This window comes from Macaca mulatta, chromosome X (assembly GCF_049350105.2).
Source record: "Macaca mulatta isolate MMU2019108-1 chromosome X, T2T-MMU8v2.0, whole genome shotgun sequence".
NCBI classification, from domain to species: Eukaryota; Metazoa; Chordata; class Mammalia; order Primates; family Cercopithecidae; genus Macaca; species Macaca mulatta.
Window position 1 is genome coordinate 18377151 of NC_133426.1, and position 259759 is coordinate 18636909.

Genomic DNA, 259759 nt, shown 5'->3' on the forward strand with positions numbered 1-259759 from the left:
TTTAATTCTAAACTCAGAGCTATGCTGTCGGTCTCTAGTCACACCGTGTATTATAAAGTATGTTGTGGTTGTAGAGTTAGCCAGTTTAGCATGTTCCTAATCTGAGAATTAGTGGACTATACTAGGAAATGCTATCCCATTGTCCCTTTCCAGCCCCTCTTAGTTAAGATCATAGTATCCTCACTTCTTAAACTAGTCTTTAGAGTAAATAAGGAAAAAAGCCATTTATTTTCTTCTAGCCATGTATTATTGAGAATGACTCATAGTGTACAACTTTTTTTCAAAGGCCAGAGGATTACTTTTCAAGTGTGTAGAAAGATCTATTTCTGTTCACCTAGGAGCTGGTGGTGACTGAACTCTTTCAGCAAGGGCAGTGGCTCAGTGTGATGCAGTGCTGGAGCTCAGCTGGGACTCAGTAAATCTGCACATTCTCTGCTGGTCAGAACATGTTTCCTGGATAGCATTGTTTTTCTATCTAGAAGTTCGTTACCTCCTGCATGGTAGTGGGATATTGAGCTCTCTGTGGGTTCTAAGATCCACAGACTCATACTTTTGTGAACTTTGGAATGTGGTAGGGTACATTGAACCAAGTCAGAAAATAGTGAAATATTTCCTTGCCTCCTTCAGTTCATCACTAAGAAAGTGTGCAGGCAGAGAAAACTTACTTATGGTTTAAGAAACCACAATTCTGGTTTTTTTGAAAGGGGACATAGAAAAGACAGTACAAAGGTTGTAAGTGTCCTGTTGCTAATTCCCGGGGCCAGAATCTCACAAGAAGGTCCTCTCAGAGACTTAAAAGCCTAGCTTACAAAAATAACCAGAAACACAACTTGTAAGCAGTTATGATTTCTTCCTTTTGCTTCTTGACCAGCTGAGATACAGAATATCTTGAGGTCTGGTTCAGCTGATGAAAAATTCTGTCTCAGAAATGATGAGTAAGAAATCATGCAAGAAAATGAAGTCCCTCATCTATCTGCATACATGCGACGTGGGAGAAGTGGAGTGGCTAGGAAACTCTGGGCCTGCTGCCCCTTCGATTCTTTTTCTTTGTGAATTGAATGTACTATACAAATGGTAGGCTTTCGTGTGAGCCAGTTACTATATGAATCTTCATTTCCCACAGTGGTTTGTTCATTCATCAGCGTTAGGCTTGGTCCTGGCTCCACCTTTCTCCTCTCCGGGCACTGACCCCACCCTTCCATGTATTTACTGTAGGCTATTAAATATGATTATGACCCGCCTTGCATTTTCATTCATCAACTGTTTACTCCCAAATTTAAGGGAAGTTTGTCTCATTTTGCCAGAAAAAAATTGTAATAGTTGGCACGCTGGATTTGTAGGGCCAGCAAAATTGCGGCAGTGAAACTAGTTTCACTTCTAAAGCCCTTCATTTCTCACAAGGTTAAGGTCTCGAAACCCCATTTGATCCTTGGGTCCTATTTCGATCCTCCTTTGGAATCTGAAAATCGGTCTCCATGTTGTATGCAGATTAGAAGTTGCCTTGTTCGTTACTCTTCCAACACAGAGTATCAGGGAGAAAGAGGCCTTATCTGTTCCTCCATCCCCCCTGTTTTGACAGACTGCTAAGAATTCCTCAGGACTTCCTTTGGTTGGGAATTTTACTTTCCCAAAAGTCTGATCTGATTTCTTTCAGGGGCAGACAAGCTTGTCCTAGTGCTCTGCTTCAGGTCTAATCAGAAGAAACCCAGGAATAGAAAAGGTAGATGCCTTGACTTTTGTCCCTGTTGTGGGGACTAAAGTGTTTATTGCCAGAATTGTCAAAAGCTCCAGTTTAAACTCTGTAGAGTTTCACGGAAAAACAAAACAAAACAAAGCAAACAAGATGCTTATCGTCCCAGAGAATGTGTAAGTTCTCCAGCACGGCTTAGGTTTTCCAAAATGGAAAGCAAAGCTTGCAGAGAACCTGTTTTCTCTAGAGACACACAACTGATTCTGGCCCTCAGTCTGTTTCCCTCTCCTTGTTTACTCTTTGGTCACTGATTGAGTCAGGCTAGAGGGGTAATACGGTGATTAAAAGAAGTAAATTCTCACTGTAAACTTGGATTGATTAACAGAAACGATTAAACCAAACAAAATCATTGCCCCAAATTTCTATCTCCAAGAATTGCTTTGTGCCATTTTGAATTCAGGTAGTTATTCTGTATATACTTAGCTAACTATTCAGAGCTTCTTCAATCTCTAGTAAGTTTGAAGGTGGTGTCTGGGAAGACACAGGGCAGGGTGACATTGAGACCCTGTTCATTCTTAGAAACAAAAATAGGGATAAGCCAGAATGATGTGACATCTAGTATGTGGTAGATGAAGAATCAGTGGAAATTCTTAATTGCACAGACTTTATAATCCATTATATAAAGTGTAATTCCATACTTTCTACTGTGGCAAGGGTGTGACGTGATTGTTAATCTTTTTAATTTTTGAATCCAAACTGAATTTAAAGTGTTGAATACTTAAATCCTCACAAGTGAATTATGAACCATTTGTAAAGTGTTTCTATAACTCTTTGTATCATGTGTTGGTACATCTTATCAAGTTTTTTCTGGCATGTAATTCCATTCTAAACTTATGTAAAATTTCTATTGTTGCTGTAAATATTACACAAATACCTACTCCGTGATAACCTTCATTATCAGCATGAAATGGTTAATTTTTACTGAGCACAATGTATTTTTGAATGGATCTTCCCAAATGTCTTTAATAAAATGCAGATTTTGCACTGACTGATGTGACTGCCAGGCCGTCCCAATCTTGAGCACTGTGGTCCTTGTGTTTGAACTGGGAACAGCTCCATTTTAGTTCCTTCTTGGGAAGAAAGAATGCATTCGAATTCAAATAAAGGATGATGGGCCTTTGAGGTTGTAATCAGTTTAAGAGAAATTAATGTAAAACTAGGCAAATCCTGTAACTTAATGATGTTGATCTTTGTTTTCCTATTTATAAAGCTTTTTTCCCCTTATGGCATTTTGAAAACTTTGGTTTATTTTATACTTGAGTGTTGTCACCTTTGCACGTCGCTAGACACTCACGTGGTAGTTTGAGGAGGATGGGAAGAGAGGCCAATCTTGTGCTAAGTGCTATGGAGAAAGCAAAGATGGACAGCTTAATAAGGGTTTTTTCATTCTAGAGGAGAGGTGAGCAAGCTTTTTCTGTAAAGGGCCAGATGGTAAATATTGGGGGCTCTGTGGCCCTTCAGTTCCCTGTCACCTTTGTAGTGCAGAAGCTGCATGGATGATACGTAAATCAGAAAGTTGTGGCTGTGGTCCCATAAGACTTTACTTATAGAAACAGGCCATAGTTTACTAACCCCTGTTTTAGGCCCTCAGTTTCATCATTTAGGGTAAGACCAACCGAGTACATGTTCAATCAGGAGGGAAAGAATTTAGCTTTTGTGGTAACTTACATATAAAACATTCTCCAGCTTTCTTTGTCTTTCTAAACAAAGGGTAGGAGCTGAAAGTCAGTGCTTTCCATTCTTAAAAGTACTGTGTCAACCAGTTCTTCACTCTGTCTCTTTAAGTGACATGGAAACTTGTGGCCTGTGCTTTCAACTATAATCTTATCACGACTGAATCAAAGTATTTGGTGCTTATACTTTTTAATGTTCATAGCACTTACTATGGCCAGGCACAATGCCCAAGTGTTTTGCTTTTTTATTATTATTATTATTTTCACAACAACCCAGTGAAACAGGTACTATTATTATCCCCTTTTCGTAAATGAGGAAACAGATTTTCATACTTGGCATTAACCTGCCCAAGGTCACCCAGTTTGGAAGTGGCAGGGCCAGGATTTGACGCCGAATGTGTTCATTGTAAAGCCCATGTACCCTTAAAAGTCACTGCACCTCCATGTATGGAAACTGACATGGAGTAGAATGGTGGTCACAATCAGAGTTGTTTCTCTTTAGTAATTCAGGTTTATTCAAGTAACTCCAAGGTTCAGATTTTTAAAAACAGTTTCCAACACAGAGTATATTAAAAACTTTGTCTAAAGTTTACTCTAGGTGCAGAAATAAAGACAACTTAGTTGAGTGAAGGAAAGGGTAACAGACTTAGAAATGGCTATCTACACTTATGGAATAAGTGTACTAATTAGAGCAGGTAACAAGTCCCCACAATGTGTAACATACTCTTCTCTAAAAGCTCGCAACAATTTATGTGCCACCTTCCATCCGCTTTCCCAGCAGATGGTAATTGATGTGATTTGAGACTAGAACACTTCATTGAAACAAGTTGCTGGAGGTCCTCTGGGGATGCGGCTTAAAAGTCCAGGATCAGGCCAGGCGCAGTGGCTCACGCCTGTAATCCCAGCACTGTGGGAGGCTGAGACGGGCAGATCACCTGAAGTCAGGAATTCGAGACCAGCCTGGCCAACATGGAGAAACCCCGTCTGTACCAAAAATACAAAAATTAGGGCCGGGCGGTGGCTCACGCCTGTAATCCCAGCACTGTGGGAGGCTGAGACGGGCAGATCACCTCAAGTCAGGAGTTCGAGACCAGCCTGGCCAACATGATGGAACCCCATCTCTACTAAAAACACAAAAAATGGGTGTGGTGGTACGTGCCTGTAATCCCAGCTGCTTGGGAGGCTGAGGCAGGAGAATCACTTGAACCCAAAAGGTGGAGGTTGCAGTGAGCTGAGATCACGCCACTGCAGTCCAGCCTGGCAACAGAGCGAGACTCCGTCTCAAAAAAAAAATACAAAAAAAAAAAAGAAAAATTAGCCAGGCATGGTGGTGCATGCCTATAATCCCAGCCACTTGGGAGGCTGAGGCAGGAGAATCACTTGAACCCAAAAGGCAGAGGTTGCAATGAGCCAAGATCGCACCACTGCACTCCAGCCTGGACGACATAGCGAGATGCCATTTCAAAAATAAATAAATAAATAAATAAATAAATAAATAAATCCCCAGGATATAGAGTCCGCTTGCCTGGGTGGAGTCTTGGCTCCATCTCCTACATCTCATGTGATTTGAAGCAAGGCACTTCACTATGCCTCAGTTTCCTTATTTTTAAATGGAGGTAATCATAGTACCTACCTCAGTGTTGTGAAGATTTAATGAGATAATAACCTGCAGAGCACTTGACAGAGTCTCAAGAAATATGAGCTCTTATAACATTATTGCTATTATAAAACATTGCTATTGCTTCTGCCCCAATTGGCAGTTTCAGAAAATTGAGAAGGAATATCACTGAATCTTTAATGCCAGTTACACAGAGCTCAGTAGGTGTCCGCAAAGCCCTTTAGATGCACGTAGCCTATTTGATCTTCATATCAGCCCTGTAAGGTTGGGCTTAAGAATGACCCATCATGGAACTACTCTTGGGACCACAGGGGAAGTGACAGTCCTTGTAAGCTGTTTGTCAGTGGGCCTTAGCAACCAAGCCCCAAGTGGACAGAAAGACAGGGTTCTGTGAGCATCCATTCCAAGGGTCACTTTAGGAGTTCAATCTTCTGGGCTCTGAGAATGGATTCATAGCAGTACCTCTATCTGGGAAATACCTTTGCTTTGTCCAAGTAACCTCCTCCCACACAGAGTACCCGAATCAACTCAGATTTTTTTTTCTTAATATTGGCAACACTTAATGCTACTTCTTTGTTCGTAACATTTCATTTAATTATTTAAAAATCTGCAAATGTTGTGTATATTTTACCGCAATTTTTAAACAATCTCCAGTGTAGACTGCGCTCTAGCATTTCTAAAAATAAAAGTAAATATGTTAAAATAAGGTAAGAGTGAGTTTTTCCTACATTATGTTTAATTTTTAATTGAAAGTTTCCCCCACAAAAGAAATGATACTGCAAGCATAGTTTGTGTGTTTGACAGCAAGATTCTATTAGGCTTCAGATCTCCCTCAATAAAAGTTTTAATTTTTATACATTCTGTCATATGAATTGAATGAAGTAAATAATATGCTGTTGTAAGCCAATTACCTGCAGATAAATGTCCTATGAATCATATATCTTACTGTGTATTAAATTCTGAAGTTTTGAGCAGTTTTCGATGTGAAATCCCAGCTGGCTTCTTTGCAATGATGGACAAGTTAGTTATAATTCATATGGAAATTCAGAGACCCCAGAATAGCCAAAACAATCCTGAAGAGCGAAGTTGGAGGACTCATATGCCCCAATTTCCAAACTTACTACAAAGCTACAATAATGAAGAAAATGAGATAATAGAATTTGGGTTCCAGAAATAAACCCTCTCACATTCATGGTCAATTGTTTTTTGACAAGGGTGCCAAAATTATTCAATGGGGGAAAGAACAGTCTTTTCAGCAAACTGGTGGGACAACTGGATATCCACATGCAAAAGAATGAAGTTGGACTCCTATTTCACACCATATACAAAAATTACTCAAAATGGATCAAAGATCTAACTGTAAGAGGTAGAACTATAAAACTCTTAGAAGAAAACATAGGGGTAAATATTCCTGACCTTGGATTTGGCAGTGGTTTCTCAGACATGACACCAAAAGCACAAGCAAAGAGAAAAAGAAATTGGACTTCATCAAATGTTTAAAATTTTGTGCTTCAGAGGACTCTATCAAGAGAGTTAAAAAGATCCACAGAATGGGAGAAAATATTTGCAAATCATGTTCAATAAGGGAATTATACCTAGAATATACAAAGAATTCTTAAACTCAGTAAGTTGTAAGCCGATTTAAAATGGGCAGAGGATCTGAAAGACGTTTCTCCAAAGATGTACAAACGGCCAGTAAACACATGAAAAGATGTTCAACATCATTAGTCACTAGGGAAATGCAAATCAAAACCACAGTTGAGATGCAACTTCACACATTATGGGTATAGTCAAAGACAGACAGTACCAAGTGTTGCTGAGGATGTGGAGAAAGTGGAAACCTCCTACATTGCTGGTGGAAATGTAAAATGATGCAGCCACTTGGGATAATAGTTCCTCCAAAGATTAAACGAGAGTGTGTGTCCCAGCAGTTTTACTCCTAGGTGTATACCCGAGATAAATGAAAACATACATCCGCACAAAAACTTACACACAAATGTTCGTAGCAGCATTATTCATAATTGCTAAAGAGTGGAAACCCAAATCTCCATCAATGGATGAATGGATAAATAACAATGTGCTCTTGACATGATACTGAACAATGATGTTCAGCAATAAAAAGGAGTGATGTAGTGATACACATGTTACAACGTGGATGAACTTTAAAACACTATGCTAAGTTAAAGAAGCCAGTCACGAAATACCACATACTATATGATTTCATTTATGTAAAACGTCCAGAATTGGCCAATCTGTAGAGATAGTCGATTTGTGGTTGCAGAGGGCTTGTGGTGGCCAATGGGTTGGGGAGTGATGGCTGATGGTTGCAGGATTTCTCTTTGGGGTGATAAATTTTCTAAAATTGATCTAGTGATAATGGTTGCACAACTCTGAATATACCAAAAGTCATCAAATTGTACACTTTAAGTGGATACAAACTGTATGTGAACTTAATCTCAATAAAGCCGTGACAAAAGTTTCCAACATGAACAATTATTTGGAGAGCCTTTCTCCCTGCCTGTTTCCTCCTCTCCTTTTTGTCTGAACTTTTGATGTGCCCTTAACTCTTAGGATACTGCCATTTTGTCTGACGGTCCATGTCGTGACCAAATTCACCTTTCCAAATAAGGGTCTCTGTTCAGGCGTTTCTATCCAAAATAGATTTGTCCTGTGTCCTAAGGCCAGGGATGCGTTCTCCCCCCCGCCCCCCCGCCACCGCCGCCCCAACACCCTGTGTGATATGTTTATATTTGAGAGAAGATTGGGCAGGGAAAAGCATTTTCCGAAGTTCAAGCATACAGCATGGGGACTAGAAAGATGCTGGGTTGGATATAAAATAATTGAGCCCCCAACGCGTCAAGGAGGATGTTTGGGGCTTTTAGAAGGCTGCCTGTTCACAGAAAAGGTGAATGTGTTGTCCAGGACTGTGTTAGCGCGAGTCTAGTCACTTGGCTTGTCATTTGAAAACGAAAAGTAACTCGGAAATGAGCTGCTAGCGGAGACTACCCTGTGTCTGGGGCCAGGACAGTCTTTACAGCAGCCTCATTCTCTGATTCCACCACCTCCTCTCCATATACCGCTCCTGCCCCTCCCCCGTGTTTAACAGCCTTTTCCTGGGAGGGGCCTGGAATCTCAGGCTGGGCTGTAAGTGGCCAATGAGACCTCCCAATCTAAGGCGCCGCCTCCGGGAACGGAAAGCCAGGCCCATTCCTTCCCAGAGAGCTTTTCAGGAGCAGGCGCAGTTTGCGTATTGCAAGGCAGAGAGGGTGGAAGGGTGAGAATCTTTCAGGGAAAAGCCACATGGTCCTTTTTATGATGTGAGTCCTTCCCAGTTCCTGCGAAGCATGTAGCCAACTAATGAGCCTCCTCTGAGTAGCCAGTGGTAGCTCCTGGGCCAGCTGTTCTCGAACTATGTTTGGTTTGCTGGGAAATGGTAGCCCTAGGTAAAGGGCAATGGTACTGTGTTGTGGTCATTCAGGGTCCCTACATATACTTGGACGCGCAGCCTGTCCTGTGTGATCACCTAAATGGTGACCACAGACACAGGGAATTTGCTGGAATGGATTGCAGAATGGAGCTGCATGTATTGGGCACTCTGGACCCTCCCGAATCCCTGTGTTCATGAGGGTGGAAGCCCAGACCCGCCTTGAAGGTGAGAACTGCGAGCAGAGGAAACCCCTACCTTGGGCTTTTGGTCATCTGTCACGTATAGCCTCTCAGGACACTGGGATTCTCACCCACCACACTCATCCCTGCAACTCAGTCACCCTTGAGATCCTCAGCTGCCTCCCCCGGGCTCTGAAGTCCTCTTTGGCGATGATTTAGTGGAAAGTTAACTAGGAGGAACTGCTCCCTTCTGCATTCAAAGCCAGGCTTTAGGAAACTATGTTTTTGTCTTGAATGTGGTAAAGCACAGGAATTTTCAAATTATCAGGACTGCTTTGTGTTCCCCTGAGACTGCACCTTTCACAGTGTCACTGAGAAAAAATGAGCAGAAAATTACCCCTGCTGCTTAGGCTTTTGTAAGAAAATTGGTTTTCGGGACATTTTCTTTGTTCTGACTTTCTCTGGCCCTGAGTGGGGAATAAGTTCATTTTTATTTCATTGAAATCAGAAAGCTATATCTTAAAAAAAAAAAAAAAAAAAGTATCTACCCAGCACTGCAGTTAAAATTTGCTTTGCGAAATATAGCCCTGTCCATCCCAGTGGTATGTGAGGGGGTCCCCTACGGCCCCGCTCTGCGCCGGTCACCCCCCAGCAGGCGCCAAGCTGAGGCAGGCATCAGGCACACTTGCTGACGCACTCCAGCAGCTCCATCCGGATGGCAATGCGGACGTGCCAGCCCAGCGGGATGAGGCGAATGAAGCGGGAGATGATGGGGGGCCGCAGCAGGTTCTGAACCGTGGAGGTGCGGTCCGAGTTGCCATAGAAGACCTAGAGAGATGGAGGAAATCCTGTCACCATCACATCGGGGGAGGGAAAAGGAAGAAGGGTTCCTTTCTGGAGTTAGCCCCAACTTTTAACTATGGAAATGATTAGAAAGTGGTTAAAGCACAGAGAGTTTGCGGGTGCCCTCCAAAATCTGACCTTGAGTAATTGTCATCACACCTACATTCTCGGAACATCTGGAACTGCACCATCCAATACGGTGGCCACTAGCCAATATGTCTGTTTACACTTCAATTAATTAAAATTAGATAAAAAATTCAGTTCCTCGGTCACATGAACCACATTTCAAGTGGCCGCCATATTGGACAATGCAGATGTGAACATTTCCATCATCACAGAAAGCTGTATTGGAGGGTGCTGCTAGAAAATGCCTCTTGACTCATCGCTTTTGAGTTTTTATCCTTTGCATTTTGACATTTTGAAAAGGCCCACATCACACTTACATGTTCCAAAGGTATCCAAAGTAGGGCTGAAGTGAAAACCCGTGCTTGGCTCAGGAGTTGTAAGCCAAAACTTAAATGTGTGTTCCTATTTTGATACAAGTGACGAGTACCTTTTCAACTTGGAAAATGTTTTTTTAAAAAGACATAAAAACTTGGCCAGGCGCAGTGGCTCACGCCTGTAATCCCAGCACTTTGGAAGGCAGAGGCGGGCAGATCGTTTGAGGTCAGGAGTTCGAGACCAGCTTGGCCAACACACAGTGAAACCCCGTTTCTACTAAAAATACAAAAAAATTAGCCAGGTGCGGTAGCAGGCGCCTATAATCCCAGCTACTCTGGAGGCGGAGGCAGGAGAATTACTTGAACTCGGGAGGTGGAGGTTGCAGTGAGCTGAGATCATGCCATTGCACTCCAGCCTGTGCAACAGAGCGAGACTCCATCTCAAAAACAAAAGAAAAGAAAATAAAAAGACATAAAAACTCAAAGGAAGATTCTGGAAAGGGGAGGGTGGTGCCAGAGTAAAGAGAAAGGGGGTTTGCTTAATGTTTTTAAGGATGTAACGTAAAAACATGCTGCGGATGTTTGACGCTATTTCCAAAGAAATCATTCTTTGCCCTCTTACCAAAGTCATGGTGCTCTGCCTGATGCCACGAAGACATTTCATTTCCTTCTGGGATTATCTCCTGAAAATATCTGGCTGTTGCATTTGGCGCCATCCATCCACAAAAAGGGAAGGGCCTGGTCTGCCATGTTCTTGCCTTTCTCCACAGTGGCACTGCCCCACACCACCCTCTCTGTTGCAGTTTGTCTTTGAACCTATTCAAGTCAAGAGCCAGGTGAAGAGAGGGGAGGGTGGAACAGGCTCTACCAGATTGCACAAGTGCAGGGGTGAAGTGCCTCTTTGCAAAGAACTTTCAAGGCCTTCAGAAGCACAGGGCTTGAAAAACTTCTTATGTCTTTTGGAGAAGCCAGCTAATAAGAATAAAAATGAAATGAAATGTCCAAGTATCAAGATGGTTTTTCCTATTGTGTTCAATAGGAACACAACCCATGAACGTCCTTGAAACAACCCATGAATGTCTTGCTGTATAAATTGTCATCAGAGACTTACAAAGCCTTCTGAATCTCAGCTGTACATGTCTACTTAACCTGATTAAATGTCAAAATTAGCCTGGGGAAGTCCTTACTCTTAGGAAAAAGGATGTTTAACATTTCCAAAGAGCTAGTGAGTTTTTAATTCATTTTTATGCATAGCAAATATATATATAGTCAGAAGTCTACTGTGTTTAGTCTATGGTGAAGACGACTTCGGTCTCGATCCACAAAGATTAATAGGATGTAGAGTTGCCCAAAGGTTTAAGTTCCTCTGTGTTTGTGCTGGTGAAGTCCTTTTAACCATTTAGCTAATGGGTAACTTGCTAGGTTCTCAAAAGGCTCCCCTCTGTCAGTCTCAAACAATAGGAGAGGCTACATCTATATAAACGGACGATTCTCTACCCACATCAATAACATCAGACAACACCCGTGAAGCAAAGTGCGTTCAATGATCCAGTGAGTTGAAATAGTCCAAATGGTCAGTCTTAAGAATTCAGGCAACTGCATACTGATATGGAAATTCAGATAAATTTTTTTTTGCACTTAAGAGTAGCACTCATTTGCAAACAAACTGTGCTGGGAACCAAGGCAAGCCCAGGAAAGAGAGCACAGCGCATTGTGGGGGAAAGCGCAGATGACCCACCATGCCGCGGAGTCAGTGCTCTGACAGAGGGCAGTGACAGGAGGGCAGTGACGGGAGTGCAGGGACAGGAGGGGAAGTCCCAGAGGGTGTGAGCTGAAGGTGGTTTGGGATAAGCCCAACTTACCCGGTTATTTCCAGTCTGGTCCTTATAGTAAATCCAGTTCAGGCGCTCATCGGTCCTGTACTGCACGCTGTACTTGGTCATCCACTCATCGATGTCACAGCGCCCCTGGGTAAGGATCCCTGAAATCACCTTGATCTCCTTCAGATCTATCTGTAACCACTGGCTACTGTCCTGGAACTTGGAGAGCCAGGCGCACCTGCCGAGAACATACCAAGTCACCGGGAGACTTCCCCTGTGCATGTCTGCAAAAAGCCGGCAGGTGCTGGCTTTCGAGGGGATGCCAACATCCGAAGAGCCCCCTGCCAAGCTCGGGCAGTCTGGGCTGCAGTCTGAGCCTTATCTCCTAAGAATGTCCAGCTTCTGTTGTACTTAACTTGCATCTCATTCTCCCTCTCCCTGCACCTCCACCTCCTGAGAAAAACTTTCCAGATTAATTTGTCAAAGAAATGCCTCAGAGTGTGGCTGAAATTGCCTTTGGGAGCAGTTGAACATGTCTGTCTGCAAAACATGCAGGTGCATGGCTGTTAGACCACCAGCCCCTGCCCTCTGCATGTGTCTCCCGGGGTGATTCTTTCTGCACATTTCCCTCTCTTCACACCTATTTGTGTTTCCCTCAGATGGTGACATTCCTGCCTCATGCAGAGCACTGACCCATGTGGATCTAGAAGGGCTTTGACAAGCGTCAAGCCAGATAACCGTTGAAGCAACTAAATTTGTTTATTTTAGCTACATTCCTCATAAACTGTGGAAACCTATAGTAGTCCCCCCCGCCGCCTCCTTTTTTCCCTTTAATGTGTATTTTAATTAACTTTGTAGGACTTAAGCCCTGGGCCACCTTCCCTTCTTTTTCCAGACTTACTCCTTGGGTGGCTCCTGACTTTTCACTTCTATCCCAGACCTTTCCTAAATCCCAAATCCAGAGAGTTCAGTTGCCAGCTAGAGGACTTCTGTATGCCTCTCAGCATCTCAGATGAAACACATCCCAACGTGAGCCCCTAAGTGCCCCCACCCCATCCCGCTTTCAGACCCCACGTCTCTGAGTAAACCCCATCCTCGCATGCATCCATGTTGGCCACCTGAGAACCATCCTGGGCCCCTCCTCTCCACCTCCAGCGCCCAACCCATCTATTGGCTCCATCTCCAAGTGCCTCAAATTCCTCTACTTCTGTCGGTCTCCACCGCCACCACTCTAGCCCATGCCCCCTCCTTTCTCGCCACACTTCCACTACTCTCCCTGGATTGCTCTGGCCCCACAGGAACCAGAGAACTTAAAACACAAATGTGCTTGCGATCGTCTTCGACTTAGAAATCTTTATCCGACAGAGTCTGCTAATCACCACCCGATACTCCCTTCCCATCCTCATTTGGTAATAGAACCCCTGAGTTTCATCTGGGCAAACGGCCGTCTGGCTAAGATGACATTGGTTAGTCTCCCTTGCAACTAGGTGGGGCCCCCTAACCAAACTCTGGTCAATGGGATGTGGGCAGAAGTGGCCAATAGAATATGTTTGTGTTCTTAAAGGCAAATCATGCACACTCTGCTGCTCTTTTGTTTCTCCCCCACTAACTAGAATGTGGATGTGATGGTAGAACAGAGAGACACCATTCTGGACCCCAAGATAGACGCTTCATGTTAAGGACGACAAAACAACAAGGTAGAGTCTGGGCCCCTCATGCCATCAAGCTGCCGTAACAACCCTAGACTGCTGAATGGAACTTTTTCTTTCTGAGACAGTCTTGCTGTGTTGCCCAGGCTGGTGTACAGTGGCGCACAATCTCGGCTCACTGCAACCTCTGCCTCCCAGGTTCAAGCAATTCTTCTGCCTCAGCCTCCCAAGTAGCTGGGATTATAGCCATCCGCCACCGTGCCCAGCTAATTTTTGTATTTTTAGTAGAGATGAGGTTTCACCATGTTGACTAGGCTGGTCTTGAACGCCTGACCTCAGGTAATCTGCCCACCTCGGCTTCCCAAAGTGCTAGGATTACAGGCGTAAGCCACTGTGCCTGACTGATGAATAAAACTTTTAAGTGAGCAAGAAACACACTGCTATATTAAGTCACCATACTTTGGTGCTCTTTGTTACAATAGCACGAACCTGTATGCTAATTAATATGCACTCAGGGTCCTCCCATTATCCCTACAGTACGGATCAGTCACTAACATGGCTTCTAAGGTCCTGCACCATCTGACCTCTGCCTGCCTCTCCACCTTGTCTCACCTGTGCTTCAGCCTTGCTGCCCTCTTTATGTTCCCCATCTACACCCTGCAGGTATCATCCCAACTCAGGGCTTTTGCACCTGCTGTACCCCACGCCTCTTCCCCTCCCTCACCTGGCCAACTTCAAGTCACAGGTCAAATATGTTTTCCTTAGAAAGCCTTCCCTGGCTGCATGGATGAGGTCTTTCTTCCTTCATCTCTCCCGCAGCACTCATAAGTACATTCTGTGTCATTTGTTTATTAGAGAGACCTATTTTTTTTTCTTTTTTGAGACAGGGTCTCACTCGGTCGTCCAGGCTGTAGTGCAGTGGTGTGATCTCGGCTCACTGTAACCTCCGCTTCCCAGGTTCAAGCAATTCCCCTGCCTCAGCCTCCTGCATAGCTGGGATTACAGGCACGTACCACCACACCAGCTAATTTTTTGTGTTTTTAGTAGAGACGGGTTTCACTATATTGGCCAGGCTGGTAGAGAGGCCTATTTTTTAAAACAACACATGAAAAAAATCCCCTGGGCCCTGCTTACCCAAAGCCTTGACTGTTGAGCCGGGCCTTGTTTGCAGTCCACGAGGAATACCAGCCCACATACTGCTCCGGGTTAGAGCAGGTGATCTGGTCTGGTGTGACCTCCCCTGACTCGAAACCCAGGGGCTTGTGATATGGGCATTCTGGGAAAGGAAAAAGAATTCACATTGAAACACATATCTCAATACTCAACAAGCACCAGGTGACTGAAATAACAAAACAAACCCATCTGCTATGCGCTTCGGAGATGGAGAAGGCTTTACCTGTCTCTGTGGTTCACAATGGTTACAGCTGGGTCTTCAACGGTTCACTACTCATGCGAGAAAGGAATGAAGGATGAAGTAAAGGAATTGCCACAGAGACTCACAAGCTTTGTAAAACAGAGGGAAGTGGCTCTATGGCAACTTCACAAGGGGTGTGCGGAATTTTGAGAAATACTTCACCTCCTCCACCAACTTAGAGATCTAAAAACCAAGAGGTGCAGAGTAAAATACCATATTTAAATGCCATACATCTTTATTTCCCCCATTAACACAGATTTAGCCATCCTGCCTGATGACGTCAGGTCTCTCATTGTCCTTGGGCAGTAGATGATGCCAATTATAGGGACAAAACCACAGTGAGAGGCAAGAAGGGCGATTACGTATTGAGATATTGAGAGTGACTTCCTACTTGTAAATTGCAGTTTTCTCACCAGTCTAATTTAAAAAAAAAAAAAAAAATGGGTGAAATGTGCCTGGGGGACTGTTGAGTGAGAAATGGCTAAAAGGAACTGCTTTTTCCCAGTGGTAGTAGCCAAAGGTGGTTCTTCTGTGTTAATTGTCTCCTGCTTCCTCTCGTCTGTGTGTCCCCTCATAGTAAAAACAGTGTTGAGGTTGGGCGCTGTGGCTCACGCCTGTAATCCCAGCACTTTGAGAGGCCGAGGTGGGCGGATCACGAGGTCAAGAGATCGAGACCATCCTGGCCAACATGGTGAAACCCCGTCTCTACTAAAAATACAAAAATTAGCCGGGCATGGTGGTGTGTGCCTGTGGTTTGAGCTACTTGGGAGGCTGAGGCAGGAGAATTGCTTGAACCCAGGAGGTGGAGGTTGCAGTGAGCCAAGGTGGTGCCTGCAGTGGCAGGCACAGTTTTGAGTTACCTGGTCAGAGGCTGCCAGTTTTCAACCCAGTATTGATTCATTCTCCCCTTCTTTTTTTTTTTTTTTTTCTTTTGAGACAGGGTCTCGCCCTGTCCTAGGCTGGAGTGCAGTAGAGTGCAAGCGATCCTGCCACCTCAGCCTCCCCAGTAGCTGGGACCACAGGTGCACACCACCACACCCGGCTAATTTTTGTATTTTTTGTAGAGATGGGATTTTGCCATGTTGCCCAGGCTGGTCTTGAACTCCTGGGCTCAAGGGATCCACCCGCCTTGGCCTCCCAAGGCACTGGGGATTATAGATGTGAGCCATCATGCCCAGCCTCCCCTTCTTTTTGACTAAAGAGCTCCCCTTTTATTGGGAGCAGCAATGTAGCCAGCTGAATAAAGAGCCTTTCCCAGCCTCCTTTGCAGTTAGAAGTGCCCACGTGACATAACTTCTGACCAATGAGATATAAAGACTGCCTGCTGGGATTTCTGGTCAGGTTTTGCTTTCCCCTTCTTTCTTCCTGTTGCCTAGACTACGTCTGATGGCTGGTGCGACAGTAGCCATTTTGCACCATGTGGGTAAGGCCAAGAGAACTGCAGAGGCCAAGTGCAGTGGCTCATGCCTGTAATCCCAGTGCTTTGGGAGGATCACTTGAGCCCAGGAGTTCAAGACCAGCCTGGGGCAACATAGGGAGACCCCATCTCGTGGCTCACACCTGTAGTTCCAGCTACCAGGGGAGGCTGAGGCAGGAGGATTGCTTGAGCCCAGGAGTCTGTGGCTGCAGTAAGCCATGATCACACCACTGCATTCCAGCCTGGGTGACAGACCTGTCTCAACAAAACAAAAAACAAAAAAACAAAACTGCAGAGACCTCAGCCTTGATAACCTTAAGTATTATAACTCTCTACCCCTAATTTTTTTTTTTACCATGTGAGTTAAAACTCCTAAATCAATAAGCCAGTATTTAGGGGGTCTTGTACTTATAACCAAACCCAGTTCGTAACTGAATTTCTACAGAAAACAAATGGCAAATGTATTTTCCTTTTTTTGTTAGAGACCCGGTCTCGCTGTGTCGCACAGGCTGGAGTGCCATGGTGCAGTCATAACTCTCTGCAACTCTAACTCCTGGGCTCAAGCTATCCTCCCACCTCATTCTCCTAGTTTTCTGATGATGAGTGATAAACTGCAATTAAGGCAAATCATAGTATTTTCTCCATCTGTAAATTTGAGTTCAGGTTGAAGGGCTGAACATATTCACTGAGGCACCATTACCTGTAACCATAAAACAAGGGCTGAAGTCTCTCTGGAGAATTTTTCAAAAGCCAGTAAAGTTGAATGAAACATGCTTGCAGAGATGGCCATGCCCTGTCCCCAGAGGCTAAAAACAGGCCAGCTTCAGGCCTCTAGCCAGGGAGGCTTAACTTCCTTTCTGCCCCAATGCACCAAAGGAATAGGCCCAATCCCACTAGTATCTGCAGCTCTGTGGGGCTGAGGGTGCGGGTAGAGAATTTGAAGTTTATTGAGTACTCAAGACTTTGGGAGTCTGTTACGATCATGTCAATTTCCGGGAGAGAGAAGAGGAGCACTTTGTGGGCCACTCAATCATGCCTTGTGTGGCGGGCGAATCATCAGGGGAGCTTATTCAGAATGCAGTGTCCAGGACTCCACCTCAGAGCAACTGCATTTTTAACAAGCTCATTTTTGAAAGTGCACTTTGAAAACCTTGGCCTGCCAAGGAAGGCATTCTGTGGGCTGGAGATCCGGAGGACTGAGTGCCTGTGGACTCGAGGGCACCCCCGCGACACCCCTCCAGCTGGGAAGACAAGCCCAAGCGATCAGGAGGAGGGGCACAGGACCAGGTGGCAGGGATTTTTCATGGGCAAAATTCTAACCTTGGGTGTCTCTGAGGCCCCTCCACTTTGAGCATTTGATGACTGAACCTCTTTTTTTTTTTTTTCCCCTCAGGGCCACCAGCTCTGAGGGAGTAGACAGAGGGGAAGGGAAAAAGCCAGTGCCACCTCTCCCAGTCACCTTATTCTTTGCACTTTGCTCTTCTTCGTCTGTTTCCCCTTCACATCTCTTTTGCCATTTCTTCCCAAATAGCCCATCTAACACTTGAGAGCGGTCTGTAGGCCTGCGGGTGTACCTGGCCAGGGCCAATGGCCTTGACAGCCTGGGAGGGCCTGTTGAGGCAGCGGAGAATGTGTGACTCACTGCGATCTAAAGACCCGTGTGTCCAGACATGGATGCTGTACTTACTCCCCAGGGAAGATGACAATCTCACTGTCACCTTGGCTTTAGCTGGTGTCTGGGAGCCGATGCCTGACTCCTAGGCCCCAAGCTTCATTCCACTGCCCTCTGAATATTTTCCAGGAGAACATTTCCGCCGTGGTGACCCAAAGAAGCCTCACACTCCGTATGTCCCAGATGGAGCCTTTCATCGCCCAACCTCCAGTCCTGCTCCCTATCCAGTGCTCCAGGTCCGAGGCACCTCCATATTCCCAACACTCCAGGTCCGAGGCACTGATGCTTTCAGCTGCCTAACCCAGCAACCTGGTAAGCAGAGACTCTAGACCGGTGGGGCTCGGCCTGGGCTGCACCTCGGAATTGCCTGAGGAGCTGTAGAAATGCTGATGTTCGGGCCGCACCCCCAGGGATTCTGACATCATTAGCCTGGGCACTGGGACGAGGCTGCCGGTGATGGTAATGGTCAAGCAGGCTTGCATCCAGCCAGTGACACCTGGGGTAGGGGCCCACCCTCTCAGCGTGCGTGCAGGCCAGCTGCTTAACCTCTCTGGGTCTCAGTCTCCTCATCTGTGAAATGGGGCATGATGTAGTACCTGTCTTCATAAAATTGCTGTAAGATTAAGTGAAAGTATTTGGAGATTGTAGAATTCGTAGAGCACAGTGTCTGGCCAAAAAGCACCAGGTACATGACATTGGGGAAGGTGAATTCGTGAGACTACATTGACACCTTCTTGAATTTTGCATGTTTTTCTGGCGAAGACTCAATAGGGAGGAAATCCAATGCCCCTCTATCCTACTCTGTTCTGTCCCCATTACCCTCCCTCCCTCCACCACCACAGCCCCCCGCCACACCCTCCAGAGAATGAGGCCAGCTTCATGTGACTAATGAATGGTTTCAGCTCTCCTTGCCCCAGGCAGGAGCAAGTGTGTGTGTGTGTGTGTGTGTGTGTGTGTGTGTGTGTGTGTGTGTGAGAGAGAGAGAGAGAGAGAGAGACAGACAGAGACAGAGAGACAGAGAGAGGGATGTGAGAGAGAAACCTTGTCAAAAGCATCCCTCAGGCTTATGGACCTGGAAGATCTAGGCCTCACCAGGAATTAGCGCATTACCCAAGAGAAGGAGGTGACAGCCCCAGCTAAAGTAGCAGGGATATGGCGAGGGCCTGAGCGCAGCGGGGAGGGACCTGATTCCCCTGAGGGGCTGGACTGGGATGGGTCTGGGAGCCCTGAGCTCTGGGCATGCTCAGAAAACTTGGGAAGGTCCCTCAGACTGAGTTTGGCTCAGAGGGAGAGGAGCCACTCTCCAGACGTCCGCCTTCCAATGGGGCTGTGGCCAGGCTGCCCTCGCAAGCTCATGGGGGGTTCATGTAGTCTAAAGGGGGAGAAAAGACCTTCAAAAATCCTGTCCGCAGACTCCTCACAGGCCATTACAAGGGGGCAGTCTGGCTAGATTTCTCCTAACATGGAAAAATAGAAAATGTGACATTTCCCACACTGTGTGTGCCCTGAAGAAGAGCACACTCCAGTTCTTTTATTGTGATTTTTCCTGACTCCTTCTCCTTTCCTCTTCCTTCTGTGGGCCTGGTTGAGCTCTTTTCAGGTCCATATGTGGCCTGCAGGCCTTCCCTGAGGCCATCCCCTCCCGTCCACACCCCTCCGTCTGCCCTCCCACGCCTCAGCCTTCAGATCTCTGCCTGCCCTGAGCCGGCTGAGGGGCCCTGGTGCTACCTCCCCAGCACCCTCCCCACCTGTCACGCACCCCTCCTCCTCGGGCGTACTTCACTGCCATCTTCTCTTGCCTGCCTCCCTCCCCATTCTCCCCCCAGCTGAGCAGAATGCCCACAGGTGCTGGGCACTCTCTAGATATTGACTAGACAGATGGATGGAGGGATGAATTAACAAATGCCGTCGGCCCATCTTGGGTGCCCACTGGGGACGAGCATAGGAAATGGCATTTCGAAACAGGCAGCAGAGGCCTCAGGGAAGAAGTAGACACTGACTGTGACCTCTGGCCTAATCAAAAGAAACCATAAATTGAGTAGATGCTAGAAGGCAACCTCAATAATGTTGTGAAAGAATTAAGGGGCTCCAAGGCTGGGTGCAGCGGCTCACGCCTGTAATCCCAGCACTTTGGGAGGCTGAGGAGGGAGGATCACCTGAGGTCAGGAGTTCAAGACCAGCCTGGCCAAATGATGAAACCCCATCTCTACTAAAAATACAAAAATTAGCCGAGTGCAGTGGTGGGTGCCTGTAATCCCAGCTACTTGGGAAGCTGAGACAGGAGAATCTGTTGAACCCAGGAGGCAGAGGTTGCAGTGAGCCGAGATCGCGCCATTGCACTCCAGCTTGGGCAACAGAGCCAAAACCTGAGGGGACCCTTATCAGACACACACAGAATATGACCTTCCTGAGTTTTCTGCCCAGTGTCACTTTGTTATTGCAGCTATTAGACCTGTTTCTATACTCATTTCACCCTTAGGGAAAAGCCTACATCTTCTGTGGCTCAAATGGCTCTTCTGAGCCATGATGTGATCATTAGATAGATAAAGGCATGTTTGCAATATGTTGCCAGCCCAAGGCTGTGTATATTTCATATTCTAGCCTTTTTACTTTAGTGGCTAATTTCTGGGTTTGTAGGCAGGCTTATAAAGAATGCAAATCTAAAGAAACACAGAATTCAGGGACTTTCTTAACACAAGATTCCAGACAGATGTGAATAGTGTTATGCATAGATATTAGACTTGAATATATGTGACAATATAGTAGAGTACAGGAGAAAATATGTAGGATAATATTTCTGGAAGAATGGATTATAAGTTCAAACATCATATAGAAGAGAAAATCTAGAATCAAAATGAAGCGTTAGCAAACCAGTGGATTTATTATACTTTTGATAATTTCCCTACCCTATTTTTTGCTCTCAGAGTGCCGGGGTAATCTTGGCTCAATGGTGGAAAAGACAGAGCTTTTAGTATTTTTAATAGCATTAAAGTGAAGATTAGGAGGCCAGAATGCATGTGGCCTTCTGCTCCGTGGGGGGCCCGGGCATTAGCCAGAGTGCACCTGTTAGCACCTCCTGGCAGCTCTGAGTGACCCCGCCATCCTTCTGTGCTTTCCAGGGTTCTCTTTCTTCGTGAGACAGGCTATGAGGGAAGCCCTGATTCACAGGACCCAGACAAACGAAGCTGCGTTTCTGACACACCATGAGAATCTGCGGCACTGACGGGCAAGTGACTTTTGCAAGCCTGTGGCTGGTTCCAATGCCCTGAATCATCTATCTCATGGAGGAACCAATTAACACCAATGAATCAACCATTAACGCTGAGGTTGAGTTTTCCTTTCTGAAAATATCTGCGTTGTTAAGAACAAAAACCAGGGCCAGGTGCGGTGGCTCACGCCTGTAATCCCAGCACTTTGGGAGGCCCAGCGGGCAGATTGCCTGAGCTTAGGAGTTCGAGACCAGCCTGGGCAACACAGTGAAACCCCCGTCTCTACTAAAATACAAAAAAAAAATCAGCTGGGCCTGGCAGTGCGCACCTGTAGTCCCAGCTACTCGGGAGACTGAGGCAGAAGAATTGCTTGAACCTGGGAGATGGAGGTTGCAGTGAGCCGAGATCACGCTACTGCACTCCAGCCTGGAAGACAGAGCGAGATTCCGTCTCAAAAAAAGAAAAAAGAAAACAAAAACAATGGAGAGAGGAGAGCACTTAAGCTAAAAGAATTTCTAATTTTTGAACTTCAAGCTCATGACAGCTGTATAGGGGAGACAGCTTTGGGGACCAGGGTCAACATCACATCCCTCAAACACATGACTCTTCTCTCCTTTTTTTTTTGGGGGGGTGGGGGACAGGGTCTCTGTCTGTTGCCCAGGCTGGAGTGCAGTGATATAACTATGGCTCACTGCAGCCTCAACCTCCTAGGCTCAAGCAATCCTCCCACCTTTGCCTCCTGAGTAGCTGGGACTACAGGCACATGCCACCATGCCCCCCATCCAGAGATGGGGTTTTGTCATGTTGCCCAGGCTGCACATGGCCCTTCTTGAAGTGTCAAACTTGATTGGGTCAATGAAGCCAATCCACATAAACAATGTCTTTTCAATTTCTTCTTACACAGAACTTAATTGGAATGGAATTCCAGGAGGTCTCATGTCTCTAGTGAAAAGAACATTCGTTACCACTAAATGGTAAATTTCTCTAAGGTGGAGACAATGCCTTCATTTCTGTCTCCTTGTCAGTGCCTGACACATCATAGGCACATGCTGAAAGATGGGTGAATTGAGTTATAAATGGAATGAGGGTGCGTCAATATTGACTGAGTCAATCATACCAACATTTAATGGCTGCATGAGCTCATGCCATGGAGCCTGATGGGATGTCCCATAGGAAAAGCCCATCGGTTTCCTCACGATTAGGACCCCACAGTTCCCTTGGAAAACAAACTTAGTTCAGAAATGACTTCCCCTTCAGAAAATAGGAAAATCACGCAGTAGAAGCCATTGTACCCTACCCTCCCACACACACATTGCAATTTGCTTTGTTAATGCAAATTTAATGAAATAATGAAAAGAGCCTCACACACAGACACACAAACCTGTCTCTGGTGAAGCTATTATTAGGCAATTGTGTAAAGTAAATGAAGTGGCACGATACCATCATAACCCTGGAGAGGCAGCAAGGCCAGTTTCATGCAAAACAAGCTCTGAGCATGGAAAGGATTTAAGCATTGCAAATATTTGCAGGGACTGCCCAAGCCTCTGAAAATTGGATCTGCTCGCTCCCTCCTCAGAGTGTGAGCTCTTAGGAGGCTGGTAGAAAAGAAACCAACCTTTATTCAACAGTGTGCTAGTACCCCACAGGCTGCTTTAATGCCTCATCTTATTTATTCCTTGTTGACAACCCCGTAGAGCAGAGGTCAACAAACTATGACCCATGGGCCACATCTGGCCCTCTGCTTGTTTTGTAAATAAAGTTTTATTGGAACCCAGCCATGCTTGAGCATTTACATATTGTTTATGACTGCTTTCCAACACAAGGGCAGAATGGACTAGTTGTGACAGACTATTTGGTCCACAAAGCCACAAATATTTCCTTACTCCTCCTTTACAAAGTTTGCTGGGCCCTGTCTTAGACATAGGCCACATCAGCTACAGAACAAATTGGCCTGGAAATTTCAGAGGCTCCACAAAACACAGGTTTATTTTTCACTCAGGCGACTGGTCTACCGTCGGTAGGCAGGGGGTTCTGCTCCACGTGATCAGCCTGAGACCAGGTTGCAGGAAAAGCCACTATCTCAACAGGTGGCTTCACAGCAGGAAAGGGAGAGCCAGAGAGTTGAGTGCCAGCCCTTCAGTGCCATTTTGGAAGTGGCCTGCTCACTTTGGCTGGAGCTGTTTGGATGGCACCACCTGATTAATTACAAGGGGACTGGGCAATGGGAGGGAAGCATGTGGCTGTTTGGTGAACAAGCAGTATCCAGGCATGGTACTATCATCACCTCCATTGGACAGACAAGGAAAAAAGTGGCAGTCCCAGAGTTCAGATGTGACACAGCCAGGATTCCAGCCCTCATCTTCCTGGCTCTGGAGCCTGTGCTCTTTTCAAAATTCCAGGCTGACTAGCATTAATTTCTTTTCTTTCCCGTTTTTTTTTTTTTTTTTTTTTTGAGACAGCCTCTTGCTCTGTCATCCAGGCCTGAGTGCAGTGGTACGAGATCACTACTCACTGCAACCTCCACCTCCCGGATTCAAGCAATGCTCCCACCTTAGCCTCCTGAATAGCTGGGACCACAGGTGCAAGCCACCACACCGGGATAATTTTTGTATTTTTAGTAAAGACAAGGTTTCACCGTGTTGCCCAGGTGAGTCTCAAACTCCTGAGCTCAAGCAGTCCACCCGCCTCGGTCTCCCAAAGTGCTGGGATTACAGGCGTGGGCCACTGCGCCCGTCCACCCGTTAATTTATTTTCAATCAGTCCCATTCATCGATTTCATTGAAAGTTAGGTCCCATCCTACCATCCCAACCTGGAGACATGGAGATCTAGGGAGCTGTTTCTGGACACTGACATCACGCCATGTGTTGAAGCAGGGACCAGTGTGAGATTCAAAGCTCAGAGGCCAACTGGAGAAAACCCACATTAACATAGGCTTAATAATAGTAATAAATAAATACACACAGCTACCATTCATCTTTCATTCTAAAGATGGGGGTAGCGTTCAGGAGGTTAATTCAGCCGAGTGGGAAAAAGGAAGAGAAATGGGGTGTTCCCAATGACTGTTCCATCCCAAGGACAGGGGATACTCACCTGGTATGCAGTCCAAGGAGGTGGCACCTGCAGACCACAGAGCATTGGGTCCTCCTTGGCAATCACACTTGCATGCTTTTTGGTACCAGGGGTCCTCGCCTTCATCCTGCAGCCAACCAGAGAGGCAGGGCAGAAAAGTCATGGTCAAAGGCAACTGTGGTTGCCACCCCTGGAGTGATCACATTCATTCCTTATGCATCGTCTATAGCAGCTTTGCTGCAATGGCCAAATTGAGCTATTAATCCAGCCTTAATACACACAGCTACCACTCATCTTCGGTTCTAAATAAGTAAATGTCTGCCACCCTAGGCGACCAACTAATAATCTCACAGATACACCCATCTAGAGGGCACCGTTCACGCCATTATAGTGTCTTCAGGAGTTTGGGGAGCCCCAATCCAAGTTTAGACTCTTCACATCCCCTGGAAGTTCCTATGTGGAGATAGATTCAAGATTGTGCCATCTGATTGAAGACTGGCTTTACTTTCATTCTCTAATTCAAACACCAGTCGTGGAGCTTGCCTAGGTCAAATGTGCTACTGCCACCATCACCAAAAAAATACTTTATTTATTTTTTTTGAGACGGAGTCTCACTCTGTCGCCCAGGCTGGAGTGCAGTGGTGTGATCTTGGCTCACTGCAGCCTCTGCCTCCTGGGTTCAAGCGATTCTCTTGCCTCAGCCCCCTGAGTAGCTAGGATTACAGGTGTGTACCACCACACCTGGCTAATTTTTATATTTTTTAAGTAGAGACAGGGTTTCATCATGTTGGCCAGGCTGGTCTCGAACTCCTGACCTCAAGTGATCTGCCTGCCTCGGCCTCCCAAAGTGCTGGGATTACAGGCATGAGCCACCATGCCCAGCCAAAATATATTTCAAAATACATTTAAAAACAAACAAAGTGATAGTCCTGTACGTTATTTTTGGTTGGGAAAATTTTCAAAACCACTATGCCTGTACATTCCAGCCTCCTTACCGTTACATACCTCGGTAGACGATAATCCCAATGTGGCTAAAGCAAAAGGATGAGACAGAAAAAATCTAATTAATAAAAGAGAAATCCAACAGCATCACTCGTTACATGGAAAAGTGAAATAGAAATAGTCACATGAAAGCTACCAACACCTCTTCTGGAAGAAGTCATGGTAAGTAAATATCTGCCAGGAAAAACATCCCCAGATGCTAAGAAGCTGGGGACAGTAAAATTAAACAGAAAGAACAAGATCATCATTATAGGCCGGGCACAGTGACTCACACCTGTAATCCCAGCACTTTGGGAGGCCGAGGTGGGCCTATCACTTAGGCCAGGAGTTTGAGACCAGCCTGGGCACCATGACAAAACCCCGTCTCTACAAAAAATACAAAAATTAGCCAGGCATGGTGGCACATGCCTGTAATCCCAGCTACTCGGGAGGCTGAGGCACGAGAATCGTTTGAACCCAGGAGGCGGAGGTTGCACCACTGCACTCCAACCTGGGTGACAGAGTGAGACTCTATCTCAAAAAAAAAAAAAAAAGATAATCATGGCCGGGTGCAGTGGCTCACGCCTGTATTCCCAACACTTTACAAGGCCAAGGCGGGTGGATCATGAGGTCAGGAGTTTGAGACCAGCCTGACCAACATGATGAAACCCCATCTCTACTAAAAATACAAAAATTAGCCAGGTGTGGTGGCATGCGCCTGTAATCCCAGCTACTCAAGAGGCTGAGGCAAGAGAATTGCTTGAACCCAGGAGGTGGAGGTTGCAGTGAGCCAAGATCGCTCCTCTGTACTCCAGCCTGGGTAACAGAGCAAAAAAATAAATTTTTTTTTACTCTCAAAAAAATATAAAAAGATAATATTTTTGTTTGTTATAGAATTTTGGAAACTACATAATGTAGCAAAGTGGACAGGGCAGGGAGAGGAAAACACCTATATTTGTTACCACCAAAGCCAACACTGTTAACATTTTAGTATAAATATTTCCTGTAATTTTTCTATGTGTATTTTTAAATATATTTGAGAACCTACTATCTAAACAATGTTGTATCCTGCTTTCCGTTTCACTTAACAGTGTGAAGATTTTCTGTTGTCTGTCTTTCTTTCTTTCTTTCTTCCTTTTTTTTGAGACGGAGTTTCGCTCTTGTTGCCCAGGGTGGAATGCAATGGCGCGATCTTGGCTCATTGCAACCTCCGCCTTCTGGGTTCAAGCGATTCTCCTGCCTCAGCCTCCCAAGCAGCTGGGATTACAGGTGCCTGCCACCATGCCAGGCTAATTTTTTGTATTTTTAGTAGACACAGCGTTTCACTATGTTGGCCAGGCTGGTCTCGAACTCCTGACCTCAGGTGCTTCTCCTGCCTCATCCTCCCAAAGTGTTGGGATTACAGGCATGAGCCACCATGCCTGGCCCCAGGTTTTTCTTATTAAATCTTCATCATCATCACCACCATCATCATCCCTATTGCCTGCCCAATGTGCTATTCAGGAGCTGATTCCCAGGTCCCTCACTGTGCCACAATTCGATGATTTAGGATTCAGACATTGTTTAGAAATTATTTTATAGGTTTGTCTATAATGTACAGGAAATGTCAGGCCACAATGAAAGTATAAGTACCATATACACAATGTGGGAAAATTGAAAGTGTGCAAAATTTAACATAAAACTGACATATAAACTCTCTTTATAGAAGCATGAATAAAGAGAATGAATTCACACTTTAACAGGTAAAGAGTTTGCATATATTAGCAGAAACTGATTGTTTAAAGCTTCACTGTCCAATGTAGTCGTGACTAGTCCCACGTGGTATTGGAATTTAATTAAAATTGGCCGGGCGTGGTAGCTCATGCCTGTAATCCTAGCACTTTGAGAGGCTGAGGCAGGCCGATCACTTGAGATCAGGAGTTCCAGACCAGCCTGGCCAACATGGTGAAACCCCGTCTCTACTAAAAATACAAAAATCAGCTGGGCGTGGTGGCAGGCACCTGTAATCCCAGCCACTTGGGAGGCTGAGGCAGGAGAATCGCTTGAAACCCAGGTTGCAGTGAGTCGATATTGCCCCACTGCACTCCAGTCTGGGCAACAGAGTGAGACTCTGTCTCGAAAAATAAAATAAAATTAATTAAAATTATCAAAATAAAAAGTTCAATTCTTCGGTCAAACCAGCCACATTTCAAGTGCTTCAGAGCCACATGAAGCTAGTGGTTACTGTACTGGCTAAGAAGATACAGAACGTTTCCATCATCGCAGAAGGTTGCATTGGACGCTGCTGGTTTAAAGCACTGATGGGGTACAGGAAACGCTACTGCCAAATATGGCACCTGGACACACAAGGAAACTGAGGAAACTGCAGAAGCAGGAAGGTCCCTCGGACCTGCTCCCACCCCCTCTCTCCTGAAGCTGGCCATAGAAACAAAAGCAGCCCTTGCCCCTTTCTCTCCTGAAATGGGCCATAGAATTCCTTTCACCCCGTCTTCCCTGAAGCAGACCATCAAACCTAGGAAGGTCAGTCTACTCTTCTCCCCTGAAGACCCTCACGTGACAGGTGTCCCGCCCTATACCCAGAGGAAAGGAATATCACACAGGAGCACCAACACAAATCTGAACAAACAGGCCTTGTTATGCTTTTCTCATTTATTACCACTAGATCATACCCTCTGATCCTCCAATCATATTTCCACACAACTGTCCACAAAAATGCACAGATCTTCCTGTTTCGTTGGGTCTTCATTTCTGAAAGCTCCTGTGCCATGTAAAACTTATTAAATAAGTGTGGATGGTGTTCCCTCATTAATCTGTCTTTTGTTGTAGGCATCTCAGCCATGAACCTTGAGATAAGTGAGGAAAAGCGATTACTTTTTCTCCCCTATACCACCAAAACTCCATTTCCCAGACTTTTTTTTTTTTCTTTTGAGACTGGCTCACTGCAACCTCTGCCTTCCGGGTTCAAGCGATTCTCCTGCCTCAGCCTCCTGAGTAGCTGGGATTACAGCCATCATGCCTGGCTAATTTTTGTACTTTTAGTAGAGACTGCGTTTTGCCATGTTGCCCAGGCTGGTTTTGAACTCCTGACCTTAGGTGATCCACCCGCCTCGTCCTCCCAAAGTGCTGGGATTACAGGTGTGAGCCACCACACCCGGCCTTCCCAGACATTTTGGACAAAACAAATATCTTTCTTTCTTTTCTGATGATAAAAAAATTTCAAACAAAAGCTGAGTGTAAAAAATGGAAATAAAAGTCCCTCCTTTAACCACTTCGCTATTTAAAAAGTGAATCTGATGCTCACAAAAAGCTTTTAGAAACCACACAAAGCCTTTATCATTACAATCATAAAAGCTTTAATTTCAATAATACACATTTCCCCGTTCTGCAACCACTTTTTTTGTGTCCACTGTAGGCCCGGCACTATAGTAGGGCCCGGGCCTTCTGAAATGGAAGCCTCACTCTGCTCACAAGGGGCTTGAAGACCCAGGAGAAGACAGACCACTGCACCATGCCCATGGTGAGTACTTCCATGGGCTATGCAGGGGCTGCAGTGGGAGGGAAGCGCACATGTGTCTTAGCCTAGGAAGATTCAGGGCCACCCTCATCTGCAGCCACCACACTGCTGTCTCTCCTGGGCGCTTGTTCCACTGGTTACTCCCCCACTACGGGCAGAATTGACCTTCTCAGGTAGCAATGGAGGTTAGGGAGCGCCATCTTTGTAGGAGGCCACCAGAGTCCCTGCTATGATCTGAATGTTAGTGTCCCCCCAAAATTCATATGTTGAAACCCAATCACCAATGTGGTAGTAGTAAGATGTGGGGCCTTTGGGAGGTGATTAGGCTCTGCCCTCATACATGGGATTAGTATCTGCGTAAAAGAGACCCCAGGGAGCTAGTGAAACAGGAAAGGTCCCCCTTGTCCCCCTCTCAGGGCATTCAAGGGAGCTGTGGCTCGCTTCTTCAGTGCCCGCTGCTCAAACCTCTACGGGAGCATACAGACGGGCAGGCTGTGGAGCTCCAACCCCACGGCAGTGTCTAGGGGTGAATGTTTACAGCTGAGGCCCCAGCGGGCGTGTGTTACAGGGTGCTCTTCTAGTTTGCCGTCTGTAGGCGGCTTGTGTTAGCTCCATTAGACCCCTGCCTTGTCACAAGGACAGAAAGCTTTCTGTATCTCGGGCGGAAGCCTTGGTGTGTTGGAAGAATCAGATCACATGTGGGCTTGGAGAATGAGTGCAAGGTTTTATTGAGTGGAAGGAGCTCTCAGCAGATGGGGACGCCAGAAGGAAGATGCTCTCCCCCTGGAATTGGGCTTGCTAGGTGGCCCCACTCTTCTCTGATAGCCCCGGCCAAACTCCACCTTGTTCCGCCGGTTGATGGCCTGGGGCTGCCGGTGTCTATCGTGTGCTCTTCCGCCGGCGCACTCCTCTCAACGCCCTCTCAACGCCCTCTCAACGCCCTCTCAACGCCCTCTCAACGCCCTCTGCACGTCCAGCCACTTGTGTCTTCTTCCGCCAATGTGCTCCTCTCCACGTCCAGCCGCTTGTGTGTCTGCTTGTTAGGGTCTCGGAGTTTTGATAGGCACAGGATGGGGGCGTGGTGGACCAGGGTGGTCTTGGGAAATGCAGCATTTGGGCACGAAGGCAGGAGTGCCTGTCCTCACCTAGGTCCGTGGGCACAGGCCTGGCGGTGGAGCCCGAGGCAGGGACCACGCCTTGCCCCCCTTCCCATCACTAGCTTGCCCCTCCTGCTATGGGAGGGCACAGCAAGAAGGTGCCAGGGATGAAGGAGGAAGCAGGCTCTCACCAGACCCAAATCTGCTGGCACCTTGATCGTGGACTTGCCAGCCTCCAGTATTGTAAGAAATAAATTTCTGTGGTTTATAAGTCACCTAGTTCATGGTATTTTATTAGAGCTTCTCAGACAGACAAAGACAGTCCCACGATGTCAGACTCTGTGCTGGCAGAGGAAGTTAACAATGAATTTTTTTTTTTTTTTTGAGACGGAGTTTCACTCCTGTTGCCCAGGCTGGGGTGCAACGGCGTGATCTCGGCTCAGCGCAACCTCTGCCTCCGGGGTTCAAGCGATTATCCTGCCTTAGCCTCCTGAGTAGCTGGGATTACAGGCATGCGCCACCACGCCCAGCTAATTTTGTATTTTTAGTAGAGATGGGGTTTCACCATGTTGGTCAGGCTGGTCTGGAACTCCTGACCTCAGGTGATCCACCCGCCTTGGCCTCCCAAAGTGCTGGGATTACAGGTGTGAGCCACCACGCCTGGCTTTTCTTTTCTTTTCTTTCTTTTTTTTTTTTTTTTTTTGAGACAGAGTCTTACTCTGTCGCCTAGGCTAGAGTGCAGTGGCAATCATAGCTTACTGCCGCGTTGAACTCCTGGGCTCAAGCCATCCTCTCACCTCAGCACCCCAGGGTAGCTGGGACTATAAGCCCGTGCCACCACACCCAATATTTTTAAACATATTTTTATAGAGATGGGGGTCTCACTATGTTGCCTAGGCTGGTCTTGAACTCCTGGGCTCAAGCAATCCTCTGGCTTCAGCCTCTTGAAGTGCTGGGATTACAGTCATGAGTTACTGCCACTACCTGCTTTGAGGCCCACCCTCTCTCCCAGGCACTCTGCCTGCTAAAGAGAGACTTGTCTCTTTCATCCTCCACGCGCTGAGGCAGTGAGGTGCAAACCTGATGCCGCCACTCTCCTGTGCAAACAGCGCACTGTTGCCAGGGGCTGAGTCCCACCTCTGACATGTATTACAATCTCTCCATTTCCGCACCCCTATGATGCATATAATAATAAAGTGTCCTTCAAGGGGTCATGCAGATAAATCTAACTCCTGCCTACCTCTCAGGATTTATGTTTCTCACTCTGTACTGCTCGCCAAGCCGCAAATGTGCCAGACCGTCTCTTGCCTCCATAGAATTTCTTTGCCTCAAATGCGTCCTCCCATCCCTACTTCTCCGCCTGCTCAGCCCCCTCCTTATAAAGAGGATGTTTCCTGGCCGGACACAGTGGCTCATGGCTGTAATTCTAACACTTTGGGAGGCTGAGGTGGGAGGATCCCTTGAGCTCAGAAGTTTGAGACCAACCTGGGCAACATGGTGAGACCCTGTCTCTGCTAAAATAAACAAACAAACAAATAAATAAATAAAAATTAGCCAGGTGTGGTGGCACACACCTGAGCTACTCGGAAGATATGAGGTGGGAGGATCATGAGAGTTAGAGGCTGCAGTGAGGCATGACTGCATCACTGCACTTCAGTCTGGGTGACAGAGTGAGACCCTGTCTCAAAAGAAAAAAAAAGAAGGTTTTTCCTGTCCTTCAGCTCACCACTTGCTCTGGCCTTTTCAGTCCACCTTTTTCTTGCCCACAGGTTATAGAAACCCATACAAAAGATGACTGATAATGACTCACCTCAAAGCATTCATTCATTCAACTAATATTCATTACTAATATTCATCTACTACATTCCAGTCCCAGCTTTAGGTGCTGGGGATAGAGCAGTAAACAAAACAGGAAAAACACATGCCATCATAAAGCTCATAGGCTAGTGTGTGTGTTGGGTGGGAGTGCGTGGGGAGAATACATTAATGAACGAAGAAAGAGAATAGATAGTATGGAAAATTACGGTGACTACTGTGGAGAAAACGCAAGGAAGTAGGGGACAGGAACTGGTCCTTTTGGGCTTAGGGAAGCCCTCGCTGAGAAGGTGATGTTGGAGCAAAGATTCGAAGGAGGCGAGACACCTGTGGGCAAAGCATTCTGGGCAGAGGGAACAGCATGTGCCAAGCACTCAAGGTGAGTATGTGCTTGGCATGTTCCAGGAAGAGCAAGGAGCCCCTGAGGCTGGAGCTAGAGGAGAGAGAGTCTTAGGAGATGAGGAGGTTGGGGGTGTCAGGGAGCCAGTTCCTGCAGGGCCTCATGGGCCATGTGAGGCTTTGTGGAACTTGAGGATAGATAAGGACATTACTGACCACGGTTTCAAAGGCTCCCTCTGGTACAGTGTTGTGGACCGGGCTGGCCACGGCAAGTGTGGCAACAGGGTCCGGTTCCGAGGTGAGTGCAGTTATCCGAGGGAGAGAAGACGGTGGCTTGGCCCAGGTGGTGGCAGTGGAAGTGTTAAGTGGCTGGATTCTGACTGCATTGGGGAAGTGGTGCCCACAGGATCTGTGGACAGATTACACGTGGCAGGGGTGGGGGTGTGAAAGAAACAGAAGTCTGAGGCTGGGGCAACTGGGAGGATAGAGCTGTCATTTGCCAGGTGGGGGGAAGGGGGAGAAGGTTTCAGCAAGGACAAGGGATTTGGGGAGGAGGAGGAGGAGGATGGTCTGTTTGGGACATAATGAATTTGAGATGCCTAGGGGACACCCCAGTGTTGAAATCGAGCTGGCAGCCGGAAGGATGCTTCTGGAACTCAAGGGGAAGCTCAGAAAGGCTGGATGGTGCCCTGTGCTCTGCGGAGTTAACGACTACATGAACTTCTAACCTCAGGCCTGTAGCTGTTCATCAAGAAATGCAAAGGAAATCAGCAATTAGGGCCTAGTTGATTGGGGGCTGCTAGTTCAGAAGATGCTCTGTCCCATCCCCACCCTCAAGAGAAGCTGGGACTGGCTGGGAGGCAGTTTCTGAAGGGCCCTGTCAGTTAGGCCAACATCAATTGTGCCAGGCCAGTGGCTCACGCCTGTAATCCCAGCACTTTGGGAGACTGAGGCAGGCGGATCACTTGAGGTCAGGAGTTCAAGACCAGCCTGGCCAACGCGGCAAAACCTTGTCTCTACAAAAAATACAAAAATTAGCTGGGCGTGGTGGTGCGTGCCTGTCATCCCAGCTACTTGGGAGGCTGAGGCAGGAGAATCGCTTGAACCTGGGGGGTGGAAGGTTGCAGTGAGCTAAGATCATGCCACTGCATTCCACCCTGGGCAACAGAGCGAGACTCCATCTCAAAAAAAAAAAAAAAAAGGTGCCAGCTCCTCTGTTTGGGAGACCAAAGGCAAGGGGTGTTGGTCACTGACAGTGTGGCTTTCATAACCAAATCCACTTGGCTCAAAGGCCATGTCTGTCACTGAAGAGGGTCTGGTCTGTCGAGCTGTCACTGAGCAAACCTAGAGTTCAAGGAAGAGAGGCCTGCTCTCACAGCCAATTCCTGGGCGCAATCAAATTTTGGACCAATTTCTTGTGTTTCTTTCCTCCCAGACTCCCCTCCCCCAGAAAGCATTTGTCTGTAGACAGCCTGGGGTTCTGAGGTATCAGATTCTTATGGAAATAAGCAGAGAAAGAAGGAACAACAGGCATTTTACAGAAAAAGCTGTCACCAAAGGAGAAGCAACATGGCTGCTGCAGTCCCGCACAATGATTTAATCACCAACAAACTGGAGAACAAAAGCATTTTTGACGACAACATATTGTGACGGCAAACACAATTAGTTTTGCACCACCCTAATAGTTTCATACCAGAAAATAGCGTTGTTGGAAGGAGAACAAGAGAAAAATCTCAGCCTCTAAAGGAAAAATAGTGAAAGATTTCGATTATGTGGTTACATATTTTTCTCCCTGTGTAGATGGCTTCTGTGATTCCACCACACGTTACATGAGACATCTGCCAGTCACCAATCTTAGATTTATGCAATATGGGCTTAGATTTATGCAATATGGGCTCATTCTGCCCCTTGATCCAAAAGGGCCACTCTACTGGGGAAACCGTTGTTGCCACAGCAGGAAATTTCAAGGCATGTCTATTTCTTGAAATGTACCTTGCAACCCATGAGGAAAGGCACGCTTTAGATACACACAGGAAAACCTAGTTGGCCGGGCGCGGTGGCTCAAGCCTGTAATCCCAGCACTTTGGGAGGCCGAGACGGGTGGATCACGAGGTCAGGAGATCGAGACCATCCTGGCTAACACGGTGAAACCCCATCTCTACTAAAAAATACAAAAAACTAGCCGGGCGAGGTGGCGGGCGCCTGTAGTCCCAGCTACTCAGGAGGCTGAGGCAGGAGAATGGTGTAAACCCGGGAGGTGGAGCTTGCAGTGAGCTGAGATCCGGCCACTGCACCCCAGCCTGGGTGACAGAGCAAGACTCCGTCTCAAAAAAAAAAAAAAAAAGAAAACCTAGTTTAGTTTATTGGATTGGGTATCACCAACTACAGAGCATTCCTTCCCATGGAAACAGATGAAGCCGAGGAGAAAAGCATAAAATTATGAATGATTAAAAATGGTCTGTAACCAGCTTCCAATCTACTTGAGAAACAGGAGGAACGCACAGGAGGAACGCACGCAGCAGGCTGCAATAACGTCCCTCTTGTGAAAAAGAAGGAAATTGCTTCTAGTGTGAAAATGTTACTATTTTAGGCGACAGGCATATTCATGGGTAAATCTGTTATCTGCACATGCTTCAAACACAGATGAACCTCAATGACATATGCTAAGCGAAAGACAAAAGACCACATGCTGTATGACTCCATTTAAATGAACTGTCCAGAACTGGCAAGTCTTTAGAGACAGAAAGTCGATTTGTGGTTGCCCAGGGGCTGGGGGAGGGGGGAGACAGGGAGAATGGGGAGTGAGGGCTTAATGTTTGGGTGATGAAAATGTTCTAAAATTAGATTATGTGCTCCACAAATCTGTAAATATACTCAAAACGATCGAACAATAGACTTTGAATGGGTGAATTTAAGAGTATATAAATTACATCTCAATAAAGCTGCTTTTAAAAAAACCCTGCAATCCCTGATGGTAACACAGTCACCTATAATTTGAGGCTGAAGGGCTTTTTTTGTTTTTATATAAGAAACATGACCAAGTAATGAAGTAAGATATTTTAATATGATGGATGTTCTAAAAATCATTACTGGCATTGAATCCAATATGTGTGTTGTAAGAGAAATAGAAGCCTGACTCAATTATAAGACATAGGAAGCCAGGCACAGTGGTTCACGCCTGTAATCCCAGCACTTTGGGAGGCTGAGGCAGGCAGATCACCTGAGGTCGGGAGTTCGAGACCAGTTTGGCCAACAAGGAGAAACCCCGTCTCTACTAAAATTACAAAAATTAGCCGGGTGTAGTGGCACACGCCTGTAATCCCAGCTACTCAGAAGGCTGAGGCAGGAGAATCTCTTGAACCCGGGAGGCGGAGGTTGCAGTGAGCCAAGATCACGCCATTGCACTCCAGCCTGGACAACAAGAGCAAAATTCTCAAAAAAAACAAAAACAAAAACAAAAACAAAACAGAAAGACATAGGAAATGCCTTACTATGATGCTGTGTGCTCTCCGAAATGAACCTTCATCCAACGCCTAAGTGAAGGCAATTTCTTTACCTTACTTCACTGTAATGAGGAACACTGCCATCGATGGACAGAAGCAGCGGATGGTAAATTGGACGAAGAGCCTTTGTCTTCAGGTTCCCAGCTGTGCAATGGGACGCATCTTTCCCATGTCTGTGGGCCTTATGCATCTCCATCTGGATAATATGCTGATTAAGTGCAGCGATTGTGTCCTCTGTCCCCTGGAGCATCCCTCTGGCCCAGGGTAGGGCACACAGTAGGTTGCCAAGCCACACTGGCTATTTTTGGCTGGCTGCTTTCCTTCCAAGCGGTGTTAAAGGTCTGCGTTAGGCGGGTAAGATAATTTAAGCTCCCCAAACCTTCCCCCTGCCCACGCTGCATGCCACCTGGAGCGACAATGTTCTCTACTCTTCGTGGACATTTCTGGAGCTCCCCAGCCATGCACAAAGATTGGTAAACTCTAGAACATGGAAGAGTGCTATCTTTCATGCCTCCTGACAGTCTGTCTTTTATTGCTGATATCCACTAACTGGGCAGGTCTAATTGTAAAATGCTTTGGTAAACATTTCTAGGACTTCTTCCCGTGGCGGAGATGCAGAGTTCACAGAACAGGGTTGTTGTACTGAGCACTGTGGAAGCCACAAGGATCTGCCCTGCATGTCAAGTCTTTTTTTTTTTTTTTTTTTTTTTTTTGAGTCGCCCAGGCTGGAGTGCAATGGCATGATCTCAGCTCACTGCAACCTCCCTCTCCAGCAATCAAACGATTCTCCTGCTTCAGCCTCCCAAATAGCTGGGATTACAGGCACCTGCCGTCATGCCCGGATGCTTTTTGTACTTTTGTAGAGATGGGGTTTCACCAGGTTGGGCAGGCTGGTCTCAAACTCCTGACCTCAGGTGATCCGCCCGTCTCAGCCTCCCAAAGTGCTGGGATTACAGGCATGAGGCACCGCGCCCAGCTGCATGTCAAGTTCTTACACAATGTTTGCCCCCTATTAGATACTCAGGGATGAGCTCTTAAGCGAAGGGACCAAGGAATGAATAAATGAATCTCCATGCCAGTCACAAAGAAGAGAAATCTGAGAGTGAGCCCTGGGGGTGTCTGAGAACCAGGAGTATTTGGATCTAAGCCTTGAAAGAGTCTGCTTAGATTTTCTTGCTGAGGAAAGAGGAGGGGGCAAGGAGTACAGGAAAAGCAACAAAACCCCAAAGTGTCTTAAAGTAGAGTTACTGGGACAAGTTGCAGACTATTAATTGCAAGGGAAAAAAATCCTAACAGACAACTGGTTTACATGATCCCTACTTAAAAATATACCTTGGGGTTTGCAGAATGACCTTGAAATTATATCGTCACCAGTCTTTCCAAATACAGAGAAATGTGACTAAGTAACAAAAGTCATCGCCTGGGAAACATGGTGAAAACCCCTCTCTACAAGAAATACAATAAATTAGCCAGATGTGGTGGTGCGTGCCTGTAGTCCCAGCTACTAGGCAGGCTGAGGCAGGAGGATGGCATGAGCCTGGGAGGTTGAGGCTGCAGTGAGCCGTGAAACCAAGAATTCTGATTCCCTGCTTGTGTGAGTTTCGCTGCGTCTTGTCTACCAGCTCATTTGCAGAGCACAGAGACGTCCTTCTCCCTGCTTTTTAATTTATTTTCTGTAACACACACAAATACACGATGTGCACAAAGAAGACAGTCAACCAATTTCGATCGTCTGGATGAACCTGAGGAGAAATTCTGAGCAGATGGGTACTTGAGAATTGAGAGAAGCATGAAAGAATATTATTTCAAAGACTGAGAGCGAATTGGAACTGGATGACATTTTAGAGATTTGCCCTTATTTTTTCCTAATTGAGGCATATCACTTCTGCTAGGGTCATATAAAATGAGTGAGTGTATTGAGTCTCCGGGGTTTCCTGACTCTCAGTTGGATTATGTTTTTTATTAGATGCCAGTGGTACTGGGCATGTTACATTAATCCATATTTAAACTAGGGTGACCTTACGTCCTGATTTGCCCTGGATGGTCCTGGGTTACACCTGTTGTCCCAGCAGAATTATTCATAGCATCCTCCTCCACCGTCAGTAGCATTCCGGTTTGGAATATTAAATTCTGCAATCACTCCAACTTTGACTCCTAAATGTTTTCTAGAATATGCCATAATTTCTCATTAATTATTGCAACTTATGGCTATTTTATAGATTTCTGAAACCCATCCTTTTTTCTGTTGGATTTTAAGCATCCTTTGAACTTTAGAAGGCTCCTTACAGAACTGGAAAGCCATCCACATAAAGACAACTGTTGTTCATTAATAACACATGTTAATTAACATGTGTTGCTAATTAATAATATTTATATTATTCAGGTTATATTCCTATTTATCAATGATATTAATTAAACTATGTATTAAGCATGCAATGAATGTCAATGGTTGAATAGCACATACCTTCATAGCCAAAGAGAAGTAATAGCAAAAAGCCTTCTATCTTGCGTGACATCTTCCCCTCGTCCTCGGCCGAAGCTCTACCTTACTGAACTGGAGAGCTGGCCCAGGAGCAGGGGATTAAGTTGAGCCCTGGCCTCATTAAGCATCTTAATCCATTTAGTTCTTAGGTCTTCGGCTGAGCCCCATCAAGTTAACCCACAGAGTTACCTGCCTCAACAAGGAAGTTTCATGGAAGATACTTGCATCAACTGAGATTCAGTTTGCGAGGAAGATACTTTTCGTTCTTTGTTTCTGTTTTTGTTTTTGATGGAGTTTCGCTCTTGTCACCCAGGATGGAGTGCAATGGCGCCATCTCAGCTCACTGCAACCTCTGCCTCCTGGGTTCAATCTAGTCTCCTGCCTCAGCCTCCCGAGTAGCTGGGATTACAGGCGTCCGCCACCACACCCAGCTATTTTTTTTGTATTTTTAGTAGAGATGGGGTTTGGACCTCCCAAAGTGCTGGGATTACAGGCATGAGCCACTGCACCCAGCCCATACTGTTTTCATTCTGTCTTAATGTAAGGGAAGCAATGGAGGGAGAGAGGAACTACACCCAGAAGTCTCAGGTCTTCGTCCTTTCTTCGCCATCATCTTCTAGGGGGTGACCTTGAACAATTTCCTGCCACGTAAGCACTAACATTCTCGAATTGTATGAAAATGTCATGGATTCCCCTCTTTGAAAGCAACTAGGCATCATGTGCACACTTATTCACCCAGGAAAATGCTAAATTTCGTGGTGGTGGGAGGACAGTTACACAAAGCTATGCATTGCTGTGTTACTTTTAAGGACAACAAATTGGAAACAATCTAAATGGCCAAGGTTAGGGGACTGGTTAAGTAAATCAGGAGATGAGTGCAGCCTGGTAGGGTTAAGAGCACAGACTGCCAACCCAGACTGGCTGCCAAATCGCAGCACTAGCACTTGTTACATTGTGACCTCAGGGCAAGTTATTAACATCTCTGTGCCTAAATTTTCTCATCTGTAAGATGAGATAATAATGCCTACTTTCTAGAGTTATTTTGAGGCTTACAAGAGATCATATATACAAAATACTTAGCACAGTGCAAGACATAATTAGCTATGATTTTTACATCATCATTCAGAATAAAGTTGATGGGAGGAAAGGGGGAGTTGTTTAATAGGTATAGAGTTTGAGTTTTGCAAGATGAAAAAGTTCCGGAGATCTGTTTCACAACAGTGTGAATATACTTAACACTACTGAACTGTACATTAAAAATGATTAAGGTGGGCTGGAGGTGGTGGCTCACACCTGTAATCCCAGCACTTTGGGAGGCCAAGGCAAGCAGATCACTTGAGGTCAGGAGTTCGAGACCAGCCTGGGCAATATGGTGATACCTCGTCTCTACCAAAAATACAAAAATTAGCTGGGCATGGTGGTGTGCACCTGTAATCCCAGCTACTCGGGAGGCTGAGACAGGAGAATCGCTTGAACCCAGGAGGCCGAGGTTGCAGTAAGCCGAGATGGCGCCACTGCACTCCAGCCTGGGTGACAGAGCCAGACTCTGTCTCAAAAAAAAAAAAAAGAAAAAAGGCCGGGTGCAGTGGCTCATGCCTGTAATCCCAGCACTTTGGGAGGCCAAGGCGGGCGGATCACGAGGTCAGGAGATCGAGACCATCCTGGCTAACATGGTGAAACCCCGTCTCTACTAAAAATACAAAAAAAAATTAGCCGGGCGAGGTGGTGGACACCTGTAGTCCCAGCTACTCGGGAGGCAGAGGCAGGAGAATGGTGTGAACCCGGGAGGCGGAGCTTGCAGTGAGCCGAGATCGCGCCACTGCACTCCTTCCAGCCTGGGCGACAGAGCGAGACTCTGTCTCAAAAAAAAAAAGAAAACAAAAAAGAAAAAAAGATGGTTAAGGTGGTTTAAAAAAAGAATAAAGTTGAAGTGATTGTAATAACAGGGAAAGAGTTATAATCTTAAGTTAGGAAAAGACGCAAATTTCTACACTGTTAAGGATGCACAACTAGGTTGAAAAATGCAGAGAAAAATACTGAGTGACCTTTCTCATTTTATTTTTTTGCTACCGCCATCTCACCATGGCCCACACCCTCATTCCTCTTGTCAAAGATAAAAAAGCCAATATTTAAACAAATAATAAACTCCCCAAACGAAACTGTAATGAAATAGTAAAGAGGAACAGAAAGAAACTAGAGAAACGTTTGCTCATTCAACCAGTATTTATTGAATGTCTACAAGCCTGACATTTATTTTATACTGTGTATGAACTCTATTCCACAAATTCTACTGCTGCATTATAAAGGACTGTGGGTTTTTTTTTTTTTCTTGCTCTGTACATCAGAGTTTAATGAAAAATAGAACTTTTAATCAGAGTCATAATAATGATCGACCTTTAATAATTCAGCTACAGTCAAAGCGCTGCTGTATTGCCTGCCACATTTTAGTTGGAGGCTGGGTGACCGGCCCTTGCTGACTTGCAGGCAAAGGGCAGCCAGGTGCATTCCCCGAGCGCCCGATTTTCCGAGGCGTACTGGGAAGAGAGGTGGGGTAGGGCCTGGCCGGATCGGGGGCGCCGGATTGGGTCTAGGACTTCGCCTGGCCCCTGCCCTCCACTATTTCTCATGTCAGACGATGGCGGCAGCGACCTTGTGGGATAGGAGAGGGTATCTGTTATTTCACTTCTGCGAGAAAAACATGCCAAAAATTTTAAAAAGAAGAAAAGGACAAAGAAAAACACTTTGTGGTAGCGTTTTTGTTTGTTTAACCGAAATCCCTTTTTTTTTTTTTTTTTTTTGAAAAACCCAAACACACCAAAGTCCTGAAGGATTAGGAAGCAAAAAGAGCCGCCTCGCGACCATGGTTCCACTGGGGCTCGAACCCAGGACCTTCTGCGTGTAAAGCAGACGTGATAACCACTACACTATGGAACCGCTACGAGAAAACGTCTCGTTGAGACTTTATTCATAGACTCATAGCAGTGCCAGCCCCCTCCGCCTGAGCCCCGCCCCTTCACCGTGATCCCGCCCCCGAGGCGCGGGGTTTGCGGCAGCTCTGGGTCGCTGGCTCCGGCGTTTGGGCGGCTCGTCATTCCTGTCCATCAGAGTCGCGGCCCCTGGGACCAGGGCGAGGCCGGGGCCCCGGCCGAGAGCACCTCCCCGCTATCACCTGTCCCCAAACTTTCCCTCAGTCGAGGTGCCGGCGGGGCGGCTCGACGGCCGGAAGTGCACCCTGCTCGGGCTCTGCACCCCCGGCAGCTTCCTCCGCCCGCGAGGGCCCCGCGCGTTCCCATTTCCCCTACCAGCAAACTGAGCCTCGGCCACCCGGCCCACTTGCCCGTCGGAAGTCAGAAGGCGGCGTGGAAGGCCTCGCTTCTGGGGCAAGGAGGACAGGGGCAACCCTTGGAACCAAGTCAGGCAGCGCAGGGGATGGGGGTGGGCCGGGGCGCACTTTTGCGTTGGCGCCTGGCTTGCCGGGGTTGGAAAAGGCCGCTGGTTAGCGGGCCCTTTGCCCGAGGGTGTGGACCTCTTCCCGCTCCCCTGCCTCTTCCCGCAGCCTTCTTCCCCTCCCGAGGCCAGGCCTAGGGAGGTGCAAATGGCAGGGCTTCCGTTAGGTCCCCTTGGTCTAGGGCTGCAGGGATAGGGGGACGAAGAGGTGTAGACGGGCCACCCCTCTATGGCTTCCAGGGAGGCAGCAGCCCTGGCCACGTGATTGAGGGGCCCAGTGCAAAATGAAGATGCCAGGCACCTTGTTGTTAAGTTCTTGAGAATTTCACACGGTAACAGCAGAGTATTCAACCCGGCGCGGGGTCCCTGACTTGGTGGCAGGACTGTAGTCTGGGTAAGGGGCTGGGACCCTCCATCACAAAGGGTGCTTCTTGGTTTTCATCGTCAGTGTCATTTGCCTTCTTCAGGGCTTCCAGATGGATCTTCGTCACCACCCTAGGATTGCTTACCATCCTCAAGCTTGAAAACACACCTGTAATCATTTGGCGGGGGAGAGGCACCTTTAAGCGCCCAGGTGAACTTTGTCTGCAGGCAGCAACTGTCCTTTTTGCTGGATCTTCCGCTGAGGTCGGTAGGTTGATAAAGTGATACTGATTTTATGGCAGGAGCTCCCTTCAGCCAACTCCTGTCTTCCTGGGAAGGCCTCTGGAAGAAACCAGGTGGGTGCAGGGAACACTAATGTGGGGGTCACGATCTAGATGTTCGTCTTGATTTGGCCATTTATGAGCTGGGTACTCGAGCTAGTCTGTTCACCTCCGGTCTCAGTCTCCTCCTTTGTGAAATACAAGGGTTGGACTAAACATGTCCACTTTCACTTCTGGGTCTCAATGTTATGCCCACCTTCCAGGTAGGAAAACGGAGGCGGTTATCTGCCATGTAATTTCCCCCCCAGAAATAGAGGCAGGCTAGCTAGTGGCGTGGGTTTTTCTAGTACCTGCTTCCCAATGTCTTCAGTTAGCTCCCTGTCATATTCATCATGGGCCCCCTTCTAGTCTGCTTTTTTGGTGAGACATTTTCAGAGGCCTCTGGAGCGCTTGTTGCCTAGATTGTGGGCCACAAGATGACCAGAGTGGCCAGCCACCAGCCAGAGGATGCATTCGTGAGAGCTCCACGTTTCCCACTCAGGACTCCTGGGAAGCCTGATAATAAGTGTTTCCCACCTGTTTCCAAACCCCTAGCAGTGGAAAACAAGATCGCCAGGAATTGGCCTTAAAATTACACCCACTGGTTGTGTTTTGGATAGTGTCTCTAGGAAATGCTTTGCTCTCCAGCCCCCCACATCCCGATTTTTCTGTCTTTCCCTGGCTCTAAAGGTATGTTTGCCAAGTTCCCACACTTAACCTCCGTGTAGAAAAGAAGCTGGTGTCCCTCTGTTGCATGCAACACAGGTGTCTGCCTTTGATGAAAAACTCTTGTTCCTTTTCTCCATTCCAGGAAGGAAACTATGTTCTGTTCTCCCCACCACCCCTACAAGGTGTCATCACAATCTTTTCTTTTTTTTTTTTTTGAGACAGTCTCCCTCTGTCACCCAGGCTGGAGTGCAGTGGCGCGATCTCAGCTCACTGCAACCTCTGCCTCCCGTTCAAGTGATTCTCCTGCCTCAGCCACCCAAGTAGCTGGGATTACAGGCACCCCCCACCATACCCGGCCTACTTTTTGTATTTTAGTAGAAATGGGGTTTCACCGTGTTGGCCAGGTTGATCTCGAACTCCTGGCCTCAAGTGATCCGCCCGCCTCGGCCTCCCGAAGTGCTGGGATTACAGGCGTAAGCCACCGCTCCCAGCCCCACCCAGCTCAAATTCTGTGGTCATTTTTATCACTTGCTTGTTTGCCCTTTCATTTTTTCCTTGTGCTTGTTGGTAAAACCACAGTCTCTCACATCTGACTATCTCCCTACCCTGCCCCTGAACACGGCCCAAGAAGAACACATCCAAGCTGACTGGTTTCACACTAAATTCATGTACTGCTTAGCTCAAGTGAGCCCTTTCTGCAGTCCAGAATATGTGTTCACTTCTCCTAAAGGACAGTTTCATGTCTTGTCTCCCTAAACCTCCTGTACCCCCAACCCCAATCTCGGTTACAGCCGATGACCTAGCTTCCTATTGCGGTGAAAAAATGGAAGCAATCAGAACTTCTGCAAGTCCCCTGCCAGCCACCGTCTGCTCTCATGCGCTTCCTCCAGATCAGAATGAGTTGGGACTGGCTAACTGTGTGGTAGGGGCTGTCCTGTGTATTGTAGGATGTTTTGCAGCATCCCTGGCCTCTATTCACTAGATGCCTGTGGCACACATCCTCCCCCACCACCCAGCTGTGATGACCCAAAATGTCCCCTGGGGTACAAAATCTTGGGAGTTATTTGGCAATATCTGGAGACACTTTTGTTGGTTATGACTGGGAGAGGGGTACTATAGGCACCCAGTAGGGAGAGGCCAGGGGCACTGCCAAACATTCTGTGGTGCCAGCTACTCTGGGGGAGTGAGGCGGGAAGGATCCCTTGAGCTCAGGAGGTCAAGGCTATTGTGAGCCATGACTTCACCACTGCACTCCAGCCTGGGTGATAGACTGAGAACCTGTCAAAAAAAAAAAAAAAAAAGGCCAGGTGCAATGGCTCACACTTATAATCCCAGCACTTTGGGAAGCTGAGGCGGGCGAATTGCTTGAGCTCAGGAGTTCGAGACCAGGCTGGCCAACATGGCAAAACCCCAACTCTATAAAAAAAAATATATACAAAAAAAATTAGCCAGGCGTGGTGGCGCATACCTGTAGTCCCAGCTACTCTGGAGGACTGAGGCGGGGAGGATCCCTTGAGCCTGGGGAGGTTGAGGCTGCAACAAGCCCAGATCGCATCACTGCACTCTAGCCTGGTTGACAGAGTGAGACCCTATCTCAAAAACGAAAACAAAAGCAAAAAAACAGGATAAAGCTCCCTTAGTTCCACTTCCACCTGTGCCACTTCCATTTCTGTGCTCTCCTTTATAACATAATTCTTAGATTGGTTTTTGGTGCTTTCTCTTCTTTCCCCGCCCTTGGGACTTGTTCTAGCACTCCACCAAAATTCCTCTGATCCAGTGACTTCCACATTGCTACACAGAATAGCTCTTCCTTTTCATCGGATTTGATGTACCAGCAGCATTGAAAACAACCCATCACTCCATTTTGAGGTACTCTCCCCTCGGCATTTAGGATGCCGCCCTTTGGCGATGTTTATTTCCTCTCACTGCATACTCCCTTTTGGTTACCTTTGCTGGAGCCTCATCTGTTTGACCTTTAAACACAGCCGTACCTCAGAGGTCTCGGTGCTTGGACTTCTCTATTCATTCTCACCACCCCAGCGACCTCATTGAATCTAATGGCTTTTAATACCATTGAGAACCTAGAAGATTCCAAGTGTGTATCTCTAGTCTAGACTTTTCTCCCAAACTCCAGACCTACATGTTCAGCATCTCCATTTAGATGTCTGTTAAGCATCTCACATGTCTGTGCCCACGCTCCTGATCTCTGCCCCTAAATCTGCTCCTCTCTTGGTATGTTTTTCTTTTTCAGAGACAGTTTTGCTCTGTCACCCACCCTGGAGTGCAGTAGTGCCATCTCAGCTCATTGCAACCTCCGCCTCCTGGGTTCAAACAATTCTCGTTCCTCAGTCTCCCGAGTAGTTGGGATCACAGGCGTGTGCTACCACATCCGGCTAATTTTTTTTCTGTACTTTTAGTAGAGATGGGGTTTTGCCATTTTGGCCAGGCTGTTCTCGAACTCCTGGCCTCAAGTGATTCACCCATCTTGGTCTCTCCAAGTGTTGGGATTACAGGCATGAGCCACCGTGCCTGGCCTCTGTCTTCTTTATCTCAGATAATGGGAACTTCATCTTTCCAGTTATTTAGGCCTAAAACTAAGAATCATACTTGATTCTTCTTTTTCTCACACCCCCAACGTAATCTTACTAGCAAATCTTATTGGCACTACCTGCGGGATCTATCTAGAATCTTCTAGCTTTCTGTCATCTCCCCAGCTATACTCTAATCAAAGCCACCACACATTTTGCCTGGATCATAGCCAGTAGCCTCAGATCTTGGCCTTCTAGCTTCTGCCCTTTCCTCTCTACAGACTATTCTCCACACAGTAGCCAGAGTGGTCCTTTCAAGATCTAAATTAGGTCTCATCACTGTGCAAAACCCTTCAATGGCTCCCTACCTCAGCTAGAAAAGCTGAAGCCTTACAGTGGCCTACAAGGCTTGTGCCTCTCTGATTATAAATCCTCTTGCTGGCCAAGCATGGTTGCTCACGCCGGTAATCCAGCACTTTGGAGGCCGAGGTGGGCAGACACTTGAGGCCAGGAGTTTGAGACCAGCCTGGCCGGCATGATGAAATCCCGTCTCTACTAAAAATACAAAAATTAGCCAGGTATGGTGGCATGCACCTGTAATCCCACCTACTTGGGAGGCTGAGATGGGAGGATCGCTTGAGCCTGGGAGGTGGAGGTTGCAGTGAGCCGTTACTGTGCCATTGCCCCCCAGCCTGGGTCACAGAGCAAGACCCTGTCTCAAAAACAAAAACAAAAATCCTATGACTTTGCCTTGGCTTTGACTCCACTCCAGCCACACCGGCCTGCTTGCTGCCTTTCAGTTACACTAGGCCTCTCCTGCCTCGGGGCCTTTGCTGCTGCTGCTCTCAGCCTTGAATAGTTTTTCCTTAAATCACGCTGTTGCTTGTTCTCTCACCTTGCTCGGGTCATATCCAAATATCTTCTCAGTGAGGCCTTTCCTGACTACCTACTGAAAATTGCTATTATTCTTTTCCATTCATGCTAGAGACTCACTGCCCCCCTTTCCTGCTTATTTTTCTCTGCAGCACTACATTTCTTTCCTTTTTTCTTTTCTTTTTTTTTTTAGACAGCGTCTCTGTTGCCCAGGCTGGAGTGCAATGGTGTGATCTCGGCTCACTGCAGCCTCTGCCTCCTGGGTTCAAGCGATTCTCGTGCCTCAGCCTCCTGAGTAGCTGGGACTACAGGCACCTGCCCCATGCCCAGCTAATTTTTATATTTTCAATAGAGACAGGATTTCATCATGTTGGCCAGGATGGTCTCCATCTCTCGACCTCATGGTCTACCCTCCTCGGCCTCCCAAAGTGCTGGGATTACAGGCGTGGGCCACCACGTCTGGCCTGCAACACTAAATTTCTACATATTTACTAATTTATTTTGTTGATTGTCTGTCCCCACCATCCTCGACTGGAATGCAAGTTCCATGACGGCATGGATTTGGCTTCGTTCTCTGCTGTATTACACAGAGTCTAAGTAGTTTCCAGCGTATGAGTAAGTGCTCAGTGAATGTGTCTTGAAAACAATGTGTCAGTGTTGAGGGTGACTCAAGCCAAGGCAGTGAGTTCCAGTTAGAGCTAATCCTGGGCTTTTGCTTGACTTCTTGAGCAGAGACGTTTCCTAATTCATCCTGGACTTGAACGTGAGATGATCTAGAGGCTGGCAGTTCTGCTGCCATCTTACTATTGCATTATATTAGGGCTCTTGGTTGCATACAACAGAACCCTCTTGTTCAGAATATTCACTTCTCTTCCCCATGTAGGATTTTGACACCATGGCCCCCCTGATAGACTTGCCCAGGTGACTTGCTTTGCCCAGTTGAATGTGAGCAGAAGTGATGTGTATCACTTCCAAGCAAAAGTGTAAGAGCCAGTGTGGTGGCTGCTTCTGTCCTTCCCCTTTGCTACAAGAAGAACAGCAATGCTCCAGAGACAGGTTGACCTGAGTTTCAGAGGGAAGGCTCCATGTTACAGAACTGCGGCCCATCTGCACTGGCTGTGGAACTGGAGTGCCGAATAAACGTTTGTCATTGTAAGCCACTAACATTTGGGGTTGTTACAAAAGCATAACACCACCTAAGCGGCTTCAACGCTCCCACTAGTTTAAGAGGAGAAGGAGTTTATTAAAGGACACCAGGTAGCTCACAGGATCTCCAAGAAGGCCTCAGTGACTCCAAAGCCAGGAATGATGTCCACATCTCCCTGAGGGACTGCACCAGCGCAGGTGCACACTGCTGCCTCCTCTGAATACAGATTTAGTAACTCAAACCAGTGTTGGAGCCCACAATCTTGACCACTGCTGTCTCTGGAAACGGGACACCTCTGCCACTAACCTTGGCAGAAGGTGGCCTTTGGGAGCTCTCCACGTCTTCAGGTTGCCCTCTTCTGGATTGAAGTTGCTGGCAGTGCTTACTTTACCTGCCTGTGCTCTTGCTATCAAAGAGACTGGAAAAACAAATTTCTTGTTTCTGCTTTGGGGAGTTAGGAGTCAAATGGGAGGAATTACCAAGACATAGGGAGGAGGTTCAGAAGTTAGTGAATGACCATGAAGCATGAAAGACATCCACGACCTGCTGGAGACCTGAGGATGGAGCCGACACCAAGGGATCCCAGCTGAGCAATAGAGCAGCTGGATGCGGTCATTTACCTCCCGGCCCCAGTCATGCATATACCATTGACTCTTCAGTTATTTGAGGAATCCATTCCCAGCTTTGCGTAAGCCAGCTGGAATGGGCTTACTGACACTTGCAATGGAACGAGTCCTAATGATCTATGTCTAACATGGACGAGCCTTGGCATAGTGGCTAACAGTGGTGCCCTGGCTCAGATGCCTGAAAGTTTTGGTGGTTCTCAGTCCCCAGTAAGTGGGGATGAGGCTGACAGTCATGGAAATGGCCGCTTCTGGTAGAGTAGGTGTATTAGTCTGTTCTCACGCTGCTAATAAAGACAACCCACAGACTGGGTAATTTATAAAGGAAAGAGGTTTAGTGGACTCACAGTTCCGATGGCTGAGGAGGCCTCACAATCATGGCAGAGGATGAAGGAGGAGCAAAGGGACGTCTTACATGGTGGCAGGCAAGAGAGATATGAGAACCAAGCAAAAGGAGAAGCCGAAACCATCAGATCTCATGAGACTTATTCACTCTCATGAGATCAGCATGGGAAAGACCTGCCCCATGATTCAGTTGCCTCCCCTCCGGGTCTCTCCCACAACATGTGGGAATTGTGGGAGCTACAATTCAAGATGAGATTTTGGTTGCAGCACAGCCAAACCATATCAGTAGGGTTGTGGTTTCCTTGTCTTCTGGGGAGCCAGTAGTTCTCATGTACAGCAGGGCGTTTGCTCACGTGTGGCGCAGTAACCAGGCCAGGTACAGTTATACAGTGGGCAACACATCTGTGGCAGATACTGCTAGTTGCTTATCTAATATCCATTCCTCTTTTCCTCAATAAGAAAAGTAAGAAGAACACACAGTTGTACAGTGCTTGCTGTGTATTAACGACTATTCTAAGCCCTTCACTCCTATTAACTCATTTAATCCTCACGAGAACCCTGTACTATTATAGTTTGCGGGTGAGAAAATCGAGGCACAAAGTAAGTTGGTAACTTGACCAAGTCACACAGTGACATAAAGAAGCAAGGTTCTAAGCCCAGACCATCTGGCTCCATGGGCTGTGCTTAGCCTCTGCACTATAGTGCCTGATTGTGTTTGCTTTGGTGATGTGTCTGGCTAAAACAGCTTCATTTCCTTGAAAGGAGGTAGACCCATTTGGCATCCGCCTTTTGGCCCATAGTTTATCTCTTTCTGCCTGGAATGTGAATGTGGTGCTAGAAGGAGGGCATCACTTTCTGTTGTGATCAGCATTTTGCACCCATGAGTTGACAATTGGGAAAAAGAAAGCTGCATGGCTTGGCTCAGAGAAGGAAGGCGCCTGGGTCCCAGCCAGATTCCCTGCTCCAGATTCCTTGTGAAATGAATAATAAAATCCCTCATTTTTAATGCTACTGTTTAGTAGAAGTTTCAGTTACATGAGGAAAAATACAGATCCTACTGATTAAACCTTTCCGTGTTGCTCACCCGTAGCTCTCTCCTGTACCATTTTGACAATGTCTTTAATTTGCCCCCCAGCTACCGAGGGCTTGCCCTGTGTTCCAGTCCCTTGATGGAAGTTGTTCATTATCACATGCCTGCAATATGTCTGGGAACACAGTGTTGGGTAGCGCAGGAGCTTTTTTAAAAAAAGTATATGACATGGTCTCATCTCAAGAAGTTTGAAGAACATGAGTTAACCCAAAGGACTTATTTGTTCCAAGATGTTAATGGAAGATAATGGCTTGATGTGGTTTTCCTAATGTAGGATGTTGTTAGATCTGAATTTGGGTCCGGTCTCCTTTCTCTTAAGAAACTTGACAAAGAGAAGGCTGATGAGGGGTAGGCAGGGTGATATGCAAAAACCTGTCTAATAGGAAAGAAGGCCTCACATGGTATACCTCTCCAGATCAGCTATCTAGAACCTTCACAATCACCCGCCATCGCTTTCAATGAGATTACATTTCCTAGAGATGGTCACTCCAGAGAGAAACAGATCAGCTTAGAATGCTTTGTCTGCCCCTCTCTTACTTAACTTAGGCACTTGAGATGTGCCTAGTATCTTTCTCTCTCTCTCTCTCTCTTTTTTTTATTTGAGGCAGAGTCTCACTCTCTCGCCCAGGCTGGAGTGCAGTGGCATAATCTTGGCTCACTGCAACCTCCACCTCCTGGGTTCAAGTGATTCTCCTGCCTCAGCCTTCCAAGTAGCTGGGATTACAGGCACCCGCCACCACGCCTTGCTAATTTTTGTATTATTAGTAGGGATGGATTTTCACAATGCTGGCCAGGCTGGTCTTGAACTCCTGACATCAGGTGATCTGTCTGCCTTGGCCTCCCAAAATGCTGGGATTACAGGCGTGACCCACCGCGCCCGGCAGAGATGTGCCTAGTTTCTAAAGTCACTCCCCTGCGACTAGGTAACTGAACACAAAACAATTTGACTACTACTGCTCACTCCTCTAGAGCTCCATTTAAAAGGCAGCACCTGATAGCAGCCAGTGCTAATCGGTGATGGAAATGAAATGGGTTACTCCCTTGACTTCCACAACACTTACTGACTCATTTGTTTCCACATCGATTCAACTGGGCACGCATTAAGACTTGCCTCTAAGCTTTCTGCACAGTCTGAAGGAAAGATTTCAAGTGTGGAGCAGGTGTTAAACTCCAGTCATATTGTGTATTTTTACTAGTGATTTCAAGAATTGGGGATCTTTTGGATACACTTAGGGTAGAGTCCTAAGGCCATCTACAGTAATAAAAGCAAAACCAATTAGTAGGTTGTTTAATTCATTTAGAGGCTATCTGCAGGCTAGCAGTTTTCCTCTGCTAAATCCTGTTAAGATGCAGTGGGTTCTATTTTGTGCAGATGGAGCAGGCTGCCATGACAACTGTCTGTGAATATTATTTCAATATTAGTCATACATTTCCAGCATCTGCCTCTGGGCTCAGTGTTCTTCTAAAGCCTGGATGCACATTTATTCTTAATGGACCTCTCCTGGACGTGTTTACAAAAAGAACAAAAACAAAACACTTTCAACTGGCTGACTTTTTTTTTTCTTTCAGAAGAGAAATTTGAATGAATTCACACAACTGAAAATGGATTGTGAATCTTATTGTCATTTTTTCTTTTAGAAAGGTGATTTTGATGTGAACTTATATTGTGCTGGACTATAGATTTTATTGAATAGATGCACTACACCAGGATTTGGAAAGTTCCCCTGTAGGCATGTAGTCCTTACAGTAAAATTATTATTTTTTTCATCTAACGGTATCAGAAAGAATCTTGTAGTTGCCTGTGGTAGAAGATCCAACCCAAACTGGGCAAAACCAGTTTCAAACGAATCTGGTTTGAAACTTCCAAAGGTAAGGTCTGATCCAGAGACTTAGGTTGGAGGGCTCCGGCTTCATTTCCCTGCCTTTCAGTCGGCCCTTCCCCATGTATCACTTTCACCCCCTGTACTGGCTCTTCTCATGGTGACAGCCTTGCTCAGAGCACCACACTAGGGGGAGATGAGTGAGTCTGTCCCAGCACTCTCTCCAGGTACCCCAAGATTCACTCATAATACCTTTCTTTAGCTATGTGCCCACCCCAAACACTCCTTTTTGTCAGGAGAAGAGGATATGCCATCTGAGGCCTGAATTATGTGCTTGTTCCTGAAAAGTTGCTGTTGCTGGGGAGTGGGTTCGGGTAATTGGCGTAAGTCAGCCAGGGCCCACACTTAGAGTTGGGGGCTGCGCCAGTCCCATGCAAATCACATGGCTAAAAACAGGGAGCTGGGGTGATTTCAAAAAGGAAAATTGTGCTTCTATCACAAGGCAGTTAGGGGACTATTTGCTTAGCCACATGGTTAGGGAACAGAATGCTGGCCCAATGATAATAATAATAGCTAACATTTATTAAATACTATGAGCCAGGCACCAAGCTGCTTTACAGTTGTATTGGTTAGAGAATGTGTTTGGCTGCCTGAAATAAGGTAAACGGAACAGCAGGGGCTTAACACAGAGCGCTTGGTTTTTGTCCCACATGATACGAAGCCAGGAGATACACAGTGTCACATTGTCCTCCAAGTCTCAAGCTTGCCCCGCCCTCCTGCATCATGGTTTTGCTATTCTCTGTGTGAGGCCTTCCTCCTAGTGTGCACAGGATGGCTGCCCCTCCTCCAGGCATTGTGTCCTGGTTCCAGGCAGAATGGGGGAAGGACAAAAGAGAAGAGGCTTGTGCCAGCTGAGTCTTTTCTTTTTTATCGGGAAAATGGCTTTTCCGGAAGCCTCAACCTGTAGATTTCTGCTTATATCTCAACAGCTAGGACTGTGTCACATGACTCCCCATAGTTGCAAGGGAACCTGGCAAATCAAGTTGTGTTGGCTGAACACTGCCACCTAGAACAAAACTGGGGTTTTATTAGTAAGGAAGAGAGGGAGAATGGACAGTAATGATCAGTGGCTGCTACGATGTGTATTAACCCATTCATTCGTTACGTCAACCCGGTGTGGTTGGTGCTATCCCTAGCCTCGTTTTATAGTTGAAGCAATAGGCACAGAGAGGTTATGTAATTTGCCCAAGCTCACACAGAGCTGTTAAGTGATTGAGCTAGAACTTGAACCCAAGCAAGCTGACTCTAGAATCTTATTCTATTATGTTCCTAGACACATCCTGACCCACTGGCCAGACCACATTTCTTCTCTAGGATGTATATCCACTTGGGAAATGCAGGCCTCTCCTAGAAATGGTAGCTAATACTTGTTTAGCACTTTATAGTTTGCAAAGAGATTGTCGCTTAAATTATTCTCTTTAAATATTCTTTTTTTTTTTTTTTTTTTGAGACAGAGTCTCACTCTGTTGCCCAGACTGGAGTGCAGTGGCACGATCTCAGTTCACTGCAACCTCCACCTCCCAGGTTCAAGCGATTCTCATGCCTCAGCCTCCAGAGTAGCTGGGACTATAGGCGCACACCACCATGCCTGGCTAATTTTTGTATTTTTAGTAGAGACGGGGCTTTACTGTGTTGTCCAGACTGGTCTCAAACTCCTGGCCTCAAGTGATCCACCTGCCTTGGCCTTTCGAAGAACTGGGATTACAGGTGTGAGCTACAGCGCCCGGCCTATTCTCATTTTTAAAATGAGGAAACTGAGGTCTAGAAGAGTTATGTAAGTTGCCTAAGGTCCTCAGGTTGAAAGTGGCAGAGCTGATATTTCCTCAAAATTATAAAAACTTACTCCTGTTTCCCTTCCTTAATCTTCCTATTCTTCTCTGCACACAGGAGTTCATTTCTAGTTTTTTAAAATGACAGTATTTCACTCTAGGCCCTATATTAACTTCATAACCTTCTCAGAAAACCAATCCAGAGAAATCTTGGCTGTCTCGCCTACTTGTTTTCACATAGGCCACCAGCAGGAATGTGGCACATCAGTGGGAAATGTGACAGAAGTAAGTAACAAAGGAGGCCTGGAAAGGGAGGTGGTTTTTCTCTCACATCATATAAAATCCAGAGCTTCCGGCAGAAACTGAAAGTGTTAATTACAAACAGCTCTTATTGACCTGCTAAAGAGTTATTAAACATATAGACATTGTCATTCATTACATCAGATTAATTTGTTACTTTTCTTTAAAACTATTTCATAAATTGAACTTGTCACCGAGTAAGAATTGACAGCCCACTTCACTGGGATGAATTAGAGAAGTTTCACTATATTACTGACACGCCAGTTTGCTTATGATTATTATTTCTCTCGTTCTTTCCCAAGTCTTTGAAATCTTTAGCTTTTGGCATTGCCGTAGTTACATATCACAACATTCTTTTGTTTTGGCCTTACTACTGAGTAAACCATAAAAATTGCAAGATCATTGTAGAATTAATACATTTTAGGGAGACGTGAGAGTTCAGTCAAATATATTTAAGAAATACATTGGTTCAGTTCAGAAAGGCATGACAACTCGAAGCAAGGGGGAGGAGGGGGAGTGGCTTCTGGGTTATAGGTAGATTGAAAAATGTTCTACTTGACAATTGGTTGAGTTTATCCAAAGACCTGGGATCACTAGAAAGGAGATGTCTGGGTTAAGGGACTGTGGAGACCAAAGTTCTTATTGTGTAGATAGATGAAGCCTTCAGGTAGCAGGCTTCAGAGAGGACAGATTGTAAATGTTTCTTATCCGACCTAAGGTCTGTGCTCATATTAACACTGGAGAGGTATAATGAGGCACGTTGGATCCCTGCTTCTCGTCATGGCCTGAACCAGTCTTTCAGGTTAAATTTTAAAGTGCCCTGGCCTAGGAAGAAGTCCATTCCAATGGTTGGGCGGGGGGGGGGGCGGGGGGGATGGGAGGTTAAATTTTTTCTTTTGGTTTACACTCCAAAAGCTATGAATGAGGCCAGGTGTGGTGGCTCACGCCTGTAATTCCAGTGCTTTGGGAGCCCAAGAATTTGAGACCAGCCTGGGCAAGATGGTGAAACCCCATCTCTGTAAAAAATAAAAAAATTAGCCGAGTGTGGTGGCAGGCACCTGTAGTCCCAGCTACTTGGGAGGCTGAGCGAGGAGGATTACTTGAGCCCAGGAGGTGGAGGCTACAGCGAGCTATGATCGTGCCACTGCACTCCAGCCTGGGCGCGATCATAGTTCACTCTCGACAGAGTGAGACCCTGTCTCAAACAAATAAAAATAAATAAAAAGAGTACTATGTTACAGAGCAGTGCCACTCAAAGCGTGCTTCACTGTCACCTGGGAGCTTATTAGAAATGCAGCTTCACAGCCCCACCCCAGACCTACTGAATCAGGTTGGGATTCAGCAGGGATTGGGCCCAGGAATCTGTGTTTGGACAAGATCCCTAGGTGACTTGTAAGTGCATTAAAGTTTGCGAAGTGCTGTTTTAGAGTTTTACGCAAGTGAGTTGTAGGACTGACAGATTGTGCACCTTTTAAATACTGGTGAAAATAAGAGCTTCGGCTTTAGTAAAGTAGACCTGTATTGAATCCTGGATTCTCCTTGGAAAATCTCCCAATCCTAGTCTCCAGTTAGCTACTCCAGGTCACGTGCTCAAGTGTATGCTTGACTCCATCCCCTATCAACACCTTCACCTAGTTAATCCACATTCAACCTTCCACTGTCAGGTCAAAGATGACTTCCTCAGAGAAGCCTCTGCTCAACCTCCCACCTCACTCTCATAAAATGAATACTTGTCCTTTGCAATTTCACACTTAGGATTATTTGATTAATGTTTACTTCTCCTACTAGCCTATAAGCTTTAGGAAGGAAGAGGCCTTATCAGTTTTGCTAACTGGTATGTCCTCAGGGTATAGAACAGTATCTGGCACATAATAGATGCTCAACAAATATTTATTTAATGAATATATGAATGAAACCAAGCCAGGAATAAGTGCACAAAAGAAAATGCTCTGAAAGTTTTTTCCAAAGACTTCTCTATAAACTCTTAATCATCTAAGGCAGTAATAGGGTTTCGAAAAGAAAGCCCTGGATATTTTCCAGGCCTTGTTTTTTTGTTTTTTGTTTTGGCCGGGGCCGGAGGTGGGGGCATGGAACAGGGTCTTACTCTGTCGCCCAGGCTGGAGTGCAGTGGCACTATCTCAGCTCACTGCAACCTCTGCCTCCCGGGTTCAAGTGATTTTCCTGCCTCAGCCTCCTAAGTAGCTGGGATTACAGGTGCCTGCCACCATGCCCATCTAATTTTTGTATTTTTAGTAGAGACAGGGTTTCACTATGTTGGCCAGGCTGGTCTCGAACTTCTGACCTCAGGTGATCTACCCGCCTTGGCCTCCCAAAGTGCTGGGATTACAGGCATGAGCCACCGTGCCTGGCCCAGGCCTTGTTTTATCAACATTCCTCCAAGAAACAAACTTTTCTTTGTTTACCATGTTCATGAACACAAAAATGGTTGACAGGGATGCAATGGTGACAAAAAGAAAGCTGGAATCTGCCTTTCAATAAGCAAGAAATAGTCCTCTCATCCAGGTCATGTCATCCACGTTCCATTGGCAGATATTGTCATATCTGCATCCTACATTGTGAGGTCACCAAGGCAACCTATTGATCATTCTAGAATCTACCTCTTGAAGATTCCAAATGAGACTGGGAAACCCTCTTCAATAAGACCTGTGTGATGATAGATTGTGTCCTGAGCCTGCAGGTCAGGCTGAAAGAGTCAACAACCAGCAAAGTGAAGATCTAGGAGGCTGTTCCCCTTGAACCTGTGTGAACCTAATCAAACCTCGACGGAAAGGTAAGAGCACTCAGTGGACCAGGTGAATTGAGGGTGATCTGGGTAGGCATGGGGCAGTGATCAAAAGTTAACCTGTGGCCTCTGACAGTTTAGTTGTTTAGCCCAACTCTTGTGGTCTTTATGTTTTATGTATGAAGTTTGTTATGTTTTAATATATGCGTATGAGGTGGAATTGGGTCGCCTTGATGTACTGGAAAAAGTTCTGGTCACTGAATCACAAGACTGTGACTTTGGGGAGGCCACCTAACTTCTCTGGGCAATGGTTTCCTCTCCTATAAAATGAAGATGTCTGAGGGCCTTTCTGGACAAGTCCAAAGGATCAGAGTATCTTACATTTCAGGCTCAGCTGTTAACAGAGCTCTGGGCAGAGAACCTCATGATGGTCTTGCAGAGTGACTCCATTCTCTGCCGAGATCAGTTTTGCCCAATTCCCAGTGCTTTAACATGAGAGGGAGTTGCATCAGTGTGTAGTCTTTGTTTTACTTTTATTCTTGGAATGGCAGATTGTAGCTCCTGCAGAAAGAAAAGAAGAAGAAATAAGGAATTACAAAATTGCTCTACATTGACTCATGCTAGATGTCAATCTGAGATACATGGAAAACGTAAGCACATACGAGATAAAGAAACAGATTGTGGCAATATTTAAAAATATCCTAGCTTTCTAAATTAGAAGCAGTTTTGATAAGCCTATTTGGAATTCATGTGAAACATCCATAACTCTGACAATCTGAACTGTACATGGCAAAGGTAAATTGCTTCTAGGCAGTAATTCTAGGTGTAGGTTTAGAGGGACTATACTCAAATCTCCATTGCTTTATAGATAGCCCTCACTCCTTGGCCTCTTACTTTCCAGATTGCTGCTTTGTTAGCCTCCCTGTTGGCTCCTTCCTCTTTTCATTCTCTTTAATGTCTCTATTCCCCAGTGTTCTGCTTTTGCCTCTATAGCCTTACTCTACAAGCTCTCCCTGGCTATTTTATCTTCTCTAATCACTTCAGCTATTGTCAGCAACCTCATGACCTATTTAATCTGACTCTCCAGTCCTGATTTATTTCCTGAGCTCCAAACCCAGACTTCTACTGCCTATGGGATATTTCAACAGTGAGGTCTCACAAGTACTGAAATTTAGCACACCGCTAACCAAACTCATGATTTTTCTCCACCATAAACTCACTTGTCCCCCTTCATGTCCAACTCTTGTACCCTTTAATACCCTATTGCAATGAATATCATCATCTCCTATACTGTAAATTACAAGAAGGCAGAGACCATGTCTATCTTGTCCACCCCTTGTAACCACAGCACCTAGTATAGTGCCTGGCGCATGGTAGACACCCAGTAAATATTGTTGAGTAAATGATGAATCTATTTATTTTTCCAAACTAAAACCCTTGGAATCCCCCTCGATATCTATTTCCCCCTCACTCTCCATGCCCAGTCTGAGACCTGTGGGGTTTATTACATAAAACACTTTTACATTTGGCTCCTCCTTCCCCTTCATCCCCTCTGCCATGACTTGAATTCAGCCCTTACCATCTATCTCCTGGATTATTGCAGGAGCCTCCTCATTGGTCGTCCTGTTACCTGCTTTTCCCCATTCATCACCATCTGATCCCCAGAGTGATCTTGCACCTTGAATCTAATCAGCTTACCCTCAGGCTCCCCTTGACTTAAACAGAGTTTGCAATCTGGCAGCTTTAAGAGGAATCCACGCAGTCTGTACGGCGTTTTGAGAAAATGAGAATGACTGTATTTTGTTGATTCTAAGATGTATATTTTTTTTTTCACATTTTAGCAGCTCTGATATTGGGATGTGTCTTGAAATGGACAGTGTCATAGTTTGATCAGTGGTGGTGTTCTCTCTTATCGGTACATAAAACAGCAGTGCACCCTATAATCAGTGGCTTCATAAATTTGCTGAAATATACTCATGCTAACATTTAAAAATAAGGAGATCATACATACAACTATCTTCAGCTTCTCTTGGAAAATTACATCAGGCAACACTGGGCTGTGATTTCTGGATAGCAGCCGAAGATGGAGCTACCAGTAAGTAGCAGCTACCTCATTTAGACAAAAACTCGCTACAGTGTCTCATGGTTTCCGCCCAGGCTGCTTTAGTCATTTGTATTATCTGCCCTAGCCCATTAAGCATTTGAAAGGACAATCCCTGACTGATAAGTTGAAGTCTAGACTCTTTGCTGTGATTTATAAGAACACACAGGTGGCACCAACCTACCTCCCCCAGGTTAATGCTCCCAACCTTTGCTCTGTACTCCCTCTATCCCCCAATCTCGAATATAATGGGCTCCCATGTTCCCTGGAATGTCTTTCTCCATCTTTTATGCCCTGTGAAACATTTTCTGGCGTTCCCAGGTCGAGCTCATTTCTTTCTGGACTCCAGTAGTACATGGGCGTGTCTCTGCAAAAACTGCAGTTACTTTTCCACTAACCTAAAGTACAGTTCTGTGGTGTTTTTTTGTTTTTTGTTTTTTGTTTTTTGAGATGGAGTTTCTCCCTTGTTGCCCAGGCTGGAGTGCAATGGCACAACCTTGGCTCACCGCAACCTCCGCCTCCCGGGTTCAAGGGATTCTCTTGCCTTGGCCTCCCAAGTAGCTGGGATTACAGGCGCCCACCACCACGCCTGGCTAATTTTTTGTATTTTTAGTAGAGATACAGTTTCACTGTTTTGGTCAGGCTGTTCTTGAACTCCTGACCTCAGGTGATCCACCACCTCGGCCTCCCAAAGTGCTGGGATTACAGGCGTGAGCCACCATGCCCGGCCAGTTCTGCGAATTTTAACACATGGATAGATTAGCATAGCCACTGTCATCATCAGGATACAGAACCTGCCCCCCCAAAACTCCCTCCTGCTAGCCCTTTGTAGTCACTCCCCTCCCTCACCCATAAACCCCTGGTAACCGCTGATCAGTTCCCTGTCACTATAGTTCTGTCTTTTTGAGAATGCCATATAACTGTCTGTATCCCTTTCGGCCTAGCCTCTTCCACTCTCATAATGCCTTTGAGACCTATCCAGGTTGTGTGTATCAGCTTCATTCATTTTTATTGCTAAGTAGCATTTCATTGTATGGATGTCCCACAGTTTGTGGGACACTCACTGAAGGACATTTAAGCTCTTTTCAGTGTTTGACCATATGAACCTGTATACACGTTTTTGCATGAATAGAAAATTTTATTTCTCTAGAATAACTACCCAGGAATAGGATTGCTGTCATATGGTAAGTATATGTTCAACTTTATAAGAAAGTACCAAACTCTTGTTCAGAGTGGCTGTACCACTTTGCATTCCTGCCAGCAAAGTGTTAGAGTTCGAGTTGCTCCACATTCTAGCCAGCACTGGATATTGTATTAAAAAAAATTTTTTAGCTGGGCACAGTGGCTCATGCTTATAATGCAAATACTTTGGGAGGCTGAGGCAGGCAGATAGCTACAGACCAGTCTGAACAATGTGGCAAAACTCAGTCCCTACAAAAAAATACAAAAATTAGCCGGGCATGGTGGCATGTGCCTGTGATCCCAACTACTTGGGAGGCTGAGGTGGAAGGATAACTTGAGCCCAGAAAGTCAAAGTTGCAGTGAGCTGTGATTGTGTCACTGTGCTCTAGCCTGGTGACAGAGACCCTGTCTCAACCTCCACCCCCCGACCCAAACTTAGCTATATTCATAGACATATAGTGGTATCTCATGGTTTTAATTTTAATTTCTGCTTCCTTGAATCTGGCCTGGAAGAACTGGAGGGAACAAAAGGTAAACTCACTGTCAGTTCAGTGGTACTTCAAACTCTGATCTGTTTCCTTCATCTGCCTTCTGTTATTTACTTTTCAGAGTCCTCATGTTACTTGTTTATTGCTGTGGAACAGATTACCAAAAAATCTAGTGGCTTAAAACAACGCATGTTTATGATCTTACAGTTTCTGTGGGGCAGAAACCCAGGCGTGGCTTACTTGGGCCCTCTTACTTCAGCATCTGTCGTGAGCTGCTGCACACAATGTGTTGACTGGGCTGCTGTCATCTGAAGGCTTGACTGGGGAGGGATCCACTTCCAAGTCCATATGGTTGTTGGCAAGAGTCAGTTCCTCGTGGTCTGTTTGACTGAGGGCTTTAGTTCCTTGCTGGCTTTTGGCCAGAGACTTCCCCCAGTCCTTTGCCACATGGGCTTCTCCCATGTGGCAGCTTACTTCATTGAAAGCGCAAAAGCTGTGAAGGCCATAGGGTCTGCCAGCAAGACAGAAAGTCACAGTCTTTTATAACCTAGTCATAGAAGTGACATCCCAGTACCATTGCCATGCTCAATTGATTAGAAGCAAGTTTCTGGGTCCAGCCTATGCTGAAGAGGAGGGATGATACAAGGGTGTGAATTGACCAGGAAGAAGGGATCATCAGGGGCAGCTTAGAGTCTGTCTGCCACAGTCCTCAAATAGCTGTTTCATGGATTCTGTCCAGGTTTTATAGCTTTATCCCATGGGAGAGAAAGAGTAGAGTGGGTAGAATGTCCTTTTTCCATCTTACCCAGACCAGAACCTTCTGTGAAGCTTTGATTTGATTTATGAACATTCAGGGTTAATTTAAGGAATTTCTTTAAACTCAAGCCATCAAGGACCAAACTAGGGTTAGATTAAGCAGTGGTCTGAATTAAAATTCTGATATCTATTAATCTATTTATTAAATCACAACCAAGGAAAGCTCAACTTTTATATCTAAGATGGAGCCTTTTGAAAACTGAACTTCCACACCTTAAAACGTGATGGCTGTTTTAGCCTGTCGTTGTGGCTGCTCACCAGGTGACCCCAATAGAAACATTTGGCAAGCACTGACCTTTATGAATTTCTTCCGTTTGATGGTGATTCATAACCCACTTTTAATTTATTTTAATGACTTCCTAATGACTTGCCAGATCTGTCCTCTCTTTTCTCCTACTTAATGTGATTTTTCAGTACCCAGAACTCACCCTTGAAAATATGCTTGATCCTTTTTCTATTTAAGTGAAAAATTACTTGGTATTCCTTCTCTTTACAAGGGAGCAAGCTCTTTAAATTAGAGTCCTTTTATTTTATGTATTTATTTATTTTTTTGTGAGACAAGGTCTTGCTCTGTTGCCCAGGCTGGAGTACAGTGGCTCTGTCATGGCTTACTGTAGCCTCAATCTTGCAGGCTCAAGTGATCCTCCTGCCTCAGTCTCCCAAGTAGCTGGGACAACAGGCATGTCCCACCACACCCAGCTAATATTTTTTTTCTTTCTTTTTTAGTAGAGATGAGGTCTTGCTATGTTTCCCAGGCTGGTCTCCAGCTCATCAGCTCAAGCCATCCTCCCTGCTCAGCCTCCCAAAGTGCTGGGATTACAGGTGTGAGCCACTGCCCCCAGCCTTTTTGAACTTTTTTTGATCATGGACCCCTCACAGTAAGTTTGGTGAGAATGGACCAAGCATATTTATTTATTTACAGCTAATACTGCTGAACTCATTTATTGTGTACATGATCAAATATATATGGAAATAGAAAAGTTAACAGGAATAAGAAAATAGATAAAAATATGAGTTCTGATGTTTTGCTTTCTGCTCTCCAGCAGATCTCTGTGCATCTGCCGTGGGGCAGCTACCCCAGTTTTGGAGACTGCTAGGGGTTAGGAAGTGGTGATTGGGTGTGGTTGCTTGCCAGTGGCCTCAACATCAGGAGGCTAGCTCAGAGTCATCAGAGCTGAGAGGCCAGCCCTCTCTGAGCTTCCCCACTTTGGTGCTACAGGGCTTTGAGGTATCAGGAGCCACAAGCAGAAACCTTAAGTACCCACCACCAAATAGATCTGCACATGCCACTGTTTTCTTAATCTCCTCTCCGGTCTAGCTGCTTTGCCTTGATTCTAGCATACTTCTCAGGGTGTGTCATGATCAATAATGGGAGCTGCCCATTAGAACTACTTTGCCTGGGCAGAAATTGGAACTGTGGCAAGCTCCAGGAAGCTTATGAAATAGGAGAGGCTTGCTTGCAATGCCCTCTCTCTCCCTTGAGAGGTAGTCAGGCTTCTCCATTCCCCTCGTGTTTTCATAGTTTGCTATTGCCATGGACTAACTAAATGTCCTGGGTTGGGATCTCTCAGAAGCAGAGTCTGAGATAAACTTTTGAGAGCAAGTTTATTTGGAAGGCAGGAGCAAAGAAAGTACAGCAGTGGGGAAGTGAGAAAGGAAGGGAAGGCAATCAAGAGAGATTAAGTCCAGCCTGAAGAGGTGGAGAGGGCAGCTGTTTTTTCAGTCTTAACATCAGGGCACCTTTCTCTATGTAATTGCAGCATTATCTTTAGGAAAGAAGTTCATTTTGATTTCTAGTTCCCCTCCTGCGTTTCACACCCTAGTTAAGTACTGTAGAATATGCATAGCTATGAGAACCCCCTCTTCCCACCTCTTTTCCTCTGGCAGATGCCTGATCAGTCATCAGGTCTCCGCCCATGCATCACTTCTAGGAAGCCTTCCCTCATCCCCCTTTCTGAGATAGCGCTCTTTCTCTGCACCCCTGGAGTGTCTCCTACCTGTTTTATTATTTTGTCATACTGTATTGCTTTCATTTATTCATGTAATAGATATTTATTATGTGCCTGGCACTGTTAAAAGTACCTGGTGTGTATATTCCAATATCCAATCATGTATATATTTTGTTCTCTGCCATTTATGTCTCTGTCCCTCAGCAGTGCCTGCCACATAGGAGGTGCTTGCCACATAGGATGGTTTAAAACTGTTAACATCACTCTGCCCGTCATTTTTTCTTTTTTCAGGCTGGAAGAACACATCCCTGGTCAGCTGTAGGAAAGCCAGAGAGCATTTGAGAAGAGGCTGAAGCTTGAATTTTGCAAACACACAAGGTGCTGACTCAGGCAGTAGAGTATAATGATTATAATAAGCAGGGGTTCTAAAGCCAAAGTGCCCGGGGTTCAACTCCCAACTCTGCCCCTCATTTGCTGTTTGATTTTAGGCTACAATTCCTAATGGGTGAAGAGGGATCATAATAGTATATACCTCAGAGGATGGTGTGTGGATTAGATAAGATTAACATATGTAAAATTTAGAAGTGCCTAGAACATGGTCAGTGCTCAATAGATGTTATCATTATTGTGATTTATTCACTTACATCAATGTTGGTTCATGTAACAATTGGAGGCTGACTGTAAGACCCCTTTGGTGCTCACAGTAACATTTCAGTGTTCTTTCTACAATGGAAAAATACAAGGAAGTTGTTCATTTAAAGCAAATTCTGAGTTTTCAACAAATCGCATAAAGGGCACAGCCAATCCAATTCGTGGTCCAGGGGCTGGCCATTAAAATAACAACCTAAATCATGAGGTTTTTTCCCTGCTTTCCTTTCTTTCTGTGGTTAAACAAATATTTGGTGAGTACCTCTTTTGCATTCAGTAATGACTAGGTTTAAAACTGAGGATGTGGCCAGGCGCAGTGGCTCACACCTATAATCCCAGCACTTTGGGAGGCCAAGGTGGATCACCTGAGGCCAGGAATTCGAGACCAGCCTGGCCAACATGCTGAAACCCCATCTCTACTAAAAATACAAAAATTAGCTGGGTGTGGTGGTGTACACCTGTAATCCCAGCTACTCGAGAGGCTGAGGTAGGAGAATCACTTAAGCCCGGGAGGCAGAGGTTGCAGTGAGCCCAGAGTACACTGCTACACAGCCTGGGTGACAGAGTGAGACTCTGTTTCAAAAATAAAACACACACACAACTGGGGATGCCAAGAGGAATGAAATAGATCCTTTCCCTTTAGGATTTCACATGTAAAAGGGCAAATTACAGCACACTTTGAGCAGCTCTATAATTGGACGCACACATGGCTTTGAGAGCCAGAAGACAGAGTGACTAATTCCCCTTTGGTGATTCAGGAAAGGCTTCACACAGAGGAGGTGACATTGGAACAACTGTATCTAGACATAGCCATAATTTAATGGCTGAGGATTGAATAGGCATTTGGTTGGGAGAGCCAGCTGTATAGCTACATTGTCCACTATTTTTTTGGAGCCTGAGTAATTATGCTATCATTTACAATTTGTGTGGCAGCCTCATCAGGTCCTACTTTTGGCGTCCCCACCATGGAAACCTAAGTGGTTGTATTGCCTCATAATGAGGCCCTCTGGTGAGGTTAATATACTAATAGGAGAACAGAAGCCCAGAACCACCTCGCCAGTTGTTTTTCAAGTGACTCCATCCGATTAAATGGCAAACTAGGTAACCACTTTACTAGTAGATCTCCTGTGGCTCTCATTTGCAGAACGGATTTGAGCTAAAGAGCAGCTTGGGTGGGGTTATGAAATGTTTATGGCTGGAGTCCTGTAAATTTTAGCTGGCAAAGCCTAAGACCAGTAAGCTTGAAAACATGTATGCCGTGTCACCAGCTAGGAAGAGTTTGCCAGGGAAACTGCTGGCGGCGCAGCCGCGGTCAGCATGAGACTCTGGGAACAAGACCACTGCTAGATTGCCTCAAACATAGCAGAACTGTGGCTGCTGGCATCCATTACTGCCACGGGCACTTTGAATTTTCAAGTATGTTTTTCTCCTCCCCCAAACTCAGCAACATTACAGGCCAACTTTCCTTTCCCTTTCTGCTGATGAAGGGAGGTAATTCTCCCTTCACAGGTAGGTTCTCCAACAAGGAGCTATTGAACAGCTGGTGCAGTACAAATGTCTTATGACCCAGTGGCTGCTCCCTTAAACCCACACCTTTCTAGAACCAAGGAAGAATGTTTCATTTTTTCACTTCTCTTAATTGTACCAGGTTACTGTAACGTTTTCTAAAAACTATCCTCAGTTTACCTAAAGAATGCTTTTCTGCTCTTATATACTGAAATTCTCTTTTCTATTTTGTACTGATGGCAGATTATTTATGCAAACAATAGCCTGGTCCTGCCCATGCAGAGCCTGGTCCCTTTGGAAGCAGTCACGTGGCCGCTGACTTTGCAGCCCATTACTTGAGTGCATCTCCAGGCCAGGAACAGAGCAGGGTTGGGGCAGAGAGCTGCACTCACCGCCAGCGCACTGTCTCCCAGATTCTTGCTCTGGGCTTGCCTTCCAGGCTGAAAGGCAAAGCAGCCTGGCCCTGTTCTAGTTATTTCTTTGTGTATGAGTGTGTATATATGTTTGTTTATTTAAGAAAGAGCTCTCTCTGCAGAGTAGTGTGTGTGTGTGTGTGTGTGTATGTGTGGGGTGCTTCAGAGAGAGCTGAAATTGTACCTCTTTTCTTTCAGACCTCTGCATTTCCCCAGAGAGAAGGTTTTTTTCTTGTCTTCATTTTCTTTGAAACACCTGGGGTGAGGAAAAACCTCTACACTGGCCAAGCAGAAGAAACAGGTAATATGTTTGTTTATTCTTAGGCATTTGGGGCAAGCAGAAGTCTACATCATAAACACATATTGTGTGGCAATGGAACAGGGAATGTGTACTCCTTGGAGTATATCTTACTGCTTTGCAATTTCTCGGAATGATTGTTCTCAAAAATGCTGGTTTTACATCCGTTGCCATCAATTGAAGAAGATGTACAGATGACTTGGCAATCTGAAGGATTGTGGCCTATTTCAAATGAACTTGATATTTGGAAAATCTCCTTGGTCACTTGGGTTGAGAGCTAGAAAATGAGGGAAGGGATCCTTTGAGAAACCCTTCTAGGTCCCCTCAGGGAGTATTCTCCAAACTCCACTGCACACCTTCATATTTAGAAATCTTCCTTTAGTTCTCTTGGCTTCTTGTCATCTTAGAGGTTTCTAGCTATCTGTAAGAATGGAAACAGAATTCCTTACAGTGTTCAAAATTCTCTTTAGTGATTTAGTTCTTATGCGAACTGATCAGATTGGATCCTGAGAACAAGGCATAGCCTTTTAGTGGGCAGACATTTTTGTTCCTTACTGATTAGACAGAGCGAGTCTTCAGTTCTGCCACTAATCAGCCGTGCCAGGGAGTATGTTATTTAACTTCTGAGTCTCAGTTTTTTCATCTGTAACATGGGGATATGATACTACCTTGAAAGTTTGCTGTGAGAGTGAACTGAAATAATAGAAATATAAAGCACCTGCTATGCTGGGTAAGTAATAGTCCCTTAATAAATAGTAGTGATTTTAACTACTATTGTGATTACTGGTATAGCATTCTTTCAGATCTTAGAGCTCTCAAGGGAAAAGAACCTATCGCTTTGCGACTCTTAAATTATCCCAGAACCTGTAGGTACCCAAAGGGCTTAGTCTTTGGGAGGCCCCCGACAAAGCATTGTGAAGAAAGAGACTTGAACAAACACAGTGGGTCCCCACCCATGCATGGCCCCTCCTAACTCATCAGCTAAAAACAGTTGGTCTTTGTTCAAGCCAGTTTTTTCCCACCACACAGTCCTCAGTACAAGTCGGTAAGATATGGATTATGATCACTGTTTTCTTATGAGGAAACTGAAGTATAGGGGAATTAATGACTAGCTGAGAATTCAAATTCCTGTTGTCTGACTTCTAAACCCAAGGCTCCACTGGGCCAGCATCAGGCCGTTAGGAACAATAGTTCTTGAGATGCTTTACTTCAAAAGGGCCCCTAGCTAGGCTGTTGGGGAAATAGTGGTCAGCTCTTTCTGAGAGATTCACAATGTATGTTCATATATTAAAGGCTCTGAGAAGTCCTGCATTAAAGAAACCTGTTCAACCCTACATCCCCTGAACTTATCATGTGATGGTGGGACCTTTATTTTGGTCTTAGTCCTGGAATCATAAACCACATACAACTCTTCTTCCACAAACATGCTTTGGAAAACCTGGCACCAGGCCAAGCTGTTACCTGATTACAATCACGTCTGATGTACCAGCAGACACTTTCAAACACCTTCTGGTGGTCAGTATAGTTTCCTCCCTTTTCTTATCCTCTCATCTGGCGAGACCCAGGAAGAATCACCAGCTTGGTCTTACAGACCTCCCCTTACTCATTTAAGATCCCAGACATAAGTAATTGCTGCACTGTTCTACTGGAAAGGTAGCGGTGAAAGGGACCTCTCTGGCGCGGGCTGCCAGGAACTCCTCTGCCTCACCCTATGCCTCTTCATTATATTTAGGCCACAGACCTCAGGCTATAAAACCTCTGTGGCAATGAATACCAAGCAGAATGCAATAGGGTGAGCCTGATGAGGCATCTGTTCTCCATGCTAGCACAATCTAAGGGGGAAGAATTATACCTGCCTACTTCACTCCCACTGTGGTGGTCAGGGGTGGGGGTGGAGGGTGTTGGTTCCAGTTGAATGACTATGGGTTCCAGGTCTTCAGGGCTAGAACTAAAGCCAGTTTCTTGCTAAAGCCAACATCTCTAGGAAAAGCTGAATTCTAATATGGGAAACTACGAAACTGACATCTAGAATGCCAGAGGGGGTCGTGTCAGGGTGACTGAGCCAAGGTGTGGGAGTGGGATAGAGATGAGCTTAGAAATCAAATCACCTTAAGAATGGACAAGAACAACTCGGGGAGGCTGGGCTAGTGGTTGGAGGGTGCTTGGTGGCGAAGGTTGGTTTGTCTCCACAGCCTGTCTTTTGTTCTTTCCTTGTATTTTCAGCATTGGAAGGAAGTGAAAGATTAGCATGAAAAAAACTGAAAATTATCAGTTCCACCCACTCACCCCCAACATACACACAGTAAAAACCTTTTAGCGGAAGGCTTTCCTTTTGCAGATTATAAGTGAGTGCCAATGATGAATCATTATTTCATGTTTACTCTTTAAAACCATCCTTGGTGTATATTGGAAGGGACAGCAGCACTGGGCAAGTTTCAAGCTGTTTTTTTGCCACGATCCGCCCAGGGGCTTGTGTTACCCACTAGGACATTCTTGGGCCTTTGTGAACCCTGTGGAAGCCCCCCGCCTCTTTGAGCCTGAGAACCCTTTTCACACCTCAGGGAATCACTTCTTCAGACTTCTTTAATGCACTTAAATGCTAACAGAGGGTGGGAAATGGAAGAAGCTTAGATTTTACCAAGTCATGGAAAATCCCCAATCATTTTTATCAGCTTTACATCAGAGATGCCCTCAAAGGTGCGGCGCACTGCTTACAAACTCACTTCTCTCTCTCCTGGAAGTCCAGGTGGTGTAGTACATGGGAGGGGTAAGTGGCACCTTGCTTGAACCAGCTCATATTTTGGTGACAATGAAAAAGAACTGACTTTTTTTTATAACCTATTACCTGAGAGAAAAACAGTTAAAAAAATAAATTGGTAATATTTATTTAATAATGTAAAAATTATAATAGCCAATTTTTTTTCTAATGGATAATCAAAAAATTCTAGAACAATCATCACGTCTTTCCATCATGATTTAAAAACTTTCTTTAAAAATGATGTATGAGTACTACCCCTTTCTGATTTAATAAAATGCTTTTGTATAATTGAATAGCACATACCTGTGCACAAAATGATGCATTAATAATGACTTTTAGCAACTGCATTTTTAAAGGACTCTGGCCTAGAAATATTGATTCCTTTGTTCATTCATTCATTCATTTAGCATTATCCAACATCTGCAATATGGAAGACACCATGTAGGTGCCAGAGATTCAAGGGCTATTTAGGAAGTTGCCCGTGGGGCTAATAGTCTAACAGAAATATACTCAAGTTTGATGCGCTTTAGTTCTTAGTGAATCTTTTATATGAAATTGTGTTTGTTGTGTAATTTTGTTTGTTGTGGATTAACTGAGGGGTGACCGAAAACCAAATGCCTCTGGAGGGACATTGAGACATTGCTTTTTTTTTTCTGGAAAAGGAAAATCGAAATTGAAATATATCAATCAGTCCAATCAGTGTTTAAGGCCTACTAAATGCTCAATTCTTTTTTTTCCCTGTTTTCTTTTTTAAATTAAAAAATATACTTTTTTTTAAGTCAGGGTTTCACTCTGTCGCCCAGGCTGGAGTGCAGTGGTGTGATCACGGCTCGCTGCAGCTTTGACCTCCCAGGCTCAGGTGATCCTCCCACCTCAGCCTCCTGAGTAGCTGGGACTACAGGTGGGCACCACCACGCCCAGCTGATTTTTTGTATTTTTTGGTAGAGATGGGGTCTCCCTATGATGCCCAGGCTGGTCTCGAACTCCTGGGCTCAAAGGATCCATCTGCCTCAGCCTCCCAAAGTGCTAGGATTATGAGTGAGAGCCACTGCACCCAGCCCCAATTCTTATGTCTTCATAAAAAGGGGTAGAAAAAATAGCATGAGGATGGAGCAAAGCCCAAGGGAGATTTGGATGCTGTTGGAAAATAGTGTTTCTCCAACTGAGATATGGGGATTGCTTGCATCAAAGTTCCTGGCACGGTGCACTTTAAATGCATATTCCAAGGCCCTGGACTTTTGAATCTGAGTATTGTTGGTAAAGCCTGGGAATCTGCATCCCCCCACCCCCAATAAGTCTTGTGAGCACTCAAGTTGGAGAGCACTGATCTAGGTACCTGGAGAATGTCACCAGGACTAGATGAATTCCTAGATGAACAGTGCCCCAATTTCAAAAATGAGAAAAGAGTATATGCTAGAAGCTACAGACTCATTGGCCTGACACGACCTCTGGAAAAATTCAGCTTGAAATAGATGGAGCCAAAGCATTTCTAGGAAAATGTGATCATCACTATGCAGCACCATGGGTTTGCTAAAATACCATCTCTATTAGAGATTGTCAAACTTTGCTGTGTATTAGAATCTAGAAAACTGGGGAAAAAAAATCTTGATGCCCAATCCCCCACCCAGTACCAATTACGTCAAATTCTCTGGAGGTGGTACTTGAGCATCAGTATTTTTTAAACCCCAAGAGATTCTGACTTAATGAGGTGCAGGCTGAGTACTGGGAGTTTGAAAAGCTCCCCAGGTGACACTCATGTGCAACGAAGTATGACAACCACAGGTCTATATGACATGGGACAAGTTGTTTAACTTCCCTGCACTTTGTGTGAATACTAGGTAATTTTAAAGGTCTCTCTCACCTTTAAACTTCTATGATTTTGTTATTAAAAATCTTGCCAAATTTATTTCCTTCCTTCCTTCCTTCCTCCTCTGCCCTTCCTTCCTTTTCTCCTCCTCCTTTCCTCTCTCTTCTTTTGCTGGAATAAGCTGGAATGTCAAAGTATCAAAATACATACATATCATCATTTTATTAAAACATTTAGTAAAATCCTCCAGGATGTCTCACAGATAAATGAAAGTTATGATAGGTGAGTTTACCAGCTAACTGAACAAATGTACTCAGCTAGTCTGAAGGTGATGGATCTCTGGTGAACCTGGAGGATGGTTTGGAGTGGAATGCTGCAGGGCTCATCCTGCCCTTGGATCTGACCTTGTTAATGTTCTTTAGTCATGACGTAGATAAGGAAGACACGAAAGAAATGCTTATCAAATTTGGAAACAGAGCCAAGCACAGTGGCTCATGCCTGTAATCCCAGCACTTTGGGAGGCTGAGGTGGGCACGTTGCTTGAGGCCAGGAGTTTGAGACCAACTTGGGCAACATGGTGAGACCCCGTGTCTACAAAAAAGTGCAAAAATTAGCTGGGCATGGTGGTGCATGCCTGTAGTTCCAGCTGCTCAGGAGGCTGAGGTAGGAGAATCACTTGAGGCTGGGAGGTGGAGGCTGCAGTGAGTCATGGTTGCATCACCCAGCCTGGGTGACAGAGCAGGATCTTGTCTCAAAAAATAAATAAAAATTTCGAAATAACCCAAAGTTTAGGAGGGCTAATTAATTCAATACATAAAATAATCAGGTTCACCTCTGGTCAGAAAATCTGTTTATTAAGCTTATTGTTATGTTCAAAACATTGCCATAGTTCAAATATTTTGCTTATTTTAGTTTTCCCTTTCTTTAGTCGAGTTGAAATTTTGAAGTTTTTGGTGTAGTACTAATGGAAAGATAGCTATGTCAGTTGTTTGCTGACTTTGTTCCTGTCAAGACATGCAGAAAGGGCTGGGCAAGATGGCTCACACCTGTGATCCCAGCACTTTGGGAGGACCAGGTCAGAGGATCACTTGAGCCCAGGAGTTTGAGACCGGCCTCGGCAACATAGGGAGACCCTGTCTCTACAAAAGAATAAAATTAGCCGGGTGTCACGGCACATGCTTGGGAAGTTAAGGCTGCAGTGAGCCGTGATTGTGCCACTACACTCCATCCTGGGTGACAGAGTGAGACCCTGTCTGGAAAAAAAAAAAAGAATGCAAATATATTAGATCAGGTTGGTTTGGAGCATCACAAAATAAAGGAGACATCACCCTAAAAAGTGACGTGACAGTATAATATGGAAAGGAATTTTGTTGAAAACTCCCATCAAGTGATTATGGGAGTCAGGAAGCTCCTGAGAAGGACTACAGAACACGAGGTTAGACTCCAGAGGGGCCTCAGCAGTGCCCAGAGAGCTTGTTTAAAAGGACATTCTTGGCCGGGCATGGTGGCTCATGCCTATAATCCCAGCACTTTGGGAGGCCGAGGCAGGTGGATCACCTGAGGTCAGGAGTTCGAGACCATCCTGGCCAACACAGCAAAACCCCATCTCTACTAAAAATACAAAAATTAGCCAGGTGTGGTGGCACATGCCTGTAATCCCATCTACTAGTGAGGCTGAGGCAGGAGGATCACCTGAGCCTGGGAGGTCGAGGCCGTAGTGAGCCGTGATCACACCACTGTACTCTAGTCTGAGTGACAGAGCGAGACTCCATCTCAAATAATAAATAAAAGGGCACTCTCACAGATTACGATTCCTCAATTTGGGGGGAGGTTTCGAGTCTCCCTTTTTTTTTTTTTTTTTTGAGATGGAGTCTTGCTCTGTCGCCCAGGCTGGAGTGCAGTGGCGCCATCTCGGCTCACTGCAACCTCCACCTCCTGGGTTCAAGCAATTCTCCTGCCTCAGCCTCCCGAGTAGCTGGGATTACAGGCATGCGCCACCATGCCCGACTAATTTTGGTATTTTTAGTAGAGACAGAGTTTCACTATATTGGCCAGGCTAGTCTCAAATGCTTGACCTCGTAATCCGCCTGCCTCAGCCTCCCAAAGTGCTGGGATTACGGGCATGAGCCACCACGACCGGCTGTCTCCTTTTTTTTTTTTTTTTTTTTTAAATAAAACAAATGTTCCCAACTTATTCTGAGAAATACTGTCAAAGAACTCACTTTGAATTTCAGCATAGCTGTTTAAATATGTTGTTTTTGTCTCATAGTCAACTTCCAATTTGTGTTTTTAAAAGCCTAGATAGGTTGAATTACTTTGAGCTGAAAACCAAAACAGTTAATTATGTCAGCTCCTCCACATCCCATTCCCCGTATTTAAATTAGAAAATCGTACACTGTCGTATTTCAATTTTTCTTTTCATTTTGAATGCTCTATTTTATACAGAGCTGGATGTGACCTAGACATGGAGAAACTCATTTATGTCTAGCAGAGAAGCAGCCTATAGCTGCTCTGTAGCTGCTGCTGTGTTTTGGAAAATAAGCCAGGATTAGATTATGTCTGATCACTTTCCACATCACATGATGAACAGCGATTCAGAAGAAGCATAAAATGAATCCTGCTGAGCAGCCCCTCAGCTACCATGTGGTTAACTGGCGGTTTCCTTCCCTCCCTCCTGTGTGTTCCTCATTAGGATCTATGACTGAAGAGGATCGGCTAAGAGTGGTTCCTCGCAGCTTAAAGGGAGGGACTTTTCACACTCTGTCTTAAAATCAGAAGTTGAATTCATGAACACATATGATTTAGATAGAAGTCATGGGATGCAGCAGTTCTTCAACGAAAACCAGGAAATCTGAGACATGTGAGTACTTGGAATGTGCCTGTGGTTATGAATGAAAAGGGGAAAATGAACTGGCCTCACCCTCTCCCCCTTTCTCATTTACTCCCACGATGCTCAAGCTGCCCTGTGTGATTTGCACAAGGCATCATTAGAGGAGCATAGGAAACTACATTTAGGAAGATGTAGCTTTGAATTTATGAAGTACCATAAAGTATTGTCTTAGAGATATTTTATGATTGATTTAATTTCAGTCGATAATGTACCAATATAAAATCTCAATTTAAAACTCAGTGTCAGGGAACAAGAAAGACAGTGTAATTTATGTGTGTTTCTTCAATACTTTTATAAATAGCTATATCCCTACTTTTGTGACATTTAGTAGCATCATTGAATTTTTATTGGATTTTATAACTCAATGATCACATTATTTCTATATCTATTCAACACAGAACTTCATGAGATTTGCCTCATGTTTTAAAAATATTCTAGGAGAATTGGGAGAATGCTAGATCATCTGTTTCCAAAAAAAGGTGTGTTGTTTCTAAATAGATGGCATGCCTTTCTCTACCCCCATATAATTAGAAGCTTAAATCACTTTGTTTATTTTGTACTGAGGTTCTTTCTCATGGCTATTGGCATCTAGTTGAAACAAACTTGAGCGTTTAGGGATAGAGTTTCCAACAAGCAAATTAAAATAAAAACAAGTAAATAAGCTGGGACAATCAGTATGAGTAATTTGCTCTTAAACTTCACTTCTTTGATGTCTAGGTTATAGGTAATTTCTCCAACTTCTATCCCACATCTTGCCTTTGGAAGTTTATTCAGGTTTAAGATGGAGAGTTTAGGATGCAGAGTGTGCTATACTAATTAGCGTGGGATGTTTTCCTTTGGGAATCAAATGTTATTCTCCTATCCAGCTGACTCGTGCTGATGATGTAGGAAACTCATCTCTGAAAGTAGGAAGGGACATAGGAGGTGTACTAACTCTTTCAAATCTTTAAGCATGTCATGAAATAACTCTTTCAAAAGCTCCATGTGAACTCTACTACTATAGTAGACATTTATTAGCTGAGAGTAAAGAGAAATAATCTTTTTATATCTAGGATTACTCACAGTTCTTTAAATTTAGCCAGATTTCTTAGGTTAAAAAAAAAAAAAAGCCAAGTCCAACTTGTAAAAACAAATTCTCTCTCTTTTTGAAAAACTTTTCAATTAAAAAAAAAAAAGGAAATACTTTTCAACTTTTAAAACATTGCATGTAAGTGGAAATATTAGCTTAGATTTTTGGATTGCTTTCTCTTCCAAATGCCTGTGATTTATTGAGGTGAAATTCACGTAACATGAAATTAGCCATTGTCAAGTGAACAACTCAGTAGCAGTTGGTATGTTCACAGTGTCGTGCAAGCACAACCCCATGTACTTCCGAGACATTTCCGACGCTCCAGAGGAAAACCCCTTATCCATTAAGCACTTTCTCTCTCCTCTCAGCCCCTGGCAACCACAAATCTACATTCAGTCTCTACGGATTTATCTATTCTGGACATTTCATGTAAATGGAGTCATACATTGTGTGACCTTTTATGTCTGGCTTTGTCCATGTTGTAGCATGTATCAGTACTTTATTCCTTTTTATTGCGGAATAATATTTCATTATATGAATATGCCACATTGTATTTATCCATTCATCAATTGATAGACATTTGGATTGTTTCAGCTTTTTTTTTTCTGTTTTTCTTTTTTGAGACAGAGTCTTGCTCTGTCACCCAGGCTGGAGTGCAGTGGTGCGATCTCCGCTCACTGCAACCTCCACCTCCCGGGTTCAAACGATTCTCCTCCCTCAGCCTCCAGAGTAGCTGGGATTACAGGCACACACCACCACACCTGGCTAAGTTTTGTATTTTTGATAGAGATGGGGTTTCACCATGTTGGCCAGGCTGGTCTCGAACTCCTGACCTCAGGTGATTCGCCACCTCGGCCTCCCAAAGTGCTGGGATTACAGGCGTGAGCCACTGCTCCTGACCTGTTTCATCTTTTTCACTGTTATGAACAATGCTGCTGTGAACATACGTTTTCCGTTCTCTTGGGTATATACACAGAAGTGGAATTGCTGGGTCATATGGTAGTTTTATGTTTAACATTTTGAGAAATTTCCAAGCTGTTTTCCCAAGTGACTGCGCCATTCTACATTCCTACCAGCAGTGTATAAGGGTTTCACTTTCTCCACATTTTCAGCAATAGTTGTTATCGTCTGTCCTTTTGATTATAGTCATCCTAGTGGGTATGAAGTGATATCTCACCGTGGTTTACATTTGTATTTCTGTAATGACTACTGACATTGAGCATCTTTTCATGTGTTTATTGGCTATTTGTATATCTTCTTTGGAGAAATATCTATTCAGATCATGTATCCATTTTTAATTGAATTATTTATTTTTATATTATTTTGTTGTAAGAGATATTTATATATTCTAAATACAAGTTTCCTATCAAATATGTGATTTGCAAATATTTTCTCTCATTCATTGGATTCTCTTCATACTTTATTAGTGGTGTTCTTTGAAGCACAAAAGTTTTTTTTTTGAGGTGGAGTCTCACTCTGTCGCCCAGGCTGGAGTGCAGTGGCGCGATCTTGGCTCACTGCAAGCTTCGCCTCCCGGGTTCACGCCATTCTCCTGCCTCAGCCTCCGGAGTAGCTGGGACTACAGGCGCCCGCCACCTCGCCCGGCTAATTTTTTGTATTTTTAGTAGAGATGGGGTTTCACCATGTTGGCCAGGATGGTCTCGATCTCCTGTCCTCGTGATCCGCCCGCCTAGGCCTCTGAAAGTGCAGTGATTACAGGCGTGAGCCACCGTGCCCAGCCAAAAGTTTTTAATTTTGATGAAGTTCACTTTATTTTTTCTTTGGTTGCTTGTGCTTTTGGTGTCATATCTAAGAATCCATTCCCGAATCCAAAGAGATTTATGCTCATGTCTTACTTTAAGAGTTTTGTAACAAATCAACGAGAAAAAAAAAAAAAATTAAAAAGTGGGCAAAGGTCACGAACAGACACTTTTTTTTTTTTTTTTTTTTTTTTTGAGACGGAGTCTCGCTCTGTCACCCAGGCTGGAGCACAGTGGCTGGATCTCAGCTCACTGCAACCTCCGCCTCCCGGGTTTACGCCATTCTCCTGCCTCAGCCTCTCAAGTAGCTGGGACTACAGGCACCCGCCACCTCACCTGGCTAGTTTTTTGTATTTTTTAGTAGAGACGGGGTTTCACCGTGTTAGCCAGGAGGGTCTTGATCTCCTGACCTCGTGATCCGCCCGTCTCGGCCTCCCAAAGTGCTGGGACTACAGGCTTGAGCCAGACGCTTTTCAAAAGAAGGCATACAAATGGCCAAAAAACATATGGAAAAAATGCTCAACATCACTAATCATCAGATAAATGCAAATTGAAAACATAATGAGATACCATCTTACATACCAGTCAGAATGGCTATTACTAAAAAGTCAAAAAACAAGAGATGTAGGCGAGGATGTAGGGAAAAGGGAATGTTTATCACTGCTGGTGGGAATGTAAATTAGTACAACCTCTGTGGAAAACATGGAGATTTCTCAAAGAACTAAAAATAGAACTACCAAACTACCATTTCATCCAGCAATCCTACCACGGAGTCTACCCAAAGGAAGTCATTATATCAAATAGATACCTGCACTCTTATGTTTACCACAGCACTGTTCACAATAGCAAAGATATGGAATCACCATAAGTGTCTTTCAATGGATGATTGGATAAAGAAAATGTGGGGTATATGTATATGTATGTGTGGATATATATATAGTGTGTGTGTGTGTGTGTATATATACATATGTATATATGTGTGTGTGTGCATATATATATATGCCATGGAATACTACTCAGCCATAAAAAAGAATGAAATCATGTCTTTTGCAGCAACATGGCTGGACCAAGAAGCCATTATCTTAAGTGAAATTACTCAAAAACAGAAAGTCAAATACCCCATGTTCTCACTTATAAGTGGGAACTAAATAATGTGTACACATGGGCATCCGGAATAGAATAATGGACACTGGAGACTCAGAAAGCTGGGAGGGTGGGAGGGGGTTGAGGTATGAGAAATTACCTAATGAGTATAATGTATGTGACTTGGGTAATGGTTACACTAAAGGCCCAGACTTCATTATACATGTAACAAAATTGCACTCATACCCCCTAAATTATATGTATTTTTAAAGACCAAAAAAACAGTTTTGTAGTTTTAGCTCTTACATTTAGGCATTTGAACCATTTTGAGTTGCTGGTTTTCACATATGGTGTGAGGTAGGAGTACAAATTCATTTTTTTGCATGTGGATATCCAGTCGTCTCAGCACCATTTGTTGAAAAGATTGTTCTTTCCCCATTGAATCCTCTTAGCACCTTTGTCAAAAATCAACTGACCATAAATGTTGTTTATTTCTGGGCTCTCAATTCTATTCCAATGGTCTGTATGTCTTTCTTATGCTAGTACCAGTGTCTGGATTACTATAGCTTTTTTTTTTTTTTTTTTTTTTTTGAGATGGAGTCTTACTCTTGTCGCCCAGGCTGGAGTGCAATGGCACGATCTCAGCTCACTGCGACCTCTGCCTCCCAGGTTCAAGTGATTCTCCTGCCTCAGCCTCCGGGGTAGCTGGGATTACAGGCACAAACCACCACACCTGGCTAATTTTTGTATTTTTGATAGAGATGTGGTTTCACCATGTTGACCAGGCTGGTCTTGAACTCCTGACCTCATGATCCGCCCACCTTGGCCTCCCAAAGTGCTGGGTTTACAGGTGTGAGCCACTGCGCCAGGCCTACTAAATTTGTTTTTAAATAAAGTTTTGAAATTGGGAAGTATGAATCCTTCAACTTTGTTTCTCTTTTTCAAGATTATTTTGGCTATTCTGGGTCCCTTACATATCCATATGAATTTTAGAATCAATGTGTCAATGTCTCAAGCCAAGTGGAATGTTGACAGGGGTTGTGTTGAATCTGTAGATCAGTTTGGGGAGTATTGCTATCTTAACAATTAAATAATCTGATCCTTGAACATGGGGTGTCTTTCCATCTATTTAGATCTTTAATTTCTTTCACCACTGTCTTGTAGTGTTCAGAGTATAAGTTTTACACTTTTTTTGTTAAATTTAACCTAGGTTTTTTATTCTTTTTGATATTATACATGGATTTTTATTAATTTCATTTTTGGATTGTTTATTGTAAATGTTTAAAAACTGATTTTTGTATATTGGTCTTGTATACTTTGCTGAACTCATTTATTAGCTTTAATAGGTTTTTAGTGGATATTTTAGGAATTTTTATTTACAAATCAGGTCATCTGCAAATGTAGTTTTACTTGTTTCTTTCCAATGCCTTTTGTTTCGTTTTCTTGCCTCCACTACAATGTCAAATAGAAATGCAAGACTAGCCATCCTTGTCTTGTTCCTGATCTTAAGGAAGAAGCATTCAGTCTTTCACCAGTAAGTCTTATATCGGCTGTGTCTTTTTCGTAGATGCTCTTTCTCAGGTTGAGAAAACACACTCCTATTCCTAGTTTATTGATTTTTTATTATTACAAAGTGGTGTTTAATTTCGTCAAATGCTTTCTCTGCATGTATTGAGATGATCATGTGGTTTTTGTCCTTTATTTTATTATATGGCATATAATGTTAATTAAATGGCATATTATGTTAATTGATGTTAAACCAACTTCGCATTCCTAGGATAAATCCCCTTGGTCATGGTGTATAATACTTTTCATGTGTTGCTGAATTCAGTTTGTTGGTATTTTGTAGAATAATTTTGCATCTATATTCATAAGAGATATTGATCTATAGTTTTCTTGTGATATCTTTGTCTGATTTAACTGTCAGGGTAATATTGGCCTCATAGAATGAGTTGGAAAATGTTCCTTTCTCCTCCATTTTTTGGAAGAGTTTATGAAGAATTGGTATTAATTCTTTAATATTTGGTAGAATTCATCAGTGAAGCTATCTGGGCATGAGATTTTCTTTGTGTGTAGTTTTTTTGATTACTTATTCTATCTCTTGTTATATGACTATTTAGATTTTCTATTCCTTCTTGAATCATTTGTGGTAGTTCTAGGAATTTGTCCATTTCATCTACGTTATCTAATTTGGTAACATATACTTGTTCAGAGTATTCCCTTAAGATTCTTTTTTTTTTTTTTTTTTTTTTTTTTTTTTTTTTTTTTTTTTTTTATGGCTCCACTGCTCCTTATGGAGCAGGGCAAACCCGTATGAAGTGCATCCAGAATAGCCATTTAAAATTCTTTTTCTTCTTTTATCTCTTGTTGGATATGCCAATCAAGGTTTATTATGAGTTCATAATAACAAATCTGCTGAAAGCTGATGCAATGATGTTTACTTACATTTTTTCATAGGCAAACATTGTATGCATAAAATTTTCTCTCATTCAGAAATTTGGAAAAAATACAGAAAAGCAGTTGGAAATAATGAATACTCCCTCATCATTCCACTACCCAGAGATAATGACAACATTCTGATAATTTCCTTCAACGTATTTTTTGTATAGTATAGATTTCTGATCATCCTAAATGTTAGTTTTTTGTAGCCTCACTTTTAGCACTAAAATGTTATGTAAACATCTCTCAAGTTGTTATGAATGCTTTGCAAATATCATTTTAGTCATTGCTAAATATTTTATTTGGTGAATAGGCCATAATATGCGTAATTATTCTTCAAATATTGGACCTTTTAATACTAATATAAATAACACTTTGAAGAATTTCTTTGTGCAAAGCCTTTTCCTTATTTTGGATTATTTCTATATTCTGGTGATTAGATATGAAATTAGCATGTCAAGGGCTATAAATATTTTGAAAGCTCTTGATAGAAAATGACAGATATTATTTCCTGATTACTAACCATATCCCAAAGAGTGTTCGACATCATCTACATATATTTTATTTAATCCTTGTAATAAGCCTGAATAAAGGGTTATTATTCTTGTTTGTATAGTGGAAGCAGCTCATGCTCAGTGTGGTAAGTACTTGGTGAGTTTTTTTTTTTTTTTTTTTGAGACTGAGTCTCACTCTGTCGCCTGGGCTGGAGTGCAGTGGCGTGATCTCAGCTCACTGCAACCTCCACCTCCCAGGTTCAAGTGATTCTCCTGCCTCAGCCTCCTGAGTAGCTGGGATTACAGGCGCCCACCACTACGCCCAGCTAATTTTTTGTATTTTTAGTAGAGACAAAGTTTCACCATGTTGGCCAGGCTGGTCTTGAACTCCTGACCTCGTGATTCGCTCACCTCAGCCTCCCAAAGTGCTGGGATTACAGGCGTGAGCCACCACGCCCGGCCTACTTGGTAAGTTTATGCAGCTTACAGCTGGTAGAGTTGGGGTTTGAATTCAAGGAGTTTTGACGACAAAGTATTTTTTGCTGTCACCCATCACACCATTTTATGCCACCTCTGAATGTTGCTGCTTCAGAAGCTAGCTTTAATTAAATTTACTTGTATACAGTACCTTGTATTTGCATAGTGCTTTTCAAGTTGGCTAGGCCCTGTAACATACGTTTGATCCTCACAGCCTTTTGAAGGGTTGTTCTCAGTTTGCAGAAAAGGAAATGAGCTTTGAAAGGCAAAGTGATTTCCTCAAGGGAACACAGCAAGTCACAGAGCCAAGGCTCGTGCTTGATTCCTGTTTCCACTGGTCTGACTAGTGTTAAGGGTTTTTTGTCCTGCTAGGTCATTCCACCTGACCACAGTACTCTGCCTCTGGAGTATCATGGCAGTTTGAGAAAGCGTAACCTACATGTAAAATCAAGGCTATTCCCTTTCTTGTGCTCTATCCCCCTTCCATGTAGAGAAGTAGCATCAGGCCAGGCTCAGTGACTCACGCCTGTAATCCCAGCACTTTGGGAGGCGGGCGAATCACTTGAGCCCAGGAGTGTGAGGTTACAGTGAGCTATGATTATGCCACTGCACTCCAGCCAGGACCACCACCGAGTGAGACCCTGACCCTTAAAAAAAAAGACCAGGCACGGTGGCTCGCACCTGTAATCCCAGCACTTTGAGAGGCTGAGGTGGGTGGATCACTTGAGGTCAGGAGTTCAAGACCAGCCGGGCCAACATGGTGAGACCCTGTCTCTACTAAAAAATACAAAAATTAGCCAGGCATGATGGCGCATGCCCTATAATCCCAGTTACTTGGGAGGCTGAGGCAGGAGAATTGCCTGAACTTGGGAGGCAGATAGGTTGCAGTGAGCCAAGATCGTGCCACTGCACTCCAGCCTGGGCAACAGAGTGAAACTCCATCTCAAAAAAAAAAAAAAAGTAACATCAATTTTATATTGTCATTGTTATTTTAGTTCTTTTGTGATATGTAACAGGTAAGAGAGTACTAATAATAGCTATCATTTATTGAGTGCCTACTACTCTCATTATTTCTCACCAAAACTCTCAGAGAAAGTTTTGATTAGTCTCCCTCGTTTTATAAATGAGGAAAGTGAGACTTAACTGCCCCAAGTTACACACTCATGGGTGGCAGAGCCTGAATTGGAACCAGATCTGGCAGATTCCAAAGTTCATGGCCCTTCTGATATGCTACCCTGACTTGGAGAATTGGAATTTATCCACATAACAGAAATTAAACATTGCAATTTCATTCTCCTGAATTTCACTTGACACTTAAAATTTTATGTTAATGGCGTTTCAATTAATAATCTATTGCCTTTTTGCTCCCATGGAGCACTTTGGAAACACTGATATATTTTATTTCTTCCCTTGAGACCACTTAGAAATGTATTTATTCAATTTCTGTAAGTGCTAAGAGGCTGACAAAGACAATCGTGCTTTTTTGGCTTTGTGGTTTGATGCTTAAGCTGTGACAAATAGAAGTTTCTCTAATGGAAATCGTTGCTTTCGAAAGTACTCATTCTTTATTTTATATGGAAAAAAACTTTAAAAATACTAAATAGCAAACTAAATATTTCTTTAATTCTTGGTAAAACATCTGGTTAATTTAGCTGGTTAAAAATCGACCAATCAAGCCATTCACAGCTGCTTGAGAGCCCCCCTCCCGGCTCTCCATCCATCCCCACCTCCTTACTCCCAGTTTGAAGTCCTTTACTGTGATGTATATTTCAGTTTGAGATCTTCATGGAAAAATAACAAATGAAAATCTTTCATCTTTGGTGTTCCCTAAAGAATTTTCTCCAAGTTTAGAGAGCCTCTTGCCATTCTTCTTGCTATTGTTTGTCAGAGGGTTCTAGGTTATTGTAGCCATCAAGCAGTCTTTACTGGCACGGAAGGGTGTATTGAAAATCCGTGTGAACTCGGACCGCCCTCATTTTCCTCCTCAATGAACTGCAGACAGAGAAGCTGCTCTTTCAAGTCCATTGTCCCTCCATGACTATCCGTATGCTCTGTAGCTGTGGGAGGAGTAGGTAGGGGAGGGCATTGATTTTCCTTCTGCCTCTCCTGCTCATTCCCCTAGCTGTTGCCCATCAGCATCTTGACATGCTCAGTGACTTTCCTCTTTTTTTCCATTTTCCTTTTTTTTTTTTTTTTGCTTTGGGTGTGTGTGTATATATATATATATATTTCTCAAGCCATTTTGTTTTGCTTTTGTTTTCCTCCCCAAATATTTTTGAAAATTGCAAACCTGCAGAGAAGATGAAAGAATAGTATATAAACACCCGTTTGAAATAATTTGAAAATAAGCTGTAGACATGGAATTAACCTGTATGTACTTCAGCATGCATCTCCTAAGAGAGGGATATTCTCTTATATGACTATAATACTAGATCATCCTGAAGAAATTTAACATTGATAGCGTAACGTTATCTAACACGTAGTCCATATTCAGAATTTCCCAGTTGTCCAAAATTGCCCTTTGCAACTGTTCTTTCCTACCCTTTAAAATAAGCCTTCTCTGGCCCTCTTGTCCCCTCCAGTTCCTCTCGTCTCTCTCCTCCCCTTCAAACTCGCTCCTTAAGGGGGCATTTGTACCGCTGTCTCCTACCTCCTCATTGATCCCAGCCCAGGGAAGATGATCTGACAGGTTCTTGAATGACCTCGAAGTCCAATGGAGCATTTTCAGTGCTCCATTTTCTCACTTCCTGGCAGTCTTTGGCACTCCTGCCCACTCCCTTCTTACCACTCATTGCCCTTGTCTTCAGGGGCAACACATTCTCCTGGTTTTTCTTTTAGGTCTCTGCATGAACTATTTATGTGGACTCACTTTCTCCTGGCTTTTAAATGTTGGGGCTCCTCTGGGTTCTCCCTTGGCTCTCTGATCTTGTCACTCTTAACACTCTCCTTGGATGCTTTATCTACTCTATGGCTTTGACATCAGTGTGTCAAGACTCCAAATCTTTATTTTCAGCCCACATTATATGCTCTAATCCCTGTTTTATTGGGAATCATTTTTAAAAAGTACTTTTCTTTGTAAAAGAAGACCATTTTCTTCATCTGAAATCATGATTCCTCTCACTAACAATTCTTAGGTAATAGTCACCGTTTGATATGATAATGTGTTGGCCCAGAGGTTTGTATAGGATTGGTGCTACAAACACTTTTAATGCCTGTGTGAAGCAGACAAAACAAACCCATCCTAACAACCTTTTTATTTTTTACACCAATTAAATACATCTTTATCTTTTTATTTGCTGTGTGATTAATTTACCTTTGCTTTAAAAATTTCAAGTATTTTGAGACTCTAGTAGGGGCTATTTAGATAACATTTTAGAATCGTGAACCTTTAGAAGGCAAAAAGGTCAGGTGTAGCAGCCATGTCTGTAATCCCAGCACTTTGGGAGGCTGAGGCAGGAGGATCACTTGAGGCTAGGAGTTTGAAACCAGCCTGGGCAACATAGCAAGACCCCGTCTCTACCAAAGGGGGAAAAAATAGCTAGACATGGTGGCTCGCACCTGTAGTCCCAGCTACATAGGAGGCTGAGGCAGGAGGATCGCTTGAGCCCAGGAGGTGGAGGCTGCAGTGAACCATGATTGTACCACTGCACTCCAGCCTGGGCAACAGAGCAAGACGTTGTCTCAAAAAAGAAAAAACAAACACACACCCACAACACACACACAACACAACACAAAACCCAAAGAGAGCAGAACCACCTCTTTGTTTAAATGATTTTTACTGGCTTCCAGCTTTACTAGGAAATTCACAAAGAAGCCAGCTTTCTAGTTGGGTCATGTTAATTGTTAGAAAATCTTGTTACAGAGAGACCTATTTCAACTAAGTGCAAGAAAGGACAATCCCTCAGCCCCAATTGCCAGTTATTTCCCATATTCAGAACACTTTTCTTATATGATTATGGCTTTATATTTCATTAGCTTTTAGCAACTGCAAAAGACAAAAATTTAATGCGGATCGTATTTGACCTTGGATGAATGAACGTGGCAATATAACACAGATTAGTAATTAATAACAAGGGAGACATAAAACAGAATTGCAGTCAAGATATTATTTCCTGAGTGAGGATTAAAGGTTATTATTGAATTATTGAATAGAACACATTTCCTATGACAGACTATTTTAATAATTTAAAATGATAGGAATTCTTTTATATAGCAAAATATCTTTTATATAAGAATACAATAGTTTTTAAAAATTAATATCTTCATAATAATGATTCTTTTGGAAAATTGGCAAAACATAGTATGGTAGGGAGGTAACAGTTACTTGTAAGCTGTTCTCTTGGTCTGAGTCTTTTATTGAGTTGGCCTATTATTTTTGTATGGCATAGATGAAGCATCACATTTTCCTGAACTAGTGATATAGTCAAGGATTACAACTCATCTTTTTTTTTTTTCTTTTTTGACACAGGGTCTCACTCTGTCACCCAGGCTGGAGTGCAGTGGCGCCCTCAAGGCTCACTGCAGCCTCAACCGCCTAGGCTCAAGTAATCCTCCCACCTCAACCTCCCAAGTAGCTGGGACTACAGGTGTGTGCCACCACACCCGGTTAATTTTTATAGTTTTTGTAGAGATGGGGTTTCACTGCATTTCCCAGGCTGGTCTCGAACTCCTAGGCTCAAGAGATCTGCCCGCCTCGGCCTCCCAAAGTACTAGGATTTTAAAGTCATGAGCCACTGCACCTAGTCCAAGGATGACAACTCTTATGGAATCTTTCATGAGCTGGCTTTATGTCATCTTCATATTGTTCCATTGCCCTGTTGAATCAAATAGGGCTTTAAATGGGCCATTTATAAATTCTAATCCTAATAAATGTAGAAGGAATGAGTTCAAAAATCAGTGTTTTGCAACCACCATAGAAATAATTGATTTAAGCAAAAATCATCAATGGATATTTTGGAGAACAGAATATATACACAGCCTCAAAGCATGTTCCTGCAAACTTTATTAATTGTAAAGAGGAAAACACTTCCACAGTAGAGAAGTTCACATGGACACCACCTTACCCGAGTGATCCAAGTTCACATCAGTGATAATGAGACAGATGAGCACCTCCTGATGTCCTAATGCACTGAGAAAGACATACCACTTATCCTGCCAAAATACATAACCTGAATCTCATCACGAGGAAGAGAGCAGACAGATCCAGATTGAGGGATGTTTTACAATCAACTGGCCTGTACTGTTTGAAAATTTCAGTGTCATTGAAGAGAAAGACAGAGGAATTGTTCTAGAATAAAGGAGACTGAAGAAATGACGATGGTATGTGGGGAGAGAGACTAGTTATTAACAATTATACTATCGTTACTTTTTCATACATTTGAAAATATTTCAGCCGGGCGCAGTGGCTCACGCCTGCAATCCCAGCACTTTGGGAAGCTGAGGTGGGCGGATCACCTTGAGGTCAGGAGTTCGAGACCAACCTGGCTAACATGATGAAACCCCGTCTCTACTAAAAATACAAAAATTAGCCAGGTGTGGTGGCGTGCACCTGTAATCTCAGCTACTTGGGAGACTGAGACAGGAGAATTGCTTGAACCCAGGAGGTGGAGGTTGCAGTGGGCCGAGATCTCGCCACTGCACTCCAGCCTGGGTGACAGAGTGAGGCTCCATCTCAAAAAAAAATTTTTTTTCAAAAGAAAAAAATCCTAATCCTGTACATCCTGAGATAAATTTACCAAGTTTGTAGTGGTGGCAGCCTAGGCTTATGTCCTTTGGTAGTACCATTTTTTAGCCCTTTCTTGTTTTTGCCATCTACCAACTTCATTCATTGAAGACTTTCTAGCCACTCTGAGCCTCATACTGGGTATCTTCACTGTACACGTGAATAAACCCCAAATGCTTTGGTGTCTGAGTTCCTTGATCTCCTGAGCCCCAGCAACTCTCTCATCTCCTCAACTTCAGCTGCTCACTCCCATTTACTGGCCCCATGGTCACCTGGAAAAGCCCCACCTCTGGAATCTTCATGATTATCATCCTATTCTCTGATTGCTTGATCTTCTTTGAAACCTCTGATCCTTAGATACTTCCCGTGTGTCTCTATCTCCCAGCCTCCAGTTTTATTTAGATTTTGGGAATACAAGTGCATTTTTGTTACATGGATATATGCGTGGTGGTGAAGTCTGAGCCAACCCTCTCTTGTCTTCCCTTTCTTCCCCATCCATCTTTCCTCCATCTTTTGTTGGCTGTCACTTGAACCAGTTAACAGATCATACACCTTAGTCATATTAGTCATATTTTAGGCAATTAAAAAATTAATATGTGAAATGTTTAATGTTCCCAAACCAATTGCTAGCAAACTTTGGCTACAATTCCTTGATGGGAAAGCCAAAGATATTAGTAACTTGTATTTTTCTACAGGGATGATTCTGATTGATTGATTGATTTTCAAGTAGCCTTTAGTATTTGTCTTCTTTGTCCAGAAGTTTCTGGTTTGAGTGTTCAGTTTTGCACATCCTATTGTGTCCTTGGATGGTTATTTTCAGCTTTTCTATGTACAGTGATAGGTGGGCTGCAGCAATGGCACTAAAAACAAGTAGATGGATGAGTTAGAGTATTTGGTCACTGGAAAGAATCTTAGAGATCACACAATCCAAAGTTCTCATTGTTTACATGAGAAACTGAGGACCGCGGAGGTTGGCTGATTTGCCTGAGGTTACATAGCTGGCAACTGGGTAAGTCAGGGCCCAAATGGAAGTATCCCAATGACAAAGTCAGAACTTATTTTTATTAACCCGTGTGGATGGGGTTGGTGGGTGGGAGAGTGAGTATATAAAATGTTGTAGAAATGACCTGTTATTCTCGCTCTTGTCTCACTGGAAGGCCAGAGGTTCCTGAGAATGACACAATTATGATCTCTTTCAGACTTCACGCTTTACTCTCTTGTTTCAGAAAAGTGTCTCCCAGGGACAAGGCCTGTGTGTTGTGGCCTTGCTCTGCAGGGCTGCCGGAGTTTGTGGCTGAGCGAGCCTCATAAGGTCTCTGCCTTGCTTGCTGCCCAAGAAGCAGGCTTTGTGTCCATCTCATGTTCACTGGGCATGTGCTTTGAGCTGATTTTCCAGTGAAGTTAGAAGTCTCACTGGGACAGCCGCACATTCTGGCAGATGGCAGATATAGAATATCTGTAAACAAAAGTAACAGTAATGAAGACTGTGGTCCTAGGCCAGAGTTCAGCCATACCCCCTTCTCATCATGCTTTGAACAGCTGAGGTTATAGATGCTTCTCCTCTTCGCTTAAAGCCTTTTGCTATTAGAGGATTCATTTTCTTTCCAGTTCATTCGAATTTATTTTAATCAGCTGTGTCACACTTGTGCCTGGGTCTCTTCTTGCCTGGATGCCAGGCCCCTTAAAGGTACATTAAATATTCGCTTATCCTGCTGCTTCCTCAGGAGGCCTCTGCCAGAAGAATTTCAAAAGCAGAGAGTCTTTAAATACCTTATCATTCTGAATATGAAATGTCTTGTTTGAAGAACTATCTGTCAAATAAACTCCTATTTAAAAACCAAAACCAAACCAAACATAAAGACTCTACCAGCCAGCACAAAGAGAAATGTAAGACACAAAGTCTTAACTAAACAGTAATTTCATTCGTTCAACAAATATTTATTCCTGCTGTGTTCCAGGGACTATTCCAGGCTCAGGAAATACAGCAGCTAACTCAACAGATCAAAATCCCAGCTCTTAGAGAGATTACATTCTAGTAGGAGGACATACGCAATGACAAAGAAGTAAATAGATACTATGTCTCGTGGTGATAAGTGCTATGGAGAAAAAATAAGAAAGGAGATAGGCGATCAGGGCAGGGGAGACCATGTAAGAAGGGATGGTCAGGAAAGGCCTCCTGCAAAGGTGATGTCTGAGCAAAAGCTGCAGGCTCTAACCACATGCACCCCAGCTGGCTGGGCTCTTCTTGCTCTAAGCTGTTGTGTTCTGAGATGGTAGCCTGTTTGTCCACAGTAATTTGTGAATTTTTTTTTTTTTTTTTTTTTTTTTTTTTTTTGAGATGGAGTCTCACTCTGTCGCCCAGACTAGAGTGCAGTGGCGTGATCTTGGCTCACTGCAACCTCCATCTCCCAGGCTCAAGCAATTGTCCTGCCTCAGCCTCCCAAGTAGCTGGGATTACAGGCGCCCACCACCACGCCTGGCTAATTTTTGTATTTTTAGTAGAGACGAGGTTTTGCCGTGTTGGCCAGGCTGGTCTCAAACTCCTAATCTCAGGTAATCCACCTGCCTTGGCCTCCCAAAGTGCTGGGATTACAGACGTGAGCCACCATACCCAGCCATAATTTGTGAAATTTCTAATGAAATATTATGTATAATTAGGAAGTCTTTGGGACTTAACTGGAATTTGTTAGCCTGGAGAGAGACAATTTTTTTAAAAGTATCTTCCATTTATTGAGTGCTTCCTATATGACAGGCAATGTGCTAAGCATTTTATATGAATCAATTAATATATTACTAATACCTATGTCAACAAATTACTAATACATTATTATGTATTATTACAACACCCTTAGAAGGTGTTCATTCATTCAATCATTCATTCAACAAATATATAATACATTTCCAGGCCTTGCCCCAGGTGCTGGGGATGCAGCAATGATAAAAATGAAATTCCTAGCTAATAGGGAAAAATGGACAATAAACCCATACACATATAAATGCAGACAATGTCAGATGCTCAATAGTGCCACAGAGAACAGTAGAACAGGTAAAGGGATAGGGAATGTGAGGTGAGGGAAGGTGAGGGAGGAGATGCTATTATATATACCATCTGATTTGTTTTTTGGTTTTTTTTTTGAGACAGAGTCTTGCTCTGTTGCCCAAGCTGGAGTGCAGTGGTACGATCTTGGCTCACTGCAACCTCTGCCTCCCAGGTTTAAGTGATTCTCATGCCTCGTGCCTCAGTCTCTGGAGTAGCTGGGATTACAGGCATGCACCACCACGCCTGGCTAATTTTTTGTATTTTTAGTAGAGACGGAGTTTCGCCATGTTCACAGGCTTGTCTCGAACTCCTGAGCTCAGGCAATCCACCCGCCTCGGCCAACCAAAGTGCTAGGATTAAAGACGTGAGCCACTGCGCCTGGCCCCATCTCATTTTTTATGGCTGATTCCAAATGCCATGTATAGCAAAATGAGGACGAGCCCAGGTTCTGAAATTACAGATATCTGGATTTGACTCTACATTCTCCCTCTGACAAGTGACATGATCCCAGACATGTTGTTTCTGAGCCCCCGTTTCCTTATCTGTAAAATAGGGATAGTGACACTTGAGAGGATTGTTGGGGGGAGGATGAAATCAAATCAAGTTGAAGTAGATGACCCACGTAAAGCACCAGGCACAATGCCTGGCACAAAGCCGTCACTCTGAATTCATTATTTGTCTTGCTTACTAACCCCCTACATGACTATTTAATTTCTTGCAAAATACCATGATAGTGATTGCCACCAGAGAAAAGAATCTATTAAAACAAAAAACCAGCTTGGCAATAGAGAAACCACCTACTGGGCACAGAAAATTGGCCAGGTAACTTATTGAATCTGTGCTGTTGCTTCTGTCTAGAAACAAAAAGAGAAGACCCTTGCTACACATACTCCTCAATACCATTTATTCATTCATTCATTCATTCTGCATGGAATCAATGTGACGGGGAAGAGAAGCCCTGTTATCTGATGAAGCAGCAGGACCAGAAGTAGATCTAAGCTGTCCAATAAGTTTAGAACTGAATGACGCAGCTCTTCAACTCTCTGGGCAGGGTGGGGGGTTTTGGGGGCCAGCAGCCCCCTCGAGTAGGGTCTATCATGCCTGCGTTCTACCCTTTGCTATTTTGGAGGTTTCTTCTCCAGGGGAGGGCCCTCAGCTGGCTAGTGCTGTCCTATGGTGGATGGGGCTTAGGAATTAGGTGAGGCTTTGGAGGTCTGATGTTGGCATGCCCAACCTTGCTGGGCTCCTTCCCTCTCCTGGAGAGGTTTCTGCGGGAAATGTATGCCCAAGGGACAACAGCAGGATGTGGATCAAAGTCCGCTTTATCAGCTGCTGCACAAGTACCCCAGATCTCAACGTAGAACTCTAATGACGGCATGAGTTGGAGCCTGCAGGAAGTTGGAGGCTTGAGGTCTTAGCAGGACCTGTTTTTCCGGCCCCTCCAAGACGAGCTCATCAGGCAGGGTCTAGTCAGGAGGCAGAAACCACAGAGTGATTTGAACAGAGAGAATTGAATGTAAAGAATTATACCAAATGCAGGGAAGTTACCACCCTAAAGCTGAGAGAACAAAGCGAAAAGAGTGCAATTATTCCAACTGAGAAACTTGCAGGAGGGTCCCACAGAACTGAAGCTCAGACCTCTGAGAAGTGGTACACTCAGCCGGTGCTACCATGAGACTGGCTTTGCAAGTGCTGGATGAACTGCAAACTGGATCCTTCACTGTTACCTGGGGTGAAGAGCAGTTGCTAGGTTACACTATCAGGAACAGGAAGCAGACAGGAAGGAGTGTGTCCCTTGTTCCTCCTCCAGCCTTGCAGTCTGCCTTTCCCACCCCTATTGGCAGAGCCTCACAGGGGGCAACTGACAAAGCTGAAATGGGGTCTGCAAAGTCCCAGCCTCAGCATCACTGTGCTGACTAGGGAAGGGTGGATTTAGAGTTGAGACCTGACAGCTTAATAAGTGGCATGTGTGCTCAGGTAGAGGAATATGAACATAGACAAAGATGGCTGCTTCCCAGGCTGGGGTGGGGTGGGGCAGTTCTGCTTCCTGACTTTGGGGTAGAAGAGGAAGTAGAAGACAGAGGGGACTGTAGGTGTTTATAAACCTGCTATGCCACAGTTTACACCCCTCCCCCCAGTGGAACCCAAAGAACGTATTGTGTGCTATATACAAAACAGCAGCTCCTCCCTTGGAGAGTGAGGTGGGGATGGAAGCCAGGCAGAGATGGGAGGGGACCTAGCTTGCCTCTTTCCCCGCGTCAGGGAGGAGTAGAAGTGGCAGTAGATGTCAGGTGTCCAGCTAGTGCCAGTCACTTAGTAGGCATTCAAGAAATGGTACTGGCCAGGCGCAGTGGCTCACGCCTGTAATCTCAGCACTTTGGGAAGCTGAGGTGGGTGGATCATGAGGTCAGGAGTTCAAGACCAGCCTGGCCAACATGGTGAAACCCCATCTCTACAAAAAAATACAAAAATTAGCTGGGCGTCGTGGCGGGCGCCTGTAGTCCCAGCTACTGAGGAGGCTGAGGCAGAGAATTGCTTGAATCCGGGAGGCGGAGGTTGCAGTGAGCCGAGATTGTGGCTCTGCACTGTAGCCTGGGCTACAGACAAGACTCTGTCTCAAAAAAAAAAAAAAATAGTGGCCATTATTATTCAAAGGAAGGAAAGGTGCACATAGGTTAGGGAATGAAGTAACTGACTAGAGTGGAGAGAGCCAGAGGACCTGAGTTCATACTAGGTAAGTGACTTGGAGCAAGAGACTTGCCTTTCTGAACTCAAAATTTCCTTATGTGTAACATGGAGATGATGATGCTTGTGGGGACCAAATGTCTTGTAATAGACCCTTAACATATGATATCTTGTTCTATTAATTAGAGAAATAATAATAAGCTCAGTTATTTCTTTCTTTTTTTTTTTTTTTTAATCGAAATGGAGTCTTGCTCTGTCTCCCAGGCTGGAGTGCAGTGGCGGCAATCTTGGCTCACTGCAACCTCTGTCTCCTAGGTTCAAGTGATCCTCCCACCTCAGCCTCCCAAGTAGCTGGGATTACAAGCATGCACCACCATGCCCGGCTAATTTTTGTATTTTTAGTAAACATGGGGTTTCACCATGTTAGCCAGGCTGGTCTCGAACTCCTGACCTCAAGTGATCTGCCCGCCTCGGCCTCCCAAGGTGTTGGGATTACAGGCGTGAGCCACCACGCCCGGCCAAACTTGTTTATTTGTTATTGATATTGCTGATACCAAATAGAAGAGATTTCACTGATCATTTATTCCACAACATCACTGTGCAGATGAAGAAGCAGAGGCACAGAAAGGATCAATAGCTCTATGGAGGTTAAGAGCTTGGGCTATGGAGTCAGTCAGACCAGGGTTCGAATCCTCACTGTCCATTTCCACTTACCAGCTAAGTGAGCTTTAGTGAGTTCCTCAGTCTCTGTCAGCCTCACAGTGTCGTGAGGACTGCAGGACTAATCAATGCCTGGCCCTTTGTAAGTGCTCAGGAAGTGGCACTGGAAAGGCACCTTTGTGCTTGTAAGTATGAGAACCCCTGAGGCCAGAGGGTGATTCATCATGATAGCGACTGTCCCACAGAACAGCCCTTTTAGGTGACCCTAGACCCTCCATCATGGTATTGTGAGAATACTTGAGATTTCAGCCATGCCACTACCAATTATTTGCTTTGCAAGGTTGAACTTGTGTGTAGGGAAAATCTTTCTCCCCTAACCGTTTTTTTTTTCTCCACTCTCACACCGCAACAATCATCAACACAGAAGACTTTTGTGACCAAATGTGTGGGGACTTTTCTCCACACAACAAGCAGCAGATACCAGCTGGGTGTCGTCTGATTCAGATTCTGACATTACCTACCCAGATATAGTGTCAGATCCCACAGGTTGAGGGCTCAGTCCCCAAAACTGCCTACCCACCCCATCCCAACACCAATTGCAAGTCCAGGCCTCCAGAACTTCTGAGCGACCAGCTTCAAGTTGGGAGTTCCCATGACCCCCCTTTGGGTGCCATTATTTTACTAAAGCAGCTCACAAAACTCTGAGAAACACTGCCTTACATTTACTGGTTTATTATAAAGGATATCACAAAGGAAACAGATAAAGAGATGCATAGGGCGAGGCGGGGGGAAGGGGCAGGCCACCCTCCCAGAACCTCCACGTGTTCAGCTATCGGAAGCTCACGGAACCTGGTTCTCTTGGGTTTTTATGAAAGCTTCAAGACAACAGCATTTCTTCCCCTAGGCATAGGGTCTTAAGCTCATAATCAGAAAGTCAGGGGAAAATTAGAGCTTTGGGGCAGGTGAAAGGAGGACAGGAGAAGGTCAGAGGCTGCCCCTGAGGCCTAACATACCCGACATCATAACAAAAGACTGTATCAGGGCCATGGATGAAAACCTCCCTCTCTCTCTCTATATATATATATATGTATGTATATATGTATGTATATATATGTATATACACGTGTGTGTGTGTGTGTGTGTGTATATATCTTAGTTTATTTTCATGCTGCTGATAAAGATATAACCCAGACTGGGTAATTTATAAAGGAAAGAGGTTTAATGGACTCACAGTTCCACATGGCTGGGGAGGCCTCACAATCATGGCAGAAGACGAAGGAAGAGCAAACAGACATCTTACACGGTGGCAGGCAAGAGTGCGAGTGCAGGGGAACTCCCCTTTATCAAACCATCAGATCTCGTGAGACTTACTATCACGAGAACAGCACGGGAAAGACCCACCCCCATGATTCAATTACCTCCCACTGGGTCCCTCCCGCAACACGTGGGAATTATGGGTCTACAATTCAAGATGAGATTTGGGTGGGGACACAGCCAAATCCTATGTATATTATAACACCACAACATGTCACTCTATTTCTTCTTCCTGTGGTTTTTCCCTATAAAGCTCATGATACGTGACATTGGGTCTATTTCCTGGGGTTTTCTGGAACCTGAATAATGGAAAGAGTCCCTGGAACCCAAGAGACTTGGGGAAGCTGTTAACCTGTCAGATGACCAGGTCCTGGGATATTCTGTGTACTGCAGCAGTACTAAACCAGAGGATGCTGGGACCGGGGACTGGATCCCTGCTTTCAGAACTCAAATCGTTCCTGTTATAGTCAACTCTTATTTTTTATGCACCAACTGGGAAAAATGATAGCATGAATAAAAGGAGCCAGCTGGTGTTGATTGCTCTTCACTCTAAAACTCGAGGAGGCATAAGAGACTGTATTTTAAATCTCATCTCTTACCTGATTTCTTTCTTCAATATGATGAAACTACAAAATGGCTCAAAGGCTACCTTCCCCAGAAGAGAGACAGTCTGCCTGGATAGTCCACAAACAAGACAATACTTCCAGTTGCCATTTACTTAGCATGTGCTTTTTACCAGGCATTGGGCTAAACTTTTCCCCTTGTAACATCTCATTTCATCCTCATAGAAACTCTATGGGGGGGGTGGGGTGTGTTTTTTTATCCACCTGCATTTTATCAATCGAATCTCAGGTGCAGAAGGTGGTGTGAATCATACTTCTCCATCAGCTCATTGAACATTATCATCATTGGTCTGTGCAAGACCCCTTATTATGTTAATTAGTTTATTCCCTTCTATTCGTGTATCCCACGCACATTCACCCCCCATAAATAACCGGTCCATCATGTGTTGTGTGCATCTTTCCCTTTGTATATGTTCTTATGAAATGTGGTTTTGTGTGTATCTATATAGTTTTATTGATTAAAGTAGTATTTCTTTCTGTCTCTAACTTTTTAATAACCATTCTAAATGGAAGTACTATGTTTTTAAGACCTACTGAATAGGTTATTGTGGGTTTGTTTAATCTATTGCTTCCAGTTGTGTTGTGCTACTCCATGGTGTGCACCCACCACAGGTACAGATTCTCTTTCCTAGTGATAGGCAGCCAGGCCTATTTGTATCAAACTTCCTGTTGCCACAAAGAAGCAATTGCATCCCCATATGTCTCCTTGATGGACTATGTGAGAATTGCTTTGGGGTACGTAGTGAAGAATGGAATTGCTACTTCATAGGGTATACACAGATTCATAGATTTACTATGCTTATGCCATGTCAAAGGTGGGCACTGTTATTATTCCCATTTTACAGATGAGGAAACTGAGGTTTTGAGAGTTTTAATAACTTACCCAAAGTCACATAGATGGTAATTAGAGAGCTAGGATTCAAGTTCAGGCAGTCTTACTCCAAAACTTCTGTTCCTAATGGCTGTGCCATCATTATTCTCTGAGCGTTTGAGACATGAGGACATTTTATAAAAAACATAAAAGTCAATCTCATTGTTTGGTGTTTTAATAGTCTTAGAACCTAGGAATCCAGGTGGACTGCTTCCCCCCCCCACCCCCCGAAGCACCTACTTCTCCCAACAGGTGCATAGTAACTGTTTTTCTCTGACTTTCATATTCTGTGGGTCTGCAGCGCTGAAAGCTGCGTTGATCATCCAGAACTGGTACCGAGGTTACAAAGCTCGACTGAAGGCCAGACAACACTATGCCCTCACCATCTTCCAGTCCATCGAATATGCTGATGAACAAGGCCAAATGCAGGTCTGTTTTGTAAGCTTTTCTCTTCTTTTGGTAAAATGATTCTCTTTACCCCTTGTTATTGAAAGAATGAAAGTTTGGGTCCATTTTAAGCTGAGGGACCTTGGTGAAAGGCTTTAATAGAGCACGTCATGACATTGTCTTGGAACTAGTTATTGAGAGAGCGTGTGCTTTGGGAAAAGGATGGTGTTTTTCAGTTTTGAAGTTCACATTTTTAAGAGGGCTGCCCAGTGTCTGGTTAACTAATAAAAATAGTCTTATTCTATTTTGGGGCAGATGCCTTAATAGGAAATAAAGTTGTCATTTTATAAAAGAAAAAATTACTTCAAGGAGTTAAAAAATGGCAGAATTTCCTAGGAGCAAACCTCTGCAAGCTCTAGAAGAAAATATACATGGGTGAGGAAGGCCTTTTTTTTTTTCTTCGAGACGGAATTTCACTCTTGTCGCCCAGGCTGGGATGCAATGGCGCGGTCTTGGCTCGCTGCAACCTCCGCCTCCCGGGTTCAAATGATTCTCCTGCCTCAGCCTCCTGAGTAGCTAGGATTATGGGCACCCACCACCACACGCGGCTAATTTTTAAATTTTTAGTAGAGACGGGGTTTCACCGTGTTGGCCAGGCTGATCTCGAACTCCTGACCTCAGGTGATCCATCTGCCTTGGCCTCCCAAAGTCCTGGAATTACAGGTGTGAGCCACTGCATCTGGCCAAGGAAGGCCTTTTGAAAAAAATACATAAATCTAGTTTTAATGCTCATTAATTTTAAAAAAGTACTTTTAACAATAAAAAGATCTTAGAAAGATCTCCAATATAGTTGCTAATGAAAAAGTCAACTTGTAAAACAATATGTAGAGTTTATCTCATTTGTGTGAAAGAACATGAAACATACAGCAGAAGTCTGGAAAAAGATACACAGGAAATTGTTTACAGTAGTTAGTTCTGAGGACAGGAGTGGTATTGGTGGGTGTGGCTTGGGATGTTAAGAGGGACTTCTCATTTTTATTTGATATTATGTGTAGTTATTAGCAATCATACATCTGTGTATCCCATTATAATCTTTAAAGATAAGAACATTCCAAAAAGAACTAAGTTGCTAGATTTATTTTTGGCAGTTAGAAAAATGATATACTGTGATTCATTCAGACACTCCCTTTGTCTAGATTAGGACCCTCAGCATAGGCTGTCTTTTTAAGCACTGTAGAATATAGTGATAAATATAAAGGCAGAGTGAACCCCAAATTGGTATGCTTTAGACACATTCCAGCACCAGTACATTCTTTTCTATTGATTCTTTATTGAGATGTAATTCACATACCATACAATTCACCCATTTAAAGTATGCAATTCAATGGTTTTTAGTATATGTACAGGTTTTTAGTATTCAATGGTTTTTAGTATATGTACATCCCCACAATCAATTTTAGGACATTTTCCTTTCCCCCTTCCTAAACTCCATACTCATTAGCAGTCATTCCCCCGTTTCCTTCCCTCAGTCCCTGGCAACCACTAATCTATTTTCTATCTCTATGTATTTGCCTATTCTGGCCATTTCATATAAATGGAATCATATACTATGTGGTCTTTGGTGTCTGGCTTCTTCTTCTTCTTTTTTTTTTTTTTTTTGAGACAGAATCTCGCTCTGTCGCCAGAGTGCAGTGGTGCGATTTCGGCTCACTGCAACCTCTGCCTCCCAGGTTCAACCGATTCTCCTGCCTCAGCCTCCCGAGTAGCTGGGACTACAGGCACGTGCCACCACACCCAGCTAATTTTTGCATTTTCGGTCTCCCAGAGTGCTAGGATTACAGGCGTGAGCCACTGCGCCTGACACAGCTTCTTTTACTTAGCATAATGCTTTCAAAGTTCACCCATGTTGTAGCATGTATCAGGACTTCATTCCTTTTTAGTTAATATTACTCATTCTGAAGAATATTCCATTGCATTGATGGACCACATTTGGTCATCTATTCCTCAGGTGATGGATCATTTGGGTTGGTTCCACCTTTTGGCTATTATGAATAATGCTGCTGTGAATATTTGTATGCAAGTTTTTGTGTGAACATATGTTTTCAGTTCTCTTGGGTATAGACCTGTGAGTGGAATTGCTGTGTCATGTAGTAACTTGGCGCTTAACTTTTTGAGGAGCTGCTAAACTGTGTTCCAAAGCAGCTCCATCGTTTTACCTTCCCACAAGCAGTGGTTGAGGGCTCCAGTTTCTTCACATCTTTGCAAACACTTGTTATTATCTCTTTTTGATTATAGCTATCGTAGTGGGTGTGAAGTGATGTCTCATTGTGGTTTCTATTGACTGTTAATTGACAAACCCATCATCAACAGCATTAAAATCATACATTTTGATAACTGTATGGAAAGTCTTCCTTCTTTTAATTCCCAACTCCCAGATCTACTCCCAGATTGATAAAGTGTTTACTTTTCATGAGAGGCAGGGCTTGAAAAAGAAATTATTTGTGCTGTACAAATGCAGGTCTTTGCAGATACCTGGTGGCCATAGAGCCAGTACCCCGATTACGGCTGGAATGCTGGTGAAGTTCCACCTTTCCCTCCCTTTCTTTCCAAAATATATTTGATATTTAAGAATATTCCTTAACTCTTAATCTCACCACCAAAAAGAAAAGAGATCATGACCGGGCGCAGTGGCTCACACCTGTAATCCTAGCACTCTGGGAGGCCGAGGCAGGTGGATCACCTGAGGTCGGGAGTTCGAGACAGCCTGGCCAACATGGTGAAACCCTGTCTCTACTAAAAATATAAAAACATTAGCTGGACATGGTGGCGGGCACCTGTAATCCCAGCTACTTGGGAGACTGAGGCAGGAGAATCACTTGATCCGGGGAGGCGGAGGTTGCAGTGAGCCGAAATCATGCCATTGCACTCCAGCCTGGGCGACAAGAGCGAAACTCCATCTTAAAGAAAAGAAAAGAAGAGATCATAATGAACACAATTTAGTAGCTGTCTTGGGTTGGATTTCCTAGAAGCAGAGGCTGAGACAGGGATTCTGGTACAAGTGACTTACTGAGGGTGTGTTTTCAGGGAAAGCCTGTAAGGGAGTGAGGAATGCAAGACAGGACAGGGGAGAAGCTAGGCCAAGATGCACTTTTTGAAGCCTGACCTCAGCCTGATCCCATCTGGAGCTGTCAAGTGTGAAATGCACTACAATTTGTCCCTGGCAGAGGCAAGGGAGGTGGGGGGCTGGGCCGTTACACCCTTGCTTCAGCCAGTGCTTGTCTCTGGGCAGCCCCACAGGAGGGGCGTCCATGTGTTATCCTGTGTTGCTCTGGACGCAGGCAGTCCTCTGGAGGCAAGCATAGATGTGACCCTTAGCACCTGCAGCAGCTGGGATAGGAATGCGCCACGAGAGTAAGGGCACTCGGGTGGAGCACCAGCAGCATTTGCCACAGTAGTTGTTTGGGGTTCACTAATTGATTAATGTTTTTTTAATTTTGTCCAGTTATCCACCTTCTTTTCCTTCATGTTCGAAAACTACGCACATGTACATAAGGAAGAGCTAGGTAAGTAAAAAGTTCAGTCTTTTCAAAAGCGTCATTAAATATTGAACTGTCTTCATCAAGATCATAAATTCTGAAGATGGGAGAACACTAAGAAATTAAAAAGATGCCTACCTCTTTTGTTTATGTTTCACCCAACAACTGGCAACATCAGTTCAAGTGGCCTTTTTCCCTCTCTGGATGGTGTCAACTAAATCGGCCATTTAATTTTTTTCGCTTTTCCAAAAACTGAGTTAGAATTCATTCAATATTCATTTGTTGAATGCCTTCTCTGAACTACAATCTATCGGTGCACAACCGTAGCTTAGTAAAGGGAACCTTATTTTATTATTATTATTATTATACTTTAAGTTCTAGGGTACATGTGCACAACGTACAGGTTTGTTACACATGAATACATGTGCCATGTTGGTGTGCTGCACCCATTAACTCGTCATTTACATTAGGTATTCCTCCTAATGCTATCCCTCCCCCCGCCCCAAACCCTATGACAGGCCCCAGTGTGTGATGTTCCCCACCCTGTGTCCAAGTGTTCTCATTGTTCAATTCCCACCTATGAGTGAGAACATGCGGTATTTGGTTTACTGTCCTTGCAATAGTTTGCTCAGAATGATGGTTTCTAGCTTCATCCATGTCCCTACAAAGGACATGAACTCATCCTTTTTTATGGCTGCATAGTATTCCATTGTGTATATGTGCCACATTTTCTTAATCCAGTCTATCATTGATGGGCATTTGTGTTGGTTCCAAGTCTTTGCTATCGTGAATAGTGCTGCAGTAAACATACATGTGCGTGTGTCTTTATAGCACCATGATTTATAATCCTTTGGGTATGTACCCAGTAATGGGATGGCTGGGCCAAATAGTATTTCTAGTTCTAGATCCTTGAGGAATCGCCACACTGTTTTCCACAATGTTTGAACTAGTTTACAGTCCCATCAATAGTGTAAAAGTGTTCCTATTTCTCCACATCCTCTCCAGCACCTGTTGTTTCCTGACTTTTTAATGATTGCCATTCTAACTGGTGTGAGATGGTATCTCATTGTGGTTTTGATTTGCATTTCTCTGATGGCGAGTGATGATGAGCACTTTTTCATGTGTCTGTTGGCTGCATAAATGTCTTCTTTTGAGAAATGTCTGTTCATATCCTTTTCCCACTTTTTGATGGGTTGTTTGATTTTTTTCTTGTAAATTTGTTTAAGTTCTTTGTAGATTCTGGATATTAGCTGTTTGTCAGATAGGTAGATTGCAAAAATTTTCTCCCATTCTGTAGGTTGCCTGTTCACTCTGATGGTATTTTCTTTTGCTGTGCAGAAGCTCTTTAGTTTAATTAGATCCCATTTGTCAATTTTGGCTTTTGTTGTCATTGCTTTTGCTGTTTTAGTCATGAAGTCCTTGCCCATGCCTATGTCCTGAATGATATTGCCTAGGTTTTCTTCCAAGGTTTTTATGGTTTTAGGTCTAACATTTAAGTCTTTAATCCACCCGGAATTAATTTTTGTATAAGGTGTAAGGAAGGGATCCAGTTTCAGCTTTCTATGTATGGCTAGCCAGTTTTCCCAGCACCATTTATTAAATAGGGAATCCTTTCCCCATTTCTTGTTTTTGTCAGGTTTGTCAAAGATCAGATGGCTGTAGATGTGTGGTATTTTTTCTGAGGGCTCTGTTCTGTTCCATTGGTCTATATCTCTGTTTTGGTACCAGTACCATGCAGTTTTGGTTACTGAAGCCTTGCAGTATAGTTTGAAGTCAGGTAGCGTGATGCCTCCAGCTTTGTTCTTTTGGCTTAGGATTGTCTTGGCAATGTGGGCTCTTTTTTGGTTCCATATGAACTTTAAAGTAGTTTTTTCCAATTCTGTGAAGAAAGTCATTGGTAGCTTGATGGGGATGGCATTGAATCTATAAATTACCTTGGGCAGTATGGCCATTTTCATGATATTGATTCTTCCTATCCATGAGCATAGAATGTTCTTCCATTTGTTTGTGTCCTCTTTTATTTCACTGAGCAGTGGTTTGTAGTTCTTCTTGAAGAGGTCCTTCACATCCCTTGTAAGTTGGATTCCTAGGTATTTTATTCTCTTTGAAGCAATTGTGAATGGGAATTCACTCATGATTTGGCTCTCTGTCTGTTATTGGTGTATAAGAATGCTTTTGGGCCGGGCGCGGTGGCTCAAGCCTGTAATCCCAGCACTTTGGGAGGCCGAGACGGGCGGATCACGAGGTCAGGAGATCGAGACCATCCTGGCTAACACGGTGAAACCCCGTCTCTACTAAAAAAAATACAAAAAACTAGCCGGGCGAGGTGGCAGGCGCCTGTAGTCCCAGCTACTCGGGAGGCTGAGGCAGGAGAATGGCGTGAACCCAGGAGGCGGAGCTTGCAGTGAGCTGAGATCCGGCCACTGCACTCCAGCCTGGACGACAGAGCAAGACTCCGTCTCAAAAAAAAAAAAAAAAAAAAAAAAGAATGCTTTTGATTTTTGCACATTGATTTTTGTATCCTGAGACTTAGCTGAAGTTGCTTATCAACTTAAGGAGATTTTGGGCTGAGACGATGGGGTTTTCTAAATAAATGATCATGTCATCTGCAAACAGGGACAATTTGACTTCCTCTTTTCCTAATTGAATACCCTTTATTTCCTTCTCCTGTCTGATTTTCCTGGTCAGAACTTCCAACACTATGTTGAATAGGAGTGGTGAGAGAGGGCATCCCTGTCTTGTGCCAGTTTTCAAAGGGAATGCTTCCAGTTTTTGCCCATTCAGTATGATATGGGCTGTGGGTTTGTCATTAAATAACTCTCATTATTTTGAGATAGGTCCCATCAATACCTAGTTTATTGAGAGTTTTTAGCATGAAGAACTTTTGAATTTTGTCAAAGGCCTTTTCTGGATCTATTGAGATAATCATGTGGTTTTTGTCTTTGGTTCTGTGTGTATGCTGGATTACATTTATTGATTTGCGTATGTTGAACCAGCCTTGCATCCCACGGGTGAAGCCAGCTTGATCATGGTGGATAAGCTTTTTGATGTACTGCTGGATTCGGTTTGCCAGTATTTTATTGAGGATTTTTGCATCGATGTTCATCAGGGATATTGGTCTAAAATTCTCTTTTTTGTTGTTGTGTTTCTGCCAGGCTTTGGTATCAGGATGATGCTGGCCTCATAAAATGAGTTAAGGAGGATTCCCTCTTTTTCTGTTGCTTGGAATAGTTTCAGAAGGAATGGTACCAGCTCCTCTTTGTACCTCTGGTAGAATTCAGCTGTGAATCCATCTGGTCCTGGACTTTTTTTGGTTGGTAGGCTATTAATTATTGCCTCAATTTCAGAGCCTGTTATTGGTCTATTCAGGGATTCAACTTCTTCCTGGTTTAGTCTTGGGAGGGTGATGTGTCCAAGAATTTATCCATTTCTTCTAGATTTTCTAGTTTATTTGCATAGAGGTGTTTATAGTATTCTCTGATGATAGTTTGTATTTCTGTGGGATCAGTGATGATATCCCTTTCATCATTTTTTATTGCATCTATTTGATTCTTCTCTCTTTTCTTCTTTATTAGTCTTGCTAGTGGTCTGTCAATTTTGTTGATCTTTTCAAAACACCAGCTCCTGGATTCATTGATTTTTTGAAGGGTTTTTTGTGTCTCTGTCTCCTTCAGTTCTGCCCTGATCTTAGTTATTTCTTGCCTTCTGCCAGCTTTTGAATATATTTGCTCTTGCTTCTCTAGTTCTTTTAATTGTGATGTTAGGGTGTCAATTTTAGATCTTTCCAGCTTTCTCTTGTGGGCATTTAGTGCTATAAATTTCCCTCTACACACTGCTTTAAATGTGTCCCAGAGATTCTGGTATGTTCTGTCTTTGTTGTCACTGGTTTCAAAGAACGTCTTTATTTCTGCCTTCATTTCGTTATGTACCCAGTAGTCATTCAGGAGCAGGTTGTTCAGTTTCCATGTAGTTGAGCAGTTTTGAGTGAGTTTCTTAATCCTGAGTTCTAGTTTGATTGCACTGTGGTCTGAGAGACAGTTTGTTATAATTTCTGTTCTTTTACATTTGCTGAGGAGTGCTTTACTTCCAACTATATGGTCAATTTTGGAATAAGTGTGATGTGGTGCTGAGAAGAATGTATATGCTATTGATTGGGGTGGAGAGTTCTGTAGATGTCTATTAGGTCTGCTTGGTGCAGAGCTGAGTTCAATTCCTGCATATCCTTGTTAACTTTCTGTCTCGTTGATCTGTCTAATGTTGTAAATGTGGGGTGTTAAAGTCTCCCATTATTATTTTGTGGGAGTCTAAGTCTCTTTGTAGGTCTCTAAGGACTTGCTTTATGAATCTGGGTGCTCCTGTATTGGGTGCATATATATTTAGGATAGTTAGCTTTTCTTGTTGAATTGATCCCTTTACCATTATGTAATGTCCTTCTTTGTCACTTTTGATCTTTGTTGGTTTAAAGTCTGTTTTATCAGAGACTAGGATTGCAACCCCTGCTTTTTTTGTTTGTTTGTTTTCCATTTGCTTGGTAGATCTTCCTCCATCCCTTTATTTTGAGCCTATGTGTGTCTCTGCATGTGAGATGGGTCTCCTGAATATAGCAAACTGATGGGTCTTGACTCTTTATCCAGTTTGCCAGTCTGTGTCTTTTAATTGGAGCATTTAGCCCATTTACATTTAAGGTTAATATTGTTATATGTGAATTTGATCCTGTCATTATGATATTAGCTGGTTATTTTGCTCGTTAGTTGATGCATTGATCCTGGCATTGATGATCTTTACAAGTTGGCATGTTTTTGCAATGGCTGGTACCGGTTGTTCCTTTCCATATTTAGTGCTTCCTTCAGGAGCTCTTGTAAGGCAGGCCTGGTGGTGACAAAATCTCTCAGCATTTGCTTGTCTGTAAAGGATTTTATTTCTCCTTCACTTATGATGCTTAGTTTGGCTGGATATGAAATTCTGGGTTGAAAACTCTTTTCTTTAAGGATGTTGAATATTGGCCCCCACTCTCTTCTGGCTTGTAGAGTTTCTGCCGAGAGATCCGCTGTTAGTCTGATGGGCTTCCCTTTGTGGGTAACCCGACCTTTCTCTCTGGCCGCCCTTAACATTTTTTCCTCCATTTCAACTTTGGTGAATCTGACAATTATGTGTCTTGGAGTTGCTCTTCTCGAGGAGTATCTTTGTGGCGTTCTCTGTATTTCCTGCATTTGAATGTTGGCCTGCCTTACTAGTTTGGGGAAGTTCTCCTGGATAATATCCTGAAGAGTGTTTTCCAACTTGGTTCCATTATCCCCGTCACTTTCAGGTATACCAATCAGATGTAGATTTGGTCTTTTCCCATAATCCCATATTTCTTGGAGGCTTTGTTCATTTCTTTTTACTCTTTTTTCTCTAAACTCTTCTTGCTTCATTTCATTCATTTGATCTTCAGTCGTTGATACCCTTTCTTCCACTTGATCAAATCAGCTATAGAAGCTTGTGCATGCATCACATAATTCTCGTGCCATGGTTTTCAGCTCCATCAGGTCATTTAAGGTATTCTCTACACTTGTTTATTCTAGTTAGCCATTCGTCTAATCTTTTTTCAAGGTTTTTAGCTTCTTTGCAATGGGTTCAAACATCCTCCTTTAGCTTGGAGAAGATTGTTATTACCGATCATCTGAGGCCTACTTCTGTTGACTTGTCAAAGTCATTCTCCATCCAGCTTTGTTCTGTTGCTGTTGAGGAGCTGCATTCCTTTGGAGGAGAAGGGGCGCTCTGACTTTTAGAATTTTCAGCCTTTCTGCTCTGGTTTCTCCCCATCTTTGTGGTTTTATCTACCTTTGGTCTTTGATAATGGTGATGTACAGATGGGGTTTTGGTGTGGATATCCTTTGTGTTTGTTAGTTTTCCTTTTAACAGTCAGGACCCTCAGCTGCAGGTCTTTTGGAGTTTGGTGGAGGTCCACTCCAGACCCTGTTTGCCTGGGTATCACCAGCAGAGGCTACAGAACAGCAAATATCGCAGAACAGCAAATGTTGCTGCCAGTCCTTCCTCTGGAAGCTTTGTCTCAGAGGGGCACCCGGCTGTACGAGGTGTCAGTCAGCCCCTACTGGGAGGTGTCTTCCAGTTAGGCTACTCAGGAGTCAGGGACCCACTTGAGGAGACCATCTCTCTGTTCTCAGATCTCAAGCTCTGTGCTGGGAGAACCACTACTCTCTTCAAAGCTGTCAGACAGGGATGTTTAAGTCTGCAGAAGTTTCTGCTGCCTTTTGTTCAGCTATGCCCTGCCCCGAGAGGTGGAGTCTACAGAGGCAGGCAGGCCTCCTTGAGCTGTGGTGGGCTCCACCCAGTTCTAGCTTCCTGGCCACTTTGTTTACCTACTCAAGCCTCAGCAATGGCGGACGCCCCTCCCCCAGCCTCGCTGCTGCCTTGCAGTTCGATCTCAGACTGCTGTGCTAGCAGTGAATGAGGCTCCATGGGCGTGGGACCCTCTGAGCCAGGCACGGGATATAATCTCCTGGTGTGCCATTTGCTAAAAACACTGGAAAAGCGCAGTATTAGGGTGGGAGTGTCCCGATTGTCCAGGTACCGTCTGTCACGGCTTCTCTTGGCTAGGAAAGGGAATTCCCTGACCCCTTGTACTTCCTGGGTGAGGCGATGCCCTGCCCTGCTTCAGCTCACACTCCATGGGCTGCACCCACTGTCCAACAAGTCTCAGTAAGATGAACCCCTTACTTCACTTGGAAATGCAGAAATCACCTGTCTTCTGGGTCACTCACACTGGGAGCTGTAGACTGGAGCTGTTCCTATTTGGCCATCTTGGAACCAAGATCATGGAAACTTTATTTTTTATCCGCAAAACTTTTATTCTGAGAGATCAAAATATTTTGAGTATTTCATGCAGCAGATCTGGGGGAAAATGGCAGATTAAACACAGTTGGCCCCACTGTAACTGTTTTCTGTCCTCTCTCTGTCTTTTTTGTGTGTGTGAGACAGAGTCTCGCTCTATTGCCCAGGCTGCAGTGCAGTGGCACGGTCTCGGCTCACTGCAACCTCCGCCTCCTGGATTCAAGTGATTCTCCTGCCTCAGCCTCCTGAGTAGCTGGGATTACAGGTGCTTGCCATCACGCCCGGCTAATTTTTTGTAGTTTTAGTAGAGACAGGGTTTCACCATGTTGGCCAGGCTGGTCTCAAACTCCTGACCTTGTGATCCGCCTGCCTCAGCCTCCCAAAGTGCTGGGGTTACAGACATGAGCCACTGCAGCCGGCCTCTCTTCTCTTTGATCTGTCTGTCTGTCTATCTATCATCTAGTCATTCTGAAGCAGAGGCAGGCAATGGAGGTATACTTCAAAAAAGTTTTTAAAATTATGATTTTTTACAACCATGTATTTCTCCTGTAAATTAAGATCTGCCTGTTATTATCTCCAAGACAGATGCCAGACTTAAACGCTCATTTTGCTTTAATTTGGGCCAACCTTTTTTTTTTTTTTTTTTTTTTTTTTTTTTTTTGCTCTCATTAAATCGTGTATGGCATCTAGGATCTTTTAAATAATCTTGTAAATACACTTCAAAGTGAAGTGGTAAAAGAATGGTGTTTTAATAGGCATGATTTGAGCTAAGTGCATATGTATGAAACTAATTAAAGCATTTAATGATCTGTGGAAGCCTTCTGAATGGTGAAATAGCCAAACCTAAGGAGTGGGGAGTGGGTGGAAGTGGGTACTTTGCCATTTTTTCTTTTAGATAACTGCGATTCGAAGACAGTTGTTTATGGTTCATATTCTTTGGCAAAAATGTTTTTGAGAGGAAATATGATAATGATAAAATGAAACAGTACTTTCTGCTAATGACCTAATACTTCAACCCAGGCTCACTTCATCAGAATCACTTAAGGAGTTTCAGAGCCACAGATGGCTGGGTTCCAGCCTGGAGATGTTTACTCAGACTGTGTTGTTGCTGTTATTGTTGTTGTTGTTGTTTTAATTTGCATTTTAAAAATTCTGTAGGTGATTTTAAAATATAAGAAAAATACTTTATTAAAGAAGGGGACAGTGGTTTAGTCTTATATAAGCATTTTTTGGAAGTATAACATACACTACAGGAACGTATACAAATTATATGACTCAGTACATTTTCTCGAAGTAAACACACCCATGTAACTGGCACCTGATTAGGGCCACATAAGTTTCCCATCCTGCCTTGTAGTGCTACCCAACCCCCACACCATTGCATAACTACTTTCTTGACTTCTACACCCTAGTCTTTGAAGTTCTTTATATAGATGGAAGCATGTGGTATATACTCATTTGAGTCTGGCTGCTTCTTTTTTTTTTTTTTTAATGTTTTGTTGTTGTTGTTGAGATGGAGTTTTGCTCTGTCGCCCAGGCTGGAGTGCAGTGGTGCGATCTCGGCTCACTGCAAACTCTGCCTCCCTGTCCCTGGTTCAAGGGATTCTCATGCCTCAGCCTCCTGAGTAGCTGAGATTACAGGCATTCGCCACTACACCTGGCTAATTTTTGTATTCTTAGTAGAGATGGGGTTTCGCCATGTTGGCCAGGCTGGTCTCGAACTCCTGGCCTCAGGTGATTTGCCCGCTTCAGCCTCCCAAAGTGCTGGGATTACAGATGTGAGCCACTGCTCCTGGCCCTGAATCTGGCTTCTTTTGCTCATCATTACATTTGTGAGAATCATCCTTGTAATTTGGTGATTTTTATTGCTGAATAATATTCCATTTTACTAATATACCATAATTGATCCCTTTGATTGTGTATGGGCATTTGAGTTGTTTTCAGATTGGTGATTTAAATGGTGCTGCTACGTACATTCTTGTACATGTCCCTTTTGGTAAAATATGTATGCATTTATTTTGCTATATATTCATTTTTGGTTATCTATTGCTACCTAATAAACTGCCCCCACATTTAGTGACTTAAAAACAACAGCCATTTTATTGCATGTGATTCTGTGGGTCAGGCATTTGAACAGGGCTTGCTGGGAACAACTTACCTCTGTTCCATGTGTTATCGGTTGAGCTCACTCATCTAGCTGAACTGGGCAGGAAAGATCAAATGGTTTTAATCACATATCTGGGACTTTGGCATTAGCTATTAACTTGGTTACCTCTTGGCCAGGTGCAGTAACTCATTCCTGTAATCTCAGCACTTTGGGAGGCCGAGGCGGATGGAGCACTTGAGGTCAGGAGTTCAAGACCAGCCTGACCAACCCCATCTGTAGTAAAAATACAAAAATTAGCTGGGTGTGTTGGTGCACACCTGTAATCCCATCTACTCAGGAGACCTGGGACACAAGAACCACTTGAACCCGGGAGGCGGAGCTTGCAGTGAGCCAAAATGGTGATACTGCACTCCAGCCTGGGTGACAGAGTGAGACTCCATCTCAAAAACAAACAAACAAACAAAAACAACTTGGTTGCCTCTCTTCTTCTCACACAGCCTCTCTGTCCAGTTGGCTATTCTGGACTTCTTTACATGATGGCTGGGTCCAAGAGGGCAAAGGCAGAAGCTGCAGGGCCTCTTAAGGCCTATGCGCTAGAACTCTGGGAAATCAGTTCTGCCATACTCTATTGGTTAAAACAAGTCAAAAGGCCAGCCATGAATTCAGAGCGGTTAAAGAGATATCCATCTCTTGCTCGGAGGAGTGGCAGTATTACAGTATAAAGGGATGTAGACACAGGGAGGCATGATTCCTTGGGGAGCCATTATCATAAAAATGTACCACAAGTCAGGGATAGAAGTTTGGGGTTATAGGGCTTATATCTGTTCAGCTTTATTAGATACTGGCAGACATTTTTACAGGATGGTTGTAACAAGCTATACTCTCACCAGTTCAGTTGTTCCATCCTCACCAACACTTGCAATAGTCCATTCTTTTCATTTTAGTTATTCTGGTGAGTATGTAGCGGTATCGTATTTCAGGTTTAATTTGCATTTCCCTGTGAGCAGTCAAGTTACTCACTTTTTTTCTTTTCTTTTTTCTTTTTTTGAGACAGGGTCTCACTCTGTCCCCCAGGCTGGAGTGCAGTAGCATAATCTCGGCTCACTGTGACCTCTGCCTCCCGGGTTCAAGCCATTCTCCTGCCTCAGCTTCCTGAGTAGCTGGGACTACAGGCATGTGCCACCATGCCTGGCTAATTTTTGCATTTTTAGTAGAGATGGGGTTTTGCCATGTTGGCCAGGCTGGTCTCAAACTCCTGACCTCAGGTGATCTGCCCGCCTTGGCCTCCCAAAGTGCTGGGATTACAGGCATGAACCACCACGCCCGACCAAATTGCTCACCCTTTTGTATGTTTATTGGTCATGTGGACATCTCATGTGGTGAAGTTCCTGTTCAGGTTTTTTGTCCATTTTTCTATTGGGTTATCTGTCTTTTTCTTACGAATTTGGAAGAGTTTTCTAACTCTTCCTTTTTTTTTTTTTTTTTTTTTTTTTAGATAGAATCTTGCTGTCACCCAGGCTGGAGTACAGTGGCATGACCTCAGCTCACTGCAACCTCCCCCCACCCAGGTTCAAGTGATTCTCATGCCTCAGCCTCCCGAGTAGCTGGGATTACAGGCCTGTGCCACCACACCTGGCTAATTTTGTATTTTTAGTAGAGACAGGATTTATTCCATGTTGGTCAGGCTGGTCTTGAACTCCCAACCTCAGGTGATCCACCCACCTCAGCCTTCCAAAGTGCTGGGATTACAGGCGTGAGCCACCACGCCCAGCCTAAATAGGGTATTTTTAGGAACCAGAAGGTTATTTAACATTTCCAGATATTGGGGCCACCAGATTAACGGTCTTAACTCTGGGGCGTGGAGTATCTTGAGACACGTTGGGTGCTCTGAAGATAAGAGGTGACCCTGGAAGCAGTCATACTTGTCCTTGTAATCCTACCACCTCATGATGATCTCCCTGTGCTACCACTTTAAGAGCTCAACACCAGTGCATAGGACTCCATGAGGAGTACAGACTCCACAGAAACGTTCCCAGTCCACTTTTCACACGTCAGCCTCCTCCCACAGGCAGAAAGCCGAAGCTGCCATACATAGCCATAGGTTTAAACAGAGACTGGCGGAAGCGGGGAGTGGGTTGGAGTGTGTGGAAGTGTTGTTTTCACTTTTCTTTCTGCTTCGCAGATCAGCCAAAATGTCCTATTGGACCAGGTATTTTATATTTTTTGTTGCTATGGTGAACAGAACATTTTCCCCATTATATCTTCCATTGGTTGTTGGTAGTGTTTAGTAAAGCTTTTGAATTATGTCCATTTATCTTATATTGTGCTACTATTAAGTAATAATAATATATTATTTTTATTGCTGATATTTGTTACATGTTTACCATGTGCCATGTATTTAAGTGCTTTAAATACATCATTTCATTTAGTCTTCATGACCAACCAGTTAGATTAGTAGTATTATCATCCCCTTTTTGTAGATATGGAATCTGAGGCTTAGAAGGTAATCTCCCACGGTTATTCATCTTATTGGTGGAGAAGCTGTGATTCAAACCAGTGTGATTAACGTCTGTATTTTATATATATATAATATAAAATATATATTTATTATAGTATACATATATATACACACACACACACACACACACATATATATATATATATATATATATATATATATATATATATTTTGAGACAGGGTCTCACTCTGTCCCTCAGACTAGAGCACAGTAACGTGATCATGGCTCACTGCAGCCTTGACCTCCTGGGCTCAGATGATCCTCCCACCTCAGCCTCCTGAGTAGCTGGGACTAGAGGCATGCACCACCATGCCCAGCTAATTTTTTTGCATTTTGTATCGGGGTTTTGCCATGTTGCCCAGGCTGATCTCGAACTCCTGGACTCAAGTGATTCTCCTGCCTTGGCCTCCCAAAGTGCTGGGATTACAAGTGTGAGCCACCATACCCAGGCTCTGTACTACATTTAATTCTCCCATCAATTCTGGGATTTTTTCAATTGATTTTCTTGGGTGTAGGTATTTAATCACGTTGGCCACAAGTAACTTTATTTTTATATCTTTCTATACAATAATTACTGCTCTTATTTCAGCTTCATGTCTTATTGCATTGGCCAAAGATAGTGGAACAGTGTTAGAATGAAACAATGAAAGTGGGCATCCTTGTTTTGTTAATGATTTAATGGAAAAACCATTATTGATGATTTAAATTTATAAAGCGATGTTAAGGAGTATTATTCCATTCCTTGTTTCTAAGTTTTAAAAAAATCAGGAACAGATGTTGAATTTTATGAAATGTCATTTTGGCATCTATTGAATTTATTATATGGACACCAATGGTTCTGATCCAGGTTCATAACTGAGAAACAAAAATAACTATAAATGTAGTTCAATTGTTGCTTTTCTTTTTCCAGCAATATCTGGAGCTTGTTTTCAAAGTGACATGTGGGCGGTAGAGGCAGAAATTGTTGTATAAAAATTTATGGGCTTTAAATTTTTCCCTGTCCAGATTTTGAGTCTGTACTGGGTAAAAGAAAAGATTGTGTGTAGGGGGTATTTTTGATGTATTTTCTTTAGAACAACTTGTAAAGGTATCATTTGCCTATAATTCTTAATTAGCTTAGATTCATGTTGACAAAATTGTAAATCAAATAGGTAAGGATTAATTCTATGTTGTACAAATCTCTATATATTATTCATTAAATTATTGTTATTAGTTATAATAGTTCTAGCCCACAAGAACAGCATATACATAAGAAATGTTAAAGCCTTTGATTGTTTTCATACAGGACACATTAGCTACTGGAAGAGAATTTATGTTATTCTGTTTTGTGTTGCTAAAAACCAGCAGAAGGATTATGATTTGACATTGATTAATACTTCATATTGAGTAGTTTTAACTAAGAATCGGTTTAGGGAACTAGTGCTTTTTCATATATTTGTCACTGAACTTTTAGGCAATGAGGGTCATCAGATCTATGGAAGGGATGGTAGACCAAGCTTCTCTTTTTTTAAAGAATGAAAACAATATTTTGATTTTGTTCTTAAGTAACAAGACTGAGTCTTCATAATTAGAAGGGATGGAATTGATTTGCTGTGTCAGTTAGCTAATGGAAAAGGGAGAGATGACAGAGCATGGGTGGAGGCAATGATTGGGAAAATAAAATGATTTTTGCTTTATTGCTCACAGAGTTGGGATTACTAAATAAATTGGTTATAAGTATATAAATAACACTATAGGTATCATGTAGCATAGTTACATTTTAATATGTAGTAAAAGCGTAATGGTTAAGAGTTTGAGCTTGAAGCCAGCTTCTCTGGGGTTAAGTTCCATCTCTCCTACTTACATGCTGTACCCCATTTTCCTCAAATATAAAATGGGGATACCAACAATATTAATCTCATAGGATAGCTTCGGTCATCACATGAATACACATATGTAAGGTGCTTAGAACAGTGCCTGGCACATCAGTAACTGGGAGCTCCCATTCTTGTCATTATCAGCATGATGCCTTGGAAAAGGTGTGGCCTGGGGTTCAACCTGGGCAGGGGTTGCTGAGTTTTAAAGGATGAGAAATTGTCCAAAGAAGAGAAAGCAAGGGTAGTCCAGGGAGAGGGAAGAGTGGGAACAATAAAGACAGAGTGCTGGGCTGGGAGAGGAAAGCATTGCCAGTGTGGGGCAGATGCGAAGTCCAGGGGTGACATCTTAGATCGGAGGAGTCTCCAACTATGTTTAATTGTGTTACGGAGTCTGAAGAGAGGATCATGCTGGAGATACAGGCAAGGGAGGAAGTGACTATGAAGTTGCCAGGCCTCTGAGGATTTGGAAGGGAGAAAGGGGGCTGGGAACAGCTCCATGGGTGGTCCCATATGCCTGTCTGCATCCATAGCTGCATCCTCAATTTCATTTCCTCTTTCCCTCCAGCATCTGCCTTTCTAAATCAGGCATGCTTCAAGCTATGCTGCCCTTCTTTCTTTCTTTTTGAGACAGGGGTCTTGCTGTGTTGCCTAGGCTGGAGTGCAGTGGCACAATCACGCCTCACTGCAGCCTTGACCTCCTGGGCTCATCCTCCTGCCTCAGCCTCCTGAGTAGCTGGAATTGTAGGTGCACGCCACTATGCCCAGCTAGTTTTCTGTATTTTTTGTAGAGACGAGGTTTCACCATGTTGCCCAGGCTGTTTCACTGCCTTTCTCGTGAACACTGCAATCATACCATAAATTCCTCCCCCATCTAAAAAAACAAAATCCCCTAGTTTTGACCATGCATTCCATATTCACTTTATTTTTTAGAGTCTATAACAGAAAATAACCTTTATAATTCTGTTAGATGATGTAGTGAAACTACTGAGGGTTTTCGTTTTTGCTGTTATTTGTTTTTCTAAGAGTTGCTTGGTATTTCCGTGTGTACAGTCAGGAAAAGGAAAGTTGTCATTTGGAACAAGATTTATGTCCAGGAATGACTACCAAATTGAAAAGGGAGGCATGAGCATTGAAGACAGTGAAGTATGTAGGCTTTACTGCCTATGTAATGAACCTGAGATAAAGTTATCAAGATGCTCTGCCTTTGTAGTCTTTAAATATAAATTGAAATAATTAAGTTATTCTTAAATCTCAAGCCAAACCCAAATGAGAAAAATAACCACTCCTGGACCACATTAAGGACAGACATTATTACTCCTAAATTCAACTTCTTATAAAACATCATCAACCGCCACCAGAAAACACTGTGATACACAATAATTTAGAAAATATTTTTTAAATTACCAAACAGTATGACTTTAGAAAACATTTTTCACGTTTAGTTCTTAACTGTAATCTCTCAGCATAACTGGATCATGAAAAAAATGTATTTTGTCTATATCTGCTAACATTATACCTTCCAAACTTGACCACTCTGAATATTTTAAAAGAGAAACTATTTGCAGAGAACTTCTGAAGAATGGCCTTTGTAACAATTCAGTGTTAATGAGTTGAAGAGTATGTCATTGTCCTCTGGGTCATTATCTGCAAGAATATTGTGTATTAAACAACCACCATACCTCAGTGGCATGTAATCAACATTTCTTTTTGCTAACAAGTCTACAGATTAGCTGAACACTTCTGCTGATCTTGGCAGGCTTGATTTGGCAATTTTTTGGGTCTTCACTGGAGTTCACTCATGTGTCCAGAGCGAACTCTGGTGGCTGCTGGCTGGGGGCTGATCTAGGACAGCCTTGGCTAGGATGACTCAGCTCAGCTCTACATGGTCTTGGATCTTTCTCAAGCCTAGCCTAGGCTTTGTGGTAGTAGCATCGTTCCTAAAGAGAGCATGAAAGCATACAAAGCCTCCAGAGAGACCTGGGCTTGGAACTGGTACATAGCACTTCCATCACATTCTTTAGGCCAATACAAGTCATGAGCCCAGCCGGTTTGAAGGGATGGGGAAACACACTCTTGACGGGAGTAGCTGCAAAAGTACATTACAAAGAGCATGGATAGAAGGTGGGATAGAGAATTGGGATCACTTTTGCAATCAATCTACCATGTTTCCTTTCGTCTTTCTCTATCTGAATTGTCTTGATTTCTGTACTGGGGCTGACTGTTTCATGGGCGATATCTAGCAGGCAAGGACCCTGGGTCTCAGCACCCACTAAAATGGACAATGCAGGCACTCCGTTATGTAGAACTGTCTCTCCGAGACTGAGAGCTTCTTTGGGTATTTCTGCCTGTGGTTTGACATTTAACTTTATCTGCTTTGTTACCAAGAAAGAATGAAAATCATGTCAGAAAATTTATTTTTATGTACAGAGAAAAACAAATCCATTACAGCTAAATAGAATCCTCTGAAGTGTTTAACAGGGGAAAAATTGAATGTTGCAGTTAAATTTTCTGTAGGTTCTGAATAGCAGCAGATGTTTGAACCAGATATAATGTATTGTTCTGTTTTCCGCCCTATTTGTAAAAGTCTGAGATGTAAGAGTGGGCAAAAAACTTAGAGCTAGAGCTTCGATCATCCAGATACCTTGATTGGTCAATTTTCCCTGTGCTCCTGCCTCCCCTTCCCACTGGCCATGGACCCACTGCTGTGGTAAAACATCTGCCCAGGAAGGGATGGTGGTGACCCATGTGAATGTTCTGGTCTCAGGGTCAGTCATTCCTCGCAGTTATATGTGGGCTATGTTGGTATGCAGAACATTTAGCACAGTGCCTTACATGGGCTAGGTATTCAAGAAGATATTTATTAAATTTAAGTATTGAAATGTTGATTCCCACCCCACCCCCCGGTTCTGTCCTTCCTTTTCCAGAATTAAGAAATCAATCTCTTGAAAGCGAACAGGACATGCGGGACAGACACGATTATGTGGACTTGATAGATGTCCCAGACTCCTATAATGGCCCTCGGCTACAATTTCCTCTCACTTGTACTGATATTGATTTACTTCTTGAGGCCTTCAAGGAACAACAGGTAAGTGTAAGCAGATGCTGCCTTGATTCTTGTACATAACAGATGCCCAATAATTGTTGAAAGAATGGATGGACATACTACAGCAGAAATGCATTTCTTTAGAAAACAGTTCACATTAAGTGAGAACTACCCTCTGTTACCCATTTAATAGAAGTCTCCTCAGGTGCACAGCAAGCTCCTTTCTATAGGCTAACAGCATTTCATTTGCCATTTTCTGAGATATCATTCACATACCATAAAATTCACCATATTACAGTGTACAACTCAGTGATTTTTTTCTTGCATTCACAAGATTGTGCAACCATCACCAATATCTAATTCCAGAACATTTTCATCACCCCCAATAGAAAGGCCATTCCTATTATCATTTCCTCCTCCCCACCCCTGGCAACCACTATTCTATTTTCTGTCTCTATGGATTTGCCTATTCTAGACATTTCATATAAACGAAATCATCAAATATGTGGCCTTTTGTGTTTGGCTTCTTTCACTTAGTGTTTTAAAGGTTTGTTCATGTCATATCATATATCATTACTTAATTTCTTTTTATGGCTGATAATATTCCATTGTATACCACATTTTGTTTATCCATTTATCAGTGAATGGACATTCGGATCTTTTCCACCTTTTGGCTATTATGAACAATGCTGCTATGAATATTCATGCACAGATTTTCGTATAAACATGTGTTCTCAGTTCTTTTGGGTATATACCTAGGAATATTTCATGGGGTCATATGGTAGCTCTATGCTGGATCATGTGGTAACTCTATGTTTAAATTTTCCAGTAATTGCTAAACTGCTTCCCACAGTAGTGGCACCATTTTGCATTTCTACCAGCAATGTATGAAGTTTCCAATTTCTTTATGTTTTTGCCAACACTTGTTATTTTGTTTTTATTTTTATTTTTATTATAGCCATCCTAGTGTGTGTGACATGGCATTTCATTGTGGTTTTGTTTTGCATTTCCCTAATGACGAATGATGTTGAGCATCTTTTCATGTATTTATTGGCCATTTGTATACCTTCTTTGCAGAAATCTGTGCAGATCCTTTGCCCACTTAAAATCAGGCTTTTTATTATTGAGTTATAAGAGTTCTTTCTGAATATAAATTCCTTGTCAGATATATGATTTGCAAATATTTTCTCCCATTATGTAGGTTGTTTTTTTCATTTTCTTGATAATGTTCTTTGAGGCCTAAAAGCGTTACATTTTGATAAAGTCCAGTTTATCCATGTTTTTTCTTGGTTGCTTGTGCTTTTGGTGTCATATCTAAGAATCCATTGTCAAATCTAAGGTCATGAAGATGTGCCTCTGTGTTTTCTTCTAAGACTTTTATAGTTTTAGCCTTTACACTTACGTCTGTGAATGATTTTGAGTTAGCTTCTATATATGGTATGAAGTCAAAATTAATTTTTTGCATATGGATATGCAGTTGTCCCAGCACCATCTGTTGAAGAGACTGTTCTTTCCCCATTGAGTGGTCTTTGCACCCTTGTCAAAAATCAATAGGCCAGGCCAGGCCAGGCACGGTAGCTCATGCTTGTAATCCTAGCACTTTGGGAGGCCGAGGCAGGTGCATCACCTGAGGTCAGGGGTTCAAGAGCAGCCTGACCAACATGGTGAAACCCTGTCTCTACTAAAACTACAAAAATTAGCCAGGCATGGTGGCTCATGCCTGTAATCCCAGCTACTCAGGAGGCTGAGGCTGAAGAATTGCTTGAACCCGAAAGGTGGAGGTTGCAATGAGCCGAGATCGCGCCACTGCACTCTAGCCTGGGCGAGAAAACAAGACTCCATCTCAAAAAAACAAACAAACAAAAATCTATAGGCCATAGATATATGGGTTTGTTATTGGATTCTCAGTTCTATTCTATTGGTCTATGTGTCTGTGCCAGTACCACACTGTCTTGATTGCTGTAGCTTTGTAATAAGTTTTGAAATAGGGAAGTGTGAGTCCTTCAACTTTGTTCTTTTGCAATGTTGAAGTTGTTCTTCATTATTGTTTTGGCTATTTGGGGCCCCTTGCAATGAATTTGAAGATCAAATTTTCCATTTTTGCAAAAAAGCCTATTGGGATTTTGATAGGGATTGCATTGAATTGCTGTATCACTTTGGGTAATAATTGCCATCCTCACAATGTAAGTCTTTCAACCCATGGTGTCTTTCCATTTATTTATGTCTTTAATTTCTTTCAGCGATGTTTTGTGGTTTTTAGTGGACAAGTCTTTCATCACCTTGGTTAAATTTATTCTTAATTTATTCTTTTGGTTGATATTATAAAAGGAATTGTTTTCTTAATTCCTTTTTTGATTGCTCATTACGTGTGTGTTGATCTTACACTCTGCAGCTTTGACGAATATACTTGTTAGCTCTAGTAGGTTGTGTGTATTTGTGTGTGTGTGTGTGTGCATGTGTGGTATATTCTTTTGAATATTCTATATACCAGATCATGTTATCTGTGAATATAGTTTTATTTCCTTCTTTCTGATTTGGATGCCTTTTGTTTCTTTTTCTTGCTCAATTGCTCTGGCTAGAACTTCCACCACAATATTGAATATCAATGTGAAAGTAGGCGTGTTTATTTTGTTCCTCATCGTAGGGGGAAAGCTTTCAATCTTTCACCACTGAGTTTAATGTTAGTTGTAGGTTTTTCATAAAGGTCTTTTATCATTTTGAGGAAATTTCCTTCAATTCTTAGTTTTCTGAGTGGTTTTATCATGAAAAGGTGTTGGATTTTGTTAAATGCTTTTATTTGCATCAATTGAGATGATTGTGTGTTTTTTACCCTTCATTCTATTAATGTGATGTGATATATTGAATAATTTTGTTATGTTGAACCAGCCTTGTAAATATAAATCCCTCTTGGCCATGGTATATAATCCCTTTAAAATGCTGTTGTATTTGGTTTGCTGGTATTATGTTGAGAATTTTTGCATCTATTTCATAAGGGATATTGGTCTGTAATTTTCTTTTCTTGTAGTGTCTTTGCCTGGCTTTGGTATCAGGGTAATACTGATCTCGTAGAGTGAGTTAGGAATTGCTTCCTTTTATTCTGTTTTTGGAAGAGTTTGAGAAGGATTGGTGTTAATTCTAATTTAAATGTTTAGTAGAGTTCACCATTGAAGCCATTTGGTCTTGGACTTTTCTTTATTAGGAGGTTTTTGATGACATATCCAATCTCTTGTTCTAGATCTGTTCAGATTTTTTATTTCTTCTTGAGTCTGTTTTGGTAATTTGTGAGTTTCTAAGAATTTGTTCATCTCATCTAAATTACCTAATTTGTTGGTGTACAATTGTTCATTGTATTCTCTCATAACCCCTTTTTATTTCTTTAAGGTTGATGGTAATGTCCCCACTTTAGTTTCTGATTTTAGTTATTTTCATTTTCTCTCTTTTCTTAGTCAGTCTAGCTTAAAGGTTTGTTAATTTTGTTGATCTTTTCAAAGAACCAACTTTTGGTTTTGTTAATTCTATTGTTTTTCTATTCTTTATTTCATTTATCTCCACTCTAATTCTTATTTTCTTTGTCACAATATTAAGTTAGTTTATTGATGTGAAATCCTTCTTTTTTAATGCATGCATTTACAGCTACAAATTTCTCTCTGAACACTGCTTTTGCTGTATCCCATAAGTTTTGATGTGTTGTGTTTTCATTTTTATTCATCTCAAAGTATTTTCTAATTTCCCTTGTGATCTTTGTATTACCCATTGGTTTTTTAAGAGTATTTATTTCATAAATAATTGTGCCACTGCACTCCAGCCTGGGTGACAGAGTGAGACTCTGTCCCCCCTGCCAAAAAAAAAAGTGTATGATTCAACAGTTTTTAGTATATTAAAAATGTTGTGCAACCATCACCACTATGTAATTCCAGAGCATTTTCATCACCCCCAAACAAAACCCCATTAGCAATCAATCCCATTTGCTCCCTCCCCAGCCCCTGGCAATACTAATTTACCTTCTGTCTCTATGGATTTGTCTAATATGAACACTTCCTATAAGTGGAATCATACAATATATGTGGCCTTTTGTGCCTGGCATCTGTTGCTTGGCATGTTTTCAGGGTTCATCCATGGTAGCATGGATCAGTACTTCCTTCCTATTTTTAGCTGAATAATGTTACTTTGTATGGATATAGCACATTGTATTTAAGGGATTATATGTTTATACATGCATTTTAATATTCATCTGTGGTTATATTGATTTTTGTATGCTTGCAAACACATAGAATATTTCTGGGAAAGATATGATACTTTTAACAGTGCCTGTTTCTAGGGGTAGAGATTAGGGGAATATGATCTAGGGGAGACGGAAAATGACTTTTCATTATTTTACCCATTTCTACTATTTAAAATTTTATTTCAACTAAAAAAAGGACTTGTTTCTCCATTTTAAAACTGCTTTTTTTTTTTTTGAGGTACAGTCTTACTCTGTTGCCCAGGCTGGAGTGCAGTGGCGCAATCTCGGCTCACTGCAACCTCCACCTCCCGAGTTCAAGCGATTCTCCTGCCTCAGCCTCCTGAGTAGCTGGGACTACAGGCACGTGCCACCACGCCTGGCTAATTTTTGTATTTTTAATAGAGACAGGGTTTCACCATTTTGGCCAGGCTGGTCTCGAACTTCTGACCTCAAGTGATCTGCCCGCCTTGGCCTTCCAGAGTGCTAGGATTACAGGTGTGAGCCACTGTGCCCGGCCCTAAAAATGCTTTTTTAAAAAGAAATATTCTTTAAAGGTAGTATTTTCCTCTAACTTAAAAGAATGTGACTATTTTATTAAAGTGGTTATTTAACCTGAGTATATTTATAAATGGAGAGACTGCCATCTGAGTTAATCATCTTGAGTATTTAATATTGCAGTTGTAAATATAATTCTAATGCTATGGAAAGATAGCCTTATAGGCAAGGACTAGTATGACCAGAATGGTTTTAGTCAATCCAAAGACCCAGAGAAATTATTTTCATAATAATTTTCTGTTGTTGCAATATATTCTCAGTTAATATTTGTTAATTTAGCTTTTTTAAAAAACAAAACTGCCCCTTTAGACAACAATTACTCTGATTAGTACTACCAATGGACCAGAAAAACTACAATGACAAGCTAAGGTAACACTGAAGCCAGTGTTGGGAATCAACAGATTACATGTGGCTGGGGGTGGTGGCTCACACCTGTAATCCCAACACTTTGGGAGGCTGAGGCAGGAGGATCATTTGAGGCCAGAAGTTCGAGACCAGCCTGGGCAACATAGTGAGACCCTATCTCTTCCCCCTCCACAAAAAAAAGGAAAGAGCTTGAAAATCCAGTGTGAATTTTTCACTTACAGCACATTTCAATTCAGATTAGCTCCATTTCACATGCTCAATAGTTCCATGTGGCTAGTGGCTGCCATATTGGACAGCATAGGTCCAATATGGCAATAGGTCTAAATAGTTTTGACCTATTAAAATACATTAAATTTGTGTAGTAGTCACATCAATGCTATATTATATTTTGGAGTATGTATTTATCATTTTTTCTTCATTCTCCCTCTCCTTTTTCTTTTTCTCTTTTTTTATTACAATTGGCTTTTTGTCTGCATGTTTCCCTAGGGCAAGGTCGTGCCTCCCTTCACTTCTCTTGGGCTCTAAGGACCTGGGATGAGGATTCATTTTTTCAGTTACACATGTCCACTGAGGGCTTATTATATGCCAGACACTGTGCTAGAATGATCTATTTCAGAATAATTGAGAGATTATCCTGAAATACAGTGACCTGAAACGTGCACACGTGCTCCACCTTTACAGTTTTTTATACAGTCATGTCTGTCTTCCTTGTTCATTACATCTGTTTTCTCTGCTTCCCCCTCACAGATACTTCATGCCCATTATGTCTTAGAGGTGCTATTTGAAACCAAGAAAGTCCTGAAGCAAATGCCGAATTTCACTCATGTACAAACTTCTCCCTCCAAAGAGTTAACAATCTGTGGTAAGTTTCAGACCAGAGTTGTCAAATTAATATTTAGGAGCCTCTTGGTCCTACATCGTTTGCCTAACTTGAAAACTGTGTAAATTGGACTGTGTTAAGGGAAAAATGTTAATATAGAATTATCTATCATGATAATACTGTTCCCCATCTTGTCTTTGTTTTGCATACCAGCTGGCAGGAATTAATTATGTGAGAAATTAAAGAGCTCGTAGCTTTTTATAAAGGCAGACAGCATTTTAATATGGAAAAACCACCCATGGGTGGAATAAGCATTCTTTGCCCTCCGTCTAGCTCTCATTCTCTTTGTTCCACATTGCTTTTTCTAGGTGGGCCTCTGCATGCCACTTATGCTGGGAAGAGAAAAACCCATGGCAGGGTGGAGATTAAATTCTTCTCTGCCCTTGGCTGCTGTTTTAGATTTTTCCAACTGGTCTCTGCAGCTTTTAGAAGAGTGGGAATGTCCCAGAAATCTGTTTCTTGTTCTTTTAAATAACAAGATTTGAGATTTTGCTATCATATAGGCCAGCCTGGCAGGATATTGCTTCAAGAAACAGTACGCATTGAAATTCCTCACAGTTGGTGCTCAGCGTGCTTGCAACTGTTTGAGAGTGGGGTGTGTGGAAGGAACAGCAATTCCCTTAACTTCTAATTAAGCCTGTAGGTTACAAAACAGTGATTGTTATTTTCCAAATCAGTTTTTCGTCTGCATTTCTCTTATTCTGGCAGGTAGAAGTGAATTTGACAATCTAATTAAAGTATTTGCATTTCTAGCATCTGATAGTGGTGGCAGGGACTTGATGTAGCAGTGCCTACCTCATGACATGCCCTGACTCAGGTTTTTGAAGAGTCTCTAATGGTTCATTTCCAGCCTCATCAGGCCATCACGTCTCTGACTAGCAGATGGTTCATCTCAGCAGTGGGGGTCTTTTATTCAAGGCCTCACCTGGCCTTACTTTTCATGGAAAATAGAGACTTCGGGTCATGAGGCTCAGAAAGCCATGCCACCCTGTGAAGCCTGTGAGGCCAGGGCTAGGTGTGCTCTTAGGATATCTAGAATAGCCCAAACTGAGAATGGGATACACTCCCCTGTGTTTCACTGGGAGCCACTACAGACTCATCCTTGCTAGAAGGATCTAGAAGAAGACACACGTTAATTACAGGGCAGGGCGGTCCTAGAATCCCACAGTGTGAGAACTGAAGGGTTCTCTTTTTTTTTTTTTTTTTTTTTTGAGACGGAGTCTCACGCTGTTGCCCAGGCTGGAGTGCAGTGGCGCGATCTCGGCTCACTGCAAGCTCCGCCTCCCAGGTTCCCGCCATTCTCCTGCCTCAGCCTCCTGAGTCGCTGGGACTACAGGCGCCCGCCACCGCGCCCGGCTAATTTTTTGTATTTTTAGTAGAGACGGGGTTTCACTGTGGTCTCGATCTCCTGACCTTGTGATCCGCCCGTCTCGGCCTCCCAAAGTGCTGGGATTACAGGCTTGAGCCACCGCGCCCGGCCTCTTGAAGGGTTCTCTAGTCTATTCTTTGCTCTTATGGGTGAAATTGAAGCTCAAACAGAAAAATGGCAGGATCAGAATTAAAATCAGGTCTTCTGTATCCCAGGTTAGAGGCAGCCCCACATCTGCCATCCTCACATTATGTACCTGATGGTGCATTTTCCATCATGAGACAAAGATTAGGGAATGACTTAATTGGACATCTCCATTCGTTAAAGATATCCACATCTGGGCACTTATTTCTAGACTTTTTCATGTAGCACCATTGGTAGAGGGAAAAGACAAGGCCCGTGGGTTTTCTTAACATGGGAATATTATTATTTTCCATTTTTAACAGCTCATTGAACTTCAAAACTTTTGTGATTATTTATAATAAAATTTAAAATTGGGACCATAACTTCAAAACCGTCTTCCGTTTAAGACGGTGTTGGGAAAGGGGGAGAGATTGTGATGAAAATTTGCTATTATTTTAATTGTGAAATACATTTTTGTACATGTACATGTAAATATGCCCCACAGTTTTCAGCATGCATGAAATATAAGAGGATTTTTAGTCTACAGTTATATTATAAATGATAACAAATTCTGCACTCATGTTTTTGTTGGCAGTGGAAATATCTTTCTGTCCTTCTTCCCGTGATACAAGTTTTTCTTTCGCTGTCCAACTAGAAGTTAAAAATATTAAACTAAGTAAAGAGTCCTCCCGTCTTTATGTCCTTAGATTTAGAGTGAGACTATATGAAAGCAATGAGATTTAAGCATACAATGATATTAATATGCTAATAATATTATAGTAGTATTTTATAAATAAGTGCTGGTGATATAGAGTTTCTATTTTACTATTCCCAGTATATTTGGAGTCTTCTGTTGCATATATCTTGTTAATCTTGGTTGTGGGATTTTAAGCAAACTGAGGGAAAAGTATTCCTAAATTAAATTCTATAGTAATTAAGTTGAATACAAAGAATAAAAATTTATGAGCAGAGCTTATGAAAGATATTTTACCTGGAAATAGTTATCCAAATAGGGCTTTTGGATATTCACATAGTCACTCATTATTATTATTTTTTTAGATAGAGTCTTGCTCTGTCGCCCAGGCTGGAGTGCAGTAGAGTGATCTCAGCTCACTGCAACCTCTGCCTCCCAGCGCTCAAGCGATTCTCCTGCCTCAACCTCCTGAGTAGCTGGGATTACAGGTGCGCACCACCATGCCTGGCTAATTTTTGTATTTTTAGTAGAGACAGGGTCTCACCATGTTGGCCAGGCTGGCCTTGAACTCCTGGCCTCAAGTGATCCATCTGCCTCGGCCTCCCAAAGCGCTGAGATTACAGGCATGAGCCACCATGCCTGGCCTTATTTTTTAATTAATGGCTTCAGATACTCATATGATTTCCCCTAGTTGGCTTTCATTTTTTTTTCTATGTCTCATCAAAGAATGTCAACTATCTACTCACAATGTTGTTTTTTTTTTTTTTTTTTTGAGACGGAGTCTCGCTCTGCCGCCCAGGCTGGAGTGCAGTGGCCGGATCTCAGCTCACTGCAAGCTCCGCCTCCCGGGTTCACGCCATTCTCCTGCCTCAGCCTCCCGAGTAGCTGGGACTACAGGCGCCGCCACCTCGCCCGGCTAGTTTTTTGTATTTTTTAAAGTAGAGACGGGGTTTCACCGTGTCAGCCAGGATGGTCTTGATCTCCTGACCTCGTGATCCGCCCGTCTCGGCCTCCCAAAGTGCTGGGATTACAGGCTTGAGCCACCGCGCCCGGCCTACTCACAATGTTTAAATTTCAGATGCTACTGCCGGAGTATATTGAAAACATGGCTTTAAAAAGCTATGTACTTAGCCAAGAAATATATTTATTGAGTGTCTGTTATCCACTGGGTACTATGGTAGGCACTTGGGGATTCAATGCTGACTAAAGTAGATACTGTTGCTGCTCTCCTAGGGATTACAGTGTGAGTGAACAGAATAATCGCTAAGAGCCTGAGGGGATTTTGTTTTTCGTTTTATTTTTGAGACAGGGTCTCACTTTGTCACCCAGACTAGAGTGTGGTGGCATGATCACAGCTCACTGCAGCCTTGACTTCCCAGGGTCAAGCAATCTTCCCACCTCAGTCAGCCTACTGAGTAGCTAGGATCACAGGTGCGCACCACCAAACCTGGCTAAATTTTTGTTTTGTTTTGTTTTTTTGTTTTTTTGAGATGGAGTCTTGCTCTGTTGCCCAGGCTGGAGTGCAGTGGTGTGATCTCAGCTCACTGCAACCTCCACCTCCCGGGTTTAAGCGATTCTCATGCTTCAGCCCCCCGAGTAGCTGGGATTACAGGTGTGCACCACCATGCACAGCTAATTTTTGTATTTTTAGTAGAGACGAGGTTTTGCCATGTTGACCAGGCTGGTCTTGAACTCCTAGGCTCAAATGATCCATCTGCCTTGGCCTCCCAAAGTGCTGGGATAACAGGTGTGAGCCATCACGCCCAGCCAAGCTTGAGTTTTGAAGTGAGTTAAAGTTGGGTTTGAATTCTTGCTCTGATACTTGATGGCTGAGTAACTTTGCATAACTTACTTAACTACTCTGAGCCTCATTTGTAAGACGAGAATGATGAAGATGAAACCCATCTCACAGAGTGGTTGTAAGGATTGAACTAGATAATTCATGTAAAACCCTTAGCACAGTGCTTGGCCCAGAGTGATCAAAGCCCTGTGCAAATGACTGGAGTGAAGCACTAGATGCTGTCCCCACTATAGGAGAGGAAGAAAAGAGTGCTATGTAGACAAATTTCCTGTCAAATTAACATCGTCCGTAGGATAAAAACCCAATGCCCTGAGAACACTTGGGGTGGATCAGCAGTATTTCACTTTTAAAAGTCTGTAACAAAATGGGCATTGTATCTTGTTTTCTACTGAATACTGATTTTTCATTTGCACTGCAGGTGATTTGCATGGGAAACTGGATGATCTTTTTATGATCTTCTACAAGGTAAATGATGATTTGCTAAATATTAGCATTTTTCTTGGGGGAGGGCTGTCTTAGGGCAGACAACAATATTAGTTTTACTAGAGATATGTACAAATACAGATATAATGTTATAGTTTTTAACCAGGAGGCTCAAAGATTTGTAGAGCCATATCTTTTTTTTAACATACATCTCATACATTTTTTTTTATTTTAATTTGGGTCTTCATTCAACATTATTGTGGTCTATGTATACATTAGGATTTGTACCTGATTGTATGTATTGTCTTTATTACATCATAAATGTCTAGATGGTACAGGATGGGGAGGGATGCAGTCTGTTTTATTTTTGTTTGTTCAGGGATGATCATGTCACATACCAGTCTTCTCTTCCAGTGCACCCTAATTATGCATGAGTGGAGTTGCCTATTATAAGGAATAAGTTCCAGCGTGCTCTCTTTTCTCCCCTGATTCGCCATCCTTGGGCTCAGTTGCTCTTCCAATGCTGTGCCTCCTTTTCATTTATTGCATTTGGCTTGTGAGAGCCAGCACAGAGGGCACAAAACTGCTCGGCCGGCATGGAGTTTCTCTGCATCTCTTTGATTGGATTTTTTTCTGTCTCTGAGCCAAGAGTTGCAGCCTGAATGTTTGCTTCAGGGACGACTGACTGAATATAGAAAACTGATCTTGAGGTCCCTGCCCTCACAGTGGTTACCCCTTTACACTAGTCTTCTGAATGTCTCTTTTTGATTAATGCATTTATTGTTCACCTACCCCTGTTATCCCCACAACTAGCATGCCAAATAATTGGGCATAGCATAGGTTTCTCAGATGAGTTGAAAGAAAATATATTCTGATTATTATTGTTACCAGAAAGGGGTCCCGATCCAGACCCCAAGAAAGGATTCTTGGATCTCGCACAAGAAAGAATTCAGGGTGAGTCCATAGAGTAAAGTGAAAGCAAGTTTATTAAGAAAGTAAAGGAATAAAAGAATGGCTACTCCATAGACAGAGCATCCCCAAGGGCTGCTGGTTGCCATTTTTATGGTTATTTCTTGATGATATGCTAAACAAGGAGTAGATTATTCATGCCTCCCCTTTTTAGACCATATAGGGTAACTTCCTGAGGTTGCCATGGCATTTGTAAACTGTCATGGTGCTGGTGGGAGTATAGCCGTGAGAATGACCAGAGGTCATGCTTGTCGCCATCTTGGTTTTGGTGGGTTTTAGCTGGCTTCTTTACTGCAACTGTTTTATTAGGTTGGTGCAAAAAAAAAAAAAAGTAGCAGGTTGGTGTGGGAAGTCCAGGCAAAGGTTTGCTGGCAGGGACCCGAGGGGGCTGGTGAAAGAGCAATTCTGGACATCAGCCACAGAATCCAAGCTGGGTAGGGAAGGAAGAGAAGCCAGGATGGGCCAGTCAACTGGGAGAAGTAGGAGGATAGTAGGACTGGAATGCTGACCGACTGTGTCAGGGAGCAGGCTGACTGCAGTGAGGGCCGTGGGATAGTGGGAAATGCAGGGGGAGCAGTCCCAGGGCAAGGGATGCCCTGGGGTGGAGCCTAGAACATGGGCAGCCCAAGCCAGTGAAAGAGAATATTGGGGATAAGGTGGGCAAGGACCTGGAAAGCAGGTGTGTTCAACAGTGGGGGGCGCCACATGGACCCAGATGAGGAGCAGGGGAAGGAAGTTTAGTCAGAGGTCATGGGCCTGAAAGGAGGGTGGTGGGGTGTTTCTCTGTGAGCAGCCCTGCGGGCAAGTGGAGCCTCCCCTGCTCCTGGGCCTGAGGCGGGTGTCCTGGGGAGGGGTGGGTCCTTTCCTTCAGAAGGGCTGCAGGAGTTAGGAGTGCTCCTGTGCTCTGAAGGGAGTCCAGGCCCATGGAGGGTAGAAGGCTTTCTGAATAAGTTCAGGGTGGAAGGGGCTTCACTGACCAAGAAATGGAGATTCTACTGGCTCCACTGGAGTGCTGTGGGAGAGGTGGAAGGATGGACAGGGGATGGGATTTATTTAACTTGGGACGTAGCTCCTTACCAAATGTTCAGAAGTGTGGTCCGGCTATTGTTGACAATTACAATGTGAGGAAGGAGGAGGGGCGGGGTATGTGGAGAACAACAACAAACCTGGTCATTCTTTGTCTAGAGGCTTGGGAAATACATCAAAGGGAAAATAGTTGAGTAGATTAAATCAGGAACGTAGTCACTAAATTCCAAGGCGTTTAGAAAAGAAAATTTCTTTATTTCGTGTGAAAGTGTGATCAGGGATAGGACTCTGGAGTAGACAGATGAGAAAAGAGAATTCTAACATATTTCTTTAATTCTGTCTGCAAAACTATATGGAGCATATAAAACTGGAAGGTGCTAATGTAAAGATTGAACAGGAGGAGGTGGGTGGTAAGAAGTACTATAAAAGGAACTAAAGGTGAAAATATAGCATTCAAATGCAAGCAAGATATATTTGGAGAGCTAACCAATGACAGTGCTAGGGAAATGGAGATTGCTAGCCCAGTGATGAAAGACTAGGTCACTATTATATTTGGGATGGATTTGGGTAGAGAGGTGAGAGGGATGTCTGGAAAACAGAAGTGTGCAAGAGCCATGGATTAGAATTCTGGCAGGCGTGAGTGAGAAGAAGGTAAAATGCATCTTGGACATGGAATGAACCACATACACCAGAATCTCGAAACTGCCTGGTTTAAGGGGGGAAACCGAGGGAAGAGCCCTTGATGACAGCAAGTTTCCACTTTAAGAAACTGAAAAGAGATCTAATGTATAACATGAGGACTATAGGTAATAAAATTGTACCATATATGGGATTCATGTCAAATGAGTAGATTGTAGCTGCTATTGCCACAAAAAAACAAAAAATGGGTAACTATGTCAGATGATGGATATATTAATTTGCTTCACTATAGTAACCTTTTTACTATATGTATGTATTCTGTAACATCATGATATGTTATACCTTAAATGTACATGGTAAAGTTTATTTTTAAAAAAAGAAAATAGCAACAATGATAAAGCAGTGGGGAAAATAGCTGATCAACAATATCATTAGTATTTTCAACCGTGGTACAGCAGAAAACCCGGAAACTATATTATTATTTTAAAGGAATTTATAATAAGTGAATAAATACATTACTTTCATTTATCTAGAAAAAGGAAAAAGGCCGGGCACAGTGGCTCACACCTGTAATCCTAGCACTTTAGGAGGCTGAGGTGGATGGATCACTTGAGGTCAGGAGTTCGAGACCAGCCTAGTCAACATGATGAAACCCCCATCTCTACTAAAAATACAAAAATTAGCCAGACATGGTGGTGCGTGCCTGTAATCCCAGCTACTCAGGAGGCCGAGGCAGGAGAATCACTTGAACCCGGGAGGTGGAGGTTGCAGTGAGCCAAGATTGTGCCATTGCACTTTAGCCTGGGGGAAAAGAGCAAAACTCTGTCTAAAAAAAAAAAAAAACACGCACACACACACAAAACTGGAAAGGTAGTGTAGAGGTTGGGGGTGATGGTGCTTAGTCGCTTAGCTTATAGCAAAAGAATGTCCTAAGTTAAAAGCAGGAAAATGAAAGGCTGGGACACGGAGATATCTGAGGAAGCCCCAGCCATCTGATGATCTCTGGGTTTACCGAAGTCAGCATTTTGCCCTTTTCTGTCTCATTTATTTTTGTCTGCAGTTTAACTGCAGAATGATGATAGTTTGTGTGAATGTACTGCAGCCTAAAAGCATGAATACAAGCTGTTCTGGAAACAGTGTTTCTATATAAATATAAATGACAGTGATACCCACCTATCCTGATGTCAAACTTCAGTCTACTTTACTTACCTTCACTTACCACTCATATGTCCCGAACCCAGAATTAAGTAAAAAGGGTCTCTGAACACTTGAAATTGTTGACACAAATCCAATGAACCTTACTCACAGGACAGGCCTTAGGCCCCTTACTCAAAGACCCATGAACCAGTATCAATAAAACCTTCTCTCACACAAGGTTCATGTGAGTTTGCCTGTCTGACTACCCACCCCACAGTAGATTAGGGAGTGGGAGGGGAAGAGGGAAAATCAGAGATAATGACAGCAATGAAAATTTAAAAGTTCTGGCCGGGCACAGTGGCTCACACCTGTAATTCCAGCACTTTGGGAGGCTGAGGTGGGTGGATCACCTGAGGTCGAGTTCGAGACCAGCCCAAACAACATGGTGGAACCCCATTCTCTACTAAATACAAAAAAAATTAGCTTGGCGTGGTGGTGTATGCCTGTAATCCCAGCTACTTGGGAGGCTGAGACAGGAGAATCACTTGAACCTGGGAAGCGGAGGTTGCAGTGAGCCAAGATTGCGCTATTGCACTCCAACCTGGGCAACAAGAGCAAAACTCTGTCTCCAAAAAAAAAAAAAATTAAAAGACAGAACTACAAAAATGAGATAAAAAACTGAAATACTAGTACTCAGCGATCTGGAGCTGTGGAGTGTAGGGAGGAGAGTTCTTGCCTTCTCAGAAGTGCCTGAGGGGATGTGTAGACTGATGAGCCTGCAAGGTCAAGAGAGTTTCAAGTTATAAGGTGTATACTCTTGGGGCTGGGCGCGGTGGCTCACGCCTGTAATCCCAGCACTTTGGGAGGCCGAGGCGGGCGGATCACAAGGTCAGGAGATCGAGACCACGGTGAAACCCCGTCTCTACTAAAAATACAAAAAATTAGCCGGGCGCGGTTGTGGGCGCCTGTAGTCCCAGCTACTCGGGAGGCTGAGGCAGGAGAATGGCGTGAACCCGGGAGGCGGAGCTTGCAGTGAGCCGAGATCGCGCCACTGCACTCCAGCCTGGGCGACAGAGCGAGACTCCGTCTCAAAAAAAAAAAAAAAAAAAAAAAAAAAAAAAAAGGTGTATACTCTTAAGAAGTAAAGGGGGCCAGGCACGTGGCTTGTAATCCCAGCACTTTGGGAGGCTGAGGAAGGTGGATCTCGAGGTCAGGAGTTCAAGAGCAGCCTGGCTAATATGGTGAAATCCCGTCCCTACTAAAAATACAAAAATTAGCTGGGCATGGTGGCACACACCTGTAGTCCCAGCTACTCAGGAGGCTGAGGCAGAAGAATCGCTTGAACCCAGGAGGCGGAGGTTGCAGTGAGCCAAGATTGTACCACTGCATTCCAGCCTGGGCAGCAGAGGGAGACCCCATCTGAAAAAAAAAAAAAAAAAAAAAAAAGAAGAAGTAGTAGTAAAGGGAGCAAATGGCACATTTTAAAAACTTCCAACCAAAATGGTTAAAGTAATTTTTAAAGGCATTTTAGCTTTCAAAGGAATAAGCTTCAGTGATCTGGAAAATCCATTTAAGCAATGCTTATAGTACGAATGAGGATATTGGGTCTTAGTCATAGGAGGATGAGAGAGCATGAAAAAAGAGAAAGCTTTGTTAAGAAAAGAGTAATGGGCCGTAAAAATAGATAAGGAAGAAAGGAAGAAGTACATCTCAAAGGAGGAGAGCAGTGAGGGGGGTGGGGGGGTGGATTTCTCTTGGTAGCATCACACACGAAGGTTGCCTGCTCAGATTACAGGAGGTGCATAACTATGACCTAAGCAATCACTTGATTGCTTTGGGAAATGGTAGAATTTCTGTGATGGTCTTTGTTTCTCACTGTAATACTTTGTACTAATCAATTCATCAACAACTGATTGAATCCCAATTACATTGTCGTACCTGACTCTGGTTCATTGGTAGAAGCTACAATTGAGTCACATCGGTGTAACCACAGGCTCCTAATCTTTTGTTTAGAAGTAGTTAGTGGCGGTGCTTTTACTTATCTTTATTTTACTATTGTTTTTAAGAGCAATAGATTTTGAATTGTGGGGAATAGTTTGGCAAACTACATCCTGTTGCAGATTTTTGGAGCTATAAGTGACCAAAGTTTATGTTATACTATGACTAACTGATTCTCTCCATCACTCAAAAGAGTGATGGACCATCATCTCAATTGGTGGTTTGCTAGACACTTTCTTCCTCATCAGTTCTTTTATACAGCATAGCATGAATAGGCTCTAAGGCTGGGGCTGGCCCAAAGCCAACCAAGGGCACAGCCTGAGAGACTGTTCTAATGTAGGGTCACTGAGAGGCCTCACCATGTTACTCTTTTCATCCAGGTGGTTGGTTTGGTTCAGACTCACCATATGCAAAAGTGAATCTGTCTACTAATGTATTCATTCAGTAAACTTTTATCTGGTCCCTATAGTGTTTAAGGTATCATATAAAAACTAAAAGACCATACAAAGATGAATACAAAGTTGATTTCACGTGGATTTATGAAATACCTATTATGAATGAGGCACTCTACTAAGGGTTGGCAATACAGTATGACTAAAACACAGTTGTTGGCCCCAAAGACATCACGGTTTAGTGGGGAAAATTGGCTGATAAAAAGACAAGATGGTTCAGGGTTGGACATGTTATGATTGGGATCAGCATGGAGCTCTAAGAGAACCCATTGGCAGAGCACCTAACCTTATGGAAGACTTTCTGGAAGAGATGACATTTCTGATGATCTCTTCAAAGAATTTTAGTAATTTAGTGATGCCTTAATCATGAAGGGAAGTTCTGGAGGATCATGAAAGATTTTATTCTCACACACTTTTTGTAGTGCCCTACAATAAATGGTGGGATTTATATTGTTCTTCATTGATTGTTTTGAGATTTTGATTTCTTCAATATTTGGTTGTCCTTAAAAATTGTATCAGCTAGCACCTTAATGCTAAGGGAAACATTTTCAGCTCAGAATCGCATCTGGGTTTGAAAAGGACTCTTCCCCGCTGGGTACCACACTCCTAACCACAACAGACCTTTGCTAAAAGGGCATCTCAACTTTACATGGCTTCAAATATGATTTTATCATCAAGTGAAGCAATTTACATATCATTAGTTAGGTCATATTTTTAGATTTTATTTTCTGAAAAGGTTAATTTTAATCAGCCATTTTGCTTAATTAGAGTGACCAATTTGAAATACTTCATTCAGAGCCTCAGATTAGTAAAATTACAAGATCTTTTTCCCTCATTGAATAGAAAACTTGAAATTTTAGATCAAGTATCACCAAATTAGTTTGTTAAATTGATGCCATGAGTGGCGACCTCCTGTCGCTGAAAAAGAGATGCATGTGAACAGAGAGATGCTAATGAACTCATAACCCTATGGGTACCATCCCGATGCTATCCAGGAGAAGCCCTGCTGCCTTGTTTTCCTTTTCTTTCTCTCTTCCCCACCATCCTCCACCCCTTACACCCATAATTTTCCAGCTGTGAAGGTAGTCAAACATTTTCTTTATTTTCTATCACTGAAATGCTTTACACTGCCACAGTGGCCAATTTTTTTTTCCTTTTGAGGTGAAGGTAGTATGTTACAATCAGAACAAACCTCTGAAATAGGGTCTGCAGAAGAAAAAAATTAACGTGGAGTTGATCAGAGCTTATTGTTTGATGTGCCTTCAGGAAATGTCCGAATTCATTGGGATAACTTCCAGACGTCTGTTGTAAAATGCTTCCGTAGGAAATAGGCGAGACTGTAGGTAAACATCTGGTTTTTGTCTCTGTTTAAGTTAATTAATTATGGTCTGCTATTTTTTCCCCCTACAGGTCATCTGACTGCAGTTCAGAGTTGTAGCTACTCTGGACTTTCTGTATCTGTCAGCTTAATCACCATGTCATAGATGGTTTGTTGCATATTAGCTGCAGAATGAGCCAGAGGATTTCGTTTACTAGAACTGGGTGGAGCGTATTTTATGGCATGAGGTTTTGCTTCTTTGAAGGAAACCCAGAGGAATGTCAGTAGCCGAAAGCCGAAATATCCTAGACACTCACGTCCCAGGAGACTAGTTCCTCATCATCCTGTGTGCTTTTTAGTTCCCTTATTACTCTAAGACTAAAGTGGATTCAAACCCAAACTATATAAAGTAATATGACTAATCCTGGAACAACAGGGCAGATCTTACACATCCAAATGAGTCTTGCCGTCTTTGATGCGGTTGTCTTGAGGGGCTTAACACTGAAAGGAGTTCAGTATACATTCAGGACTCCTTTTAGAATCACTTTCAGAGATGGTGACTTACTCTGTTGAATGAGCTTTATTATCACAAGTCTTAATCTCTTGAAGACGTGTGAGATTCTTGAAGAAAATCTTGAAGATTTTCTGAAAAGGTTAAAACTTGTTTAGTGTCAAGTGTGCTGCATAAGGTGGATAGATTAGTTGACCATTACTATTTGGGGCTTAAAATGAGGTTTAACTGAAGACATTCGTTGCTCTTTGCCCATAGTAGAGGTGAAATAAGATGTCACAGAGGTAGCAAAGAATTTACCCACAACAAATTCTGGTTTAATTGGAGATAAGAAGTTTTAAAACAAGAAAATCTGTCATCGCAATAGAAAGTGTATTTACCATTCAAACATAATAAATACAATTTTAGACTATTGGATGCTTTCCTCAAATTTTGAAATTAAGGTTATACTGGTTTCATAAAATGAGTTAGAGAGATTTTCATCTTTTTCTCTTATTTATAATAATTTGAATCCCTGGGTTGCAAACTCAAACTTGGCTATACATTGCAGTCACCCAGGTGATTCTAATGTGCAGTCAAGGTTGGGCATCATGGATTTAAGTCACATTAAAACTATTTGCTCATGAAAATTGAAATAGAGTTCTGCTAAAAAGCCACACGGGGCCAGTGCACTGTTCATGTTTTCCTCTTCTTTTGAATCAGTTTTGCTAGGAAATTGATGATTTTCAAGGAAATCATGAAATTGGTTCAAAGAAAGAACCAATAAAATTTGGGCTTATATAAACCCAAATTATCCTTTTTATTTTGTTTCTATTTCCTTAGTTTCAGCTCTTCTTATTTGATGGGTTTTATTGTTCTTTTTCTAATTTCTTAAGATGAATACCGTCTTTCATGAACGTCTTTAATAACGAAGGTATTTAAGGCTACACATCTTTTCTGATTTTAGTTTTAATTAGACTTTCTATTGCACTTGTAATTTTGCTTTTAATTTTCTCTTTGATACAGTACTTATTAAGATGATAATTTTTAATTTCCAAGAATCTTAATTCAAGGAGCTAGACTTTTTATTCTAGTCACATTTTTATGAGAATGTATCCTGTGACATTTTTCGTATTTTGAATTTCTGAAGAGTTCTTTGAAGTCAAGTATGATACTGATTCTCATAAAAGCTCCATGGACATATAAAAAATTAATTATACAGTTGAGCCTTGAACAGTGCTGGGGTTAGGGATACCAATTCCCCACACAGTTGAAAATCTACATATAATTTTGACTCCCCCAAAACTTAACAACTAATAGCCTCCTGTTGGCTGGAAGCCTTAGCAATAACATAAACAGTTGATGAACACATATTTTGTATGTTATATACATTATATACTGTATTCTTACAACAAAGTAAGCTAGAGAAAAAAATATTATTAAGAAAATCTTAGGCCAGGTGTAGTAGCTCATGCCTGTAATCCTAGCACCTTGGGAGGTCGAGGTGGGCAGATCACTTGAGGCCAGGAGATTGAGACCAGCCTGGCCAATGTGGTGAAACCCCATTTCTACTAAAAATACAAAAATTAGCCAGGTGTGGTGGCACAGGCCTGTCGTCCCAGCTACTACAGAGGCTGAGGTAGGGGTTCACTTGAGAATCTACAGAGAATCGCTTGAGCCTGGGAGGCAGAGGTTGCAGTGATCCGAGATTGCATCACTGCACTCCAGTGTAGGTGACAGAGCAACTCTCTCTCAAAAAAAAAAAAAAATATATATATATATATATATATATATACATACATATATATATAAATAAAATATATTTGCTACTCATTAAGTGGAAGTGGATCATCACCAAAGTCTTTATGTTCATGTTGAGTAGGCTGAGGAGGAGGAAGAGGTGGGATTCGTCTTGCTGTCTAGGGGTGGCAGAGGGAGAAGAGCCACATATAAGTGGATCCATGCAATTCAAACTTGTGTTGTTTAAGGGTCAGCTGTATTCTCTTATTTGTAATACACGAAGTTCTTCATATATCTATTAAATCAAGTTTATTGGTTGTGTATTCAATTTTCCCATATTTTTTCTATTATATATACCTAAATATGTATATTATATGTTGCTGTACAACAAATTACCCCAATGCTTAATGACTTAACACTATAAACATTTAGTACCTCACAGTTTCTGTGGGTCAAAAATTTGGGTCAAGCTTAGCTGGATGGATTCTGGCCCAGGATCTCTCATGAGGTGGCAGTCAAACTATTGGCCAGGGCTGCAGTCATCTGAAAGGTTGATTTGTGCTGGGGGACCCATTTCCAAGATGGTTCACTCATGTGGCTGTAGATACAGCATTTCAGTTCCTCACTGACTGTTGGCAGAACAGCCACATGGGCTTCTCCACAAGGCTGCCTGATTATTCTTGTGACAGAGCAGCTGGCTTTCCCCAAAGTGAGTGATCCAAGAAAGAAAGCATGCAGGAAGCTGCAGTGTCTTTTATAACTTAGTCTCCAGAGTTGCACAGCATCACTTTTGCTTTTATTTTCTCTTCATGAGAAGCAAGTCAGTAAGTCTTGCCTGCACTCAAGAGGAGGCAAATTAGGCTTCACCTTGTAAACAGAGAGCCAAAGAATTTATGGACATTATTTTAAAGCAGTAATTCAGTCCGAATAACACTCTGTGTATTTTTAAACAATTTCTTCTTGCATTTAGTAGTTAAATATATGAAGCAAAAATGAGTTCTTTTGTTTATTGAATACAAGTTCATGAGTTGTATTTTTTTCATAAAGTGCCTTTTATTATGACATAATGTTGCTTTGTGATCCTGTTTAGAACTTTAATCTTAAACTCAAACTTTGCCCAGTATTGACATTTCCATTCTTGCTTTCTTTTTGTTGCATCTACCTTGTTTTTAACCTTCTCTTATCTACTTTTTAACGTATATTTCTCATGAACAATATATACCTGGGTTTTGTATTTTAACACAGCCTGGTAATCTTAGTATTTTAATGAGAGAATTTAACCCATTCACACTTAGTATAACAACAGATATATTTGAAATTTTTCCTTCTACTTTGCTATTTCACTTTGTTTCACCCTTTTCCTTTTTGCTGTTTTGGTGAAGTTTTATTTTTTATTGTTTTATTTGGAATTTTTACTCTGCTTTTCCATTCACTAGTGCTTACCTTCCCACTTCTGATATTTCTAGTAAATAATGTGTATGTATGTATTTCTCAAATAGCTATAACTTTATTCTTCCACTGTGATCCTCCCTCTCTCTCTCTCTCTGTTTACACACTCCATGTCCCCCATTCAGTTAAGATTTCTAGAGCATTTGATTTTTTCCTCTCACCTCCCCTGTAAATCCTAGCTATTGCTCATACCATATGCTTAGTCTTGACCATTATTAGGTTTTCCTTCATAGCATGTCTCTTCTACTTCTAGAATCCTTGCTTAGTACTTAAATGCAAGTTTCATATTGTCATATTGATTTATATATAATTATATATTTAATGATTCATTGTTCACATCTGTATTCTTCCCTCTTGATCTTTCCCTGGCTTGAGGACTTTTAATTGTTAGTATGGTTATTTAGTTAGAGTGTTTTGTTGAGTGTTTTCCTCAGTGGGGAATGTGGATGCTATCTTCTGTGAATGCAGGCTCCTCGAATACAGGGACTTTGTATTGTTTACTTCTGTGTTCCTAGCACCTAAAACTGTGCCTGGTACATAACAAGCAATCGATATATGTTAGCTGTTTTGTGATATTAAATACTACATATTTGCATGTCTGTCTTTCACCCTGAGCATTTATGTTGTTGGTGATGGTTGATCTCTTACACATCTGCAAGTATTTTTCTATCACCCTGAGAACTTAATGTCTTGGCCACTGTAGAAATCTTGATTCAAAGTCCTTTTTCCTCTTTAATTTGTAGATTTTATTCTACCATCTCCTACCTCCCACTACTATAGACGAGAAGTCTGATGCTATGCTGATTTCTTTTCCTTTTGTAACTCGTTCTTTCTCCGTGGCCTCTTCTAATCTTTTTACCAGGTAGTAGGGATTTTGCCCCATCAATTGTGTGTAGAAGTCATGTTTCAAGCTTCAAATTGAAGTCTTTTTTTTAACCATAGAAAATGTTCTCTCTTATTTTTGTAATTATTGCCTCTTCATCTGTTCCTTTTTCCTGATTTTGGAATGCTTATTATTGGCATATTAAGTCTCTTGGCTTTGAATGCTAGTCTCTTATTTATTCTTCCTGATTTTCATCATTTTGATTTTACTCTGTGTGAGAGATTTTTCATCTGCTTGCTCTTTCAGGTCAATAATGTATTTTCCCCACCATTCTTTCTTTTAGTTACCTTTAACCCATTGATTTTTTTTTTTTTTTTTTTTTTTGAGATAGAGTCTCACTGTGTTGCCCAGGCTGGAGTGTACTGGCTCAATCTCAGCTCACTGCAACCTTTACCTCCCAGGTTCAAGTGATTCTCCTGCCTCAGCCTCACCCTCCTGAGTAGCTGGGATTACAGGTGTGTGCCACCACGCCTGGCCATTTTTTAATATTTTCAGGAGAGATGGGGTTTCACCATGTTGGCCAGCCTGGTCTTGAACTCCTGACCTCAGGTGATCTGCCCACCTCAGCCTCCCGAAGTGTTGGGATTACAGGCATAAGCCACTGCACCCGGCCAACCCACTGATATTTTAAGTTTGTATAGTATATTCTTAGTGCCAAGAACTAATAAGTTTTTGTTCTTTCTTGTATGTTCTTCTTATTACTTTAAAAATAAACTAGTTTTCTGTTTCCTCCAGTAGTCCTGTCTTATTAGCAACCATCTGCTTTAGTAGATCTGATTGGTCTGTCTCTCTCTAGTTGCCGGATCCTCTTAGGTACTAGCTTATTTCCATTTTCTATTTTCTGCTTAAGCTAGATTAAGCCTTCCCATAGTTGGAGGCACAACAGTTTCTACACCGCATCGAGTGTGAAAAGAAGTCTGTGTTTCTAGGTACCCCTAAATGCAAGCGATCTGTTCTTTTCGTTTCAGGGATGTGAAAGACGTCTTCCTATACTTTTTCTAGTAGGATCCAACATTTCAGCTTCCCCTGCCTCCAAACCAAGACCACACACACGCTCTGAGGCAGAGCCACCCCGTTAATCAAGTGTCCACAGTCCCCTCAGGCCTAGTTCTTCCATGTTTTCACCCCAGGGCTCCCTGCCGCTGCTCCTCTAGCCCCCTTCAGACCTGGGCCAACAGAGTCCTTCAACAGTCCTCAGGTTCCTCCAGCTTACTCACCCTAGACAGCTGAAGGCTGGGGGAAGGAAGAGTAACAGAGATCAGAGATGCAGAATCCTTCCCCCTTTCTTTGTGGTTGGTTGGTTGGTTGGTTGGTTGGTTTGTTTGTTTTAGACAGGGTCTCACTGTGTCACCCAGGCTGGAATATAGCGGTGTGATCTCAGCTCCACTGCAGCCTCGACCTACCTGGCCTCAGGCGATCCTCCCACTTCAGCCTCCTGAGCAGCTGGGACTACAGGTGTACACCATCACACCTGGCTAATTTTTTTGTACTTTTTGTAGAGAAGGGGTTTCGCCATGTTTCCCAATCTGATCTTGAACTCCTGGGCTCAAGCAATCCACCCACCTCGGCTTCCCAAAGTGTTAGGATTACTGGTGTGAGCCATCATGCCCAGCCTTCTTTACATTTTGCTGAACAATAGCCTATATTTTTGCAACTGGTTTACACTAAGCCCAGTGTGAATAAGGTTATATGAATTAATACATAAGAAAATATTGGCGCTGTGTGCAGTGACTTACGCCTGTAATCCCAACACTTTGGGAGGCTGAGGCAGGTGGATGACCTGAGGTCGGGAGTTCGAGACCAGTGTGACCAATGTGGTGAAACCCCATCTCTACTTAAAATACAAAATTAGCCAGGCGTGGTGGCAGGTGCCTGTAATCCCAGCTACTCGGGAGGCTGAGGCAGGAGAATCGAGAATCACTTTAACCTGGGAGGTGGAGGTTGCGGTGAGCCAAGATCACGCCATTGTACTCCAACCTGGGCAACAAGAGTGAAACTCTGTCTCAAAAAAAAAAAAAAAAGAAAGAAAATATTGGAATCTTAGAATTAGAAATAACTTGGTCATAATAAAATAAGTCTCTTAATTTGTATGTTGCTTTACCATTTTAATGCAATTTTATACACATGTTTTCATTTGAGTTCCAAAATAGCCCTGTGTGGTAAGTATGGAAGTTATCATCCACACTTGACAGATAAGAAAACTACAGCTCATAAAGGTTACATCACTTGCCCAAGGACACATGGGTAATGAATGGACCTGGACCAGAGAATTCACCTTCTTATCACACTATGCCACTGCTTGTTTGTTTATTTGTTTGCAATTGCCTTCAGAACATGTTACATTGTATAACTGATTTCTAGAATCCCTAAATTATATGCTATAACCTGTATTATATTTTTTCAATTATTTCTATTATGCTGATATGAGCAATTTAAAAATGTGTATACATAATAGGATATTGAGTATAAAGTAATAAGATTTTTAAATGTAGTTGGAAATCTAATGAAACAGAAATTTGAAAATCATTTGAAAAAGATTACTATTACTAGAATATGTGTATTCTTTCCTGAAGGTAGCCATTTTGTTTCTCTCTTCTTTTGTTTTTTTTGTTTCTTTTTTTTTTTGTTTTTTAAACATAGTCTTTCTCTGTTGCCCAGGCTGGAGTACAGTGGTGTAATCTTGGTTCATTGCAACCTCTGCCTCCCAGGTTCAAGCGATTCTTCTGCCTCAGCCACCTGAGTAGCTGGGATTATAGGCTCACACCACCATGCCTGGCTAATTTTTGTATTTTTAGTAGAGATGGGGTTTTGTCACATTGGCCAGGCTAGTTTCAAACTCCTGACCTCAAGTGATCTGCCCGCCTCAGCCTCCCAAAGTGCTGGGATTAAAAGTGCCTGGCGAAAGTAACCTTTTTGAAGGAGGACATGCATTTTTATATATGAGTAGTTAAATTTGTCTCTTTGTAATATATTTTTAAAACATTTGAATTTGTCTATTATGCAGTAGAAGCCATGTAGTAGGGAAATGGCCCTCTCCTTATCAAACATGACATCGAGAAAATGTAACCAGGTTACATATGTTTGTTTTGTTTTAGAGTTTTATAGTATAAGACTAAATGAATTAGTAGCTATTTTAAAGACCAGACCTTTGTTCTGATCTCTGCTGCTTTTCATGCTAACGCTATATTTAAAAGTATTATCTCATACTCAAGAGTGATATTAAAAATACTTAAAAACTGATATGGCCCGGTCAGTGGTCACTGAGAATGTACACGGGCTCTGCAGACCTGCTGTAGTTGCTGGCTGGCAGTACCTCTGACCTGCTCAGCCACATCACACCGCACCCTTCACTTGCCTGAGTGCTTTCATCTCCATTCTCCCAGGTGATCTGGGGAGGGATGTAGTGCCATCCCCATTTTGCAGATTGGGGGAATCACAGCCCCAAGGAGCTGACCATAGGGCCCCTTAGAATAAAAGATTTCTGGCTCTTAGTTTGGTGTTCTTCCTTGGATAGAAGTTTCCCTCTTTTCAGAGGAGAAGGAAGAGGTGAGAATAGCCATATTTGATAGGACAAATACCTGCTCCTTTCAGAGGAAACTCATAGTAGGTGGTGGGTAGAATTAGCACCACCCCATCCTCCCTGGAATCTTGCATTCTTGAGCAGATTTGTCACTTTCAGGGCCTTTGCAGGAGATGCTTGTCCTGGAAGAGTAAAACTGGCTCAAGCAAGAGAGGAGATGTTTCCTGGTGGAAGAATCTGACTCAGCCTCTTTTCTGCATATTAACAGGGATGTTACGTACACAGCCTTACTTTAAAAGTATATTCTTTTAATTCCTTGTTTTTTCCCTTCTCCTCCTTCCACAGAATGGTCTCCCCTCAGAGAGCAACCCATACGTTTTTAATGGTGACTTTGTAGATCGAGGAAAGAACTCCATAGAGATCCTAATAATCCTGTGTGTGAGTTTTCTTGTCTACCCCAATGACCTGCACTTGAACAGAGGGAACCACGAAGATTTTATGATGAATCTGAGGTAACCCAGGCCTTTAGATTTTCTCTTTTAAAAGTTTCACACTCTGGAAAATGCTGTCATATTTAGTTCCTAACAGAGATACAAGTGAGTGTATTGGAAGAGGGATGAGGGGGATCTCAAGGAGGACTTCAGTTCTTACCCCTTTCACCACCCCCATTCGTCTGCTGAGTATCAGTTGCCCTGAAACTCCCTTCCTATCTTTTCTTCCAGTTCTGTCCATTCTTTTCCCTTCTATTATGTTCTTTCTCTTGCTCCCATGCCCGACCTTCACAGGCTAAATTGTGTGTTGGATAGGTGTGTGAGGCCGGGTTTGGAGGTGTGGAAGGTTCTTCGAGCATACTTGGATGGAATCGTTCTGTTACTACTCTTGGCTTGCCTCAGATATTGTCTCAGAAACTAGTTCCATGTTTTTCACCAATGCGTGTATTGTTTTATGACACGGTAATTGCTTCTGGCATTGTTTCACATAAACATATTTACAAACACAGCATTTCAACTATCTAACTCACCGGAAACTTGAGGAATAAAGATTGGTTAGATGGTTTAAGAATCTTTGCTGGAAGGCACAGTAGGTGACAAATGTTCCCTTTTCCCTTCTTTTTTCCTTCTTTAAAAAAAATCTCGGCCGGGCACGGTGGCTCACGCCTGTAATCCCAGCACTTTGGGAGGCCGAGGCGGGCGGATCACAAGGTCAGGAGATCGAGACCACGGTGAAACCCCGTCTCTACTAAAAATACAAAAAATTAGCCGGGCGCGGTTGTGGGCGCCTGTAGTCCCACCTACTCGGGAGGCTGAGGCAGGAGAATGGCGTGAACCCGGGAGGCGGAGCTTGCAGTGAGCCGAGATCGCGCCACTGCACTCCAGCCTGGGCGACAGAGCGAGACTCCGTCTCAAAAAAAAAAAAAAAAAAAAAAATCTCTTGTTTTATGAAAAACAGAAATCAGTTTGCTCTAGGACAGTGGAAGATATGGCATGTCTCATGCTTTTGGTCCTGGGCTTTTGGGTGCCTTGATAAAGCTCAACAACTGATTAGTTTTGTCTTTGGGGCAGTTTGGCACCTGGCTTGAGTACAGAGTTTCAATTCTAATTCTCAAGGTATGGAAGCAAATGCTAAAACCATGAAGGAAAAAAATCCCAGGACTATTATCAGAGGCCCATTATATAAAATATAGCTCAATACTTTAATTTAGGCATGCTGTTTATCCTTATTGCCTATCATATTTATCTAGTGTCTATGATGGTTAATGAAGGAGACATGGCCCCTGCCCTCATAGAGCTTACATCTAGCAGGGAAGACGCATGTTGAGCAGGTTTTTCAAGTGTGATGAGTTTGTAAAGGGAGAATCCAACCTTGTCTGAGGGATGATGGAAGGTTCCCCCATAGAAATATGGCATTAGCCTGACAGCTGAAGAATGAATTAGGCAATCAAGAAAGAGCCATAGAGGGGGATGGGAAACAGTGTTCCACAGTGAGGGGACAACTTATGCAGAGCTCAGGACAAGACTGTTTAGTTGTGAAAGAAGTTCAGGAGGGCAGGAGCATAGACTGAGGCACAGGGTGGTGCCTGATAGGGCTGGAGACATAAGAAATGATTGGATGGTTCAAAGGAATTTGGAAGGACTTCCTAGAACAAGAGAATGTCACCGAAGAATGTCATAAAATTTGTGTTTTAAAATGCACTAGGGGGAGAGAGTTGGAGAGGGGCAAGAGTGAATACACGCAGGTCAGTTAGGAAGTAGTTGAAGGTTAAAGGGATAGATAATGGGTTCTCATTTAGACTAGGGTAGTGGTGATGGAGATGCAAAGAAATAGATTCAAGAGGAATTTAGGCAATGATGATTTAAGGCTCAGTAACTGGATATGGGGGAGCTGAAAGAGGAGGGAATCGACTGTGCATGGTAGCTCATGCCTGTAATCCCAGCACTTTGGGAGGCCGAGGTGGGCGGATCGCAAGGTCAGGAGATCAAGACCATCCTGGCTAACACGGTGAAACCCCGTCTCTACTAAAAAGTACAAAAAAATTAGCCAGGTGTGGTGGCAGGCGCCTGTAGTCCCAGCTTCTTGGGAGGCTGAGGCAGGAGAATGGTGTGAACCTGGGAGGCGGAACTTGCAGTGAGCCGAGACCGTACCACTGCACTCCAGCCTGGGCTACAGAGTGAGACTCCATCTCAAAAAAAAAAAAAAAAAAAAAGAGAGAGGAGGGAATCAAGGGTGGCCTCCAGGTTCCCAGCTTGAGTTTGGGGGTACAGTGCATCATTCAGTGATATTGGGAATGTGTGGAAAGAGGATAGAGGTTGGGATGAGGGGGAATGATGAATTCAGTTTGGGGTAAGCTGATTTGAAGTACTATTGAGTAGGCAGTTGAGTGTACATATGTGTCCAGAGATCAGAAATGAAGTGTGGCCTGGAACATCATCCTGTGGTATTGACACTAGATAATAACTGAAAGCCTGGGCAGGGATGAGATTCCCAAAGGAGAAAGTGAGGGGAGAAGAGAGCCTAGGATGGAATCTGAAGGAACCGCCACATTTAAGGTGAAGTAGAGGAGAGCTTGCAAAAGAGGCTCAGAAGAGCCAGGAGGAAAACCAAAGAGTTTATGGTCACAGAATCCAAGGGAAGAAAAGTTTTCTAGAAGGATGGTAGAGTCAGCTGTATTTAGTGTTTCAGAGAGGGCGAGAAAGGTGAGGACTGCAAGGTATCCATTGGATTAAACAGTGTGGACACCTTTGGTGAGTACCGAATGGAATTCATCTGAGAAAACATAACGTTACACTGTAGAAGCCTGATGTGACATGATTTCCATGGAAAGCTAGAGTGAGTGTATTGCATTTCATCTTCACAGTGTTGGATATTAAGTGCATGTACTGTTATCCCAAAGCAAGGAAAAGTAACCGAAATATTGTCATCATTGAATCTCCCTTCACTACTACTATTCAGACATTAAGATTCCTGATACTTTCTATTAAAATCCTCAATACCATTATGGGATCTATAACAGAGAGAGCATAACAAGCCAACTTGTTACCTTCTAGGCCTTTATCTTTGTTCAGTCTTTTCTTTTTTCCAATCATTTACTGTATAGGATGTCTGAGAAATTCTATCTAAATGAAAAGTCTTCTCCCACACAGCTTCCCCCAGCTACCACAGCATGCTTCTCTGCATACTTGTAACATTTACACAGCCTGTGCCTACCATATATTTCTTAAGTTGTCTTATAATTGTTTCACAGAAATCTATCTTCTTTACCCAGCTATACTATAAGCTCCTTGAGGGTAGGGATGATGTCATTGGTTGCTTTTATGCTTTCCAGTCATGTGTAGCAAAGACTCAGGTAAGTAACGCTTCCAACTGATCTCTGGTTTCTTGAGTTCTTGGTGCTTGTGATACTGAGATGCCAAGGACTCCCCTTTTTGCATGACTCATGGAAGCAGGCGTTATCAACAATCAAATCATTTAAATCCCATTTTTTTAGGTATGGCTTCACGAAAGAAATTTTGCATAAATATAAGGTAAGACATCCTTTTTTTTTCTTTTTCTTTTTCTTTTTTTTTTTAGTATTCATTTTGCTGTTTCTATGGAGAAATTTAAAAAGAGCCAAGAAAGACCAGATTGATGCTTTAGGAAAGGTGATAGGCCAGCTAGTCAGAATGCATGCCAATAAAGCACAGCAGGAAGCCCTGGCCACAGTAAAGTCTTATATTTTCTTTCTGGATTAAGCCACACTTTTTCATTGTGAGTTTTGTGTAAGTTTTAGCATAGATACATATTTCATCGCTTTAAAGGTACCAAGGATTTGTTTTACTTAGGTGTGGTAAAACATGCAGACATAGAAATGACTGTCATGAAGGAAGAGATTTTTATTTACAGTTCTCTGGAAAAGGGAGGCACTACACGCCACCCTGGGGGACCGCGTGGGGGAGCACCAGAGTTGGTCAGAAGGCAGAGGGAGGCTGGGTGTGGTGGCTCACACCTGTAATCCCAGCACTTTGGGAGGCTGAGGCAGGCAGATCACAAGATCAGGAGATCAAGACCAGCCTGACCAACATGGTGAAACCCTCTCTCTACGAAAAATATAGAAATTAGCTGGGCATGGTGGCACGCTCCTGTAATCCCAGCTACTCGGGAGACTGAGGTAGGAGAATAGCTTGAACCCGGGAGGCATAGGTTGCAGTGAGCCGAGATCGCACCACTGCACTCCAGCCTGGGCAACAGAGTGCGACTCCGTCTCAAAAAAAAAAAAAAAAGAAGGCAGAGGGAGCGAGGGGAAAACACGGTTGAGAGCCTTGATTGTGGTTTTTGTAGGACAGAGGGCGGAGGGAAGCATCTGAGTGTAATCTGGTTTAGGACTGACCAGTTTGAGTAATTTCAGCCTGCTCTGGGCCACAGAGGTTGTCCCTAGTTGTCTGGTACCTGGCCCCAGGAGGAGGAGTGTGAGAGCTCCATAAAGAAGGTAGCTGGGGTGTGGGCTCTCCATTGCTTGGTTTGCTTATGAAGGGCGAGTCATTGACTATCTAGGAATTAGCTAGCCCTGGGAGGGACAGTCTCTCCTTCAGAGTCAGCAAGGCCCCACGATGTCATAGTATCAAAAATACAGAATAAAGGGCCGGGCACAGTGGCTCACACCTGTAATCCCAGCACTTTGGGAGGCTGAGGTGGGCGGATCACCTGAGGTCAGGAGTTCGAGACCAGCCTGGCCAACATGGAGAAACCCCGTCTCTACTGAAAATACAAACATTAGCTGGGCGTAGTGGCACACGCCTTTAGTCCCAGCTACTTGGGAGGCTGAGGCAGGAGACTCGCTTGAACCTGGGAGGCAGAAGTTGCAGTGAGCCAAGGTGGCGCCACTGCACTCCAATGTGCAACAGAGCGAGACTCCATCTCAAAAAAAAAAAAAAACACACACACACAGAATAAAAAGACATGATAAATACATGCTAACTGGTTAGTGACTCCTTGCTGACTTCCTTTGAGTGGCCTGAAAACCATTACTTTTTGTCCATACATGGGGACTATTCAATAAACTGAACCTATCAGAAAAACAAAACTTACTCAAGCTCTTACTTACAGCTACATGGAAAAAGAATCTTACAAATCTTGGAAGAACTCTATGCCTGGCTCCCAATCGGTACAATCGTTGACAATGAAATCCTGGTCATCCATGGTGGGATATCAGAGACCACAGACTTGAATTTACTCCACCGTGTAGAGAGGAACAAAGTAAGAAGTAATGTCGGCATGAATCTTCTCTCAGGGATTTAGAAGGGAATACGTACCTCTTCATTTATTATTTTGAATTGATTTGTGTTTTAGTGGTTATAACTCTAAAAAGATTATAGATTTTATTAGAGTATATAAAAGTATACATTTTAAGAAAAATCTATGACTGCATGATAAAGAACTAAGTGGGTAACTTCTATATATGGAAAAAAATTTAAATTCATGTTGAGGGTGGAAAAATGAGGAAATGTTGGCATTTCATGTCGTTTCTAAAAGTGAAAAATCCTGATTTTTAAAATTAAAATCTCAATTAATTCATTCATTTATATTGTGGTAAAAAATACATAACATAAAACTTGCCACTGTAACCATTTTTAAGTGTATAGTTCAGAGGTATTAAGTATATTCACATTGTTATGCAACCATCACCATCACTACCATCTATTTACAGAATTTTCCATCATCCCAGACTGAAACTCTGGACCCGTTAAACACTAACTACCCAGTCTCCCCTCTCCCAGCCCCTGGCAACCACCATTCTACCTTCTGTCTATGAATTTCACTACTCTAGGTACTTATATAAGTGAAATCACTTATATAAGTGCAATTTATTTCTGAATTGATATGATTTCCCACATAATACACATCAAATAACTTAGGATAATTTTTTTGGAAATATTTTTTGAAATGTTTAAATAATCATGCTAAATACAAGCAGAGCGGGAACTAGTATGGAACCTCTGAGACAAGTGGCAATGTGGTGCCTGTGAAGATCTCACGCCTCGTGAAGGGTTCCTTGGACGGGTCTTACAGGGTCACTGGAGTTGTCTTCCTCCTCTACCTGGGCCAAGAGGAAGCCCTTAGGCTAGAGGTGTAGGGGGCGCCACATGGGTTGAGGACCAGTAATAGCAGTGGAGCCAGATGATGCTCTATGGTCCTAGTGGGAAACCTGAACTGTTACCCCTCAGGACTGATCATCAACTTCCAACCAACCTGGGCGGGGGGCATCTAGAGCTGGAATTTAATCTGATAGAGACAGAAATGTGACCCCAGCGGCACCTTGACTTTTTGGATCCTTTTTACCTTTATACACATGTGAATGAGAACGTTGTTGCTAGCATCCTCCCGTCTTTTTAATTAAAGTTTAATAAGTCTGACCTCCAGACCAGATGAGATCCCCTTTTATATACTGTCAAGCCCCTTGTACATATCTTTCATCACAGTTACCAAATTTAAGTAAGAAATTGTGGTACTGTTTGTTTATTATCTTCCTCTGTTTTTCTAGTCCATTGATAAAACCCCAGCACCTGGGATGTAGTAAGTATTTAATATTCATTAACTATCTCCTGAGAGATTTAAGATCAAAGCAGGGCAAACCTAAAACAAAACTGAGGCCGGGCACGGTGGCTCACACCTGTAATCCCAGCACTTTGGGAGGCCGAGGCAGGCGGATCATGAGGTCAGGAGATTGAGACCATCCTGGCTAACATGGTGAAACCCTGTCTCTACTAAAAATACAAAAAATTAGCCGGGCGTGGTGGTGGGCGCCTGTAGTCCCAGCTACTCGGGAGGCTGAGGCAGGAGAATGGCGTGAACCCAGGAGGTGGAGCTTGCAGTGAGCTGAGATCGCGCCACTGCACTCCAGCCTGGGCGACAAGGCGAGACTCCGTCTCAAAAAAAAAAAAAACTGAATAGAAAGTTTTTTACAGCCCTCTCCTGATTCTGTGGTGATTTTACATACCACCCTTTCCCACCTCACCAACTGATGATGGTGCGTCCTGGCTTATATCTGTTGTCCTGTTGTAATTATTAATAGTACCTCCTTTTACTCTTAAAAAAAGAAAAATCCCAGTTGCAGCCAGGCATGCTAGCTCACCCCTGTAATTCCAGCACTTTGGGAGGTTGAGGTGGGCAGATCGCTTGAGACCAGGAGTTTGAGACCAGTCTGGTCAACATAGCAAGACCTCAGCTCTACAAAAAAGAAAAAAATTAGCCAGGAGTGGTGGTGCACACCTGTGGTCCCAGCTACTTGGGAGGCTGAAGCATGGGGACTGCTTGAACCCAGCAGTTTGAGATTGCAGTGAGCTATGATTGCACCACTGCACTCCAGCCTGCGTGACAGAGAGACCTTGTCTCAAAACAAACAAACAAACAAACAAAAAAATGCAACAAAGCCCAGTTGCAATAAAATTTAAGCCCACTCTAAGTTTAAGGTACCTTTCCCATTATATCAGTGAGTAGTCAAGCCAATAAGACATTTTGATCAAGATATAATAGTCAGTATTAACATAATGAGTGGATTAGATTCTAGCCAAGAGCACAAGGGAACATGATGTCTTTGTCAGTCAAATATTGGCAAACACAGGGCATGAATGCCACACTCTATCGCCACCTGCCCTATGACTACAGTGCTAATCAGTCATGGCAGCCTCTTCCAATTGATCAGATGGAAAACTTTCGCTTTCCTGAAGTTAGCATGAGCAGCCAGGTCTATCAAGGGCTTTTTGAGATATTGAGAAGATGCCTCTGGGATGTCCCTCACTAGCTCTGTGGAGATCCCAAGTTGAGAGCCACCTTAACATAGTAAAGACTGTGAGGCTGTAACATTAGACAGACAGAACTAGGTTAACATCCTGCCTCTGCCACTTCCTGGGTGACTGGGCAACATACTGAAGTTTTTAATCCTTGGTTTCCACACTTATAAACTGAAGATAAAAATACTTACCATATTGGATTGTTGGGATGATTAAATGTAATTACCTATATGAAGAAAATGGTGGCCAGGTTTGGTGGCTCACACCTGTAATCCTAGCACTTTGGGAGGCTGAGGCACGCGGATCATTTGAGGGTAGGAATTCAAGACCCGCCTGGTAGCTGGGCGCGGTGGCTCAAGCCTGTAATCCCAGCACTTTGGGAGGCTGAAACGGGCAGATCACGTGGTCAGGAGATCGAGACCATCCTGGCTAACACAGTGAAACCCCGTCTCTACTACAAAATACAAAAAAACTAGCTGGGCGAGGTGGCGGGCACCTGTAGTCCCAGCTACTCCAGAGGCTGAGGCAGGAGAATGGCGTAAACCCGGGAGGCGGAGCTTGCAGTGAGCTGAGATCCGGCCACTGCACTCCAGCCTGGGCGACAGAGCGAGACTCCATCTCAAAAAAAAAAAAAAAAAAGACCCGCCTGGTCAGAAAGGTGAAACCCTGTCTTTACTAAAATACAAAAAAATAGCTGGGCATGGTGGTACACACTTGTAATCCCAGCTACTTGGGAGGCTGAGGCGGGAGGATCACTTGAACCCAGGAGGCTGATGCTGCAGTGAACCAAGATCAAGCCACTGCACTCCAACCTGGGCGACAGTAAAACACTATTTCAGAAAAAAAGAAAGAAAGAAAAAAAAAAGAAAAGGGAAGGGAAGGGAAGAAAATGGCATATACTACTAAACATATAGCTCTCTCCTCCAGTTCTCTCTTCTTTTTTCCTGATATTTGATTCTGAGGTTTGTGTTTCAGTCACCAATACAGATCCTGGGGAGGAGTTTGTGGGCCAGCAATTTTCTCAAGATACCTAAAGTTTCACCTCCTTCAGGGATCACTGTTCTACCTGCTCATAAGACTGGCTTTAAAGATAGAAATTCAACTTGTATATTGTTTGTGTCTTCTACCTTTCCTTGGGTGAGGTTGAACTGGTAACACACACTTGTTGTGTTAAATATCATTGAACTATAGTGAAAATGATAGGTTCAACCATTTGGAACTCTATCAGATGAGACATAAAAGTAGATTTTTCCAGTCCAATTTTATAACCCCCACTTTCCCATCCCATAGGACCCTCCAACCCTCTGTGGCAGGAGGGACCGTACTTCCTGATTTACACCGGTGGTCACCATGGTATCATTGTTAACAGGGGAGGGGAAGGGTTGGGGGAATTTGATGACAACCTCTATTCTAGGTTCATTTAAGGTATTTTGTAAGGTGGGCAGGTTGAGGGGGTCAACGCAGAGGGACTAAAGAATGAAGGTGGCTCATGCCTATAGTCCTAGCACATTGTGAGGCCGAAGTGAGAGGATCACTTGAGACCAGAAGTTCAAGACCAGACCAGCCTGGGTAACATAGCAAGACCCCATCTCTACCAAAAAAAAAAAAAAAAAAAAGAAGTGAGTTGTGTGGACCCAAGTCCAGAGGGTCCTCCCAGAATATTCTGCTCTGCCCGTAATGGGGACATTGCTGGCAGGAGACAGGGCAGGTAGGCTGTGAACTAGCTAGCAATAGCTGAGCTTGGATTTCTACCTAGCTCAATGAGACAGGACCTCAGAATAAGATTCAATTTCATTTTTGAAAAATAAAGGTAAGATTTCCTACACACTCTAGTTTGTAAAAGAAACTAAGTACCTACCACAGAGAACTTGTCTATCACTGAACTATGGCCACTAGTATAACAGAAGTATTGTTTAACATTGTTTTGTTTAAAGAGATGGTGCTACAAAGAAACAAGTATAAAATCACAGTCTCTGCTTGTGTAAGGGAACAAGAGGGATTCTAGTAATTGATGCCCTATCAGAAAGACATTTTGTTTTCCAAAGAAACACAGCAGTTTTGTTGCCAGGATTGGAGAACATCGTCAATGGCTGGCAGAGTCAGGCTGAGAACCACAATACATTTAGGTTGAAGGGCTTCTGAAGTTTTCAACCTATGTCTCCTTTAAGAACTTTCTTGGACACATGTATCTTTTCTCATTTCTTCTGGAAAGCATAACAAAATGCACAGCAGCCACCCTCTTAAGAGGTGTTTCTGAACTCCTGAAAATCCTATGGCTAGATAAAGGCTCAATAGGAGACTAGTTGCCCCTACCTTAGCATCGTCCATTTTCTGTGTGGATGCCACAGAATGTGTTTAACACCTACAGAGAAACTCCAATGAAACACAGAAACTCTTTCTTTATAGGGCAATGTCTGTAATTGAAAAATGTACCAACAGATTGTAACAGACCCACTTTACAGACATCAGTGGATAAGTGAGATGTAGGAGGTGGGTGAGATGCAAAAAGTGACCGTGTGTTTTTCACTGGGTTGTGGCACCACGATATAGAAAGAATCCCAACTGGGACTGAAGTCTCTGTATGCAACAGAATAAGCAGAGGGATGGACTAAAGCATGGATTTGTTTTATAGATGAAATCTGTGCTGATACCACCAACGGAAACAAACAGAGACAATGACACTGACTCGAAGCACAATAAAGTAGGTGTGACTTTTAATGCACATGGAAGAATCAAAACAAATGGATCTCCTATTGAACACTTACCAAAGCATGAATGGGAACAGGTAGGTAATCAGGGTGTTCACTGCAGTGGCAACAATGACACCAGCGTGCATGCTGCCCCTTACAATATATAGATAAAGAGTGACTTTACCTTCACAAGCAGACCACATGATTCTCTTGGAATTCATCACTATATTTTAAACAGCTTTATTGAGATATAATTCACATACCATGTAACTCACCCATTTAAATTGTATAATTCAATGGTTTTTCGTATATTCACAGTGTTGTACAACTAGCGTCACAATCTAATTTTAGAACGTTTTCATCATCTGAGAAAGAAACTACATACCTATTGGCATCACTCCCCACTCCCTTCTGTAGCCACCCTGTGCCACCTAACAGCCTTAGGCAACCCTCAGTCAGCTATCTGTCTTTACAGATTTGCCTATTCTGAACATGTTGTAGAAATGGACACATAAGTGGTGTTTTGTGTCTGGCTTCTTTCACTCAGCACAATGTTCTGGAGGCTCATCCATGTTGTAGCATGTATCAGTGCTCAACATCTATTTGTTGCTGAATAATATTCCGTTATATGGATATACACATTGTATTTATTCATTCATAAGTTGATGGACATTTGGGTTGTTTCCACTTTTTGGCTATTATGAATAATCCTTCTGTGAACCATCACATACAAGTTTTTCTGTGCATGTATGTTTTTATTTCTCCTAAGTGTATACCTAGGAGTGGAACTGCTGAGTCATAAGCTAACTCTTAATCAAGTTTAACATTTTAAGAAAGTCCCAAACTGTTTTCCCAAGTGGCTGCACCATTTTACATTTCCACTAGCAATGGATGAAGGTTCCAGTTTCTCCACATCCTCTCTAACACTTGTTATTGTCTATCATTTTGATTATAGCCATCCCAGAGGGCATGAGATGGAATCTCATTACGGTTTTGATTTGCATTTCCCTAATGACTAATGATGTCAAGCATCTTTTCATGTGTTTATTGGATATTTGTAGATCTTCTTTGGAGAAGTGTCTATTCAGATCCTTTGCCTATCTTAAAAATTGAGTTATTTATCTTTTTATTATTGCATTGTAAGAGGTTTTTCAAATATATTCTACATACCAATCCTTTATCAGGGATATTATTTGCAAATACCCTCTCCCATTCTGTGGGTTGTCTGTTCCCCTTTCTTGATGGTGTCCTTTGCAGTACAGCAGTTTTTAATTTTGATGATGCCCAGTCAAAATGATGTATTTTTTCTCTTTGGTTGCTCGTGTTTTTGATGTTGTATCAAAGCTACTGCCTAACCCAAAGTCATAAAGATCTATTACTTTGTTTTCTTCTAAGAATTTTATACATTTAGCTCTTAAATTTAGGTGTCTGATCCATTTTGAGTTAATTTTTGTGTGTGGTGGGAGTTGAGATTCCAAATTCTTTCTGTTTTATGTGGATATTTAGTTATCCCAGCACCATTTCTTTTTTTTTTTTTCTTTTTTTTTGAGACAAAGTCTCGCTCTGTCACCCAAGCTGGAGTGCAGTGGTGCGATCTCGGCTCACTGCAACCTTTGCCCCCCAAGTAGTAGCTTGCATTACAGGCATGCGTTACCACACCCGGCTAATTTTTGTATTTTTAGTAGAGATGGGGTTTCACCATGTTGGCCAGGCTGGTCTCGAACTCCTGACCTTAGGTGATCTGCCCACCTTGGCCTCCCAAACTGCTGGGATTACAGGCGTGAGCCACTGTGCCCGGCCACCAACACCATTTCTTAAAAATACTATACTTTCCTTATTAATTTTTCTTGACACCCTTATCAAAAAATCAGTTAACCATAATAAAAGGATTTATTTCTAGACTCTTAATTATAGTTCACAATTCTATGTTTATCCTTATGTCAATACTGTACAATTTTGATTACTGTAGCTTTGTGCGAAGTTTTAAAATTGGAAAGTGTGAGTTCTCCAACTTTGTTCTTCTTTTTCCAGATTGTTTTGGCTATTCTGGGTCCCTTGAATTTCCATATGAATTTTAGGATTAGTTTGTCAATATCTACCAAAAAGCAGCTGGGATATTGGTAGGGTTGCCTTGAATCCATAGGTCAAGTTGGGTATTATGGCTGTTTTGAGATGTCTTTCCATTTATTTAGATCTTTAATTTCAACAATGTATACACATATACACGTCTTGCTCTTGTTTTGTTAAATTTATTCCTAGGTATTTTTGATGCTATTGTAAATAGAATTGTTTTCTTTTTTTTTTTTTTTTTTTTTTTTTTTTTTTTTTTTTTTTTTTTTTTTGAGACGGAGTCTTGCTCTGTCACCCAGGCTGGAGTGCAGTGGCCGGATCTCAGCTCACTGCAAGCTCCTCCTCTCGGGTTCATGCCATTCTCCTGCCTCAGCCTCCCAAGTAGCTGGGACTACAGGCACCCGCCACTTCGCCCGGCTAGTTTTTTGTATTTTTTAGTAGAGACGGGGTTTCACCGTATTAGCCAGGATGGTCTCGATCTCCTGACCTCATGATCCGCCCGTCTCGGCCTCCCAAAGTGCTGGGATTACAGGCTTGAGCCACCGCGCCCGGCCTTAGAATTGTTTTCTTAATTACATTTTGGATTGTTCATTGCTAGTGTATAGAAATACAGCTGACTTTTATATACTGACATTGTGTTGTGAACTTTGATAAACGTATTAGTTCTAATGGTTTTTAGTGGATTTTTTGAGATTTTCCACATACAAGATTATGTTATCTGTGAATAATTTTACTTCTTCCTTTCCAATCTGTCTGCCTTTTCTTTTCCTTTTTTTTCTTTTTGCTTAATTGCCTTGTCTAGAACCTCCAGTACACTGTTGAATAAAAGTGAAGAGAGTAGATATCTTTGTCTTGTTCATGATACTGGGGAAAGCATTCAGTCTTTCATCAAGTATGATATTAGCTGTGTATTTGTTTGTAGTGGCCTTTTATTACATTGAGGAAGTTTCTTTCTATGCTTAGTTTATTGAGGGTTTTTATTGTGAAAGAGTGTTGGATTTTGTCAAGTGCTTTTTCTGAATACATTAAAATGATGTGTTCTTTCCCTTTATTCTATTAATATGGTACATTATATTAATTGATTTCAGAGATGTTGAACCAACCTGACATTCCTGGGATAAATCCCACTTAGTCATGATGTATAATCCACCTTCTATGTTGCTGGCTTCCATTTGGTAGTATTTTTTGAGGATTTTTGCATTTATATTCATAAGAGCTATTGGTCTATGGTTTTCTTTTCTTGTGATATCTTTGTCTGGTTTTGGTATAAGTTTGGCCTCATAAGAGGAATTAGAAAGTATTGTCTCCTCTTCTATGTTTTAGAAGAGTCTGTGAAGGATTGATTTTAATTCTTCAAATGTTTGATAGAATCCATCATTGAAGCCATCTGGGCCTGGGCTTTTCTTTGTAGGAAGTTTTAAAATTACTAATTTCAATGTTTTTCCTTGCTATAGTTGTATTCAAATGTTTTGTTTCTTCTTGAGTAGTTTGTGTTTTGGTAGTTGTGTCTTTCTTGGAATTTGTTTCATTTCCTGAAACAAATTCATTTCATGAAATTCATTTCATCTACTTTATCTAATTTGTTGACCTAAAGTTGTTTGTAGTACTCCTTTATAATTTTTTTTTCTCTTGAAAGTTTGGTAGTAATATTCTCTCTTTCATTCCTGATATTAGTAATTTGAGTCTCCTCTGTTTTTTCTTGGTTTCTCAGTCTCACTAAGGTTTGTCAATGTTATTGATCTTTTTGAAGAACCAACTTTTAGTTTTATTGATTTTTCTCTATTGTTGTCTATTATCTATTTCATTTATTTCTGCACTAATTATTAACAGTGGAGGGTGTCCAGGTTCTTGGCGTCTTGAACAATGAATTGGACAAAACACACAAACAAGGCAAGGAGGGAATGAAGGGTTTTATTGAAATGAAAGTACACTCCACTTTCATGTGTGGGAGTGTGGGAGTGGCCTGAGCATAGGGGCTGAAAGGCCCTGTTATAGAATTTTTGGGAGTTTCAATACCCCCTAGAGGATTCCATTGGTTACTAGGAGTACACCCTATGTAAATGAAGAGTTTGAAGTAAAGTTACAGAGTCATTTACAGCATAAACCCTACGGAAAGGATATTTCCTGTCATAGCTGAAGTGTGAATTGGCCTTATGTTCCCTGCCTCCAGACCCTATTTTCCTGCCTCATAATCTTTATCATTTCCTTCCTTCTGCTTGTTTTAGGTTTAGTTTGCTCTTCTTTTTTTAGTTTCCTTAGAAGGTAATATCATTGATGTGAGATCCTTTTTATTTTTTAATAAAGATACAAATCTTCCTTTAAGTACTGCTTTAGCTCCATCCCTTAAGTTTGCTATGTTATTAAACAATTGCTGCTGACTTAAAAAAAATAGTTTTGCCATGTTGTGCTTTTGTTTTCAATAGTATTGTCTAAATATCCTTGTGATTAACTTATCTGTTATTTGGTAGTGTGTTGTTTAATTTCCACATATTTATGAATTCCCCATATTTCTTTCGTTTATTGATTTAAAATTTAATTTGATTGTGGTCAGAGAATACATGCTTTGCCTGATTTAAATTCCTTTAAAACTTTTTTTCTTTTTTTGGTAAATCCTTTTAAAATTTGTTGAGGCTTTTTTTGTGGCCTAGCATATGGTTTATCCTGGAGAATGCTCCATGTGCACTTTAGAAGACTATATATTTCACTCTTATTGGGTGGAGTGTTTTATATATGTCTCTTTGAACATATTTATAATAGTTGCTTTGAAATCTTTGTCTGCTAAGTCAACGTCTAGTCCCTTCAAAAGCAGTTTTTGTTGCCTGCTTCCCCACTCTGCCCCCTCACCCCCCACCCCCTACCCCTGCCCCGCCCTCTTCGCATGTCGTGTAATCTTACATTGTAGTAACCCTAGGTAGTTATTCCCATGCCCCTCTGGGGCTTGTTGTTATTTGCTTTTTTGTTTGTTTGTTGAGTGACTTGTCTGGACTAGTTTAGTGAAGTCTATTCGCCTTCAGTGTGCAGCCTCTGATGTCACTCTTCACAGAGTGCTGCCTTGGGCATGCATACAGTTTCTCCGACCACCTGGGCTACTGTGGTTTTAATTGGACTCTCTTTGTCTCTTTCCCTGATCTCTCCTTTAAGCTTCGTACCCATCTGCCTCTATTTGAAGCAGTCCCAGCTGTTAGCCTTCACTAATTGCTAGCTGATTGCTCTATTGTGTTTAACAATGCCCTGGCCCACAGAGTGTTCTACAGTCTGATCCGATTAAAGCTGGACCCCTTCGCAGGGGCAGGGCTTTAACCATGTTTGAGGCTTACTCCGACCTCCACAAAGGCTCCTTTCTCATCTGTCTGTTTCCCCGATTCAGTCTGTTAAATTTCTTCTAGCTGGTGTACTGTTGCTACTAGTATCTCAGCACTACCATCCTCCTTGTAAATGCTTATTCCCAACATCTCCATTGCTTTCAACAGTGCCTTTAGGCATGAACTTCCTTGCACTCTGTGCCAAATAAGGCCAGTCCCCTTAGGCAGAGTGGCAGTGCTCTGTTCTTGACCTGCCTCTCCCCCTGGGCCAAACCACTGTGCCATCACACTGCACCTGGGAGCAGGGACAGTGACCCACTTTTCCTCCAGTGACGGCCCTGTTCCACAAGCAGGGTAGTAGGCAGGGATGATAGCCCCTGGTCTTCTTGGCTTGCCCTTCCTGGCATAGCACCTCTTCCTTATGATTAAGCAAGTGTGGGGGCAGTTGGGGTCTAGCACCTGCAAGCTGCCATGCCTAGGATAGGGCATCTGCCCAATGAGTGGGGGAAGTGAACCCCAGTCCTCTCTGCTGTGCTTGCCTGGAACCCAGCTTCTGTAATGCAGAGCTGGGGGGAATGAGGGATGCCCATCAGCTTGCTGCTTCTGGGACAAAACCATAGCCCTCTGCTGAGAGCTTGGGGCAGAAGGAGCCCCGCCTTGGATGCGTCCACTTGAAGTAGAGCATCCTTCATGCTGATCAGTGAAGGCAGTTAAAGTAGCTCATGGCTCAAATGCCACACACTCTCTCTGTTGGTATCAAAATTTAGTAAGTTTTCTTAAATGTTTCTCCGTATGCTGCATGCCATTAGGACAATTTCCAGTGGCTTCAACTGGTTTAATTTTTTTTTTAAGTGATTTTCCGCTGGGCGTGGTGGCTCACGCCTATAATCCCAGCACTTTGGGAGGCTGAGGTGGGCGGATTGCTTGAGCCCAGGAGTTGGAGACCAGCCTCGGCAACTTGGCAAAACCCCATCTCTAAAAAGTACAAAAATTAGCCGGGCGTGGTGGTGCATGCCTGTAGTCCCAGCTACTCGGGAGGCTGAAGCAGGAGCATGGCTGCTCGAACCTGGGAGGTGGAGGCTGCAGTGAGCTGAGATCATGCCACTGCACTCCAGCCTGGGCGACAGAGCGGGACCCTGTCTTAAAGAAAAAGATGTTCACAAGTTAAATGGTTGTTTCACTGGGGGGGGGGGTCTGCCAAGCCCCTAACACTGCCATTCCTGTCATTATGTTGTCATTTTGAGACCTGTACTTAGTATGTCTATAAACATGGATGTAAAGGCAATAAGCCGTGTACTCATCTTTGTGACAGCGTGCATATCCGGAGCTGCCTGTCTAGAGTCTCTGGCAGCTTCTGGCATGGAGTAAGATCTATAAATATTCCCTTCATTCATTCATCCATTCAACAAGAATGTATTGATCACTCCTGAGTACTCTTGCTCATTTGTCTTGGTGAAATTTGGCGTTTTTCTAAATTTCCAGTCCTACATTTTAACTGCTTTCTTGTCAGTTTTTACCCCATATGGCAGGGATGAGTTCTTAAGAACAACAGCTATGTGTATTATGTCATTAAGTTTTTAAAGCAACCTGATGATGTAGATAATATTATTCCTGTTTCCCGAAAGAAGACACTGAAGCTCACATAAGTTGAATAATTTTCTAAATGATGGGTCTAGATTTGATTCCAAATTTGTTGGACTCTACACTTCTCATTTTTAACTGTTAGGCCACACCATGTCTCTCACTATAGGAAAAGATGTTACAGGACACTGGGTTTTGTTTGTTTGGGTTTTTTTTTTTTTTGAGATGGAGTCTCACTCTGTCACCCAGGCTGGAGTGCAGTGGCGCAGTCTCAGCTCATTGCAACCTCCGCCTCCTGGGTTTAAGCAGTTCTCCTCTCTCAGCCTCCGGAGTAGCTGGGATTACAGGCATGCACCACCATGGCCGGCTAATTTTTCTATTTTTAGTAGAGACTGAGTTTCACCATATTGGTCGGGCTGGTCTCGAACTCCTGACCTCAGGTGATCCACCTGCCTTGGCATCCCAGAGTGCTGGGATTACAGGTGTGAGCCACTGTGCCCGGCCCCAGAACACTGTTTTTCAACTTCTTGGATGGGAATGTTATGACCTCTTAGAAAGGTCTTTTGTAGACTTTTCTTCAGGTTTCCTGTTCTGAAAGAACTGAAATGAAATTATTGGAAATGGACTGATGCTTAATGATAAAAGTGTTCTTCCTGTAGATAGAATCATAACCATAATAAGTAGCTTTCGTTTTCAGATATAAACACACATACATGCATTTGCAATGTCACAAGTACACAAAGACACATGCCCACGTGATATTGGTTACATCTGTAGCTGGGAAACATAATCAAACAATTACCAAACACTGTTGAATTTCTTACTTCCCTTCAGTCATTGTTAAAGAAACCTCTATTTCTTGATTTAGGACCATTATACCTTGATTGCTGAAAATGTTGACTAAAATGTGATTTCTGGTGTAAAATATACCCTAATCGATGAGGAGAGAGAGAGGTAGGGAGAGAGACAGAGGGAGAAATGGTATTCATCATTGGCTGCGAGTCCAAAATATTTAAAAATCAAGTAAGCATGAGAGGCAACTCATAGCAAGTAGGAAGGGATGCCTCCTTAAACCTTGACATCCAAATCCCAAAGACTGAAGGTTAGAACAAGCTCTTCTAGGATTATGGTGAATAAAGAAGATAATGTTAAAGAAATGGGAGCTGCACACAAAGAAAATTGTGGCCTCTGGAAGCCTAGATGAGTTAGAGCCTTAAGAAGTGGGAGGGAGGAGACTGGGGCTCGCTATTCCACAACAGAACCTCCCGCTCCCCAAACAATAGAGATGTGGCGTCTTGCAGACCCCACACACATGATCGTAGCTGACATTGGGTAAAATGGGCCAGAACCTCATTTCTGATGTTTAATCATTTCAGTTGTGCCCCTAATTTTCTTTCCTCAGTTCCTGGTACATAGTGGATAAACACACACATAAGTTATGCTAGAGCCGAAATTTCCAGATAAAAACAGAGCTCACAATTACTTTATTTCTTAATATCTATGAGCTGTTTTGTATAAAGATCATATACTCTTTATTTTATCTTGTAGTCATGGAAATTCATAATTCTTGGCAGAGTGCTATAGTTTAAATTTTCCCTTATGTTCACTGAGATGTGGGGATATATTTAATCAGAGTTAAGTCACTGTACAGAGATGAATATGATACTCTGTAAGACAGACTTACAAGGAGACAGAGGCCAAAAAGATTTCAAAAATAATTTAAATTATTTATAGCCTGAATGACTCCCCTCTCTTTATTCATTCATTTAACAGGTATTTATTGAGCACCTACTATGTGTCATACACTGTTCTAGGCTTCTGGGAAATGTCAATGACTAAATAAAGATCAGTTACCTTGCAGAGCTTACATTTTAAAGGGAGGAGTTACATGATAAACAATATAATAATAAATAAATGATATACCTTAAGTGATAAGTTCTTTTTTTATTATTATTTTTAGACGGAGTCTTGCTCTATCTCCCAGGCTGGAGTGCAGTGGCGCAATCTGGGCTCACTGCAAGTTCCGCCTCCCGGGTTCACACCATTCTCCTCCCAAGTAGCTGGGACTACAGGCGCCCGCCACCACGCCCAGCTAACTTTTTTGTATTTTTAGTAGAGACGGGGTTTCACTGTGTTAGCCAGGATAGTCTCAACCTCATGATCCGCCTGCCTCGGCCTCCCAAAGTGCTGGGATTACAGGCGTGAGCCACTGCGCCCAGCCTTAAGTGATAAGTTCTATGGGAAAAATAAAAACTAGAGCAGAGTTAGGGAGAACAGGAAAACTGGTCTTGGGGACAAAATTGCAATTTTTTTTTTTTTTTTTTTTTTGAGACGGAGTCTGGCTCTGTCGCCCGGGCTGGAGTGCAGTGGCCGGATCTCAGCTCACTGCAAGCTCCGCCTCCCGGGTTCACGCCATTCTCCTGCCTCAGCCTCCCGAGTAGCTGGGACTACAGGCACCGCCACCTCGCCCAGCTAGTTTTTTGTATTTTTAGTAGAGACAGGGTTTCACCGTGTTAGCCAGGATGGTCTCGATCTCCTGACCTCGTGATCCGCCCATCTCAGCCTCCCAAAGTGCTGGGATTACAGGCTTGAGCCACCGCGCCCGGCCGCAATTTTTTTTTTTTTGAGACAGGGTCTCACTCCTATAGTCCAGGTAGGAGTGCAGTAGTGCAATTATGGCTTATTGCAACCCTGACCACCTGGGCTCAAGTGATTCTCCCACCTCATTTTTTGATTTTTTTGTAGAAACAATGTCTCACTATATTGCCCAGGCTGGTCTTGAACTCCTGGGCTCAAGCGATCCTTCTTCCTCTGCCTCCGAAAGTGCTGGGATTGCAAGCATGAGCCACGGCGCCCAGTAAAAATTGCAATTTTTTTTTTTTTTTTTTTTTTTGAGACGGAGTCTCGCTGTGTCACCCAGGCTGGAGTGCAGTGGCACGATCTCGGCTCACTGCAAGCTCTGCCTCCCAGGTTTACGCCATTCTCCTGCCTCAGCCTCCGAGTAGCTGGGACTACAGGCGCCCGCCACCACGCCCGGCTAGTTTTTTGTATTTTTAGTAGAGACGGGGTTTCACCATGTTAGCCAGGATGGTCTTGATCTCCTGACTTCGTGATCCACCTGCCTCGGCCTCCCAAAGTACTGGGATTACAGGCTTGAGCCACCGCGCCCGGCCAAAAAATTGCAATTTTAAATAATGTAGTCAGCTGCATTGAGGTGGCTCCCAAGAGGGAAATGACTTGATTGAGGTCTCTTGGCTAGTTAGGGAGTGATAGAGTAGGATTTGATCCTGAGGTTGACTTGAATGTCCATGCTCTTTTTTTGAAGGGATAGATGAGAGTGACAGGCATTCTCAGGAATGATGTGACCTACTTTAGTCAGCCCTTATTCAATGAGGCCTAAAGGGTGGATAGGGAGCAGGAGGAAGGCATCTAAAGAAATCTAGGATCCCTGGCTGGAAGGTTTGGGCTGAGCATAGCTTTTTTTTTTTTTTTTTTTTTTTTTTTTTTTTGAGACGGAGTCTTGCTCTGTCGCCCAGGCTGCAGTGCAATGATGTGATTTCGGCTCACTGCAGCCTCCGCCTCCCAGGTTCAAGCAATTTTCCTGCCTCAGCCTCCAAAGTAGCTGGGATTACAGGCATCTGCCACCACACCCGGCTAATTTTTGTATTTTTAGTAGAGGCAGGGTTTCACCATGTTGGCCATGCTGGTCTCGAACTCCTGACCTCATTCTTGATCCACCCACTGCGGCCTCCCAAAGTGCTGGAATTACAGGGGTGAGCCACCACGTCTAGCCTAAGCATAGTTTTTAAAATGACGTGGTCTAGGCCAGGCGTGGTCGCTCACGCCTGTAATCCCAGCACTTTGGGAAGCCGAGGCAGGTGGATCACAAGGCCAGGAGTTCCAGACCAGCCTGACCATCATGGTGAAACCCTATCTCTACTAAAAATACAAAAATTAGCTGAGCGTGGTGACGCACACCTGTAATCCCAGCTACTCGGGAGACTGAGGCAGGAGAATTGCTTGAACCCAAGAGGCAGAGGTTGCAGTGAGCTGAGATCACGCCATTGCACTCGAGCCTGGGGGACAAGAGCAAAACTCTGTCTCAAAAAATAATTAATTAATTTAAAATGACATGGTCAAAAGCTGGAAGGGAGGATGTATAACTAAGGGAAAATATGAAAGAATAGTGAATCTGTAGTATTAATGTTTTAGAAGAGAAGCATTTAGATACACCTTTCAGAGCTATTAACTCTCCCTCGAAGCACACTTTTGGAGACTGGATTACTTAGAGCCGCAGACATGCGCAAGGTGCTTCTTGAAGGATTTATTTTAGATTGAGGAGATTTAAAAGGCTGACACACATAGATTTTTGTTGATCAGGTCATATAAAAGCTGTAATTCAGTAAAACGTTCCCATTTTTTTGTTTGAAAATTTTCAGGAAAGAACGTTGTAAAGAATTAATTAGTCTTTCATGCAGTGATCACCCCAAGGCTCCTGCATTTCAGAGGATAATGTGTTGTTGACAAGAAAGAGATGGTTTCTACTGAGGAATTTGTTTCACCAACAAAGGGGCTTTTATGCAATTTTTTTGTTTGTGAGTTCTGGAATTAATCTTATGTTACCACTACGATCTGGGTAAACCTAGTCAAGGAAATGATTTCTAGACAGAAAAAAGAAATGCAAAACTCATGGAATGGATTCTGAAGGACAAGCTCAGTTCTTAAAAAGTGTTACCCCTTATGAGTTAGAATCAAAGAAAAATGAGTGTTAGATATATCTTCCTCATTCCATTGATGATGACTAAGGCCTGAATATGATAAGTGATTTGCCCAAGGTGACTTAGGTAATTACTTGAAGTGCTAACTCTTTGGCCAGTGCTTATTCTAGTTCAACAGAGTCCCATCATATGTACCTTGAATTTATGTAAATTTCAATTATTGCATATGGCAATAAAGGAGAAAAATACTGGAAAATTTTATTTTCATATCCTTTATCACATATATAAAATATTAATATTTCCATATTATCTATATAATATATATAAAACATTCACATATCCATATTATTGTATAGAGTTGTATACATACAACCATATACAGTCAACCTTCCATATGCACGGGGTTCTGCATTGTGGATTCAACCAATCACAGATTGAAAATATTTGGAAAAAAAACAATATAACAATACAATATAAATTTTAAAATATGGCATAACAGCTATTTACATAGCACTTACATTGTATTAGGTATTATAAGCAATCTAGAGATGACTTACAGTACAGATACTCTTTGACTTATGATGGGTTTATCTGGACATAATTCCCTCATGTCAAGGAGCTTCTTGAATGCTTGTTGCTTTTGCACCATTGTGAAGTTGAAAATTGTAAGTCAGGGACCATTTGTAGACAGGAGGATGGGTGTGGGTTATATGCAAATACTATGCCATTTTATACAAGGGACTTGAGCATCCACAGATTTTAGTATCCTGGATGTAGGAGGTGGTCCCGGGACCAATCCACCTTGGATACTGAGGGGCAACTATATATGTTAAGGGTAACAAGAGGTTTCCCAGGGGTAATTTTGGCTATAAATGATTTGCATCCCATGTAGAAATTGAAAGCTTAATCCCCTCCTAACAAAGCACAACTCCTTGATTTCCCTCTTTCCTCCATTATTATATTACAGGTCAAATTATGTCCCCAAACATGACATCATGGTATAAGAGCCAGATTTGACTCAGTCGAAAATGCAAGTGTTATTTTTGTCATAAACACCAGCGAAGTAAAGGGGTTCCATTATATTTATTCATAGAGTACGGTTGTGCTGATGTCGGCATTCAGTGGGGAGAAAGGAGCGCCCTGGGCTGACTCTTCTTTGGGTGGTTTTAACTGTCACTTCAATCATCAAAAACTCTGCAGGTGTCTGATGTGGGCCTGGTACAGGGTTTCTCTTTTCTCTAGTTCTGACCAGGTGCTTATTCCAGGGTAGCTCTCCTGCCAGTTCTGCTCTTTTCACCTCACTGTCTTTTTCCTCACTTATTTCTAGCTCCTCTTCCATACCATACTTATCAGTGGCTGTACAATCATGTTTAGCAGTTCCTGGTCCTGTTCTCCAGACCTGATTTGGACCCACTGGAATAACTGCGCAACTTCACATGCCTGCTTTTTCATGCACTCAGAAGAAACATGTGGAAAACAGAGACTGTTAGAATCAGTCTGTTAGAATCTGAGATACTTTACAGGTCAACTGGTCCAAATGCCTGATTCTAAAGATCTCAAAAGTGAGATCCAGGGAGGATTTTCAAGGTTGTATAGCTTTAATGGCAGAGAGAGTTTTTCTCACTACTCTTTAAGCTGTTATAGAAGTTTCAATAAAGAAGCATTACAGGCCAGGTACAGTGGCTCATGCCTGTAATCCCAGTACTTTGGGAGGCCAAGGTGGGTGGATCACCTGAGGTCAGGAGTTCGAGACCAACCTGGCCAACATGGTAAAACCCTGTCTCTACCAAAAATACCAAAAATTAGCCAGGTGTTGTGGCAGGCCCTTGCAATCTCAGCTACTCAGGAGGCTGAGGCAGGAGAACCGCTTGAACCCAGGAGGTGGAGGTTGCAGTGAGCCGAGATCATGCCACTGTACTCCAGCCTAGGCGACAGAGCAAGACTCCATCACAGAAAAAAAAAAAAGAAAAGAAACATTACAGATAGATGAAAGCCACAAAGAGGGAGCCTCCAATCTTCATGAAAAATATTATTTTGTTTTATTCTGAGATGGTGTCTTGCTCTGTTGCCCAGGCTGCAGTGCAGTGGCATGAACATGGCTCGCTGCAGCCTCAACCTCCTGGGCTCAGGAATCCTCTCACCTCAGCCTCCCAAGTAGTTGGGAACACATTCGTGCACCACCATACCTGGCTAATTTTTATTTTTTAATTTTTTGTAGAGATGGGGTTTTGCCATGTTTACCCAGGCTGGTCTTGAACTCCTGGACCCAAGCACCCTTCCTGACTCAGCCTCCCAAAGTGCTGGGATTACAGGCAAGAGCCACTGTGCCCGGCAGAAAAATGATTTTAAAAATTTGGATCTTTAGTCCTGGACATCATGTAACCTGCATTTGCCTCTCCTGCACCCCAAAGGAAATGTTATACAACACTTGTGGATTTAGGAGAACACGTTGTGGAAAACAGTTGCTAAATGTATTGCTGAAACTGAGACTGTACTTACCATGGAGGGGGAAAGGTGAAGGAGATGCTTTAGGAGACACCCTCAGATGAACAGGTTTCCACATTTGTGTTGGGAAACAGCAAGGGCTTCCTCAGGCTATGTGCTCAACAGGACAAAAACCTGGCCCAGAGCCACAGCAGGAGACCTACCTTATGTCTTTGAACATGTTAAGACACACCTAATGTGTGGGCATTGTGGGGAGCTAATTTCTCCCCTGAATGTGACAATGAAGTTCTCTTAAGAGAAAAGAACCTTGTAGATTCAACAACTGTCAAACAATTGTGATGGAATTTTTAAAGCCAAAAAAAAAAAAAAAAGGATAAGGGCTGATTCTTGGTTATTGTTATTGCTGTATTGGATATTCATGGAGGAGGTGAATATGAAACAATGTTCTTTTTATTTTTTTTGAGACGGGGTCTCCATCTGTCACCCAGCCTGGAGTGCAGTGGAGTGATCATGGCTCACTACAGCCTCAACCTCCCAGGCTTAAGTGATCCTCCCATCTCAGCCTCCCTAGTAGCTGAGACTACAGGCATGCACCACCATGCCCGGCTAATTTTTGTATTTTTTGTAGAGACGAGGTCTCACCGTGTTGCCCAGGCTGGGCTTGAACTCCTGGCCTCAAGCAGTCCTCCCACCTCAGCCACCGAAAGTGCTGGGATCACAGGCGTGAGCCACTGCGCCAGGCCTGAAACAATTTTCAAGGAAGAATGAGAAGTAGTCTTTGGGATACCTTGGGTTAATATTTCTGACAAGTCGGAATCTAGAAAGATATAATCTCACTTGTAAGTTACAGCAAAATCTGGTTTGTTGTTCCAAGATTATTGATATTCTGTGGAGTGATCCCAGAGGCAAAAACGGCTGTTTTCCAAATACGGGCCGAGGAGGGGGCTGCTATTTTGGACCAGATGTTACTTCCAAGATTCTTAATAAATACCAGTTGAAGATGCTCATCAGGTCTCATGAATGTAAGCCCGAAGGGTATGAAATCTGTCATGATGGGAAGGTAAGCTAAAATTGTTAGTGACATTCCCATTAACATCCTTCCCCTAAGCACAGTCTTTTCTTCACAGAGTATGTCTGGCCTAGAAGCCCATGAGAAGATATCTTTTCTAGTACCAAACGGAAACCAGAGAAGGCGGGCTATATCTAGGTTGTTTGAAAGATCCTCACTGTCCCTTGTCCTAAAAGATATTTGGTTTATTTCCCTGATCTTCCCTAATCCCAGAAACAGAAATTCTTTTTTTTTTTTTTTTTCTTTTTTTGAGATGGAGTCTTGCTCTGTCGCCTAGGTTGGAGTACAGTGGCGTGATCTCAGCTCACTGCAACCTCCGCCTCCCGGGTTCAAGTGATTCTCGTGCCTCAGCCACTCAAGTAGCTGGGATTACAGGTGTGCGCCACTACACCCAGCTAATTTTTGTATTTTTAGTAGAGACAGGGTTTCACCATGTTAGCCAGGCTGGTCTCGAACTCCTGACCTCAGGTGATCCACCTGCCTCGGCTTCCCAAAGTGCTGGGATTACAGTCGTGAGCCACCGTACCCGGCCTCAGAAACAGAAATTCTGATACATGGCACTAAGTAGACACACAGAAAGGCTTGGTTCTTTACTACTTGTAAGGCAACTGTCCCACACAGTGGGGTTGAGAATGTCCTTTTCCTCACAGAGTGCATAAAAGGCAACAGTGAATCCAGTTTGCTCTTGCACTTTTTACCTGTTCCTCGTGCAGGGCCCAAAACACAAACCACACTTCCCTTCAGCTCCCTCAGTAGGCAACCTCCAGCAAGTTGCTCACTGTAGTCAGTTTAGCTACAGCCACTAAAATGGAGTGTGTTGTGTTCCTTCAGTGGTGTCTGATCAAAGGCTAAAGGAGGTGAGGACTGAGGAGCTGGTTTCTTGTCCCAAGTTGTCCTGGGATGCACCTTTTTCTTTCTTTTTTTTTCTTTTTTTGAGACAGAGTCTCGTTCTGTTGTCCAGGCTGGAGTGCAGTGGCGTGATCTCGGCTCACTGCAACCTCTGCCTCCTGGGTTCAAGCGATTCTCTTGCCTCATGCTCCCGAGAAGATGGAATTACAGGCGGCCGCCACTATGTCCAGCTATTTTTTGAATTTTTAGTAGAGACAAGGTTTCATGTTGGCCAGGCTTGTCTCAAACTCCTGACCTCAGGTGATTCACCTGCCTCAGCCTCCCAAAGTGCTGGGATTATAGGCATGAGCCACCGCACCTGGCCTGGAATGCACCTTTTTCTATGGTGAACAGCAATAAATAAAAATGGATACCAAGTTGTATGGCATTTCCCTCTGTGTCAGCACTTTGTTTTTCTGACCTCTATTAATTCATTTTCAGCTCATACTAACATTGCAAGATGAGTAAGGCAAGTATTGTTTAGGGTTTCTTTGTAATAAGAAAATAGATAGAAAAATAGATAGAAAACAGCAGTGGCTTGTCTAAAGTGACATGCTCATCAGGACAGAAGAGAGCCTAAGCCAGGTTCCCTGTCACCCACAAATATGGTCCTCCCGGCCGGGTGCAGTGGCTCACACCTGTAATCCCAGCACTTTGGGAGGCCAAGGCAGGTGGACATGAGGTCAAGAGATAGTGACCATCCTGGCCAACATGGTGAAACCCTGTCTCCACTAAAAATACAAAAATTAGCTGGGCGTGGTGGCACACACCTGTAGTCCCAGCTACTCGGGAGGCTGAGGCAGGAGAATTGCTTGAACCCAGGAGGTGGAGGTTGCAGTGAGCTGAGATCGTGCCACTGCATTCCAGCATGGTGAGAGAACGAGACTCCATCTCAAAAAAAAAAAAAAAAGTATCCTCCCATATTCTACCACAGCCCAAGGCTAGTTCCTTCACAAGATAATGGTCGTGGTCCCTTCTTCTAGCCACTGCATCTCTGCCCTTAAAGCACTGACTTTCTCGGGCCCTGAACCTTCTAAATCACTCTGCTCCAGGCAGAAGAAAAAAACTGAAATACCAGACAAATTTCATTCTGAATGCTCAACTATTACAAGACAAGAAAATAGGGGATTTATCTCCTTGGAAAAAGAATTCGCAAAATCAGACATTAAAGAGGATTCTGAGATTTGGCACTAAAATTGTACCCAGGATTGCAGGGCCATGCGCTGAGGATGTTGGCTGAGTGGCCAGGAGTTAGTGCTCCTGGGGACACTGGGGAGTAGCCTTGTTTTCCTCCGATGCAATAATAGAAATCACATAGGACTTGGATGATTTGCAGGGTTTATGAACTTTCTTTGATTCTTGCTTTTTAACAATTGAGCTATTTCTGACCTTATTGAATGACTTTTTGAGAACTAATTTTACGTGAAGCTGACCCTCTTTTTCTTTAACCAGGTTGTGACTATATTTTCTGCTTCTAATTATTATGAAGAAGGCAGCAATCGAGGAGCTTACATCAAACTATGTTCTGGTACAGCTCCTCGATTTTTCCAGTACCAAGTAACTAAAGCAACGTGCTTTCAGCCTCTTCGCCAAAGGTGTGTATACTATATGGAGAACACAGAGCACTGGTCTCATGGACCCATTAGAACCAGTCCCACGTGACTCAGAGCAGCCACGTGAATGAAGACAGTCATTTATAGCTTACTCATTAGTATCAACAAAATGGAAATAGTTCCAGACACCAAGTGGTGAATGCACCCATAATTGAAACCAAAAGGAGCAATTCTAAATTTGTACATCTTTCTAGATGGATAAAGCAGTCAGTCCTCAGAAACATAACTGAATATAAAGAAAAGAAGATTCCCCACACCCACTCAGTCCCCTAACCTACAGCCTTCTCTGACCCCCAAACAGCTCTATCTGCTCTTGCCCCTTTCTCTTCTCTATCCAGAAGTGTATGTGACAAATAGTTGAGTGTCTCTTTCCATGTGATGGCATTCATAGCTTATACTCCTTTTCTCCCTTTCACATTATCTTTTTACGTTTTTTTTGAGATGGAGTCTCACTCTGTGGCCCAGGCTGGAGTGCAGTGGCTCGATCTCAGCTCCCTGCAACCTCTGCCTCCCAGGTTCAAGCAGTTCTCCTGCCTCATCCTCCCAAGTAGCTGGGATTACAAGGGCCCGCCACCACACCTGGCTAATATTTTGTATTTTTGGTAGAGACAGGGTTTCACCATGTTGGCCAGGCTGGTCTTGAACTCCTGACCTCATGTGATCCACTCACCTTGGCCCCCCAAAATACTGGAATTACAAACGTGAGCCACTGTGGCCAGTCTAAGATTTTTTACATTATAGAACTAACATGTTTGTTGTTAACAACAGAAAAAAAAAAAGCAAAGAAGAATAAAGAAAATGTTAACAATCTTCTCTCCCTTCTCAATTATCCTTTTCCCCAGAGGTAACTAAAACTAGCAGCTTAGAATGGCCCCTTCCACCCTCTTCTTGCTCTTACAAAAATAGACAAGCATTTATTCAGTCATAGAACTTAAAAAAACCTTTGAGTACCTACCATGTGTCAGATACCGTTCTAGGCATAGATAATACAAGATAGGCCGAAGTCCCCTCATCAAACACATATCTTAGTATGAAGAGAAAGATGATAAACAATGTACATACTTTTTTTTTTGTAAGAAGTAGTCTTGCTCTGTCGCCCAGGCTGGAGTGCAGCAGCACAATCTTGGCTCACTGCAACCTCCACCTCCTGGGTTCAAGTGATTCTCCTGCCTCAGCCTCCCGAGTAGCTGGGACTACGGGCGTGCCCCACCACACTGGGCTAATTTTTGTATTTTTAGTAGAGACGGAGTTTCACCTTATTGGCCAAGCTGGTATTGAACTCATGACCTCAGGTGATTTGCCTGCCTTGGCCTCCCAAAGTGCTGAGATTACAGGTGTGAGCCACTGTGCCCAGCCTGTACATACATTTTTTTCTTTTTTTTTTTTTGAGACGGAGTCTTGCTCTGTTGCCAGACTGGAGTGCAGTGGCGTGATCTCGGCTCACTGCAACCTCTGCCTCTCGGGTTCAAGCAATTCTCCTGCCTCAGTCTCTACAGGTGTGCGCCATCACACCCAGCTAATTTTTGTTTTTTTAGTAGAGATGAGGTTTCACCATGTTGGCCAGGATGGTCTTGATATCTTGACCTTGTGATCTGCCCGCCTCAGCCTCCCAAACTGCTGGGATTACAGTATGAGCCACCACGCCCAGCCATATATATATATATATATATATATATATATGAAGTTAGAATCACACTGCACACTGTATTCTGCAACTGAATTTTTCCCCTAAAAATTATATCATGAACATCACCTCAAGTTAGTAAAGATAGACCTAACTCATTCTTTTTAGTACATACATATTATTCTGTAGTATACATGTACCATAACAGTTATGAAGCAACTAAATCTTATCCAACTGATAGACATCCAGATTGGTTCCAGGATTCTGCATTTAAAAACAATGCTATAACTAGCATTCCTATACGTAAGGAACTCATACGACTCAACAGCCCAAAAAAAACAAAAAACAAAAAACAAAAAAAACAAAACAAGTAATCCAATTTAAAAAATAGGCAAAGGACCTGAATAGACATTTTCCCAAAGACATACAAATGGCCAACAAGTTCACGAAAAGATGCTCAAAGTCACTAATTATCAGGGAAATGCAAAGCAAAACCACAATGAGATAGATACCATCTCACACCAGTTAGAATGGCTGTTATCAAAAAGACAAAACATAAGTGTTGACCAGGGTGTGGAGAAAAGGGAACGCTTGTACTCTGTTGATAGGAATATGGATTAGTACAGCCATTATAGAAAATGCTATAGAGGTTCCTCAAAACATTAAAAATAGAAGTACCATATGATCCAGCAATCCCACTACTAGGTATATATCCAAAGGAAATGAAATCAGTATCTTGAAGAGATATTTGCATTCCCATGTTCAGTGTGGCATTATTCACAATAGTCAAGATATGGTAACAACCCAAGTGTCTGTCAAGACAGAAAAAGAAAATGTGACTGATATACATGTGTGGATTTATATATTTTATATATATTTTTTATATATATATAAATATATATAATCCCTGCATGCTCAAGTCCCTTATATAAAATAGCATCGTATTTGCATAAAACCTATGCACATCCTTCCATATACTTTAAATCATCTCTAAATTACTTATAATACCGAATGCAATGTAAATACTATGTCAATAGTTGTTATACTATATTGTGTAGGGAATAATGACAAGAAAAAGTCTGTACATGTTAAGTACAGGCACAACCATCTGTTTAAAAAAAAATAAATTCGGCCAAGCGCAGTGACTCACGCTTGTAGTCCTAGCACTTTGGGAGGCTGAGGCAGGAGGATCATTTGAGCCCAGGAGTTCGAGACTAGCTGGGCAACATGGTGAAACCCCTTCTCTACATAAAATACAAAAATTAGCTGGACATGATGGTGCACACCTGTAATCCCAGCTACTCTGGAGGCTGAGGCAGGAGAATCACTTGAGCATGGGAGGTCAAGGCTGCAGTGGGACAAGATCGCACCACTGCACTCCAGGTTAGGCAATAAAATGAGACCCTGTCTCAAAAAAAAAAAAAAAAAAAAAATTCCACTGAAGGGAAACCCATGCATACAGAGGGCTGATTGTACATGCACAATGGAAAATTATTCCAACATAAAAAAGAAATCCTGACTTTTTTTTTTTTTTTTTTTTTTTGAGACGGAGTCTCACTCTGTCGCCCAGGCTGGAGTGCAGTGGCCGGATCTCAGCTCACTGCAAGCTCTGACTCCCAGGTTTACGCCATTCTCCTGTCTCAGCCTCCCGAGTAGCTGGGACTACAGGCGCCCGCCACCTCGCCCGGCTAGTTTTTTGTATTTTTTAGTAGAGACGGGGTTTCACCGTATTAGCCAGGATGGTCTCGATCTCCTGACCTCGTGATCTGCCCGTCTCGGCCTCCCAAAGTGCTGGGATTACAGGCTTGAGCCACCGCGCCCGGCGAAATCCTGACATTTATGACAACACGGATGAACCTGGAGGGCATTTTGCTAAGTGAAATAAGTCAGACAAATACTGTATGACATCACTTATATGTGGAATCTAAAAAAATCGAACTCATAGAAACAGAGTAGTATGGTGGTTGCCAGGGGCTGAGAGGTAGAGGCTATCTGGAGATACATGTATATCAAATCATCACACTGTATACCTTAAATATATATGATTTTATTTGCCAGTTATAAATATAACTATGGTTTTATGTCAGTAAAGCTGGAAAAATCCTCTGTGTGTGTGTGTGCGCATGCGCGTGTGTGTGTGGACATATATCCATAAGTTTTAGTGAATTTTTTAATGTAAGATTTTACAGTGTGGAATTTATGGAATTTATATGTTTAAAATTTTAATAGCTACTTCAAAAGGGTTATAACATTGGACAATCTGAAAAACAACATACCATGTTTATAATTTCATTATAATTTTTGGATTTTTACCTTTGTTTAGAAAATTTCTCTTTCTCTGTCTCTGTCTCTCTGTACACACACACACAAATTCTCAAATTTAACAGCTACATTGAGATGTAATTTACGTACCACAAAGTTTACCCATTTACAATTCAGTGACAGTACATTTACAGAGTTGTGCAACTATCACCATTATCTAACTTTTGAACATTTTTGCCATCCTAAAAAGAAAACTCGTACCCATTGAGCAGTCATTTCCCAGTCACCTCCTCCCATCACAGCCCTAGGCAACCACTAATCTATTTTCTGTCTCTGTGGATTTGCCTATTCTGGGCATTTCATGTAAATGAGATCACACAATATGTGATCTTCTGTGGCTGGCTTCTTTCACTCAGCACAATGTTTTTGAGGTCATTCATGCTGTATTCTATATCCGTACTTCATTCCTTCTTATGGGTGAATAATATTCCATTGTATGGATAGACCACATTTTGTTTATCCATTCATGAGCTGATAGACATTTAGGGTGTTTCCACTTCTTGGTTATTATAAACAATGGTGTTATGAACATTCATGGGCAAGTTTTTGTGTGTACATGTTTCATTTCTCTTGAGTAAATACTTGGTAATGGAATTGCTGGGTTATATGGTAACTCTATGTTTAACATTTTGAGGAACTTGCAAACTTTTTCCCAAGGGGCTTACCAGTTTACCATTTCCACCATCAGTGTGTCAGGATTCCAAGTTGTCTACACCATTGCCAACCCTTGTTATGATCTCTTTTTTTTTTTTTTTTTTGGAGACAGAGTTTCACTCTTGTTGCCCCAGGCTGGAGTGCAGCGGCACAGTCTCGGCTCACTGCAACTTCCACCTCCTGGGTTAAGGTGATTCTCCCACCTCAACCTCCTGAGTAGCTGGGACTACAGGCATGTGCCACCATGCCCAGCTAATTTGTGTATGTTTAGTAGAGACGGGGTTTCACCAGATTGGCTAGGCTGGTCTCGAACTCCAGACCTCAGGTGATTTCCCTACCTCAGCCTCTCAAAGTGCTGGGATTACAGGTGTGAGCCACCGCGCCCAGCTTGATCTCTTTTTTCTTATTGTTGTCTTAGTGGTGTGAGGTAGAATCTCATTGTAGTGTTGAGTTGTTCCCTAATGATTAATGATGTTGAGCATCTTTCCATGTATTTATTGGACATTTGTACATCTTCTTTAGAAATATTATATTTCAGGTTCATTTTCCATTTTTAATTGTCACTCTTTATTTTTGCATTGCAAGAGTTTTTTATTCTATATACACATCACTTATTCAGTATATGTATATTTTTTTGAGACAGGGTCTCACTTTGTTGCCTAGGCGATCATGGCTCACTGCAGCCTTGGCCTGCAGGGCCCAATTGATTCTCCTGCCTCAGCCTCTGAAGTAGCTGGGACTACAGGCACAAACCAGCACACTTGGCTAATTTTTGTATTTTTGATGAGATGGGGTTTCACCATGTTACCCAGGCTGATCTTGAACTCCTGGGCTCAAGCGATCCACCTGCTTCAGCTTCCCAAAGTGCTGGGATTATAGGCATGAGTCACCACGACTGGCCACTTGTTCAATATTTGATTTGCAAATATTCTCTCCCATTCTGTGGGATGTCTTATCCCTTTCTCTGTGGTATTATTTGTAGTGCAAACATTTTTCATTTTGATGAAATCCAATTTATCTGTTTTTTTTCTTGTGTGGCTCGTGCTTTTTTGGTATTGTATCTAAGAAGGCATTATTGCCTAACTCAGAGTCATAAGGATTCATTCCTATGTTCTCTTCTAAGAGTTTTATAGGTTTAGCTCCTATATTTAGGTTTCTGATCCATTTTGAGTTAATTTTTGTATATGGTGTGAAGGAAGAGTTCAGCTTTATTCTTTTACATGTGGATATCCAGTTGTCCCAGAACCGTGACTCAAAGACTATTCTTTCCTTCTTGGCACTCTTGTCAAAAATCAGTTGACCATAATGTAAGGGTTTGTTTCTGGCCTTTAAATTGTATTCTATTTGTCTAAGTCTGTGTCTATCCTAATGCCAGTACCACGCTGTCCTAATTATTATAACTTTACAAACTTACTACAGTTTTAAAACTGGTAAATGTGAGTTGAACTTTGTACTTCTTTTTAAAGATTGTTTTGGCTATTTTGGGCCCCTTGCATTTTCATGTGAATTTCAGAATCAGCTTGTCAATTTGCAAAAATACCAGCTGGGAATTTGATAGGGATTATGTTGAGTCTGTAGATCAGTTTGAAGGCTATTACCATCTTAACAATATTAAGTTGTCCAATCCATGAATGTGAAATATTGTTCTATTTATTTAAATCTTCTTTAATTTCCTTCAATAATATTTTGTACTTTTCCGTGTATAAGTCTAGGACTTATTTTGCTAAATTTATTTCTAAATATTTTGTTCCTTTTGCTGCCATAGTAAATGGAATTGTTTTCCTTTTCTTTTCTTTTCTCTTTTTCTGGAGACAGGGTCTCACTCTGTCACCCAGGCTGGAGTGCAGTAATGTGATCATAGCTCGCTGCACCCTCAAATTCCTGGGCCTTACATTAAAATTAGCATGCACCATCACACCCGGCTAATTTTTTCAATTTTCTGTAGAGACAGGGTCTCACTGTGTTGCCGAGGCTGGGTCTCAAACTCCTGGGCTCAAGTGATCCTCCGGTCTTGGCTTCCCAAAGTGCTGGGATTACAGATGTGAGCCACCGCACCTGGCCTGTTTTCTTAATTATATTTTTAGATTCTTGATTTCTAGTGTATAGAAATACAATTGATTGGCTGGGCGCGGTGGCTCATGCCTGTAATCCCAGCACTTTGGGAGGCTGAGGCAGGTGGATCATGAGGTCAGGAGATCAAGACCAGCCTGGCCAATATGGTGAAACCCTGTCTCTACTAAAAATACAAAAATTAGCTGGGCATGGTGGCACATGCCTGTAGTCCCAGCTACTCGGGAGTCTGAGGTAGAAGAATGGCTGGAATGCGGGAGGCATAGGTTGCGGTGAGCCGAGATCGCACCACTGCACTCCAGCCTGGGCGACAGAGCGAGACTCAGTCTCAAAAAAAAAAGAAATACAATTGATTTTTGGATATTGATCTTGTACAATCTTGATTAACTTGTTTGTTAGTTTTAATCTTTTTCTAGTAGAGTCCTTGAGATTTTCTATATCCTAGATCATATCTGTTAATGGTGTTAATGGAGATAGTTTTACTTCTTTTCCAATCTGGATCCCTTGTTTTTATTTTTCTTGTATGATCATCCTGGTTTTATTTTTCTTGTATAATCATCCTGGCTAAAACCTCCAGTACAGTGTTGAATAAAACTGGTGAAGGCAGATATACTTGTCTTATTTCTGATCTTAAGGGAATGCATTCACTCTTTGATAATTAAGTATGATGTTAGCTTTGTATTTGTGTAGATGCCTCTCATCAAGTGGAAGAAGTTCCTTTCTATGCCTAGTTTGGTTAGTGTTTTTATCATGAAAGAGTATTGAATTTCATCAGATAAGTTTTTCTGCATCTATTGAGATGATCATGTGATTTTTGAAAATTTCAACTTTTATTTTCGATTCAAGGAGTACATGTGCAGATTGGTTACATGGGTATATTGTGTGATGTTGGGGTTTGATGTATGAGTGATTTTGTCACCCAGGTAGTGAGCATAATACCCAATACTTAGTTGTTCAGCCCTTGCCCTCCTCTCTCCCTCCCCCTCGAGTAGTTCCCAGTGTCTATTGTTCCCATCTTTATGTCCATGTGTACCCAATGTTGAGCTCCCACTTAAAAGTGAGAACATATGGTATTTGATTTTCTGTTCCTATGTTGATTCACTTAGGATAATGGCTTCCAGCTGCATCCATGTTGCTGCAAAGGAAATGATTTTGGTTTTTTGTGGCTGTGTAGTATTTCATGGTGTATATGTATTGCATTTTCGTTATCCAATCCACCATTGATGGACACCTGGGTTGATTCCGTGTTTTTGCTATTGGGAATAGTTCTATGATGAACATACAAGTGCATGTGTTTTTGGTACAATTATTTATTTTCCTTTGGGTATATACCTAGTAATGGGATTGCTGGGTCCAATGGGAGTTCCATTTTTAGTTCTTTGAGAAATGTCCAAACTGCTTTCTACAGTGACTGAACTAGTTTGCATTTACACCAACAGTGTATAAGCATTCCCTTTTCTCTGCAGCCTTGCCAATATTTACTATTTTTTGACTTCTGAATAATACCCATTCTGACTGGTATGAGATGGTATCTCATTGTGGTTTTGATTTGCATTTCTCTGATGTTCAGTGATGTTGAGCATTTTTCATATTGGTTGGCCACTTACATGTCTTGTTTTGAGAAGTGTTTGTTCATATCCTTTGCCCACTTTTTAATGGGTCTATTTGGTTTTTGCTTGTTGACTGGTTTAAGTTCCTTATAAATCCTGGATATTAGACCTTTGTTGCATACATAGTTTGTGAAGATTTTCTCCAAATCTTTAGGTTGTCTGCTAACTCTGTTGATATTTTCTTTTGCTGTGCAGAAGTTCTTTAGTTTAATTAGTTCTCATCTGTCAGTGTTTGTTTTTGTTACAATTGCTTTTGAGGACTTAGTCATAAATTATTTCCTAAGGCTGATGTCCAGAAGAGTATTTCCTAGGTTTTCTTCTAGGATTTTTATAGTTTGAGGTCTTACATTTATTAATAAGTCTAATCCATCTTGACTTAATTTTTGCATATGGTGATAGGTACGGGTCCAGTTTCATTCTTCTGCATATGAATAGCCAGTTATCCCAGTGTCATTTATTGAATAGGGAGTCCTTTTCCCATTGTTTATTTGTTCTGTGTTAATATGGTATATTACATTGGTTGATTTCAGATATTAGACAAAGCTTGCATTCCTAGAATAAATCCCACTTACCCATGGTGTATAATCCTTTTTATACGTTTCTGGATGCCATTTGCTAGTATTTTGTTGAGGATTTTGTATCTATGTTCCTAAGAGATACTGGTCTGTAGTTTTCTTGTGATCTTTATCTGGGTTTTGTATCAAGGTAATATTAGCTTCTAAGTGGGCAATATTCCCACCTCTTCTTTTTGGAAGAGTTTGTGAGTAATTGGTATTAATTCTTCCTTAAATGTTTCATAGAATTCACCAGTGAAGCCAGCTGGCTCTGGGCTTGTCTTTGTGAATCATTTGATTACTTAGTCTTTTTACTTGTTACAGGCATGTTCAGTTTTTAAATTTCTTCCTAGTCAGTTTTGATTGTTTGTGTCATTCTAGCAATTGGTCCTATGTTATCTAATATATTGGTCTACAATTGTTCTTAGTATTTCTTTATAATCTTTCTTACTTTTGTAAGGTCAGTAATGATGTCCCCTCTTTCACTCTTGATTTTAGAAATTTGAGGCTTTTTTCTTTTTTTTCTTGGACATTCTAAAGGTTTGACGATTTAGTTGATCTTTTCAAAGAACCAATTTTTAGTTTTGTTGATTTTTCTTTATTATCTTTCCATTCTCTATTTCATTTCTTACTGTTCTATTCTTTATTATTTCCTTTTATCTGCTTATGTTGGGTTCAATTTACTCTTTTTTCCAATTTTTTATTTTATTTATTTATTTATTTTTGAGATGGAGTTTTGCTCTTGTTGCCCAGGCTGGAGTGCAATGGTGTGATCCCGGCTCACTGCAACCTCTGCCTCCCAGGTTCAAGCGATTCTCCTGCCTCAGCCTCCCAAGTAGCTGGGATTACAGGCGTGAGCCACCACATCCAGCCTTTTTCCAATTTTTTAAAGTGGAAGTTTATGTTATTGATTCGAGATCTTTTTTCTTTTTTAATATAGGCACCTATAGCTATACATTTTTATATAAGCACTACTTCAGTGTATGCCATATGTTTTGGTATGTTGTATTTTCATTTTCACTCATCTTATTTTCTGACTTCTCCTGTGATTTCTTCTTTGACCTATTGGTTATTTAAGGTTTTGTTGTTTAATTTTCTTATATTTGTGACTTGCCCAAATTTCTTCTGTTGTTAATTTTTAATTTATTTATTTTTCCCAAATTACTTTCTAATTTACTTCTTTCAATAAATCCTAAATTTTTTTTCAAAGTGAAGATACTTTGATCTTAATCATTTTAAATCTATTAAGGCTTATATTATGGCCTAGCATCGAGTCTATTGTGGAGAATGTTCCACATGTACTATAGAAGAATGTAATTCTCTTGTTGTTGGGTGGAGTGTTTTATACATGTCTGTGAGGTCTAGTTGGTTTGAGTGCTGTTCAAGTCTTCTATGTCCATGTTGATTTTCCACCTAGTTGTTTCATCCATTACTGAAAGTCGACTATTGAAGTCTCAATATTATTGCTGAATTGTCTATGTCTCCCTTCAGTTCTATCCATTTTTGCTTCATGTAGTTTTGGCTCTGTTGTTAGGTTCTCATGTGTTTATAATTGTTTCATCTTCTTGATGGACTGTTTTATAATTGTAAAATATCCCTCTTTGTCTCTGGTAACAATTTTTGTCTTAAAGTCCATTTTGTCTGCTATTGGTATGCCGCTCTAGCTCTCATGCTTGCCATTTGCATGGGATTTCCTTTTTTGTCCTTTTCCTTTTAAACTCTTTGTATCTTTGAAACTAAAATGTGTCTCCTGTTGACAACATATAGTTGGATCTTGTTTTGTTGTTTTTATCCAGTTTCACAATATCTGCCTTTTGATTATTTAATCCATTCTCATATGATGTTATTATTGATATGCCTGGATTTACATCTACCATTTTGCCATATACATGTGTGTGTGTGTTTGTGTGTGTGTACATGCACAAAAAATACAAAGAGGAACAAAATTGTCATTATATGTATGTGTGTGACTATTTTGTTCCTCTGTTCCTCCTTTATTTGAAAATTTATTTTTGTAAATGGTCTGTGGTAGAGGTTGAAGTCCAGGTAGTTAGCTAACTATGCTACCACTCTTTTTAAAAATTGTCCTTTTCTACTGAATTGCAATACCTCTGTATTATATATATTATTCCCATACATAGTTTGATATATTTATGAATTTTTTTGTTGTTGTTGTTGAGACAAAGTCTGGCTCTGTTGCCCAGGCTGGAGTGCAATGGCACGGCCTCAGCTCACTGCAACCTCCGCCTCCCAGGTTCAAGCAATTCTCCTGCCTCAGCCTCCAGAGTAGCTGGGACTACAGGCATGTGTCACCATGCTCAGCTAATTTTTGTATTTTTAGTAGAGATGGGGTTTCACTATATTGGCCAGGATGGTTTCGATTTCTTGACCTTGTCATCTACCAGCCTCGGCCTCCCAAAGTGCTGGGATTATAGGCGTCAGCCACCACATGCAGCCTTTGTTTATGAAATTTCTATTATGTTCTACTCATGTATCAGTCTTCTCAGTGTCAATATCTGTTGTTTTATCTCAGTGATTTAATGATAAATTTCAATACCTGGTATAGTAAGTTCCTCTTTATTTTCCTTCTTTTCAAATGATTGTTCATGTGAGTTTTGACATTCAAAAGAAAATACTATTTGTAATCCTTTTAAAACCTCACGAAATGCGTGTGTACATGTACACACATATACACATACATATGCATACATTTACCATCTAGTAGCGATATGTGAGAATCTAGGCAATTCATTTAAAGTAAAAATTCATAAATAGTAATACTGCACATTAAAATGAAAGACAACAGGATGATTTATGTTACTTTTACCTAATTATTGTTTTCTTTACAGAGTGTATACTATGGAAAGCAGCGCCATCAAGATATTAAAAGAGAGAGTGATTTCACGAAAAAGTGACCTTACTCGTGCTTTCCAACTTCAAGACCACAGAAAATCAGGTAACAAATTTCTATAACATTTACAATTTCTTGGCCAGGCGCGGTGGCTCAAGCCTGTAATCCCAGCATTTTGGGAGGCCGAGACGGGCGGATCACGAGGTCAGGAGATCGAGACCATCCTGGCTAACACAGTGAAACCCCATCTCTACTAAAAAATACAAAAAAAACCTAGCCGGGCGAGGTGGTGGGCGCCTGTAGTCCCAGCTACTCGGGAGGCTGAGGCAGGAGAATGGCGTAAACCCGGGAGGCGGAGCTTGCAGTGAGCTGAGATCCGGGCACTGCACTTCAGCCTGGACTCCATCTCAAAAAAAAAAAAAAAATTTACAATTTCTTAACACAGCAAGTTACATACAGATCACTTTTCATTTTCTTTGCTTCCTTAGGATTTCAGTTCTCCATTTTTACTAAGAAGGAAGAATAGAGATAAAAATAAAATATCCATTATTTGCTCAAAAAAGTCTTATTTCTCCCTTTTAGCAAGCTATTTTCAACTTGGAAAACTAACAACAACCCTGAATTAAACTTCTTTTTTTTTTTTTTTTTTTTTGAGACAGAGTCTTGTTCTGTTGCCCAGGCTGGAGTGTAGTGGTGCAATCTCAGCTCACTGCAACCTCCGCCTCCTGGGTTCAAGCAATTCTCCTGCCTCAGCCTCCTGAATAGCTAGGATTATAGGCACGCGCCACCACAACGAGCTAATTTTTGTATTTTTAGTAGAGACGTGGTTTCACCATGTTGTTCAGGCTGGTCTTGAACTCCTGACCTCATGATCCATCCACCTTGGCCTTCCAATCCCTTCACGCCTGGGATTACAGGCGTGAGCCACCCGGCCCCAAACCTGTATTCTGATAATATGCTAGACTAGACATTCTGAAGGGCCTTCCCGTTAACAAACAGCTAGATTTTGGAGGGTGTAGAATGTTAATGCATTTACCAGCCTCACAGTAACGTGAATCTTCCAGCTGCATCTTCACTTTCCATGAAAGATGATTTGAAACCACATGTGGGAGCATGGAGCAACAAGAAAGCACAAAAGGCTAGATTGTCCTGGGGCCCAGTGCTGATATTGGTATAGCAATCAATTCTGAGACTAAATTATAATATAGTAGAAAGATGGAAAAGCTGAATTTGAGACTTCCATCATCATGCTTGGACCCTCAAAGCGGCTAAAGTTGTCCTAAGTCTGTAATGCTCCCTGACTCCTGGCAAGCAAATGCAAATTTATCTTTGAGGGAAGCATCCCTAATTTTGGCCACTTGTGTATCTAGAGATTAAGATCCACTCACATGAGCTCACAATCAAAAATTACCAAACAAACAAGGATACAAACTACCAGGAGTGAGAGTCAGCAGAAACAACAGTTAGTTCCCTGAGGACATCAAATATTGGAATTATCAAATAAATACGTTTAAAGGAAATATGGAATCAGAAACATGCATTTGGGAATGATTTGAAGAAAAACCAAATAGATAGAAAATATACTTTAAAAAAGAAAAAGTGGCCAGGCGCGGTAGCTCACGCCTGTAATCCCACCACTTTGGGAGGCCAAGGCGGGCGTATCACAAGGTCAGGAGATGGAGATCATCCTGGCTAACATGGTGAAACCACGTCTCTACTAAAAATAGAAAATATAGCTGAGTGTGATGTCAGGCGCCTGTAGTCCCAGCTACTCGGGAGGCTGAGGTAGGAGAATGGCGTGAACCCAGGAGGCGGAGCTTGCAGTGAGCGGAGATCGCGTCACTGAACTCCGGCCTGGGCGACAGAGCAAGACTCCGTCTCACGAAAAAAAAAAAAAAGGGGAAAAAAAGAAAAATCATAATGGATGGGTTAAACAGAAGATTAGACACTATTCAAGAAAGAATTAGGTTAGGAGTTATAAACAGGCCAGGCGCAGCAGCTCACGCCTGTAATCCCAGTACTTTGGGAGATTGAGGTGGGTGGATCACATGAGGTCAGGAGTTTGAAACTAGCCTGGCCAACATGGTGAAACCCCACCTCTACTAAAAATACAAAAAAAAAAAAAAAAAGAAAAGAAAAAAAATTAGGCGGCCATGGTGGCAGGCACCTGTAATCCCAATTACTTGAGAGGCTGAGACAGGAGAATTGCTTGAACCCAGGACAGGGAGGTTGCAGTGACCCGAGACCGCACCATTGCACTCCAGCCTGGGTGACAAGAGTGAAACTCTGTCTCAAACAAACAAAAAAAGAGTTATGAACAGTAAAATGAGAAGTTTAACATACACCTACCCAGGGTACTGGGAGGAGAGAATAGAATGTAAGAGACCATATATTTGACATGGTAATGGCTGAGACATTTCCAGAATTGATAAAAGACTCAAATTCATAAAGAGGAACAGTAATTCTCATGTACGATAAATAAAGTTAAATCCACACCTACACACATTTGTTGTGAAACTCCAGAGCACCAGTAGCAAAGAAAAAACCTTTAAAAAGCAGGCAGAGAGGAAACAACATATTGCTACAAAGAGATAACAATTAGACTGAGATTTCTCAACAGTTGCAAAATTAGACCGTAGAATCATATACACAAAACATTAGAAGTTAAATTTAGAAAAAGATATACCATGAAAACACTAACAAAAACAAAACTAAAACAGCTTTATGAGTATCAGGCAAAGTAGACTCTAAGGAGGTATATATTACTAGAAATAAAAAAGGACATTTCATAATGATAAAATATTATGCCAATTGAATCCATTCTAAATGTGTATGTACTTATTCATATAGCTTCAAAACTATTCAGAACAAAAATTGACAGAATAAAAAGTAGAAGTAGAAAAATCTGCCACTATAGAGGGAGGTTTTATTTATTTATTTATTTATTTATTTATTTATTTATTTATTTATTTTTTATTTTATTTTTTTTTCGAGACGGAGTCTGGCTCTGTCGCCCGGGCTGGAGTGCAGTGGCCGGATCTCAGCTCACTGCAAGCTCCGCCTCCCGGGTTCACGCCATTCTCCTGCCTCAGCCTCCCGAGTAGCTGGGACTACAGGCGCCGCCACCTCGCCCGGCTAGTTTTTTGTATTTTTAGTAGAGACAGGGTTTCACCATGTTAGCCAGGATGGTCTCGATCTCCTGACCTCGTGATCTGCCCGTCTCGGCCTCCCAAAGTGCTGGGATTACAGGCGTGAGTCACCGCGCCCGGCCTGAGGGAGGTTTTAATACTCTTCTCTCAGGAACTAAAAGAACAGATAAAAGATTAGCAGACTTTTTTTTTTTTTTTGAGATGGAGTCTTGCTCTATCGCCCAGGCTGGAGTGCAGTGGCACGATCTTGGCTCACTGGAACCTCCACCTCCCGGGTTCAAGAGATTCTCCTGCCTCAGCCTCCCCAGTAGCTGGGACTACAGGCGTGTGCCACCACACCCAGCTAATTTTTTGTATTTTTAGTAGAGAGGGGGTTTCACCATGTTAACCAGAATGGTGTTGATCTCCTGACCTCGTGATCTACCTGCTTTGGCCTCCCAAAGTGCTGGGATTAGAGGCGTGAGCCACCGCGCCCACCCAACCAGCAAACTTTTTTCTTAAAAGACTAGGCCAGGCATGGTGGCTCACACCTGTAATCCCAGCACTTTGGGAGGTAGAGGCAAGCAGATCACTTGAGGTCAGGAGTTCAAGACCAGCCTGGCCAACATGGTGAAACTCCATCTCTACTAAAAGTACAAAAAATTAGCCAGGTATGGTGGCACGCACCTGTAATCCCAGCTACTCAGGAGGCTGAGGCAGGAGAATTGCTTGAACCCAGGAGGCGGAGGTTGCAGTGAGCTGAGATGGCACCACTGAACTCCAGCCTGGGTGACAAGAGCCAGACTCCTCAAAAAAAATAAATAAGCATGCCTTACTTTGTTAATCAGAAAAAGGAAAAAAAAATCTAACACTTAAAGTCTGATTTCTTACAGGTGACAGGAAGGACACGATCTGTGGAATACTGAAGATATTCTTGAGTTATTTCTTCTTCAGGGCTGCAGGGCCTGGGAGGATAAATTATGAGGGAGAGCAGCTGGCCCAATGCTGCCCTGGCTCTCCCAAGGAGGTTGCATTCTTTAAAATCATATTTTAACACATCATTTGGGCTTTGTTATTGTTGTTGTTAGGAAAACTTTCTTTAAGCCAGTGGGCTTTTTGCATGGAGAACATTTTGGGGCTGAACTTACCATGGAGATCCCTGAGTTCGAATCTGGTAAACATAGACAAAAATGGAAACGTTGAATACATGTCCAGCTTCCAGAATATCCACATTGAAAAGCCAGTAGAAGAGGCAAGTGAAACATAGCCCCAGCTAAAACCTGGCCAGGGTGAAACATAACTTAGTCCTTTGAAAAGCTGGGAGTGGCCGGGCATGGTGGCTCACGCCTGTAATCCCAGCACTTTCAGAGGCTGAGGCGGGCAGATCACAAGGTCAGGAGTTCGAGACCAGCCTGACCAACATGGTGAAACCCCGTCTCTACTAAAAATACAAAAATCATTTTGTATTTTTGTATACAAAATACAAAAATTTTGGTGTGGTGGCATGCACCTGTAATCCCAGCTATTCAAGAGGCTGAGGAAGGAGAATTGCTTGAACCCGGGAGGCAGAGGTTGTAGTCAGCCGGGATCGCACCACTGCACTCCGGCCTGGGTGACAGAGCGAGACTCTGTCTCAAAAAAAGAAAAGCTGAGAGCGGGATAATCTAATAGATGGAGTGGCAGTCTTAGGAAAAGCCGAAGGGGAATCTCCCAGGTACGCTGTGGTCTGTTCAGCAAATTTGTGTGTTCCCAGGATAAGCAAAAAGAAAAAAAGAAGAAAAGGCTTCCACAAGCAAGTCCACATCAAATACTGGATTTTTTTTAAGTGCTGTCTAGCAGAAAGGGAGATATGACATCCATGCTTTTTGTTTGTTTGTTTTTTGAGGCGGAGTCTCACTCTGTTGCCCAGGCTGGAGTGCAGTGATGCAATCTCGGCTCACTGCAACCTCTGCCTCCCAGGCTCAAGCGACTCTCCTGCCTCATCCTCCCAGGTAGCTGAGATTACAGGCGCCTGCCACCATACCCAGCTAATTTTTATATTTTTAGTGGAGATGGGGTTTCACCATGTTGACCAGGCTGGTCTTGAACTCTTGACCTCAAGTGATCTGCCCACCTCAGCCTCTCAAAGTGCTGGGATTACAGGCGTGAGCCCCTTTGCCTGGCCTGACATCCATGCTTTTATACAACATACCATTTCGAATACTTAATGTATTGCTTGTTAAGCGTGAGTGTACAGTCTTGCTGACGTGACCCAGAATATGTCTGAAAGATTTTTGAAATGTAGAATCTTTTCTTAGAATATGAATATCGGGGAGATTTATCAGATCCCCATACTTATTAGTTAACAATTCATCAGCAGTTAAATATGACATTGAGCTGAAAGGGAGCTGGTTGGAGCTAGGACTTGGGTGATCATTTGCAGCAAAGATGAGATGTTAAGAGCAGAGAGAAGGGAAGTAAAGGTAGATTAGAGACTAAAATATCCCCAGGAAGGAGGCTTTTGACTTCACTTCAGAGGCAGTTTACCATGGTGACTAAGATCACAGGCCAAGCTTGGCTTCAAGCAGCCGCGATTTAAATCCCACTCACCAGCTCTGTTACCCTTGGCAAAGTTCCTTTATCTTCCTGTTTTCAAATTTGTAAAATGGACATAATAATAGTTCTGTTCTTGTTCCTTCTTGTTGTAGAGGACCAAATGAAATAATCCAATAAACTTCTCTGTAAATGGTGGCTGTGTTAATTACTGCTGCCTTATTCATTTTGGCCCTGTCCCCTGAGGATCACAGACTGAATGAAGAGGGTGGGGCCTCCAAGGGAAGGCTGGTCTTCTCAAATTTCTGTCTAAATCACATAATTTGAATTGTTGATGATGTTTTCTGTTTGTTACATTTGCTAAAAGCAATCTGTGTCATGAATTCGATATGTTCTAACACTTAGAAAATCTTTATTTTAGGCTCATTCTACTCTAGTTGAAACTCTGTACAGATACCGATCTGACCTGGAAATCATATTTAATGCCATTGACACTGATCACTCAGGTAAATAAATGAACTTTGATGAGTTCATTTAAAAAGCGTATTTGTGTGTGTGTGTGTGTGTGTGTATTGGAGATACAAAGTGAGTACACTTTGATTGAGCCCTATAATGAATATGGTTTGACACCTTCGTTGGTAAGATCATTGGTAAGATGGGCCGGGCCTTGCTTATGCATACTGTTAAATGAAAATTGTAGGAGCCCATTGTTTTGGACTAAGCTCCTTCACCAGGCCCCAACAGACTAGACTAAAAGTCAAAATGTGGTAGTAATAGTAGAAAGCAAAGGCTAATCTGGTTCTCTGAAATCAGAACTCTGATTTTTATCTATTTCATTCTTCATCTAACATGATGAAACTTGAGGGGAAAAACAAACTCATTTAATATTATTGTTATTTCAGTTTGGCTGCAGACTCTGTATTCAAGACCATAGAGTCCTACAGAAGCCTATGTAGCCATCAGTCAAAGTGGAATAACTCTTTTTATAAATCACCAGCACAAATGAAAAGATGAAGGCCGGGCGCGGTGGCTCAAGCCTGTAATCCCAGCACTTTGGGAGGCTGAGACGGGCGGATCACGAGGTCAGGAGATCGAGACCATCCTGGCTGACACGGTGAAACCCCATCTCTACTAAAAAATACGAAAACTTAGCCGGGCGAGGTGGCGGGCGCCTGTAGTCCCAGCTACTCGGGAGGCTGAGGCAGGAGAATGGCGTAAACCCGGGAGGTGGAGCTTGCAGTGAGCTGAGATCCGGCCACTGCACTCCAGCCTGGGCAACAGAGCGAGACTCCGTCTCAAAAAAAAAAAAAAAAAAAAAAAAAAGAAAAGATGATTTACTATCCATTTCAGTATCTTAGTTACTCATGGCCATAAAAATCATTGCTAGAAATCTGATTCTGTTTTGGGGACTAAGGGCTACAAAAAGTCATTTTCTGGTTGTTTTGTTTTTGTTTTTTTCTTTTTTTGAGACAAAGTTTTGCTCTTGTTGCCCAGGTTGGAGTGCAGTGGCGCGATCTCGGGTCATTGCAACCTCCACCTCCCAGGTTCAAGCGATTCTCCTGCCTCAGCCTCCTGAGTAGCTGGGATTACAGGCATGCGCTACTACACCCGGCTAATTTTTATTTTTAGTAGAGACGGGGTTTCTCCATGTTGGTCAGGCTGGTCTTGAACTCCTGACCTCAGGTGATCTGCCCACCTCAGCCTCCCAAAGTGCTGGGATTACAGGCGTGGGCCATCGCGCCCAGCCTTCTGCCTTTAGCTTTGATGCACAATTACTTATTTTCAAATTTTTAAAAACTCATCAGATAATCCCCTACTGCAGAGACCTTTGAACACCAAGAAAAATCAATGATCAACACATTAAAGTAAATTATCGCCTATGAAAAAGGCAGCACCATTGTTTGTGATCCTCTTATTGACTCCCAGGGTATCTTCTCCCTCTGCTTTGATGTCACCCTCCTCTCTGCCCTCCTTCCATGCACCTCACCTTTCTATTTTAGGTCTTGTAATTTCTATACCACATTTAGTCCCATAGTCCACAACCCCGTCCCCATTTCTTCACTGTTTGCTCATTCTGGCTTTACAATAAGTTCAGGATCCCTTGGTAGTTGAAAGTGACATATTGTTTCTTACATTTATGATCTTACTCTTCCATATCCTTCAGTATCTTCATGGTCAGGCATTTTAGTGAGTTTCTAATTGGGACTATTTAATCAGTGTGGCTTCCCCAACCCTTGCCTTAGGTGTGTCTTAAAATGAACACTCACAACCTTTTCCTATATTCTTTTAGGCCTGATCTCCATTGAAGAATTTCGTGCCATGTGGAAACTTTTTAGTGCTCACTACCATGTTCTTATTGATGATTCCCAAGTCAATAAGCTTGCCAACATAATGGACTTGAACAAAGATGGAAGCATTGACTTTAATGAGTTTTTAAAGGCTTTCTATGTAGTGCATAGATATGAGGACTTGATGAAACCTGGTGTCACCAACCTTGGCTAAACACAAATGAGAGCTTCCCTCAGGCTCCCTGTAAACAGCTAGGCCCAAATGACAAGTATAGTCCTTTCCAATACCCCTGAAATTCACAGTCAGTAGCAGAGAAAAGCAGATCCCAATTCATCCCACAAACAGACGCATAGTATGGGTTTTGGAAGTCCCTAGCAAGCTGTTAATGGTAAGATTAGGTATATTGCCAGTGAGAAACTGGGTTTGAACCTAATGGTGTTCTCCTGAGTGCCACCTAACCAGGAGGCCAGAGCAGTTTGAAAACATCCTGAAAGGAACTCACACAGCACAAGAGAAAACTACTAAGCACGACATCTGTGAGTGACAGAGGGAGAGAGGAAGAATACCAGGTTATTCATGGAATAAAGTCTTTCCATCTTTAAACTGTGATCTTCTTTGGAGATTTTATAAGCCAGTGATCCTCAATTAAGGGATCCACCCTTCAGGGATGAGAGCCATATTGGATTCTTGGGGGGAATCTGTGGGAGTGTTGTTTGAAAAAGCATATTTTGTGTGTGTGTGTGTGTGTGTGTATGTTGGAGATACAAGTGAATACACTTGAATTGAGCCCTATAATGAATATGGTTTGGCACCTTCATTGGTAAGATGGGGCCTTGCTTATGCATACTATTAAATGAAAATTGCAGGAGCCCATTGTTTTGGACTAAGCTCCTTCACCAGGCTCTGACAGACTGGACTAAAAGTCAAAATGGGGTCACCCATGCTGAGGTCCTATGTCACCTCAAGCCAGCTTCAATTGGCATCATAATGAAGTTCCCTCTGCCTTACAACAAAAAGTAACCTGATGTTAACCAATCAATGATTTATTATTATTTCCCTGCTGTCTTACAAGGAAAGTAACTTTGAAACAACGAGTCTGCTTTTTGTCCTTTGGTTCTGCTTTCTTCAATTTTTCTCTGTCTATAAAACCAACCTCCTCTGCTCAGCTTATCAGAACACTTTATTTTTATGGAAGGAAGTGTTGCCTGATTCTAGAATCGCAAACAAAGCCAATTAAGATCTTTAAATGTTATCTTTTGACCAATCTGGTGACCATAAAAGGGACCATAAGGAGACTACTAATACTCTTAAGGGCCTCTTAAGGAATGGAGGAGAGGTGCTGCTGACCCCTTTCAGGTCCCCTGTCTTCCTCACAGAGTCCTGGGTGTTGTAAATAAGTTCCTTTTGGGCCAGACCCTGCTGTTTTTGCATTGAGACCCCTGAATCTTTTGACTTTCAAATCCAAGGTAAATTGCCATGAGTGAGCATTTGACTTTGGGGTACTGCTATGATTTGAATATGGTGTATCCCCTCTGAAACTCATGTAAAAATGTTATTGCCATTTTGGCCATGTTGGGAGGTGGGGTCTTTAAGAAGTGATTAGGTCTTTAAGAGGGATTAGTGCCTTTCTCATGGGAACAAGTTAGTGATTGAAGAAATTCAGCCCCCTTTTCTTGGGTGTGTGAGTGCTCTCTCTCGCCTGCTCCTTTCACTTTTCCACCATGCTATAAAACAGCATGAGGGCCTCACTGGATGCAGCCACCCAATCTTGGACTTCCCAGCCTCCAGAACCATGAGCTAAATAAACCTCCATTCTTTATAAATTACCCAGTCGCAGGTATTCTGTTATAGCAACACAAAACAGACTAAAACAAATACCAAGGGTTTGTGCCATAAGAGGACACATGGCTTTTGGGTTTGCAGTGGATAATGAGTCACTGGCAAGGGCTGCAGTTTTAAAGGTAACTGACAGTAGTTGCAGTAACTGACCGTTACTGTAGGAGTGAGCCTGGCTTTCAGAATTCACAGCTATCTATCCACTTTATTTCTTCTCTTCTTGTGTGCTGAGGTAAGAAAAATCATTAGCTAAGTTAAAGGGATTTCAGAGCCAAAACCAACTTGGCTCTGAGAGACCCAAGTTCCAACATAAAAATAGGATCCTTAATTTCTAAAGAACTGAGTACTCTTGGCTTTAGGGTGCCCCTTTGTTAGTGGTTCTTTCCCTCCCATGGACAGCTATAGGTTTCCTATTTGTCATGTTTTTGTGTCCTGAGAATTTGGTCAACCAACCAAAAGGTTGGGAGTTGCCAAGAATATGCTAGACAGAAATGTGGGTTGCACCCTATTTGTGACTAGCATACTGACTGTTATGTCTAAATCTTTCTTTTGGCTGTCTTTGGTAGTCTGGATTTTGATCTAGAAAGATTAATAAGAAACATAATGGACACCCCAAGTTCTAATGCATGCAAATATAGTCCCCCTTTAGGGACTCCAGACAGCTATGTATTCAAACATTATGGTCCATTCTTGTGCACATTTTTAAACCTATGGGCAGATTATACCAAAGACTTGGCCAGGCACAGTGGCTCATGCCTGTAATCCCAGCATTGTGGGAGGCCGAAACAGGTGGATCACTTGAGGTTAAGAGTTCGAGACAGCCTGACCAACATGGTGAAACCCTGTCTCTACTAAAAATACAAAATTAGCCCAGCATGGTGGTATGCACCTGTAATCTCAGCTGCTCAGGAGGCTGAGGCAGGAGAATCACTTGAACCCAGGAGGCAGAGGTTGCAGTGAGCCAAGATCGCATCATTGCACTCCAGCCTGGGCAACAAGAGTGAAACTCCGTCTCAAAAAAAACAAAAACAAAAAAAGATTATACCAAGGACCATTTGGAGTTCCAATGGCCTTTATGTGGACTGTTCAAACCTTGTAAGGTTGTTTTTATTATTTTTTTAATTTTTTTTTTTTTTTTTTTTTTTGAGACGGAGTCTGGCTCTGTCACCCAGGCTGGAGTGCAGTGGCCGGATCTCGGCTCACTGCAAGCTCCGCCTCCCGGGTTTACACCATTCTCCTGCCTCAGCCTCCGGAGTAGCTGGGACTACAGGCACCCGCCACCTCGCCCGACTAGTTTTTTGTATTTTTTAGTAGAGACGGGGTTTCACTGCGTTAGCCAGGATGGTCTCGATCTCCTGACCTCGTGATCCGCCCATCTCGGCCTCCCAAAGTGCTGGGATTACAGGCTTGAGCCACCGCACCCGGCCTAAATTTTTTTTTTTTCAGAGGGAGTCTCACCTTGTCGCCGAGGCTGGAGTGCAATGGCGCAATCTCGGCTGGCTGCAACCTCTGCCTCCCGGGTTCAAGCAATTCTCCTGCCTCAGCTTCCCGAGTAGCTAGGATTACAGGCATGCACCACCATGCCTGGCTGATTTGTATCTTTAGTAGAGACGGGGTTTCACCGTGTTGGCCAAGCTGGTCTCGAACTCCTGACCTCGTGATCCACCCACCTCAGCCTCCCAAAGTGCTGGGATTACAGGCGTGAGCCACCACGCCCGACCTGTTTTTAGTCTTAGAACTAAATTAGAAGACTGTAGCATAGGGTTAAAGTCTGAATGGGATGTATATAATTGATTAGCATGTAGAAGCTTCTAAGCTCTCTCTCTCTCTGTCCTCCCCTGCCTACTTAGAATCTGCTGACATTTTTGCTTGGTTACCTGCCCAGGATTCCAAAATAGCCTTTTTAAAAGATTCATTGCAAAGAGCTAATGAAAGGCTAGAAATGGAAGATGTCCGCCACACCAAAGATGGTAAAACTGATGTAACTCGTACTGCTCCTCTCTATCCTACTTTGCCTGAATATTTAGTCTATTAATACTCTGTCTGAATTGCCTTTCTTCTGTGAAAACAAAACAAAACAAAACAGTTAAACAGTTCCCTTGTAGCATAAAACCACCTGAAAATTCAGGAGACAATCCTGGAGTGATTTACATTACCTGGATAAAAACAGCTCAGGGCCATAGGTTAAAAATTTTCAAACCCAGGGAAGACCTTTAAAAGTTTTCTGAAGAATTCAGTCTTTTTTTTTTTTTTTTGAGATGGAGTCTTGCTCTTGTCGCTCGGGCTGGAGTGCAGTGGCACAATCTTGGCTCACTGCAACCTCCGCCTCCCAGGTTCAAGCAATTCTCCTGCCTCAACCTCCTAAGTGGCTGGGATTACAGGCACACGCCACGACGCCCGGCTAATTTTTGTACTTTTAGTAGAGACGGGGTTTTGTCGTGTAGACCAAGCTAGTCTCGAACTCCTGACCTCAAATGATTTGCCTACCTCGGCCTCCCAAAGTGCTGAGATTACAGTCATGAGCCACCGCGCCCAGCCAGAATTCACAGTCTTAATTATAATTTAAAATCCCGGGATGGGGGCTGGGTGCGGTGGCTCAAGCCTGTAATCCCAGCCCTGTGGGAGGCCGAGGCGGGCAGATCACGAGGTCAGGAGATGGAGACCATCCTGGCTAACACGGTGAAACCCCGTCTCTACTAAAAATACAAAAAAAAAGAAAAAAAAGAAAAAAAATTAGCCGGGCGTGGTGGCAGGAACCCGGGAGGCGGAGCTTGCAGTGAGCCGAGATCACGCCACTGCACTCCACCCTGGGCGATAAAGCGAGACTCCGTCTAAAAGAAAAAAAAACTCGCGTGATACCTGATCTACACCTACTAATATACATGTTGGTGGGATCTGAAAAGCCCAAAAATGGATGAAAGAGGCAGAATGGTAGTTTCCTAAGAGTGATATTAGTGACCTGACAAGCCCCACCTGGTCCATTTACGGGTCAGACAAACCCTGAAAGGTTTCTAATGACCTTAGGAAAGCTATTTCCAAAGTATTTCAGCTCTATGGCAACCAACAAACTAGAATCACTTGTGGGCCTGCCCCAGGGCATTCCAATAAGCAACCCCTAAAACGGCAGTTTCGAAAAAATAGTTGTCATTTGTGCAAATGATCAAAACATTGAAAAAGGGACTGCTCCCAAAGAATTTGAGAGAAGCCCCTAAAAACAGGCTGCCTACCTCTGATCACCTCCATGTTAACCAGCAAGACTGACAGGCCTCCGAAGACAGCTCTGGTAAGTTTCCACTGGTTATTTTTTGCCCTGTTAAAAAGCTCTGCCCTGAAGGCAATGATCTAAGTAAGGAACAAGATTTTGAAATTCTTTCTAAAAGAAATTTATATCTGTAAAGAAAATCTCCATTTGTAAGGGTATCTCCCTCTCTGCACCTAAACCGTTAGAAACCTTTACAATGAGAAAGGCTTGGGTTTAAAAGCTTGCATATCAACCTTTACCTTTGTTTAAGGTGCTTTTCCTGTCCATCTTGTCTTAACTGGGCCTTTAAGCCCTTCTTTATCTTGGCAAATAATGGTGTTTGTATCTAAGTTCTGTGCCTTTGAGATGTAAATTTTCTACCTTGTTTCACTTAAGAGTCATCCCTTTGGAAGCACAAACTTGCAGTTGTCGGGCTAACAATTGCTCAGGGCAATGGAATGATGGTCTGAAGGGGGAAGAGAAAAACTATTTCAAAGTTGGCAAATGAATCTTTTTTTTTTTTTTTTCTCAGATGGAGTCTTCCTCTGTCTTCCAGGCTGGAGTGCAGTGGCACGATCTCGGCTCACTGCAAGCTCCGCCTCCCGGGTTGGTTCACGCCATTCTCCTGCCTCAGCCTCCCGAGTAGGTGGGACTACAGGCGCCCGCCACCACGCCCGGCTAATTTTTTTTTGTATTTTTAGTAGAGACGGGGGTTTCACAGTATTAGCTGGGATGGTCTTGATCTCATGACCTCGTGTTCCACCCGCCTCGGCCTCCCAAAGTGCTGGGATTACAGGCGTGAGCCACCGCGCCCGGCCCGGCAAATGAATCTTAATGAAAGCAATAAAATCTGCTTCTTTCTGTGTATATGTTTGTATATTTATGTGTTATGTGTATCTGATATTTTTATACCAAAATACATAAAAGAGCTCTAATTGGTTTAATAAGTGTTTAAAGTCATTAATTTATAAAGCAAGCATATTTTTCCTCTAGATTTACTAGTCAAACAAGCGTATTACCTCCTACATGTATAATAAAGCTATAAAGCCAACCAAAGAGCAAAATACATGAAAAAAAATCTTGATACCTGTCAGTCATGGTGATACAGAAGGGCTGGGCTCCTGGCTAAACCCCACCCACTGTTATGCCCAGACCGTTTATTCCCCGAAGAAGACCACCAGAGTCCAGAGTCAAAGCTAAGCAGCAAGGATCTTTATTACAGGTTCGAACCTGGAACTCTCCCTCGCTCGTGAAACGAGACGGGCAGGAGAGCTCCCCCACTCAGCTCCGAACAATGTTATATAGTCTAAGAAAAGTGGGCATAGAGTTATTATACAAATCAGATATATGATTGGCTAGTGTTTGAACAAGGCGATTTGGCTAACTATGATTGGTTCCTGCCATTTCTGATATTTTGGTTCAAACTTTGAGGCGGGAGAGCAGGTTTATGGCAGCAAGAGTTTATCTTACTTAAACACGTCTTGTGACCTTGCCTCAGAACTTACAAAATCTCTGGTATGTGCAAAACAAAATCTCTGGTACGTGCAGAAAACCAGGTACTCACAGAACTTACGAAATCTCTGGTATGTGCAAAGATTAGAGAGCAGAACAAGGGTGTAGCGGGTGGGGGGCGGGTACACATCTATCTTTGTGTCCTTTCACCACAAGCCTGGAACTTCGGCCCTAAGTGAAAACAGCTGACCCCGTTTTTCCCACCCAAATGTTGCCATTTTTGGCCTGCCTTGTCCCTATCCTGTGCTGATAAAAGACTTCAGCTGGCAGAGCAACACAAGTGGCTGAGTGTCAAAGATACAAGCAGCTGAGTGGCAAGCAGAGCAGCAATGCATATCAGAGACTATGGATAGACACGGCTAACTTCAGACGGTGCGGCTTCGGAGAGGAGCCCAGCCTGAGACCGCTGGGCTTCAGGGAAAGATCACCTTCCCATCCCCTTTCCAGCCTCCTTTTCTGCTGAGAGCCACCCACCGCTCAATAAAGTCTGCATTCATCACCTTTCAAACAGTTCACGTGGCCTGATTCTTCCTGGACTCCAGACAAGAACCCGGGTTCCGAGAGAGCAGGGTTTGCCACCCTGACCCTCCAGTGACCTGGTTGGCACTTGGCCATCCCCGGATGGCAGAGCTGAAAGAGCATTGGTTGTAAAACATGCTTGGACGCTGCTGCAGGGCCCACAGAGAGCCTGCTCCCACCAGAGAAGAGCGACCAGTCGGTCCCAGGATTCATTGGCTCTGATTCTTTTTTTTTTTTTTTTTTTTTTTTTTTGAGACGGAGTCTCGTCGCCCGGGCTGGAGTGCAGTGGCCGGATCTCAGCTCACTGCAAGCTCCGCCTCCCGGGTTTACGCCATTCTCCTGCCTCAGCCTCCCGAATAGCTGGGACTACAGGCGCCCGCCACCTCGCCCGGCTAGTTTTTTTTTGTATTTTTTTAGTAGAGACGGGGTTTCACTGTGTTAGCCAGGATGGTCTCGATCTCCTGACCTCGTGATCCGCCCGCCTCGGCCTCCCAAAGTGCTGGGATTACAGGCTTGAGCCACCGCGCCCGGCCCATTGGCTCTGATTCTTGCACTCACTCGCTTGCACCCTCCCTCCTGCGAAGAGTAGCTAGTGGTGAGCTGAGTGAAATGAGCCACTCCAGTTCCTGCCCACAAAGGAGTTCAAGAGAACTATCCCGTCTCAATGCGAAGGGAAAAAAGCAGGGTGGAAGAACTATGTTTAACCTGCTAGTCTTTTTGCTTTTGTAATACTTTAGTTTCCTGATTTTTTTTGAAAAATAACTTGAGATGATGGCTAGCTTTGCTTAATGAACAACTCAAGCATAATTGTTAAAAATGAGTAAATTAGGTGTATGTAAATGGATACAAATTGATAAATGAGCTTTTCAGTTTTGAAAACCTTTTACAGTAACAAAGTCCTATTATGATTAAGTAATAAGTAGGCCGGGCGCGGTGGCTCAAGCCTGTAATCCCAGCACTTTGGGAGGCCGAGACGGGCGGATCACGAGGTCAGGAGATCGAGACCATCCTGGCTAACACCGTGAAACCCCGTCTCTACTAAAAATACAAAAAACTAGCCGGGCGAGGTGGCGGGCGCCTGTAGTCCCAGCTACTCCGGAGGCTGAGGCAGGAGAATGGCGTAAACCCGGGAGGCGGAGCTTGCAGTGAGCTGAGATCCGGCCACTGCACTCCAGCCCGGGCTACAGAGCAAGACTCCATCTCAAAAAAAAAAAAAGTAGTAAGTAATAGATATTCATGAAAGGTCTGAGTCATTTCCAATTAAGTTAGAATACGGAAACGTTAATTTGAACATAACTTTAAATTTATTTTTGGCTTCTTAAATTTTATAGGAAGACTAAATATGGCTGGGTGTGGTGGCTCACACCTGTAATTCCAGCACTTTGGGAGGCTGAGGCGGGCTGATCACGAGGTCAGGAATTCCAGATCAGCCTGGACAACATGGTGAAACCCCATCTCTACTAAAAATACAAAAATTTGCCAGGCTTGGTGGTGGGCGCCTGTAATCCCAGCTACTCGGAGGCTGAGGCAGGAGAATTGCTTGAACCTGGGAGGTGCAAGTTGCAGTGGGATCATGCCACTGCACTCCAGCCTGGGTGACAGAGCAAGACTCTGTCTCAACAAAAAAAAAAAAAAAAAAAAAAAGACTAAATATATTTTAGTCTGTTTAAAGAAAAGCTATAGAAAAATATTTTGGTCTGTTAATATGAAAAACTATACTTTGAGAAAGTGTATATTTCTAGAAATTATGAAACTTAATTTATAGAATACTGATTCACGATGCTAAGGATTAAAAATTCTAATAATATAATTAAAACTACTATAAAGGAAACAATTATGCAAACTAAAAGTAAGATGTGTTTTGGTGAGGAAAAAATAAAGATACTTTTTTAAAAAGAATAATTTTGTCTAATATGGAGGTTATTTAAATGTTGTTTCAAAATAAGGATTTAGGAAGGAAATAGAAACAAGGTAGGGAGGAACCAGTAAGAGAGATGTGAAGAAAGTTATAAGTATGAAAATGTATGTTTGGCTTAAAAAAAAGTTGGAAAGAGAAAAAGTAGTATTTTTTTGTATGAGGAAGGATTTTTGTGGTCAAAATAAGGGAAAAAGGAAAGTAAATTTTTGTCATAAAGTAGAATGATTGGTTGTTCCAATATGAAAAAGAAGTATAGAACAAAACTGAAGGTTTTAGCAAGTTGTACAAGATTTGAGCAAGTTCTAAGAGGTCTGAGCAAGTTTTAGGTGTGTAAGAGATAAATCCTATGAAAAGAATTTTGTAGGCCAGGTGAGGTGGCTCACACCTGTAATCCCAGCACTTTGGGAGGCTGAGGCGAACAGATCACTTGAGGTCAGGAGTTCGAGACCAGCCTTGCCAACATGGCAAAACCCCATCTCTACTAAAAATTAAAAAATTAGCTGGGCGTGGTGGTGCATGCCTGTAATCCCAGCTACTCGGGAGGCTGAGGCAGGAGAATCGCTTGAACCCGGGAGGCAGAGGCTGCAGTGAGCCGCAACTGCACCATTGTACTCTAGCCTGGGCAACAGAGCAAGACCCCATCTCAAAAAAAAAAAAAAAAAAAAGAATTTTATATGTGATCAAGTTGGCAAAAATTGGAAAGGGATTATTTATAGGGTTTTCTAAAAATTAAACTTTGAGATCAAAAGTACACTAATACAAAACTAAAATTTAATCCCCTGTGTTAAAACAGTGTGTTCTTGGAGTATTCATCTGTTTTTTTTTTTTCCAGAGACCTTTTTTTGTATTAAATGTGTAAACAGTAGTCCTCATTTTGCAAATTCAAAATCAGACAAATGTATGAGGGTGTATAATTGGTATATTTATAAACTGTATCACTCAAAAACCACTGCAGTCACAATCTATATTACATTCAACATTTGCATATTTACATGATACTTACTGCAAAGTAAATACAAAATGAACTCCCATCAGCTTAGTTCAGAACACAGGTAATATAATTTCAGAACAAAGGCAGTTTTTTCAACAACAAGAAGAAGAAGAAAAAACAGAAGTCTCCCCAGTACCAATTCACTATTTTGTGGAAAAATACAGAAAGACTAATCATAAGAGTTCCATTCAGGTTTAGTCAGTAAGATATGTTGTTTGTTTGTTTTGTTTTTGGAGACAGGCTCTCACTCTGTCATCTGGCCTGGAGTGCAGTGGTGCAATTATAGCTCACTGCAGCCTCGAACTCCTGGGTTCAATGAATCCTTCCACCTCAGCCTCCTAAAGCACTGGGATTACAGACGTGAGACACCACACTCAGTCTAGTAAGATATGTTTTTGTTACTGAAATACAGCTAAAGTTTTAGATTTTAATCACCAAGATAACAGTACTTCTGGTTTACAATTGACCTTAAGATAGTGGATACTAATATATATACATTTTGACATTTTTTTTAAAGTCTTCAAAACTTAAATAATACGATTCTGAAAGTATATATGCCTTGCCATCCATTCAATAAACATGATTTATTTTTATACAGGTCACAAAAGTTCAATTAACCGGAATTCTGTATCTATTGCCTGCCTGCTAGGGTTCGGTCTTAAGTCTGACTATATCAAAAACAGCAGTTCAGAATTTATTTCATACAATTAATCCCAAGAGTTGCTGGGTAGCTTTTAAAGTATTTTATTGCTTATAATACAACTCACTAGATAGTCTATACCGGTAGCTTCTGACATCAGAATGGTCTGGGGAGCTCTTTTAAAAATACATGGGATCCACATCATAGCTAATTACACTAAGAATCGAGAATGTCTGTATTTTGTAATGTTCCCAGGTGATAATGCTATGCAGCCTAGTGTGGGAAACCCTGACCTGCCACTGAGCTTGTGGTTCTCAATTTTTCAGGTGCCTTGGAATCACTGGGGGGAACTTTAAAAACTAAAAGCAAAGCAAAACGAACAGAAAACCAGATGTGCTTCAGTAGATTGAGAGTAGTGTGCAAGAACCAGCATTTGAAACAACCATTGCAGCTGGTCCAAAACAACTCAGGAACACTGCACTCCCTTTGTCAGATACCACATTACAATGAGTACATTCAGCAAGTTAGGCGACATTGTCCTGCAAGCCCTAATGAATCCTGCCCTAGGCAGTTTGAGCAAGTGTTTGAGGGCAACACTCAGCCTTTTCAAATAAAATATATTTATATTCTTAAATATTAGGTCAAAGTCAACTGAATTGTGAGACTATCATTCATTAAAGAACATAAATGCCCTTTCAAACAATTTAAACTTTCTTTCTTTTTTTTTTTTTTTTTTGAGACAGTCTTGCTCTGTCACCCAGGCCAGAGGCCAATGGTGCCATTTCGACTCACTGCAACCTCTGCCTCCCAGGTTCAAGCGATTCTCCTGCCTCAGCCTCCCGAGTAGCTGGGACTACAGGTGCCCGCCACCACGCCTGGCTAATTTTTGTATTTTTAGTAGAGATAGGGTTTCACTATGTTGGCCAGGCTAGTCTCGAACTCCTGACCTCATGATCTACCTGCCTCGGCCTCCCAAAGTGCTGGGATCACAGGCGTGAGCCACTGTGCCTGGCCACAATTTAAACTTTTAAACAAACCAGTTCTTAGCCCTCAACTTAAATCTAATGCTTTCTCCATCATTAGCCTGATACATGATCAGAGGTAGTGATTCCAGCTTACCAAAAATGTAATGTGGATTATGGAAGATACACATTCATACATCTTTACAGGCTCTGCACAGTCCCTATGTAATAGAGATTGGAGACTAGTTGGATATTAAATAATACGGTAAAACAGTAAATAATACACTCTTGATTTTAAACAATGAAACCTCATAATATTTTCCCCACATAGTAAGTTTCTACATATAGTATCCAGAAAAAATTCTAGAAAACACTAAAGGTATCATGCTACCTCTTTGTGAAACTATTTACTAATTTTTCACCATCTCTGTCATTATAAAGTGGGTCATTGCTATACATCATTCCATTTCAAGAATTTTTTTTTTTTTTTTTTTAGACGGAGTCTCGCTCTGTTGCCCAGGCTGGAGTGCAGTGGCACAATCTCGGGTCACTGCAAGCTCTGCCTCCCGGGTTCACGCCATTCTCCTGCCTCAGCCTCCCGAGTAGCTGGGACTACAGGCGCCCGCCACCACGCCCGGCTAATTTTTTGTATTTTTAGTAGAGACGGGGTTTCACCGAGTTAGCCAGGATAGTCTCGATCTCCTGACCTTGTGATCCGCTCGCCTCGGCCTCCCAAAGTGCTGGGATTACAGACGTGAGCCACTGCGCCCGGCCTTTTTTTTTTTTTTTTGAGACAGAGTTTCGCTCTTGTTGCCCAGGCTGGAGTGCAATGGCGCAATCTTGGCTCATTGCAACCTCTGCCTTCTGGGTTCAAGCACTTCTCCTGGCTCAGCCTCCCCAGTAGAGGCATGCGCCACCACGCCCAGCTAATTTTGTATTTTCAGTAGAGAGGGGGTTTCTCCATATTGGTCAGGCTGGTCTCAAACTCCCGACCTCAGGTGATCCACTCGCCTCAGCCTCCCAGAGTGTTGGGATTACCGGCATGAGCCACCACACCCAGCCTCAAGAATTTTCTAAAAGCACAGAAACTGTATCTCAGTGTATGATAACTGTTACTATAATAGTATACTGTATTATAAATATACAAGCTCATTTGAGTGTGTGATAGCTCCACCAAATTTAGGAATAGATGTAATCTACTTTGTTTTTGTTGTTGTTGTTGTTTGTTTTTTGAGATGGAGTTTTGCTTTCGTTGCCCAGGCTAGATGGAGTGCAGTGGCACCATCTCGGCTCACTGCAACCTTGACCTCCTGGGTTCAAGCAATTCTCCTGCCTCAGCCTGGCTCGGCCTCCCGAGTAGCTGGGATTACAGGCATGCGCCACCACGCCCAGCTAATTTTGTATTTTTAGTAGAAACAGGGTTTCACCATGTTAGTCAGGCTGGTCTCGAACTCCTGACCTCAAGTGATCCACCTGCCTCCACCTCCCAAAGTGATGGGATTACAGGCGTGAGCCACTGTGCCTGGCCTAGATGTACTCTTTGAACCTTCAGAAGCAGTGACAACGGCACTGGTTAGTAGAATCTATCTGGCATCTTGCTCACCTGAACTACACCTGAAGTGCTGTTATTTCCTGTGCATGCACTTTTCCACTATGTTCTTCACAAGGCTCACCTCTTTTCCAGGGGTAGATGTGATTAAGCAGCTGGCATTTCTTCTCAACTAAGCAGTGAAAAGACAATTACTAAAAATCAGCATTATATTACCAAAAAGGCAAGCCAGTTCATAAAATAAGAACTGGAAAGTTTTAAGTCTATATTCATTAAGAAGCTACAAAATTCATATGAATTTTTAACCACTTAGGGTCTAGACTCAAACCATTTCCCAGTTTATAAACGACTCAAAGTCAAAATAGTACATTTTAAAATTAAATAAAATTTGAAAAACTTACATATAAATATCAAAAAGCAATATGATGTCTACTATTTAGGAAGAAAGACATGGAGACACAGTAATCCTGGAACAAGGATTTCAAGATCTGACATAACGGGATAAGCCACTACCTCAACTTCAGTCTACACTTAAGCCATCTTAATCCAAATATAGGTAGGAGAAGAAAACACACAAACACAAATGTTCATGTCCTTTTAGCTGGTCTGGCAGTTAACTACTTTTCCCTTTCAAACTCTTCTCAGTGCTGCAGTTTAAGTGCCTTTTTTTTTTTTTTTTTTTTTTTTTGGAGACAGAGTCTTCCTCTGTCACCCAGGCTGGAGTGCAGTGGCACAATCTCAGCTCACTACAACCTCCGCCTCCCGGGTTCAAGAGATTCTCCTGCCTCAGCCTCCCAAGTAGCTGGGACTACAGGCTGGCACTGCCACGCTTAGCTAATTTTTGTGTTTTTATTAGAGATGGGGGTTTCACCATGTTGTCCAGGCTGGTCTCGAACTCCTGACCTGAAGTGATCTGCCCACCTCAGCCTCCCAAAGTGCTGGGATTACAGACGTGAGCCACCACGCCTGGCCTGTGCTCTTTTTTTTTAAATTTGACGTTTTTTTCACAAAGCATCAGCATCTCTTTTCTTATATTCACCAACTCGGCAGGATAGTGTTTAGCCTCAGCAAACGAAGCATTAATAGCTAACATAGAATGACATTCTTTAAATTTTGAAATCTCTTGTTCCAGTGTGTCTGACAATACAACCTGGTTCTGTGTGAGTTCCTGGAGGGTTTGTTTTGATCTGTGCAGAGCTGGCAAGTAATGAGAAAGCAATCCTTCTGCCAGTTGCTCAACAGTTTTGTCTTATAGTCAAGTCCTCTATTAACCCTTCATCTGGAGAAGTGTCACTTAAACCCAGCGTGGGCTCCCAGGCCTCCAGGCTGTTGAGTGGCCTTATCAGGGCCCCAACCAGGGACAATGGCCCAGGGACACTCATGTCACTCCAGCTAGGAACAGGGAAGGGGCCTCATCTGCTTTGTTATTATTTATTTATTTATTTATTTATTTATTTATTTATTTTGAGACAGAGTTTCGCTCTTGTTCCCTAGGCTGGAGTGCAATGGTGCAATCTCCACTCACTGCAACCTCCACCTCCTGGGTTCAAGCAATTCTCCTGCCTCAGCCTCCTGAGTAGCTGGGATTACAGGTGCGTGCCACCATGCCCGGCTAATTTTTGTATTTTTAATAGAGATGGGGTATCACCATGTTGGTTAGGCTGGTCTCAAACTCCTGACCTCATGATCCACCTACCTCAGCCTCCCAAAGTGATAGGATTACAGGCATGAGCCACTGCGGCCAGCCCCATGTTTCAGATTTAAGAATACTTTTTTCTTTTAAGCTACCTATAGTTTACAACAATTTGATAAAGTATATTTTTGTAAACAAAAATTGAAGGCCAAGGTGAGTGGATCACCTGAAGTCAGGAGTTTGAGACCAGCCTGGTCAACATGGCGAAATCCCGTCTCTACTAAAATACAAAAATCAGCTGGGCGTGGTGGCGGGCGCCTGTAATCCCAGCCACTCGGGAGGCTGAGGCAAGAGAATCACTTGAACCTGGGAGGCAGAGGTTGCAGTGAGCCGAGATCATGCCTCTGCACTCCAGCCTGGATGACAGAGAAAGACTCTGTTTAAAAAAAAAAAAAAATGGAAGCATTTGCTTTTTCTTCCTACCTTATCCCTCCAGAATTTGGAAACTATTCATGAGTATTCTTATTTTTATGGCAATCTGGTTATTCACATAAGTTCAACAAAAATTTGCTTTCTTTATGACAGGCTACAATTGACAACACTGGTTAAAATACCAAGGCTTTGACTGGAATGTCATATTTGAGAATGTGCATAAAATGCCTGCTTTCAAGGGTTCCCAGCCTTACAACGTGGAAAAAAAGTCACTTCCTGGAAGGCCCAGGAATCTCAAGATATTAGATACTACAGGCAAAGTCTGATGTCTGCCTTAGTTTGGCTTTTTATTATTGAGCGGTTTTCATTTTTATTTTTATTTTATTTTATTTTTGAGACAGAGTCTCGCTCTGTCACCCAGGCTGGAGTGCAGTGGCGCGATCTCGGCTCACCGCAACTTCCGTCTCCCAGGTTCAAGCAATTCTCCTGTCTCAGCCTCCCGAGTAGCTAGGATTATAGGCACATGCCACCACGCCCAGCTAATTTTTGTATTTTTTAGTAGAGATGGGGTTTCACCATGTTGGCCGGGTTAGTCTCAAACTCCTGACCTCAGGTGATCCACCCACCTCGGCCTCCCAAAGTGCTGGGATTACAGGTGGGAGCCACTGCGCCTGGCCTATTATTGAGAGGTTTTAAAAAGTCCAATGTGAGACTCCTTACAAAATTTCCAACAACTTGTAAAAGAACCTAACTGATTATTCTTGCTGCACTTATATAAAACAACCAGGCCAAGTTTAATGAGAGTAAACTTATTTTGCAAACAGATTAGTTTACCTCTGATTACCTTTAGTAGGAATTGAGTGACTGTAGAGAGAAAACTTATGTTTCAGAGGAACAAATGTAGTACCCCTGTTACTAGATCATAGCCCTGTTCACTGTGTTTGAGTTTTTATTATCCACTTGTAGACTGGACTGGATTCTGAATTCTAGTTTCCTCCAATAACTGACTACAGGACTCCAACTAAGAACAAAAACTGCTCTGTTCCTAAAGCCCTATAAGCTGAAGCTGAACAACTCAATGTAAATTTGGGAAGGGACAAGTCTCATGGCTGATGTGTGGGCCACACAAAGACTTCGCCAGAATGACCAATGCCACAACCAGAAACACTGAAACTGCAAACCAGGATGCGAAGCTGCCAACTTCACACTGCGGACAGCTTTCCCGAGACCATCGGAAGAAGGCTCCCTATCCTAAGACTCTTACTCCTCTGAATTTTTCTTTGCTTATTCTTACCTCTTTCACTTGGCAGCATAATGCCGTAGTTAGAATTTCACAATCAGTAGCTTCTGTGGGTCACTTGCAAATGGTCACTCTTTGCTTTAATTTAACCCAGTCATGGGATGCCAGATAATAAAATTGCTGCCTACTGCCATCTGTACAATTGCTAACACTTCTTGTTGCGCAGGGATAAATCCATCAGGTGTTGGAGACTCAGTTGCAAAAATTAACAGGCTACTTTGTTTATGATGGTAGAACCCTCATCTGGCTCCTTCTTTCATCTACTGAATTTTAGTTGGGTTGGTTTATGGGAACCTTGGCTAAGAACCATACTCCAAATTCTTGGTATTATCCTCCTGATAGTTACGATGGTAGTCTCCGTAGCACACTGTCTCCTCTCAAAAAGTTTTAAATGTTTGAACACAGCCATTTGTCAAGCATGAAATGGTCTCTCATCTGCTGGAATGACAAAAACTCAGAGAAGCGTGTGATCATGAAGAGACCATAACCTACGATTGATAGGTTGAGACTAGAAACCCAAATGATGGTAAGTGAGAGCAGTGCTGATGCCCTCAGTTTTGGTCACACTCTCACCTAGGGGAGAGCCTGACCAAAAGGGGAGAATTGTTCAACAAAAACCTGTAGGAGGCCATTGTTTTCAACTAAGCAACAAAAAGACCAGACTCAAAATCAAAATGGAATCACTCATGCTGAAGTGCCACATCACCAAAGCAAAAATGAGTTGTTGGCTGGCCTTCCAAAAAATCAGGACAGTGAAACAGCCTCATTTCCCAAATGGGCCAATTTCCATTGATGTGATCATGAAGTTCCCTCTGCCTTTAATCCTTAAAACAAAATGTAATCTGAAACTGGCTGGGCACAGCGGCTCACGCCTGTAATCCCAGCATTTTGGGAGGCCGAGGCAGGTGGATCACTTGAGGTCAGGAGTTCGAGACCAGCCTGGCCAACACATGGTGAAACCCCATCTCTACTAAAAATACAAAGTTAGGCATGGTGGAGGCACTGTAATCCCAGCTACTCAGGAGGCTGAGGCAGGAGAATCACTTGAACCCAGGAAGCGGAGGTTGCAGTGAGCCAAGATCATGCCACTGCACTCCAGCCTGGGCAAAACTCCATCCCCCGCCAAAAAAAAAAAAAAAAAAAAAAGAAAATGTAATGTGAAGTAACCTGGTGTTAACCAATCAATTCCAATCAGTTATTTGTCTAGTGTTCTGTTTCTCTGTTTCTACTTTACAAGGAAAGTAACTTGGAGGAGACCAGTCTGCTTTCATTCTTTGGTTCCGCTTTCTTCAGCTTTTCTCTGTCTATACCAACCTCCTCTGCTCAACTCATTGCAACACTTATTCTAATTTTATGGAATGAAGTATCACCTGATTCTAGAATCACAAAGCCAAGTAAGATCTTTAAATCGTAATGTTGTCATTTCACAATATACATTGTGCCATTTATTCTATTATTCAAATTGTGTATCAAACATAAGAGAATGTATGTTTAAAGGAGAGTGTATGTTTCTTTATTTTTGAGACCTTCAAGATCTAGCAATATACCAGATTAACTATCCTGCAACCCTGCCTGCTACACACACCAGAAGTAATGAATAAAATATAACAAACATCTTTTTTAAGTGCACAACTAAGCGTGCAGGAAAGTGAAAGAAACTCCTAGAAAGCAGAAAAAAGAGCATAATTAAAACCATAGCAATATGAACACCAGACAGGATGACTTTGAGGCAAAGAATATCATTAGGGATTAAAAATGGTCATTACTGAATGCTAACAGGAATAATTCACCAGTAAAATATAATAATAAACATATGCATCTAATAATACAGCTTTAAAATGTGTAATGCAAAACTCAACATAACTACCCAACTAAATTGGTAGAGGGAGATTTTTAATATACCTCTGTCAGTAATTGATCATGAAAATTTAAAAAATTCATGTATAGAAGATTTAATAACCCAATTAGTTTACCTAATTGTGTATAAATACATATATAATTTATACTGTGCATGTATGTGTGTATACACACAGATGCACAACTCTGCAATCGATTTTAGAGAATACACATTATTTTCAAGTACACACGAAGCATTTATAAAAATTAATTATGAATTAGACCAAAAAGACACTATATTCTCTGATCATATGCAATTAAATTATAAAGAAGTATAAAAAGATAACCATATTAATGAATGAGTGAAAAAGGATATAACTCTAGATCTACCAGAAAATGACCAAAAAAAGTTCATAAGAATACTGTGAATAAGTTTATACCAATAATTTTTTTTTTTTTTTTTTTTTTTTTTGAGACGGAGTCTCGCTCTGTCGCCCAGGCTGGAGTGCAGTGGCGCGATCTCGGCTCACTGCAAGCTCCGCCTCCCGGGTTCACGCCATTCTCCTGCCTCAGCCTCCCGAGTAGCTGGGACTACAGGCGCCCACAACCGCGCCCGGCTAATTTTTTGTATTTTTAGTAGAGACGGGGTTTCACCATGGTCTCGATCTCCTGACCTTATGATCCGCCCGCCTCGGCCTCCCAAAGTGCTGGGATTACAGGCGTGAGCCACCGCGCCCGGCCTATACCAATAATTTTTAAAACCAGGTGAATGGTTGAGGCAGGAGGATCACTTAAAGTCAAGAGTTCAAGACCAGCCTAGGCAACACAGTGAGACCCTTTCTCTACAAAAAATTAAAAAAATTTGGCCAGTCGCGTGGCTCACGCTTGTAATCCCAGCACTTTGGGGGGCCAAGGTGGGCGGATCATGAGGTCAGGAGTTCGAGACCAGCCTGGCCAACACAGTGAAACCCCGTCTCTACTGAAAATACAAGAATTAGCTGGACATGGTGATGGGTGCCTGTAATCCCAGCTACTCGGGAGGCAGAGGCAAGAGAATCACTTGAACCTGGGAGGTAGAGGTTGCAGTGAGCCGAGGTTGTGCCACTGTACTCCAGCCTGGGAGACAGAGCTAGACTCTGTATCAAATAAATAAATAAATAAAATAAAAATAAAAATAAAAAATTAGCCAGGTGTGGTGGTGCGTGCATGTAGTCACAGCTACTCGAGATGCTGAGGTGGGAGGATCACCTGAGCCCACAAGTTCGAGGCTGCAGTGAGCTGTGATCATGCCACTACACTCCAACCTGGGTGACAGAGCAAGACTCCATCTCTAAAACAGAAAAAAACAAAACCATGGACTTTTTTTTTTTTGAGATGGAATTTTGCTCTTGTTGTCTAGGCTAGAGTACAATGGCACAATCTCGGCTCACTGCAACCTCTGCCTCCCAGGTTCAAGGGATTCTCCTGCCTCAGCCTCCCGAGTAGCTGGGATTATGGTGCCCGCCACCATGCCCAGCTAATTTTTGTATTTTTAGTAGAGACGGGGTTTCACCAAGTTGGCCAGGCTGGTCTTGAACTCCTGACCTCAGGTGATTCACGCACCTCGGCCTCCCAAAGTGCTGGGATTACAGGTGTGAGCCACCACGCCCGGCCCCGTGGACCATTTTCTATGGAAAAATATAACTCAAGAACAAAAGGAGTGTCTGAAGAGACATATAACCATTAAAGAATGTGATGGCTTTGTAATTGTGTCAGTTTGGCTAGGCTGAACTACCTTTCTCAGAATTCCCTCTCTTGTATGTTTCTGGTTAGGGTGGGCCAGGAGATTTGGGAGGCAAAAGGAAAGGAGTTGCTATTTTGCAGCTTACGCATGCTGTGGCTGACCTACAAATTTACCTCAATGGTGTGAAGCAGTAGCTAGGCCTGCAATTGCTCTGCCTTCCCCTGGATCCTGTCAGCTTCTCTGATTTCTGGGCTGTGTACATGTGTTTAGTTCCATGACCAAAAGCCTTGGCTTCTGCAGGGCAACTCGATGACCAAGGTCAGAGATGGTAAGAAAGGACACAGGCTTCAGTTCATTTTCGTGGGGTGCCAGCTTGTGCTTGTGGGTTTCAGCCTGCTCGTGATCTTCCTTCCTGACTACCTGCCCTGTAGACTTTGAGCTCCAGCATCAGATATGGAGACCATATCTGGTTTCTACTGGTTATCTACCTATAAATCATCAATCATCTATCTGCCTACCTACCTATCTGTATCTTCTACTGGTTCTGCCTCTGGTTGAACCCAGACTGACACAGAATTTGGTACTGAGAGTAGTTCCAGAAGAACAGAATCTTAAAGGTAAGTGCTCTGAATTGGTTCTGGGTTTTCTGAAATTGGTTCCCTACTCTGATTTGATTTGAAGGCACAAATAGCCCTGTTTCCAGTGATAAAGAGGTACTTGTACTCCACAGTGTGAAGTGGCAAAATAGTTACTCAAATGATCACCTTCAGATACTTGCAATCAAGTACCTATAGAAGGCAAGCCTCTAGGAGAACAAATATTTGCTACCTTTAACATTTTAGTCAAAAGAATGAGTATAATAGGGTTGGTTGGTTTGATGATTACTGAAGAACTTGGGTAAAGAAAGTGATCAGCTCAAGGTCTACGTAAAGGACCTGAATGTTTCTATAACTACCAGGAAAGAAACTCTTATCTCCTATAACCACAAGGCTTAGAGTTCTGAAAGCCAAACCCAAAGTCTAATCCTGTGAATGCTTGATGACAAAACAAATTGAATTCCCAACCCCTTAGGGTATGTTGCTGAAAAGACAATGATTGGGAAGGAATGGCAGCCTGAAAATTGGAATGGGGACCTGTTAGAAATGCTTGTTCCCCAGTGCTGTAAAGAACTAGCACTTGAACATAAATTTAATTTCCTCAGCAAGGCCATTTTTTAACTTTCTGCAGAAAGGGTACACTCGCCGGGCGCGGTGGCTCAAGCCTGTAATCCCAGCACTTTGGGAGGCCGAGACGGGCGGATCACGAGGTCAGGAGATCGAGACCATCCTGGCTAACACGGTGAAACCCCATCTCTACTAAAAAATACAAAAAACTAGCCGGGCGAAGTGGCGGGCGCCTGTGGTCCCAGCTACTCGGGAGGCTGAGGCAGGAGAATGGCGTAAACCCGGGAGGTGGAGCTTGCAGTGAGCTGAGATCCGGCCACTGCACTCCAGCCTGGGCGACAGAGCCAGACTCAGTCTCAAAAAAAAAAAAAAAAAAAAAAAAAAGAAAGGGTACACTCGCCAGTAGTTTTGCCATGAGAGTACACCGAACAAAAGAGACAGGGTCATTTATAACCTGATGCATCCACCTTACTGCTGTGTCCGATTTCCATTGGCTGTAATGGGACCTCACGTTCTGTATTTGTCCTGATTGGCTAGCAACTTAGAACTTTTTTTTTTTTTTTGAGATGGAGTCTTGCTCTGTCGCCCAGGCCGGAGTGCAGTGGCACGATCTCGGCTCACCCCAATCTCCACCTCCTGGGTTCAAGTGATTCTCCTGCCTCAGCCTCCCTAGTAGCTGGGACTACAGGCACATGCCACCATGCCCAGCTAATTTTTTGTATTTTTAGTAGCGACAGGGTTTCATCGTGTTAGCCAGAATGGTCTCAATCTCCTGACCTCGTGATCTGCCCGCCTTAGCCTCCCAAAGTGTTGGGATTACAGGCGTGAGCCACCACGCCCGGCCTGCAATTTAGAACTTTTTAAAAGAGGGAAAGGCAGAGGAGAACAAAGGAAGGAGGAAGTAACTTGTGGAATGCTGAGAAAGGTAAAAACACCTTCAAATAAGGAAGAGGAACAGGCTATGACCTAATGCTTGCTTGGGCCAGTATAAGCATGCCAGGGCAAATATTTAGGCTAAATTGTGGGAGCTAAGGACATAAAGTACATTGATTTTTTTATTGCAGCTAGCAGATATTTAAGAATGTTAGCACAGGTCTTTGAATAAATTTTGCTTCTAAGAGAAGTTACTATTTATTCCTAATTAGATGGGGAGGAAAGCCTTTGAAGAGGAACCTCTACTTTACTTTTTCCAGGACTCACCAGCAGATTTTGATTTTGATTTTCCTTTCCTGGAGAAGCAGCCCTGCCACCCCTGCCTGAGGAGGGTAGTTTTCCCCTTTTTGGGCTTGGAGGACCTATAATGGCCTCCCTTGAGTTAGTTGCCTTGCAAGGTACTACTGATCCTTTTCAAGTCCTACCCCCACTGCCTCTCTCTATTTGGATGTGCTAGTATGACCCTATATGGAAGATCAGAAGTGCTTGAAGGACTCAAGAGCATCAAAATGGTAAATGTGTGTGTAAAATCTAAATGAATAATAACCTTTTATAAGAGTTAAAATAACAGCAAAATAACAGAGACTAAATAACAATAGTACATAAGTTGATGAGAGAATAAATGGAGTTAAAGGGTTCTAAAGTCTTTTTATTGTTCAAAAACACGCTCAAAGCAACAATTAACATTAGATTGTGATGTCAAGAATGCATGTTGTAATCTCTAGAATAACTGGTTTAAAAAAATAGTAAAGGTACATAATTTCCAGTCTATAGAGAGATGGAATAATAACAATTTTAAAAAGAAATCAAGAGGGAAAAAGGAATATAGAAGAGATAAGCCAAACAGTAATATGGTAGATTTAAATCCAAATATTCAGAATAAATTGATTAATTGTCCCCAGTGGAGGAAACAATCACCTTTGATGGTTTAGGACCATTTCCAACTAAACAAACTCAGGCCTCTGGAGGAAGGCCTAGTCATCCCAGTTGAATTCATCATAAAGTAGCCAGGCCCAGCTAACCCACCAGCTGACTGAAGATGCATGAATGAGTTCAGCTGAGATTACCTGAACCCATCCAGGCCAGAAGAACTGCACAGTTGAAGCTAGACCAAATTGCTAATGTACAAAGCTATGGTCTTGTGAACCCCCAAAATTTGAGACAGGTCTGAGTTAACTTAGAAAGTTTATTTTGCCAAGGTTGAGGGCATGTGCCCTTGACACACCCCCAGGAGGTCCTGATGACATGTGCCCAAGGTGGTCAGAGCACAGCTTGGTTTTATACATTTTAGGGAGACATGAGACATCAATCAACGCATGTAAGATAAACATTGGTTTGGTCTGGAAAGGGGACAACTTGGAGAGAGGAGGGGGCTTCTAGGTCACAGGTAGGCTAGAGACAAACGATTGCATTCTTTTGAGTTTCTGATTAGCCTTTCCAAAGGAGGCAATCGCATATGCATTTATTTCAGTGAGCAGAGGGATGACTTTGAATAGAATGGCAGGCAGGTTTGCCCTAAGCAGTTCCCAGCTTCGTGATTTTGGGGGCCCAAGATGTTTTCCTTTCACCAGTCTAAATAAGTGATTGCTGTGTTTTTTGTTTTTTTGTTTTGTTTTGTTTTTGAGGCAGAGTTTCACTCTTGTTGCCCAGACGTGTACAATGGCATGATCTTGGCTCACCGCAACCTCCGCCTCCCCAGTTCAAGTGATTCTCCTGCCTCAGCCTCCCAAGTAGCTGGGACTACAGGCATGTGCCACCACGCCCAGCTAATTTTGTATTTTTAGTAAGACGGGATTTCTCCATGTTGGTCAGGCTGGCCTCGAACTCCCAACCTCAGGTGATCCGCCCGCCTCGGCCTCCCAGAGTGTTGGGATTATAGGCGTGAGCCACCGTGCCCGCAATTGCTGTTTTTAAGACATTAAATTTTAGAGTCGTTTATAATGTGGCAAAAACTAAATTATAAGAAAATGGATATCTACAAGTGGAGTGCTATCCTAACGAAAACTGAAATATGTGTCAGTGACTTTGGGACAAGGTGTTAGTGTGCCTGGACCAAACTGAGGATCGGGCTGCTATTTCTTGTGGCCCAATAACAAGATGCAGATGAAACGGAGAGGAAGAGAGTTTTATTTCTGCAACTGGCTACAGGGAGAAGGCCTGGAAATCATGGCCAGACCAACTCAAAATTACAAAGTTTTCCAGAGCTCATATACCTTCTAAGCTGTATGTGTACGTGTAAGCGTGCATTCATTTAAAGACATAAGTGATTCACTTCTTTTCATCTGTAACTAAGGTCTGAGTCCTGAACACCTTCCTCTAGAGCATCAGTAAATGTACTTAATTTAACTGGGTCCAGGTGCTGGGGTGATTACCCTTATCTTGTCTCCTGCTAAATCATGGAGGTTTGGGGAGTTCCTTTAGACCCCCATTAAACTTATTTGTGGAGGCCTGTGGAGTTTCTTCAGACCCCCAATAAAACTTGTTTAATCCTAAATAGGTCCGGTTAAGAATTCCTTCGTTATCTTGCCATGCTTTAAGGCCCAGGAAAGGCCTAGACAAAACTCTTAGTAGGCTTTTGCTACATTCCAGCCTTTGTATAGGGCACTGGCTCTTTCAGCTTTTGATATTTAACTGAACCCCTCAGTCAGTACTGAAACAATTGTGATGGAGGCCTGTGTCAGTGAGACCTGGCCCCGCCACATTAGGGCAGAGGCTGGCAAAGCGGTGAGGAAACAGCAAAGGCTGGAAAGTTAGCTAGGAAACTGCTATTGCAGGCTACAAAACATGGTTACACATGTTATGTGGTTTTGAAACAATTTCCAAAAGTGTAGTCTATGATAATATGGAAGATGGAAAAGCTTCTTAATGAACTTTGGATTTGACTAAGGAGGTCCACAGGCAAAATGTTGAAAGTGACAGCTGATTGGTCCTAGCTGTGTATAATAGAGTATAAGAAAAGAGAGATGAGTCCAAGCAAAAACTGTTCAGTTTTCAAGCAGAATTTATGAGGAATATAAAGGGGCCAGGGCAGGCTGAGTTGGAAAATAAAAGTACTTTTAATCTCTATCATTCAGCTAGAAGAAGATTTTCTTTTCTTTTCTTTTCTTTTTTTTTTGAGACGGAGTCTCGCTCTGTCGCCCAGGCTGAAGTGCAGTGGCCGGATCTCAGCTCACTGCAAGCTCCGCCTCCCGGGTTCCCGCCATTCTCCTGCCTCAGCCTCTCGAGTAGCTGGGACTACAGGCGCCCGCCACCTCGCCCAGCTAGTTTTTTGTATTTTTTAGTAGAGACGGGGTTTCATAGTGTTAGCCAGGATGGTCTCGATCTCCTGACCTCGTGATCCGCCCGTCTCGGCCTCCCAAAAGTGCTGGGATTACAGGCTTGAGCCACCGCGCCCGGCCTAGAAGATTTTCAAAGTAAATGAAAACCTGAAGTTACCTTCTGCTTCTGGCCAACATGGAGTAACAGGGACCAGATGTATCCTTCTGATACAACAAAAACAAAAAGACAGAATATCTGAAACAATGATTTCCAAAATACTGGACATCAGGCACTAAAGAACAGTCATCCTGGAGAGATGAGAAATGAATGAGGTAAACCCTACAATTGCTCCAGCTTACTCCCTTCAGAGAGTTTACAAGCTGTGGCACAGGGAGGGGAAACTTAGGCAAAGCCAGAAGAATCCCTAAATTGGGAGACCAAGGTGGCTAGAGTTTGTAGGACATAGTCCTGGAGAGGAGACAGCTGCACAGAGAGAGAACTCTGGAAATCTGCAGAGGACTCCCCCCCTCAAGTTTTCAGCAGAAGCCTGAGCAGTGCATGCACATGAGGAAATTACCTGAGGCCAGAGAAAGAACCACCTGCTGCTCACTTAGGGCCAAGAATAAAGCCTTGTCCCACTAATTAGTGTGGAAAATCTCCTAATTTTTGGAGCATTGGATAGAGTACTCCAAAGGATTGCCTCAGTCGTGGGAAATAATTAGCTTTAGACTAAACACTGCTCTCTTTCCATATAATTCACTTTATTAACAAGCCAAAAAAGTCATATGAGTATCTCAGTAAATATAAATGTTGAATAAAATCCAACATCCATTTGTGATAAAACTTCTCAGCAAACTAGAAACAGAAGGAAAATTCCTTAACCTAATAAAGGGCATATATGACAAACCTACAGCTCTGGCCAGTATAATCCAGTAAGAGGAAGAAATAAAGACATCCAGATTTGAACAGAAGAAGAAAAATGATCTCTATGTGCAGATGACATGATCTGATGGACTCTACAAAAGAGCTACCAGAACTAATAAGCTAGTTTAGCAAGTTTGCAGGATATATGATCAATATATAAAAATCAGTTTTACTTCAATATACTCACAACCAACAATCATAAATTGGAATTTAAAAACCAATACTGGCCGAGTGCGGTGGCTCACACCTGTAATCCCAGCACTTTGGAAGGCTGAGGCAGGCGGATCACCTGAGGTTGAGAGTTCGAGACCAGCCTGACCAACATGGAGAAACCCTGTCTCTATTAAAAATACAAAATTAGCCGGGCGTGGTGGCACATGCCTGTAATCCCAGCTGCTCGGGAGGCTGAGGCAGGAGAATCGCTTGAACCCGGGAGGCGGAGGTTGCAGTGAGCTGAGATCGCACCATTGCACTCCAGCCTGGGCAACAAGAGCAAAACTCCATCTCAAAACAAACAAAAAACAACAAAAAAAACCCAATACTATTTAAAAGAGCTTCGAAAAATGGAATATTTAGCAATAAATGTGACAAAGTATTTGCAAATTGTGCACTAGAAGCTACAAATATTGCTGAGGGAAATTAAAGATCTAAATAAATCTTGAGATATACTGTGTTGAGTCAGAAGACTCAATAATGTGAAGATCCCCAACCATTCCCAATTTATTAATCCATAGATTCAACACAATCCCAGTGAAAATCCCAGTAGCCTTTTTTTTTTTTAAAAAAAGAAAGCAATCGACTAATTCTAAAATTCATATAAAAATGCAAAGGACCTAGAATAAGCAAAACAACATTGAAAACGCAGAACGAACTTAGAGAAGTAACACTCTACCTTATATCAAGAGGTATTATAAAGCTCTGCTCATTAAATGGTGTGGTATTGGTGTAAAGATAAATAAATAGGTCAATAAAACCGCATAGAGTCCAGAAATAGATCCATACATGTGTGGACAACAGACTTACTGTGTTTTTGCTTTGTAAATAACTGTTTATTTTATAATAGGTTTATAGAAAAGTTGTAGAGATAGTACAGAGAGTTCTAGATACCTCAAACCCAGTTTCCCCTATTCACATCTTACATTGGTATGGTACACTTGTCACAATTAATGAGCCAATGTTGATGCATTATTATTACTATTATTTTGAGATGGAGTTCTGCTCTTTTTGCCCAGGCTGGAGTGCAGTGGCGTGATCTTGGCTCACTGCAACCTCTGCCTCCTGAATTCAAGTGATTCTCCTGCCTCAGCCTCCCAAGTAGCTGGGATTACGGGTGCCTGCCACCACGCCCGGCTAATTTTTTTTGTATTTTTAGTAGAGACACACCACGCCTGGCTAATTTTTGTATTTTTGGTAGAGACGGGGTTTCACCGTGTTGCCCAGGCTGGTCTTAAACTCCTGACCTCAGGCGATCTGCCTGCCTTGGCCTCCCAAAATGCTGGGATTATAGGCGTGAGCCACCGTGCCTGGCCTTGATGCATTATTATTAACTAATGCAGGGGTCCCCAATCCCTGGACTGCGGACAGGTACTAGTCAGTGGCCTGTTAGGAACTGGTCCGCACAGCAGGAGGTGAGCGGCAGGTGAGCTCGCATTACAGCCTGAGTTCCCCCTCCTGTGGGATCAGTGGCAGCATTAGACTCTCACAGGAGCGCGAACCCTATTGTGAACTGCACATGTGAGGGATCTGGGTTGCAAGCTCCTTGTGAGAATCTAATGCCTGGTGATCTGAGGTGGAACAGTTTCGTCCCGAAACCATCCCCCAACCCCAGTCTGTGAAAAAATTGTCTTCCACCAAACCGGTGCCAAAAAGGTTGGCAACTGCTGAACAAATGCATACTTTATGGAAATTTCCTTAGTTTCTGCTTCGTGTTATTTCTGTGTTCTAGGATCCCATCTAGGATACGGCATTACCTACATTTAGTCATCTCGTCTCCTTGGGCTCCTCTTGATTGTGGCAGTTCCTTGTTTTTCATGACCTTGGCAGTTTCGAGATACACTGGTCAGGTGTTTTGTAGAATCTCCCTTGACTGGGAGATTCTTGACTGATGTTTTTCTCTTGATTAGATTGGGGTTTTGTGTTTGGGGGAGGAAGACCACAGAGGTTAAGTGCCATTCTGGTGGCATTTTAGGATGCAAAAATTGTCAGCTCGTTCTATGAGGCCAGCATTATTCCGCTTGAATAAATTATATCAAGGACACCTACTATCAATATGACTTATCACTGGTGATGGTATCAATGTTTCTAGAGTCAACACTTATAAGTCTGTTTGGTGACCTGTGTCACATTCCAGCACCCAGAGAGACTGAGGTCTCTCAACCCAAGCAGAAAGGAACCCAAGCATCGAACCAGACACACCCACTGTATGTACCTATTATGTGTTGGCTGCTGTATTTGGCCGTTTACATGAATGATCTCATTTTATCCCATAAGAGAGATGCCATTATCCTCTTTGTTCTACCCATGAGGAAAATGAAGATCAGAAAGGTTAAGTACCTTGCCCGAGGTTGACCACCATAGCCTAATCTTATTATGGGCCACCATCTCTCTCAGTGCCCATCAGAAGGGCCAGTAGCTGAGGCGGGGCAGGCAGGTGTTAGTCGGACCCGCTCGGTGGTCAGCAGTGGCGGTGGTGGGGCTGGAGTAAGGAGCCTCTGGGCTCAGGTCACTGAATGGGGCTGTCAAAAGCAATGCTAGATCCTCTTAGGTAAGAAAAGCAGGTCTCAAGGCCAAGGTCTAGCTAGAGGAAGGATACACAGTGAGAGCAGGATGAAAAGTCAAGCCCACTTGACCCACCGTCAGCTCAGCACTCCAAGCTGCCCCTGCCTGAAAGCTGTTCCTGGGCAGGAAGAGCCTGGAGGCTTGAGCATTGGGAACAGAGGAGGCCTGCAGATCAGAAGCCGGGCAGAGTCTCATGCCCAGGCACGTTCTCCATCTCAGCTGGCCCCGCAAGCTGTCTTAAGCCGATTAGATGCTTTTTTTCTACTCTCTGTTTCTCTCTCAAAATAACTTTACTGAGGGATATTTTGGATCCTATAATTCACCCTTTTCAAGTGTACAATTCAATAATGTTTTAGTAAATTTTCTAAGTTATGAAACCATCACCATAAATCAGTTTGAGAACACTTTCATCAGATCAATAGAATCCCTCATACACACTTCTAGTTAACCCTCCTACTGCTCTCACCCTGCCCCACCCCATCCACTCTGCAAGCAACCACGAACCTACTTTCTGCCTATAGATTTGTCTTTTCTGGACAACTCACATAAATGGAATCATACAATATGTGGTCTCTTGTGTCTGGCTTTTTTCACCGAGCATGACGTTTTTGAAGTTCATCTGTATCATAGCACGTATTCATAGTTCATTCCTTTTTATTGCTGACTAGTATAGCACTGTATGGATAAAGCACATTTTGTTTATTCACTTATCAGTTGATGAACATTATATTTGCTCTGTCACCCAGGCTGGAGTGCAGTGGCACGATCTCTGCTCACTGCAACCTCCACCACCCGGGTTCAAATGATTCTCCTGCCTCAGCCTCCCAAGAAGCTGGGATTACAGGCATGTGCCACCACGCCCGGCTAATTTTTTTTGTATTTTTAGTAGAGACGGGGTTTCACCCTGTTGGCCAGGCTGGTCTTGAACTCCTAACCTCAAGTGATCCGCTTGCCTCGAACTCTCAAAGTGCTGGGATTACAGGCGTGAGCCACCGCGCCCGGCCTGTTTCCACTTTTTGACTGTTATGAAAACTGCCACAAAGAACATTCAAGTGCAAGTATGTGTATGGGCATACGTTTTCATTCTCTTGTCCGACCCTCTCTCTTTAGCTTCCATTTCTTTTTTATTGGGTTTCTTCTACACTTTCTACTTTTAAGATTAACCTTCCTTTCTTCAGCTTCCTCACTGGCTTCCTGTTGTCTTCAGCATTAAACTCAAACCCCTTAGTGTGGTCAGAGAAGGTGCCTTCCTCGCCATTCAATCTCATCTCTTGCCACTCTCTTTTTGAAGTGAAGAGGTCTATCACTTACAGAATGGAGACACATTGAGATACAAATCTAGAAAACATTTCTCAGATGTTCTAATGTTACTTATTGCCAGTCCCCCATATACATAATCTGCACTAATGATAAAATATTCTTGATTTGATATAGTAACTAAATGACCACTTTGGTTTTTGTTTGTTTGTTTTTGTTTTTGAGATGGAGTCTCATTCTTGTTGCTCAGGCTGGAGTGTAGTGTCGCAATCTTGGCTTACTGCAACCTCCACCTCCCAGGTTCCAGCGATTCTCCTGCCTCAGCCTCCCAAGCAGTTGAGATTACAGGCACCCACCACCACGCCTGGCTAATTTTTGTATTTTTAGTAGAGACATGGTTTCACCATGTTGGCCAGGCTGGTCTCAAACTCCTGACCTCAGGTGATCTGACCTCAGCCTCCCAAAGTGCTGGGATTACAGGAGTGAGCCACTGCACCTGGCCAGCCTTTTCTCATTTTTCTAATGGCTGGTTGTATTTTTCTTATTGATTTCTAACAACTTTAAAAACGCTTCTTGGCCGGGCGCGGTGGCTCAGGCCTGTAATCCCAGCACTTTGGGAGGCCGAGACGGGCAGATCACGAGGTCAGGAGATCGAGACCATCCTGGCTAACACAGTGAAACCCCGTCTCTACTAAAAAATACAAAAAACTAGCCGGGCGAGGTGGCGGGCGCCTGTAGTCCCAGCTACTCGGGAGGCTGAGGCAGGAGAATAGCGTAAACCTGGGAGGCGGAGCTTGCAGTGAGCTGAGATCCGGCCACTGCACTCCAGCCTGGGCGACAGAGCGAGACTCCGTCTCCAAAAAAAAAAAAAAAAAAAAAAACGCTTCTTGATACCAATACTTTGTTCTTTATTTGTGAAGCAGATGTCGTCTTCTAGTCTGTGACTTGATTTTTCACTTTCTTTCTGGCATCCATTTTCAAGCAGAAGTTTTAAATTGTTATTTGTCCCGTTTGTCAGTCTTTCTCTTTATAATTTGTGCTTTTTGTGTCTTGTCCACAAACAAATCCTTTTCACTCCTGGAAATATCAGAAAGATACAGTTGATCCTCATTATTCATAGATTTTGTATTTGCAAATTTGCCTACTTGCCAAAATCAGTATCTTCAGTGACCACATGCAAAGGTAGTGAAAAAATCTGAGTCACTCACATTCCCAGATGAGGTGGAACAAGGTGACACTCTGCCTTCTTGTCTCAGCTGTAAACAAGTGTCCTTCTTGAGGCATATTTAGTGCCACATTTTTCACATTTTTGTGCTTTTTGTGGGTGACTTTGCTGTTTAAAATGGCCCCCAAGCATAGACGGAAGTGTTGCCTGACACTCCCAAGCGCAAGGAAGCTGTGATGTGCCTTACAGAGAAAACGCGTGGTAGAGAAGCTTCCTTCAAGCATGAGGGATGGCCCTGTTGGCCAGGAGTTTAGTGTTCAGGAATCAGCAATACAATTAAATGAGATGCCTTTCAACAGAAACACACACAAAACAAGGTTCTGGATTGATAGGTTGATGAAAATGTCGTGACCAGAGGTTCACAGGAACCCTACCCTGTATTTCCCTTAAGAGCAATGGTTCAGTATTTGCTAATTCAGTGTTTACAGTGGGTTTATAGAACACAGCTGTTGTGAATAATGAGAATCAACTGTAATCTCCAAAGGTTTTTTTAAAAATTTTGCTTTTCAAGAGCATTTAGCTCATTCATCCGCTAGAAATTATTTTAAGGTATGATGTGGGAGCACAGTTTATTGAACAGTTCATTCTTTCCCACTCATTTGAAAGGCCCCCTCTGCCATACAGTAAGCTCCCATATCCACATGGGTCTGTTTTTAGGCCTTGTGATCCATTGGTCTCTTTGACTATCTTCTTGCTAATATTAAGGGAGGAAACCACCTCTCATATTGTCTTATGCCCAGTTTCTGCCTCCAAAGAAAGAAAAAGTAAAAACTAAAAGGCAGAAATGAAATCCACAAGCACACAGCCCAGCACCACGCCCTGGGCCTGGTAGTTAAAGATTGACCCCTGACCTAATCAATTATGTTATCTATAGATTACAGATATTGTATAGAAAAGCACTGTGAAAATCCCTATCCTATTTTCTTCCGATCTAATTGCTGGTACATGCAGCCCTCAGTCACATATCCCCTGCTTGCTCAATCGATCACAACCCTCTCACACACACCCTTCTAGAGTTGTGAGCCCTTAAAAGGGACAGGAATTGCTCACTCAGGGAGGTCGGCTCTTGAGACAGGAGTCTTGCCGATGCCCCTGGCCGAATAAACCCCTTCCTTCTTTAACTCCGTGTCTGATAATGGTCTTTTTTTTGTTTTTTAGATGGGGTCTCACTCTGTCATCCAGGCTGGAGTGCAGTGGCATGATCATGGCTCATTGCAGCTTCGGCCCCTCTAGGCTCAAGCAGTCCTCCCACCTCAGCCTCTCAAGTAGCTAGGACTATAGGCACACGCCACCACACCCGGCTAACTTTTTTATTATTTGTAGAGACAAGATCTCACAATGTTGCCCAGGCTGGCCTTAAACTCCTGGGCTCAAGTGATCTTCCTGCCTCAGCCTCCCAAAGTGCTGGGATTACAGGCATGAGCCACCGTGCCTGTCTATAATAGTCTTGATATCTGGTAGTATGAGCCCCACCCCCATTACCTTTATTCTTTAACATTTTTTTTTTTTTGCCCTTTAGACCTTTGTATAGATTTTAGCATCAGTTTGTGAATTCTGTAAAATCATTTGTTGGATTTTGATGGGAACTGCATTAAATTTATAGGCTAATCTGGAGAAAGTTGCCATCTTTGCTATATTGAATCTTCCTATCCGTGAAATGGTACATTTTTTCAATCATTTTAGTCTTCTTTAATGTCTTTCAGTGAAGCATTTATTATCATCCCTATAATCTTGTTTAAAAAAACATACTCAGGCCGGGCGCGGTGGCTCAAGCCTGTAATCCCAGCACTTTGGGAGGCCGAGACGGGCGGATCACGAGGTCGGGAGATCGAGACCATCCTGGCTAACACGGTGAAACCCCGTCTCTACTAAAAAAATACAAAAAACTAGCCGGGCGAGGTGGCGGGCGCCTGTAGTCCCAGCTACTCGGGAGGCTGAGGCAGGAGAATGGCGTGAACCCGGGAGGCGGAGCTTGCAGTGAGCTGAGATCCGGCCACTGCACTCCAGCCTGGGCGACAGAGCGAGACTCTGTCTCAAAAAAAAAAAATAATAAAAAAAAATAAAAATAAAAATAAAAAATAAAAAACATACTCCCTGATACATTATGGGGTCACTGTTCTATTTGATGTTTCTTCAATTCTTCTTGTCCTTTTTCCATAGAGTTCAGTTCTATTAGGATTTGATCGTGTCTTTTCTAGTCTTCAGTTACTTTATATGTATTTTTAAAATAATCTCTTTCTGGTTATCTGTGTGCATTTGGAGCTTGTGGAGGTATAATTGTATGTGTGTACTGTGTGCAGACTGTTGATTGAGTTGGATTAGTCACCAATGGGCTTTGTAATATTTTACTGTGAACTCATCATTAGCAGGATTTTTGTGTGTGTGTGTGAACATTCCATGATATTTGGGATGTGGTAGGAGCTTCAATTCAAAGAAGTTTTTTGTTTGCTTCTTCCTTGTGCCCCAGGAGTATCACTGCTTGATGAATAATTCTCACGGTACTTCTTAGTCTGGAGTTTCTGAACTATGTGGGCAGAGTAAAAGCAATGTGAATTGTGGTCTTGTGGTTTTGACTTCTCAGAGAGCTTTTATTATTTTCCCACCAAAAGCCCTGTGTCCTGTGGTCCCTCTTGTTTTTAAATCCTTTCATTTATAGAATAGTTATTTGAGGGTCTCGGCTGTAGGCAAAGCTCTCTGGGCAATTCCCTAGCTCCCAGAGCCCCAAAGTCTCATTTCCTGCCCCTGTGTGGGCATTCATTCTCAAACCCCAGGCTCTGCAGACAATTGCCCCCCATTAACTCAGGCACTTACCCTTCTGCTTTTTCATTTCCTTCTTTGTTTCCGGCACCTGGGGATTTGATTTTATTATTTGTGGGCCTAGCTCTACATTTAAAATAAATATGTTACATTTTACCTAGTATTTCTAAGTGATTATAGTAAAAGAATTTTCAGGTTGTCTGAGTCTACCATATTGCTAGCAGTTGATAAGTAGACTTTTTGTATTCTTTGCTGTTTGTTAATAATCTTTAGGCTTCACATTTTTTCCCAGACAATGACCAAATGTTCATAATATGCCATGTGCTTGAGTTATGCAACATAAATCATTTCCCGGGTCTCAATTTTTAAATCTTGGTAGGACTTATTTCTAAATTTCTGTATCTTTTTTACATAGATGGGATCATATATGTATTTTTTGAGGTGGGGTCTGGCTATGTTGCCCAGGCTGGCCTTGAACTCCTGGACTCAAACGATCATCCTGCCTTAGCCTCCCAAATAGCTGGGATTACAGGTACGTGCCACCATACCTGGCCTATACTTTGCTGTTGTTGTTGTCATTTTTAAACAAGGGCATATTATTTTCCTTTATCCTTTTCCTCTCCCAACATCAGCATGGCCCTCATCCTGCCTTCTCCCTCACCGAGGGAAGCCATTTTTAACCTGCTATATGGCCTTGTGTGTGTGTGTGTGTGTGTGTGTATATATATATATATATTTGTTTTCTATTTCACTTGTTTCACCTTTTGCCATTGAGAACTCAAAATCCATACCCCCACTGACCAACTGAGTGGAACCCCTCTTGGCCAAGGGCACCCCAGAAAGACCTTAATAGACCTTTATATATGTCATGCGCGTCCGTGTGAAGAGACCACCAAACAGGCTTTGTGTGAGCAATAAAGCTTTTTATTCACCTGGGTGCAGGCAGGCTGAGTCCGAAAACAGAGCAGCGAAGGGAGATAAGGGTGGGGCCGTTTTATAGGATTTGGGTAGGTAAAGGAAAATTACAGTCAAAGGGGGGTTGTTCTCTGGCGGGCAGGAGTGGGGGTCACAAGGTGCTCAGTGGGGGAGCTTTTTGAGCCAGGATGAGCCAGGAAAAGGAATTTCACAAGATAATATCATCGCTTAAGGCAAGCACCGGCCATTTTCACTTCTTTTGTGGTGGAATGTCATAGGTTAAGGCGGGGCAGGGCATTTGCACTTCTTTTGTGATTCTTCAGTTACTTCAGGCCATCTGGGCATATACGTGCAAGTCACAGGGGATGCGATGGCTTGGCTTGGGCTCAGAGGCCTGACGAGGTGTATATATATATATATATAGAGAGAGAGAGAGAGAGAGAGAGAGCGAGCGAGCAATGGCTTGATCTCAGTTTACTGCAACCTCTGCCTCCTGGGTTCAAGCAACTCTCCTGCCTCAGTCTCCCAAATAGCTGCGATTACAGGCGCCTACTACCATCTCTAGCTAATTTTTGCATTTTTAGTAGAGATGGGGTTTTGCCATGTTGACCAGGCTGCTCTCCAACTCCTGACCTTGGGTGATCCACCTGCCTTGGCCTCTCATGGACTCCTTACAGGCGTGAGCCACTGCGCCTTGCCAGCCTTCCATATTTTTATCCGTCTGCATATAACTCTATAGAGACTTACATATATCCTCAATATACATGTATTTACACCCCCAGGAATACATAATCAGGGTGGTTTTATTGTTGTATGCTGTATGAAAATGCGATTATATTATACATGATTTTCTACATTCTGCTTTTCTTAACCAACAATCAATACCTAGCTGAAATCCCTGCAAGTTATTACAATTGTTAAGTCCGGTGTTTCTGAATACACGAATCGTGAATGTACTGCTTGATGAGTTTCCACAGTGAATACACCCACGTAACCAGCACCCAGATCAAGACACAAAATATTACCAGTGCCCGAGAACTGCTACCTCTCCCAACATGCCTCCTCCCGTTGACCTTCCACCTCCCCAAGGGTATCCATCCTCCTGACTTGTAACAGCATCAATTTCTTTAGTCTGTTTTGTGCCTTATGTAAAAGAAACATTCAGTACATACTTTTTTGCACATTATATTCTTGACATTTATAATGTTGTTGCATGTAGTTGTGGCTTGTTCATTCTGGTTGCGGTATACTATCCCATTGTGTGACTATACCAGAACTTATTGATCTATTCTCCTTCTAATAGGCATTGGGGTTATTATGGCTAGTGCTACCATGAACATTTTTGGTCATTAATTGGTTCTTTTTAATGATTGTATAGTATTCCTTGCAATGGAGGACCACCCTTTATTCAGACATCCTGCTTTTATTAGGTGTTTACTTTGTTTTCTGTTCTTGACCACTAAAGCAAAGCTGCAATAAATATTGTATGTATATCCCTATGTAGAGATACTAATCTATCTCTACTAATGGAACAATGTATTAGTCCATTTTCACACTGCTGGTAAAGACATACCCGAGACTGGGTAATTTATAAGGAAAAAGAGGTTTAATGGACTCACAGTTCCATGTGACTGGTGAGGCCTCACAATCATGGCAGAAGGCAAAAGGCACATCTCACATGGTGGCAGACAAGAGAAGATAACTTGGGCAGGGAGACTCCCCTTTATCAAACCATCAGATCTCGTGAGACTTGTTCACTACCACAAGAACAGCATGGAAAGACCCGCCCCCATGATTCAATTCCTCCCACAACATGTGGGAATTGTGGGAGCTATAATTCAAGTTGAGATTTGGGTGGGGACACAGCCAAACCATATCAGACAGATTGCAGGAAGTCAAATTGCTGGTTAGTATAGTAATTGCCTTTTAAAAGTAAATGCTGTTGCTTGTTTTTAAAACAAAACAAAACAAAACAAAACAAACAAAAAAAAACCCTGTGACAATGCCATTGCTGTCAGCAATGCCTGAAAATTCCCCTTTCCCTCCTCTCTGCCAGCATTGGATGTTAGAGTTCTTTCTGTGTTTTGTGAATCTCATGAGGATAAAATGATATCTCATTAGCATAATATATTCCCTGACCACTAGACAATTTAAGCAGCTTTTCATGTGTTTGGACTTGTTCTTCACATTTTTTGCTCATTTTTTTTTCTTTTGGTCTATACATCTTTTTCTCATCAATTTGTAAGATATTTTTGTATGCTGTAGAAATTAACCCTTTAGGCCAGGCACAGCAGCTCATGCCTGTAATCCCAGCGCTTTGGGAGGCCGAGGTGGGTGGGTCACGAGGTCAGGAGATCAAGACCATTCTGGCCAACATGGTGAAACCCCATCTCAACTAAAAATACAAAAATTAGCTGGGCATGGTGGCGTGTGCCTGTTATCCCAGTTACTCAGGAGGCTGAGGCAAGAGAATTGCTTGAACCCGGGATGTGGAGATTGTAGTAAGCCAAGATTGTACCACTGCAGTCCAGCCTGGGTGACAGAGCGAGATTCCATCTCAAAAAAAAATAGAAAAAAAAAGAAATTAACCCTTTATTACATTATACATTTTTGTCCACATCTATTGTTTGTCTGTTGACTTTGTTCATGTTACCTTTTGCCATTGAGAACTCAAAATCCATGCCCCCACTAACCAACTGTGTGGAACCCCTCTTGGCTAAGGGCACCCCAGAAAGACCTTAAAAACTGTGTTCCCCGCCATGAGAGATGGGAGGTTGGAAACATCTTGTTATACCATCTCCCTTTGCAGTTTAGGCACAACAGTGAACCAGAATTAATGCTGAAATAGAGATCATAAGATTGATGGAAGGGACTCTCTGTGGCTATAAGATACCAAATTATAAACAAGACCTAAAGCCATGCCGGGCAAGTGTTAAGTCACACGCTCCTACACTTAAAGAATCAACTATGGGCCGGGGCGGTGGCTCACACCTGTAATCCCAGCACTTTGGAAGGCCGAGGCAGGAGGATCACCTGAGGTTGGGAGTTTGAGACCAGCCTGACCAACATGGAGAAACCCCGTGTCTACTAAAAATACAAAAAAATTTGCTGGGCGTGGTGGCCCGCGCCTGTAATCCCAGCTACTGGGAGGCTGAGGCAGGAGAATCACTTGAACCCTGGAGGCGGAGGTTGCAGTGAACCGAGATCGAGCCATTGCACTCCAGCCTGAGCAACAAGAGCGAAACTCCATCTAAAAAAAAAAAAAAAAAAAAAGAATCAACTATGTTCTAATTGCCACAAGGATTTTTCTTTTCCTTTTTATTCTAGCAACTAAACAAGCGGGGTTTTGAGATAAGCAATGTTGATGCAATTGTAGCTCACCCACCACCAAACACTAAGTGACCCCCCAACCCTCTGTTCTACCAGCCATCACTACAGCTTTGATAGGACCTAATTGTTATCCATTTAAATGTTAAGTCTCCACCCCAAAGTGAACATGGGATGTAACCCGTTCAGCATAAATCTTTGTTCTCCATTCCCTCGAAGTGTCTGCTGGAGGTTACACTTCCCAGCCTGTAGGATAGCCAGCCTGCAGGCTATATAACCCTCTATAAGAAATAAAGTCTCCTTTCCTGTCTAGGCATGGATGTTCATGCCTATAATCCCAGCACTTTGGAAGGCCAAGGCGGGTGGATCACCTGAGGTCAGGAGTTCGAGACCAGTCTGGCCAACATGGTGAAACCCTGTCTCTACTAAAAATACAAAAATTAGCTGGGCATGGTAGCACATGCCTATAATCCCAGCTACCCGGGAGGCTGAGACAGAAGAATTGTTTGAACCCAGGAGGTGGAGGTTGCAGTGAGCCGAGATCACACAAGGAAAGGAGAGGAGAAAGGGAAGGAGAGGAGAAAGGGAAGGAGAAAGGGAAGGAGAAAGGGAAGGAAAAAGGGAAGGAAAAAGGGAAGGGAAGGAATACAGACAGACATGAGGCCACGCAAACTTTTTCCAGACAAGGTTGATTAAGACATGCCCAGAAAGGTTGGGCATAAGGGAGACAGTGCAGAAGAAAAAACTCCTCCAGCTGCCTCTGAGGAGAGTGCACTGTGGTGTCTTAAGGAGGGCGATATATATAATTCATGTTTAGGGGAGTGTCTACACGTGCAGGGTGGAATTCAGGAAGCACAGGTGTAGTAAGGGGTTATGCTAACACATACATCACACGATCAGAAAATGGCAGATCAGCCCCTCCTTGGGCGGGAGGTGTAGTAAAGATCGGTCTGGTCTTGTGCACATGTGAGTGATAGGGTTAACTCTTTTGAGTGAGATTTATGTTGGGGTATTGCTTATTTTAGGTTTTCAAGGTCCCGCGATCAGCGGGTATGGAGCCTTAAGATTTACTGGGGGTTGCCGTTTATCTTAGTTTCTTCAAATAGCTTGCAAGGTCTGGTCAGTATGTATGGAAAAATACATTAGTGGGCGTGGGCCAAGTCCTGTCCCTAGGGCCTCATAGGTACTCCTTCAAAAAAGCCTATTTACTGTTGTAATGTATCTGGTATCCGGTCTCCTTACCAAATACTGTTATTCTAAAAGTTTTTTAATAGAATTGTTACAGTAGGTAGCTAGTCAGACATAAACAGGACAAGAGAGCACCCCTCCCCTTCCCCGACAACCACCACCAGGAATGTCAGATGTCAGGTGACCATCAGGTGATGGTCAGTCGGTTAACTGTCTCTCTAAAATAATAATTGGTCACAGTCAGCACCAGGGAAAAGCAGTTTCCCAATAGATAAAAACACCTGAAACTGATGATCAGCAGCTTCCCAATAAGAGCTCAGGAATTGGGCGAGTGGGCTGGAGCATGTGCATTAAGGGGCAAAATGGAGGAGTTTAAGTTAAAATGGAGGAGGTATATGACCTTCTGGGGGCATTCTATTGGTAAAGGGAAGAACGCCTCAGGTGAGCATGCGTATACCTCCAATAAACACGCTACGCATGCTCACCGCCCAATTGCTGGTAGGCCACCGCGCATGTGGGCAGCCCCTCTGAGGGAAGAATCAAGGGAAAAAGGATGCAAGATGCGAGAAGTAGGCCAGCATATACAACCCCAAGTCCAAGGTGAAATGAGGCACTGGACCGCCAAGATGCGCCCTTGGCATTCTTCCAAGTGTACGTTACTTTCTTTTCATTCCTGCCCTAAAGCTTTTATTATTATTATTATTGAGACAGGGTCTCACTCTGTCGCCCAGGTTGGAGTGCACTGGTGCAATCTCGGCTCATTGCAGCTTCTGCCTCCCGGGTTCAAGCAATCCTTGTGCCTCAACCTTCCGAGTAGCTGAGATTACAGGCACACACCACCACACCCAGCTAATTTTCGTATTTTTGTGGAGACAGAGTTTTGCCATGTTGCCCAAGCTGCTGCTCTCAAACTCCTGGACTCAAATGATCTGCCCACCTTGGCCTCCCAAAGTGCTGGGATTACAGGCGTCAGCCACTGCGCCCAGCTGGCTCCAAAGCGTTTTAATAAACTCACTCCTGCTCTGAAACTTGCCTCGGTCCCTTTTTCTGCCTTATGCCCCTCAGTTGAATTATTTCTTCTGAGGAGCCAAGAATTGAGATTGCTGCAGAACCATATGGATTCACTGCCAGTAACGGGGTCTCTTGGGTTTTCAAGGTAGACAATTATAGCATCAGCAAATGGAATTCATTTATATCTCTTCTTTTAGGGTTGCCAGCTTTAGCAAACAAAAATACAGAATGCCCAGCTAAATATGAATATCAGATAAATAAGGAATAATTTTTTAATATAAGTATGTCCCAAGTACTGTATGGCACATACTTATATTAAAAAGTGATTCATGATTCATTTGAAATTCAAATTTACCTGGGTGTTCTGTATTTTATCTAACAACCCTCCCTCTTTCTTTCCCAGTGAGGATGCCTGCTGCTTTATTTTCTTTTTATGTTGCATTTGCTGAAGCGTCTAAGACTGGTTCTCATTCTGGGCTACACATTAGCATCAGCCAGGAAGCTTTAAAAAAAAAAAACAAACAACCAAAAAAAACACTCCAATGGCAGGCCCTTAGGCTCAGAGATTTAATTGGTGTGTATATATACATATATTTAAAAGCTTCCCAGATGATTCTAATGTGCATCTGGGGTTGAGAACCACTGCCTTAAAACAATGTTAAATAATAATGTTAGTAAGCATCAAGAATCTTGTTCTTGATTTTAATGAAATATTTTCAGTGTTTTGACATTTAAAATAACACTTGTTGGTTTTTAGTAAATATCCTTAGTTTTGTTTACATAGTTTCATCTAGCCCTGTTTAAGTTTTGATTAGGAATGGTTGCTTTTAGCACCTATTAATATGATTATGTGGTTTTGAGAAAAGAAAAATAGAACAGTCTGGGCTATGTGAGGCCTGAGGCCCAGAAAGACATGAATTTGGGACTTTCATTCCTCCCTGCTCCCCCTCTCCCCATGCCTGGGGGCAATTGTTTAAAGTCATTTTGTTCCCAACCAGCTGTCTCACCCTTTGCCTTCTTGTTCCTAGAATTTGGGTTGGTTTGTTTTTTCTTTCTTTCTTTCTTTTTTTTTTTTTTTTTTGAGACAGAGTCTCGCTCTGTTGCCCAGGCTGGAGTGCAGTGGCGCATCTCAGCTCACTGCAAGCTCCGCCTCCCAGGTTCACGCCATTCTCCTGCCTCAGCCTCCCGAGTAGCTGGTACTACAGGCGCCTGCCACCACACCCGGCTAATTTTTTTTGTATTTTTAGTAGAGACGGGGTTTCACCATGTTAGCCAGGATGGTCTCGATCTCCTGACCTCGTGATCTGCCTGCCTCGGCCTCCCAAAGTTCTGGGATTACAGGCGTGAGCCACCACGCCTGGCCCTGGTTGGTTTTTTCGAGATAGGGTCTCTCTCTTTCACCCAGGCTGGAGTGCAGTGGCTTGATCTCAGCTCACTGCAGCCTCTACCGCTCAGGCTCAAGCGATCCTCCTGCCTCAGCCTCCCAAGTAGCTGGGACCACAAGCGCACACGACCATGCCCAGCTAATTTTTTAATTTTTTGTAGAGACAGGGGTCTCCCTATGTTGCCCAGGCTGATCTTGAACTCCTGGGCTCAAGCGATTCACCTGCCTTGGCTTCCCAAAGTGTTGGGATTACAGGCATGAGCCACTGCCTGGCCTGGAATTTATAATACAAAGAACAATGTATGTAGCCCGTCAGTAGTTTGTTATTTTAATGTAAATTCTTGGTAAACAACTCAGGAACTGCCTCTTCCTTTCCTTTAAAAATCCACTTGCAACTGCCACTAATCCAGAGTGTATATTCAGGGCAACTTGAATCTATTCTCTTGAGGACTAATCTCTAACCTTTTTTCCCTCTTGCCCAAATTCCTGTCTAAGGGACCTGGGAAGTTACGCCATAACATCACAAACCGTATAACATCACAAACCCTAACATCTCATCAGGTGAATTTTATTTAACTCTGTATAACGTGTTACTTTCCAACCTGACTGGCGTAGCACCACCCAACAGAGAAGAAAATGAAAATATTGCTAGTGAAGTGGCGGGAGCAGCAGCTACGGAGCTGCTGGAGGAGAACGAAACGTTGCTGCGTGGTTAGAAAAAATATTTGGGCCAGGCTTGGTGGTTCACGCCTGTAATCCCAGCACTTTGGGAGGCTGAGGCAGGTGGATCACAAGGTCAGGAGTTAAAGACCAGCCTGGCCGATGTGGTGAAACCCCATCTCTAATAAAAATACAAAAATTAGCGAGGTGTGGTGGGGGGCGCCTATAATCCCAGCTACTTGGGAGGCTGAGGCAGGAGAATCGCTTGAACCCAGGAGATGGAGGTTGCCATTGAGCTGAGATCACATCACTGCACTCCAGCCTGGGCAACAGAGTGAGACTCTGTCTCAAAAAAACAAATATAAAATAAAAATATATATATATTTGGAGATCATCCCATTCCACAGTATGAGGTGAACCCACGGACCACAGAGATTTTACATCACCTTTCAGAACGCAACAGGGCCCGGGACAGAGGTGTCTACCTGGTAATAGAGGACTTGAAGCAGAAAGCAAGTGAATACAAGTCAGAAGCCAAGTATCTCCAAGACCTTCTCACGGAGAGTGCGAATTTTTTCCCCTGCCAATCTCTCTAGCACTGGTTCCAGGTATCTGAATGCTTTGGTTGGCAGTGCGGTAGCCCTTGAAACAAAGGATGCCTCACTAACTAGTTTTATCCCTCCAGTGAATGATTTGACCTCTGATCTCTTTCATACCAAATCCAAAAGTGAAGAAATCAAGATTGAACGGGAAAAACTTGAAGAAAAATCTAACTGCAACTTTAGTGTTAGAAAAATGTCTACAAGAGGATCTCAAGAAAGCAGAGTTGCATCTGTCTACAGAAAGGGCCAAAGTTGATAATGTTGGAACCGAACTGTCGATTCCTTCCTGGGCAGGGGTCGCCGCGAAGGATCACCGACACGAGATTCACAGCAGAGAGTTATTTATTACTAGCGCGCTAGGGTCCCAAGCTCTAAGTTGGCCCTGGGACCCGGAGTGCTTGTTACAGGTTGTTTATATAGGCAAACACAAGTTCAAACACAGCTTAAGGCGCGAAATTCAAACAAAGCTTTAGGCGCGTGGTAATTGGGTCTAGCTATGGCCTGAGCAAGGTGTCTTGTTCTAATTGGTTAGAGCAGGACCTTATGAGGTTTTTTCTTGGAGTTGCTGATTCCGGGAACTTCGAGGCAGGGTGGGACCCCCGGAATTGGCAGGGTGGGACCCCATGAGGTTGTTTCCCGGAATTGGCAGGGTGGGACCCTATCAGGGTGGGACCCTATCGAGGCAGGGTGGGACCCTATCCAGAGCCACCTGGTGTTAATTTTTTTTTTTTTCTATATGAGGCCTAGTTTCTTAGTTTTATGAGGCCTAGTTTCAATAATCGTCATCAGAACATGGACTTTCTAAAACCAAAGTCAGAGGAATTCAGATTTGGAATCAAAGCAGCAGAGGAGCGACTTTCAACCAGAGGCGCAGATGCTTCTCTGTCTCACCAGTCCCTAGTAGCACTGTCAGAGAAACTGGCAAAATGAAAACAACAGACTATACCTTTGAAGAAAAAATTGGAGTCCTAGTTAGACTTCATGCCGAATCCATCTCTTGCTCAAGTGAAAATTGAAGCAGCAAAGCGAGAATTAGATAGCATCGAAGCTGAACTTACAAGAAGAGTAGACATGATAGAACTGTGACAAGAGCCAAATAAACAGCCTTTTCCCTAAGAAAGTAAATTGAATAGGACTTTACAGAGTTCTTTTTCCTCTTGGCATTTCTTAATAACAAAATTTTCTGTGTTCTTAGATTACAGGATGTCATGATTGATAGAATATGGTTTCTAACTGTGTATTGCATTTTTGTGCCCAAATACATCGTTTTCATTTAAAAAAATCAAAATATCTTACCCCAAAATATGTTTTTTTGCCATATTTTGAAATGGCCCTGCAAAGCCATCTTTGGGGGTGGAAATTTGCATCTGTAAAGAATCCCCATTAATATAACTAGATCTTCCCCTTCCAGGCCCTCCCAATCCCAAAGAGATAAACTGAGAGTCTGGCACCTTTTAAAGGTCTGAATAGGAAACATTTGCCATCTATTGTCTCTAAGGACATTCATCTGTGACACTTCCTATCAACCTTGGTCTCCACAATCCCTTATCTTAACCCAGAAACTCCTTTCTATTGATACCAGGTCTTTAGATAATAATTTTACTCTCAACCAATTGCCAATGAGAAAATATTTGAACCCACCTGTGACTTGAAAGCCCCCACTTAGAGTTGTCCCACCCTTCCAGATCCAACCAATGTATATCTCACATGTATTGACTGATGCATTATGTCTCCCAAAAACATATAAAACTAAGCTGTAACCCAACCACCTTGGGCACATGTTCTCAGGACCTCTTGAGACTGTGCCTCAGGCCATGGCCACTCATATTTGGCTCACAACAAACCTCTTTAAATATTTTATAGCGTTTCACTCTTTTTGTCTACAGTCCTGGGTTGCAGTCCTTATACTTGGCCCAAATAAACTCTACTCAGATGAATTTTGCCTCAGATGCTGGGCACAGTGGCTCACGCCTGTAATCCCAACACTTTGGGAGGCTGAGGCAGGAGGATCACTTGAGCCCAGGAGTTTGAGACCAACCTGGGCAATATAGTGAGACCCCATTTCCAAAACGAATAAAAGAAGTATTAAAAAATGTGCCTCAGCTTCTTACTGTTAGGATGGCAGTTTTCTCCTTTAGTTCATTGATGCAAAGAGTCATATTGCTAGGTTTCTTCATGTTGAAGAACTTTCTAATTCTGTTGTTCAATGCCAAAGTCTGTTTGCTAATATTTTATTTAGACTTTGCCTCTATATTTATACATGAAGTTGAAGCTGAGGATCTGTTATTATTGTCGGAATTACCATTGTCTGATTTTGGTATTTAAGTAAGGTTGGCTTTGTAAAATAAACTGGTGAACTTTGTATCTTTTTTTCCTACTTTCTGAAATAGTTTAAATTGTTGCTACTCAAAGTGTGGCCCATGAACCAACAATATCTGCCTCACCTAGGCTTGCTAGAAATGCAGAGTTTAGGGCCCTGTCCCAGCTCTATTGCATTTGAATCTGCATTTTAACAAGAGCCACAGGTTATCTGTGTACACATTCATTTTGAGAGAAGTGGGTACAAATACCATTAGACTCATTTGTCCACTAAGGGTTAGATAAAACTCAGCCATGGGCGATGTGGTCCTCGTTCCTGTTTCACGGTGGATTGCTACTGCCCTTCCCAGTCTCTTCTGTGATCATTGTTCTATTTCAGTCATTGATCTATTTTGGTAACTTCAATTTTGCAAAGAAATCAGCCATTTCCTCTAAATTTTTCAAATTTACTTGTTACTGCTTCTTAGGATTTTTAAAAATTTGCAGTTATGTCACCTTTCTGACTCCTCCTCTTGTGAACTTCTGCTTTCTTTCTCTTTTTCTTGATCTGGCTTATAAGAGATTTGTCTCTATCGTTAGTTTTTTTTTTTTTGAGACAGAGTTTTGCTCTTGTAGCCCAGGCTGGAGTGTAGTGGCGCGATCTCGGCTCACTACAACCTCCGCCTCCCAGGTTCAAGCAATTCTCCTGCCTCAGCCTGGCTCAGCCTCCCGAGTAGCTGGGACTACAGGCACGCCCAGCTGGGATTACCACGCCCAGCTAATGTTTTTGTGTTTTTAGTACAGATGGGGTTTCTCCATGTTGGTCAGGCTGGTCTCGAACTCCCGACCTCAAGTGATTGCCCGCCTCGGCCTCCCAAAGTGCTGGGATTACAGGTGTGAGCCACGGGGCCCAGCCTTATTAGTCTTTTCTAAGTGCCAGTTTTACATTTATTTATCCTTTGAGCTATTTGAGGGGAGGGTATTTGTTTTCTATTTCACTTGTTTCAGCTTTTATCTGTATACATTCTCTTCTGATTTCTGTTGTTTCATTATTTTTCTGTTTTTTTCCCTAATTTCTTATGATTGGTATAGGTTATTAATTTTTAGAAATTTTTTAAAATAATGAAGGCATTTAAGGCTATAAATTTTCCTTTAAGCCCTGCTTTCACTGTATGGTCAGTTTTAGTGTGAAGTGTTCTTTTCATTAGTTTCTAGACAGTAATTTCCCTTTTAATTTCCTCTTTATTCTTTTTTTTTTTTTTTTAAGACGGAGTCTCGCTCTGTCGCCCAGGCTGGAGTACAGTGGCGCCATCTTGGCTCACTGCAAGCTCCGCCTCCCATGTTCACGCCATTCTCCTGCCTCAGCCTCCTGAGTAGCTGGGACTACAGGCGCCTGCCACCACGCCTGGCTAATTTTTTGTATTTTTAGTAGAAATGGTGTTTCACCGTGTTAGCCAGGATGGTCTCGATCTCCTGACCTTGTGATCTGCCCGCCTTGGCCTCCCAAAGTGCTGGGATTATAGACGTGAGGCACCACGCCCGGCCTAATTTCCTCTTTATTCTAAGGAGTTTCCAGGAGTGTTTCTTATTTTCCACATTTAAAATATTTCAAACTTCAAATTTTCACTTTTATTATTCCTTAAAATTTTAATACGATTTTCCCTGTGGCCACGTACCTGATCTATTTCTGTAAATGTTTCATGGACATATAAACAAAATGTATATTTTCCATTTGAAGAATGTAAGGATCTCTATGTGTTACACTAAACTGTTGGTTGTATCAATCACTTTGTCTATGCCCTTACTGACTTTTTTGCTTATTAGGTATATCCAGTTCTGAAAGAAGTGAATTGAAACGCCCTACTAAAACTGTATTTTGGCCAGGCGTGATGGCTCACGCTTGTAATCCCAGCACTTTGGGAGGCCAAGGCAGGCAGATCACTTGAGGTCAGGAGTTCGAGACCAGCCTGGCTAACATGGCGAAACCCCATCTCTACTAAAAATACAAGAATTAGCTGGGCATGGTGGCAGGCGCCGGTAGTCTCAGCTACTTGGAAGGCTGAAGCAGGAGAATTGCTTAAACCTGGGAGGCAGAGGTTGCAGTGAGCCAAGATTGCACCACTGCATTCCAGCCTGGATGACAGACAGAGACTCCATCTCGAAAAAAAACAAAAGTCTATTTTTATTCTGTTTGTATTTCTATATTTTTTCACTTTATGATTTTAGTGTTTGTTATTTAGTGCACGTAAGTTTATGAATATTGTATATTCTTAATTGTACATTTTTATTATACACAAGTTCTTCTTCATCCTGTTTAGGGTTTTGAACTTCAACTTTCTCCGTACCTCTGCTCTTCTTGCTTTCTTGTTATTGGCATTTTTCTGATATCTTTTTGGCATACTGTTTGCAATTTTTCTCATTTTATTTTTACATTTTTCCCTGTGAGCAGCATATACCTGGATTTTTACTTTTAACTCTGATAGTCTCTGTCTTGTCTTGAGTGAATTCAATTTAATCACCTCTGGTAAGTTGACTGATATACTTGATTTCATTTTATTCATCTTACTGTATTAAACTGTTCTTTTTTTTTCCTCTATTTTTTCTAGTTAAATCAAATTGCCTCTCATTCCATTTTCCCCTTTGTGAATACCTACTGTTGTTAGACTTTTAATGGAACTTATAGGTATATGGGCTTTTAAAAAAAGTCTTTATGTGAGATTTTAAGTGATAAAGTAACAGATACATTAATGGAGTTGAAAGACAAGTTGGTGTCCTTTTGACTGTAACTCAAGTGATCTTTCCACAATACCAGGGCTTTGGAGCAAAACCAAGAATTTCCTTTTTTTTCTTTTATTATTATTATTATTATACTTTAAGTTCCAGGGTACATGTGCATAACATGCAGGTTTGTTACATATGTATACTTGTGCCATGTTGGTGTGCTGCACCCATCAACTCATCAGCACCCATCAACTCGTCATTTACATCAGGTATAACTCCCAATGCAATCCCTCCCCCCTCCCCCCACCTTTTTTTTTTCTTTCTTTTTTTTTTGAGACAAAGTCTCGCTCTGTTGCCTAGGCTGGAGTGCAGTGGTGCAATCTCAGCTCACTGCAACCTCCACTTCCCAGGTTCAAGTGATTGTTTTGTGTCAGCCTCCTGAGTAGCTGAGATTACAGACATGCGCCACCACACCCGGCTAATTTTTGTATTTTTAGTAGAGACAGGGTTTTGCCATGTTGGCCAGGCTGGTCTTGGATTCCTGACCTCAGGTGATCCGCCTGCCTCTGCCTCCCAAAGTGCTGGGATTACAGGCTTGAACCACCACACCCAGCCCCAAACCAAGCATTTCTAATTTAAAAAACATGGCTCGCTGGGCGCGGTGGCTCAAGCCTGTAATCCCAGCACTTTGGGAGGCCGAGACGGGCGGATCACGAGGTCAGGAGATCGAGACCATGCTGGTTAACACGGTGAAACCCCGTCTCTACTAAAAAATACAAAAAATTAGCCGGGTGAGGTGGCGGGCGCCTGTAGTCCCAGCTACTCGGGAGGCTGAGGCAGGAGAATGGCGTGAACCCGGGAGGCGGAGCTTGCAGTGAGCTGAGATCCGGCCACTGCACTCCAGCCTGGGTGACAGCGCGAGACTCCGTCTCAAAAAAAAAAAAAAACATGGCTCATGCTCAGTCCAGCTTAAGGTCAGGGTTATCACTCTATCCGGGCACAAATCTCATCTTGAATTATAGCTCCCATAATTCCCACGTGTTGTGGGAGGGACCCAGTGGGAGGTAATTGAATCATGGGGGTGGGTTTTTCCCGTGCTGTTCTCGTGATAGTCAGTCTCACGAGATCTGATGGTTTGATAAAGGGGAGTTCCCCTGCACACGCACTCTTGCCTGCCACCGTGTAAGATGTCTGTTTGCTCTTCCTTCGTCTTCTGCCATGATTGTGAGGCCTCCCCAGCCATGTGGAACTGTGAGTCCATTAAACCTCTTTCCTTTATAAATTACCCAGTCTTAGCTAGTTTTTTATTAGCAGCGTGAGAACAGACTAATACAGGCCCTTACTCAGTCATTGACCTACAGGGGTTGGGCTGCCATAGCGGGATCGCAGCCCCCCGGTGACTCCCTTCCTGGGGTCCCTGGGCCTGGGGGGAGGACAGCCATCCTAACAGGAGCCTATCTGGTGTTGTCATTTTAGAAAGCCTTCTGGAGAACATACTTGGAGCTCCTAATAAGGTATCTCGGGCCAAGGAAAATGTCACATTTCTTTGCTCTTGGCAGGAATCCCAGCTCCTTGGCTTGGGAGCACCCTTTCTCCCATGCTGAACAGAAACTTCATTTGGCCATTATGTTCACTGCCAATTACTAAATTATAGGAGAACAAATTAATTTACTTATCACTCGCAGCTTGGGAGATAAACTCGTTCAAAGCAGGGAAAGTGGGGTGATAAAAAGATCCCTGCAGGAAAAAGTTGGGGATCCCCGGGGCCACTTACATGTTGGGTCTGAGTGGGTGAAATCACTCTTCATTACAAAGCTCTCAGAGGATCCGCAGCAGGGGCACCTCATCCACACCCCCCGGCCCCCTCCCGCCCCGCGCCGCCCCCAGCTGGCCTCCAAAGATTGTGGTGAGGTTCCAAATGAGGTGACAGCATTGGAACTTGCTGCATCCTGAACGTGTGCATTGAGTGATGAGGGTGCTGGCGCTGTGGTTGTGGGGACCCTGACTACACAGCCCTGGGTGTGGCTTAAAGTGACAGTCTCCCACTGCCTACCAGCACTACAGACCCCACCCTGCAAATCTCCTAAAGGGAGAAACCTGCTCCCTGCTCCAAGCACGTGGTTGCAGTAGGAACACCTGGGAACACATGAAAGCGTGCTAGGTGGGGTCAGGAGGCTCAGCTCTGTCTGCTTGGGCTCACTGCTAATGTGTGTGAGCTGGGGCTTGCATTTCCTCACCTACAACAAAAGTGACAGACAGAAAGCAGGGAAGGCCCAGGTAGCACCCCCATCCAGTGAGTTCTGCCTCCGCCTGCACTGCTGCCTGTGGGTTGTGTGTGAAGCACGTGAGGCCCTGTCCCTCAGGGCTCAGCGACGCCGCTGGTGGTCTGAGTTGACGATGGTGGTGGTGATCATGAAAACTCACACACTAGCACTTCCACCAAGCCAACTGGTGTTCTAAGGGCTTCACCCATATGAACTCGTTAATATTCACAACCAGCCTGTGAGGTTACTGTTATCACTCCTATTTTATGGAGGAAGAGACACAGGTGGAGCCACTTGTCAGCATTGTGCAGCTGGTACGTGGCGGGGCAGGGCTAGGGCCCGGTCAGGCTCTGGGGCCTGTGTGCGGGCACCACTGTGCGCTGTCTGGTCTGTCCTGGGAGCCGAGTTAACCAAAAGCAGCAGAGAGATCGTGAAACTTCATTCTAACCTGAGCTTTCAACCTCCTCCCTCTCAGCAAATTTTACTTAAAAAAATTTCAGAAACTAGCAAGAGTCGAAACGGCCCCTTGTCCCTGTGGCCCTGGGGGCATCTGCAGGAGGGAGGTGGCCCTGGGGCTGGGGAGAGGATTCTCCTGGTATTTGCTTTTCCCTGGCTGCCCAGGTGCACCCTTAGCCATGTCCAGTCCTCAGGCTTTCCCCAAAAGGGAGAATAACGACGTGGGCCAAAATCCTGAGCTGAAGTATAAAGTCCCCAAATAAAGCAATTATAAATGGAAACTCTGAGGCTCTGATTCACTCAAGCAACATGACTCATGTTCTGCTAAGGTTTCTGTGAACAATATGTTCACAGTCTGATTTAATTATAGCCTAGATTTACTGCTGCCTCGGGGAGCCTCCGAAGCTCACCCCATCCCTCACTCCCCCCATCCCTCACTCCCCCCATCCCTCACTCCCCCCATCCCTCACTCCCCCCATCCCTCACTCCCCCCATCCCTCACTCCCCCCATCCCTCACTCCCCCCATCCCTCACTCCCCCCATCCCTCACTCCCCCCATCCCTCACTCCCCCCATCCCTCACTCCCCCCATCCCTCACTCCCCCCATCCCTCACTCCCCCCATCCCTCACTCCCCCCATCCCTCACTCCCCCCATCCCTCACTCCCCCCATCCCTCACTCCCCCCATCGCGGCGCCTGGTGAAATGCCTCCCGGTGCGAGAGTGGGAGCAGGCACTGGAAATGGTTTTCTGCAGGTGCTATGTGTCACATCGTGCACAGTGGACAGCTCTTGGGACCTTAGCTGGGCAGGGAGGCAGAGTCCTCAAATAAGTTAGAGCTCTGGGGTACAGCTCAAGCCCCCGGGGATGGGGGGGACTGGGCTTCCTGGGCTTCCCCTCCATGCAGGGGCTCCTGCAGAGTTGAGGTTTGTCAGCGCCGAGTGTGGGCGTCTAGAGTGATCGATAGAGAGGATCCAGTCACAGCTCCCTCACGCGAGGGTGGAGGGAAACCCGGGGCTGCCTGCCGAGCTCGGGGGCGTTCCCACGGGGACCCGATAACACCGGACAGAAAATGTCCCACTTCTCATTGCTTTGTGCTTTCAGTGAGAACCCTCCCCCCCTCCCCCGGAGGTACCACATTTAAAGGGGATAATTTCAAACTTGGTGATGTGGCCACAATTATATCCTCGTTATCAGACAAAAACTGTAGGTCCCCTCCCTCTGCAAAGCATGAAAGCATTTGTGTGCATTTCAGTGTAACAGAACGCTGTCCCCCAGTATCGGGTGCTATGTGCACTTTCCACCCCCCAGCCCTGTTTGCTTGAGTAATGAGAGTGGAAGACGGTAGCCCACTACCATGGGCTGTAGTGCTGTCAGCTAAAATACAGGCCGCCCCGTTAATTTGCATGTCACATAAGCGATGCATAATAGTTTCATTTGCGCATGTCCCAAATATTGTCCGGGACATGCTTGTGCTAAAACCAGATTCCTTGTTTACCTGAAATCCAAATTTATTTTTTGAGACTGAGTCTCACTCTGTCGCCCAGGCTGGAGTACAATGGCACCATCTTGGGACCTCTGCCTCCCAGGTTCAAGCGATTTTCCTGTCTCAGCCTCCTGAGTAGCAGGGATTACAGGTGTGTGCCACCATGCCTGGCTAATTTTTCTATTTTTAGTGGAGACGAAGTTTCACCATGTTGGCCAGGCTGGTCTCAAACTCCTAACCTTAAGTGATCCACCCCCACCTTGGCCTCCCAAAGTGCTGGGATTCCAGGCCTGAGCCACTGCGCCTGGCCGGCATTTTGTATTTTTAGTTGTCAACTCTGGCAACCCTACATGGACTTTGAAGTCATACAACCTGACTTCAGATGCCCCTCTGCCATCAAGGGCATGGGAAACTCTATGACTTGGGCATTCAGAGCCTCCATTTATCGTTCAGCAAAATGAGTGTAACCACAACCACATCCCGGGACCATAGCAAAGATGAGAACGAATGTACGTGAAGCACATAGCACAGGAAGTGGTATCTCGTTGTAGTGGAAGCTGTTGGCCCCGCTGCATGCCCTTTATTGGCTGGTGTACTCATCCTCGGGCTTCTAGGAATGTTGGGTGCCAGCAACACACAGCGACTCCCTTTCCTGATGCATTGCCCTGGGCTGATGGGAGGTGCCTACCTAGGAGCTTGTGTCCCATCCGTGTCCCCCCCAACTGCCCCCATTGCCACCCGCGGGCAGCCAGCAGCCACTGGCTAACTGATGGCAGAGGCTGCCTTCATCTTGCGATGCTCACTCAAGAGCCCCCTGTGGGGTCAGGCTGGCTGGGTTCCACCTGACCCTGCTCAGCTCCTTCCCCTGTCACTCTTGCTTCCTTCCAGGCTGCTCCCTGGAGCACACTCTTGGCATTTCACTTGTACAACATGCCTGGCCGCGGTGCGCTGCTGTTGCTGGTGTGCACATGATCACATAAGGTTGGGAGCATTCAGCGCCGAAGGCCAAGGTTGCCTTGTGCTCGGAGAATAGGATCCGCTGGGGGCAGGAGGGACTTGGGGCCGGGGTACGTTGCTGGGGAACAGACAAGGGATTTGTTGCCTCCTGGGAAGCTGGGAAATGGTGTGGGGTGGGTGACTGGGAGAGGATGGCCAGAGACAGCTTCAGGCCTGGCGTCCTGCAGAACCTGACACCTAGCAGATGGGAAGATGCAGCTCAGCTACCTCCTCCCAGAGTCAGGTTGAGGAGGCCACGTGGGCCCAGGAGGCTCAACCTCAGTTGGGCTGTGCTTGGGGAAATCATCAGGATTCAATGCAGAAAACATGTAAGTTAGGGGGCCCGCCTGGGTGCCACGCGAACCTCTCCCTGTTTCTCCACCTTGCACGTGTGCTTTTGGGTGCTGACACACGTTCCTCCAGGAGGAGTGGTGGAAAGGAGGAATCCTTTGGCCTCCAACCCTGGAAGAAGGCGTACAGTTTTAAAGGGCAAGGCTTGGCTTTGAATTGCAGCTCTGCCACTTGTTTCTTTCCTTTTCTCTTTCTTTTCGTTTTCTTTCTTTCTTTCCTTCCTATCCTCCTTTCCTTCCTTTCCTTCTTCCCTCCCTCCCTCCCTTCTTTTTTTAGACAGTCTTGCTCTGTCACCAGGCTGGAGTGCAGTGATGCAGACTCTGCTCACTGCAACCTCCACCTCCCCGAGTTCAAGAGATTCTCCTGCCTCAGCCTCCTGAGTAGCTGGGACTACAGGCACATGCCATCATGCCCAGCTAATTTTTGTGTTTTTAGTAGAGATGGGGTTTTACCATGTTGGCCAGGCTGGTCTCGAACTCCTGACCTTAAGTGATCCGCCTGCCTCGGCCTCCCAAAGTGTTGGGATTACAGGCATGAGCTACTGCACCTGGGCCCATCTCTGCCACTTCCATACAGGCGCTGGAATCCAGACCAGCTTCTGAACATCTCTAAGCTTCAGTTTCCCTGTCCACAGAACGGGGTGATATGCCCTCTCTCAGAGAGGTGGCGTGAGGAATAAATGGCATGTGAGGGATGAGCGTGCCTAGGATATGGGGAATGGATGTTCTGCTTGTTTTCTTTGCCCTAAAAGTCACTGTATTTCAACCTGAATTTCCAAAGAACATTGTCAGACACCTAAAGAGAACATCACTTGAATGAAGTTGAGTTTTGATATTTGAAGTTTAACTCTTTTGCCACTCACAGTACAGCTGTTTACTTTTTTTTTTTTTTCCTCCAGACGGGGTCTTGCCATGTTGCCCAGGCTGGTCTCAAACTGCTGGGTTCACACCATCCTCTTGCCTCAGCCTCCTGAGCAGCTGGGACTACAGGTGCATGCCACCACACCCAGCTAATTCTTACATTTTTGGTAGAGATGGGATCTCACTATGTTGCTCAAGCTGGTCTCGAACTCCTGGGCTCATGTGATCTTCCTGCCTCAGCTTCCCAAAGTGCTGGGATTACAGGTATGAGCCACGGTGCCAGGTCAATTGCTTACATTTTAATGGCCAAAGGGAAGAAGTTGTTCTCTAACTTCTGAAAGTGTTCGGAAAAACTGCTGAGAGATTTGGGATTCTGAACAGACACTGAGGAGCCAGGGTTTGGGGGTGACATAGCTGCCACCACTTTCCGACAGAGAGAGGGTCCTCTGAGTGGCATGAGTGGCGGAGGTCATAGAGCCCAGCCCCACTAGGAGGCATGGGAGGTCCCTGAGGAGGGAGAGCAGCTAGCGTCCCACTTGGAAGTACCGCAATGGCTGTGTCTTCCTTGGTCCTTCCAGGGCATTGCTGCTTGTGATTCTTTGCTTTCCCAGGGTCGGTGTGGGAGGAAACAGCTCACAGGTCATCAATGAGACATCGGAGAGAGCCGATGTTGTTGTGGCAGATGGGGCAGTGCCTCCACACGTGCTAATGGGCACTCCCCGTCACGAAGACTGAGCCACCTTGGCAAGGCTCTGGACCTTGGTGGCCTTTGACATCCTGACCCAGAGCCTATTCAGGATCCCAGTATCTCCTTGGATTTGGAACAGGTGGCCTGGCATTCCCAGCAATGAACACCAAGCTTTTTTCATTCCTTTGGCTTGTACAGTACAGACCCCTCAGCAGATGTGCTCCATGCATGCGGCACTGTGTGGACAGTGCTTGAGTGGTGATGGCCGCCACACTGCGCTCCCTCCCCAGCTCTTCCTCAGCTCATAGCTGAGTCTGCACCCACTGACCAACATCTCCCCAGTTCCCCTGGTGACTACCTTCTACTCCCTATTACTGTGAGCTGGACTTTAGATTCCACATATAAGGGGGAATCACGTGATATTTGTCTGTGTCTGGCTTATTTCACTTTAGCATAATGTCTTCCAGGTGCCAGGTGCATCCATGTGGTGGCAGGACTTCCTCCTCTTTTTTTTTTTTAGACGGAGTCTCGCTCTGTCACCCAGGCTGGAGTGCAGTGGTGCAATTTTGGCTCACTACAACCTCTGTCTCTGGGGTTCAAGGGCTTCTCCTGTCCCAGTCTCCCGAGTAGCTGGGACTACAGATGCCCGCCACCACACCCAGCTAATTTTTTGTATTTTTAGTAAAGACCAGGGTTTCACCATGTTGGCCAAGCTGGTCTTGAACTCCTGACCTCAGGTGATCCACCTGCCTTGGCCTCCCAAAGTGCTGGGATTACAGGTGTGAGCCAATTTTTAAAGAGACAGGACATCCAAGTCCAAGGAGACACTTGGATCCTGGGGAGGCTCTGGGTCAGGAAGCCAAAGGTCACCAAGGTCCAGGGCCCTGATAGGGTAGGGCAGTCTTTGAGACCAGGAGTGCCCATTAGTTCTCATGGAGGCACTGTCCCATCTGTCACCTGGGCTGGAGTGCAGTGGCTTCATCCCAGCTCACTGCAGCCTCCACCTCCCGGGCTCAAGTGATCCTCCCTCCTCAGCCTCTTGAGTAGTTGGGACCACAGGTGTGTGCCACCACATCTGGGCCTGCTCTGCCTCTGCTATGAGTGCCCTCCCGCAATGGCCATGCGGCCCTTTCTCTCAGCCCTTTCCAGTCTTTGCTCAGATCTTTTCTTGACAGGCCCTGGCCTCAGCAGCCTATTTATACTGCTGCCCGATTCCCTCTCTCCAATCTTTCTGTGAGGCCTGAGCCAGCCTCACTGTGGAATTGGCTGCATAATGTCCCGATGTGTTAAGGTCATTGCTTATCATCTGTCTCTGCCCGAACTTAGGCTCTGAGATGGGAGGAATCACTGTTTTGCTCATGGATTCTCCCATGTGTCTAAATCAGCACCTGGCATGTAGTAGGGGCTCCTTAAATATGCGTCCAGTGGACTGACTGAGGAAACTGGGGCCCAAAATGGTTATATGACCTGCCCAAGGCCACCCAGCACACTGAGGAAGGAGCAGGGATGGAAGCCTAGACTCTGGTACCAGGATCAGAGCTCTTAACCACCGAATGCTACTGCTTACCCAGTGACACCTGTGGCCTTTAGATGACCTCTACCCCTCTTGTCTAGGTCTCATTAGGTTGGGCCGGCACCCTCTGTGCCCTTCAGTTTCCACCCAGACTGGTGTCTGGGCTCTTTTGGGGGTTCCTGCTCCCACCTCTATATCCCTCCCAGGAAGTGGACTGTGTAGTCCCCACCAACTGTCCCCTCACTGCCTGTCACCCCCTCACTCTCTACCCTGTCAGAGGAGCAAGAGGCAGCCAACTCCTCGTGACCTCAGCCTGGCCTAGGGGGTGGCTGGCAGCTATTAAGAGTGGGCCTTGACTTTGAGAGACTCTGAATGACATTTCACCAGCTCTCTGTGGCTGTGCCCCCCGTCCTTTGGCCTTCAGGCGAATCCTGCCACCTGTGAATTCCTCTTCTGTCAGTTTTGTCTCGGGGAGGGTCGAGGCATAATCCCGAGGTGCTGCGGGGTCCCGGTAAGAACGAAATGCTGACCCTGGCAGCCTCTAAGCCTCATGCCCACAGCAGCAGCGGCCCCCCCTCCACGTGTCTTCCCCACGCAGGAGAGGCATCAACCGCGGGGATGTCCTCGGGGGAAGCCAAGGAACAGACCCGCAGAAATAGCAGGGGCCCCAGGACAAAGGTGTCCACTCTGTAGTTCTTCTAGATTTGGGGGGAAAAGTGATAATGATCATTGCAAACTCAATGCCTCTGTGCCTGTTTTTTCTTCCAATCAACCTCTTATTTATTTACTTATTTTTGAGTCAGTGTCTCACTCTGGCACCCAAGCTGGAATGCAGTGGCACAAATCGCAGCTCATTGCAGCCTCAACCTCCCAGGCTCAAGCTATCCTCCCACCTCAGTCTCAAGTAGCTGGGACTACAAGTGTGCACTACCACACCTGGCTAATTTTTATTTGTTAACTTTTTTGTAGAGACGGGGTCTCATTATGTTGCCCAGGCTGGTCTCAAACTCCTGACCTCAGGTGATCCACCTGCTTCAGCCTCCCAAAGTGCGGGGATTACGGGTGTGAGCCACTTGGCCCAGCCCTGCATCTTTCTTTTAAAGCTTAGTAAATAACTGAAATTTTAATACTCCAAGTGTGTGTGAAGAATTCAAATATGTATTCTCAAATTGTTGAGCAGACCTGTTCTCAAGTCTATTAGCTCAAGGTTGTTATCTGTGTCACTGAAATCTTCTATGTCCTTGATGATATTCTGGTCAGCTTAACCTACCAGTAGCAAAAAAAAAAAAAGATGTCTTGAAGCCTCCCACCATGATGATGAAGTCATCTTGTCCTCCTTGTACTTCTGTTAATGTTTCCTGCATTTATTTTGAAGTTGTTTATTGGATACAGAAATGTTTAAAATGGAAATGTCTTCTTGGCAAATTTCATCTTTTATCGTCATGTTGTGCTGTTTTTCATCCTTAATACCTCTTTTGGTCCTGAAGTCTATTTTACCCAACAGTGACACAGGGGGACCAGCCCTCTTTCTGATAGCATTTGCCTGAAATGCCTTTTTTTGTCCTTTTCTTTGCAACCTTCTGTATCCATATGCCTCCAAAGAGCATATATCTTTCTATATGAACCATGTAAACCCGATCTGTCAACATTTGTCATTTAACAGGGGTCTGGTCTCTTGACATTATTGTCACCATCAATCTAGGTAGCTCGTTTTGAACATGTTCATGTGTACGGTGGCTTCTCTGACCTGGTCCTTCCCATTGCAGAGCATATGATATACATTGCTTTGCATTACAGACTTATTTTAGTTTGTCACATATTGTCTGGGTGACAAACACACAGGCATGCTGTCCTGGCTTCAGGATGGAAATTCTGTGTTTCTATGTTTCTTGTCTTTTTTTGAGACAGAGTCTTGCTTTGTTGCTCAGGTTGGAGTACAGTGGTGCGATCTCGGCTCACTGCAACCTCCTCCTCTCAGGTTTGAGTGATTCTCTTGCCTCAGCCTCCCAAGTAGCTGGGATTACGGGTGCCCTCCACCACACCCAGCTAATTTTTGTACTTTTAGTAGAGATGAGTTTCACCATGTTGGCCAGGCTGGTCTCAAACTCCTGACTTGAGGTGATCCACCCGCCTTGGCCTCCCAAAGTGCTGGGATTACAGGCGTGAGCCACTGTGCCTGGCCTCTCATCTTGTTTTTGAATTGATCTCTTTCTCACCCCTTATATTCAGAAAGAATATTTGCATATTTCACATCCCAGAGTGTCTACTCCCTCACCTCAAATTCTATCATGCTGATTTTATCTAGACTTTTCATTCTGGCTAATTATTAATATATTTGCAGCGGGGGTGGTGGCTCATGTCTGTAATATATATATAATAGATATATATTATATTTGCTTTTTTGCTTTGGTTTTGATTACTCTTTGAAGACGATCAAAAATCTTACCAAGGGCCGGACTCGGTGGCTTAAGCCTATAATTGTAGCAGTTTGGGAGGCCGAGGCGGGAGGATCGCATGAGCCCCATCCCTCAGAGTGCAACCTCTGGCTTCTTTGTGGGGATATTTTTGTTGGACCTTAGACCTGCCTGTGCTGCCAAGTCCCCCAGCCTGCCTTCTCCCAGCGCAGGACTGATGTAAGTGGCCCTGGACAAGGCATAAGAAACTTCAGGAACCACAGAAAGAGACCATGACCCAGGAGGCTGAGTGCTCCTGGCAGACTCAAGGTTGCCCAGCAGTCATCTTAGCTAATAGGACCCCGAGTTTGTTGCAGGTATTTGACAAGTGAGGTCTCCAAAGGTACCCCCACCAACCTTGCAAGGCCCATGATGGTTCCAGACTTAGAAATCCATTCTGTTAATACTCATTGCACTTGCCAGTGATTAGTGTTAAACAAGCATATGACTCAGTCCCGGGCATTTAGAATTAAGGAAAAGTCTGCCACAGGGCTTCTAGGAAAGACTTCCCTACCTGGAATGGGTTGATGGGGGAAAGAGGGGTGGAGAGGGAGCGAGGAGGAGAGAGACTGGAGCAAGCGAGAGAGAAGCCAAAAGCTAAAGAAGAAAGCCCGGACCCTCCCTTCTTGGTTAGGATGTTGTCCTTTAAGGATGTGATGCTTGGAGCTGTGGCAGCCATTTTGTACCTACTAAAAAAGAAAGCACCACTCTGAAGTTGATGGAGAAGAAAGACAGGAAGAGCATGGGGCCTTTGTGGCATTATTGAGCCACTGAACCAACCCTGCAACCTCCCAGGGGCAGTCATGGTCTTGCATGTGGTGAGAAATGTCTGTGTTTGAGCCACTGACAGGCTGGGTAGCCACGATGGACAGCTGAAAGTATCCTGAGAGATTACTGAGGCATTTGTCCTCTTGTGTGATCCTGCCTACTATTTTAAATTTTTTGAGATGGAGTCTTGCTGTGTTGCCCAGGCTGCAGTGCAGTGGCATGATCATGGCTCACTGCAGCCTCCACCTCTGGGCTCAAGTGATCCTCCCAGCTCAGCCTCCTGAGTAACTGGAATTGCAGGTGTCTGCCACCACACCTGGCTAGGGTTTTTTTTTGTTTTTGTTTTTTTCCATTTTTTGTAAAGATAGGGTCTCCTTATGTTGCCAAGGCTAGTCTGGAACTCCGGGGCTTAAGCGATCCTCCCACCTCATCTTGGCCTCCCAAAGTGCTGGGATTACAGTCATGAGCCACCGCACCCAACCATTCCTGCCTTTTAGAGTCCTGGGAGGAGACAGGTTATCAGAACGCAGATCCCAGGCAGTGCAGCCTGCACATAGGCAGAAAAGATGACAGTTGGGAGTTAAGGACCCTTTCCCCATCACACTGGCCAGCTCAGGGGCTGAGACTTCCACAAGTCTGAACTTCCACCGAAACTTGCATGTGACTTGTGAAATGCAAACATTCCAGGGAGGACTGGGAGTGACCCGTACCCTGTGGCTTCTTTCCTAGAACACTTCAGCATCTGAGTGTCTCCCAGGTAGCGGGAGGTTGGCTGTTGAGAGGACACCATGGGAGAGAAGGGATTTGGAGGCCATTCTCAGAGGAATTCATTGAATATTTGCTCTGTTCCGGCAGCTTTATCCCCACTATCTTTTTTTTTTTTTTTTTTTTTTTTAAACACATACATTTATTTAGCACGTACTATGTGCCAAGTGGTATCCAAGCACTTTAAAAATATTTCACACTCAATCTTGTGACAGCCATGCGAGGTACAGGTGCTCTCACTAAGCCCAAGTACAGAGGTGGTGGCCCTGGATGTGGCCTGGGCAGACCAGTGCCAGCCCCAGCACCATGCTCTGAACCACCCAGCATGCCAGGCAGCTCTTGCAGTCTCAGGCTGCTGTGTGGCAGTGATACCACCAGCGAAATGGCACCACCTATTGAGAGCTCCCTGGCCCCAAGTCCTCCCTGGTTGCCCGCCCTGGTGGGTCCTGAGTGGGTCAGACAAAAGGGAAGCCCTGCTCCTCAGCCTCCCCCAGGGGCATCCCCCATCCCAGGCTCTCTCCCTTCTTCTAAGGGCAGACAGGCTTCTCCCAAGTGAGGGCAGGAGGCTCCGCATCCCTTTGCAACCCCAGGCCCTTGGATGAAGACAGGGCTTTTATGCTCTTCACTTCTCTTCCTCAAAGTGCCACTTCCTGTCTCTGTGAGCTCTGCTCTGTCCTTGGTCCATATACCAGAGCCCTGCTCAGGGCAGCGCTGATTTCAACACCCTTGACCTTGAACTGGGCTCCTCCCAGGTGTGACAGGCTGCAGTCCTCACAGACCTCTCTCTTGCTCTGTTTAAAATGGACGTATCCCCCTAGCTCGTTCTTAACGGTCCTCTAGAATCTTCTACCATGAGCATCGTCATCCCCATTTGACCAATGAGAAAATGAGGCTCAGAGAGTGACTTGCTATCCATGGCCACACAGCTCAAGTGTCACCTGTCTGAGCCAAAGCTCACCTTCAGATACACCCTGGGCCCTCCAGGGTGATGTGGAGACTGCAGACCTAGGCCGGTGCCACCGTGGGGTGGGGGAGTGGCAGCAGCCTCTGTCTGCTGAGCCTCTGCCAGTGTCAGGGGTGTACAAACGTGATCATGACCTCATTACATACACGGTATTGTTACTGTTACGTCCATTAGCTTGTTAATCTCTAGAACCACCACATGAAGATGGTTTCTATAATCACCATCCCATTTCACAGAGGAAGAAACTGAGGCACCAAGAGATTGTGTCTAATCAAACGGTGTCCAGCTCTAAGCAGCAGCATGGGGGTCAAAATTCTGGCCCATCTGACCCCTGAGCTCCTGGTGGTGACGGGCCAAGGAGGTGGCCAAAGTAAGGTGTGAGACCTTAAACCCAATGCTGCCTGTGTCACAATTTTGCCAAAGGCTACCATCTGAGAACAGTTCCTAGGGTGGCTGTGCCCACATTACAGCAGAGGCTACTTAAAGGCTTTGTGGGCTCCAAAGCATGAGCCACATTTCTCCTGACCTTGAAATGGACTCTGAGAGAGGCAGGGCGGGACCTGGTGTCCCCGCTTCCTAGCTGGGGCAGCGGACTCAGAGGAGCTAAGAGACTTGGCCACTGTCCGCAGTGCTGCATCCCCAGCCTTGCTGCGCCGCCCAGTTGCATGCGTGACTTCTATCACCCTGGGCTGAATTTGGCTTCCTAACCCCTGTATGCTAAGCTGAGAATTCCCTTCCCCTTCAATATTTCTCTTCATATCTACTATCCAAACCTTGAATAAACTGAACAAATGAGTCTCTCTTCTGAGGTAAATTTGTTAGAGACGAAGGCAAGGTTCTTTGCCTAGATCTAGGTAAACATGGAGGCCCAAAATGGGCTTCTTCCTGATCTGCCACTGACGTGTGAATTTCTGAAACTCACAAGCCCTCTTGAGTCTCAGTTTCCTCATCTGTAAAATCCAGGTGCTAACAGCAGTCCTAACTAAGCAGGCATAGATGATGATCACGTGCTCTTCAGCACCTGTGGAACGTGTCCCTCAGTTGGAGCCACAGCTCAAGTCTTCACCCTCCTCTAGTTTCCAAGACACCTCAGGTGTACAGGCAGAAGACCCCCAGACGACAAAGTTGCTGATTCCAGGGATTCCTTGGAGCTAATCCTCTTGACCTCAACTATCCCCTCCTATATTCCTTCTCCCCACCGGCTGGGGTACGTATTCCCTGGCCAGCCTCCTGGAATGTTCCGCTGGTCCCCACCTCCCAGCAGGGTGCCCCTCCCTCCCGCTAGTGGATGACTCACTACATTTCTTTCTTGCTTTTTTTCCGATTGTGCTTTTTTTAAGTTTAAAAAAGAAATGTGTCAAAGTCAGCACAGCACATCTATTTAAAGTGCAGAGGAAGCAGCCTCTGAACAACTTGCAGTGTGGAGCCTTTAGAACCTTTCCAGGCCTTGGCCCCAAAGTCTGTCACGGTTGCTTTCTAAAGCCCCAATATGAAGGGCAGTGGACGCTTGGGGACGTCAGGGGAGAGGTCAGGTGAGAGCAGGAGAAGGCAGGGCGGAGGAGGGTGCCCTGGGGATGGAGTCCCAGCCATTGCTTCCTTTGCCCGCCCCATCCCCTGAGGGAGGTGGTGCCAGCGGATACAGGTATGTGGCTTTGTATGTGCGTGTTGGCTTGAACGTGGTGTAGGGAACTTGTAGGGTCTTAGGCCTGAGACGGTGGAGGGAACTGAGGAAGGGAACAGGCATCGCTTCTCTCTCCCTCTTCTGTCATTTCATCACCCCCATTTTCCAGTTACTAGATTATCTCCCCTAAATAGCAGCAAAGCAGGGGCTGCTCCTGAAGGCTGTCAGCTCCTCAAAATAGGTGGAAGGAAGTCACATGGCCTCGGCACTGGCTCCCTTCCTGGCTCTGCCTCTCACACGTCCCTCGTCAGACTTGTGGTGAAATGAACCTGTTCTCCCCTCTGCCTTGCCCCCTAACCTTTAAAACAGATCTGTCTGGGCAGGGTTGGCAATACTTGTGTCATTCTTCCCAGTGACTTGGGACAAAAGCCAAAGTCTGGACTCCTTGGTGGCTCCACTCCCGCCCCCTGCAGATGTATTGGGTGCAGTCCTGCCTCCTGCCATCTCACTGGTGGCTCCTGCTGCCTGGTGCTGTCTCCCCCAGGTAAAGTGAGGCTCAGGCCCTCACTTCCTTCAGATCACTGATCACATCCTGCCCACCGAGATCTTCTCCAGCTCCCAGGCCTCCCCATTCCTTCCTCTGCTTTGTTCTGCCCCCAATATGCTGCGAAAATCATCGTTCCTTGTTCATTTTCCGGGGTGGGGAGGAGGGGTCAGTTTCACTCCCTCGGCTGAGCTGCAGGAGACTGGAAGATGGCCTTGGCCTCACTCAGCTGTGCTGTCCCCACGCAGCCGGCTGCTTTGACATTTGAAGGACTAGTCCGATCCTGCTGGGCCTGATTCTTGAGCAGATCCTGTGCCATGGCCCTGTACTTTCTGGAGGACTGAGTGTTTTACTCAGCCTTCACCCATGAGGAGCCCATCAGACCCAGGCGAGGGTTGGGAGGGTCAAATCCCCACCCCTGGCCTCCAGCACAGCTGAGTGAGTGGGACTGGGGCTGGTGGAGGGGTGGTGCCTGGCATTTAGGGACTGAAGACAGTGACTCTGCTAAGGTCCTTCCACCCCTAGCCAAGCCCAGGAAGCCCTCTGCATCCCCTCCACGGAGTGCCGGCAGTTCCCAGGCTGCCTGGCCTGTGCCTGCCTCTCCCCGCATTTTCTGCCGCTCCACACCCCCCAGTCCCGGTTCTGGGCATTGCGCGGAGCCTCTGCTGACCCCATGCTGGCAGTGAGCTCCCCTACCCGGGTTCCACCTTGACCCCTCTTGCACTGCAGACTTGCTTATTTTTGACTCTTTGCCCTACTGGACGTGGAGCCCTTTGGGCCTAAGCCAGCCAAGCCCAGATCCAGCCACGTGGACGTGTGCTGACAGTACCTAGTCGATGCACAGCCTCCACCAGGCTGGGACAAAGGTACACATCCTGCGGGGGTAGGGGGTAGTCACCGCCCTAGCACTAGGGAGCTCTCTGCTTTAGGGGATGGAAACCCCGGAATCCTTTCTGGTGAGATTCACGTGGGAGTGCAAGGGGCCACTCAGAACAGCTGCTTCATCTTCTGGCGTGAAGAGCCACGGTGTGTGCAGTGCTCTCAAAACCTTCTCCCAGCCTGCTGGGCCACTTTCGCTCCAGATCTCTTGTGGCTAATGAGGGAAAGGGGAGCAGGTAGCTGGTGCCTGCCTCTCCAGAAGGACGGGGAGGGAGGGGAGAGGCAGAGAGGGCCGCCTCGCCTAGATGGCTGTGCCTCCCTTGAGCCCAGGAGAGAGACTTCAGTACTTATAGGAACTCAGGGAAAGATCCCTGGTGACAGCTGGAGGAAATTATTCACACCGTCAGGAGAGAGGCTTATACCACGAATGGTTCCAATTCATTATTTTTAAATCCCCCAGCTGGCTAAAGAGTTAGAAGAAAAGATGTGACAATCATTTGAGTTTTGTCCCAGATGGGCTGCCATGAAAATCTAACGGGACTGGGCTGGTGGTCACAAAAACTGCAGGGCATACTGGCAATTCTGCAGGGCTTCGCTGGGTGGTAGAAGGTGGTCTGGTGGGTCATACTGGGCAGCAGCAGTGATCCAGCCCCTATGGCTCAGTAGCATTTCTACCCAAAGAGAACATGTTATTGTCCTACCTCCCGCCCAGAGGTGAGTGCCAGGATGGCTTCCATGCACCTGGGGTGAGGAGGGGTCCCCTACACACCCCTCTTCACTCCTGACACACAGCCTTCCTCAGGGACAAACGTGTCTCTTGCATCAGCTCTCCAGGGCAGACCCTGGCGAGGGCACAGGTCCTTTTCTGGGCAGAGGAAAGAAAAGCATTCCAGCTGGAGCGGACACTGAGTTTTGAATGTTTGGCATCTAAACCTCCTTCCTGTGTTCAGGGGAGCCCCATTTTACGAAGTGGGGACCTCTACTTTGGAGGGCAGAATTCTCAGATGTGGTTTTCATTGAGACAGGGTCTTGTTCTGTCACCCAGGCTGGAGTGCAGTGGTGTGATCACAGCTCACTGCAGCCTCGACTTCCCAGGCTTAAGTGATCCTCCCACCTCAGCCTCCTGAGTAGCTGGGAAAACAGGGTGTACACCACTGTGCCTTGCTGATTTTATTTTTTTCTAGGGTCTCACATTGTTGCCCAGGCTGGTCTCTAGCTCCTGGGTTCGAGATCCTCCTGCCTAGGCCTCCCAAAGCGCCAGGATTACAGGTACAAGCCACTACGCCTGGCTGGACGCTGTTTTTTCTAACCTCTCCCTCAGCAAAGGCGGCATGCTTGCCCGAGACCTTGAAGTGGCAGCTAGTGGCTGTTTAAAATCCCTTTTGGTGACAAGCATAAGCCTCTACATTTAGTTTCCAAAAGAGCAGAGGCAGTGGCCCCAGTGACAGTGCTCAGCATTGGGGGTGTCTGTGATGTAAGCCCCAGGGTATGAACCTGGGAGTACTGGGGAGTGACATGGGATCTTGGTCCTGGCTGGGGAGCCGCTTAGCCTGGTGACCATGTGACCTATCCAATATTGTTTAATAAAATTCCCACTTCACCCAGCCAGAGGTGGTTTCTGTTATTTGCAAATGAACTTCGAGACAATGGCAGCTGGTAGCACAGAGATTAGAGCCAGTAACGGATTTCTCTTCGGCAAGTCCGTCCTGGGTTTGTATCTGGGAAGGTCTTTCACAAAAGGAGACGTGGAAGGCGCAACCATCCCCTCGTGCCCAATTCAGATGCAGCTTGCTATTTGCAGAGCCTGGCACCTTGGCCACACCAGCTGCAGGGGAAAGGGGTGGTGCCCACCTGCAAGGGTTGGGCCAATGCTGCACAGGATCTGGGCTCAAGATGCCAACACCCTGTTAGGCCAGCGCAGGGAACACTCACCACGGGAGCCCAGGGGCTTCCTCAGGGGCCTTCAAGCACGAAAGAGATACTTTTTCACCCCCCAACCAGGCCGTATGCCTGCCTGGCCCTCAGTGGGCATGGCAGAAATGCTAGGATTCGTGCTGGATTCATGCATTTTTCAGAATAGTTTAAGGACTGCACGAAGGCAGAGGGACGAATCACACGACTTCAGAGTTCACTGGTTCCAACTATTCCAGCCCTCCTGAGAAGGCATGTTTTGCCAGAAGTGCACATATGTTCCTCTAAAGAAAACCATGGTAGTTTTTTGATGGAATTTCCCCCTCTCCCAGGCATTGTCAGACGCGCCCAGCACTCGACTGCAGAGCAGCCTCTCCAGTCTCATTTCTCGGAGAACTCTCTTGGTAACTCAAGGCCGTGGCTTTCGTAAGTGGCTTTTTGAGGGAGACGGCAGGGACTGGGCTTTAAGAGGGCCACAGCGCAGCTTTCTTTTCCCCTCACAGGCAGAGCCATCAGTGGCCGCATCGGGGAGAACAGAAGGCATTCTGGGAACATGGTGCTCACATCCTGCAAAGTACAGGCCCACAGAGGAGATGGCAGGGACTTCAAAAGCTTAAATCACCTTGAAAGATAATGGCACAAAGGGCGATGCGGGGTGGAGTGGGTGGGAAGCTTCTGTACCCTTTGACAACAAGGAAGCAGAAAAGACAAAAGCTATTTGCCAGTCTGGTACAGGAATCAATAGACTCGAGAGATGGTTCTGCTGCAATTTCCATCAAGGGTGACCAAGCCTCCTGTCTTCTTGTCCAGAAGTAAGTGGCATTAACCAACCGCCAAATTGCATTTCCTGCCTCCCGATCTGAGGTCTTTTCCTTTTCTTTTTTCACACAGGGAGCATTTCCATCCTCTCTGTCCAGGCAGCTGAGCCCTGACAACCTCTCCTCCCCTTCACCTGGCCTGAAAGGCAGGGTCTCCCCTTCCTCCTCATCCTCCCCACCCCACTCTGGGCAGGGTTGCCATACGGCGTATCTCGTTTCCTCTAAGCACGAAGCCCTTGGCCAGAGGAGTGGGAGTTCACATCACGCCTCCATGCTTAGTCCTGGCCTTCTGCATTTTTTGTGGATGGGTAAACTGAGGTACACAGTGGTCAACTCATGCCCAGGATCGCTAGAGGTGCTGGCAGGGTGGCAGGAATGCTGAATTCACCTCTGATGAGAGCCAGGGACAGTAGTGGATGGGGCGCCTGCTGCTTTTCAACTGAAGTTGTTAAAAGGAATGCTTGTTCCCGGCCCCAGCGGCTTGCCCTCCAAGACAAAACATGCTAATCCTGAGCCCCAGCAAAGGTTCAAATTGACTTCTTGGCTCTGAGGGGGAGGGTAGAAGTTCCTGGCCCGCCCCAGGCTTGAGGCTCCAGGGGCTGCCAGGCTCCTCTTGCCTGGCCTAGAAACAGTCCCCTCCCACCACCCCCACGCAGGTGCTATCAGGACAGGCCCTCTGCCCTCAAACATCTCCACTCCTCGGGGAGGGGGGCCTCAGCTGCCTGCTGAAGGGGCCAGGCCTCAGAAGCCTGTTCTCCTTTGAAGCTGACAGCTTGATGCCTGTGGAAATGCGGTCCTATTTCAGGATTTCATTTTAAAGAGGTTTCAAAGGAGTGGCTGGAAGGCTTGGTGGAATCGCTTATTATGGCTCCTCTCCCGGCCCGCGGCTCGGTGGCTGAGCACGTCATCATCATTGGCAGGCAGGTGACTGTTCTAAATTAGCACCTGGCTCATTCTGGAGGGTTCTAACTCTTCCCGAGCTGATTCCAAGAACAACTTCCATGATTTATACCTTCTTACACCTTTCCCACATTATCTGTTTGAAATGATCCACGGGGCAGGTGAATTACGTGTCATCTCCAAGACTCTTGTTTCTGTCGGGCATGTCTTAAAGACACACACGTGCAAAGGCTAGGAAAATGTGACCCCCAGACCTCGGAGGCTGCAGCCTGTGGAGCCTCAGGGGCAAAGGGAGCAAGCCGGCTTGCGAGGGAAGAGCTGCTCTGATCAGCGGCTGTTGTAGGCTGGGGAGGGAACAGGGTGGCCCAAGGGGTCAGGGGCTTGGCACCATGTCTGCTCATGTGCCGCCCTCTTGTCTCTGGGATCTGCCCCCCAAATGCAAGAAATGCATAAGCCCACTGTAGCAGATATGGAGAGACTCTGGGGGATTTTCTTTACCGAACTACTCTGCACCTCTGCAGGGAGAGCATTATGGTTTGGAGGAAATGGAAACAAGGGCACGGAAGTCCCATGTGGACAGAGCCTGCACACCAAGATTGGAGTGCTGAGAGTCTTCTAGACTGCAAAGGGTTTGGTTCAGCCCGAAGAAGACTCTGCCAGGAAGCTGGCAGGCACCTGAGGCCACCTGCCCCTCCTCTGCTTCAGGAATAAACATCAGTACTGCATCTTGGCTCTGAGGGGCACTGGGCATCATGATGCCCACTCAAAGCAGCTAGGGCATCGTGATCTCTGCATCTCCAAACAGATGTACGAGGAAATGATCCCATAGCCTCATCTCCGTTTCAGAGGCAAAGTCCACCACAATCTAGCCCATTGCTCTCAACACACAGAGAGCACCTCCTGGCCACTAGGTGAGCATTCGTCTTTCAGGTTTTATTTACAGAAACTGTTTTCCCCTTGGTTTTGTTTCCTTCCCCCAAGGTAAGACAATGCCCAGGGAAACTCCATTGCTAAGACATTGGCGAAAGATTTGCCAGACCCTGACACCTGACTCGACCTTGCTCCCCTCCAATCGAGGCCCCTGACTGCACCCACCTGAGAGACAGAAGACCAAAGTGCCTCTACCAAGAGGGTGCAGGTTCCTCGCCTGGCTCCATTTTTCAGAGGGAAGCATTGTTTCTGCGGGGACATGCCTGTTCATTTCCATGGCACTGCTGACTTGTGCTCACCCTATGACACCTCGCCCAGAGCACAGGAGGAAAGTATCCACTGCGAGGCGTTCGCCCCACACAAGCGGGGACCACAGGCCTAGCCCTAAA

General features: G+C 43.7%; 2 protein-coding genes, 1 non-coding gene and 2 pseudogenes across 12 annotated transcripts; 2 read left to right on the forward strand and 3 right to left on the reverse strand.

The window, feature by feature from the left end:
- Nucleotides 1-9044: 9044 nt before the first annotated feature.
- Nucleotides 9045-37987, reverse strand: RS1 (retinoschisin 1). Its single transcript, NM_001194911.2, is given in 6 exon segments — nt 9045-9475; nt 11793-11988; nt 14534-14675; nt 24203-24308; nt 25187-25212; nt 37895-37987. Coding segments are annotated over 6 exon segments (675 nt in total). The 5' UTR covers nt 37947-37987; the 3' UTR covers nt 9045-9322.
- Nucleotides 37988-40773: 2786 nt separating this feature from the next.
- TRNAV-UAC (transfer RNA valine (anticodon UAC)) lies at nt 40774-40846 on the reverse strand. Its single transcript has one exon. It is a non-coding gene; the product is annotated as a tRNA-Val (tRNA).
- A 73-nt stretch (nt 40847-40919) lies between these two features.
- Nucleotides 40920-190315, forward strand: PPEF1 (protein phosphatase with EF-hand domain 1). 10 transcript variants are annotated; one of them, XM_077989605.1, is made up of 22 exons: nt 40920-41292; nt 41827-41990; nt 55878-56057; nt 57851-58104; nt 62837-62923; nt 65311-65413; nt 72668-72835; nt 95404-95531; nt 98992-99052; nt 115266-115426; nt 121275-121389; nt 125813-125859; nt 141784-141950; nt 145424-145460; nt 147019-147168; nt 152335-152487; nt 167383-167568; nt 169918-170060; nt 181762-181868; nt 185785-185918; nt 187845-187929; nt 189714-190315. In XM_077989605.1, exons 7-22 carry the CDS (start codon nt 72790-72792, stop codon nt 189923-189925), a joined length of 1932 nt encoding a protein of 643 aa, XP_077845731.1. In that variant the 5' UTR covers nt 40920-41292; nt 41827-41990; nt 55878-56057; nt 57851-58104; nt 62837-62923; nt 65311-65413; nt 72668-72789; the 3' UTR covers nt 189926-190315. The 10 variants fall into 10 exon arrangements, 8 of the variants coding, with proteins under 8 accessions (XP_077845731.1, XP_077845726.1, XP_077845727.1 ...); XM_077989600.1 differs by lacking the exon at nt 185785-185918 and adding an exon at nt 185980-186143; XM_077989601.1 differs by lacking the exon at nt 185785-185918 and adding an exon at nt 185980-186143 and having other exon boundaries at nt 58033-58104.
- A 13152-nt stretch (nt 190316-203467) lies between these two features.
- Nucleotides 203468-204262, reverse strand: LOC100423645 (biogenesis of lysosome-related organelles complex 1 subunit 6-like; annotated as a pseudogene).
- Nucleotides 204263-206087: 1825 nt separating this feature from the next.
- Nucleotides 206088-234272, forward strand: LOC694798 (HAUS augmin-like complex subunit 1; annotated as a pseudogene).
- The last annotated feature ends 25487 nt before the right edge of the window (nt 234273-259759 follow it).

Coding starts and splice junctions, on each gene's coding strand:
- PPEF1 (XM_077989600.1), top strand. CDS start 72,790: ATGGGATGCAGCAGTTCTTCAACGAAAACCAGGAAATCTGAGACAT. Junction 99,053..115,265: donor TGTACATAAGGAAGAGCTAG/GTAAGTAAAAAG, acceptor TTCCTTTTCCAG/AATTAAGAAATCAATCTCTT. Junction 170,061..181,761: donor TTTCAGCCTCTTCGCCAAAG/GTGTGTATACTA, acceptor TTTTCTTTACAG/AGTGTATACTATGGAAAGCA.